Genomic DNA, 288,358 nt, shown 5'->3' with positions numbered 1-288,358 from the left:
TTTGTATTATTATATACGTAAATTCGGGCCACTAATAAGTTCATTATGGACTGTATTAATTTGTGAATGTCCTTCACCCATTGCGTATGACATGTTACGAATTACTATTCATATTATATGTTACACATTTGCAAAACGTACAATATGTTACGAATTCTAGCTAGGTGGCTAACGTTAGCTAGCTCGCTAACATTAGCTAGGCTAGGTGTTAGGTTTACGTTTGGGAGTTAGGTTAAAGGGTTAAGGTTAAGGTTAGGGGAAGGGTTAGCTAACATGCTAACATACTAAGTAGAAACAAACTAGATAAAAATGTGTACATTTTTTGAAAAGGTGCTAATTAGCTAATATGCTAAAGTTGTCCGTGAACTCGCAACCTTTGGTTTGATAGACGTTTGCGTTACACACCTACCCATTCACCCCAACCAATCACCCTTCTTTCCATTTTGCCTTCAGTAACCATCTGTCCAATGTAACCATAGCAAATGTAACATATCATACTAAATGGACTGTCTCTGACTTTTAACAGGGGCAGGGGAACAGGGGCAGGGGAAATGGAGGAGGCTTTTCCCACGGTTTATTTTCATGCCAGGAAGGTAGGCTACTCCGGTTGTATAGCGAAGCAACGTGCTTAATATTAGGAAATAAATATAGTAGGCCAAGCCTATAGAAAGCTGATGGGATCCTCCTTTTTTTAATAGAGGCCATCAAAACTCTGTTTTCTCATGCAATTGCATAGCCTATAGAAATGTTTTGGCCGACATTGACTCTCATGGAGTGTTTGATTTGATTTTAGATTGCGTCACAGTGACAATGTTTAGCAAGTAGTCCCATTGAGACCAATGTCTCTCTTTTCCTCTCTCTTCCCCCTTTCCTTCCAGTCTGTTACCCCTTCTATAACCCTCTGTACCTCTCTCTCTCTTCCCCCTTTCCTTCCAGTCTGTTACCCCTTCTATAACCCTCTGTACCTCTCTCTCTTCCCCCTTTCCTTCCAGTCTGTTACCCCTTCTATAACCCTCTGTACCTCTCTCTCTCTTCCCCCTTTCCTTCCAGTCTGTTATCCCTTCTATAACCCTCTGTACCTCTCTCTCTTCCCCCTTTCCTTCTTGTCTGTTAACCTTCTATAACCCTCTGTCCGCCTCTTCCCCCTTTCCTTGTTGTCTGTTAAACTTCTATAACCCTCTGTCCCATTGAGACCAATGTCTCTCTTTTCCTCTCTCTTCCTCCTTTCCTTCAGTCTGTTACCCTTCTATAAACCTCTGTCCCTCTCTTCCTCTTCCTCTTCCTTTCCTTCAGTCTGTTAACCTTCTATAACCCTCTGTCTCTCTCTTCCTCTTCCTCTTCCTCCTTTCCTTCCAGTCTGTTAACCTTCTATAACCCTCTGTCCCTCTCTTCCTCTTCCTCTTCCTCCTTTCCTTCCAGTCTGTTACCCTTCTATAACCCTCTGTCTCTCTCTTCCTCTTCCTCTTCCTCCTTTCCTTCCAGTCTGTTACCCTTCTATAACCCTCTGTCCCTCTCTTCCTCTCTGTCTTCCTCCTTTCCTTCCTGTCTGTTACCCTTCTATAAACCTCTGTCCCTCTCTTCCTCTTCCTCTTCCTTTCCTTCAGTCTGTTACCCTTCTATAACCCTCTGTCTCTCTCTTCCTCTTCCTCTTCCTCCTTCCTTCCAGTCTGTTACCCTTCTATAACCCTCTGTCCCTCTCTTCCTCTCTCTCTTCCCCCTTTCCTTCTTGTCTGTTAACCTTCTATAACCCTCTGTCCCTCTCTTCCCCCTTTCCACCCTGTCTGTTACCCTTCTATAACCCTCTCTCCTCTCTCCTCTCTCCTCTCCCCCTCCTCCCCACCATCTCTCAGGACGGACTGCAGTGAGCACACAGTGCCAAGACACCATCATATATGGATGTCCACCTGTGTAAGTCAGTGTTTCTCCAACCTCTCCTGAGGACCCCCAGCCGTTCCATGTATTTAATCTGTTCCAGAGCTAGGTGAGCTAGTTCAGGTATACAACAACCTTGTGAAGGTCCCCGAGGAGTGGTTACAGAACCACTGTTATACGTGGTAGTGTTGGAGCAAAAGGACCCAGTAACAGGACCCAGTAACATGATCCATTAACATGACCCAGTAACAGGACCCAGTAACATGACCCAGTAACAGGACCCAGTAACATGATCCAGTAACAGGACCCAGTAACATGATCCAGTAACAGGACCCAGTAACAGGACCCAGTAACATGACCCAGTAACAGGACCCAGTATCATGACCCAGTAACAGGACCCAGTAACATGACCCAGTAACAGGACCCAGTAACAGGACCCAGTAACAGGACCCAGTAACAGGACCCAGAAACAGGACCCAGTAACAGGACCCAGTAACAGGACCCAGGACCCATGAGTGGGAGGAACACAGGGAGGAACAAAGACAGAGAGGAGTCTTGTTACAGTCAGACTGCAGTCCACACCTGTGTACAGTACCTGCCCTGAGGGTAGTCAAAAATGTTGACTGAAGCCAAACACAGATTCAGGCATGCATGGCCTGCGGCACACACACAAACACAAACTGGGGCGACTCAAAACCCTTTGACCTGTGCAAGCCAACCAGTAAATGATGGTAATTTGACAGTTGACAGTCAGCCAGTCACACCCTCACAGTATTTTCACACTTCCCCTAACCTCTAACACCTATCCCCCCCAGCAAGCCCTCTCCCTCTCTTCACCAATCTCCCCAGCCCCCCACTCCCCCTCTCTCCTCGACTCTGGCTCCAGACCAGGCACTTCCTGTTCTCACCCTGCTTACCTCTCTCCTGAATCTCTCTCCCCCTCTCTCCTCAACTCTGGCTCCAGACCAGGCACTTCCTCTCCTCTCCCTACTTCTCTTCCCTCTCTCCTTCATCTCTCTTCTGTCTATATATTGTCCTCCCTCTCCCCCTCTCCTTCCTCTGCCCCTCTCCTCCCTCTCCCTCTCCTCCCTCTCTTCCCTCTCCCCCCTCTCCTCTCTCTCCTCCATCTCCTCTCTCTCTCTCCTCCCTCTCCTCTCTCTCTCCTCTATCTCCTCCCTCTCTCTCTCTCCTCCCTCTCCTGTCTCTCCTCTCTCTCCTCTCTCTCCTCCCTCTCCCCCCTCTCCTCTCTCTCTCTCCTGTCTCTAACCCTCTCCTCCCTCTGCTCTCTCTCCTCTCTCCCGCCTTTCCTCCCTCTCCTCCCTCTCCCCCCTCTCCTCCCTTTCCCCTCTCTCCCCCCTCTCTCCTCCCTCTCCCCCTCTCCTCTCTCTCCTCCCTCTCCCCCCTCTCCTCCCTCTCCCCCCTCTCCTCCCTCTCCTCCCTCTCTTCTCTCTCCTCTCTCTCCCGCCTTTCCTGCCTCTCCTCCCTCTCCCCCCTCTCTCTCCCTCCCCTCTCCTCTCTCTCCTCTCCTCTCTCTCCTCCCTCTCCTCTTTCTCCCTCCTCTCCTCCCTCTCCCCCTCTCTCCTCCCTCTCCCCCTCTCCTCCCCCTCCTCCCTCTCCTCCCTCTCCTCTCTCTCCTCCCTCTCCTCCCTCTCCTCTCTCTCCTCCCTCTCCTCCCTCTCCTCTCTCTCCTCCCTCTCCCTCTCTCCTCTCTCTCCTCCCTCTCCCCATCTCCTCCGTCTCCTCCCTCTCCTCCCTCTCCCTCTCTCCCCCCTCTCCTCCCTCTCCTCCATCTCATCTCCTCTCTCTCCTCCCTCTCCTCCCTCTCCTCCCTCTCCTCTCTCTCCTCCCTCTCCCCCTCTCCTCCTTCTCCTCCATCTCTTCTTTCTCCTCCCTCTCTCGGTCAGGCCAGAGCAAGATGGGGAAACTCCAGGCAAGGGAGAGGAAGTGCTCAATACAAATAATATAATAACACTTATCTATAATAACACTCTACACTTTTCTCTCCTGCTCTTATGTCAAGTTAATAATGTAGTAAAATGTGACAACATGTACAAGTTAAAATGTGATGACATTAAACTACACATGTGAAAACATTTGAGCACGTGTGAGATCATGATCTCATGTGAAATAAACGTGACATGGGAATACAACATTTCAACATGTGATATAAGGAAACTACACGTAACAACATTTGAAAGGTTTTCACATGTAAAACTGCAAATTCAATTTTCACACGTGAATGTTTTTCACATGTGTAAACAAAATTCCACGTCAGAGTTTCACATTTGAAAATTTTTCCACGTGTGAAAAAGCAAATTCCATTTTTGACGTGAACGTTTTTCACATGTGAAACTTCAACTCTCACCTGAATCTGCAATTCAGAATGTAAGGTGAAAACATGTTATTCTCCTCATGTGAACAACTCACCTCACATGACTCTTTTAAATTCACATTTGGTTTCACATGTGAACAACTCACCTCACATGACTCTTTTAAATTCACATTTGGTTTCACATGTGAACAACTCACCTCACATGACTCTTTTGAATTTTTTTTCCAGAAAATCACATTGTAGGATTTTTAATGAATTTATTTGCCAATTGTGGTGGAAAATAAGTATTTGGTCAATAACAAAAGTTTATCTCAATACTTTGTTTTATACCCTTTGTTGGCAATGACAGAGGTCAAACGTTTTCGGTAAGTCTTCACAAGGTTTTCACACACTGTTGCTGGTATTTTGGCCCATTCCTCCATGCAGATCTTCTCTAGAGCAGTGATGTTTTGGGGCTGTTGCTGGGCAACACAGACTTTCAACTCCCTCCAAAGATGTTCTATGGGGTTGAGATCTGGAGACTGGCTAGGCCACTCCAGGACCTTGAAATGCTTCTTACGAAGCCACTCCTTCGTGGCCCGGGCGGTGTGTTTGGGATCATTGTTATGCTGAAAGACCCAGCCACGTTTCATCTTCAATGCCCTTGCTGATGGTAGGCTTTGTTACTTTGGTCCCAGCTCTCTGCAGGTCATTCACTAGGTCCCACCCGTGTGGTTCTGGGATTTTTGCTCACCGTTCTTGTGATCATTTTGAACCCACGGGGTGAGATCTTGCGTGGAGCCCCAGATCGAGGGAGATTATCAGTGGTTTTGTATGTCTTCCATTTCCTAATAATTGCTCCCACAGTTGATTTCTTCAAACCACGCTGCTTATCTATTGCAGAATCAGTCTTCCCAGCCTGGTGCAGGTCTACAATTTTGTTTCTGGTGTCCTTTGACAGCTCTTTGGTCTTGGCCATAGTGGAGTTTGGAGTGTGACTGTTTGAGGTTGTGGACAGGTGTCTTTTATACTGATAACAAGTTCAAACAGGTGCCATTAATACAAGGTAACGAGTGGAGGACAGAGGAGCCTCTTAAAGAAGAAGTTACAGGTCTGTGAGAGCCAGAAATCATGCTTGTTTGTAGGTGACCAAATACTAATTTTCCACCATAATTTGCAAATAAATTCATTAAAAATCCTACAATGTGATTTTCTGGATTTTCTCATTTTGTCTGTCATAGTTGAAGTGTACCTATGATGAAAATTACAGACCTCTCCAAACCAACACTTTACATGTGCAAAACATGTGGTTTTTCAGTAAGGGTCAATTCATTTCAAGGGGCTTTATTGACATGGGAAACACATGTTAACATTACCAAAGCAAAGTGAAGTAGATAATAAATAATAATAATAATAATAATAAACTAAAGTGAAATAAACAATCATTCTTGTGGCAACAGGTCACACTGTGATATTTCACCCACAGATATCGGAGTTTATCAAAATTGGATTTGTTTTAAAATTCTTTGTGGGTCTGTGTAATCTAAGGAAAATATGTCTCTCTAATGTTTAATTTACTTAGGCAAGTCAGTTAAGAACAAATTATTATTTACACGGACGGCCTACCGGGGAACAGGGGGTTAACGGTGTTGTTCAGGTTGTTTTTTCTTGTCAACTCAGGGATTCAACCCAGCAACCTTTTGGTGACTGACCCAACACTCTAACCACTAGGCTACCTGCCATCCCAACGCTCTAACAACTAGGCTACCTGCCATCCCAACGCTCTAACCACTAGGCTACCTGCCGACCCCAATATAGTTAGGAAGTGCAGCTCAGTTTCCACCTCATTTTGTGGGCAGTGTGAACAGAGCCTGTCTTCCAACGGCGGCCTCTCTCAATAGCAAAGCAATGCTCACTGAGTCCCTACTTCGTCAAAGCTTTCCTTCACTCTGTGTCAATCACGGTGGTCAGGTATTCTGTTTGTGTTTATGAACAGATCCCCAGGAACAGCTTGCTTAGGGGACTCTTCTACAGGTTACTCTCTCTCTCTCTCTCTCTCTTTCTCTCTCTCTAACAAATGGAGCTCTAGTGAATGGGAGGATGACAGCAAAGGATAGAAAAAGAAAAGTAAGCAGTAACAATGAAGTGACAACAGTTGGTATAGGAGCATTCTCTTTAGTGATGGAGTCGGGTATTCCATTATGCTGAATGCTGTGAGGAGCCCTCCCTCTAGTGGTAAAGTGATGCCAGTACAATGAGTCAGGTCTTCCATTGTGCTGAATACTGTGAGGAGCACTCCCTCTAGTGGTAAAGTAATGCCAGTACAATGAGTCAGATCTTCCATTATGCTGAATACTGTGAGGAGAGTTCCCTGCTGTGGTTGAGTCATGCCAGTCTATTATCTTTTGCAATCAAAACCATTAATTTTGCTATACGTTTAAATGTTTAAATGCTATATGTTTAAACATTTAAATGTTCTCATTATGTAGAAAAAGGGAGGTTTATATTATGTCAACCATAGGTTGTCATTGTGTTGGAACAGTGTAAAAACAACACATATCACAGCCATAGTCAGTAAAACAACTCATATCACAGCCATAGTCAGTAAAAACAACTCATATCACAGTCATAGTCAGTAAAAACAACACATATCACAGTCATAGTCAGTAAAATGTTTCTGTAACCATTACTAGAAATGTTGTAGTTAAGGATACATTGGTCTTGTAACAACAAGATACAGTATCTTATATCTCTGAACCATGCATGAGAGCACCAGCTGTTCCGGACGACTGTGTGATCACGTTTCCCCGCTTACGTGTACTCAAAGCACGGACCAACTGTCAAGTATCTTCACTGACATTTTCAACCTCTCCCTGACCGAGTCTGTAATACCTACATGTTTCAAACAGATCACCATAGTTCCTGTGCCCAAGAAAGCAAAGGTAACCTGCTGAAATGATTACCGCCCCGTAGCAAAGTGCTTTGAAGGGCTGGTCATGGCTCACATCAACACCATCATGTCGGAAACCATAGACCCACTCAAATTCCCAATTCGCAATCTCAATTGCACTCCACACTGCCGTTTCCCACTTGGACGAAGGGAATACCTATTTAAGAATGTTGTTCATTGACTAGAGCTCAGCGTTCAACACCATAGTACACTCAAAGCTCATCACTAAGCTAAGGACCCTGGAACTAAACACCTCCCTCTGCAACTGGATCCTGGACATCCTGACGGGTCGCCCCCAGGTGGTGAAGGTAGGTAGCAACACATCTGCCACGCTGATCCTCAACACTTTGGCTTCTCAGGGGTGCGTGCTTAGTCCCCTCCTGTTTTCCCTGTTCACCCACGATTACATGGCCAAGCATGACTCCAACACCATCATTAAGTTTGCTGAGGACACAACAGTGGTAGGCCTGATCACCTACAACGATGAGACTGCCTATAGGGAGGAGGTCAGAGACATGGCCGGGTGGTGCCAGAATAACAACCTATCCCTCAAAGTGAGCAAGACAAAGGAGCTGATCGTGGACAATAGGAAAAGGAGGGCCGAACAGGCCCCCATTAACATTGATGAGGCTGAAGTGGAGCAGGTCGAGAGTTTAAAGTTCCTTGGTGTCCACATCACTACCAAACTATCATGGTCCAAACACACCAAGACATTTGTGAAGAGGGCACGACAACACCTATTCCCCCTCAGGACACTGAAATGTTTTGGTCCGTCCACAGACCCTCCAAATGTTCTACAGCTGCACCATCGAGAGCATCCTGACCGGTTGCGTCACCGCCTGTCATCGCAACTACTCGGTATCTGACTGTAAGGCAGGGTAGTGCGTACAGCCCAGTACATCACAGGGGCCATGCCTCCTGACATCCAGGATCTACTGTACATTACAGTGTTTTAGGGAACAACTACCACTTAATGTAGCCACTTTACAAGACAAACAAACAATGTTAATTAAAGTGGTTAGAATTCCAAAACGCGCCATTATAGATGTGGCCAATAAGCCAAAATACAAAATTCTGCCAAAACGGGCCCCCACCAGTACTTGTCCAGTGATCTCAGTGATCACTGTCCTACCGCATGTATTAGAGATACCGAACAGATTAACGAGGATCCTTCCTATAATTATGAAGAGACTATAATTATCAATCTGCCTTTGTTGAACTGAAATGAGTACTTAATGCAGGTAACAACTAAGCACATGTGATTTTCCAATTCACATGAGGATGTATCTGATGATTTATTCATAAGTACTTTGGATGGTGCCCTCGTTGATCGTGTCCCCGCTTATAAATATCTGGGCAGCTGAATTGACGAGAAGCGATCTTTCAAAAATCATGTTGATGAGTTAGTTAAGAAATTAATCATTTAATTAGCTTCTTGTATTGGAACAGGCCATGGATTTCATTACAAAGCAGAAAACAAATAACACTCATTCTGGTTAATTACAATGGTGATGCCGTCTATATGACTCTATGTTGATGTCGTCTATATGACTCTATGGTGATGTCGTCTATATGACTCTATGGTGATGTCGTCTATATGACTCTATGGTGATGTCGTCTATATGACTCTATGGTGATGTCATCTGTATGACTATGGAGATGTCATCTATATGACTATGGTGATGTCATCTATATGACTATGGAGATGTCATCTATATGACTATGGTGATGTCATCTATATGACTATGGTGATGTCATCTATATGACTATGGTGATGTCATCTATATGACTATGGTGATGTCATCTGTATGACTATGGTGATGTCATCTATATGACTATGGTGATGTCATCTATATGACTATGGTGATGTCATCTATATGACTATGGTGATGTCATCTGTATGACTATGGTGATGTCATCTATATGACTATGGTGATGTCATCTATATGACTATGGTGATGTCATCTATATGAATGCAGACTATGGTGATGTCATCTATATGAATGCAGACTATGGTGATGTCGTCTATATGACTATGGTGATGTCATCTGTATGACTATGGTGATGTCATCTGTATGACTATGGTGATGTCATCTGTATGACTATGGTGATGTCATCTATATGACTATGGTGATGTCATCTGTATGACTATGGTGATGTCATCTATATGACTATGGTGATGTCATCTATATGACTATGGTGATGTCATCTATATGAATGCAGACTATGGTGATGTCATCTATATGAATGCAGACTATGGTGATGTCGTCTATATGACTATGGTGATGTCATCTGTATGACTATGGTGATGTCATCTGTATGACTATGGTGATGTCATCTGTATGACTATGGTGATGTAATCTATATGACTATGGTGATGTCATCTGTATGACTATGGTGATGTCATCTATATGACTATGGTGATGTCATCTATATGACTATGTTGATGTCATCTATATGACTATGGTGATGTCATCTATATGAATGCAGACTATGGTGATGTCATCTATATGAATGCAGACTATGGTGACGTCGTCTATATGACTATGGTGATGTCATCTATATGACTATGGTGATGTCATCTATATGACTATGGTGATGTCATCTGTATGACTATGGTGATGTCATCTATATGACTATGGTGATGTCATCTATATGACTATGTTGATGTCATCTATATGAATGCAGACTATGGTGACGTCGTCTATATGACTATGGTGATGTCATCTGTATGACTATGGTGATGTCATCTGTATGACTATGGTGATGTCATCTATATGACTATGTTGATGTCATCTATATGAATGCAGACTATGGTGATGTCATCTATATGACTATGGTGATGTCATCTGTATGACTATGGTGATGTCATCTGTATGACTATGGTGATGTCATCTATATGACTATGGTGATGTCATCTGTATGACTATGGTGATGTCATCTGTATGACTATGGTGATGTCATCTATATGACTATGTTGATGTCATCTATATGAATGCAGACTATGGTGATGTCATCTATATGACTATGTTGATGTCATCTATATGAATGCAGACTATGGTGATGTCATCTATATGACTATGGTGATGTCATCTGTATGACTATGGTGATGTCATCTGTATGACTATGGTGATGTCATCTATATGACTATGGTGATGTCATCTGTATGACTATGGTGACGTCGTCTATATGACTATGGTGATGTCATCTATATGACTATGGTGATGTCATCTATATGACTATGGTGATGTCATCTGTATGACTATGGTGACGTCGTCTATATGACTATGGTGATGTCATCTATATGACTATGGTGATGTCATCTATATGACTATGGTGATGTCATCTGTATGACTATGGTGGCGTCGTCTATATGACTATGGTGATGTCATCTATATGACTATGGTGATGTCATCTGTATGACTATGGTGATGTCATCTGTATGACTATGGTGATGTCATCTATATGACTATGGTGATGTCATCTATATGACTATGGTGATGTCATCTATATGACTATGGTGATGTCATCTATATGACTATGTTGATGTCATCTATATGAATGCAGACTATGGTGACGTCGTCTATATGACTATGGTGATGTCATCTATATGACTATGGTGATGTCATACATATGACTATGGTGATGTCATCTATATGACTATGGTGATGTCATCTATATGACTATGGAGATATCATCTATATGACTATGTTGATGTCATCTATATGAATGCAGACTATGGTGATGTCATCTATATGACTATGGTGATGTCATCTGTATGACTATGGTGATGTCATCTATATGACTATGGTGATGTCATCTATATGACTATGGAGATGTCATCTGTATGACTATGTTGATGTCATCTATATGACTATGTTGATGTCATCTATATGACTATGGTGATGTAATCTATATGACTATGTTGATGTCATCTATATGACTATGGTGATGTCATCTATATGACTATGGTGATGTCGTCTATATGACTATGGTGATGTCATCTATATGACTATGTTGATGTCATCTATATGACTATGTTGATGTCATCTATATGACTATGGTGATGTCATCTATATGACTATGTTGATGTCATCTATATGACTATGTTGATGTCATCTATATGACTATGGTGATGTCATCTATATGACTATGGTGATGTCATCTATATGACTATGGTGATGTCATCTGTATGACTATGGTGATGTCATCTATATGACTATGGTGATGTCATCTGTATGACTATGGTGATGTCGTCTATATGACTATGGTGATGTCATCTATATGACTATGTTGATGTAATCTATATGACTATGGAGATATCATCTATATGACTATGGTGATGTCATCTATATGAATGCAGACTATGGTGATGTCGTCTATATGACTATGGTGATGTCATCTATATGACTATGGTGATGTCATCTGTATGACTATGGAGATATCATCTATATGACTATGGTGATGTCATCTATATGACTATGGTGATGTCATCTATATGACTATGGTGATGTCATCTATATGACTATGGAGATATCATCTATATGACTATGGTGATGTCATCTATATGAATGCAGACTATGGTGATGTCGTCTATATGACTATGGTGATGTCATCTGTATGACTATGGTGATGTCATCTGTATGACTATGGTGATGTCATCTGTATGACTATGGTGATGTCATCTATATGACTATGGTGATGTCATCTATATGACTATGGTGATGTCATCTATATGACTATGTTGATGTCATCTATATGAATGCAGACTATGGTGACGTCGTCTATATGACTATGGTGATGTCATCTATATGACTATGGTGATGTCATACATATGACTATGGTGATGTCATACATATGACTATGGTGATGTCATCTATATGACTATGGTGATGTCATCTATATGACTATGGTGATGTCGTCTATATGACTATGGTGATGTCATCTGTATGACTATGGTGATGTCATCTGTATGACTATGGTGATGTCATCTGTATGACTATGTTGATGTAATCTATATGACTATGGTGATGTCATCTATATGACTATGTTGATGTCATCTATATGAATGCAGACTATGGTGATGTCATCTATATGACTATGGTGATGTCATCTATATGACTATGGTGATGTCGTCTATATGACTATGGTGATGTCATCTATCTGACTATGGTGATGTCATCTATATGACTATGGTGATGTCATACATATGACTATGGTGATGTAATCTATATGACTATGGTGATGTCATCTATATGACTATGGTGATGTCATCTATATGACTATTGTGATGTCATCTGTATGACTATTGTGATGTCATCTGTATGACTATGGTGATGTCATCTGTATGACTATGGTGATGTCATCTATATGACTATGGTGATGTCATCTATTTGAATGCAGCTGCCACTATATTGAAGTCATTGTACGTAGTTTGTCATTCCACTTTATTACGGCTGATAGGTTCAGTACACATTTTGTATCAGTAGGATGGCCCTCGTTGAAGTTTCGTAGATCGATGCTGTCAGATATTTTGTCTATAAAGCCCTCTTGCAGAACCTTCTGCCATACCTTACCTGATTGTTCACCTATAGATGAGGCTACCGGATGGAGAACTCTAGAGATACCTTCCCATCTGATTAACGTGTCTGTTTTTTATGATTGTGTTTCGCCTTTCCTACATTGTTGTTGTGTATAATAACGTGTATTTTAATGTGTGTATGAATGTGTAGTTTGAGTTTATTGTATTGTGTAGCAGGCTCATCTGGAAAAGACACCCTGGTCTCAGCATTGACTCCCTGTCTAAATAAAGAAACCTTGGTCTCAGCATCGACTCCCTGTCTAAATAAAGACACCTTGGTCTCAGCATTGACTCCCTGTCTACATAAAGACACCTTGGTCTCAGCATTGACTCCCTGTCTAAATAAAGACACCTTGGTCTCAGCATCGACTCCCTGTCTAAATAAAGACCCCTTGGTCTCAGAATTGACTCCCTGTCTAAATAAAGACACCTTGGTCTCAGCATTGACTCCCTGTCTAAATAAAGACACCTTGGTCTCAGCATTGACTCCCTGTCTAAATAAAGACACCTTGGTCAAAGCATCGACTCCCTGTCTAAATAAAGACACCTTGGTCTCAGCATTGACTCCCTGTCTAAATAAAGACACCTTGGTCTCAGCATTGACTCCCTGTCTAAATAAAGAAACCTTGGTCTCAGCATTGCCTCCCTGTCTAAATAAAGACACCCTGGTCTCAGCATCGACTCCCTGTCTAAATAAAGACACCTTGGTCTCAGCATTGACTCCCTGTCTAAATAAAGACACCTTGGTCTCAGCATCGACTCCCTGTCTAAATAAAGACACCTTGGTCTCAGCATCGACTCCCTGTCTAAATAAAGACACCTTGGTCTCAGCATCGACTCCCTGTCTAAATAAAGACACCCTGTCTAAATAAAGACACCCTGGTCTCAGCATTGACTCCCTGTCAAAATAAAGACACCTTGGTCTCAGCATCGACTCCCTGTCTAAATAAAGACACCTTGGTCTCAGCATCGACTCCCTGTCTAAATAAAGACACATTGGTCTCAGCATCAACTTCCTGTCAAAATAAAGACACCTTGGCATCAGCATCGACTCCCTGTCTAAATAAAGACACTTTGGTCTCAGCATTGACTCCCTGTCTAAATAAAGACACCTTGGTCTCAGCATCGACTCCCTGTCTAAATAAAGACACCTTGGTCAAAGCATCGACTCCCTGTCTAAATAAAGACACCTTGGTCTCAGCATTGACTCCCTGTCTAAATAAAGACACCTTGGTCTCAGCATTGACTCCCTGTCTAAATAAAGAAACCTTGGTCTCAGCATTGCCTCCCTGTCTAAATAAAGACACCCTGGTCTCAGCATCGACTCCCTGTCTAAATAAAGACACCTTGGTCTCAGCATTGACTCCCTGTCTAAATAAAGACACCTTGGTCTCAGCATCGACTCCCTGTCTAAATAAAGACACCTTGGTCTCAGCATCGACTCCCTGTCTAAATAAAGACACCTTGGTCTCAGCATCGACTCCCTGTCTAAATAAAGACACCCTGTCTAAATAAAGACACCCTGGTCTCAGCATTGACTCCCTGTCAAAATAAAGACACCTTGGTCTCAGCATCGACTCCCTGTCTAAATAAAGACACCTTGGTCTCAGCATCGACTCCCTGTCTAAATAAAGACACATTGGTCTCAGCATCAACTTCCTGTCAAAATAAAGACACCTTGGCATCAGCATCGACTCCCTGTCTAAATAAAGACACTTTGGTCTCAGCATTGACTCCCTGTCTAAATAAAGACACCTTGGTCTCAGCATCGACTTCCTGTCTAAATAAAGACACCTTGGTCTCAGCATCGACTTCCTGTCTAATTAAATACACTTTGGTCTCGGCATTCACTTCCTGTCTAAATAAAGACACTTTGGTCTCAGTATCGACTCCCTGTCTAATTAAAGACACCTTGGTCTCAGCATTCACTTCCTGTCTAAATAAAGACACTTTGGTCTCAGCATTGACTCCCTGTCTAAATAAAGACACCTTGGTCTCAGCATCGACTTCCTGTCTAAATAAAGACACCTTGGTCTCAGCATTGACTACCTGTCTAAATAAAGACACCTTGGTCTCAGCATTGACTCCCTGTCTAAATAAAGACACCTTGGTCTCAGCATTGCCTCCCTGTCTAAATAAAGACACCTTGGTCTCAGCATCGACTCCCTGTCTAAATAAAGACACTTTGGTCTCAGCATTGACTACCTGTCTAAATAAAGACACCTTGGTCTCAGCATCGACTTCCTGTCTAAATAAAGACACCTTGGTCTCAGCATTGCCTCCCTGTCTAAATAAAGACACCTTGGTCTCAGCATCGACTCCCTGTCTAAATAAAGACACTTTGGTCTCAGCATTGACTCCCTGTCTAAATAAAGACACCTTGGTCTCAGCATCGACTTCCTGTCTAAATAAAGACACCTTGGTCTCAGCATTCACTTCCTGTCTAAATAAAGGTTAAATAAAAATAAATATTGCTGTATACTAACTGATATTCTGGTATTTCATTTCACTTTAGAAATCTGAAGGTCTTAACAAAGGCTTCTAAACTGACAGTGTGTCACACCCTGACCATAGTTTGCTTTGTATGTTTCTATGTTTTGGTTGGTCAGGGTGTGATCTGAGTGGGCATTCTATGTTGGATGTCTTGTTTGTCTATTTCTATGTCTGGCCTGATATGGTTCTCAATCAGAGGCAGGTGTTAGTCATTGTCTCTGATTGGGAACCATATTTAGGTAGCCTGGGTTTCATTGTGTGTTTGTGGGTGATTGTTCCTGTCTCTGTGTTTGCACCAGATAGGACTGTTTAGGTTTTCGCATTTCATTATTTTGTAGTTTATTCATGTATAGTTTTATCCTTTTATTAAACAAACATGAATCATCACCACGCTGCGTTTTGGTCCGCCTCTATTTCACCTAAGGAAAATCGTGACACAGTGACTAAACAGATCAAAAGGCTAGACACTCAACCATTAAAAGGTTTGAGACTTGCTACGACTCTGATCTGTCCACTATGACACGTGAATGTAACGTCTGCTTCCAGCTCACACTGTCAAACACGTAGATCCCCTGAACGCAGCTCACTGTCCAGATCCCACTCACCTGACTTCTGATCACCTGTTCTAAACATCTGTATGTCATTATCACACACTGTTTCGTTCAGATCTTTGCACCCCGTCATTGTGAGGTATTGTTAGTTTCATTACACGCTCTATTCAGGGCCCTGTTTAGTTCTATATTTGTCCTCCCGTGTATCGCAGTTCTGGGACGTCCTCACGAACGACACCTTTTTGCCTATTCCCTGCCTGTACTTTTGCCTCTTGGATTTCCTGTCGTCAACCTCTTGCCTGATCTCCTGTACTACATTATTAGCCTTTTCCCTGACTGTACTGTTACCTTTTTGGACCCCCTGTGTAGGACCTTCTGCCTGCCCCTGAACCCAGCTACCTGCCTCCTCCTGTGTATGACCTTCTGCCTGAACCCAGCTACCTGCCTCCTCCTGTGTATGACCTTCTGCCTGCCCCTGGACCCAGCTACCTGCCTCCTCCTGTGTATGACCTTCTGCCTGAACCCAGCTACCTGCCTCCTCCTGTGTATGACCTTCTGCCTGCCCCTGGACCCAGCTACCTGCCTCCTCCTGTGTATGACCTTCTGCCTGCCCCTGGACACAGCTACCTGCCTCCTCCTGTGTAGGACCTTCTGCCTGCCCCTGGACCCAGCTACCTGCCTCCTCCTGTGTATGACCTTCTGCCTGCCCCTGGACCCAGCTACCTGCCTCCTCCTGTGTATGACCTTCTGCCTGCCCTCATCCACCTGTTCTACTAACACACTGAAACCTCAGGACCAGAACATCCAATCAATCAGAATAAACCAAATTACAACACAGTCAAAACAAAACTACATTGCTTATTGGGAAACACAAACACAAAGCCAAATGCAGTGCAATCTGGCCCTAAATCAACAGTACACCGTGGCTAACTATTAGACCATGGTTACTGATCAAAACCTTAGAAAAACCTTGACAAAGTACAGGCTCAGTGAGCACAGCCTTGCCATCGAGAAGGGTAGACACAGGAAAACCTGAATCCCTGTAGAGGAAAGGCTGTGCAACCACTGTACAACAGCAGAACCTGGCTCCCTGTAGAGGAAAGGCTGTGCAACCACTGCACAACAGCATAACCTGAGACAGAGCTGCATTTCCTGACAAAATGTCAAAAATATAAAACAACTAGAGAGTGTAATTTCCCCAAATGTGAAACCCTTATTCAAGGTTTCAAAGACCTCTCTGATGAGGATAGGCTAGGGGGGGATACAGAGAGCTGTGGGTTGGCAGCGCACTACATTGCCGCCTGCCATAAGTTGAAGGACAGTGTCTGACAGACCAATCAACCTACACATGTCCTCTACTGTATGCTTGTTATTGTTGAATGTATGGTCATTTTGACACTTGGTTATTGTTGTTACTGTTGTCCCGTTGACATTTTTGATTCATATTCTTATTATTTTAATATTGTAAATGAGTAAGCTTTTGCCAATAAAGCAAAATGAATGTAATTGAATTGAAATTGAGAGAGATATAAAGTTAGAGAGAGAGATAGAGAGAGAGATAAAGAGATAAAGAGAGAGAGAGAGAGAGAGAGAGAGAAAGATAGAGAGAAAGAAAGAGAAAGACAGAGAGAAAGAAAGAGAAAGATAGAGAGAAAGGAAGAAAGAGAAAGATAGAGAGAAAGAAAGAAAGAGAAAGAGAGAGTTTAAATATCTGTCCTCACTCCAGTACTGGCCCTCAGCCCACAGGCCTTGGAGGCACATCTTATTTAGAACTTACACAACGTCTTTGTTCCAAACGGCACCCTATTCCCTATATAGTGTCCCCTATGGGCCCTTGGCAAAAGTAAATCACTAAATAGGGAATAGGGTGTAATTTGGGATGCAGCCCAAACCAGATCAATGACAGTTCAGTCCAACACTCACTGGGAGAGGACAGATGAACGAATGACACACACACACACACGCACACACACACACACACACACACACACACACACACACACACACACACACACACACACACACACACACACACACACACACACACAGAGAGAGAGAGAAGGAGGGATCAAAGAAATGCTGAAGGGATAGAGAGAGCTGCATGTGTGTGTGTGTGTGTGTGTGTGTGTGTGTGTGTGTGTGTGTGTGTGTGCGTGCCAATGACTGTATTGTGTAGTCGTACGATTCCACATGACACAAAGAGGAGCAAGCCTTTGTTGAATATTTTATCCCTCTCCTTCACTTGGCATATCTCTCTAGGCCAACAGGGAGTTGGTCTCAATGTCAGTTCTGAGGGGGTCTACAGATAATGCTTTCCATATACTGCAGAGAGAAGGGGATGGGGAGGGGGTGGGGCTCTATTTTACAGCATTCAGCAGCACATCATTTACCATGGAGAGAGAGAGAGGCTTTATTTTATAGCATTTAACAGCATATCGTCTACCATGGAGAGAGACAGAGGGTTTATTTTATAGCATTTAACAGCATATCGTCTACCATGGAGAGAGCGGGACTACCCAAGGATGAATCTGGTGTTTGTGGCTGCGTCTGTGCTCAGCTTTTTGGCATATCATAACTTCATACTGTAAAGAAGTAATTTCTTACAGTAATATACTGTTAAACCCGTTTATTTAGAGTTTTACAGTAACTTACACATTATGGTCTTTAAACTGTGCTGTAACTCTGAAGTCTTTAACACTGACAATGTAATCCACTGTACAATGTAAAGCGTCAGTTTTAGTCACAGCTGTGTACGTTCCCCCCTCAAGCAGACACTGGACTCTTATGTAATCTGGAAAACATATATCCCGAGGCTGCATTTATTGTAGCTGGGGATTTTAATAAAGCAAATTTGAAAAAAAAAAGCAAACCAAATTCTATCAGCATATTGATTACACTACGCAGTAACACACTCAATCACTGCTACTCTCACCTCCATGATGCATACAAAGCCCTCGACCTGCCTTCCCTCAAATCCGACCACGACACCATCTTGCTCCTACCATCTTACTTTTATGTAACTAGGCAAGTCAGTTAAGAACAAATTCTTACTACTCTCTTACACTCTAACCACTAGGCTACCTTATAGACAGAATCTCAAACAGGATGTACCAGTTACTAGAACCATTCAAAGCTGGTCTGACCAATCAGAAGCCACGCTTCAAGATTGTTTTGATCACGCGGACTAGGAATATGTTCCGGTCAGCCTCAGAGAATAACATCGTCCTATATCACTGACTCAGTGATTGAGTTTACAAAGAAGTGCATTGGAGATGTTGTACCCACTGTGACTTTAAAAAACCTGCCCTAACCAGAAACCGTGGATGGATGGCGGCATTCTCGCTAAACAGAAAGCACGAACCACCGCATTGAACCATGGAAAGAGGCTGAATAAGAGGCTGAATAAGAGTCTGAATAAGAGGCTGAATAAAGAGGCTGAATAAGAGGCTGAATAAGAGGCTGAATAAGAGGCTGAATAAGAGACTGAATAAAGAGGCTGAATAAGAGGCTGAATAAGAGGCTGAATAAGAGGCTAAATAAGAGGCTGAATAAGAGACTGAATAAAGAGGCTGAATAAGAGGCTGAATGAAGAGGCTGAATAAGAGGCTGAATAAGAGGCTGAATAAAGAGGCTGAATAAGAGGCTGAATAAGAGGCTGAATAAGAGGCTGAATAAGAGACTGAATAAGAGGCTGAATAAGAGGCTGAATAAAGAGGCTGAATAAGAGGCTGAATAAGAGGCTGAATAAGAGGCTGAATAAGAGGCTGAATAAGAGACTGAATAAGAGGCTGAATAAAGAGGCTGAAAAAGAGGCTGAATAAGAGGCTGAATAAGAGGCTGAATAAATAGGCTGAATAAGAGACTGAATAAGAGGCTGAATAAGAGGCTGAATAAGAGGCTGAATAAAGAGGCTGAATAAGAGGCTGAATAAGAGGCTGAATAAGAGGCTGAATAAGAGGCTGAATAAGAAGCTGAATAAGAGGCTGAATAAGAGGCTGAATAAGAGGCTAAATAAGAGGCTGAATAAACAGTGAGGTTATTCCCTCCGCAAGGCAATCAAACAAGCAAAATGCTCAGACACGAGACGTATTTATTTATTTTTTTACCTTTATTTAACTAGGGCAAGTCAGTTAAGAACAAATTCTTATTTTCAATGACGGCCTAGGAACAGTGGGTTAACTGCCTTGTTCAGGGGCAGAACGACAGATTTGATCTTGCAACCTTTTGGTTACAAGTCTCTTTTATTTTCAAGTTTCCACTCCGCTAGCCAGCACCTCGTCTTAATAGGTGTGCGTTTCTTTTTCTTCTAAACCGTGTGTATGTGACCATTAACATCTGCTAACCATGTATATGTGACCATTAACATCTGCTAACTATGTGTATGTGACCATTAACATCTGCTAACCATGTATATGTGACCATTAACATCTGCTAACTATGTGTATGTGACCATTAACATCTGCTAACCATGTGTATGTGACCAATAATATCTGCTAACCATGTGTATGTGACCATTAACATCTGCTAACCATGTATATGTGACCAATAACATCTGCTAACCATGTGTATGTGACCATTAACATCTGCTAACCATGTGTATGTGACCATTAACATCTGCTAACCATGTGTATGTGACCAATAACATCTGCTAACCATGTGTATGTGACCAATAACATCTGCTAACCATGTGTATGTGACCATTAATATCTGCTAACCATGTGTATGTGACCAATAACATCTGCTAACCATGTGTATGTGACCAATAACATCTGCTAACCATGTGTATGTGACCATTAACCTCTGCTAACCATGTGTATGTGACCATTAACATCTGCTAACCATGTGTATGTGACCATTAACATCTGCTAACCATGTGTATGTGACCAATAACATCTGCTAACCATGTGTATTTGACCAATAACATCTGCTAACCATGTGTATGTGACAATTAACATCTGCTAACCATGTGTATGTGACCATTAACATCTGCTAACCATGTGTATGTGACCAAAACATCTGCTAACCATGTGTATGTGACCAATAACATCTGCTAACCATGTGTATGTGACCAATAACATCTGCTAACCATGTGTATGTGACCAATAACATCTGCTAACCATGTGTATGTGACCATTAACATCTAATAACCATGTGTATGTGACCATTAACATCTGCTAACCATGTGTATGTGACCAATAACATCTGCTAACCATGTGTATGTAACCAATAACATCTGCTAACCATGTGTATGTGACCATTAACATCTGCTAACCATGTGTATGTGACCAATAACATCTGCTAACCATGTGTATGTGACCAATAACATCTGCTAACCATGTGTATGTGACCATTAACATCTACTAACCATGTGACCAATAACATCTGCTAACCCTGTGTATGTGACCAATAACATCTGCTATCCATGTGTATGTGACCAATAACATCTACTAACCATGTGACCAATAACATCTGCTAACCATGTGTATGTGACCAATAACATCTGCTAACCCTGTGTATGTGACCAATAACATCTGCTAACCATGTGACCAATAACATCTGCTAACCCTGTGTATGTGACCAATAACATCTGCTAACCGTGTGTATGTGACCAATAACATCTGCTAACCATGTGTATGTGACCAATAACATCTGCTAACCATGTGTATGTGACCAATAACATCTGCTAACCATGTGTATGTGACCAATACCATCTGCTAACCATGTGTATGTGACCAATAACATCTGCTAACCATGTGTATGTGACCATTAACATCTGCTAACCATGTGTATGTGACCAATAACATCTGCTAACCGTGTGTATGTGACCATTAACATCTGCTAACCATGTGTATGTGACCAATAACATCTGCTAACCGTGTGTATGTGACCAATAACATCTGCTAACCATGTGTATGTGACCAATAACATCTGCTAACCATGTGTATGTGACCAATAACATCTGCTAACCATGTGTATGTGACCAATAACATCTGCTAACCATGTGTATGTGACCAATAACATCTGCTAACCATGTGTATGTGACCAATAACATCTGCTAACCATGTGTATGTGACCAATAACATCTGCTAACCGTGTGTATGTGACCAATAACATCTGCTAACCGTGTGTATGTGACCAATACCATCTGCTAACCATGTGTATGTGACCAATAACATCTGCTAACCGTGTGTATGTGACCAATAACATCTGCTAACCATGTGTATGTGACCAATAACATCTGCTAACCGTGTGTATGTGACCAATAACATCTGCTAACCATGTGCATGTGACCAATAACATCTGCTAACCGTGTGTATGTGACCAATAACATCTGCTAACCGTGTGTATGTGACCAATACCATCTGCTAACCATGTGTATGTGACCAATAACATCTGCTAACCGTGTGTATGTGACCAATAACATCTGCTAACCATGTGTATGTGACCAATAACATCTGCTAACCGTGTGTATGTGACCAATAACATCTGCTAACCATGTGTATGTGACCAATAACATCTGCTAACCCTGTGTATGTGACCAATAACATCTGCTAACCATGTGTATGTGACCAATAATATCTGCTAACCATGTGTATGTGACCATTAACATCTGCTAACCATGTGTATGTGACCAATAACATCTGCTAACCATGTGTATGTGACCAATAACATCTGCTAACCATGTGTATGTGACCAATAACATCTGCTAACCGTGTGTATGTGACCAATAACATCTGCTAACCGTGTGTATGTGACCAATACCATCTGCTAACCATGTGTATGTGACCAATAACATCTGCTAACCGTGTGTATGTGACCAATAACATCTGCTAACCATGTGTATGTGACCAATAACATCTGCTAACCGTGTGTATGTGACCAATAACATCTGCTAACCATGTGTATGTGACCAATAACATCTGCTAACCGTGTGTATGTGACCAATAACATCTGCTAACCGTGTGTATGTGACCAATACCATCTGCTAACCATGTGTATGTGACCAATAACATCTGCTAACCGTGTGTATGTGACCAATAACATCTGCTAACCATGTGTATGTGACCAATAACATCTGCTAACCGTGTGTATGTGACCAATAACATCTGCTAACCATGTGTATGTGACCAATAACATCTGCTAACACTGTGTATGTGACCAATAACATCTGCTAACCATGTGTATGTGACCAATAATATCTGCTAACCATGTGTATGTGACCATTAACATCTGCTAACCATGTGTATGTGACCAATAACATCTGCTAACCATGTGTATGTGACCAATAACATCTGATAACCATGTGTATGTGACCAATAACATCTGCTAACCATGTGTATGTGACCAATAACATCTGCTAACCATGTGTATGTGACCAATAACATCTGCTAACCGTGTGTATGTGACCAATAACATCTGCTAACCGTGTGTATGTGACCATTAACATCTGCTAACCGTGTGTATGTGACCATTAACATCTGCTAACCGTGTGTATGTGACCAATAACATCTACTAACCGTGTGTATGTGACCATTAACATCTGCTAACCGTGTGTATGTGACCATTAACATCTGCTAACCGTGTGTATGTGACCAATAACATCTGCTAACCTTGTGTATGTGACCAATAACATCTGCTAACCGTGTGTATGTGACCAATAACATCTGCTAACCATGTGTATGTGACCAATATCATCTGCTAACCATGTGTATGTGACCAATAACATCTGCTAACCATGTGTATGTGACCAATAACATCTGCTAACCATGTGTATGTGACCAATAACATATGCTAACCATGTGACCAATAACATCTGCTAACCATGTGTATGTGACCAATAACATCTGATAACCGTGTGTATGTGACCAATAACATCTGCTAACCGTGTGTATGTGACCAATAACATCTGCTAACCATGTGTATGTGACCAATAACATCTGCTAACCATGTGTATGTGACAAATAACATCTGCTAACCCTGTGTATGTGACCAATAACACCTGCTAACCATGTGTATGTGACCAATAACATCTGCTAACCATGTGTATGTGAACATTAACATCTGCTAACCATGTGTATGTGACCAATAACATCTGATAACCGTGTGTATGTGACCAATAACATCTGCTAACCGTGTGTATGTGACCAATAACATCTGCTAACCATGTGTATGTGACCAATAACATCTGCTAACCGTGTGTATGTGACCAATAACATCTGCTAACCCTGTGTATGTGACCAATAACATCTGCTAACCATGTGTATGTGACCAATAACATCTGCTAACCCTGTGTATGTGACCAATAACATCTGCTATCCATGTGTATGTGACCAATAACATCTGCTAACCATGTGACCAATAACATCTGCTAACCATGTGTATGTGACCAATAACATCTGCTAACCATGTGTATGTGACCAATAACATCTGCTAACCCTGTGTATGTGACCAATAACATCTGCTAACCATGTGTATGTGACCAATAACATCTGCTAACCATGTGTATGTGACCAATAACATCTGCTAACCATGTGTATGTGACCAATACCATCTGCTAACCATGTGTATGTGACCAATAACATCTGTTTAACCATGTGTATGTGACCATTAACATCTGCTAACCATGTGTATGTGACCAATAACATCTGCTAACCGTGTGTATGTGACCATTAACATCTGCTAACCATGTGTATGTGACCAATAACATCTGCTAACCGTGTGTATGTGACCAATAACATCTGCTAACCATGTGTATGTGACCAATAACATCTGCTAACCATGTGTATGTGACCAATAACATCTGCTAACCATGTGTATGTGACCAATAACATCTGCTAACCATGTGTATGTGACCAATAACATCTGCTAACCATGTGTATGTGACCAATAACATCTGCTAACCATGTGTATGTGACCAATAACATCTGCTAACCGTGTGTATGTGACCAATAACATCTGCTAACCGTGTGTATGTGACCAATACCATCTGCTAACCATGTGTATGTGACCAATAACATCTGCTAACCGTGTGTATGTGACCAATAACATCTGCTAACCATGTGTATGTGACCAATAACATCTGCTAACCGTGTGTATGTGACCAATAACATCTGCTAACCATGTGTATGTGACCATTAACATCTGCTAACCATGTGTATGTGACCAATAACATCTGCTAACCCTGTGTATGTGACCAATAACATCTGCTAACCTTGTGTATGTGACCAATAATATCTGCTAACCATGTGTATGTGACCATTAACATCTGCTAACCATGTGTATGTGACCAATAACATCTGCTAACCATGTGTATGTGACCAATAACATCTGCTAACCATGTGTATGTGACCAATAACATCTGCTAACCATGTGTATGTGACCAATAACATCTGCTAACCGTGTGTATGTGACCAATAACATCTGCTAACCGTGTGTATGTGACCATTAACATCTGCTAACCGTGTGTATGTGACCATTAACATCTGCTAACCGTGTGTATGTGACCAATAACATCTACTAACCGTGTGTATGTGACCATTAACATCTGCTAACCGTGTGTATGTGACCATTAACATCTGCTAACCGTGTGTATGTGACCAATAACATCTGCTAACCTTGTGTATGTGACCAATAACATCTGCTAACCGTGTGTATGTGACCAATAACATCTGCTAACCATGTGTATGTGACCAATAACATCTGCTAACCATGTGTATGTGACCATTAACATCTGCTAACCATGTGTATGTGACCATTAACATCTGCTAACCATGTGTATGTGACCAATACCATCTGCTAACCATGTGTATGTGACCAATAACATCTGCTAACCATGTGTATGTAACCAATAACATCTGCTAACCATGTGTATGTAACCAATAACATCTGCTAACCATGTGTATGTGACCAATAACATCTGCTAACCATGTGTATGTGACCAATAACATCTGCTAACCATGTGTATGTGACCATTAACATCTAATAACCATGTGTATGTGACCATTAACATCTGCTAACCATGTGTATGTGACCATTAACATCAACTAACCTTGTGTATGTGACCAATAACATCTGCTAACCATGTGTATGTGACCAATAACATCTGCTAACCATGTGTATGTAACCAATAACATCTGCTAACCATGTGTATGTGACCATTAACATCTGCTAACCATGTGTATGTGACCAATAACATCTGCTAACCATGTGTATGTGACCAATAACATCTGCTAACCATGTGTATGTGACCATTAACATCTACTAACCATGTGACCAATAACATCTGCTAACCCTGTGTGTGTGACCAATAACATCTGCTATCCATGTGTATGTGACCAATAACATCTGCTAACCATGTGACCAATAACATCTGCTAACCCTGTGTATGTGACCAATAACATCTGCTAACCGTGTGTATGTGACCAATAACATCTGCTAACCATGTGTATGTGACCAATAACATCTGCTAACCATGTGTATGTGACCAATAACATCTGCTAACCATGTGTATGTGACCAATACCATCTGCTAACCATGTGTATGTGACCAATAACATCTGCTAACCATGTGTATGTGACCATTAACATCTGCTAACCATGTGTATGTGACCAATAACATCTGCTAACCGTGTGTATGTGACCATTAACATCTGCTAACCATGTGTATGTGACCAATAACATCTGCTAACCGTGTGTATGTGACCAATAACATCTGCTAACCATGTGTATGTGACCAATAACATCTGCTAACCATGTGTATGTGACAAATAACATCTGCTAACCCTGTGTATGTGACCAATAACACCTGCTAACCATGTGTATGTGACCAATAACATCTGCTAACCATGTGTATGTGAACATTAACATCTGCTAACCATGTGTATGTGACCAATAACATCTGATAACCGTGTGTATGTGACCAATAACATCTGCTAACCGTGTGTATGTGACCAATAACATCTGCTAACCATGTGTATGTGACCAATAACATCTGCTAACCGTGTGTATGTGACCAATAACATCTGCTAACCCTGTGTATGTGACCAATAACATCTGCTAACCATGTGTATGTGACCAATAACATCTGCTAACCCTGTGTATGTGACCAATAACATCTGCTATCCATGTGTATGTGACCAATAACATCTGCTAACCATGTGACCAATAACATCTGCTAACCATGTGTATGTGACCAATAACATCTGCTAACCATGTGTATGTGACCAATAACATCTGCTAACCCTGTGTATGTGACCAATAACATCTGCTAACCATGTGTATGTGACCAATAACATCTGCTAACCATGTGTATGTGACCAATAACATCTGCTAACCATGTGTATGTGACCAATACCATCTGCTAACCATGTGTATGTGACCAATAACATCTGTTTAACCATGTGTATGTGACCATTAACATCTGCTAACCATGTGTATGTGACCAATAACATCTGCTAACCGTGTGTATGTGACCATTAACATCTGCTAACCATGTGTATGTGACCAATAACATCTGCTAACCGTGTGTATGTGACCAATAACATCTGCTAACCATGTGTATGTGACCAATAACATCTGCTAACCATGTGTATGTGACCAATAACATCTGCTAACCATGTGTATGTGACCAATAACATCTGCTAACCATGTGTATGTGACCAATAACATCTGCTAACCATGTGTATGTGACCAATAACATCTGCTAACCATGTGTATGTGACCAATAACATCTGCTAACCGTGTGTATGTGACCAATAACATCTGCTAACCGTGTGTATGTGACCAATACCATCTGCTAACCATGTGTATGTGACCAATAACATCTGCTAACCGTGTGTATGTGACCAATAACATCTGCTAACCATGTGTATGTGACCAATAACATCTGCTAACCGTGTGTATGTGACCAATAACATCTGCTAACCATGTGTATGTGACCATTAACATCTGCTAACCATGTGTATGTGACCAATAACATCTGCTAACCCTGTGTATGTGACCAATAACATCTGCTAACCTTGTGTATGTGACCAATAATATCTGCTAACCATGTGTATGTGACCATTAACATCTGCTAACCATGTGTATGTGACCAATAACATCTGCTAACCATGTGTATATGACCAATAACATCTGCTAACCATGTGTATGTGACCAATAACATCTGCTAACCATGTGTATGTGACCAATAACATCTGCTAACCGTGTGTATGTGACCAATAACATCTGCTAACCGTGTGTATGTGACCATTAACATCTGCTAACCGTGTGTATGTGACCATTAACATCTGCTAACCGTGTGTATGTGACCAATAACATCTACTAACCGTGTGTATGTGACCATTAACATCTGCTAACCGTGTGTATGTGACCATTAACATCTGCTAACCGTGTGTATGTGACCAATAACATCTGCTAACCTTGTGTATGTGACCAATAACATCTGCTAACCGTGTGTATGTGACCAATAACATCTGCTAACCATGTGTATGTGACCAATAACATCTGCTAACCATGTGTATGTGACCATTAACATCTGCTAACCATGTGTATGTGACCATTAACATCTGCTAACCATGTGTATGTGACCAATACCATCTGCTAACCATGTGTATGTGACCAATAACATCTGCTAACCATGTGTATGTAACCAATAACATCTGCTAACCATGTGTATGTAACCAATAACATCTGCTAACCATGTGTATGTGACCAATAACATCTGCTAACCATGTGTATGTGACCAATAACATCTGCTAACCATGTGTATGTGACCATTAACATCTAATAACCATGTGTATGTGACCATTAACATCTGCTAACCATGTGTATGTGACCATTAACATCAACTAACCTTGTGTATGTGACCAATAACATCTGCTAACCATGTGTATGTGACCAATAACATCTGCTAACCATGTGTATGTAACCAATAACATCTGCTAACCATGTGTATGTGACCATTAACATCTGCTAACCATGTGTATGTGACCAATAACATCTGCTAACCATGTGTATGTGACCAATAACATCTGCTAACCATGTGTATGTGACCATTAACATCTACTAACCATGTGACCAATAACATCTGCTAACCCTGTGTGTGTGACCAATAACATCTGCTATCCATGTGTATGTGACCAATAACATCTGCTAACCATGTGACCAATAACATCTGCTAACCCTGTGTATGTGACCAATAACATCTGCTAACCGTGTGTATGTGACCAATAACATCTGCTAACCATGTGTATGTGACCAATAACATCTGCTAACCATGTGTATGTGACCAATAACATCTGCTAACCATGTGTATGTGACCAATACCATCTGCTAACCATGTGTATGTGACCAATAACATCTGCTAACCATGTGTATGTGACCATTAACATCTGCTAACCATGTGTATGTGACCAATAACATCTGCTAACCGTGTGTATGTGACCATTAACATCTGCTAACCATGTGTATGTGACCAATAACATCTGCTAACCGTGTGTATGTGACCAATAACATCTGCTAACCATGTGTATGTGACCAATAACATCTGCTAACCATGTGTATGTGACCAATAACATCTGCTAACCATGTGTATGTGACCAATAACATCTGCTAACCATGTGTATGTGACCAATAACATCTGCTAACCATGTGTATGTGACCAATAACATCTGCTAACCATGTGTATGTGACCAATAACATCTGCTAACCGTGTGTATGTGACCAATAACATCTGCTAACCGTGTGTATGTGACCAATACCATCTGCTAACCATGTGTATGTGACCAATAACATCTGCTAACCGTGTGTATGTGACCAATAACATCTGCTAACCATGTGTATGTGACCAATAACATCTGCTAACCGTGTGTATGTGACCAATAACATCTGCTAACCATGTGTATGTGACCAATAACATCTGCTAACCGTGTGTATGTGACCAATAACATCTGCTAACCGTGTGTATGTGACCAATACCATCTGCTAACCATGTGTATGTGACCAATAACATCTGCTAACCGTGTGTATGTGACCAATAACATCTGCTAACCATGTGTATGTGACCAATAACATCTGCTAACCGTGTGTATGTGACCAATAACATCTGCTAACCATGTGTATGTGACCAATAACATCTGCTAACCCTGTGTATGTGACCAATAACATCTGCTAACCATGTGTATGTGACCAATAATATCTGCTAACCATGTGTATGTGACCATTAACATCTGCTAACCATGTGTATGTGACCAATAACATCTGCTAACCATGTGTATGTGACCAATAACATCTGCTAACCATGTGTATGTGACCAATAACATCTGCTAACCGTGTGTATGTGACCAATAACATCTGCTAACCGTGTGTATGTGACCAATACCATCTGCTAACCATGTGTATGTGACCAATAACATCTGCTAACCGTGTGTATGTGACCAATAACATCTGCTAACCATGTGTATGTGACCAATAACATCTGCTAACCGTGTGTATGTGACCAATAACATCTGCTAACCATGTGTATGTGACCAATAACATCTGCTAACCGTGTGTATGTGACCAATAACATCTGCTAACCGTGTGTATGTGACCAATACCATCTGCTAACCATGTGTATGTGACCAATAACATCTGCTAACCGTGTGTATGTGACCAATAACATCTGCTAACCATGTGTATGTGACCAATAACATCTGCTAACCGTGTGTATGTGACCAATAACATCTGCTAACCATGTGTATGTGACCAATAACATCTGCTAACACTGTGTATGTGACCAATAACATCTGCTAACCATGTGTATGTGACCAATAATATCTGCTAACCATGTGTATGTGACCATTAACATCTGCTAACCATGTGTATGTGACCAATAACATCTGCTAACCATGTGTATGTGACCAATAACATCTGCTAACCATGTGTATGTGACCAATAACATCTGCTAACCATGTGTATGTGACCAATAACATCTGCTAACCGTGTGTATGTGACCAATAACATCTGCTAACCATGTGTATGTGACCAATAACATCTGCTAACCATGTGTATGTGACCATTAACATCTAATAACCATGTGTATGTGACCATTAACATCTGCTAACCATGTGTATGTGACCATTAACATCAACTAACCTTGTGTATGTGACCAATAACATCTGCTAACCATGTGTATGTGACCAATAACATCTGCTAACCATGTGTATGTAACCAATAACATCTGCTAACCATGTGTATGTGACCATTAACATCTGCTAACCATGTGTATGTGACCAATAACATCTGCTAACCATGTGTATGTGACCAATAACATCTGCTAACCATGTGTATGTGACCATTAACATCTACTAACCATGTGACCAATAACATCTGCTAACCCTGTGTGTGTGACCAATAACATCTGCTATCCATGTGTATGTGACCAATAACATCTGCTAACCATGTGACCAATAACATCTGCTAACCCTGTGTATGTGACCAATAACATCTGCTAACCGTGTGTATGTGACCAATAACATCTGCTAACCATGTGTATGTGACCAATAACATCTGCTAACCATGTGTATGTGACCAATAACATCTGCTAACCATGTGTATGTGACCAATACCATCTGCTAACCATGTGTATGTGACCAATAACATCTGCTAACCATGTGTATGTGACCATTAACATCTGCTAACCATGTGTATGTGACCAATAACATCTGCTAACCGTGTGTATGTGACCATTAACATCTGCTAACCATGTGTATGTGACCAATAACATCTGCTAACCGTGTGTATGTGACCAATAACATCTGCTAACCATGTGTATGTGACCAATAACATCTGCTAACCATGTGTATGTGACCAATAACATCTGCTAACCATGTGTATGTGACCAATAACATCTGCTAACCATGTGTATGTGACCAATAACATCTGCTAACCATGTGTATGTGACCAATAACATCTGCTAACCATGTGTATGTGACCAATAACATCTGCTAACCGTGTGTATGTGACCAATAACATCTGCTAACCGTGTGTATGTGACCAATACCATCTGCTAACCATGTGTATGTGACCAATAACATCTGCTAACCGTGTGTATGTGACCAATAACATCTGCTAACCATGTGTATGTGACCAATAACATCTGCTAACCGTGTGTATGTGACCAATAACATCTGCTAACCATGTGTATGTGACCAATAACATCTGCTAACCGTGTGTATGTGACCAATAACATCTGCTAACCGTGTGTATGTGACCAATACCATCTGCTAACCATGTGTATGTGACCAATAACATCTGCTAACCGTGTGTATGTGACCAATAACATCTGCTAACCATGTGTATGTGACCAATAACATCTGCTAACCGTGTGTATGTGACCAATAACATCTGCTAACCATGTGTATGTGACCAATAACATCTGCTAACCCTGTGTATGTGACCAATAACATCTGCTAACCATGTGTATGTGACCAATAATATCTGCTAACCATGTGTATGTGACCATTAACATCTGCTAACCATGTGTATGTGACCAATAACATCTGCTAACCATGTGTATGTGACCAATAACATCTGCTAACCATGTGTATGTGACCAATAACATCTGCTAACCGTGTGTATGTGACCAATAACATCTGCTAACCGTGTGTATGTGACCAATACCATCTGCTAACCATGTGTATGTGACCAATAACATCTGCTAACCGTGTGTATGTGACCAATAACATCTGCTAACCATGTGTATGTGACCAATAACATCTGCTAACCGTGTGTATGTGACCAATAACATCTGCTAACCATGTGTATGTGACCAATAACATCTGCTAACCGTGTGTATGTGACCAATAACATCTGCTAACCGTGTGTATGTGACCAATACCATCTGCTAACCATGTGTATGTGACCAATAACATCTGCTAACCGTGTGTATGTGACCAATAACATCTGCTAACCATGTGTATGTGACCAATAACATCTGCTAACCGTGTGTATGTGACCAATAACATCTGCTAACCATGTGTATGTGACCAATAACATCTGCTAACACTGTGTATGTGACCAATAACATCTGCTAACCATGTGTATGTGACCAATAATATCTGCTAACCATGTGTATGTGACCATTAACATCTGCTAACCATGTGTATGTGACCAATAACATCTGCTAACCATGTGTATGTGACCAATAACATCTGCTAACCATGTGTATGTGACCAATAACATCTGCTAACCATGTGTATGTGACCAATAACATCTGCTAACCGTGTGTATGTGACCAATAACATCTGCTAACCGTGTGTATGTGACCATTAACATCTGCTAACCATGTGTATGTGACCAATAACATCTGCTAACCATGTGTATGTGACCAATAACATCTGCTAACCATGTGTATGTGACCAATAACATATGCTAACCATGTGACCAATAACATCTGCTAACCATGTGTATGTGACCAATAACATCTGATAACCGTGTGTATGTGACCAATAACATCTGCTAACCGTGTGTATGTGACCAATAACATCTGCTAACCATGTGTATGTGACCAATAACATCTGCTAACCATGTGTATGTGACAAATAACATCTGCTAACCCTGTGTATGTGACCAATAACACCTGCTAACCATGTGTATGTGACCAATAACATCTGCTAACCATGTGTATGTGAACATTAACATCTGCTAACCATGTGTATGTGACCAATAACATCTGATAACCGTGTGTATGTGACCAATAACATCTGCTAACCGTGTGTATGTGACCAATAACATCTGCTAACCATGTGTATGTGACCAATAACATCTGCTAACCGTGTGTATGTGACCAATAACATCTGCTAACCCTGTGTATGTGACCAATAACATCTGCTAACCATGTGTATGTGACCAATAACATCTGCTAACCCTGTGTATGTGACCAATAACATCTGCTATCCATGTGTATGTGACCAATAACATCTGCTAACCATGTGACCAATAACATCTGCTAACCATGTGTATGTGACCAATAACATCTGCTAACCATGTGTATGTGACCAATAACATCTGCTAACCCTGTGTATGTGACCAATAACATCTGCTAACCATGTGTATGTGACCAATAACATCTGCTAACCATGTGTATGTGACCAATAACATCTGCTAACCATGTGTATGTGACCAATACCATCTGCTAACCATGTGTATGTGACCAATAACATCTGTTTAACCATGTGTATGTGACCATTAACATCTGCTAACCATGTGTATGTGACCAATAACATCTGCTAACCGTGTGTATGTGACCATTAACATCTGCTAACCATGTGTATGTGACCAATAACATCTGCTAACCGTGTGTATGTGACCAATAACATCTGCTAACCATGTGTATGTGACCAATAACATCTGCTAACCATGTGTATGTGACCAATAACATCTGCTAACCATGTGTATGTGACCAATAACATCTGCTAACCATGTGTATGTGACCAATAACATCTGCTAACCATGTGTATGTGACCAATAACATCTGCTAACCATGTGTATGTGACCAATAACATCTGCTAACCGTGTGTATGTGACCAATAACATCTGCTAACCGTGTGTATGTGACCAATACCATCTGCTAACCATGTGTATGTGACCAATAACATCTGCTAACCGTGTGTATGTGACCAATAACATCTGCTAACCATGTGTATGTGACCAATAACATCTGCTAACCGTGTGTATGTGACCAATAACATCTGCTAACCATGTGTATGTGACCATTAACATCTGCTAACCATGTGTATGTGACCAATAACATCTGCTAACCCTGTGTATGTGACCAATAACATCTGCTAACCTTGTGTATGTGACCAATAATATCTGCTAACCATGTGTATGTGACCATTAACATCTGCTAACCATGTGTATGTGACCAATAACATCTGCTAACCATGTGTATGTGACCAATAACATCTGCTAACCATGTGTATGTGACCAATAACATCTGCTAACCATGTGTATGTGACCAATAACATCTGCTAACCGTGTGTATGTGACCAATAACATCTGCTAACCGTGTGTATGTGACCATTAACATCTGCTAACCGTGTGTATGTGACCATTAACATCTGCTAACCGTGTGTATGTGACCAATAACATCTACTAACCGTGTGTATGTGACCATTAACATCTGCTAACCGTGTGTATGTGACCATTAACATCTGCTAACCGTGTGTATGTGACCAATAACATCTGCTAACCTTGTGTATGTGACCAATAACATCTGCTAACCGTGTGTATGTGACCAATAACATCTGCTAACCATGTGTATGTGACCAATAACATCTGCTAACCATGTGTATGTGACCAATAACATCTGCTAACCATGTGTATGTGACCAATAACATCTGCTAACCATGTGTATGTGACCAATAACATATGCTAACCATGTGACCAATAACATCTGCTAACCATGTGTATGTGACCAATAACATCTGATAACCGTGTGTATGTGACCAATAACATCTGCTAACCGTGTGTATGTGACCAATAACATCTGCTAACCATGTGTATGTGACCAATAACATCTGCTAACCATGTGTATGTGACAAATAACATCTGCTAACCCTGTGTATGTGACCAATAACACCTGCTAACCATGTGTATGTGACCAATAACATCTGCTAACCATGTGTATGTGAACATTAACATCTGCTAACCATGTGTATGTGACCAATAACATCTGATAACCGTGTGTATGTGACCAATAACATCTGCTAACCGTGTGTATGTGACCAATAACATCTGCTAACCATGTGTATGTGACCAATAACATCTGCTAACCGTGTGTATGTGACCAATAACATCTGCTAACCCTGTGTATGTGACCAATAACATCTGCTAACCATGTGTATGTGACCAATAACATCTGCTAACCATGTGTATGTGACCAATAACATCTGCTAACCATGTGTATGTGACCAATACCATCTGCTAACCATGTGTATGTGACCAATAACATCTGCTAACCATGTGTATGTGACCATTAACATCTGCTAACCATGTGTATGTGACCAATAACATCTGCTAACCGTGTGTATGTGACCATTAACATCTGCTAACCATGTGTATGTGACCAATAACATCTGCTAACCGTGTGTATGTGACCAATAACATCTGCTAACCATGTGTATGTGACCAATAACATCTGCTAACCATGTGTATGTGACCAATAACATCTGCTAACCATGTGTATGTGACCAATAACATCTGCTAACCATGTGTATGTGACCAATAACATCTGCTAACCATGTGTATGTGACCAATAACATCTGCTAACCGTGTGTATGTGACCAATAACATCTGCTAACCGTGTGTATGTGACCAATAACATCTGCTAACCGTGTGTATGTGACCAATACCATCTGCTAACCATGTGTATGTGACCAATAACATCTGCTAACCGTGTGTATGTGACCAATAACATCTGCTAACCATGTGTATGTGACCAATAACATCTGCTAACCGTGTGTATGTGACCAATAACATCTGCTAACCATGTGTATGTGACCATTAACATCTGCTAACCATGTGTATGTGACCAATAACATCTGCTAACCCTGTGTATGTGACCAATAACATCTGCTAACCATGTGTATGTGACCAATAATATCTGCTAACCATGTGTATGTGACCATTAACATCTGCTAACCATGTGTATGTGACCAATAACATCTGCTAACCATGTGTATGTGACCAATAACATCTGCTAACCATGTGTATGTGACCAATAACATCTGCTAACCGTGTGTATGTGACCAATAACATCTGCTAACCGTGTGTATGTGACCAATACCATCTGCTAACCATGTGTATGTGACCAATAACATCTGCTAACCGTGTGTATGTGACCAATAACATCTGCTAACCATGTGTATGTGACCAATAACATCTGCTAACCGTGTGTATGTGACCAATAACATCTGCTAACCATGTGTATGTGACCAATAACATCTGCTAACACTGTGTATGTGACCAATAACATCTGCTAACCATGTGTATGTGACCAATAATATCTGCTAACCATGTGTATGTGACCATTAACATCTGCTAACCATGTGTATGTGACCAATAACATCTGCTAACCATGTGTATGTGACCAATAACATCTGCTAACCATGTGTATGTGACCAATAACATCTGCTAACCATGTGTATGTGACCAATAACATCTGCTAACCGTGTGTATGTGACCAATAACATCTGCTAACCGTGTGTATGTGACCATTAACATCTGCTAACCGTGTGTATGTGACCATTAACATCTGCTAACCGTGTGTATGTGACCAATAACATCTACTAACCGTGTGTATGTGACCATTAACATCTGCTAACCGTGTGTATGTGACCATTAACATCTGCTAACCGTGTGTATGTGACCAATAACATCTGCTAACCTTGTGTATGTGACCAATAACATCTGCTAACCGTGTGTATGTGACCAATAACATCTGCTAACCATGTGTATGTGACCAATATCATCTGCTAACCATGTGTATGTGACCAATAACATCTGCTAACCATGTGTATGTGACCAATAACATCTGCTAACCATGTGTATGTGACCAATAACATATGCTAACCATGTGACCAATAACATCTGCTAACCATGTGTATGTGACCAATAACATCTGATAACCGTGTGTATGTGACCAATAACATCTGCTAACCGTGTGTATGTGACCAATAACATCTGCTAACCATGTGTATGTGACCAATAACATCTGCTAACCATGTGTATGTGACAAATAACATCTGCTAACCCTGTGTATGTGACCAATAACACCTGCTAACCATGTGTATGTGACCAATAACATCTGCTAACCATGTGTATGTGAACATTAACATCTGCTAACCATGTGTATGTGACCAATAACATCTGATAACCGTGTGTATGTGACCAATAACATCTGCTAACCGTGTGTATGTGACCAATAACATCTGCTAACCATGTGTATGTGACCAATAACATCTGCTAACCGTGTGTATGTGACCAATAACATCTGCTAACCCTGTGTATGTGACCAATAACATCTGCTAACCATGTGTATGTGACCAATAACATCTGCTAACCCTGTGTATGTGACCAATAACATCTGCTATCCATGTGTATGTGACCAATAACATCTGCTAACCATGTGACCAATAACATCTGCTAACCATGTGTATGTGACCAATAACATCTGCTAACCATGTGTATGTGACCAATAACATCTGCTAACCCTGTGTATGTGACCAATAACATCTGCTAACCATGTGTATGTGACCAATAACATCTGCTAACCATGTGTATGTGACCAATAACATCTGCTAACCATGTGTATGTGACCAATACCATCTGCTAACCATGTGTATGTGACCAATAACATCTGTTTAACCATGTGTATGTGACCATTAACATCTGCTAACCATGTGTATGTGACCAATAACATCTGCTAACCGTGTGTATGTGACCATTAACATCTGCTAACCATGTGTATGTGACCAATAACATCTGCTAACCGTGTGTATGTGACCAATAACATCTGCTAACCATGTGTATGTGACCAATAACATCTGCTAACCATGTGTATGTGACCAATAACATCTGCTAACCATGTGTATGTGACCAATAACATCTGCTAACCATGTGTATGTGACCAATAACATCTGCTAACCATGTGTATGTGACCAATAACATCTGCTAACCATGTGTATGTGACCAATAACATCTGCTAACCGTGTGTATGTGACCAATAACATCTGCTAACCGTGTGTATGTGACCAATACCATCTGCTAACCATGTGTATGTGACCAATAACATCTGCTAACCGTGTGTATGTGACCAATAACATCTGCTAACCATGTGTATGTGACCAATAACATCTGCTAACCGTGTGTATGTGACCAATAACATCTGCTAACCATGTGTATGTGACCATTAACATCTGCTAACCATGTGTATGTGACCAATAACATCTGCTAACCCTGTGTATGTGACCAATAACATCTGCTAACCTTGTGTATGTGACCAATAATATCTGCTAACCATGTGTATGTGACCATTAACATCTGCTAACCATGTGTATGTGACCAATAACATCTGCTAACCATGTGTATGTGACCAATAACATCTGCTAACCATGTGTATGTGACCAATAACATCTGCTAACCATGTGTATGTGACCAATAACATCTGCTAACCGTGTGTATGTGACCAATAACATCTGCTAACCGTGTGTATGTGACCATTAACATCTGCTAACCGTGTGTATGTGACCATTAACATCTGCTAACCATGTGTATGTGACCAATAACATCTGCTAACCATGTGTATGTGACCAATAACATCTGCTAACCATGTGTATGTGACCAATACCATCTGCTAACCATGTGTATGTGACCAATAACATCTGTTTAACCATGTGTATGTGACCATTAACATCTGCTAACCATGTGTATGTGACCAATAACATCTGCTAACCGTGTGTATGTGACCATTAACATCTGCTAACCATGTGTATGTGACCAATAACATCTGCTAACCGTGTGTATGTGACCAATAACATCTGCTAACCATGTGTATGTGACCAATAACATCTGCTAACCATGTGTATGTGACCAATAACATCTGCTAACCATGTGTATGTGACCAATAACATCTGCTAACCATGTGTATGTGACCAATAACATCTGCTAACCATGTGTATGTGACCAATAACATCTGCTAACCATGTGTATGTGACCAATAACATCTGCTAACCGTGTGTATGTGACCAATAACATCTGCTAACCGTGTGTATGTGACCAATACCATCTGCTAACCATGTGTATGTGACCAATAACATCTGCTAACCGTGTGTATGTGACCAATAACATCTGCTAACCATGTGTATGTGACCAATAACATCTGCTAACCGTGTGTATGTGACCAATAACATCTGCTAACCATGTGTATGTGACCATTAACATCTGCTAACCATGTGTATGTGACCAATAACATCTGCTAACCCTGTGTATGTGACCAATAACATCTGCTAACCTTGTGTATGTGACCAATAATATCTGCTAACCATGTGTATGTGACCATTAACATCTGCTAACCATGTGTATGTGACCAATAACATCTGCTAACCATGTGTATGTGACCAATAACATCTGCTAACCATGTGTATGTGACCAATAACATCTGCTAACCATGTGTATGTGACCAATAACATCTGCTAACCGTGTGTATGTGACCAATAACATCTGCTAACCGTGTGTATGTGACCATTAACATCTGCTAACCGTGTGTATGTGACCATTAACATCTGCTAACCGTGTGTATGTGACCAATAACATCTGCTAACCGTGTGTATGTGACCAATAACATCTGCTAACCATGTGTATGTGACCAATAACATCTGCTAACCGTGTGTATGTGACCAATAACATCTGCTAACCATGTGTATGTGACCATTAACATCTGCTAACCATGTGTATGTGACCAATAACATCTGCTAACCCTGTGTATGTGACCAATAACATCTGCTAACCTTGTGTATGTGACCAATAATATCTGCTAACCATGTGTATGTGACCATTAACATCTGCTAACCATGTGTATGTGACCAATAACATCTGCTAACCATGTGTATGTGACCAATAACATCTGCTAACCATGTGTATGTGACCAATAACATCTGCTAACCATGTGTATGTGACCAATAACATCTGCTAACCGTGTGTATGTGACCAATAACATCTGCTAACCGTGTGTATGTGACCATTAACATCTGCTAACCGTGTGTATGTGACCATTAACATCTGCTAACCGTGTGTATGTGACCAATAACATCTACTAACCGTGTGTATGTGACCATTAACATCTGCTAACCGTGTGTATGTGACCATTAACATCTGCTAACCGTGTGTATGTGACCAATAACATCTGCTAACCTTGTGTATGTGACCAATAACATCTGCTAACCGTGTGTATGTGACCAATAACATCTGCTAACCATGTGTATGTGACCAATAACATCTGCTAACCATGTGTATGTGACCAATAACATCTGCTAACCATGTGTATGTGACCAATAACATCTGCTAACCATGTGTATGTGACCAATAACATATGCTAACCATGTGACCAATAACATCTGCTAACCATGTGTATGTGACCAATAACATCTGATAACCGTGTGTATGCGACCAATAACATCTGCTAACCGTGTGTATGTGACCAATAACATCTGCTAACCATGTGTATGTGACCAATAACATCTGCTAACCATGTGTATGTGACAAATAACATCTGCTAACCCTGTGTATGTGACCAATAACACCTGCTAACCATGTGTATGTGACCAATAACATCTGCTAACCATGTGTATGTGAACATTAACATCTGCTAACCATGTGTATGTGACCAATAACATCTGATAACCGTGTGTATGTGACCAATAACATCTGCTAACCGTGTGTATGTGACCAATAACATCTGCTAACCATGTGTATGTGACCAATAACATCTGCTAACCGTGTGTATGTGACCAATAACATCTGCTAACCCTGTGTATGTGACCAATAACATCTGCTAACCATGTGTATGTGACCAATAACATCTGCTAACCATGTGTATGTGACCAATAACATCTGCTAACCATGTGTATGTGACCAATACCATCTGCTAACCATGTGTATGTGACCAATAACATCTGCTAACCATGTGTATGTGACCATTAACATCTGCTAACCATGTGTATGTGACCAATAACATCTGCTAACCGTGTGTATGTGACCATTAACATCTGCTAACCATGTGTATGTGACCAATAACATCTGCTAACCGTGTGTATGTGACCAATAACATCTGCTAACCATGTGTATGTGACCAATAACATCTGCTAACCGTGTGTATGTGACCAATAACATCTGCTAACCATGTGTATGTGACCAATAACATCTGCTAACCATGTGTATGTGACCAATAACATCTGCTAACCGTGTGTATGTGACCAATAACATCTGCTAACCATGTGTATGTGACCAATAACATCTGCTAACCATGTGTATGTGACCAATAACATCTGCTAACCATGTGTATGTGACCAATAACATCTGCTAACCGTGTGTATGTGACCAATAACATCTGCTAACCGTGTGTATGTGACCAATAACATCTGCTAACCGTGTGTATGTGACCAATACCATCTGCTAACCATGTGTATGTGACCAATAACATCTGCTAACCGTGTGTATGTGACCAATAACATCTGCTAACCATGTGTATGTGACCAATAACATCTGCTAACCGTGTGTATGTGACCAATAACATCTGCTAACCATGTGTATGTGACCATTAACATCTGCTAACCATGTGTATGTGACCAATAACATCTGCTAACCCTGTGTATGTGACCAATAACATCTGCTAACCATGTGTATGTGACCAATAATATCTGCTAACCATGTGTATGTGACCATTAACATCTGCTAACCATGTGTATGTGACCAATAACATCTGCTAACCATGTGTATGTGACCAATAACATCTGCTAACCATGTGTATGTGACCAATAACATCTGCTAACCATGTGTATGTGACCAATAACATCTGCTAACCGTGTGTATGTGACCAATAACATCTGCTAACCGTGTGTATGTGACCATTAACATCTGCTAACCGTGTGTATGTGACCATTAACATCTGCTAACCGTGTGTATGTGACCAATAACATCTACTAACCGTGTGTATGTGACCATTAACATCTGCTAACCATGTGTATGTGACCATTAACATCTGCTAACCGTGTGTATGTGACCAATAACATCTGCTAACCTTGTGTATGTGACCAATAACATCTGCTAACCGTGTGTATGTGACCAATAACATCTGCTAACCATGTGTATGTGACCAATAACATCTGCTAACCATGTGTATGTGACCAATAACATCTGCTAACCATGTGTATGTGACCAATAACATCTGCTAACCATGTGTATGTGACCAATAACATCTGCTAACCATGTGTATGTGACCAATAACATATGCTAACCATGTGACCAATAACATCTGCTAACCATGTGTATATGACCAATAACATCTGATAACAGTGTGTATGTGACCAATAACATCTGCTAACCGTGTGTATGTGACCAATAACATCTGCTAACCATGTGTATGTGACCAATAACATCTGCTAACCATGTGTATGTGACAAATAACATCTGCTAACCCTGTGTATGTGACCAATAACACCTGCTAACCATGTGTATGTGACCAATAACATCTGCTAACCATGTGTATGTGAACATTAACATCTGCTAACCATGTGTATGTGACCAATAACATCTGATAACCGTGTGTATGTGACCAATAACATCTGCTAACCGTGTGTATGTGACCAATAACATCTGCTAACCATGTGTATGTGACCATTAACATCTGCTAACCATATGTATGTGACAAATAACATCTGCTAACCCTGTGTATGTGACCAATAACACCTGCTAACCATGTGTATGTGACCAATAACATCTGCTAACCATGTGTATGTGAACAATAACATCTGCTAACCATGTGTATGTGACCAATAACATCTGCTAACCCTGTGTATGTGACCAATAACATCTGCTAACCATGTGTATGTGACCAATAACATCTGCTAACCATGTGTATGTGACAAATAACATCTGCTAACCATGTGTATGTGACAAATAACATCTGCTAACCATGTGTATGTGACCAATAACATCTGCTAACCATGTGTATGTGACCAATAACATCTACTAACCATGTGTATGTGACCAATAGCATCTACTAACCATGTGTATGTGACCAATAACATCTGCTAACCATGTGTATGTGACCAATAACATCTGCTAACCCTGTGTATGTGACCAATAACACCTGCTAACCATGTGTATGTGACCAATAACATCTGCTAACCATGTGTATGTGACCAATAACATCTGCTAACCATGTGTATGTGACCAATAACATCTGCTAACCATGTGTCTGTGACCAATAACACCTGCTAACCATGTGTATGTGACCAATAACATCTGCTAACCATGTGTATGTGACCAATAACATCTACTAACCATGTGTATGTGACCAATAACATCTGCTAACCATGTGTATGTGACCAATAACATCTGCTAACCATGTGTATGTGACCAATAGCATCTACTAACCATGTGTATGTGACCAATAGCATCTACTAACCATGTGTATGTGACCATTAACATCTACTAACCATGTGACCAATAACATCTACTAACCATGTGTATGTGACCAATAACATCTGCTAACCATGTGTATGTGACCATTAACATCTACTAACCATGTGACCAATAACATCTGCTAACCGTGTGTATGTGACCATTAACATATGCTAGCCATGTGTATGTGACCATTAACATCTGCTAACCATGTGTATGTGACCAATAACATCTGCTAACCATGTGTATGTGACCATTAACATCTACTAACCATGTGACCAATAACATCTGCTAACCGTGTGTATGTGACCATTAACATCTACTAACCATGTGACCAATAACATCTGCTAACCGTGTGTATGTGACCATTAACATCTGCTAACCGTGTGTATGTGACCAATAACATCTGCTAACCCTGTGTATGTGACCAATAACATCTGCTAACCATGTGTATGTGACCAATAACATCTGCTAACCGTGTGTATGTGACCAATAACATCTGCTAACCGTGTGTATGTGACCAATAACATCTGCTAACCATGTGTATGTGACCATTAACATCTGCTAACCATGTGTATGTGACCAATAACATCTGCTAACCCTGTGTATGTGACCAATAACATCTGCTAACCTTGTGTATGTGACCAATAATATCTGCTAACCATGTGTATGTGACCATTAACATCTGCTAACCATGTGTATGTGACCAATAACATCTGCTAACCATGTGTATGTGACCAATAACATCTGCTAACCATGTGTATGTGACCAATAACATCTGCTAACCATGTGTATGTGACCAATAACATCTGCTAACCGTGTGTATGTGACCAATAACATCTGCTAACCGTGTGTATGTGACCATTAACATCTGCTAACCGTGTGTATGTGACCATTAACATCTGCTAACCGTGTGTATGTGACCAATAACATCTACTAACCGTGTGTATGTGACCATTAACATCTGCTAACCGTGTGTATGTGACCATTAACATCTGCTAACCGTGTGTATGTGACCAATAACATCTGCTAACCTTGTGTATGTGACCAATAACATCTGCTAACCGTGTGTATGTGACCAATAACATCTGCTAACCATGTGTATGTGACCAATAACATCTGCTAACCATGTGTATGTGACCAATAACATCTGCTAACCATGTGTATGTGACCAATAACATCTGCTAACCATGTGTATGTGACCAATAACATATGCTAACCATGTGACCAATAACATCTGCTAACCATGTGTATGTGACCAATAACATCTGATAACCGTGTGTATGTGACCAATAACATCTGCTAACCGTGTGTATGTGACCAATAACATCTGCTAACCATGTGTATGTGACCAATAACATCTGCTAACCATGTGTATGTGACAAATAACATCTGCTAACCCTGTGTATGTGACCAATAACACCTGCTAACCATGTGTATGTGACCAATAACATCTGCTAACCATGTGTATGTGAACATTAACATCTGCTAACCATGTGTATGTGACCAATAACATCTGATAACCGTGTGTATGTGACCAATAACATCTGCTAACCGTGTGTATGTGACCAATAACATCTGCTAACCATGTGTATGTGACCAATAACATCTGCTAACCGTGTGTATGTGACCAATAACATCTGCTAACCATGTGTATGTGACCAATAACATCTGCTAACCATGTGTATGTGACCAATAACATCTGCTAACCTTGTGTATGTGACCAATAACATCTGCTAACCATGTGTATGTGACCAATAACATCTGCTAACCTTGTGTATGTGACCAATAACATCTGCTAACCATGTGTATGTGACCAATAACATATGCTAACCATGTGACCAATAACATCTGCTAACCATGTGTATGTGACCAATAACATCTGATAACCGTGTGTATGTGACCAATAACATCTGCTAACCGTGTGTATGTGACCAATAACATCTGCTAACCATGTGTATGTGACCAATAACATCTGCTAACCATGTGTATGTGACAAATAACATCTGCTAACCCTGTGTATGTGACCAATAACACCTGCTAACCATGTGTATGTGACCAATAACATCTGCTAACCATGTGTATGTGAACATTAACATCTGCTAACCATGTGTATGTGACCAATAACATCTGATAACCGTGTGTATGTGACCAATAACATCTGCTAACCGTGTGTATGTGACCAATAACATCTGCTAACCATGTGTATGTGACCAATAACATCTGCTAACCGTGTGTATGTGACCAATAACATCTGCTAACCATGTGTATGTGACCAATAACATCTGCTAACCATGTGTATGTGACCAATAACATCTGCTAACCATGTGTATGTGACCAATACCATCTGCTAACCATGTGTATGTGACCAATAACATCTGCTAACCATGTGTATGTGACCATTAACATCTGCTAACCATGTGTATGTGACCAATAACATCTGCTAACCGTGTGTATGTGACCATTAACATCTGCTAACCATGTGTATGTGACCAATAATATCTGCTAACCATGTGTATGTGACCATTAACATCTGCTAACCATGTGTATGTGACCAATAACATCTGCTAACCATGTGTATGTGACCAATAACATCTGCTAACCATGTGTATGTGACCAATAACATCTGCTAACCATGTGTATGTGACCAATAACATCTGCTAACCGTGTGTATGTGACCAATAACATCTGCTAACCGTGTGTATGTGACCATTAACATCTGCTAACCGTGTGTATGTGACCATTAACATCTGCTAACCGTGTGTATGTGACCAATAACATCTACTAACCGTGTGTATGTGACCATTAACATCTGCTAACCATGTGTATGTGACCATTAACATCTGCTAACCGTGTGTATGTGACCAATAACATCTGCTAACCTTGTGTATGTGACCAATAACATCTGCTAACCGTGTGTATGTGACCAATAACATCTGCTAACCATGTGTATGTGACCAATAACATCTGCTAACCATGTGTATGTGACCAATAACATCTGCTAACCATGTGTATGTGACAATTAACATCTGCTAACCATGTGTATGTGACCAATAACATCTGCTAACCATGTGTATGTGACCAATAACATCTGATAACCATGTGCATGTGACCAATAACATCTGCTAACCATGTGTATGTGACAAATAACATCTGCTAACCATGTGTATGTGACCAATAACATCTGCTAACCATGTGTATGTGACCAATAACATCTGCTAACCATGTGTATGTGACCAATAACATCTGCTAACCGTGTGTATGTGACCAATAACATCTGCTAACCATGTGTATGTGACCAATAACATCTGCTAACCCTGTGTATGTGACCAATAACATCTGCTAACCATGTGTATGTGACCAATAACATCTGCTAACCATGTGTATGTGACAAATAACATCTGCTAACCATGTGTATGTGACAAATAACATCTGCTAACCATGTGTATGTGACCATTAACATCTGCTAACCATGTGTATGTGACAAATAACATCTGCTAACCGTGTGTATGTGACCAATAACATCTGCTAACCATGTGTATGTGACCATTAACATCTGCTAACCATGTGTATGTGACCATTAACATCTACTAACCATGTGTATGTGACCAATAACATCTGCTAACCATGTGTATGTGACCAATAACATCTGCTAACCATGTGTATGTGACCAATAACATCTGCTAACCATGTGTATGTGACAATTAACATCTGCTAACCATGTGTATGTGACCAATAACATCTGCTAACCATGTGTATGTGACCAATAACATCTGATAACCATGTGCATGTGACCAATAACATCTGCTAACCATGTGTATGTGACAAATAACATCTGCTAACCATGTGTATGTGACCAATAACATCTGCTAACCATGTGTATGTGACCAATAACATCTGCTAACCATGTGTATGTGACCAATAACATCTGCTAACCGTGTGTATGTGACCAATAACATCTGCTAACCATGTGTATGTGACCAATAACATCTGCTAACCCTGTGTATGTGACCAATAACATCTGCTAACCATGTGTATGTGACCAATAACATCTGCTAACCATGTGTATGTGACAAATAACATCTGCTAACCATGTGTATGTGACAAATAACATCTGCTAACCATGTGTATGTGACCAATAACATCTGCTAACTTCTTGAATCTACTTGAGACGCACATGTCCCAAGTAGGCACCTGGAAATGCAAATGCGCTACGCTAAATGCTAAATGTACTCGTTAAAACTCAAACCTTGATCAAAATTCACAAGCAGGGTATTAAATTAAAGCTACACTCGTTGTGAACCTAGCCAGCAAGTCAGATTTTTAAAATGCTTTTCGGCGAAAGCATCAGAAGCTATTATCTGATAGCATGCACCCCCCAAAATGCCAGCTCGACACGTAAACAACAGATTTTGCGATAGACGGCGCTACCCAAAACGCAGAAATAAAATATAAAACATTCATTACCTTAGACGAGCTTCTTTCTTGGCACTCCTATATGCCCCATAAACATCACTATTGGGTCTTTTTTTCGTTTAAATCGGTCCATATATACCCAAAATAGCTTTGTATTGAAGTAGTGTCATTCAGAAAAATTCATCGTTTTTAAACGCTGCGTAATTTTTTAAAATTAAAAAAGTCGACGATAAACTTTCACAAAACACTTCGAAATCCTTTTGTAATCCAACTTTAGGTATTAGTAAACGTTTATAATCTATCAAAACGATTACAGGGCGATGTCTCTTCAATAGGTCCTCACTTCAAAAACAATGCAATCTGATCTCTCCTTGAACTGCATCCGGGTGAAGACTGGAAAACTTGGGGTCAGACAGATGGATTTTCCAACAATTAATTCGATTGAAAATTAGTACAATGGCGCCATCGTGCGGAATTTGTATGAAGTGCAGGCAAATTTCCATTAAATTCTGTTGTCCTTTAACAACTGGTGGAAGTGACTTATGGAAATTATTTTTTGCTTTCAGAGAGCAGTTTTTCTTGCGTTTTTCAATGAAACACACGCTCTGTTATAGTCACAGCCGTGATTTAACCAGTTTTATAAACTTCAGAGTGTTTTCTATCCACACATACTAATCATATGCATATACTATATTCCTGGCATGAGTAGCAGGACGCTGAAAAGTTGCGCGATTTTTAACAGAATTTTCAAAAAAGGGGGGGGTAGATCTAACAGGCTAACCATGTGTATGTGACCAATAACATCTGCTAACCATGTGTATGTGACCAATAACATCTGCTAACCGTGTGTATGTGACCAATAACATCTGCTAACCATGTGTATGTGACCAATAACATCTGCTAACCCTGTGTATGTGACCAATAACATCTGCTAACCATGTGTATGTGACCAATAACATCTGCTAACCATGTGTATGTGACAAATAACATCTGCTAACCATGTGTATGTGACAAATAACATCGGCTAACCATGTGTATGTGACCAATAACATCTGCTAACCATGTGTATGTGACCAATAACATCTACTAACCATGTGTATGTGACCAATAGCATCTACTAACCATGTGTATGTGACCAATAACATCTGCTAACCATGTGTATGTGACCAATAACATCTGCTAACCATGTGTATGTGACCAATAACATCTGCTAACCCTGTGTATGTGACCAATAACACCTGCTAACCATGTGTATGTGACCAATAACATCTGCTAACCATGTGTATGTGACCAATAACATCTGCTAACCATGTGTATGTGACCAATAACATCTGCTAACCATGTGTCTGTGACCAATAACACCTGCTAACCATGTGTATGTGACCAATAACATCTGCTAACCATGTGTATGTGACCAATAACATCTACTAACCATGTGTATGTGACCAATAACATCTGCTAACCATGTGTATGTGACCAATAACATCTGCTAACCATGTGTATGTGACCAATAGCATCTACTAACCATGTGTATGTGACCAATAGCGTCTACTAACCATGTGTATGTGACCATTAACATCTACTAACCATGTGACCAATAACATCTACTAACCATGTGTATGTGACCAATAACATCTGCTAACCATGTGTATGTGACCATTAACATCTACTAACCATGTGACCAATAACATCTGCTAACCGTGTGTATGTGACCATTAACATATGCTAGCCATGTGTATGTGACCATTAACATCTGCTAACCATGTGTATGTGACCAATAACATCTGCTAACCATGTGTATGTGACCATTAACATCTACTAACCATGTGACCAATAACATCTGCTAACCGTGTGTATGTGACCATTAACATCTACTAACCATGTGACCAATAACATCTGCTAACCGTGTGTATGTGACCATTAACATCTGCTAACCGTGTGTATGTGACCAATAACATCTGCTAACCCTGTGTATGTGACCAATAACATCTGCTAACCATGTGTATGTGACCAATAACATCTGCTAACCGTGTGTATGTGACCAATAACATCTGCTAACCTTGTGTATGTGACCAATAACATCTGATAACCATGTGTATGTGACCAATAACATCTGCTAACCGTGTGTATGTGACCAATAACATCTGCTAACCCTGTGTATGTGACCAATAACAGCTGCTAACCGTGTGTATGTGACCAATAACATCTGCTAACCGTTTGTATGTGACCAATAACATCTGCTAACCGTGTGTATGTGACCATTAACATCTGCTAACCATGTGTATGTGACCAATAACATCTGCTAACCCTGTGTATGTGACCAATAACATCTGCTAACCATGTGTATGTGACCAATAACATCTGCTAACCGTGTGTATGTGACCAATAACATCTGCTAACCTTGTGTATGTGACCAATAACATCTGCTAACCATGTGTATGTGACAATTAACACCTGCTAACCGTGTGTATGTGACCAATAACATCTGCTAACCTTGTGTATGTGACCAATAACATCTGCTAACCATGTGTATGTGACCAATAACATCTGCTAACCGTGTGTATGTGACCAATAACATCTGCTAACCTTGTGTATGTGACCAATTACATCTGCTAACCATGTGTATGTGACCAATAACATCTGCTAACCATGTGTATGTGACCATTAACATCTGCTAACCATGTGTATGTGACCAATAACATCTGCTAACCATGTGTATGTGACCAATAACATCTGCTAACCGTGTGTATGTGACCAATAACATCTGCTAACCATGTGTATGTGACCAATAACATCTGCAAACCGTGTGTATGTGACCAATAACATCTGCTAACCATGTGTATGTGACCAATAACATCTGCTAACCATGTGTATGTGACCAATAACATCTGCTAACCGTGTGTATGTGACCAATAACATCTGCTAACCGTGTGTATGTGACCAATAACATCTGCTAAACATGTGTATGTGACCAATAACATCTGCTAACCATGTGTATGTGACCATTAACATCTGCTAACCATGTGTATGTGACCAATAACATCTGCTAACCGTGTGTATGTGACCAATAACATCTGCTAACCATGTGTATGTGACCAATAACATCTACTAACCATGTGTATGTGACCATTAACATCTACTAACCATGTGACCAATAACATCTGCTAACCATGTGTATGTGACCAATAGCATCTACTAACCATGTGTATGTGACCAATAGCATCTACTAACCATGTGTATGTGACCATTAACATCTACTAACCATGTGACCAATAACATCTACTAACCATGTGTATGTGACCAATAACATCTGCTAACCATGTGTATGTGACCATTAACATCTGCTAACCATGTGTATGTGACCAATAACATCTGCTAACCGTGTGTATGTGACCAATAACATCTGCTAACCATGTGTATGTGACCAATAACATCTACTAACCATGTGTATGTGACCATTAACATCTACTAACCATGTGACCAATAACATCTGCTAACCATGTGTATGTGACCAATAGCATCTACTAACCATGTGTATGTGACCAATAGCATCTACTAACCATGTGTATGTGACCATTAACATCTACTAACCATGTGACCAATAACATCTACTAACCATGTGTATGTGACCAATAACATCTGCTAACCATGTGTATGTGACCATTAACATCTACTAACCATGTGACCAATAACATCTGCCAACCGTGTGTATGTGACCATTAACATATGCTAGCCATGTGTATGTGACCATTAACATCTGCTAACCATGTGTATGTGACCAATAACATCTGCTAACCATGTGTATGTGACCATTAACATCTACTAACCATGTGACCAATAACATCTGCTAACCGTGTGTATGTGACCATTAACATCTACTAACCATGTGACCAATAACATCTGCTAACCGTGTGTATGTGACCATTAACATCTGCTAACCGTGTGTATGTGACCAATAACATCTGCTAACCTTGTGTATGTGACCAATAACATCTGCTAACCATGTGTATGTGACCAATAACATCTGCTAACCGTGTGTATGTGACCAATAACATCTCCTAACCCTGTGTATGTGACCAATAACAGCTGCTAACCGTGTGTATGTGACCAATAACATCTGCTAACCGTGTGTATGTGACCAATAACATCTGCTAATCGTGTGTATGTGACCATTAACATCTGCTAACCATGTGTATGTGACCAATAACATCTGCTAACCCTGTGTATGTGACCAATAACATCTGCTAACCATGTGTATGTGACCAATAACATCTGCTAACCGTGTGTATGTGACCAATAACATCTGCTAACCTTGTGTATGTGACCAATAACATCTGCTAACCATGTGTATGTGACAATTAACACCTGCTAACCGTGTGTATGTGACCAATAACATCTGCTAACCTTGTGTATGTGACCAATAACATCTGCTAACCATGTGTATGTGACCAATAACATCTGCTAACCGTGTGTATGTGACCAATAACATCTGCTAACCTTGTGTATGTGACCAATTACATCTGCTAACCATGTGTATGTGACCAATAACATCTGCTAACCATGTGTATGTGACCATTAACATCTGCTAACCATGTGTATGTGACCAATAACATCTGCTAACCATGTGTATGTGACCAATAACATCTGCTAACCGTGTGTATGTGACCAATAACATCTGCTAACCATGTGTATGTGACCAATAACATCTGCTAACCGTGTGTATGTGACCAATAACATCTGCTAACCATGTGTATGTGACCAATAACATCTGCTAACCATGTGTATGTGACCAATAACATCTGCTAACCGTGTGTATGTGACCAATAACATCTGCTAACCGTGTGTATGTGACCAATAACATCTGCTAAACATGTGTATGTGACCAATAACATCTGCTAACCATGTGTATGTGACCATTAACATCTGCTAACCATGTGTATGTGACCAATAACATCTGCTAACCGTGTGTATGTGACCAATAACATCTGCTAACCATGTGTATGTGACCAATAACATCTACTAACCATGTGTATGTGACCATTAACATCTACTAACCATGTGACCAATAACATCTGCTAACCATGTGTATGTGACCAATAGCATCTACTAACCATGTGTATGTGACCAATAGCATCTACTAACCATGTGTATGTGACCATTAACATCTACTAACCATGTGACCAATAACATCTACTACCCATGTGTATGTGACCAATAACATCTGCTAACCATGTGTATGTGACCATTAACATCTACTAACCATGTGACCAATAACATCTGCCAACCGTGTGTATGTGACCATTAACATATGCTAGCCATGTGTATGTGACCATTAACATCTGCTAACCATGTGTATGTGACCAATAACATCTGCTAACCATGTGTATGTGACCATTAACATCTACTAACCATGTGACCAATAACATCTGCTAACCGTGTGTATGTGACCATTAACATCTACTAACCATGTGACCAATAACATCTGCTAACCGTGTGTATGTGACCATTAACATCTGCTAACCCTGTGTATGTGACCATTAACATCTGCTAACCATGTGTATGTGACCAATAACATCTGCTAACCCTGTGTATGTGACCAATAACATCTGCTAACCATGTGTATGTGACCAATAACATCTGCTAACCGTGTGTATGTGACCAATAACATCTGCTAACCGTGTGTATGTGACCAATAACATCTGCTAACCTTGTGTATGTGACCAATAACATCTGCTAACCATGTGTATGTGACCAATAACATCTGCTAACCATGTGTATGTGACCAATAACATCTGCTAACCCTGTGTATGTGACCATTAACATCTGCTAACCATGTGTATGTGACCAATAACATCTGCTAACCCTGTGTATGTGACCAATAACATCTGCTAACCATGTGTATGTGACCAATAACATCTGCTAACCGTGTGTATGTGACCAATAACATCTGCTAACCTTGTGTATGTGACCAATAACATCTGCTAACCATGTGTATGTGACCAATAACATCTCCTAACCGTGTGTATGTGACCAATAACATCTGCTAACCCTGTGTATGTGACCAATAACAGCTGCTAACCGTGTGTATGTGACCAATAACATCTGCTAACCGTGTGTATGTGACCAATAACATCTGCTAATCGTGTGTATGTGACCATTAACATCTGCTAACCATGTGTATGTGACCAATAACATCTGCTAACCCTGTGTATGTGACCAATAACATCTGCTAACCATGTGTATGTGACCAATAACATCTGCTAACCGTGTGTATGTGACCAATAACATCTGCTAACCCTGTGTATGTGACCAATAACAGCTGCTAACCGTGTGTATGTGACCAATAACATCTGCTAACCGTGTGTATGTGACCAATAACATCTGCTAATCGTGTGTATGTGACCATTAACATCTGCTAACCATGTGTATGTGACCAATAACATCTGCTAACCCTGTGTATGTGACCAATAACATCTGCTAACCATGTGTATGTGACCAATAACATCTGCTAACCTTGTGTATGTGACCAATAACATCTGCTAACCATGTGTATGTGACAATTAACATCTGCTAACCGTGTGTATGTGACCAATAACATCTGCTAACCTTGTGTATGTGACCAATAACATCTGCTAACCATGTGTATGTGACCAATAACATCTGCTAACCGTGTGTATGTGACCAATAACATCTGCTAACCTTGTGTATGTGACCAATTACATCTGCTAACCATGTGTATGTGACCAATAACATCTGCTAACCATGTGTATGTGACCAATAACATCTGCTAACCGTGTATGTGACCAATAACATCTGCTAACCGTGTGTATGTGACCAATAACATCTGCTAACCATGTGTATGTGACCAATAACATCTGCTAACCGTGTGTATGTGACCAATAACATCTGCTAACCGTGTGTATGTGACCAATAACATCTGCTAACCGTGTGTATGTGACCAATAACATCTGCTAAACATGTGTATGTGACCAATAACATCTGCTAACCATGTGTATGTGACCATTAACATCTGCTAACCATGTGTATGTGACCAATAACATCTGCTAACCGTGTGTATGTGACCAATAACATCTGCTAACCATGTGTATGTGACCAATAACATCTGCTAACCATGTGTATGTGACCAATAACATCTGCTAACCGTGTGTATGTGACCAATAACATCTGCTAACCGTGTGTATGTGACCAATAACATCTGCTAACCATGTGTATGTGACCAATAACATCTGCTAACCATGTGTATGTGACCAATAACATCTGCTAACCGTGTGTATGTGACCATTAACATCTGCTAACCGTGTGTATGTGACCATTAACATCTGCTAACCGTGTATATGTGACCATTAACATCTGTTAACCATCTGTATGTGACCAATAACATCTGCTAACCGTGTGTATGTGACCAATAACATCTGCTAACCATGTGTATGTGACCATTAACATCTGCTAACCCTGTGTATGTGACCAATAACATCTGCTAACCATGTGTATGTGACCAATAACATCTGCTAACCCTGTGTATGTGACCAATAACATCTGCTAACCATGTATATGTGACCAATAACATCTGCTAACCATGTATATGTGACCAATAACATCTGCTAACCGTGTGTATGTGACCAATAACATCTGCTAACCATGTGTATGTGACCAATAACATCTGCTAACCATGTGTATGTGACCAATAACATCTGCTAACCCTGTGTATGTGACCAATAACATCTGCTAACCATGTGTATGTGACCAATAACATCTGCTAACCCTGTGTATGTGACCAATAACATCTGCTCACCATGTGTATGTGACCAATAACATCTGCTAACCATGTGTATGTGACCAATAACATCTGCTAACCATGTGTATGTGACCAATAACATCTGCTAACCGTGTGTATGTGACCAATAGCATCTACTAACCATGTGACCAATAACATCTGCTAACCATGTTTATGTGACCAATAACATCTGCTAACCGTGTGTATGCGACCAATAACATCTGCTCACCATGTGTATGTGACCAATAACATCTGCTAACCATGTGTATGTGACCAATAACATCTGCTAACCATGTGTATGTGACCAATAACATCTGCTAACCGTGTGTATGTGACCAATAACATCTGCTAACCGTGTGTATGTGACCAATAACATCTGCTAACCGTGTGACCAATAACATCTGCTAACCGTGTGACCAATAACATCTGCTAACCATGTGTATGTGACCAATAACATCTGCTAACCATGTGACCAATAACATCTGCTAACCGTGTGTAGGTGACCAATAACATCTGCTAACCATGTGACCAATAACATCTGCTAACCGTGTGTATGTGACCAATAACATCTGCTAACCTTGTGTATGTGACCAATAACATCTGCTAACCGTGTGTATGTGACCAATAACATCTGCTAACCTTGTGTATGTGACCAATAACATCTGCTAACCTTGTGTATGCGACCAATAACATCTGCTAACCATGTGTATGTGACCATTAACATCTGCTAACCGTGTGTATGTGACCAATAACATCTGCTAACCATGTGTATGTGACCAATACCATCTGCTAACCATGTGTATGTGACCATTAACATCTGCTAACCATGTGACCAATAACATCTGCTAACCATGTGTATGTGACCAATAACATCTGCTAACCATGTGTATGTGACCAATAACATCTGCTAACCGTGTGTATGTGACCAATAACATCTGCTAACCATGTGTATGTGACCAATAACATCTGCTAACCGTGTGACCAATAACATCTGCTAACCGTGTGACCAATAACATCTGCTAACCATGTGTATGTGACCAATAACATCTGCTAACCATGTGTATGTGACCAATAACATCTGCTAACCCTGTGTATGTGACCAATAACACCTGCTAACCATGTGTATGTGACCAATAACATCTGCTAACCATGTGTATGTGACCAATAACATCTGCTAACCATGTGTATGTGACCAATAACATCTGCTAACCATGTGTATGTGACCAATAACACCTGCTAACCATGTGTATGTGACAAATAACATCTGCTAACCATGTGTATGTGACCAATAACATCTACTAACCATGTGTATGTGACCAATAACATCTGCTAACCATGTGTATGTGACCAATAACATCTGCTAACCATGTGTATGTGACCATTAACATCTGCTAACCATGTGACCAATAACATCTGCTAACCATGTGTATGTGACCAATAACATCTGCTAACCATGTGTATGTGACCAATAACATCTGCTAACCGTGTGTATGTGACCAATAACATCTGCTAACCATGTGTATGTGACCAATAACATCTGCTAACCGTGTGACCAATAACATCTGCTAACCGTGTGACCAATAACATCTGCTAACCATGTGTATGTGACCAATAACATCTGCTAACCATGTGTATGTGACCAATAACATCTGCTAACCCTGTGTATGTGACCAATAACACCTGCTAACCATGTGTATGTGACCAATAACATCTGCTAACCATGTGTATGTGACCAATAACATCTGCTAACCATGTGTATGTGACCAATAACATCTGCTAACCATGTGTATGTGACCAATAACACCTGCTAACCATGTGTATGTGACCAATAACATCTGCTAACCATGTGTATGTGACCAATAACATCTACTAACCATGTGTATGTGACCAATAACATCTGCTAACCATGTGTATGTGACCAATAACATCTGCTAACCATGTGACCAATAACATCTGCTAACCGTGTGTAGGTGACCAATAACATCTGCTAACCATGTGACCAATAACATCTGCTAACCGTGTGTATGTGACCAATAACATCTGCTAACCTTGTGTATGTGACCAATAACATCTGCTAACCGTGTGTATGTGACCAATAACATCTGCTAACCTTGTGTATGTGACCAATAACATCTGCTAACCTTGTGTATGTGACCAATAACATCTGCTAACCATGTGTATGTGACCATTAACATCTGCTAACCGTGTGTATGTGAGCAATAACATCTGCTAACCATGTGTATGTGACCAATACCATCTGCTAACCATGTGTATGTGACCATTAACATCTGCTAAGCATGTGACCTATAACATCTGCTAACCATGTGTATGTGACCAATAACATCTGCTAACCATGTGTATGTGACCAATAACATCTGCTAACCATGTGACCAATAACATCTGCTAACCGTGTGTAGGTGACCAATAACATCTGCTAACCATGTGACCAATAACATCTGCTAACCATGTGTATGTGACCAATAACATCTGCTAACCTTGTGCATGTGACCAATAACATCTGCTAACCGTGTGTATGTGACCAATAACATCTGCTAACCTTGTGTATGTGACCATTAACATCTGCTAACCGTGTGTATGTGACCAATAACATCTGCTAACCATGTGTATGTGACCAATACCATCTGCTAACCATGTGTATGTGACCATTAACATCTGCTAACCATGTGACCAATAACATCTGCTAACCATGTGTATGTGACCAATAACATCTGCTAACCATGTGTATGTGACCACTAACATCTGCTAACCATGTGTATGTGACCAATAACATCTGCTATCCATGTGTATGTGACCATTAACATCTGCTAACCATGTGTATGTGACCATTAACATCTGCTAACCATGTGTATGTGACCAATAACATCTACTAACCTTGTGTATGTGACCAATACCATCTACTAACCATGTGACCAATAACATCTACTAACCTTGTGTATGTGACCATTAACATCTGCTAACCATGTGTATGTGACCATTAACATCGGCTAACCATGTGTATGTGACCATTAACATCTGCTAACCATGTGTATGTGACCATTAACATCTGCTAACCGTGTGTATGTGACCAATAACATCTGCTAACCATGTGTATGTGACCAATAACATCTGCTAACCATGTGCATGTGACCAATAACATCTGCTAACCCTGTGTATGTGACCAATAACATCTGCTAACCATGTGTATGTGACCAATAACATCTGCTAACCATGTGTATGTGACCAATAACATCTGCTAACCATGTGTATGTGACCAATAACATCTGCTAACCATGTGTATGTGACCAATAACATCTGCTAACCATGTGTATGTGACCAATAACATCTGCTAACCATGTGCATGTGACCAATAGGATGTGATTTGATTTAGTGCAGCTGACTGTGCTAGATAATATAAAAGAGCCCCTCCAGGCAGCCTGGCTGATACATGATATGGTGTTTAGAGATGTCATGTTCAGTCACTGGTCTTCTCCTCTAAATGTTTCGTCCTTGACTACTGTCACTTTTAGTTCTATCACGCTTGGCTTGACTGTTAATGGAAAGAATGTCAATGGAGAGAGAGGGAGAGAGAGGGAGAGAGAGAGAGAGAGAGAGAGAGAGAGAGAGAGAGAGAGAGAGAGAGAGAGGCGGGTAGAGGGAGGGAATGAGAAAGAGAAAAGCTGTATGTGATAATGGACGAAGTTGCTGGAGCAGAGAGAGAGAGAGAGAGAGAGAGAGAGAGAGAGGGAGAGAGAGAGAGAGAGAGAGAGAGGCGGGTAGAGGGAGGAATGAGAGAGAGAGAGAGAGAGAGAGAGAGAGAGTGAGAAAAAATTGTAAGTGATAATTGACAAAGTTGCTGGAGCAGAGAGAGAGGTAGAGAGAGAGAGAGGGAAAGAGGGAAGGAACAAGAGAGAGAGAGAGGGAGAGAGAGAGAGAGAGAAAGAGAGAGAGAGATGCCTGTGATTGAGGAGTCCTTGAGATCCTCTAAAATCTGACCCTCAGGTCTCTAAAGACACGTGATGATGTCCACTAAGGAGCCAGCAGGATCCCTTCGACTCAGAGACCAAAAGAAAGGGTTAAGAATGAAGGGAAAGAGTTGATGAAGAGTTGATGAAGAGTTGATGAAGAGTTGATGAAGAAATATAAACGATTATTGAAGGGAAAGAGTTGATGAAGAGTTGATGAAGAGTTGATGAAGAGTTGATGAAGAAATATAAACGATTATTGAAGGGAAAGAGAACTGAACATAAGCCTCTGAAAATAGATGGAAACTTCACACTTATTGCTACCATGGTAACAGGAAGAAGAGAGTGTGTGTGTGTGTGTGTGTGTGTATGCTCACTCACTATGCTGTGTTTTGCAAACTCAATGGGAACAAGTGAATTGGTCAAAGTATATTCATAGTTTATTCATTTTATTTTAACGTCACAATCTCTATAACACTGGTCTCTCAAACTAACATGAAATCAAGAGGTTCTACTTCAACATGATCTGTTCACATTACCAACACAACTGGACCATGCCAATTGATAAAAACATGAATAGTATTGTATTGAAGACAGATCATTTGGTGTATATACAGTATCTTCTGTAGTAATTGTTTGATTGCATGTCAGCGATATTGTTTATGAGAGGCCTATATGATATTGTCTGTGAGAGAAAAGGCCTATATGATATTGTCTGTGAGAGGAGAGGCCTATATGATATTTTCTGTGAGAGGAGAGGCCTATATGATATTGTCTGTGAGAGGAGAGGCCTATATGATATTGTCTGTGAGAGGAGAGGCCTAAATGATATTGTCTGTGAGAGGAAAGGCCTATATGATATTGTCTGTGAGGTGAGAGGCCTATATGATATTGTCTGTGAGAGGAGAGGCCTATATGATTGACATGGTTAAACGTACGAGCAGTGGTAAGGGTTGTAAAAGCCAGTTCACCTTTCCATAATGTCCAGATTTTCCAGAAATCCTAGTTGGAAGAATCCCGGAATCAAATGAGAATAAGCAGGAAATCTGGGAATCTTCTAGCCGGATTTCTGAAAAACCTGGGAATTTTGGGAAAGTCACTGTAGTTGTGCAACCCTAACCAGTAATAATGTAGTTCAATACCGTAGTTAGTAAATACGAGGCTCTGAAACTTTGCATAGAAAAACTATTACAGATATGTTGCATGATTCTTGACAAACATTTTGAGATAATTATTTGAGTATAACGTGCTTGAAGAAATAGAGTAAAGTTCTATAACAGAGATGATCTATAACAGAGAGGATCTATAACAGGGATGATCTATAACAGAGAGGATCTATAACAGAGAGATTCTATAACAGAGAGGATCTATAACAGGAAGGATCTATAACAGAGAGGATCTATAAAAGATAGGATACATAACAGAGAGATTCTTTAACAGAGAAGATCTATAATAGAGAGGATCTATAACAGAGAGGATCTATAACAGAGAGGATTTATAACAGAGAGGATTTATAACAGAGAGGATCTATAACAGAGAGGATCTATAACAGAGGATCTATAACAGAGAGGATTTATAACAGAGAGGATCTATAACAGAGAGGATCTATAACAGAGAGGATCTATAACAGAGAAGATCTATAAGAGAGAGGATCTATAACAGAGAGGATCTATAACAGAGAGGATCTATAACAGAGAGGATCTATAACAGAGAGGATCTATAACAGAGAGGATTTATAACAGAGAGGATTTATAACAGAGAAGATCTATAACAGAGAGGATCTATAACAGAGAGGATCTATAACAGAGAGGATCTATAACAGAGAGGATCTATAACAGAGAAGATCTATGACAGAGAGTATATATAACAGAGAGGATCTATAACAGAGAGGATCTATAACAGAGAAGATCTATGACAGAGAGGATCTATAACAGAGAGGATCTATAACAGAGAGATTCTATAACAGAGAGGATCTATAACAGAGAGGATCTATAACAGAGAGGATCTATAACAGAGAGGATATATAACAGAGAGGATCTATAAGAGGATACATATGTTGTTCTGTTCATAGCTGAGCGTAGAGAGAGAAGGAAAGCAGGGGATGTGGTACGAGAGAGAGTGAGAGATAGAGAGATGAGGGGATAGAGGGAGGTGTTAGAGGGATGGGGACCGAGAGAGTGAGGTGGTAGAGGGAAGGGGACAGAGGGAGGGAGGTGGTCGAGGGAAGGGGACAGAGGGAGGTGGTAGAGGGGACAGAGGGAGGTGGTAGAGGGAAGGGGACAGAGGGAAGGGGACAGAGGGAAGGGGACAGGGGACAGAGGGAGGTGGTAGAGGGAAGGGGACAGAGGGAAGGGGACAGGGGACAGAGGGAGGTGGTAGAGGGAAGGGGACAGAGGGAAGGGGACAGGGGACAGAGGGAGGTGGTAGAGGGAAGGGGACAGAGGGAAGGGGACAGGGGACAGAGGGAGGTGGTAGAGGGAAGGGGACAGAGGGAAGGGGACAGGGGACAGAGGGAGGTGGTAGAGGGAAGGGGACAGAGGGAAGGGGACAGGGGACAGAGGGAGGTGGTAGAGGGAAGGGGACAGAGGGAAGGGGACAGGGGACAGACGGAGGTGGTAGAGGGAAGGGGACAGAGGGAAGGGGACAGGGACAGAGGGAGGTGGTAGAGGGAAGGGGACAGAGGGAAGGGGACAGGGGACAGAGGGAGGTGGTAGAGGGAACGGGACAGAGGGAAGGGGACAGGGTACAGAGGGAGGTGGTAGAGGGAAGGGAACAGAGGGAAGGGGACAGGGGACAGAGGGAGGTGGTAGAGGGAAGGGGACAGAGGGAAGGGGACAGGGGACAGAGTGAGGTGGTAGAGGTAAGGGGACAGAGGTAAGGGGACATAGGAGAGGGAGCCAACGAATAGGGAGAAATAGCTCCTGTGACAGAGATACAAAGTGAATGGAAAGGGAGATAGGGAAGAAAGATGGCAATAAGAGAGGGACAAGTCTCCCCATAGATGACTGGTCCAAGCACAGGGCAGACTAAACAGTGAAAGTATTTTTATTTTATTCCTTCAGAAAGCGGTAGACATAATCCATGACATCACCATTCCATATGACATCATCCATGACGTAGTAAGGGTCTATATCCCACTGGCCAGACAGTCCCAAAAGGACACAATGTTATTCCCCGTACGGGTCACTACTGTTGAGCAGAGAGCAGCTGTCTTTGGGGGTAAATAGAGTGTCCTAGATCTGTGAGTCTGAATGTGTCACAAGCTTCCCTGAGTCTCCAAACATCATTGATCCTTCTAGCCTTGTCACAAACTGTACATGTCCAAGCCTTGTCACAAACTGTATATGTCCAAGCCTTGTCATGTACAGTAGATATCCAAGCCTTGTCATGTACAGTAGATATCCAAGCCTTGTCATGTACAGTAGATATCCAAGCCTTTTCATGTACAGTAGATATCCAAGCCTTGTCATATACAGTAGATATCCAAGCCTTGTCATATACAGTAGATATCCAAGCCTTGTCATATACAGTAGATATCCAAGCCTTGTCACAAACTGTACATGTCCAAGCCTTGTCATGTACAGTAGATATCCAAGCCTTTTCATGTACAGTAGATATCCAAGCCTTGTCATATACAGTAGATATCCAAGCCTTGTCATATACAGTAGATATCCAAGCCTTGTCATATACAGTAGATATCCAAGCCTTGTCACAAACTGTACATGTCCAAGCCTTGTCATGTACAGTAGATATCCAAGCCTTGTCATGTACAGTAGATATCCAAGCCTTGTCACAAACTGTACATGTCCAAGCCTTGTCATGTACAGTAGATATCCAAGCCTTGTCATGTACAGTAGATATCCAAGCCTTGTCACAAACTGTACATGTCCAAGCCTTGTCACAAACAGTACATGTCCAAGCCTTGTCATGTACAGTAGATATCCAAGCCTTGTCACAAACTGTACATGTCCAAGCCTGGTCATGTACAGTAGATATCCAAGCCTTGTCATGTACAGTAGATATCCAAGCCTTGTCATGTACAGTAGATATCCAAGCCTTGTCATATACAGTAGATATCCAAGCCTTGTCATGTACAGTAAATATCCAAGACTTGTCATGTACAGTAGATATCCAAGCCTTGTTACAAACTGTACATGTCCAAGCCTTGTCACAAACAGTACATGTCCAAGCCTTGTCATGTACAGTAGATATCCAAGCCTTGTCACAAACTGTACATGTCCAAGCCTGGTCATGTACAGTAGATATCCAAGCCTTGTCATGTACAGTAGATATCCAAGCCTTGTCATGTACAGTAGATATCCAAGCCTTGTCACAAACTGTACATGTCCAAGCCTTGTCACAAACAGTACATGTCCAAGCCTTGTCATGTACAGTAGATATCTAAGCCTTGTCACAAACTGTACATGTCCAAGCCTTGTCATGTACAGTAGATATCCAAGCCTTGTCATGTACTGTACATGTCCAAGCCTTGTCACAAACTGTACATGTCCAAGCCTTGTCATGTACAGTAGATATCCAAGCCTTGTCATGTACAGTAGATATCCAAGCCTTGTCATATACAGTAGATATCCAAGCCTTGTCATGTACAGTAGATATCCAAGCCTTGTCACAAACTATACATGTCCAAGCCTTGTCACAAACAGTACATGTCCAAGCCTTGTCATGTACAGTAGATATCCAAGCCTTGTCACAAACTGTATATGTCCAAGCCTTGTCATGTACAGTAGATATCCAAGCCTTGTCATGTACAGTAGATATCCAAGCCTTGTCACAAACAGTACATGTCCAAGCCTTGTCATGTACAGTAGATATCCAAGCCTTGTCACAAACTGTACATGTCCAAGCCTTGTCACAAACTGTACATGTCCAAGCCTTGTCACAAACTGTACATGTCCAAGCCTTGTCATATACAGTAGATATCCAAGCCTTATATAGGTTTGCATCCCAATCCCAATGCAAGGAAAGGAAGGAATTCTGTTTAAATATCTTGATTCCAAAACTTTTTGGTCTTCACATTGAAATTGTCTGACACTGGACTTGCTTGGTGACAGATCCTTTTCCTGTAAATGTCCATTACAGTCCAACGAGGGATTATAACACCTCACAGAAATCTCACTCCGATTGTCGCTCTCGCTATCCAGCAGTGACGCATATCTCTGCTGTCTCTTCCACTATTCCATCTCTCTCCCATACCTAAGTCTCACCTCCTCGCCACGCCCTTTAGACGACCCTGATGCAACCCCCTCAGCACCTGACTCCTGATGGAGGAAACTCTCCCCCTCCTCCTCTTCCTCCTCCTCCTCCTCCACCTCTTCCCTCTCTTTCCCTCTCCCTTTATTGGCCTCTTCCTCCTTCACTCCATCCTCCTCCTCTTCCTCCTTCTCTCTATCCTCCAACAGTCCCTTGCCCTCCTCACCCCCTGCCTCCCCCTTCCGTCCCTCCCCATCCGATTCCCCTGCCTCCCCCTTCCGTCCCTCCCCGTCCGATTCCCCTGTCTCCCCCATCTCCTCGGACACAGAGTATATATTCCCAACCCCAGTAGCTCCACCCCTTTGGCGTTTCTGGAACAACCCAAAATCAGTGATGTCCCTGGGGAAGTCTTTCCTCTGACCCTGCTTGTCTCTGGAGCTTGCAGAGAAACCACCATCGGTGGGCAGGGGGGCCAGGCCGTTAGCCAGCCTCAGCCCGTTGAAGGCAAGTGCGTCTGGGAGCCGAGGAGAGGAGGCTGTGGCGCCGCCCTGCTGGATGATGGAGGCGGTTACGGTGAACAGTGTCTTCTTGTTGTTCTTCAGCTGGCCAATGGAGGTGGGGGGGGTGGTGGGGACCTTAAGGGACCGGTCGGCATAGGCTAGGCAGGACTGCCCTCCACCAACCCCAGACCCACCCGAACCCCCCCCAACAACACCCCCCGGACCTCCCAGACCAGGTTTACCTGTCTTCATCATCCCCATCACCTCGTAACGGAAACTAGAGATGTCCTGCTTCAGCTCCTAGAACAAAGGGACAGGGAGAAAAGAGAGGTATTATATCAGAGAAAGCCAGGAAAAACAACAGCGAAATGAACAGAATGGTTATTTGACTGTAAAGTGACTTGAGCCTAAGCTCAAGGTGTTCTGATTCAGTTCCCATACAAGCAGAGAGAAGAGACAGTCTCCAGGTCAAACCCAGTCCTCACCTTAAAGTTCTCCTCAGTCAACCCCTCCTCTGTTTTAGCATCTCTGATCATGGCTGCTACATATCGCTTCACCAGGTTCCTCAACACCTCCTGGAACACACAACAACAACAACAACAACATTAAACATGGAGGCGGCAGGTAGTCTAGTGGTTAGAGCGTTGGACTAGCAACCGAAAGGTTGCTGGATCAAATCCCAGAGCTGACTAGGTAAAAATCTGTCGTTCTTCCCCTGAACAAGGTAGTTCTAGGCCATCATTGAAAATAAAAATGTGCACTTAACTGACTTGCCTAGCAAAAATGATTTTAAATAACTATAGACAGGAAATCTAATTTGTATGATACTGTAACGTGGATGGAGAAGTATAATGAAACCTTTACAAACATTCATACTCTTTTGTAAAAAATCAAATCAAATGATATTTGCCATACAACAGGTCCTTACCGTGAAATGTTTACTTACTAGCCCTTAACCAATAATGCAGTTTTAAGAAAAATAAGAGTTAAGAACTAAATGAACTAAAGAACACAGGGGGACCGAGTCAGTGTGCATGGGTTAGTCTGGGTAATATGTAGATGTAGGTAGGGGTACAGTGACTATGGGGGTACAGGTTAGTCTGGGTAATATGTACATGTAGGTAGGGGTACAGTGACTATGGGGGTACAGGTTAGTCTGGGTAATATGTACATGTAGGTAGGCGTACAGTGACTATGGGGGTACAGGTTAGTCTGGGTAATATGTAGATGTAGGTAGGGGTACAGTGACTATGGGGGTACAGGTTAGTCTGGGTAATATGTAGATGTAGGTAGGGGTACAGTGACTATGGGGGTACAGGTTAGTCTGGGTAATATGTAGATGTAGGTAGGGGTACAGTGACTATGGGGGTACAGGTTAGTCTGGGTAATATGTAGATGTAGGTAGGGGTACAGTGACTATGGGGGTACAGGTTAGTCTGGGTAATATGTAGATGTAGGTAGGGGTACAGTGACTATGGGGGTACAGGTTAGTCTGGGTAATATGTAGATGTAGGTAGGGGTACAGTGACTATGGGGGTACAGGTTAGTCTGGGTAATATGTAGGTAGGGGTACAGTGACTATGGGGTACAGGTTAGTCTGGGTAATATGTACATGTAGGTAGGGGTACAGTGACTATGGGGGTACAGGTTAGTCTGGGTAATATGTAGATGTAGGTAGGGGTACAGTGACTATGGGGTACAGGTTAGTCTGGGTAATATGTACATTAAGGTAGGGGTACAGTGACTCTGCATAGATAAGAAACAGCAAGTAGCAGCAGCGTAAAAACAGTTTGTGGTGGGGGTCAATGTAAATAGTCTGAAAAGCCATTTCATTAGTTGTTCAGCCGTCTTATGGCATGGGGATAGAAGCTGTTAAGAAGCCTTTTCGACCTCGATTCGGCACAGAAAACCCAGCCAACTGTATATTATCCGTGTCGTCGTTCAGCCACGACTGAAATTACAGTTTTTAATGTCCCGTTGGTAGGGGATAGTCTTGAACGGAGCTCATCCAGTTTATTCTCCAATGATTGCACGTTGGCCAATAGGACAGATGGTAGAGGTGGGTTACCCACTCGCCGACTAATTCTCACAAGGCACCCCGACCTGGGTCCCCTGTATCGGCGTCTTCTCTTCATGTGAATTTGGGCCTGGTCCGGTATCTGCAGTCTATCCTTCGCGTCAGACTCATTAAAGAAAATATCTTTGTCGAGTTCGAGGTGAGTAATCGCTGTTCTGATATCCAGATACTCTTTTCTGTCAAAAGAGACGGTGGCAGAAACATTATGTACAAAATAAGCTACAAACAATGAGAAAAAATGAACAAAATAGCACAATTGGTTAGTAGCCTTCCCATCAGGCGCCATTTTATAATAACATCAACAGATAGACAACAATGTCTATAGACAACACTGTTCAAAGACAACACTGTTCACATACAACACTGTCCATAGACAACTGATTGACAACACTGTCCATAGACAACTGATTGACAACACTGTCCATAGACAACTGATTGACAACACTGTCCATAGACAACCGATAGACAACACTGTCCATAGACAACCGATAGACAACACTGTCCATAGACAACCGATAGACAACACTGTCCATAGACAACCGATAGACAACACTGTCCATAGACAACCGATAGACAACACTGTCCATAGACAACCGATAGACAACACTGTCCATAGACAACCGATAGACAACACTGTCCATAGACAACCGATAGACAACACTGTCCATAGACAACCGATAGACAACACTGTCCATAGACAACCGATAGACAACACTGTCCATAGACAACCGATAGACAACACTGTCCATAGACAACCGATAGACAACACTGTCCATAGACAACTGATAGACAACACTGTCCATAGACAACTGATAGACAACACTGTCCATAGACAACCGATAGACAACACTGTTCACAGTGTGGAGTGCAATAGAGATTGCGTCATCTGTGGATCTGTTTGGGGCGGTATGTGAATTGGAGTGGGTCCAGGGTGTCTGGGATGATGGTGTTGATGTGAGCCATGACCAGCCTCTCAAAACATTTCATGGCTACAGATGTGAGTGCTACAGGGCGATTTAGACAAGGTTACCTTGGCGTTCTTGAGTACAGGGACTATGGTGGTCTGCTTGAAACATGTAGGTATTACAGACTGCCAGCTGGTCAGGCTCTGATTCCAGATCCTGGTAATCCTTCTGGCCCGTGAATGTTACCTGTTTAAACCTTGACCTACAATGTCCGTGCTCCCGTGGAAATCTAATTAGCAAAATGAAAATATCCCTATCAAAATCCCTATGTTTAAGCTAGAGATATGATTTTTTTTGCATGGGCTGCATCTCAAACGATCGATCAGCCGATATCGTTTATTTTGAATAAAAAATAAAACTATCGGTTGTCCCATCTAGTGAATCTTTAATTGAATGCATTTCAATTGGCTAATAGCAGTAATGCCAACAATTCAATGGTATTGGATGGATTCGGAACATATTCCAGTCTGTGAAACAGTCCTGTAGCTTAGCATCCTCCCTGCCTGTCTCCCTGCCTGTCTTCCTGCCTCCCTGCCTGTCTCCCTGCCTGTCTCCCTGTCTCCCTGCCTCCCTCCCTGTCTTCCTGCCTCCCTCCCTGTCTCCCTGCCTCCCCATATTCCAGTCTGTGAAACAGTCCTGTAGCTTAGCATCCTCCCTGCCTGTCTCCCTGCCTGTCTTCCTGCCTCCCTGCCTGTCTCCCTGCCTGTCTCCCTGCCTCCCTGCCTGCCTCCCTCCCTGTCTCCCTGCCTCCCCGCCTGTCTCCCTGCCTCCTCGCCTGTCTCCCTGCCTCCTCGCCTGTCTCCCTGCCTCCTCGCCTGTCTCCCTGCCTCCCCGCCTGTCTCCCTGCCTCCTCGCCTGTCTCCCTGCCTCCCCGCCTTTCTCCCTGCCTCCCTGCCTGTCTCCCTGCCTCCCTCCCTGTCTCCCTGCCTCCCTGCCTGTCTCCCTGCCTCCCCGCCTGTCTCCCTGCCTCCCTCCCTGTCTCCCTGCCTCCCCGCCTGTCTCCCTGCCTCCCTCCCTGTCTCCCTGCCTCCCTGCCTGTCTCCCTGCCTCCCCGCCTGTCTCCCTGCCTCCTCGCCTGTCTCCCTGCCTCCCTGCCTGCCTCCCTCCCTGTCTCCCTGACTCCCCGCCTGCCTCCCTGTCTCCCTGTCTCCCTGCCTCTCCGCATGTCTCCCTGCCTCCCTCCCTGTCTCCCTGCCTCCCCGCCTATCTCCCTGCCTCCCCAATATTCCAGTCTGTGAAACAGTCCTGTAGCTTAGCAACCTCTTCATCGGACCACTTCCTGGTACTTCCTTTTTTGGAGTTTTTTGCTTGTAAGCAGGAAACAGGAAGATAGTGTTATGGTCAGATTTGCCAAATGGAGGGTGAGAGAGAGTATTGTATGAGTCTCTGTGTGTGGACTAAAGGTGATACATCGTTTTTTTTTGCCTCTAGTTGCACAGGTTGTGTGCTGGTAACAATGGGTTTAAACATCATTCCGATTCCTTGCATTAAAATCACTGACCAATAGGAGCGTCACATCTGGATGTGCATTTTCTTAGTTTGCTTATAGCCCGATGCATTTCGTTGAGTGCGAACTCATAAATAGACACCTACAAAATAATATAGATGAAAACTCTCTTGGTAAATAGTGTGGCCTTCAGCTTATCGTTAGGCATTCTAACTCAGTCGAGCAAAAACCTTTGAGACTTTCCTTATTAACATTAGAAATCGCACACCAGCTGTTTTTAACAAATAGAGACACCCCAACCCCCCCCCCCCTAACTTCACCCAACGCTACCGTACGGTCTTGACGATGCAGAGAAAAAAAACAGTTACATGTATATTGTCCATGTCCCTGTTCAGCCACAACTCTGGGAAGCTGAGGATATTACAGTTCTTAAACGTCCCGTTGATAGGAAATTCTCCGGTGGAGCTCATCCAGTTTATTCTCCAGTGACTGCACAGAGGGTAGGGACGGTTTATTTCCACTCTGACGTTATTTTTCATTAGCGAGCGGAGCTCATCCAGTTTATTCTCCAGTGACTGCACAGAGGGTAGGGACGGTTTATTTCGCACTCTGACGTTATTTTTCATTAGCGAGCGGAGCTCATCCAGTTTATTCTCCAGTGACTTGTCTGCCCCTTTTGCAGCATCGTTTCCTTTTCCGTGTCCCGGGTTTTAGGGCCTCGTCCAGAGTAAGCAGAACATCGGAGGTTAATGATTGCCGTTCTGATGTCCAGAAAGCAGTTTTTTTGTTCGCAGGAAATGATGACGGAGACATTATGTAAAGAAGAAAGTAATGATCAGCGTAAAAAAAATAATAATAATTGGCAGAATCGGTCGGGAGCCTGTAAAAACGCCCGCTATCCACTGTAGCTCCATCTTACACACAGACAACCAGCTATTCAGTCAGACATAGGTGCTGTTCACACACTCATACAAACACACACACACACTCATACAAGCACACACACACACAGACACACACACTCACGCACGCACAACTACGCACACGCGCACACACACAGACATAGCTAACGTATCACTTGATCATTGAGCCAGCTCAGCGGTAGGTCTATTGACAGGCTGAGAATGCTTCCTTGTGTGTGTGTGTGTGTGTGTGTGTGTGTGTGTGTGTGTGTGTGTGTGTGTGTGTGTGTGTGTGTGTGTGAACAACTATGTCCCTTTCATGAGGGATAGCAGGACGTCATATCAGCACAAAGAGCCAAGAGGAACAACGTATGAAAGCAAAGGGATGTGTGTGTATGAGTGTGTGTGTGTGTGTGTGTGTGTGTGTGTGTGTGTGTGTGTGTGTGTGTGTGTGTGTGTGTGTGTGTGTGTGTGTGTGTGTGTGTGAGTTTGTGTGTGTGTTTGAATGTGTATGTGTGTGTGTGTGTGTGTGCAAAGGGGTGTGTGTGTGTGTGTGTGTGTGTGAGTGTGTGTGTGTGTGTGCTTGTATGAGTGTGTGTGTGTGTGTTTGTATGAGTGTGTGTCTGAGTGTGCATGTGTGTGTGTGTAAGAGACATCACCTGGTACTGGCGGTTTCTCCTCAGGTTCTCTGCTGCTCTCGTCTATAAAGAGGAGAGAGAGGGAGGGAGAGAGAGAGAGAGAGAGATAGACAGAGAGAGAGATAAACAGAGAAATAAACAGAGATAGATAAACAGAGAGAGAGAGAGATAAACAGAGAGAGAGAGATAAACAGAGAGTGGGATAGAGATATACAGAGAGAGGGAGAGAGAGAGAGAGAGAGATAAACAGAGAGAGAGAGAGAGAGAGAGAGAGAGAGAGAGAGAGAGAGAGAGAGAGAGAGAGAGAGAGAGAGAGAGATAAACAGAGAGAAAGAGAGAGAGAAAGAGAGAGAGAGAGAGACGTAGATAGATATGATTCATTATCTGGCTCTCAGCATGTAGAGAAGAAATGTTGTGAAGAGTAACATAATGGTCACCAGCTGTGTGTTTGTAGAAGTGTCTGAATTATGACAGCAAGTCAATGAGGACCGAACAGTCTTGTGCTGTTCGCACTGTCATTACATTCGATCGTGTGTGTCTATGCATGTGTGTGTCCCTCCCTCCCTCATGTATGTACGGTGGATGGATGGACAATCATAAGACAATTATAGTTTTGTGTTTTTATATTCGTTTGTATTTCTATTAGTTTTAAGAAGAAAAACATATATAATAAAATGTATGTTTATAAATAAGTAACGTTTTCAGATCCACTTGACTGGTTTTATTTCGCTCCATAAAACCATTTTTATTGCTTTTCAATATGATTTATTTTCAGTGTTAGGGATACAATGAAGACTACCTCTGTGAGGCAGTAATGCATAAGGTGATGGGTTGAAGCGCGAGGCTAAAACTTCTCCCCTGTTTTGGTTCCGTAGCTACCACGACGTAGTACATGCTCTGCGTGACTGTGTGAGAGAGAGCATAGAATTGCGGATCCTTTTTGTGAAGTCTATCGTTGGTCACCACCTTTCAAAGTGCGTTGCATTCTGGGGATAAAAATTGTCAGATGTCGACTGCATAAACAAAAATCATGTGATCAAAGGTAATGAAGTTTTTAAGGTTGCTATTCACTATTCACGCTATTCACTATTCACGCTATTCACTATTCACGCTATTCACTATTCACGCTATTCACTATTCACGCTATTCACTATTCACGCTATTCACTATTCACGCTATTCACTATTCACGCTATTCACTATTCACGCTATTCACTATTCACGCTATTCACGCTACAAACTTGACACACCTGTATTTGGGGGAGTTTTTCCCATTCTTCTCTGCTCAAGCTCTGTCAGGATGGATGAGGAGCGTCGCTGCACAATCCTGTCTCGGAGCTCTACAAAAAATTCCTTCAACCTAATGGCTTGGTTTATCCTCTGACATGCAAGGTCAACTGTTGGACCTCATATAGACAGGTGTGTGCCTTTCCAAATCATGTCCAATCAATTGAATTTACCACAGGTGGACTCCAATCAAGATGTAGAAACATCTTAAAGGATGATTCATGGAAACAGTATACCCCTGAGCTCAATTTCGAGTTTCATAGCAAAGGGTCTGAATACTTACGTACATAAAGTATCTTTACGAAAGACTATTAAGAGTATTATTATATATACTATTAGTTCATCATATGAGATCTGTAGCTCCGCCCACCGGTGATGTGGAGCAGAGCATGCTAGGCGATCTCTAACTGAGGAGAAGAAAAATAACTAGAGAAAGTATACAAGCCGTGATAAGATCCAATCATCTCCTGTGATTACTTTTAGTTAGCATTCTTTCTTTTTTAGCCAAGGCCAGTGTGCGTCCTTCAGTAATGTTGCGTTCATATTTCTTACAATTCATGTGTTGTGGACGCACTCTTTGAGTATACTAATTAGCGTACGCGAGCTAGCAACTGTAAGCTTGTACTATGAGAGGCTTTAGTATGCTAATTAGCGGTTTTACCGCGAGCTAGCAACTGTAAGCTTGTACTAGGAGAGGCTTTAGTATGCTAATTAGCGGTTTTACCGCGAGCTAGCAACTGTAAGCTTGCTAACCCTGTTGTTTCTGTCATCTCATTATTTTTGGGACACAAAGATAATAGTTTCAGTTATAGTTTTAGTTTTTCAAACAGTTTTATTCATGATTTTATTTCAGTTTATTAAATAAGTATTTCATTTTCTCACAATTTTTTTTTGTTCATGATTAGTTTGGGTTTCAGTTTAATATAATAACTTTGTTCACTACTCTCCCTAGGGTGTCTGTCTCCTGTTAAGGAAACTATGCAGTATTTTGTACAAGCATTTCGCTACACTCAACATTAACATCTGCTACTCATGTGTACGTGACCAATACAATTTGATTTGATTTGAGGTACAGTAACTGGCAAAATAAAGGAAACACCAACATAAAGAGTCTTTTAATAAAGCCTCCGGAACAGCTTCATTGCACCGTGGAATAGATTCTACAAGTGTCTGGAACTCTATTGGAGAGATGTGACACCATTCTAAGACCAGAAATTCGATCACTTGGTGTGATGGTGGTGGAAAACGCTGTCTCAGATACGGCTCCAGAATCTCCAATAAGTACGCAAATGGGTTGAGATCTGGTGAGTGAGACGGCAATGGCATATGGTTTACATTCCATTTCAAACTCATCAAACCATTCAGTGACAACTCGTGCCCTGTGGGATGGGGGAATTGTCATCCTGTGGTGCCATAGCCATGGTAGTTAGCAGGTCAGGTAACCTCGTGGTTAAGCGCGTTGGGCCAGTAACTGACAAGTCGCTAGTTTGAATCCCACCAACGGTCACGGCATAAGCTCAAAAATGGAATGGAAGAACCGCTGTAGCTCACTATTTCAAATATTTATTTTATACAGTCATTATTGCTCTCCTTTATCAAGGGTGTGTGTGTGTACGTGTATGTGTGTGTGTGTCACCTATTCACCACCAGGGTGCCTGCCTTCTGACTGTGTGGGTATATCTGTTATCACTCACCCCTGGGGGGCCTGCCTCCTGACTGTGTGGGTATATCTGCTATCACTCACCCCCAAGGGGGCTGCCTCTTGACTGTGTGGGTATATCTGCTATCACTTACCCCCAGGGTGCCTGCCTCCTGGCTGTGTGGGTATATTTGTTATCACTCACCCCCAGGGGGGCTGCCTCTTGACTGTGTGGGTATATCTGCTATCACTTACCCCCAGGGTGCCTGCCTCCTGGCTGTGTGGGTATATCTGCTATCACTCACCCCCAGGGGGGCTGCCTCTTGACTGTGTGGGTATATCTGTTATCACTCACCCCCAGGGGGCCTGCCTCTTGACTGTGTGGGTATATCTGCTATCACTTACCCCCAGGGTGCCTGCCTTCTGACTGTGTGGGTATATCTGTTATCACTCACCCCCAGGGGGCCTGCCTCCTGACTGTGTGAGTATATCTGTTATCGCTAACCCCCAGGGGGGCTGACCTCCTGACTGTGTGGGTATATCTGTTATCACTCACCCCCAGGGTGCCTGCCTCCTGACTGTGTGGGTATATCTGTTATCACTCACCCCCAGGGGGGCTGCCTCCTGACTGTGTGGGTATCTCTGGTATCACTCACCCCCAGGGTGCCGAAAGTGTCCGTTGGTTTGGAGTGGGGCATCTTACAGACATGTCTCTTGGTCCAACACACCAGGTACCACACTGACTTGGGGCTGGGTACGATATTGAAGGGAGACGGTAGAGTACCCCCCTCCTCAAAGTAACTCATCCACAGCTTGGTCCTTGCAAACTTCCACTCAATGTCTGCGTGGTCCTGCATAGGTTGAAATGAAGAGGAAATTCTTGGATGGTGATAAATATACTTGTATTATTGTTAAAAGTACAACCAACATGTTTTTTGGTCTTAAGTCTAGCCTTCATCTGGGTTTTCACTCAGGAGAGAGAACACTGTAAAAAATATATGTGTTAATTCAACTTTAAAAAGTTTGTAACAATGCTGCTTTTCAAATGTTAAGGCAGAAGGTCAACACACTGTTTTGAAAAATGTATTTTTTTTGTTGTTGAGTTGACTTTGGAAAATGAGCTGAAACAACTAAAATGACAAATGATGTTTTACAACGAATATTGAACACACAGAATAAACTACAGACTGCATGAGCAAGAGAGAAGGCTGAACACATATTGGAGGGTGATAAGTCAGAGAGGTGTGTGGAGAGAGGAGGTTGAACACACATTGGAGGGTGATAAGTCAGAGAGGTGTGTGGAGAGAGGAGGTTGAACACACATTGGAGGGTGATAAGTCAGAGAGGTGTGTGGATAGAGGAAGTTGAACAACGGATGAAGAAAATGTTTAAAAGAAGAAGACTCCCTGAGACTGAGACAAGAGAGACAGGGGATTCGAAAAATAATAGCACCTACTTGTCACCTTTATTCAAATAGATAACTCAGAGCATGTAATCAGAGCATGTACTCAGAGCATGTAATCAGAGCATGTAATCAGAGCATGCAATCAGAGCATGCAATCAGAGCATGTAATCAGAGCATGTAGTCAGAGCATGTAGTCAGTGCATGTAATCAGAGCATGTAATCAGAGCATGTAGTCAGAGCATGTTGTCAGAGCATGTAGTCAGAGCATGCAATCAGAGCATGCAATCAGAGCATGTAATCAGAGCATGTAATCAGAGCATGTAATCAGAGCATGTAGTCAGAGAATGTAGTCAGAGCATGTAATCAGAGCATGTAATCAGAGCATGTAGTCAGAGCATGTAATCAGAGCATGTAGTCAGAGCATGTAATCAGAGCATGTAATCAGAGCATGTAATCTGAGCATGTTGTCAGAGCATGTAATCAGAGCATGTAGTCAGAGCATGTAATCAGAGCATGTAATCGGAGCATGTAGTCAGAGCATGTAGTCAGAGAATGCACTCACAGCTATGTGATGGTAGGAGTTGTTTATTATCGTATACTAGTAGTATAGCAGTAGTATCGTAGTACTAGTGGTATTCGTAGTATTAGTGGTATCAGTATTAGTATTGTGGTAGTATAGTATGGCTGGGGGCAGTATTGAGTAGCTTGAATAAGGTGCCCAGAGTAAACAGCCTGCTACTCAGGCCCAGAAGCTAAGATGTGTATATTATTAGTACATTTGGATAGAAAACACTCTGAAGTTTCTAAAACTGTTTAAATGACGTCTGTGAGTAGAACAGAACTCATATGGCAGGCAGAAACCTGAGGAAAATCCAACCAGGAAGAGGGAAATCTGAGGTTTGTAGTTTTTCAAGTCATTGCCTGTCGAATATAAAGTATCAATGGGATCATAATGCACTTCTTAATGCTTCCACTAGATGTCAACAGTCTTTAGAACCTTGTTTGATGCTTCTACTGTGAAGGAGGGGGGAATGAGAGCTGATTGAGTCAGGGGTCTGGCAGAGTGCCACGAGCTGATCACGCGTGCTCACGTGAGAGTTAGCTCTGTTCCATTGCATTTCTACAGACAAAGGAATTCGGACGACGCTGGGCCAATTGTGCGCTGCCCTATGGGACTCCCAATCACGGACGGTTGTAATACAGCCTGGAATCGAACCAGGGTCTGTAGTGACGCAGTATAGTAGCAGTATCGTGGTAGTATAGTGGTAGTATAGTGGTAGTATAGGGGCGGTATAGCATAGTAGCATAGTGGCAGTACAGTGGTAGTATAGTGGTAGTATAGTGGTAGTATAGTGGTAGTATAGTGGTGGTATAGCAGTAGCACGGTTGTAGAATAATGGTAGCATAGTTGTAGCATAGTAGTGGTATAGCAGTAGTATAGTTGTAGTATGGTTGTAGTATAGTGGTGGTATAGCTGTAGTATAGCGGTGGTATATCAGTAGTATAGTTGCAGTATAGTTGTAGTATAGTTGTAGTATAGTAGAGTATAGTAGAGTATAGTAGTTGTATAGTAGTATATCTGTAGTATAGTAGTAGTATAGCTGTAGTATAGCTGTAGTATAGCTGTAGTATAGTAGTAGTATAGAAGTAGTAGTACTCACAGCGATGTGTTGGTAGGAATTGTTCATCATGGCGATCAGCATGTTCAGTAGAACCACCAGGGAGATGATATTATAGGTTCCAAACATGGTGGCCCCTACAAACTCTGTAAACTGATGGTCCGCATCTACGTTAGTCACATACAGACTGATCAGGCCGAAGATAGACCAGAACAGAGATTGGAGCGTCTCAAACAACCTACAGGAAGGAGGGAGGGAGGGGAGGGGAGGGAGGGAGGAGAGAGATTATAAATTATATTTTGACAATTCTACCACACACACACACACACACACACACACGTACACACACACACATACACATACACACACACACACACACACACACACACACAAGTGCACACACACAAGTGCACACACACACACATACACACACACACACACACACACACACAAGTGCACACACACAAGTGCACACACACACACACACACACACACACACACACACACATCATCCAACTCACGTGGAGAAAGCGTTGTTCTGCTCGACACAGCGGATGCCTTTACACTTGCCGTTCTCGTCTGCGGCCTTTGTCTCATAGTAGAAGTAGAGCTGGTTCAGACCGTTGGCGAACGCCAGCAACACCTAGGACCACATACAGGAGGGGAACAGGTAACAGCCTTAACCGACGTCATTTGGTGCCCAGGGAGCTGTTGCCCTCTGCTCAGGGAGCTGTTGCCCTCTGCTCAGGGAGCTGTTGCCCTCCGCTCAGGGAGCTGTTGCCCTCCGCTCAGGGAGCTGTTGCCCTCTGCTCAGGGAGCTGTTGCCCTCTGCTCAGGGAACTGTTGCCCTCCGCTCAGGGAGCTGTTGCCCTCTGTTCAGGGAGCTGTTGCCCTCTGCGCAGGGAGCTGTTGCCCTCTGCTCAGGGAGCTGTTGCCCTCTGCTCAGGGAGCTGTTGCCCTCCGCTCAGGGAGCTGTTGCCCTCCGCTCAGGGAGCTGTTGCCCTCCGCTCAGGGAGCTGTTGCCCTCCGCTCAGGGAGCTGTTGCCCTCCGCTCAGGGAGTTGTTGCCCTCTGCTCAGGGAGCTGTTGCCCTCTGCTCAGGGAACTGTTGCCCTCCGCTCAGGGAGCTGTTGCCCTCCGCTCAGGGAGCTGTTGCCCTCCGCTCAGGGAGTTGTTGCCCTCCGCTCAGGGAGCTGTTGCCCTCTGCTCAGGGAGCTGTTGCCCTCTGCTCAGGGAGCTGTTGCCCTCTGCTCAGGGAGCTGTTGCCCTCTGCTCAAGGAGCTGTTGCCCTCCGCTCAGGGAGCTGTTGCCCTCCGCTCAGGGAGCTGTTGCCCTCTGCTCAGGGAGCTGTTGCCCTCTGCTCAGGGAACTGTTGCCCTCTGCTCAGGGAACTGTTGCCCTCTGCTCAGGGAACTGTTGCCCTCCGCTCAGGGAGCTGTTGCCCTCTGCTCAGGGAACTGTTGCCCTCCGCTCAGGGAGCTGTTGCCCTCCGCTCAGGGAGCTGTTGCCCTCTGCCCAGGGAGCTGTTGCCCTCCGCTCAGGGAGCTGTTGCCCTCCGCTCAGGGAGCTGTTGCCCTCTGCTCAGGGAGCTGTTGCCCTCTGCTCAGGGAACTGTTGCCCTCTGCTCAGGGAACTGTTGCCCTCTGCTCAGGGAACTGTTGCCCTCCGCTCAGGGAGCTGTTGCCCTCTGCTCAGGGAGCTGTTGCCCTCAAGGGCAGAACTGCAGATTTTTCCACTTTGCCGGCTTGATCCGGCAAACTTTTCGGTTACTTGCCCTTGAACCGCAAGACTACCTGCCGCCCCGGTTTCAGGATCCCTTCATGCAACGGACAAATACTAAACTAAGTACAAAACTCAACATGAAACAATTTCAAAGATTTTACTTTGAGTTACAGTTCGTATGAGGATAATGAGTCAATTGAAATAACTTAAATTATGCCCTAATCTATGGATCAATCTAGAAAACGAATTAATCTAGAAAACGCTTCTGGTTTGAACTTTATTATTGTCTGTGTTGTGTGTGTCTGCATGTGTTGTGTGGTGTTGGAGTGTGTGTGTGTGTGTGTGTGTGTGTGTTTATGGTGTTGGAGTGTGTGTCTGCATGTGTTGTGTGGTGTTGGAGTGTGTGTGTGTGTGTGTGTGTGTGTGTGGTGTTGAAGTGTGTGTGTGTGTGTGTGTGTGTGTGTGTGTGTGTGTGTGTGTGTGTGTGTGTGTGGTGTTGAAGTGTGTGTGTGTGTGTGTGTGTGTGTGTGTGTGTGTGTGTGTGTGTGTGTGTGTGTGTGTGTGTGTGTGTGTGTGTGTGTGTGTGTGTGTGTGGTGTTGAAGTGTGTGTGTGTGTGTGTGGTTTTGGAGTGTGTTTGTGGTGTTGGAGTGTGTGTGTGTGTGTGTGTGTGTGTGTGTGTGTGTGTGTGTGTGTGTGTGTGTGTGTGTGTGTGTGTGTGTGTGTGTGTGTGTGTGTGTGGTGTTGGAGTGTGTGTGTGGTGTGTGTGTGTGTGTGTGTGTGTGTGTGTGTGTGTGTGTGTGTGTGTGTGTGTGTGTGTGTGTGTGTGTGTGTGGTGTTGGAGTGTGTGTGTGTGTGTGTGGTGTTGGTGTGTGTTTCACTCACCAGACAGTAGATGAAGAGGAACTTGAGGATGTCCAGCAGCATGCGTCCCAAGGAGATCTGTAAAGGTCCCAGGTGGGAGTTAGCTGTGAACAGGGAGATGAGACGAAGGGAACTGAAGATGTTGGCAATGGCAAACACAGCCTCAGCTACCAGGGTGGGATGCCACATCTCCCACTGGTTCCTGGGCTTACAGCCACTGTACTGGAGAGAGAGAGAGACAGAGCGAGAGAGAGAGACAGAGAGAGAGAGAGAGAGAGAGAGAGAGAGTGTGAGAGAGAGAGAGACAGAGACAGAGACAGAGACAGAGAGACAGAGCGAGAGAGGGGGGAGGAAGGTAGAGAGAGAGAGAGAGAGAGAGAGAGAGAGAGAGAGAGAGAGAGGGGGGGAGGAAGGGAGAGAGAGAGAGAGAGAGAGAGAGGGGGGGGAGGAAAGGAGAGAGAGGAGAGAGAGAGAGAGAGAGAGAGAGAGAGAGAGAGAGAGGGGGGAGGAAGGGAGAGAGAGAGAGAGAGGGGAGGAAGGGAGACGGAAAAAAAGTAAGGGGGAGAGATGATAGAGAGAGAGGGAGAGAAAGAGTTAATTTTTCATGAAAATATTTCTTAATCGAATGGAATTTGCATAGAGCGTAAGAGAGCAATGCCACCCTTCTCGCTCTCTCTCTCTCTCTCTCTCTCTCTCTCTCTCTCTCTCTCTTTCTCTACCTCTTTCTGGCACCGAGAGAGATGTTCGCCTCTCTTCGCGTTCCTAGGAAACTATGCAGTTTTTTGTATTTGTACGTGTTATTTCCACTTTAAACTATGCCACTTTGTTTATATACCCTACATTACTCATCTCATATGTATATACTGTACTCGATACCATCTACTGCATCTTGCCTATGCCGCACTGTACCATCACTCATTCATATATCTTTATGTACATGTTCTTTATCCCCTTACACTTGTGTGTATAAGGTAGTAGTTTTGGAATTGTTAGCTAGATTACTCGTTGGTTAGTACTGCATTGTCGGAACTAGAAGCACAAGCATTTCGATACACTCGCATTAACATCTGCTAACCATGTGTATGTGACAAATAAATTTGATTTGATCTCTCTCTCACTCTCTCTCTCTCTCTCTCTCTCTCTCTCTCTCTATTCAAGGGGCTTCATTGGCATGGGAAACATGTGTTAACATTGCCAAAGCAAGTGAGGTAGATAATATACAAAAGTGAAATAAACAATAAAAACGAACAGTAAACATTACACATACAGAAATGTCAAAATACATCTCTCTCTCTCTCTCTCTCTCTCTCTCTCTCTCTCTGTCTCTCTCTCTCTCTCTCTCTCTCTCTGTCTCTCTCTCGCTCTCTCTCTCTCTCTATCTCTACATATCTCTCTCTCTCTCTCTCTCTCTCTCTCTCTGCATGCTGGGAGTGATTGGTGCATGCTGGTAATTGTTTGAGTGAAGGAGTGCGTGTGTTGTGGAGAGTTAGATATTCACAACTTTCTTTCGGTTTGCTATTTCTTGGTGGTTTTCTTCTGTGCATGATTAAGGTTATTATTTTTTTTGTTGTGGTAGAATTAAGTATTTTGTCTTTCGTATCGAAATTACCCTGATTTTGGCGCGGATGGCAGCCCGAATGGGGATGCCGTCCCTGTCACTTCGGCACGGCTTTAGCTGTGTTACTGAAGCTACTGTCACGGTGGAGGAGTTTCTGGTCGCCGTAGGAGAGAAGGTAGGCTATGAGAATATTGCTTATGCATCCCGGATGAATAAAGCTGTGGTGGTATTTCTTAAAGAAGAGTGTCTTGTTGATCGGATGGTTGAGCATGGTGTAATTCTTAAAGAAGAGTGTCTGGTTGATCGGATGGTTGAGCATGGTGTAATTCTTAAAGAAGAGTGTCTGGTTGATCGGATGGTTGAGCATGGTGTAATTCTTAAAGAAGAGTGTCTTGTTGATCGTATGGTTGAGCATGGTGTAATTCTTAAAGAAGAGTGTCTGGTTGATCGGATGGTTGAGCATGGTGTACTTCTTAAAGAAGAGTGTCTGGTTGATCGGATGGTTGAGCATGGCGTACTTCTTAAAGAAGAGTGTCTGGTTGATCGGATGGTTGAGCATGGTGTAATTCTTAAAGAAGAGTGTCTGGTTGATCGGATGGTTGAGCATGGTGTTCTTCTTAAAGAAGAGTGTCTGGTTGATCGGATGGTTGAGCATGGTGTAATTCTTAAAGAAGAGTGTCTGGTTGATCGGATGGTTGAGCATGGCGTACTTCTTAAAGAAGAGTGTCTGGTTGATCGGATGGTTGAGCATGGTGTAATTCTTAAAGAAGAGTGTCTGGTTGATCGGATGGTTGAGCATGGTGTACTTCTTAAAGAAGAGTGTCTGGTTGATCGGATGGTTGAGCATGGCGTACTTCTTAAAGAAGAGTGTCTGGTTGATCGGATGGTTGAGCATGGTGTAATTCTTAAAGAAGAGTGTCTGGTTGATCGGATGGTTGAGCATGGTGTTCTTCTTAAAGGAATGTTTATTCAAGTTACGCCGCTTTTTTCTCCGTCAACAAGGATAACGATTTCGAATGTACCACCGTTTATTCCAAATGAGCTGTTGGAGCGCGAGTTATTGCGCTTTGGGAAGTTCGCCAGTTCAATTAAGGTTGTTCCGTTGGGTTGCAAACACCCGGCGTTGAAACAGGTAATGTCATTTCGGCGACAGGTGTTTATGTTTTTGGACTCACCGGAGCAGACTTTAGAATTATCGTTTAAAGTCAAGTATGATAATAGACTGTATATGGCTTATGCTAGTACAGGTAGTCAACGGTGTATTGAGTGTGGGGATGTTGGTCATAAGCGACATGCTTGCCCGAAAAGGGAGGAGGCCGAGAGAGGGGCGCAGGTGGTCATGGTAACGCCTGGTTCCACTGATGTAGGGAGAGATGGTCGTCATAACGCCTGGGCCCACTGATGTAGGGAGAGGTGGTCATCGTAACGCCTGGGCCCACTGATGTAGGGAGAGGTGGTCCTCATAACGCCTGGGCCCACTGATGTAGGGAGAGGTGGTCCTCATAACGCCTGGGCCCACTGATGTAGGGAGAGGTGGTCCTCGTAACGCCTGGGCCCACTGATGTAGGGAGAGGTGGTCCTCGTAACGCCTGGACCCACTGATGTAGGGAGAGGTGGTCCTCGTAACGCCTGGGCCCACTGATGTAGGGAGAGGTGGTCATCGTAACGCCTGGGCCCACTGATGTAGGGAGAGGTGGTCCTCATAACGCCTGGGCCCACTGATGTAGGGAGAGGTGGTCCTCATAACGCCTGGGCCCACTGATGTAGGGAGAGGTGGTCCTCATAACGCCTGGGCCCACTGATGTAGGGAGAGGTGGTCATCGTAACGCCTGGGCCCACTGATGTAGGGAGAGGTGGTCCTCATAATGCCTGGGCCCACTGATGTAGGGAGAGGTGGTCATCGTAACGCCTGGGCCCTCTGATGTAGGGAGAGGTGGTCATCGTAACGCCTGGGCCCACTGATGTAGGGAGAGGTGGTCATCGTAACGCCTGGGCCCACTGATGTAGGGAGAGGTGGTCCTCGTAACGCCTGGGCCCTCTGATGTAGGGAGAGGTGGTCCTCGTAACGCCTGGGCCCACTGATGTAGGGAGAGGTGGTCCTCATAACGCCTGGGCCCACTGATGTAGGGAGAGGTGGTCCTCATAACGCCTGGGCCCACTGATGTAGGGAGAGGTGGTCCTCATAACGCCTGGGCCCACTGATGTAGGGAGAGGTGATCCTCGTAACGTCTGGGCCCACTGATGTAGGGAGAGGTGGTCCTGGTAACGTCTGGGCCCACTGATGTAGGGAGAGGTGGTCCTCATAACGCCTGGGCCCACTGATGTAGGGAGAGGTGGTCCTCATAACGCCTGGGCCCACTGATGTAGGGAGAGGTGGTCCTCATAAAGCCTGGGCCCACTGATGTAGGGAGAGGTGGTCATCGTAACGCCTGGGCCCACTGATGTAGGGAGAGGTGGTCATCGTAATGCCTGGGCCCACTGATGTAGGGAGAGGTGGTCCTCGTAACGCCTGGGCCCACTGATGTAGGGAGAGGTGGTCCTCGTAACGCCTGGGCCCACTGATGTAGGGAGAGGTGGTCCTCATAACGCCTGGGCCCACTGATGTAGGGAGAGGTGGTCCTCATAACGCCTGGGCCCACTGATGTAGGGAGAGGTGGTCCTCATAACGCCTGGGCCCTCTGATGTAGGGAGAGGTGGTCCTCATAACGCCTGGGCCCACTGATGTAGGGAGAGGTGGTCATCGTAACGCCTGGGCCCACTGATGTAGGGAGAGGTGGTCATCGTAACGCCTGGGCCCACTGATGTAGGGAGAGGTGGTCCTCGTAACGCCTGGGCCCTCTGATGTAGGGAGAGGTGGTCCTTGAAACGCCTGGGCCCACTGATGTAGGGAGAGGTGGTCCTCGTAACGCCTGGGCCCACTGATGTAGGGAGAGGTGGTCATCGTAACGCCTGGACCCACTGATGTAGGGAGAGGTGGGCCTCGTAACGCCTGGGCCCACTGATGTAGGGAGAGGTGGTCATCGTAACGCCTGGGCCCACTGATGTAGGGAGAGGTGGTCCTCGTAACGCCTGGGCCCACTGATGTAGGGAGAGGTGGTCATCGTAACGCCTGGGCCCACTGATGTAGGGAGAGGTGGTCCTCGTAACGCCTGGACCCACTGATGTAGGGAGAGGTGGTCCTCGTAACGCCTGGGCCCACTGATGTAGGGAGAGGTGGTCATCGTAACGCCTGGGCCCTCTGATGTAGGGAGAGGTGGTCCTCGTAACGCCTGGGCCCACTGATGTAGGGAGAGGTGTTCCTCGTAACGCCTGGGCCCTCTGATGTAGGGTGAGGTGGTCATCGTAACACCTGGGCCCACTGATGTAGGGAGAGGTGGTCCTCGTAACACCTGGGCCCACTGATGTAGGGAGAGGTGGTCCTCGTAACACCTGGGCCCACTGATGTAGGGAGAGGTGGTCATCATAACGCCTGGACCCACTGATGTAGGGAGAGGTGGTCCTCGTAACGCCTGGACCCACTGATGTAGGGAGAGGTGGTCCTCGTAACGCCTGGACCCACTGATGTAGGGAGAGGTGGTCATCGTAACGCCTGGGCCCACTGATGTAGGGAGAGGTGGTCATCATAACGCCTGGACCCACTGATGTAGGGAGAGGTGGTCATCATAACGCCTGGACCCACTGATGTAGGGAGAGGTGGTCATCATAACGCCTGGACCCACTGATGTAGGGAGAGGTGGTCCTCGTAACGCCTGGACCCACTGATGTAGGGAGAGGTGGTCATCGTAACGCCTGGGCCCACTGATGTAGGGAGAGGTTGTCATCGTAACGCCTGGACCCACTGATGTAGGGAGAGGTGGTCATCGTAATGCCTGGACCCACTGATGTAGGGAGAGGTGGTCCTCGTAACGCCTGGACCCACTGATGTAGGGAGAGGTGGTCCTCGTAACGCCTGGGCCCACTGATGTAGGGAGAGGTGGTCCTCGTAACGCCTGGGCCCACTGATGTAGGGAGAGGTGGTCATCATAACGCCTGGGCCCACTGATGTAGGGAGAGGTGGTCCTCGTAACGCCTGGACCCACTGATGTAGGGAGAGGTGGTCATCGTAACGCCTGGGCCCACTGATGTAGGGAGAGGTGGTCCTCATAACGCCTGGGCCCACTGATGTAGGGAGAGGTGGTCATCGTAACGCCTGGGCCCACTGATGTAGGGAGAGGTGGTCCTCATAACGCCTGGGCCCACTGATGTAGGGAGAGGTGGTCCTCATAACGCCTGGGCCCACTGATGTAGGGAGAGGTGGTCCTCGTAACGCCTGGGCTCACTGATGTAGGGAGAGGTGGTCCTCGTAACGCCTGGGCTCACTGATGTAGGGAGAGGTGGTCCTCGTAACGCCTGGGCCCACTGATGTAGGGAGAGGTGGTCATCGTAACGCCTGGGCCCACTGATGTCGGGAGAGGTGGTCATCGTAACGCCTGGGCCCACTGATGTAGGGAGAGGTGGTCCTCATAATGCCTGGGCCCACTGATGTAGGGAGAGGTGGTCATCGTAACGCCTGGGCTCACTGATGTAGGGAGAGGTGGTCCTCGTAACGCCTGGGCCCACTGATGTAGGGAGAGGTGATCCTCGTAACGCCTGGGCCCACTGATGTAGGGAGAGGTGATCCTCGTAACGCCTGGGCCCACTGATGTAGGGAGAGGTGATCCTCATAACGCCTGGGCTCACTGATGTAGGGAGAGGTGGTCCTCGTAACGCCTGGGCCCACTGATGTAGGGAGAGGTGGTCCTCATAATGCCTGGGCCCACTGATGTAGGGAGAGGTGGTCATCGTAACGCCTGGGCTCACTGATGTAGGGAGAGGTGGTCCTCGTAACGCCTGGGCCCACTGATGTAGGGAGAGGTGATCCTCGTAACGCCTGGGCCCACTGATGTAGGGAGAGGTGATCCTCGTAACGCCTGGGCCCACTGATGTAGGGAGAGGTGATCCTCGTAACGCCTGGGCCCACTGATGTAGGGAGAGGTGATCCTCGTAACGCCTGGGCCCACTGATGTAGGGAGAGGTGGTCCTCATAACGGCTGGGCCCACTGATGTAGGGAGAGGTGGTCCTCATAACGGCTGGGCCCACTGATGTAGGGAGAGGTGACCCTCGTAACGCCTGGGCCCACTGATGTAGGGAGAGGTGATCCTCGTAACGCCTGGGCCCACTGATGTAGGGAGAGGTGGTCCTCATAACGGCTGGGCCCACTGATGTAGGGAGAGGTGGTCTTCGTAACGCCTGGGCCCACTGATGTAGGGAGAGGTGGTCCTCATAACGCCTGGGACCACTGATGTAGGGAGAGGTGGTCTTCGTAACGCCTGGGCCCACTGATGTAGGGAGAGGTGGTCCTCATAACGCCTGGGCCCACTGATGTAGGGAGAGGTGGTCCTCATAACGCCTGGGCCCACTGATGTAGGGAGAGGTGGTCCTCATAACGCCTGGGCCCACTGATGTAGGGAGAGGTGATCATCGTAACGCCTGGGCCCACTGATGTAGGGAGAGGTGATCATCGTAACGCCTGGGCCCACTGATGTAGGGAGAGGTGGTCATCGTAACGCCTGGGCCCACTGATGTAGGGAGAGGTGGTCCTCGTAACACCTGGGCCCACTGATGTAGGGAGAGGTGGTCATCGTAACGCCTGGGCCCACTGATGTAGGGAGAGGTGGTCCTCGTAACGCCTGGGCCCACTGATGTAGGGAGAGGTGGTCCTCATAACGCCTGGGCCCACTGATGTAGGGAGAGGTGGACCTCATAACGCCTGGGCCCACTGATGTAGGGTGTGGTGGACCTCATAACGCCTGGGCCCACTGATGTAGGGAGTGGTGGTCCTCGTAACGCCTGGGCCCACTTATGTAGGGAGAGGTGGTCATCGTAACGCCTGGGCCCTCTTATGTAGGGAGAGGTGGTCATCGTAACGCCTGGGCCCACTGATGTAGGGAGAGGTGGTCATCGTAACGCCTGGGCCCACTGATGTAGGGAGAGGTGGACCGACAGCGGCAGAGCAGCCACAAGCACCTGTTGCTGAGGAACAAGTTATCCGTGTTGAGGGCACGGGGTTGCAACTTGTATTAGAGGGAAATGTTATGCTACAGAAAAGTATTGTTGTAGAAGGTAAGGATGTATCTGAAGAGCCAGTTCATCAGACTGGTGAGGAGGTGCCCAGTACGAGTGCTGGGGTAAAGGAGGTTCATGTGGAGCTAGGCTCCCAGGTAGTGGAGGAGATGCCCACTGCGAGTAACGGGGTACAGGAGGGGATTCATGTGGAGCTAGGCTCCCAGGGAGTGGAGGAGATGCCCACTGTGAGTAACGGGGTACAGGAGGGGGTTCATGTGGAGCTAGGCTCCCAGGGAGTGGAGGTGATGCCCACTAAGAGTGCTGGGGTTCATATAGAGCTAGGCTTCCAGGTAGTGGAGGAGATGCCCACTACGAGTAATGAGGTACAGGATGGTTTTCATGTGGAGCTAGGCTCCCAGGTAGTGGAGGAGATGCCCACTACGAGTAATGAGGTACAGGAGGGTTTTCATGTGGAGCTAAGCTCCCAGGTAGTGGAGGAGATGCCCACTATGAGTAGTGATGTTCAGGTGGGGCTAGTCTCCCAGGTAGTGGAGGAGATGCCTGGTACGAGTGATGAGGTGCAAGTGGGGAGTGCTGAAAGGGAGGTGGTAGAGGGGAGTCAGTTGTCTGTGGCCTCAGCTGAGGATCAGGAGAATGATATGGATATCTCTTTAGATATGACAGCTGCTGGTGAGGACTCAGTTTATGATCTAGAGGAGATAAATGAGTTTCTGGATCAGACTTTTGGGAAATCTGTCAAATTGGCAGATTATTTTGATGTTAATAAGTTTGTGAGGTCAGCTGTGATGTTACAGAAGACGGTGGGGTTAGACCAATTGAGTGAGAAGAAGCGGTTTCGCTTGAGGAAACGTATTACTGCTGTTGCAGCAGCACAAGGTGCTGGGAAACGTGTTCAGGTTAAGAGAAGAAAGAAAAATAATGATGATGATCATGCTTCATAGGGTGTCTTTTTTCTCTTTGGTTTCTCTGTGGTTTCTTCTGCTTTTCTTTTCTCTTTTCTATATGGAGGTACTAAGGATAGGTTCTCTCAATATTAATGGGGGAAGGGACAGGAATAAGAGGGCTTGGGTATTAGAAGTAATAAAACAGAAAAGGCTTAATGTAGTTTTCCTACAGGAGACACACAGTGATGAGGAAAATGAGGTTGACTGGGGTATGTGGTGGGAGGGGCAGCATGTACTCAGTCATGGTACTAATTTCAGTGCTGGGGTGGCCATCTTGTTTTCCTCAGGCTTAGGGGTGACTGTGGTATCTACAACAGAGATTGTCAAGGGTCGGGTTTTATTGGTCAAGGTGGATGTTTGTTTTTGTTTGAATGTTTATGCTCCTAATGAGGGTACAGAGCGTATTGCTATATTTGATCAAATAAAGGAAACCTTAAGACAGTGTGACCAAGAGGGGTGTATGGTTTTAGGGGGTGACTGGAACTGTACAGTGGATTTTACTGTTGATCGCACCGCTGAAGAACCTCATCTGCGGTCAGCTACTTGTCTGTCTGGCCTATTAACTGAGTTTGAGCTTTCTGATGTGTGGAGAGTAAGGAATGCAAAAGTTAGACAGTACACATGGCTAAAAATTAATGAAGGTCGTGTCAGTGCAGCAAGGTTAGACGGGTTGTATGTATCTGAGCAATACTGTAGTAGGTTTTGGAAAGTGTGCCATTACCCCTGTGGGTTTCTCTGATCATCATATTGTTACTGTTGATATTCATTTGTCCTGTCCACGACGGTCATCGCCTTACTGGTAATTTAATGTTAAATTGTTACATGATGTCATGTTTTGTGACAGGTTTTTGTTGTTTTGGGAAAAATGGAGGGGTATAAAAGGGAATTTTGAGTCCTTGAGACAATGGTGGGAGGTTGGGAAGGCCCAAATACGAGTTTTTTGTCAACAGTATACTGCTCTGTCTCAAATTGAGGTTAAAGAGACTATCAAGGCCCTTGAACAGGACATAACATCTACTGAATTGAAGCTGCTCACTCAGAACGACCCTGGACTAGTCATGAACTTACAGGACAAGAGACATGAACTGAGGTCGTTTCTGCATGAAAGAGTGAAGGGTGCCTTGATTAGGTCTCGTTTCGCTTCCCTCAAGGATATGGATGCTCCTAGTGCTTTTTTTTCAACCTAGGACAGTCGAAATTTCAACGCAAACAGATGGTCTGCCTTCGTCTCCCTGATGGGAAGGTGACCACGAATGATATTGAAATGCGTCAACATGCCGTGGATTTTTACTCATCCCTTTATAAGGCGGAGGATTGTGACTCTTTATGTACTGAACAGTTGTTACACGGTCTTCCTCAATTGGGACCTGAGCAGAGAGTCGCATTGGACGCTGATATTACACTGCAAGAGCTGTCCACAGCAGTTATGCAGCTCTCAACAGGCCGAGCCCCTGGCATCGATGGTTTACCATCTGAGTTTTATAAGCACTTTTGGGGGTCTATTGGGGAGGATTTTTCTGAAGTTGTTGTGGTGCGTGAATGAGGACCCAAAAGCGAACTAACGTAAACAGGGCTTCTTTAATAACAAAACATACGTAGGCTCAGATGGACCGGCAGATTCCGACAGGACAGGACAAGGTTGCAGCAAACATGACGATAGTCTGGTTCAGGCATGAATAACACAAACAAGAATCCGACAAAGACAGAAACAAAAACAGAGAGAGATATAGAGGACTAATCAGAGGGAAAAAGGGAACAGGTGGGAAAAGGGGTGACGAGGTAGTTAGGAGGAGACAAGGAACAGCTGGGGGAAAGAGGGGGAGAAAAGGTAACCTAATAACGACCAGCAGAGGGAGACAGGGTGAAGGGAAAGGACAGAAACAAGACACAACATGACAATACATGACAGTACCCCCCCACTCACCGAGCGCCTCCTGGCGCACTCGAGGAGGAAACCTGGCGGCAACGGAGGAAATCATCGATCAGCGCACGGTCCAGCACGTCCCGAGAGGGAACCCAACTCCTCTCCTCAGGACCGTACCCCTCCCAATCTACTAGGTACTGATGACCACGGCCCCGAGGACGCATGTCCAAAATCCTACGGACCCTGTAGATGGGTGCGCCCTCGACAAGGATGGGGGGGGGGGGGGGGAAGACGAGCGGGGGCGCGAAGAACAGGCTTGACACAGGAGACATGGAAGACCGGGTGGACGCGACGAAGATATCGCGGAAGAAGAAGTCGAACTGCGACAGGATTAATGATCTGAGCAATACGGAACGGACCAATGAACCGCGGGGTCAACTTGCGAGAAGCGGTCTTAAGGGGAAGGTTCTGAGTGGAGAGCCAAACTCTCTGACCGCGACAATATCTAGGACTCTTAGTTCTGCGCTTATTAGCAGCCCTCACAGTCTGCGCCCTATAACGGCAAAGTGCAGACCTGACCCTCTTCCAGGTGCGCTCGCAACGTTGGACAAAAGCCTGAGCGGAGGGGACGCTGGACTCGGCGAACTGAGATGAGAACAGCAGAGGCTGGTACCCGAGGCTACTCTGAAAAGGAGATAGCCCGGTCGCAGACGAAGGAAGCGAGTTGTGGGCGTATTCTGCCCAGGGGAGCTGTTCTGACCAAGACGCAGGGTTGCGAAAAGAAAGACTGCGTACGATGCGACCAATAGTCTGATTGGCCCGTTCTGCTTGACCGTTAGACTGGGGGTGAAAGCCGGAAGAGAGACTGACGGAAGCCCCAATCAAACGGCAAAACTCCCTCCAAAATTGAGACGTGAATTGCGGACCTCTGTCCGAAACGACGTCTGACGGAAGGCCATGAATTCTGAAAACATTCTCGATGATGATTTGTGCCGTCTCTTTAGCAGAAGGAAGCTTAGCAAGGGGAATAAAATGAGCCGCCTTAGAGAACCTGTCGACAACCGTAAGAATAACAGTCTTCCCCGCTGACGAAGGCAGTCCGGTGACAAAATCTAAGGCGATGTGAGACCACGGTCGAGAGGGAATAGGAAGCGGCCTGAGACGGCCGGCAGGAGGAGAGTTACCGGACTTAGTCTGCGCGCAGACCGAACAAGCAGCCACGAAGCGACGCGTGTCATGCTCCCGGGTGGGCCACCAAAAACGCTGGCGAATGGAAGCAAGCGTACCCCGAACGCCAGGATGGCCGGCTAACTTGGCAGAGTGAGCCCACTGAAGAACGGCCAGACGAGTAGGAACGGGAACGAAAAGAAGGTTCCTAGGACAAGCGCGCGGCGACGGAGTTTGAGTGAGTGCTTGCTTTACCTGCCTCTCAATTCCCCAGACAGTCAACCCGACAACACGCCCCTCAGGGAGAATCCCCTCGGGGTCAGTGGAGGCTACTGAAGAACTGAAGAGACGAGATAAAGCATCAGGCTTGGTGTTCTTAGAGCCCGGACGATAAGAAATCACGAACTCGAAACGAGCGAAAAACAGCGCCCAGCGCGCCTGACGCGCATTAAGTCGTTTGGCAGAACGGATGTACTCAAGGTTCCTATGGTCAGTCCAAACGACAAAAGGAACGGTCGCCCCCTCCAACCACTGTCGCCATTCGCCTAGGGCTAAGCGGATGGCGAGCAGTTCGCGGTTTCCCACATCATAGTTACGTTCCGACGGCGACAGGCAATGAGAAAAATACGCGCAAGGGTGGACCTTGTCGTCAGAGAGGGAGCGCTGAGAAAGAATGGCTCCCACGCCCACCTCTGACGCGTCAACCTCGACAACGAACTGTCTAGTGACGTCAGGTGTAACAAGGATAGGTGCGGATGTAAAACGATTCTTGAGGAGATCAAAAGCTCCCTGGGCGGAAACGGACCACTTAAAGCACGTCTTGACAGAAGTAAGGGCTGTGAGAGGAGCTGCCACCTGACCGAAATTACGGATGAAACGACGATAGAAGTTCGCGAAGCCGAGAAAGCGCTGCAGCTCGACGCGTGACTTAGGGACGGGCCAATCAATGACAGCTTGGACCTTAGCGGGATCCATCTTAATGCCTTCAGCGGAAATAACAGAACCGAGAAATGTGACGGAGGAGGCATGAAAAGAGCACTTCTCAGCCTTCACAAAAAGACAATTCTCTAAAAGGCGCTGGAGGACACGTCGAACGTGCTGAACATGAATCTGGAGTGACGGTGAAAAAATCAGGATATCGTCAAGGTAAACGAAAACAAAGATGTTCAGCATGTCTCTCAGGACATCATTGACTAATGCCTGAAAGACAGCTGGAGCGTTAGCGAGGCCGAAAGGAAGAACCCGGTATTCAAAGTGCCCTAACGGAGTGTTAAACGCCGTCTTCCACTCGTCCCCCTCCCTGATGCGCACGAGATGGTAAGCGTTACGAAGGTCCAACTTAGTGAAAAACCTGGCTCCCTGCAGGATCTCGAAGGCTGAAGACATAAGAGGAAGCGGATAACGATTCTTCACTGTTATGTCATTCAGCCCTCGATAATCTATGCAGGGGCGCAGGGACCCGTCCTTCTTCTTAACAAAAAAAAACCCCGCTCCGGCGGGAGAGGAGGAGGGGACTATGGTACCGGCGGCAAGAGCTACAGACAAATAATCTTCGAGAGCCTTACGTTCGGGAGCCGACAGAGAGTATAGTCTACCCCGGGGGGGAGTGGTTCCCGGAAGGAGATCAATACTACAATCATACGACCGGTGTGGAGGAAGAGAGGTGGCCCTGGACCGACTGAACACCGTGCGCAGATCGTGATATTCCTCCGGCACCCCTGTCAAATCACCAGGCTCCTCCTGTGAAGAAGAGACAGAGGAAACAGGAGGGATAGCAGACATTAAACATTTCACATGACAAGAGACGTTCCAGGAGAGGATAGAATTACTAGACCAATTAATGGAAGGATTATGACAAACTAGCCAGGGATGGCCCAAAACAACAGGTGTAAAAGGTGAACGAAAAATTAAAAAAGAAATGGTTTCGCTATGATTACCAGAAACAGTGAGGGTTAAAGGTAGCGTCTCACGCTGAATCCTGGGGAGAGGACTACCATCCAGGGCGAACAAGGCCGTGGACTCCCTTAACTGTCTGAGAGGAATGTCATGTTCCCGAGCCCAGGTCTCGTCCATAAAACAGCCCTCCGCCCCAGAGTCTATTAAGGCACTGCAGGAAGCTGACGAACCGGTCCAGCGTAGATGGACCGACAAGGTAGTGCAGGATCTTGAAGGAGAGACAGGAGTAGTAGCGCTCACCAGTAGCCCTCCGCTTACTGATGAGCTCTGGCTTTTACTGGACATGAAGTGACAAAATGACCAGCAGAACCGCAATAGAGACAGAGGCGGTTGGTGATTCTCCGTTCCCTCTCCTTAGTCGAGATGCGGATACCTCCCAGCTGCATAGGCTCAGCACCCGAGCCGGCAGAGGAAGATGGTAGTGATGCGGAGAGGGGGGTAACGGAGAACGCGAGCTCCTTTCCACGAGCTCGGTGACGAAGATCAACCCGTCGCTCAATGCGAATAGCGAGTTCAATCAAGGAATCCACGCTGGAAGGAACCTCCCGGGAGAGAATCTCATCCTTTACCTCTGCGCGGAGACCCTCCAGAAAACGAGCGAGCAAAGCCGGCTCGTTCCAGCCACTGGAGGCAGCAAGAGTGCGAAACTCAATAGAGTAGTCTGTTATGGATCGATTACCTTGACATAGGGAAGACAGGACCCTGGAAGCCTCCTCCCCAAAAACAGATCGATCAAAAACCCGTATCATCTCCTCCTTAAAGTCCTGATACTGGTTAGTACACTCAGCCCTTGCCTCCCAGATTGCCGTGCCCCACTCACGAGCCCGTCCAGTAAGGAGAGATATGACGTAGGCGACACGAGCAGTGCTCCTGGAGTAAGTGTTGGGCTGGAGAGAAAACACAATATCACACTGGGTGAGGAACGAGCGGCATTCAGTGGGCTCCCCAGAGTAACACGGCGGGTTATTGATTCTGGGCTCCGGAGATTCGAAAGCCCTGGAAGTGGCCGGTGGATCGAGGCGGAGATGGTGAACCTGTTCTGTGAGGTTGGAGACTTGGGTGGCCAGGGTCTCAACGGCATGTCGAGCAGCAGACAATTCCTGCTCGTGGCTGCCTAGCATCGCTCCCTGGATCTCGACGGCTGAGTGGAGAGGATCCGAAGTCGCTGGGTCCATTCTTGGTCGGATTCTTCTGTTGTGGTGCGTGAATGAGGACCCAAAAGCGAACTAACGTAAACAGGGCTTCTTTAATAACAAAACATACGTAGGCTCAGATGGACCGGCAGATTCCGACAGGACAGGACAAGGTTGCAGCAAACATGACGATAGTCTGGTTCAGGCATGAATAACACAAACAAGAATCCGACAAAGACAGAAACAAAAACAGAGAGAGATATAGAGGACTAATCAGAGGGAAAAAGGGAACAGGTGGGAAAAGGGGTGACGAGGTAGTTAGGAGGAGACAAGGAACAGCTGGGGGAAAGAGGGGGAGAAAAGGTAACCTAATAACGACCAGCAGAGGGAGACAGGGTGAAGGGAAAGGACAGAAACAAGACACAACATGACAATACATGACAGAAGTGCTGTGTGAATCTTTTCATGAGGGTTTTCTTCCTGTATCCTGTCAACGTGCGGTGCTTTCACTGTTGCCAAAAAAGGGGGATTTGGCTCTCATAAAAAATTGGAGACCTGTTGCCTTGCTTTGCGCAGAATACAAAATTGTTTCTAAATGTCTCTCAAACAGGTTGAAAGAGTATCTGGGATTGTTGATCCACAAGGACCAGTCCTACTGTGTACCTGATCGCTCTATTGTTGACAACTTGTTTCTGATAAGAGATGTTTTAGACATTTGTAAACTGTCTGATGTAAATGTGGGTTTACTTTCGTTGGATCAGGAAGAAGGCTTTTGATCGTGTGGACCACCAATACTTGTTTAAAACAATGAAAGCCTTTGGGTTTGGGGATGTTTTTCTGTCTTGGGTGAATTTACTGTATGCTGGAGCCTCGTGTATGGTGAAGGTTGGTGGTGGTTTGAGTTGCCCCATCCCTGTCGAAAGGGGCATCAGGCAGGGATGCCCAATTTCAGGGCAGTTATATAGTCTGGCGATTGAACCAATGCTTTGTTTTTTAAGAGCGAAGCTTACTGGTTTCTCTGTGCCAGGTGTAATGAAGGGTCCCACGATAGCACTGTCTGCGTATGCAGATGACGTGATCGTTTTTATTACAGGAGGTGAGGATGTTAAGGTTCTCTCAAACACTTTAAAGGTGTATGAGGGGGCCTCCTCAGCTAGAGTCAATTGGTGAAAGAGTGAAGCGCTGTGGGCAGGTCAGCTTCAGATGGGGTCCGCTCCACGGTTACCAGGGGGGCTTCAGTGGGGCAGAGATGGAATGAAGACTTTGGGAGTTTTTCTAGGCTCCGATGTCTTTCAGAAAAAGAACTGGGAGGGTGTAGTGGAGAAAGTGTGTGCCAGACTGTCAAGGTGGAAATGGGTGTTGCCCCAGCTGTCCTATAGGGGACGGGTCCTGGTAGCTAATAATCTTGCTGCTTCTACCCTGTGATTGTTGTACAGCGACTGTTCTAGCTGGGTCGAAACAGCCTACATATTGATGAGGAGAGCGGGCTGTTTGGGCTTAGACAAACATATTTTCCTCTTAAAGCTGGAGGGAGGTGATTTGACTGGCCTGACTCCATTTTATGAGTCTGTTATGCAGGCTTGGAGAGTCTTTGTCAAGTCCCGTAAGACCGACACGCCACCAGGGATGTGGCTTTTTGAAGAGCCCCTTTTTCATAACACTGCCATCCAGTCCCGTGTTCTGGGTTCAGCTAGCCTACGTTCATGCCTATTAGGCGTGGGGTGTACCAAGCTGGGTCATCTGATGCGGAGCAGGAGCAGATTGGAGGAGCTGAGAGAAAGAGCGGGGATCCGATCATCTCGCCTACTGAGGAAGGTCGTCGATGAGGTCTGTGATTCCTTGCCAGTACTTCATCTGCAGTATGTGACTGACATTTCCAATTCTGATCGGTAGAAGGAGGGTCTGGATTATGTGTTCCCCGCACTGATTGTTAGTGCTGCGATGGGGGCATTTGAGGAGGACGCGGGGATGCTGCTTTCCTTCGATACCCCGGAGCTGGGGGAGTTCAAGGAGGTGGGAAAGAAGGCTATGTACAGAACATGTGTAAAGGTGTCCCATGCCTCTTCCCTGGAAGGGGTCAAATCGACGAGGTGGGCGGATGTGCTTGGTCCAGGTGCTTCTCCAAAAGGCTGTTGGCGATCATTATATAAACTGCCTATTGATAAGAGGACAGCTGACCTCCAATGGAGGATAATACATGGAGCTATAGCCACCAACATGCATCTGGTACACCTGGACCCTACTGTTGGGGAGGGGTGTCCATTCTGTGCTGAGGATGAATCTCTGGCACATCTGTTTTTACTGTGTCCCAGGTTGGTTGGGATGATTGAACTGATCACTGATTGGTTCTCAACGTTGGGAGAGGTTTCCTCTTCCCAACTGTATATATTTGGGCCAAAGTACAGGTTCAGTCAAAAGGGTGTAGTTGTGTTGCTTAATTTTGTGTTAGGGGCAGCAAAATTAGCGATATGGAAGACCCGAAAGAACAGCATTCGGGGACAGGGGTCTGTGGATGTGGTGGGAATGCTGGAGGGAATGTTGGCAGCGAGACTACGGGTTGAGTTCGCCTATTATAAACTTGTCAACAATATTGATCTGTTTTTGAGTATATGGGGTATTCAGAGGCTGTTGTGTTTTGTTACTGTGGAGGAGGAATTGGAGTTGTGTTTTTAATTGATGTGTAACTGTGGTTTTGTATGAGTATTTATTGTGTGGTGGGCCCCCAGACCCAATAAAGAGTATTTAAAACTCAAACACCCTCTCTCTCTCTCTCTCTCTCTCTCTCTCTCTCTCTCTCTCTCTCTCTCTCTCACTCTCTCTCTACATATCTCTTTCTCTCTCACTCTCTCTCTCTCTCTTTCTCCATATCTCTCTCTCTCTGTTACGGTGCGTGAATGAGGACCCAAAAGCGAATTAACTTAAACAGAGCTTCTTTAATTACCAAACATAGGTAGGCTCAGACGGACCGGCAGATTCCGACAGGACAAGACAAGGTTACAGCAAACATGACGACAGTCTGGTTCAGGCATGAAACACAACAAACAAGAATCCGACAAGGACAGGAGCAGAAACAGAGAGAGATATAGGGACCTAATCAGAGGGAAAAAGGGAACAGGTGGGAAAAGGGGTGACGAGGTGGTTAGGAGGAGACAAGGCACAGCTGGGGGAAAGAGGGGGAGAAAAGGTAACCTAACAACGACCAGCAGAGGGAGACAGGGTGAAGGGAAAGGACAGAGACAAGACACAACATGACAGTACATGACAGTACCCCCCCACTCACCGAGCGCCTCCTGGCGCCCTCGAGGAGGAAACCTGGCGGCAACGGAGGAAATCCTCGATCAGCGCACGGTCCAGCACGTCCCGAGAGGGAACCCAACTCCTCTCCTCAGGACCGTACCCCTCCCAATCTACGAGGTACTGGTGACCACGGCCCCGAGGACGCATGTCCAAAATTCTACGGACCCTGTAGATGGGTGCGCCCTCGACAAGGATGGGGGGGGGGGGGGGAAGACGAGCGGGGGCGCGAAGGACGGGCTTGATGCAGGAGACATGGAAGACCGGGTGGACGCGACGAAGGTATCGCGGAAGAAGAAGTCGAACTGCGACAGGATTAATGACCCGAGAAATACGGAACGGACCAATGAACCGCGGGGTCAACTTGCGAGAAGCCGTCTTAAGGGGAAGGTTCTGAGTGGAGAGACAAACTCTCTGACCGCGACAATATCTAGGACTCTTAGTTCTACGCTTATTAGCAGCCCTCACAGTCTGCGTCCTATAACGGCAAAGTGCAGACCTGACCCTCTTCCAGGTGCGCTCGCAACGTTGGACAAAAGCCTGAGCGGAGGGGACGCTGGACTCGGCGAACTGAGATGAGAACAGCGGAGGCTGGTACCCGAGGCTACTCTGAAAAGGAGATAGCCCGGTCGCAGACGAAGGAAGCGAGTTGTGGGCGTATTCTGCCCAGGGGAGCTGTTCTGACCAAGACGCAGGGTTGCGAAAAGAAAGACTGCGTAAGATGCGACCAATAGTCTGATTGGCCCGTTCTGCTTGACCGTTAGACTGGGGGTGAAAGCCGGAAGAGAGACTGACGGAAGCCCCAATCAAACGGCAAAACTCCCTCCAAAATTGAGACGTGAATTGCGGACCTCTGTCCGAAACGACGTCTGACGGAAGGCCATGAATTCTGAAAACATTCTCGATGATGATCTGTGCCGTCTCTTTAGCAGAAGGAAGCTTAGCAAGGGGAATGAAATGAGCCGCCTTAGAGAACCTATCGACAACCGTAAGAATAACAGTCTTCCCCGCTGACGAAGGCAGTCCGGTGACAAAATCTAAGGCGATGTGAGACCACGGTCGAGAGGGAATAGGAAGCGGCCTGAGACGGCCGGCAGGAGGAGAGTTACCGGACTTAGTCTGCGCGCAGACCGAACAAGCAGCCACGAAACGACGCGTGTCATGCTCCCGGGTGGGCCACCAAAAACGCTGGCGAATGGAAGCAAGCGTACCCCGAACGCCAGGGTGGCCGGCTAACTTGGCAGAGTGAGCCCACTGAAGAACGGCCAGACGAGTAGGAACGGGAACGAAAAGAAGGTTCCTAGGACAAGCGCGCGGCGACGGAGTGTGAGTGAGCGCTTGCTTTACCTGCCTCTCAATTCCCCAGACAGTCAACCCGACAACACGCCCCTCAGGGAGAATCCCCTCGGGGTCAGTGGAGGCTACTGAAGAACTGAAGAGACGAGACAAAGCATCAGGCTTGGTGTTCTTAGAGCCCGGACGATAAGAAATCACGAACTCGAAACGAGCGAAAAACAGCGCCCAACGCGCCTGACGCGCATTAAGTCGTTTGGCAGAACGGATGTACTCAAGGTTCCTATGGTCAGTCCAAACGACAAAAGGAACGGTCGCCCCCTCCAACCACTGTCGCCATTCGCCTAGGGCTAACCGGATGGCGAGCAGTTCGCGGTTACCCACATCATAGTTACGTTCCGACGGCGACAGGCGATGAGAAAAATACGCGCATGGGTGGACCTTGTCGTCAGAGAGGGAGCGCTGAGAAAGAATGGCTCCCACGCCCACCTCTGACGCGTCAACCTCGACAACGAACTGTCTAGAGACGTCAGGTGTAACAAGGATAGGAGCGGATGTAAAACGATTCTTGAGGAGATCAAAAGCTCCCTGGGCGGAAACGGACCACTTAAAGCACGTCTTGACAGAAGTAAGGGCTGTGAGAGGAGCTGCCACCTGACCGAAATTACGGATGAAACGACGATAGAAGTTTGCGAAGCCGAGAAAGCGCTGCAGCTCGACGCGTGACTTAGGGACGGGCCAATCAATGACAGCTTGGACCTTAGCGGGATACATCTTAATGCCTTCAGCGGAAATAACAGAACCGAGAAATGTGACGGAGGAGGCATGAAAAGTGCACTTCTCAGCCTTCACAAAAAGACAATTCTCTAAAAGGCGCTGGAGGACACGTCGAACGTGCTGAACATGAATCTGGAGTGACGGTGAAAAAAATCAGGATATCGTCAAGGTAAACGAAAACAAAGATGTTCAGCATGTCTCTCAGGACATCATTGACTAATGCCTGAAAGACAGCTGGAGCGTTAGCGAGGCCGAAAGGAAGAACCCGGTATTCAAAGTGCCCTAACGGAGTGTTAAACGCCGTCTTCCACTCGTCCCCCTCCCTGATGCGCACGAGATGGTAAGCGTTACGAAGGTCCAACTTAGTGAAAAACCTGGCTCCCTGCAGGATCTCGAAGGCTGAAGAGATAAGAGGAAGCGGATAACGATTCTTCACTGTTATGTCATTCAGCCCTCGATAATCTATGCAGGGGCGAGGAGACCCGTCCTTCTTCTTGACAAAAAAAAAACCCCGCTCCGGCGGGAGAGGAGGAGGGGACTATGGTACCGGCGTCAAGAGCTACAGACAAATAATCTTCGAGAGCCTTACGTTCGGGAGCCGACAGAGAGTATAGTCTACCCCGGGGGGGGGTGGTTCCCGGAAGGAGATCAATACTACAATCATACGACCGGTGTGGAGGAAGAGAGGTGGCCCTGGACCGACTGAACACCGTGCGCAGATCGTGATATTCCTCCGGCACCCCTGTCAAATCACCAGGCTCCTCCTGTGAAGAAGAGACAGAGGAAACAGGAGGGATAGCAGACATTAAACATTTCACATGACAAGAGACGTTCCAGGAGAGGATAGAATTACTAGACCAATTAATGGAAGGATTATGACAAACTAGCCAGGGATGGCCCAAAACAACAGGTGTAAAAGGTGAACGAAAAATTAAAAAAGAAATGGTTTCACTATGATTACCAGAAACAGTGATGGTTAAAGGTAGCGTCTCACGCTGAATCCTGGGGAGAGGACTACCATCCAGGGCGAACAAGGCCGTGGGCTCCTTTAACTGTCTGAGAGGAATGTCATGTTCCCGAGCCCAGGTCTCGTCCATAAAACAGCCCTCCGCCCCAGAGTCTATTAAGGCACTGCAGGAAGCTGACGAACCGGTCCAGCGTAGATGGACCGACAAGGTAGTGCAGGATCTTGAAGGAGAGACAGGAGTAGTAGCGCTCACCAGTAGCCCTCCGCTTACTGATGAGCTCTGGCCTTTTACTGGACATGAAGTGACAAAATGACCAGCGGAACCGCAATAGAGACAGAGGCGGTTGGTGATTCTCCGTTCCCTCTCCTTAGTCGAGATGCGGATACCTCCCAGCTGCATGGGCTCAGCACCCGAGCCGGCAGAGGAAGATGGTAGTGATGCGGAGAGGGGGGCAACGGAGAACGCGAGCTCCTTTCCACGAGCTCGGTGACGAAGATCAACCCGTCGCTCAATGCGAATAGCGAGTTCAATCAAGGAATCCACGCTGGAAGGAACCTCCCGGGAGAGAATCTCATCCTTTACCTCTGCGCGGAGACCCTCCAGAAAACGAGCGAGCAAAGCCGGCTCGTTCCAGCCACTGGAGGCAGCAAGAGTGCGAAACTCAATAGAGTAGTCTGTTATGGATCGATTACCTTGACATAGGGAAGACAGGGCCCTGGAAGCCTCCTCCCCAAAAACAGATCGATCAAAAACCTGTATCATCTCCTCCTTAAAGTCCTGATACTGGTTAGTACACTCAGCCCTTGCCTCCCAGATTGCCGTGCCCCACTCACGAGCCCGTCCAATAAGGAGAGATATGACGTAGGCGACACGAGCAGTGCTCCTGGAGAAAGTGTAGGGCTGGAGAGAAAACACAATATCACACTGGGTGAGGAACGAGCGGCATTCAGTGGGCTCCCCAGAGTAACACGGCGGGTTATTGATCCTGGGCTCCGGAGATTCGAAAGCCCTGGAAGTGGCCGGTGGATCGAGGCGGAGATGGTGAACCTGTTCTGTGAGGTTGGAGACTTGGGTGGCCAGGGTCTCAACGGCATGCCGAGCAGCAGACAATTCCTGCTTGTGTCTGCCTAGCATCGCTCCCTGGATCTCGACGGCTGAGTGGAGAGGATCCGAAGTCGCTGGGTCCATTCTTGGTCGGATTCTTCTGTTACGGTAAGTGAATGAGGACCCAAAAGCGAATTAACTTAAACAGAGCTTCTTTAATTACCAAACATAGGTAGGCTCAGACGGACCGGCAGATTCCGACAGGACAAGACAAGGTTACAGCAAACATGACGACAGTCTGGTTCAGGCATGAAACACAACAAACAAGAATCCGACAAGGACAGGAGCAGAAACAGAGAGAGATATAGGGACCTAATCAGAGGGAAAAAGGGAACAGGTGGGAAAAGGGGTGACGAGGTGGTTAGGAGGAGACAAGGCACAGCTGGGGGAAAGAGGGGGAGAAAAGGTAACCTAACAACGACCAGCAGAGGGAGACAGGGTGAAGGGAAAGGACAGAGACAAGACACAACATGACAGTACATGACACTCTCTCTCTCTCTCTCTCTCTCTCTACATATCTCTCTCTCTCTCTCTCTCTACATTTCTCTCTCTCTCTCTCTCTCTCTCTCTCTCTCTCAGCTTGAATTGGAGTTCAAATGGCTTAGGAAAGAAAATAGGTCTTTCATGAAATCAATTAAATGTGATACTGCTCTTCCTCTCTGAAGTCAAACCTTGTAAAAAGGCTTTTCATAAGACTGAATAAACCCTGGGATTGGTAGTTAAGTCTGAAGAAGTGTGAAATGATTTACTGTGAAAGGAAATGGAAACAGCATTTGATGAAACAGGTGCTACATATTCCACTAGTTAAATGGTCTGTGTGTGTGTGTGTGTGTGTGTGTGTGTGTGTGTGTGTGTGTGTGTGTGTGTGTTTACCCTGGTATAGGCCACTATCTTCAGTGATATGGTAGCCAGGTACAGAGAGTTCATTACGAAGTCCATGAGGTTCCACCAGTCATGTATATAGTCCTGCAACCCTCCATCCCACATCTGCTTGATCTCTGTCCAGATAAAACCTACAGCCAGAAACAGAGAGCGATGGAGAGGGGGAGAGGGAGGGAGAGAGAGAGAGAGAGAGAGGGGGGGGGGTTAATAAGAGAGGGGGAGCGAAAGAGAGAGAGAAAGTAGTGTGAGATAGAGAGAGAGAAAGAGAGCGAGAGATATGTCGAGAGAGAGAGAGAGTGTGAGAGAGAGCGAGAGAGAGAGAGAGTGAGAGAGAGCGAGAGAGAGAGAGAGGGGGTTAATAAGAGAGGGGGAGCGAAAGAGAGAGAGAAAGTAGTGTGAGATAGAGAGAGAGAAAGAGAGCGACAGATATGTAGAGAGAGAGGGAGGGAGAGAGAGAGAGAGAGAGAGAGAGAGAGAGGGGGGGTTAATAAGAGAGGGGGAGCGAAAGAGAGAGAGAAAGTAGTGTGAGATAGAGAGAGAGAGAGAGAGAGAGAGAGAGAGAGAGAGAGAAAGAGAAAGAGAAAGAGAGATATGTAAAGGGAGAGAGAAAGAAAGAAAGAGGTACGGAGAGAGATAAAAGGGGGAGATGAGGGGGAGAGAGGTAAAGACTAAGCTAGAAAGTGAAAGATAGAAAGTGCAAGCATATAGAACACTAAGAGTTCATACTGGACGACTCACCCAGTACACTGGCAATATCACCCAATCCTTCCACTCACCCAGTACACTGGGCAATATCACCCAATCCTTCCACTCACCCAGTACACTGGGCAATATCACCCATTCCTTCCACTCACCCAGTACACTGGGCAATATCACCCATTCCTTCCACCCCCTCCACTCATCAGTACACTGGGCAATATCACCCAATCCCTCCACTCACCCAGTACACTGGGCAATATCACCCAATCCTTCCAACCCCTCCACTCATCAGTACACTGGGAAATATCACCCATTCCTTCCACCACCTCCACTCATCAGTACACTGGGCAATATCACCCAATCCCTCCACTCACCCAGTACACTGGGCAATATCACCCAATCCTTCCACCCCCTCCACTCATCAGTACACTGGGCAATATCACCCAATCCTTCCACCCCCTCAACTCATCAGTACACTGGGCAATATCACCCATTCCTTCCAACCCCTCCCCTCACCCAGTACACTGGGCAATATCACCCATTCCTTCCAACCCCTCCCCTTACCCAGTACACTGGGCAATATCACCCATTCCTTCCAACCCCTCCCCTCACCCAGTACACTGGGCAATATCACCCATTCCTTCCACCCCCTCCACTCACCCAGTACCCAGGGCAGTATCATCCATTCGACAGTAGTAGGTGCTGGCCCCTGTCTGTCCGGTTCTGTAGTCACTATATGCTGTGATGCCAGCAGGAGCAGGAACAGAAAGGTGAGGTAGGAGGCTGTGTGGCAGATAAACTTGATGAAGGGCTTCCTGATGTGGAAGGAGGAAGACGAGAGGGGAAGAGGAGGAGAGGGGCGAGGGGGATGAGAGGGGAAGAGGAAGAGAAGGGAAGAGGAGGAGAGGGGAGGAGGAGGAGAGGGGAGGAGGAGGAGAGAGGAAGAGGAGGAGGAGAGAGGAAGAGAAGGAGGAGAGAGGAAGAGAAGGAGGAGAGAGGAAGAGAAGGAGGAGAGTGGAAGAAGAAGAGAGGGGAGGAGGAGGAGAGAGGAAGAGGAGGAGGAGAGACGAAGAGAAGGAGGAGAGAGGAAGAGGAGGAGGAGAGTGGAAGAAGAAGAGAGGGGAGGAGGAGGAGAGAGGAAGAGGAGGAGGAGAGAGGAAGAGGAGGAGGAGAGTGGAAGAAGAAGAGAGGGGAGGAGGAGGAGAGAGGAAGAGGAGGAGGAGAGAGGAAGAGGAGGAGGAGAGTGGAAGAAGAAGAGAGGGGAGGAGGAGGAGAGAGGAAGAGGAGGAGGAGAGTGGAAGAAGAAGAGAGGGGAGGAGGAGGAGAGAGGAAGAGGAGGAGGAGAGAGGAAGAGAAGGAGGAGAGAGGAAGAGGAGGAGGAGAGTGGAAGAAGAAGAGAGGGGAGGAGGAGGAGAGAAGAAGAGGATGAGGAGAGAGGAAGAGGAGGAGGAGAGAGGAAGAGGAGGAGGAGAGTGGAAGAAGAAGAGAGGGGAGGAGGAGGAGAGAGGAAGAGGAGGAGGAGAGAGGAAGAGAAGGAGGAGAGTGGAAGAAGAAGAGAGGGGAGGAGGAGGAGAGAGGAAGAGGAGGAGGAGAGAGGAAGAGAAGGAGGAGAGAGGAAGAGGAGGAGGAGAGTGGAAGAAGAAGAGAGGGGAGGAGGAGGAGAGAGGAAGAGGAGGAGGAGAGAGGAAGAGAAGGAGGAGAGAGGAAGAGGAGGAGGAGAGTGGAAGAAGAAGAGAGGGGAGGAGGAGGAGAGAAGAAGAGGATGAGGAGAGAGGAAGAGGAGGAGGAGAGAGGAAGAGGAGGAGGAGAGTGGAAGAAGAAGAGAGGGGAGGAGGAGGAGAGAGGAAGAGGAGGAGGAGAGAGGAAGAGAAGGAGGAGAGTGGAAGAAGAAGAGAGGGGAGGAGGAGGAGAGAGGAAGAGGAGGAGGAGAGAGGAAGACAAGGAGGAGAGGGGAAGAGGAGGAGATGGGAAGAGGAGGAGGAGGAGAGGGGAAAAGGAGGAGGAGGAGGAGAGAGGAAAAGGGTGAGGAGGAGTGGAGGAGGATGAGGAGAATAATCATTATTACTTTAGTGTCCAATAGTAATTAAACTTCCGTTTCCTGACAGATTTATCCTCAAGTCAGACCTCAGGATTCAAACTGGCAGCACTTCGCTTCCCGGTCTGCCTATCTAACCAGCAACCTTCAGGTCACTAACCGGTAGTCTACTTGCCTGATGAAAAGTCCATAGCGGCTCTTCGGGGCTATGAGGTAGCAGAGGGAGAAGACAGGGAAGAGGAGGCTGAGGAAGACACAGGTGAGGAACTTCCCTCCCCAGTGACGACGTCTCCAGCCTGGGAACTCATCGTACCAGCGAGACGCCAGCAGCTGCTGACAATTGGGCTGTGCTACAAACTGGAGGGAGAGGGGGAGGAGGGGGAGAGCGGAAGGAGAGAGAGAGAGAGAGAGAGAGAGAGAGGGAGGGAGAGAGGGAGGGAGAGAGAGAGAGGGAAGGTGGGGGAGAGGGGAGGGGAGGGAGGGATAGAGGGGGGAGAGGGGGAGGTGGGAGTAGGGGGAAGGGAGAGAAAGGGAGGGAGAGTGGGGGGAGGAGAGAAGAAGAGAGGTAGAAAGGAAGAGAGAGAGAGAGAGAGAGAGAGAGAGAGAGAGAGAGAGAGAGAGAGAGAGAGAGAGAGAGAGAGAACGGGTTTACATCAACATTAGATATACAGAACTACAGTCAGTCAGTTTACAGTAAGGTATTGTTTGACTCTATACCCATGACAGAGAAGTTCTGCTGTGTGTTCCGTCTGGTTTCATTTCCATCTGACAGAACTCCCACCAGAGTTCTGGAGGTTCGACAAGTGGAACTCTCAACTGAAGCACCTGTCAAGCTAAAGCTCATGCTATATCTGTCTAACAGATGGAGAAACCATGGCAACAGGTACACTCAGGTCAACTCAACTCTACCACATTATGAATTAACTGACAAGACTGGCGCCTCTTGAGACAGAAGCTGGGATAGTGAGGATATGATGAAGTGAGGGAAGGTCAGAGTCTGAAAAGTCACCCTGTTCCCTATATAGTGCACTAGTTTTGACAGGAGCCCTATGGCACCCTATTCCCTATATAGTGCACTAGTTTTGACCGGAGCCCTATGGCACCCTATTCCCTATATAGTGCACTAGGACCGGAGGCCCTACTAGGACCGGAGGCCCTATGCCTTGTGCCATTTTGGACCTACCTTAGGACAAGGTGCCATTAATATCGACAGCAAAATGGCCAGTGTAACCTAGTATTGATTGTTCAGGGTAACATTTCTAGTCTTGATGCAGGTGTTAAACGAACTCTAAGTATTAAATGAACTCTGTCATTCTGAATGCAGGTGGCAGGTGAATGTAAATACCAACTGTTGGATATTCTAACTCTTGGCAGGTTTCCACGAGGAATTACACATCACTTTTTGCAAACCAGCATAACTGTGACTAGCAGGCCTGATGTGGCCTGTAAAACAAAGTGTTTCAAGTCACTGTATTAGAGTAAAACTACGCCTCAAAATAAGATTGAATATGTTACATGTTACCATAAAGAGATCAATTTTACTGATAACTGTCACTTACTAACTGACTTAGTGAAGGCCGCAGGACTGAAAACAAACGAATTCAACAACCATGTCTCTGTCACTAACAAATACAGTCATGGGTGGTAACTCTGGAATTCACTCGAAAGGCAAGGCACACTGGGAAATTATATTGGAGGCGTGGCTCAGAAGCTTTCAGTTAGTTCATTTTGGCCACCCGTGAGTGGAAGGGTTGTACCAGTTTAAGTGGCCTATGGTTCTGTTACTTAAAGTAAACGCTTACACAAAAGCCTATGACCACAGAGGGGTTAGCTGACAACGTCACGGAAACGATGCGTGTGCTTCAAAGGGATAGAAGGACGTGTCATTACGATTCTGGATGGTCAGACAGCGAGCAACAATTAAAATAATAAGCAGATCTGGTGAATCGCAGGTGGCTCGTTTCAGCGTTATCTCGTTCTTGATACCATGTTGTGTTTTGAGGAGTCACACGTCTATACGCTAATATGGCAAACAATTCTCTAGCTAGCTCAACCAACAACTAACGCTGTAAATACATGAACTTGATGGAGAGGAGATCATACGGGGATACAGTAGAATGTGTACGTCTCAGTAAGCGGTAGCATCACATGTACAGTTAGGTGCAGGGTGTCAAGTGGAAACAGGAATATTATAGTAATATTATAGTTTAGGGTATTTTAGGGTATCTGAGGAGTAAATAGAAATGTATTTTGACTTGTTGAAACAAAGTTGAGGGGTAGATTTTCGGATTCCTTCCTTTGCAGGTTGAACGAGTCGATGGCGCCAACTAAACTGACCTTTTTGGGATATAAAGAAGGATGCTATCTAACAAAATGACACTACATGTTATAGCTGGGACCCTTTAGATGACAAATCAGAGGAAGATTTTTTAAAAAAGTATATTTTGATGTGGGGCGCCGTCCTCAAACAATCGCATGGCATGCTTTCGCTGTAATGGCGAAAATCGGACAGTGCAGATAGATTAACAAGACATCAATCTCTGTATCTGCCTGTCTGTTCCATCTCTGTATCTGTCTCTTCAATCTCTGTACCTGTCTGTCTGTTCCATCTCTGTATCTCTCTGTTACATCTCTGTACCTGTCTGTTCCATCTCTGTATCTGTCTGTCTGTTACATCTCTGTATCTGTCTGTTACATCTCTATATCTGTCTGTCTGTTACATCTCTGTGTCTGTCTGTTCCATCTCTGTACCTGTCTGTTTGTTCCATTTCTGTATCTGTCTGTTTCATCTCTGTATCTGTCTGTCTGTTCCATCTCTGTATCTGTCTGTCTGTTCCATCTCTGTACCTGTCTGCCTGTTCCATCTCTGTACCTGTCTGTCTGTTCCATCTATTTCTCTGTCTGTCTGTTCCATCTATTTCTCTGTACTCTGACAACCTCTCCTTAATGTGCATACTCCCCGCTCCTCTCCTTTTCTGACCTCGTCCTCCTCTATTTCTCTTCCCCTAGTGCATCTGTCTTTGAAAAACCTCTTTGCGACCTCCTCTCTCTTCTATCGCTTCTCTCTTCACACTCTCTCTCTCCGCACTCTCTCTTTGCTCTCTCTCTTTTTGCTCTCTCTCTCTCTCTTTCTCTCTCTCTGTCTCTCTCTCTCTCTCTCTCTGTCTCTCTCTCTCTCTCTCTCTGTCTCTCTCTCTTTCTGTGTCTCTCTCTCTCTCTCTCTCTCTGTCTCTCTCTCTCTCTCTCTCTGTCTCTCTCTCTTTCTGTGTCTCTCTCTCTCTGTCTCTCTCTCTCTCTCTCTCTGTCTCTCTCTCTTTCTGTGTCTCTCTCTCTCTCTCTCTCTGTCTCTCTCTCTCTCTCTCTCTGTCTCTCTCTCTTTCTGTGTCTCTCTCTCTCTGTCTCTCTCTCTCTCTCTCTCTGTCTCTCTCTCTTTCTGTGTCTCTCTCTCTCTCTCTCTCTCTGTCTCTCTCTCTCTCTCTGTCTCTCTCTCTTTCTGTGTCTCTCTCTCTCTGTCTCTCTCTTTCTCTCCCTCTCTCTCCCTCTCTCTCTCTCCTCTCTGACACATACACATATGCACAAACTCAAAATAAATCCTACACATTCATCTCAGAGAACATTTAGTCTTCCATCCTCAGAACACCATTACGGTGTGTACACTACAATCTAATTCTCCATTTTAACCCTGTGGTTTCCTCTTTTCTCGAAGGCTCCAAATCACCACAGTCATATATTATGGTTGTATTAGGTTATGGAACGTTGTGTGTGTGTGTGTGTGTGTGTGTGTGTGTGTGTGTGTGTGTATGTGTGTGTGTGTGTGTGTGTGTGTGTGTGTGTGTGTGTGTGTGTGTGTGTGTGTGTGTGTGTGTGTGTGTGTGTGTATTGGGTTATAGAATATCATATGGGAAGCAGAACGTGTTTTGTCTTGTTCAGTGAGCTCTGTTAGGTACTCTGGGCATCTGATGTGGAGACAGAAATCACTACAGATCAGATCTTCTTTAGTGATGTAAGTTATAGAAGCTCTTCATGATGCCTCAACTGAGCAGATATAAAATATACCATGGTTTACAAGAGGATATGAATTTCCTCTTCATCATCATCATCATCATCACCATCATCATCTGTGTCATCCTCACCATTATTATCACTATCATTATAATCCTCCTCAACAATTAACCACCCTCATTATCGCCATCAGCATCATTATCATCATCATCATCATCATCACCTTCGTTATCATCATACTCATCACCCTCATTATCACCATCATCAACACCACCCTCATTATCACCACCCTCATTATCATCATCATCATCATCACCTTCGTTATCATCATACTCATCACCCTCATTATCACCATCATCAACACCACCCTCATTATCACCACCCTCATTATCATCATCATCATCATCACCTTCGTTATCATCATACGCATCACCCTCATTATCACCATAATCAACACCACCCTCATTATCACCACCCTCATTATCATCATCATCATCATCATCATCATCATCATCATCATCACCTTCGTTATCATCATCCTCATCACCCTCATTATCACCATCATCGTAATCACCCTCATTATCACCATCTTCATTATCATCATCACCTTCATCCTCATCATCCTTATCACCCTCATTATCACCATCATCGTAATCACCATCAGCAACTACATTATCATCCTCAACCTCATTATCATCACCCTCATCATCATCACCACCATCATTATCTTCTATCGTGTTGGCCCCAGAGTCACATACCACGGAACTGAACCCAGCAACACAGTTACCATGGGAACCCAGAGGAGAGGAGAGGCCTAATCGAAGTCAAGACCGGGGAAAGGTTGGCCTGTGTACCAAATGGAACCCTATTCCACATATATATATAGGCCCTATGGGCACTGAAGTGCACTACATAGGGAATAGGATGCCATTTGGGACGTAACCCTGGTCATATCAACACCCTCTAATCCTAGAAGTGGGAGAGAGGGGGGGGAGTAGAAGAGGAGGGAGGAGGGAGGAGGGAGGGAGGAGAGAGGGAGGGGGAGGAGAGAGGGGGAGTAGAAGGGGAGGGAGAGGGAGGAGGGAGGAGAGAGAGAGGGGGAGGGAGAGAGAGGGGGAGGAGAGAGAGAGGAGAGAGAGAGGGGGAGGGAGCGAGGAGAGAGATGGAGGGGGAGGGAGAGGGAGGAGAGAGGGGGAGTAGAAGGGGAGGGAGAGGGAGGAGGGAGATGGAGGAGAGAGAGGGGGGGAGGGAGAGGGAGGAGAGAGATGGAGGGGGAGGAGAGAGGGGGAGTCGAAGGGGAGGGAGAGGGAGGAGGGAGGAGGGAGATGGAGGAGAGAGAGAGGGGGTGGGAGAGGGAGGAGAGAGATGGATGGGGAGGGAGAGGGAGGAGAGAGGGGGAGTAGAAGTGGAGGGAGAGGGAGGAGGGAGGAGGGAGATGGAGGAGAGAGAGAGGGGGAGGAATAGGGAGGAGAGAGATGGAGGGGGAGGGAGAGGGAGGAGAGAGGGGGAGTAGAAGGGGAGGGAGAGGGGTATGAGGGAGATGGAGGAGAGAGAGAGGGGGAGGGAGAGGGAGGAGGGAGATGGAGGGGAGGGAGAGGGGGAGTAGAAGGGGAGGGAGAGGGAAGAAGGAGGAGAGAGAGGGAGTACAAGGGGAGGGAGAGAGAGGAGGGAGATGGAGGAGAGAGAGGGGGGGAGTAGAAGGCGAGGGAGAGGGAAGAAGGAGGAGAGAGAGGGAGTAGAAGGGGAGGGAGAGAGAGGAGGGAGATGGAGGAGAGAGAGAGGGGGAGTAGAAGGCGAGGGAGAGGGAAGAAGGAGGAGAGAGATGGAGAAGAGAGAGAGGGGGAGGGAGAGGGAGGAGGGAGGAGAGAGAGGGGGAGGGAGATGGAAGAGAGAGAGAGGGGGAGTAGAAGGGGAGGGAGAGGGAAGAAGGAAGAGAGAGAGGGAGTAGAAGGGGAGGGAGAGAGAGGAGGGAGATGGAGGAGAGAGAGAGGGGGAGTAGAAGGGGAGGGAGAGGGAAGAAGGAGGAGAGAGAGGGAGTAGAAGGGGAGGGAGAGAGAGGAGGGAGATGGAGGAGAGAGAGAGGGGGAGTAGAAGGCGAGGGAGAGGGAAGAAGGAGGAGAGAGATGGAGAAGAGAGAGAGGGGGAGGGAGAGGGAGGAGGGAGGAGAGAGAGGGGGAGGGAGATGGAAGAGAGAGGGAGGATAAGGGACAAGGAAGGAAAGGATGGAGAGTGAGGGGAAGTAGGAGAGACGAGGCAGAGAGGGAGGGAGGGATATCAAAGATATGATGGCACTGGGTAATAGCTTATTTCAGAGCGCATTGACCAACTACATTAATGTTTCAAAGTGCATTCAGAGAAAACACACAATCCCAATTCAACTTTCGTCGGAAGGACGTTTAAAAGAACTCCCAAACTGCTGAGCAGACAGACTGAATCTCTTACATTTTCTGTCGTTTCTCAACAAAATACATTTCCATTGAGTTTATCACAAATTTATAATTGACTTTCATCAGAGTTTACACTACAAGTAGGGTGTCAGGTAGCCTAGTGGTTAGAGTGTAGACGCGGCAGGTAGCCTAGTGGTTAGAGTGTAGAGGCGGCAGGTAGCCTAGTGGTTAGAGCGTAGACGCGGCAGGTAACCTAGTGGTTAGAGTGTAGAGGCGGCAGGTAGCCTAGTGGTTAGAGTGTAGGGGAGGCAGGTAGCCTAGTGGTTAGAGCGTAGAGGCGGCAGGTAGCCTAGTGGTTAGAGCGTAGAGGCGGCAGGTAGCCTAGTGGTTAGAGCGTAGAGGCGGCAGGTAGCCTAGTGGTTAGAGTGTAGAGGTGGCAGGTAGCCTAGTGGTTAGAGTGTAGGGGTGGCAGGTAACCTAGTGGTTAGAGTGTAGGGGGGGCAGGTAGCCTAGTGGTTTGAGAATAGAGACGGCAGGTAGCCTAGTGGTTAGCGTGTAGAGGCGGCAGGTAACCTAGTGGTTAGAGCGTAGAGGCGGCAGGTAACCAAGTGGTTAGAGTGTAGAGGCGGCAGATAGCCTAGTGGTTCGAGCATAGAGGCGGCAAGTAGCCTAGTGGTTAGCGTGTAGAGGCGGCAGGTAGCCTAGTGGTTTGAGCATAGAGGCGGCAGGTAGTCTAGTGGTTCGAGCATAGAGGCGGCAGGTAGCCTAGTGGTTAGCGTGTAGAGGCGGCAGGTAGCCTAGTGGTTAGTGTGTAGAGGCGGCAGGTAGCCTAGTGGTTCGAGCATAGAGGCGGCAGGTAGCCTAGTGGTTAGCGTGTAGAGGCGGCAGGTAGCCTAGTGGTTCAAGCATAGAGGCGGCAGGTAGCCTATTGGTTAGCGTGTAGAGGCGGCAGGTAGCCTAGTGGTTAGCGTGTAGAGGCGGCAGGTAGCCTAGTGGTTCAAGCATAGAGGCGGCAGGTAGTCTAGTGGTTCGAGCATAGAGGCGGCAGGTAGCCTAGTGGTTAGCGTGTAGAGGCGGCAGGTAGCCTAGTGGTTAGAGCATAGAGGTGGCAGGTAGCCTAGTGGTTAGCGTGTAGAGGCGGCAGGTAGTCTAGTGGTTTGAGCATAGAGGCGGCAGGTAGTCTAGTGGTTCGAGCATAGAGTTGGCAGGTAGCCTAGTGGTTCGAGCATTGAGGCGGCAGGTAGCCTAGTGGTTCGAGCATAGAGGCGGCAGGTAGCCTAGTGGTTAGCGTGTAGAGGCGGCAGGTAGCCTAGTGGTTAGAGCATAGAGGTGGCAGGTAGCCTAGTGGTTCGAGCATTGAGGCGGCAGGTAGCCTAGTGGTTCGAGCATAGAGGTGGCAGGTAGCCTAGTGGTTAGCGTGTAGAGGCGGCAGGTAGCCTAGTGGTTAGTGTGTAGAGGCGGCAGGTAGCCTAGTGGTTCGAGCATAGAGGCGGCAGGTAGCCTAGTGGTTAGCGTGTAGAGGCGGCAGGTAGCCTAGTGGTTCAAGCATAGAGGCGGCAGGTAGCCTATTGGTTAGCGTGTAGAGGCGGCAGGTAGCCTAGTGGTTAGCGTGTAGAGGCGGCAGGTAGCCTAGTGGTTCAAGCATAGAGGCGGCAGGTAGTCTAGTGGTTCGAGCATAGAGGCGGCAGGTAGCCTAGTGGTTAGCGTGTAGAGGCGGCAGGTAGCCTAGTGGTTAGAGCATAGAGGTGGCAGGTAGCCTAGTGGTTAGCGTGTAGAGGCGGCAGGTAGTCTAGTGGTTTGAGCATAGAGGCGGCAGGTAGTCTAGTGGTTCGAGCATAGAGTTGGCAGGTAGCCTAGTGGTTCGAGCATTGAGGCGGCAGGTAGCCTAGTGGTTCGAGCATAGAGGCGGCAGGTAGCCTAGTGGTTAGCGTGTAGAGGCGGCAGGTAGCCTAGTGGTTAGAGCATAGAGGTGGCAGGTAGCCTAGTGGTTAGCGTGTAGAGGCGGCAGGTAGTCTAGTGGTTTGAGCATAGAGGCGGCAGGTAGTCTAGTGGTTCGAGCATAGAGGTGGCAGGTAGCCTAGTGGTTCGAGCATAGAGGCGGCAGGTAGTCTAGTGGTTCGAGCATAGAGGCGGCAGGTAGTCTAGTGTTTCGAGCATTGGGCCAGTAACTGAAAGGTTGCTAGACTAAATCCGCGAGCTGACAAGGTAAAAATCTGTTGTGCTGCCCCTGAAAAAGGCAGTTAACCCACCGTTCCCCGGTAGGCCGTCAATGTAATTAAGAATTTATTCTTAACTGACTTAAGGAGTATTAGTCAGAGTGTGAACCTGCTTTTCCCATCCTACAGGGGGCAATGTTGAGCCATGTTAAATTAATATTGATGGGATGTTCTCTCTGTGGCATGGTACCAAACACCCTTTATAGTGCACTACTTTTGATCAGGACCAATAGGGTTTTGTTAACAAAAATAGGGCACTATTTAGGGAATAGGGTGCCATTTGAGATGTACAGTTCTTCAAATATTGAACAAAGGCAGAAGTCTGCAGGAGCAACTACAAAGTGAATCCTCACAAATCTCTTACAGGCACACCACCACCCACACACACACACAGATAGAGTTCCAGCCACAGTGTCTCTGTTATAGAGAGAGAGATTTGCAAGATGTGTGACCTGTTGCCACAAGAACCAGTGATGCACAAACACCCATATACAGCTGAAGTGGGAAAGTTACCAATCACTTAGGTTGCAGTGGGTCAGACGTTAACATACACTAAGTTGACTGTGCCTTTAAACAGCATGGAAAATTCCAGAAAATAATGTCATAGCTTTAGAAGCTTCTGATAGGCTAATTGACATCATTTGAATCAATTGGAGGTGTACCTGTGGATGTATTTCTAGGCCTACCTTCAAACTCAGTGCCTCATTGCTTTGCATCATGGGAAAATCAAAATAAATCAGCCAAGACCTCAGGAAAAAAATTGTAGACCTCCACAAGTCTGGTTCTTGCTTGGGAGCAATTTCCAAACACCTGAAGGTAACACGTTCATCTGTACAAGCAATAGTATGCAAGTATAAACACCATGGGACCACGCAGCCGTCATACCGCTCAGAAAGGAGACGCGTTCTGTCTCCTAGAGATGAACATACTTTGGTGCGAAAAGTACAAATCAATCCCAGAACAACAGCAAAGGACTGAGTCCTATATCAACATATCCTGAAAGGCCGCTCAGCAAGGAAGAAGCCACTGCTCCAAAACCACCATAAAACAGCCAGACTACAGTTTGCAACTGCACATGGGGACAAAGATCGTGCTTTTTGGCGAAATGTCCTCTGGTCTGATGAAACAAAAATAAAACTGTTTGGCCATAAAGACCATCATTATGTTTGGAGGGAAAAGGGGGAGGCTTGCAAGCCGAATAACACCATCCCAACCGTGAAGCACGGGGTTGGCAGCATCATGTTGTGAGGGTGCTTTACTGCAGGAGGGACTGGTGCACTTCACAAAATAGATGGCTTCATGAGTGAGGAAAATTATGTGGATATATTTAAGTAACATCAGTCAGGAAGTTAAAGCTTGGTCGCAAATGGGTCTTCCAAATGGACAATGGCCCCAATCATACTTCCACAGTTGTGGCAAAATGGCTTAAGGACAACAAAGTCAAGGTATTGGAGTGGCCATCACAAAGCCCTGACCTCAATTCTATACAAAATTAGTAGGCAGAACTGAAAAAGCGTGTGCGAGCAAGGAGGCCTACAAACCTGACTCAGTTACACCAGCTCTGTCAGGAGGAATGGAGCCAAAATTCACCCAACATATTGTGGTAAGGCTACCCGAAATGTTTGACCCAAGTTAAACAATTTAAAGGCAATGCTACCAAATACTAATTGAGTGTATGTAAACTTCTGACCCCCTGGGAATGTGATGAATAAATAAAAGCTGAAATCTTCACTTCTGTCTACAATTATTCTTTCATTTCACATTCTTATTAAAATAAAGTGGTGATCCTAACTGACCTATTATTTTTACTAGGATGAAATGTCAGTAATTTTTTTAAACTGAGTTTAAATGTATTTGGCTAAGGTGTATGTAATCTTCTGACTTCAAATGTATATATTTTTCTTAAACTGTTAGCACATTGTTACAACATAGCCATAATATTACATTTGAAATGTCTTCATGCAAAAAAATTTGTGAGTCTAATTTTAACTGTTCAGATAGAGAGAGGAGAGAAAGGGAGCGAGAGTACACTCAGTGAGCATAGCCTTGCTATTGAGAAAAGCCACCGTAGGCAGACATGGATCTCAAGAGAAGACAGGCTATGTGCACACTGCCCACAAAATGAGGTGGAAACTGAGATGCACTTCCTAATCTGGCAAAGACATGACCATATTAGAGACACAGAATTCTCTCAGATTACACAGATCCACAAAGAATTCTAAAACAAATCCAATTTGGATTAACTCTCATATCTACTGGGTGAAATTCCACAGTGTGCCATCACAGCAGCAAGATGTGTGAGCTGTTGCCACAAGAAAATGGCAACCAGTGAAGAACACACACTATTGTAAATACAACCCAGAAGTATGTTCATTTATTTTCCATTTTGTAGTTTAAGTATTTGCACATATTTACAACATTTGAAATGTCTTTATTATTTTGTAATTTTTGTGAGTGTTCATTTTATATTGTCTATTTCACTTGCTTTGGCAATGTAAACATATGTTTCCCTGAAACTGAATTTAGAGAGAGTGGGAGAGAAAGACAGCAAGAAAGAGAGGGAGGGAGAGAGAAGAAGTAAAGAGAGAGAGAGAGAGAAAGAGAGGGGGGAGAGAAAGACAGCAAGAAAGAGAGGGAGGGAGAGAGAAGAAGTAAAGAGAGAGAGAGAGAGAGAGAGAGAGAAAGAGAGGGGGGAGAGAAAGACAGCAAGAAAGAGAGGGAGGGAGAGAGAAGAAGTAAAGAGAGAGAGAGAGAGAGAGAGAGAGAAAGAGAGGGGGGAGAGAAAGACAGCAAGAAAGAGAGGGAGGGAGAGAGAAGAAGTAAAGAGAGAGAGAAAGAGAGGGGGGGAGAGACAGAGAGAGAGAGAGGGAGAGAGAGAGAGGGGAGGGGCAGAGGGGGAGGGGGGAGAGAGAGAGAGAAACACTAATAAATAATGTTGTATAATTAAAGGGATATAAATGCTTGTCATTGTAGTTGTATAATTAAAGGGATATAAATGCTTGTCATTGTAGTTGTATAATTAAAGGGATATAAATGCTTGTCACTGTAGTTGTATAATTAAAGGGATATAAATGCTTGTCACTGTAGTTGTATAATTAAAGGGATATAAATGCTTGTCATTGTAGTTGTATAATTAAAGGGATATAAATGCTTGTCATTGTAGTTGTATAATTAAAGGGATATAAATGCTTGTCATTGTAGTTGTATAATTAAAGGGATATAAATGCTTGTCACTGTAGTTGTATAATTAAAGGGATATAAATGCTTGTCACTGTAGTTGTATAATTAAAGGGATATAAATGCTTGTCATTGTAGTTGTATAATTAAAGAGATATAAATGCTTGTCACTGTAGTTGTATAATTAAAGGGATATAAATGCTTGTCACTGTAGTTGTATAATTAAAGAGATATAAATGCTTGTCACTGTAGTTGTATAATTAAAGGGATATAAACGCTTGTCATTGTAGTTGTACCGTATAAAGTACATCGTTTGACAATTAGTTACAGGTACATTCATTTACCCAAGTTCATGCCTCAAATAGTCATTTTCTTACAAAGAGTCAACATGTACAAACGTGTGTTTTAAAAAGGACCCAAACAGTCATTCAGATTCTAACTAAAAATGACTAATTAAGTATTGTTCCATTTAGAAATGCTCACACTTTGAGAAAATGCACTTTTTCTCTCATGTCAAACTACCAGGAAGTCTGAAAAGACAGACTGAGTGCGCTGGGAGTTAATAGGCTGAGTGGGCGGGGAGCTAGTAGGCTGAGTGTGAGGGGAGCTAGTCGGCTGAGTGGGCGGGGAGTTGGTAGGCTGAGTGTGCGGGGAGCTAGTAGGCTGGGAGTTAGTAGGCTGAGTGGGTGGGGAGCTAGTAGGCTGGGAGTTAGTCGGCTGAGTGGGCGGGGAGCTAGTAGGCTGGGAGTTAGTAGGCTGAGTGGGTGGGGAGCTAGTAGGCTGAGTGTGCGGGGAGCTAGTCGGATGAGTGGGCCGGGAGACAGCAGGCTGGGAGTTAGTAGGCTGAGTGGGCGGGGAGCTAGTAGGCTGGGAGTTAGTAGGCTGAGTGGGTAGGGAGCTAGTAGACTGGGAGCTAGTATGCTAAGTGGGTGGGGAGCTAGTAGGCTGGGAGTTAGTAGGCTGAGTGGGTGGGGAGCTAGTAGGCTGGGAGCTAGTAGGCTGAGTGGGCGGGGAGCTAGTAGGCTGAGTGGGCAGGGAGCTGGTAGGCTGGGAGCTAGTAGGCTGAGTGGGCGGGGAGCTAGTAGGCTGAGTGGGCGGGGAGCTAGTAGGCTGAGTGGGCAGGGAGCTAGTAGGCTGGGAGTTAGTAGGCTGAGTGGGCGGGGAGCTAGTAGGCTGGGAGTTAGTAGGCTGAGTGGGTAGGGAGCTAGTAGACTGGGAGCTAGTAGGCTGAGTGGGTGGGGAGCTAGTAGGCTGAGTGGGCGGGGAGCTAGTAGGCTGGGAGTTAGTAGGCTGAGTGGGTGGGGAGCTAATAGGCTGGGAGCTAGTAGGCTGAGTGGGCGGGGAGCTAGTAGGCTGAGTGGGCAGGGAGCTAGTAGGCTGGGAGCTAGTAGGCTGAGTGGGCGGGGAGTTAATAGGCTGAGTGGGTGGGGAGCTAGTAGGCTGAGTGGGTGGTGAGCTAGTAGACTGAGTGGGCGGGGAGCTAGTAGGCTGAGTGGGTGGGGAGCTAGTAGGCTTAGTGTGTGGGGAGCTTGTAGGCTGAGTGGGCGGGGAGGTACTAGGCTGAGTGGGCGGGGAGCTAGTAGGCTGGGAGTTAGTAGGCTGAGTGGGCGGGGAGCTAGTAGGCTGAGTGGGTGGGGAGCTAGTAGGCTGAGTGGGTGGGGAGCTAGTAGGCTGAGTGGGTGGGGAGCTAGTAGTCTGAGTGGGCGGGGAGCTAGTATGCTGAGTGGGAGAGCAGCTAGTAGGCTGAGTGGGCGGGGAGTTAGTAGGCTGAAGCCACAGACCGTCCAAACTGATGTTTCTAAATATGTAAAGCTGTCATCAATGGAAAGGGTGGCTATTTGACGAATCTCAAATATAACATATATTTTGATTTGTTTAACACTTTATTGGTTACTATATGATTCCATATGTGTTATTTCTTAGTTTTGATGTCTTCACTATTATTATACATTGTAGAAAATAGTAAAAATAAAGAAAAACCCTTGAATGAGTAGGTGTTCTAAAACTTTTGACCGTTAGTGTAAGCACAATTTATAGACTATAATGACTTAATACAACGACATGTTGTTTAAATGTTCAGCGCTTAATGTCCCTGAATCCCTATCAACCTGTGTGTCGCAATGTATTCCTTTCTTCGTAGGCTATAGCTGAAATGGCTTGTCGTCTGATTGTATTCCAGGGCGTGGTCTCAGAGCAGAAAAGCAGAAAACTTGGCAGGTATATTCACAGTGATTTTCAACCTCTACTTGTCCCATTCTGTAATCCCCCGCGTTTTAAGATGAACACCAATCTATCATTCCTGTTCCTAAGAACTTTAATTAAGGCTTCATGCCACAATGACTACCACCCTGTGGAACTCACTTCTGTAATCATTAAGTGCTTTGAAAGGCTGGTTATGGCACACATTAACTCTAGCATCCCAGACACCCTAGACCCACTCCAATTTGCATACCGCCCCAACAGATCCATAGATGGCTCAATCTCAATTGCTCTCCACACTGCACTCACCCACCTAGATAAGAGGAATACCTATGTGAGCATGATGTTCATTGACTACAGCTCAGCGTTCAACACCATTGTCCCCTCCAAGCTCATCACCAAGATTAGTACTCTGGGACTGAACACCTCCCTCTGCAGCTGGATCTTGGACTTCCTGACGGGCCGACCACAGGTGGTAAGGGTAGGCAACATCACCTCCGCCACGCTGACCCTCAACAAAGGGGCCCCACAGGGGTGTGTGCTTTGTTCACCCAAGACTGTGTGGCCGTGCACGACTCCAAGACCATCATCATGACGGTGGTAGGCCTGATCGCTGGCGACATCAGACTGATAAAAAGATGGCTATACGAACTTTCTGAGTTGACCTTGTATCTTTATTGACCTTTTGTTTTTGTATTGTCTCTATTGCCACTCATAGGGCCCTACACACTGACAGGACTATACACACTGACAGGACTCTAAACACTGACAGGACTCTACACACAGACAGGACTATACACACTGACAGGACTCTACACACTGACACACTGACAATACTCTACACAATGACAGGACTCTACACACTGACACACTGACAGGACCCTACAGACTGACAGACTCACAGGGCCATACACACACACTCAGACACTCATACACTCATACACAAACACACTCACTCCATCTCACACAGAATATACTGACTCTACTGTACACACACACCAACTCACATACAAGCTGCTGACCCTGTATATAGCTACTGACCCAGTATATAACTACTGACCCTGTATATAACTACTGACCCTGTATATAATTACTGACCCTGTATACAGCTGCTGACCCTGTATATAACTACTGACCCTGTATATAGCTGCTGACCCTGTATATAGCTACTGACCCTGGAACTGACCCTGTATATAGCTGCTGACCCTGTATATCGCTACTGACCCTGTATATAGCTACTGACCCTGTATATAACTACTGTATATAACTACTGACCTTGTATATATCTACTGACCCTGTATATAGCTACTGACCCTGTATATAGCTACTGACCCTGTATATCGCTACTGACCCTGTATATAGCTACTGACCCTGTATATAACTACTGACCCTGTATATCGCTACTGACCCTGTATATAGCTACTGAACCTGGAACAGACCCTGTATATAGCTGAGGAACCTGGAACAGACCCTGTATACAGCTGCTGACCCTGTATATAGCTACTGACCCTGTATATAACTACTGACCCTGTATATAACTACTGACCCTGTATATAACTACTGACCCTGTATATAACTACTGACCCTGTATACAGCTACTGACCCTGTATATAACTACTGACCCTGTATATAACTACTGACCCTGTATACAGCTACTGACCCTGTATATAACTACTGACCCTGTATATAGCTGCTGACCCTGTATATAGCTACTGAACCTGGAACAGACCCTGTATATAGCTACTGAACCTGGAACAGACCCTGTATATAGCTGAGGAACCTGGAACTGACCCTGTATATAGCTGCTGACCCTGTATATCGCTACTGACCCTGTATATAGCTACTGACCCTGTATATAGCTACTGACCCTGTATATAACTACTGACCCTGTATACAGCTGCTGACCCTGTATATAACTACTGACCCTGTATATAGCTGCTGACCCTGTATATAGCTACTGACCCTGGAACTGACCCTGTATATAGCTGCTGACCCTGTATATCGCTACTGACCCTGTATATAGCTACTGACCCTGTATATAACTACTGTATATAACTACTGACCTTGTATATATCTACTGACCCTGTATATAGCTACTGACCCTGTATATAGCTACTGACCCTGTATATCGCTACTGACCCTGTATATAGCTACTGACCCTGTATATCGCTACTGACCCTGTATATAGCTACTGACCCTGTATATAACTACTGACCCTGTATATAACTACTGACCCTGTATATAACTACTGACCCTGTATATAACTACTGACCCTGTATACAGCTACTGACCCTGTATATAACTACTGACCCTGTATATAACTACTGACCCAGTATATAACTACTGACCCTGTATATAACTACTGACCCTGTATATAACTACTGACCCTGTATATAGCTACTGACCCTGTATATAACTACTGACCCTGTATATACAGTTAAAGTCGGAAGTTTAAATACACATAGGTTGAAATCATTAAAACTCATTTTTCAACCATTCCACCAATATCTTGTTAACAAACTATAGTTTTGTTTACAAACAGATTATTTCACCTATAATTCACTGTATCACAATTCCAGTGGATTAGACGTTTACATGCACTAAGTTGACAGTGCTTTTAAACAGCTTGGAAAATTCCAGAAAAATATGTCTTGGCTTTAGAAGCTTCTGATAGGCTAAATTACATAATTTGAGTCAATTGGAGGTGTACCTGTGGATGTATTTCAAGGCCTACCTTCAAACTCAGTGCCTCTTTGCTTGACATCATGGGAAAATCAAAAGATATCAGCCAAGACCTCAGAAAAAAATTGTAGACCTCTACAAGTCGGGTTCTTGCTTGGGAGCAATTTCCAAACGCCTAAAGGTACTATGTTCATCTGTACAAACAATAGTACCCAAGTATAAACACCATGGGACCACGCAGCCGTCATACCGCTCAGGAAGGAGGCGCGTTCTGTCTCCTAGAGATGAACGTACTTTAGTGTGAAAAGTGCAAATCAATCCCAAAACAACAGCAAAGGACCTTGTGAAGATGCTGGAGGAAACAGGTACAAAAGTCTCTATATCCACAGTAACAACATAACCTGAAAGGCTGCTCAGCAAGGAAGAAGCTACTGCTCCAAAACCACCATAAAAAATCCAGACAACGGTTTGCAACTGCACATGGGGACAAAGATCGTACGTTTTGGAGAAATGTCCTCTGGTTTGATTTTTTTTTAAACTGTTTGGCCATAAAGCCATTGTTATGTTAGTAGGAAAAAGGGGGAGGCTTGCATGCCGAAGAACACCATCCCAAATGTGAAGCACGTGAGTGGCAGCATCAAGTTGTGGGGGTGCTTTGCTGCAGGAGAGACTGGTGCACTTCACAAAGTAGATGGCATCATGAGAAGGAAACTATATAGATATATTGAAGAAACATCTCAAGACATCAGTCAGGAAGGTAAAGCTTGGTCGCAAATGGGTCTTCCAAATGAACAATGACCCCAAGCATACTTCTAAAGTTGTGGCAAAATGGCTTAAGGACAACAAAGTCAAGGTATTGGAGTGGCCATCACAAAGCCCTGACCTCAATCCTATAGGAAAATTGTTGGCAGAACTGAAAAAGTGTGTGAGCAAGGAGGCCTACAAACCTGACTCAGTTACACCAGCTCTGTAAGGAGGAATGGGCCAAAATTCACCCAACTTATTGTGGGGAGCTTGTGGAAGGCTACTCAAAATGTTTGACCCAAGTTAAACAATTTAAAGGCAATGCTACCAAATACTAATTGAGTGTATGTAAAGTTCTGAACCACTGGGAATGTGGTGTCCACGGTAAGACAAATTGTCTATAAATGGAGAAAGTTCAGCACTCTCCCTAGAGGTGGCCTTCCTGCAAAGGTGACTGCAAGAGCACAGTGCAGAATGCTCAATGAGGTGAAGAAGAATCTTAGAATGTCAGCTAAAGACTTACAGAAATCTCTGGAACATAGATTTATAACATCTTTGTTGCCAAGTCTACGATACGTAAAATACTAAACCAGAATGGTGTTCATGGGAGGACACCACGGAAGAAGCCACTTCTGTCCAAAAAAAACTTTGCTGCACATCTGACCTTTGCAAAAGTGCACCTTGATGTTCCACAGGGCTACTGGCAAAATATTATGTGGACAGAAGAAACTACAGTTGAGTTGTTTGGAAAGAACACACAACACTATGTGTGGAGAAAAAAAGATACACCACACCAACATCAAAACCTCATCTCAACGGTACAGTATGGTGGAGGAAGCATCATGGTTTGGGTCTGCTTTGCTGCCTCAGTGCCTGGACAGCTTGCTACCATAGATGTAAAAATGAATTCCCAACTTTATCAAGAGATTTTGCAGGAGAATGTTATGCTATCTGTCTGCCAATTGAAGCTTAACAGAAGTTGATTGAAGCAACAGGGCAACGACCCAAAACACAGAAGTAAATCAACAACAGAATGGCTTCAAAAGAAGAAAATACGCCTACTGGAGTGGCCCAGTCAGAGTCCTGACCTCAACCCGATTGAGATGCTGTGGCATGACCTCAAGAGAGCAGTTCACACCAGACATCCCAAGAATATTGCTGAACTGGGGCCGGCAGGTAGCCTAGTGGTTAGCGCATTGGACTAGTAACCGAAAGATCGAGGTGACGAGGTAAAAATCTGTCGTTCAGCCCCTGAACAGTTAACCCACTGTTCCTAGGCCGTCCTTGAAAATAATAATTTGTTCTTAAATAACTTGCCTAGTTAAATAAAGGTAAAATAAATTTTAAAAAGCATTTTTTGTAAAGAGGAATTGCCCAAAATTCCTTCTGATCCGCAACTACAGAAAACATTTGGTTGAGGTAAAGCTGCCAAAGGAGGGTCAACCAGTTATTAAATCCAAGGGTTCACATACTTTTCTCACCCTGCACTGTTATTGTTTACACGGTGTGTTCAATAAAGACATGAAAACGCATGATTGTTGTGACCTAGATGAAGGTCAGATCTAATTTTATGACTAATTTATGCAGAAATCCAGGTAATTCCAAAGGGTTCACATACTTTGTCTTGACACTGTATCTACCTCCATCACTCCAGTATCCCTGCAAATTGTAAATATGGTACTGGAACTGACCCTGTGTTTATCGTATGCTTAATTACTTTCTTCACATTTCTTCTGATTTCTCGTGTTTTTTAATCTAGCATTTCATTGTTTATTATTGCGATGTTGTATTTTTGAATTTGCAAGAAAGGCATTTCCCTGCACTTGTGCATGAGAAATATGTATATTTTTAAATATACATCTCTGTTGATGTCACGTACATTCTGGAGCGTCTGTCTGTCTGTCTGTCTGTCTGTCTGTCTGTCTGTCTGTCTGCTTGCCTGCCTGCCTGCCTGTCTGTCTGTCTGTCTGTCTATCTGTCTGTCTGTCTGTCTGCCTGCCTGCCTGCCTGCCTGCCTGCCTGCCTGCCTGCCTGCCTGCCCGCCTGCCCGTCTTTCTCTCTGTCTGCCTGCCTGCCTGTGTCATATATATATATATGTAAACATTCATACATATAGCTCATATATTATACAGCGCCAAGCCAAACCGCCTGACTCAAGTCATCTTACGTACCCTTGTTAAAACAGGAACTAGCTCACACAGCCAGCAATAAAACTACCCCCCTAACACTATCCCCTCAGCTTTGGTGTCTCCCGACCCCAGGAAACAAAGACATTCCATCGCATGAACACATACACCCAGCCATAAAAACTGCCCCTCTGCCTCACGAACCCCTGACACAAACATCTCCTAGTATAAACCCATCTCACCCCCCCTACTGGTCGGGTGCCAAGAGCAAAGGACTTTTGCTGTGCACCAATGGGGCCCGCTCTGGCTAGAGCAAGGCCGCCTCCAACCCTTTGTGACCAGTCAGAAGACCAAAACGACAAGACTCCACCTACTTTATTCTATGTATAAAAATGAATGTAACCTTTGTATAAGGCCTCTTTTTCACCTGACTCCTTGCCGAGTTATATGAACTAGATTCGTGCACGTAAAACTGTGGGACAAGATATCTTTGACTCATTAAAACTGTCTTTTGTTACAACTGAAATCCACTCTGTCCAGCGTCCGTGATTTGGTCTCAACTCTCCAGTATTTAAACACTAACACCTGTCTGTCTGTCTGCCTGCCTGCCTGCCTGCCTGCCTGCCTGTCTGTCTGTCTGTGTATAAATTGTCAAATTTAAGGCCATAGTGGCTTGTCGGCGTGCTGGCAGCATATAGCAGCAATTTGGTTGTCCATCAACAATTCGGCATAGCAAGTTTCTATGAAGGTCTGGTTATTAAATGGGTCAATACTTTCATCCACTCTCTGATTCATGACTTTATTCAGAGTTAAATGGTAATACGCTCCAAACCGCTCGGGTGACAAACAAGCGTTGTTGCCCTCCAATCAAACGTATATTCAAGTGGAGTAAATACACATTGAAAATGTAAAAAAAATAAAAAACTGATGTATTATTAGCTAGCTACAGTGCAGGCTAACTCAAATGAGCTGCTAACATAGCTAGCTAGTTACAGTATCTAGACGACTTTACATATTGTATAGCTAGCTAGCTAAGTGAATTTAGATAGCACGCTAATATGAATTAAGGTAGCTGGTGATATCTAGATGTAAATATCAAAAGGCTCCTTAACAGCTTCTACCCCCAAGCCATAAGACAGAAAGACAGACAGACAGACAGACAGACAGACAGACAGACAGACAGACAGACAGACAGACAGACAGAGTCAGACAGATAGACAGAGAGAGAGAGAGACAGCGAGAGATAGGGGGTGGGGGAAAGCGAAAGAGAGAGAGAGAGAGAGAGAGAGAGAGAGATCGCGAGAGATAGGGGGTGGGGGAAAGCGAAAGAGAGAGAGAGAGAGAGTGGGGGGAGAGAACAGAGAAAGAGAGAGACAGAGAGAGAGAGAGAGAGAGACTGACACAGAACCGCAGATAGACAGATAGTGAAAAGGGAGTGAGATTATTTCATGAGGCTATATCGTCCATCTTGTCTGCCTCCCCACCATGTCAACACTGTTCTCTCTGTGTGTGTCCTTACATGGCTGGAAAACTCCATTTCTGTTAGTCTGTCAGACCTCGCTGTCTGCACTGTCTTAGACTGAGATGAAGGATGACAAAATACTACAGTAACCTCCGACTTCCTCAGGATGTATATCTGTGTGGAATAGCAGTACACTATAGTCTCCTACCTCTTTCTGGTGGTATGTGATGGCCAGTCTGAATCTAGTCAGGTCGTAGGCTATCCAGAAGGCCAAAGTTAGTTACTTTAAAGAGCAGTTCTCTCTCTGTAGGTCTAAACACAAGAAGTTCCGGAAAACGGTTAAAGACCTGGAGAATAAACCCTCCTCCTAATAGCTGCTCATGTCCCTTAATGGTGATGATGTGGTATTTACTGACAAGAAGCACATGGCTGAGCTCTTTAAAACTTCTTAGTGCTAGTTCCCTTTTTTCTCCACTTCCTGTCTGAATGACATGCCCAAATAAACTGCCTATAGCTCAGGTCCTGAAGCCAGGATATGCATATAGTTGGTACCATTGGAAATAAAACACTTTGAAGTTTGAAGAAATGTTAAAGTAATGTTGGAGACTATAACACAATAGATGTGGTAGGAGAAAATCCAAATAAATTATTTTAGAAATGCAAGAGATAGGTCATATTGAAAATTAGCTCCCAGGATGCAATTCCTATGGCTTCCACAGGGTTTCAGCAGTCTATGGTCAAGGTTTTCAGGCTTGTAACTTCCAAAACGAATTAGAAATAACAGTTTTATTAAAAGGACACAGTCTTAGAAATGTGTGTTTGCATGCGCCATGAAGACATTACGCACCTGCTAAAATTGGTTTCCTATTGAACACACTTCTTTCTGAAACAAATATTATAGTTTGATTACATTTTAGGATATCTGAAGAGTAAATATAAACGTATTTTGACTTGCTGAAACAAAGTTTAGGGGTAGATTTTCGCATTCCTTTCTCTGCAAGTTGAATGAGTTGATTAGTCAAATTGATGGCGCCAACTAAAATGACTTTTTTGGGATATAAAGAAGGATTTTGTCTAACAAAACTAAACTACATGTTATAGCTGGGACCCTTTGGATGAGAAATCAGAGGAAGATTTTCAAAAAGTAAGTCAAAATGTAATCTTTATATGTGAATGTATGAAACCTGTGCCGGTGGAAAAATATTTTGACCTGGGGCGCCGTCCTCAAACAATGGCATGGCATGTTTTCTCTGTAATTGCTACTGTAAATCAAACAGTGCAGTTAGACTAACAAGAATTTAAGCTTTCAGCAAATATAAGACACTTATGACACTTATGACACCTAAATGTTTAAAATCCATAATATTTATGATTATTTATTTGAATTGCACGCCCTCCAGTTTCACCGGAAAGTGTCCCGCTGGTGGGACACCGATCCTTAATTAATCACCACTTCTATAAGTCAAGATTCCTATTTGACTCAGCCACACCTCATTCCTGTCCAGCACTTCCTCTTCTCCCAGCACTTGCTCTTCTCCCAGCCCTTCTAATCCGACTAGCCCGGCTGCTCCTCCCACTTTTTCCACCTGCCCCGCTACAAAGTTTCTCACTGAGTCTGAGGTGCTAAAGAAGCTCCTTGAACTTGCACTCAAAAAAACATATTGTTGAGATGGTTTAGATACTTTAAGGTTACAGCCCCTATCATCTTAACCTTTTTAACCTGTTTCTCCTGGGAGGTTCCCAGTGCTTGGAAGGCAGCCACGTCGCCTCCTTCATTTAAAGGGGAGATCAAGCTGATCCTAACTGTTATAGGCCAATGTATATCTTGTCCTGTTTAGCAAAAGTGTTGGAAAAAAACTTGTCAATAATCAACTGACTGGCTTTCTTGATGTCTATAGTATACTCTCTGGTATGTACTCAGGTTAGGGATGTGTCACTGTAACCTTAAAGGTTCTAAATGATGTCACCACTCTGCTCTAAGCAATGCTGCTTATTTTTATTGACTTGGTCAAAGCTTTTGATACGGTAGACCATTCCATTCTTGTGAGCCGGCTAAGGAGTATTGGTGTCTCTGAGGGGCCTTTGGTCTGGTTTGTTAACTACCTCTCTCAAAGAGTGCAGTGTATGAAGTCAGAACATCTGCTGTCTCAGCCACTGCCAGTCACCAAGGGAGTACCCCAAGGCTTGATCCTAGGCCACAAACTCTTCTCAATTTACATCAACAACATACAGTGCATTCAGAAAGCATTCAGAGCCCTTGACGTTTTCCACATTTTGTTACGTTACTGTATTCTAAAATTGATTAAATAGTTCCCCCCCCCCCCCTCATCAATCTACACACAATACCCCACAATGACAAAGCAAAAACAAGTTTAAATATTTTTTTCTCATTTATAAAATAACCCCCCCCCCCCCCCCGGAAATGTGACATTTACATAAGTATTCAGACCCTTTATTCAGTACCAGAGTCTTCTTGGGTATTATGCTACAAGCTTGTGACACCTGTATTTGGGGAGTTTCTCCCATTCTTGTCTGCAGATCCTCTCAAGCTCTGTCAGGTTGGATGGGGAGTGTCGCTGCACAGCTATTTTCAGTTCTCTCCAGAGATGTTCGATCGAGTTCAAGTCCGGGCTCTCAGAGTCCTTTAGGTGCCTTTTGGCAAACTCCAAGTGGGCTGTCATGTGCCACTTACTGAGGAGTGGCTTCTGTCTGACCACTCTTCATAAAGGCCATATTAGTGGAGTGCTACAGAGATGGATGTCCTTCTGGACAGTTCTCCTATCTCCACAGAGGAACTCTGGAGCTCTGTCAGAGTGCCCTTCTCCCCCGATTGCTCAGTTTGGCTCGGGAACTCTACGGACAATTTCTTCCACCTGTCAACTGTGGGACCTTATGGGGTATTGTGTGTAGATGAACTAAATAACTGTTAGCTTCATCCATTTTAGAATAAGGCTGTAACACAACAACATTTGGAAAAAGTCCAGAATGATGAATACTTTCCGAATGCACTGTAGCTCAGGCAGTAGGAAGCTTTCTCTACCCTTAACGTTCTGAAAACCTCCAAAACGAAGGTAATGTGGTTCGGTAAGAATGCCCTGGCCGCCTTTTTGGTGTGATTACTACTGCTGAGAGTTTAGCGCTTGACATAGTCACCTTACATCTTTTACATCACTTCCTGTTGAATGCGGAACGAGGAAGAGCTTGGTTTTGTTTGTTTGAAAAGTTTGTTGCTTGAAAGTGTATTGGAAAGCTCTACCGAACAAGGACGGGTGTGAGGAGCTATTTGGTGTCACAGCTAGCCTAGCTGCATATCAACCTAGCAGGGTTTTCTTGAACGCAGCTCGGGACGCGGTTAGCCATTGTGGCTGGGACTGTGGATTGTCCTGGGTTTGTAGCTGTCTAGACCCCTGCTGTTTGATGTTTTCAATCTTTGCAGTAACCTGCCCTGTCTGGATCTGCGAGGAGTAACAGCGTAACCTACAATTTTAGCTACCATGACAAAGACCAAAGCCGGCGGGAGTACCGTTGAGACACAGTGGTGTCACACGTGAAGGATGTTTTAAACAAACAAAAAGAGACCTAAAAGCAGTTGTTAGTACAACAAGACAATAGCTTCAGGTGTTTTCTCCAAATACTGAATGGACGACCAGACCAGAGAGGTCGAGGACCTGAAGAACAGTTTGCAGTTCTCCTAGGGTTAGCTCGATGAGTTGAAACAGGAGAACAGCAAGATGACAGCAATCTGTAAGTCATTGAGAGAGGACATCAGTTCTGTGTGTGCATCCATGATCACAATGACAGATAAATCAGACTATCTCAAGGGACCATCAAGAAGGAACAACATGGTTGCGGACAGAACTGCAGAATCTCCACATGAGACGTGAATAGAGTCTGAGGACAAAGTGAGGGAAAAGATCTCTGAGAAATTGAAGACAGACCACAGGAAGATTGAGGTGGAGCGTGCCCACAGGACTGGAAAACCCACCACCGGCCCAGGTGATAGGCCCAGGCCAATAGTGGTCAAGTTCCTGACATTCAAGGACAAGGTAGCTGTTCTGGAAAGAGCCAAGAACTTGAGAGGAACGTATATCTTCCTCAACAAGAACTATCCTGAAGCTGTACACCAGAAGAGGATATAACTGATCCCAGCCATGAAATCTGCCAGAGCGCATCTGGTCTGATGCGATTAATGAGAAGCATCCAGACGCTGAGTTTATGAAATTGCTTCTTCCAATTATTGATGAACATGCACCTGTTATTAAGAAACTGACTTTTAGAACTGTTAAGGCTCCATGGATCGATGAGGAATTGAAAAACTGTATGGTTGAAAGAGATGGGACGAAATGAGTGGCTAATAAGTCTGGCAGCACATCTGACTGGCTGACTTACTGCAAATTGAGAAATGATGTAACTAGACTCAACAAAAAGAAGAAGAAACTGTATTTAGAGAAACAAAGAATGATGGAAAACACGTTGGAGTACTTTTCCTGCTGTGTTCCGATTTACAAGTTTTCTCTCTGAAAAATGTAGTTAATTTAATCTGATTGTCATCAGGTTCCATGAGTTTGTCCATACAGGGCATCTGAACACACAAAATAAATGTTGATGATTTCCATAAAATTGTGTGTGTTTTATTTAACTTTTGTACACATGTGGGTGTACATGTGGGTCAAAAATGACCGGGTCTGTCACGCCCTGACCTTAGAGAACCTTTTTATTTCTCTAGTTTGGTTTGGTCAGGGTGTGAGTTGGGGTAGGCATTCTATGTTTTGTGTTTCTATGATTTTCTATTTCTACGTTTTGGCCTGGTATGGTTCTCAATCAGGGACAGCTGTCTATCGTTGTCTCTGATTGGGAACCATACTTAGGTACCCTTTTTTCCCACCTGTGTTTGTGGGAAGTTAACTTTGTTTGATGGCACAGAGCCTTATAAGCTTCACGGTTTGTTTTGTATTGTTTATTGTTTCGTCGGCGTCATTTCTTAAATAATGTCAAATGTGCGCTCACCACACTGCACCTTGGTCCTCATCCTTCAACAGCCGTGACAGGGTCATTAGAAATGAATGGGTGAGACTACAATTAGTGTATAACATTGAGTTCAGGCACATGCCCATTCATCAGATGGTCACCACACTCCCCTTCTTGGCTTCCACGGGAACCTTTCCCCAATAGAATCTTTCCCCCATGGGAACCACACCTGTTGGCATTCTCACAAACAATCGCAACATTATTTCAATAATATATAGAACTCTTCTCACAGCTCTGGTATATAAAGCTTTTTTGAGGCCTTGATCACAATTCATTCTGTGGCAGCACAATGACCAAATGATATACTGTATGTGAGGCTCTTGATCATATCTTTGATCATGACACTGGTGAGGAGGAGAGAGTCCTTGTTAAACTTTGACTCAAAGTAGTCTGTGATAAATATCACAATACATTTCATGTGAGTATTTGTTTTAGTCAAAATAATCCATACATTGTGCTTTTTTTTACTCAAAAACGAGTTGTATGAGCTCAGGTCAATGAGGTCTACAGGACATAAATAGCAAATAGAAGTTCTAAACTTGTAATGTTCACAAGAACTTAAGTTGATAAAAAGATCTAACACAACATTAGGCGATAATATATGTATTATTATGGATTTATAACCAGCTATAATAGGGCGGTCATTTTGGACCGGGAACACAGAATGAATTCACATCAAACGAACACAACAGGAGGGTTAAATTAAATTATGGGCAGAAAGACAAGTTCAACTCCATCTTTCATCAAATCAGATGGCTTATTCATCACAAAACCATTTGATGTTTCCAATTATTTTATTTCATTGGCAAAGTGGACAGACGTAGGCAGGAAATGCCAATAACGAAGAGTGAGCAATTGTTTACATGCATAAAAAAAAAATGTAAGAAAAGCAAAAAGTGGAAGTTTGAATTTTGTAATGTTAGTGTGGGAGAGGTGGAAAAAAATATTGTTATCGATCAAAAATGACAAACCTCCTGGCATTGGCAACCTAGATGGAAAGCTACTGAGGATGAGAGCTGACTGTATTGCCACTTCCATCATATTTTAATTATAATCTGAGCCTAGAGGAAAGTATTTGTCCTCAGGTCTGGAAGGAGCCAAAGTAATTCCGCTACCCAAGAGTGGTAAAGCGGCCTTTACTGGTTCTAACAGCAGACCTATAAGCTTGCTGCCAGCTCTTAGCAACCTGTTGGAAAACATTGTGTTATACCAAATACAATGCTATTTCTCTGTAAATAAATTAACAACAGACTTTCAGCATGCTAATAGAGAATGGCACTCATCATGTACTGCACTGACACAAATGACTGATGATTGGTTGAAGAAATTGATAATAAGAATATTGTGGGAGCTGTACTGTTATAATTCAGTGAACCCTTTAATATTATTGACCATAACCTGCTGTTTAAAAAACATGTGTTGTGGCTTTTCAACATCTGCCATATTGTGGATTCAGAGCTATCTTTCTAATAAAACTCAAAGGGGTTTCTTTAATGGAAGCTTCTCTAATGTTAAACATGTAAAGTGTGGTGTACCACAGGGCAGCTCTTTGGGCCCTCTACTCTTTTCTATTGTTTACCAATGACCTGCCGCTGGCATTAAACAAAGCATGTGTGTCCATGTATACTGATGATTCAACCACATACGCATCAGCAACCACAGCTAATGAAGTCACTGAAACCCTTATGTAGTGTTGTGGTCTCTCTCGTCATGTAGTGCTGTGGTCTCTCTCTTTATGTAGTGTTGTGGTCTCTCTCTTTATGTAGTGTTGTGGTCTCTTTATGTAGTTGTGTGGTCTCTATTTATGTAATTTTGTGGTGTATCTCTTGTCGTGATGTATTAGCGTAGTACTGTAGTGTATTTGTTTAGTACTGTAGTGTGTTAGTGTAGTGCAGTACTGTAGTGTGGTAGTGTAGTACTATAGTAGTGTAGTACTGTAGTAGTGTAGTACTGTACTAGTGTAGTGCTGTTGTGGTGTTATGTAGTACTGTAGTAGTGTAGTATTGTAGTGTAGTAATTTAGCAGTGCAGTGTAGTAGTGTAGTAGTGTAGTATTGTAGTGTAGTACTGTAGCAGTGCAGTGTAGTACTGTAGTAGTGTAGTATTGTAGTGTAGTACTGTAGCAGTGCAGTGTAGTAGTGTAGTAGTGTAGTATAGTGGTGTAGCAGGGTAGTGTAGTACTGTCGTAGTGTAGTAGAGTGTAGTACTGTAGTAGTGTAGTAGTAGTGTGTATATATACACTGAACAAAAATATAAATGCAACACGCAAAAATGTCAACGATGTTACTGAGTTACAGTTGGTATATGGAAATGAGTCAATTGAAATAAATTCAGTAGGCCCTAATCTATGGATTTCACATGACTGGGCAGGGGCTCAGCCATGGGTGGGCCTTGAAGGGCATAGGCCCACCAACGGGGGAGCCAGGCCCAGCCAATCAGAATGAGTTTTTCACCACAAAAGGGCTTCATTACAGACAGAAATAATCCTCAATTCCATCAACTGTCCGGGTGGATGGTCTCAGACGATCTCGCAGGTAAAGAAGCTGGATGTGGAGGTCCTGTACTGGCGTGGTTATACGTGGTGTGTGGTTGTGAGGCCAGTTGGACATACTGCCAAATTCTCTAAAATGACGGCTTATGGTAGAGAAATTAACCTTCAGTTCTCTGGCAACAGCTGTGGTATACATTCCTGCAGTCAGCATTGCCGATTGCACGCTCCCTCAAAACTTGAGACATCTGTGGAATTGTGTTGCGTGACAAAACTGCCTTTTAATTGTCCCAAGCACAAGATGCACCTGTGTCATGATCATGCTGTTTAATCAGCTTTTGGATATACCACACCTGTCAGGTGGATGGATTATCTTGGCAAATCACAAATTCTCACCAACAGCGATGTAAAGAAATGTGTGCACAACATTTTAGAGAAATAAGGTTTTTGTGAGTAATGACAATCTCTGGAATCTTTGATTTCAGCTCATGAAACCAACACTTTATATGTTGCTTTATATTTGTGTTCAGTGTAGTGTAGTAGTGTGTAGTGTGTAGTGTGTATAGTATAAACTCCTACCTCTTTCTGGTGGTATTTAACAGACAGTTTGAGTCTCGCCAGGTCATTGTGTGTAGTGTAGTAGTGTAGTAGTGTAGCAGTGTAGTAGTGTAGTAGTGTAGTAGTGTAGCAGTGTAGTAGTGTAGTAGTGTAGTAGTGTAGTAGTGTAGTAGTGTGTATAGTATAAACTCCTACCTCTTTCTGGTGGTATTTAATAGCCAGTTTGAGTCTAGCCAGGTCATTGTGTGTAGGGTAGTAGTGTAGTAGTGTAGTAGTGTGTATAGTATAAACTCCTACCTCCTTCCAGTGGTATTTAACAGACAGTTTGAGTCTAGCCAGGTAGTTGTGTGTAGTGTAGTAGTGTAGTAGTGTAGTAGTGTGTATAGTATAAACTCCTACCTCCTTCCAGTGGTATTTAACAGACAGTTTGAGTCTAGCCAGGTAGTTGTGTGTAGTGTAGTAGTGTAGTAGTGTGTAGTGTAGTAGTGTGTAGTGTAGTAGTGTGTAGTGTAGTAGTGTAGTAGTGTGTATAGTATAAACTCCTACCTCCTTCCAGTGGTATTTAATAGCCAGTTTGAGTCTAGCCAGGTAGTTGTGTGTAGTGTAGTAGTGTAGTAGTGTGTAGTGTAGTAGTGTAGTAGTGTAGTAGTGTAGTAGTGTGTATAGTGTAAACTCCTACCTCCTTCCAGTGGTATTTAACAGCCAGTTTGAGTCTAGCCAGGTCATTGTGTGTAGTGTAGTAGAGTGTAGTGTAGTAGTGTAGTAGTGTAGTAGTGTATAGTGTAGTAGTGTAGTAATGTGTAGTGTAGTAGTGTAGTAGTGTAGTAGTGTGTAGTAGTGTGTAGTGTAGTAGTGTGTAGTAGTGTGTAGTGTAGTAGTGTGTATAGTATAAACTCCTACCTCTTTCTGGTGGTATTTAATAGCCAGTTTGAGTCTAGCCAGGTCATTGTGTGTAGGGTAGTAGTGTGTAGTGTAGTAGTGTAGTGATGTGTGTAGTATAAACTCCTACCTCTTTCTGGTGGTATTTAATAGCCAGTTTGAGTCTAGCCAGGTCATTGTTTCCCTCCTCCTCCAGCAGGTTGATGTCGTCTCTGTAGTTCAGGATCATCTCCAGCTCTCTGGAGCTCCTGGTCTGATCCAGAAGGTCTTTAGCAAACTGCTTACACTGTTGGGATAACTCCTCATACTCCGACTTAAACTCATTCTCCACCTGGGGTAAAGGGAGCGCAGAGTATATTAATTCATTCATTCAATGAAAAAACCCAGGTCCCATCAAAGATCATCATAAGATTAGCTTGGAGTGGAAGGGATCTTAATTTACTCAACCAACGAACCACCCGGCGAGCCAGCCTATCAGCCAGCCTTCTTCTTCTTCTTCAATGAGGATTAACGGGGGTTGGCATCCAATTTGTTGTATTACCGCCACCTACTAGACCGGAGTACAACTCCCTTACACTTTATAGATAAAATGTAATAAATAAATACCTTACCATCTAACACTACACTTTCAAAATGATATAACATGAACACCCCCGTTACTCCACTAACTAAATGTATTTATTCCTCATGTCATTATCCCATTTAACACATCCTGTCACTCTTCTGATGTCAAGTCAAAATACCTCTCTGCAGCTGCCACCACAACCTCAATTTTCTGCAACGTCAGTTCCATCCCTGCAGTACTCGTGATAACCATTGCTATAAATGATAAATATCCAATCTTAGTAAATCTTACATATCACTTTTTGGCCTATCCCTCTGTACAGGTACATATCTACTACTCATCTACCACTCACATCAGGATCCCGCCCCCTTGACCCATCTTTCTCTACTTTCTTCACTGCCTCAGCATATGTCAACTTCTGGTCTTCTCTAACCCTGGAAACTTCAACCTGCTTCTCTCTCGCACGGGACGTTTCTGATCCCCAGCTCCATGGGCACCCCTACAATTAACACATTCCATTACTTTCCCCAATGCTACACATTCCTTTGTCTAAATGCCCTTCTGCACATTTCTCACTCCTTGGACCCTCCCTCCTACACACTGCTGCCACATGCCCATAAGCTGTAACATCGTAATGTATTAGGCACATACGCTCATACAGGATAACTTTTATACAGTTGAAGTCGGAAGTTTACATACACTTAGGTTGAAATCATTAAACCCGTTTTTCAACCACTCCACCAATTTCTTGTTAACAAACTAGTTTTGGCAAGTCGGTTAGGACATCTACTTTCTGCATAACACAATTCATTTTTCCAACAATTGTTTACAGACAGATTATTTCACTTATTTCACACTGTATCACAATTCCAGTGGATCAGAAGTTTACATACACTGTGCCTTTAAACAGCTTGGAAAATTCCAGAAAACGATGTCATGGCTTTAGAAGCTTCTGATAGGCTAATTGACATCATTTGAGTCAATGTGAGGTGTACCTGTGGATATATTTCAAGGCCTACCTTCAAACTCAGTGCCTCTTTGCTTGACATCATGGGAAAATCAAAATATATCAGCCAAGACCTCAGAAAAAACATTGTAGGCCTCTACAAGTCTGGTTCTTGCTTGGGAGCAATTTTCAAATGCCTAAAGGTACCACGTTCATCTGTACAAACAACAGTACCCAAGTATAAACACCATGGACCACGCAGCCGTCATACCGCTCAGGAAGGAGACGCATTCTGTCTCCTAGAAAAGGAACGTACATTGGTGCAAAAAGTGCAAATCAATCCCAGAACAACAGCAAAGGACCTTGTGAAGATGCTGGAGGAAAAAGGTACAAAAGTATCTATATCCACAGTAAAACAAGTCCGATATTGACAAAACCTGAAAGGCTCCTCAGCAAGGAAGAAGCCACTGCAAAAAATCCAGACAACGGTTTGCAACTGCATATGGGGACAAAGGTCATACTTTCTGGAAAAATGTCTTCTGGTTTGCAAAAAAAAGAACTGTTTGGCCATAAAGCCATTGTTATGTTTGGAGGAAAAAGGGAGAGGCTTGCAAGCCGAAGAACACCATCCCAACCGTGAAGCACGTGGGTGGCATCATCATGTTGTGGAGGTGCTTTTCTGCAGGAGAGACTGGTGCACTTCACAAAATAGATGGCATCATGAGAATGAATATTACGTGGCTATACGTTGTCAGATTTAAAAATTGCTTTACGGCGAAAGCATACCTTACGAATATTTGAGAACATAGCCCAATAGGCAAATCATTACAAACAGTAACCAGCCATGTAGAAGAGTTACACAAGTCAGAAATAGAGATAAAATCAATCACTTACCTTTGATGATCTTCATATGGTTGCACTCAGAATACATTCATTTACTGAATAAATGTTCCTTTTGTTCGATAAAGTCTCTTTATATCCAAAAAACTCTGTTTTGTTTGTGCTTTTTTTCAGTAATCGACAGGCTCAAACGCAGACAAAACAGGCAGACAAAAAAATCCAAATTGTATCCGTAAAGTTCATAGAAACATGTCAAACGATGTTTATATTCAACCCTCAGGTTGTTTTTAGCCTAAATGATCTATAATATTTCAACCGGACAATAACTCTGTGTAACTCAAAAAGCTCTGTGTAACGTCAGGGTCCACTCATTCAGACTGGTCTTACTTATCAGAATACTGACTGTTGACATCTAGTGGAAGGCATAGGAACTGCAATTTGAGTCCTAAGTCAATGGATACTGTACAACTGGCATTGAAATGAAAACTATAAAACCAAAAAAAAACTACTTCCTGAATGGATATTTCTCAGGTTTTCGCCAAATCAGTTCTGTTATACTCAGACACTATTTTAACAGGTTTTGAAACTTTAGATTGTTTTCTATCCAAATCTACCAGTTATATGCATATCATATATTCTGGGCCCGAGTAGCAGGCCGTTTAATTTGGGCATGCTTTTATCCAAAATTCCAAATGCTGCCCCCTACCCTTCTTCCCTTCTTCTTTAACAAACCATCTCCCTTTTTTCCACCATTCTTTTTTGATTCAAGTGCACCCTCTTCTTCCTTCTTTCTCTCTTAAACCGTCTCTCCCTCTCCATTTCCCTTAATCCCTCTTCCGTTTTCCAAGTATACGTCTCCTCATGATAATACTGCACTACTCCTAACCACCATCTCGTTCCCGCCTTCTCCAGGGACTCCATCCCTGATTTGTTTCACATGTCCTTGTGATTGTCTTCACCCCCTCCAGGTGTCACTTATTTTTCCCCGGTGTATTTATCCCTGTGTTTCCTGTCTCTTTGTGCCAGTTCGTCTTGTCTGTTTCAAGGCAATCTGTGTGTTTTTCCCTGTGCTCCTGCTTTTGCTATTCTCTCTTTTGCTAGTCCTCCCGGTTTTGACCCTTGCCTGTTTTCTGGACTCTGTATCCGCCTGTCTGACCATTCGGCCTGCCCTGACCTCAAGCCTGCCTGACCATTCTGCCTGCCCTGACCTCAAGCCTGCCTGCCACCCTGTACCTCCTGGACTCTGTACCCTCCTGCCTGACCATTCTGCCTGCCCTGACCTCAAGCCTTCCTGCCACTCTGTACCTCCTGGACTCTGATCTGGTTTTGACCTTTTTCCTGTCCACGACCATTCTCTTGCCTACCCTTTTTTGGAACTAATGAATATAAAATACTCAAACAATCGACCTCTCGTGTCTGCATGTGGGTCTGGCCCTGAGCCCTTATACAAACAGCCAGCGAATCAGCCAACCAACTAATCAATCAGCCAATCAATCAACCATTTGCCTCTTGATCAATCAGTTGCCCCTTGATCAATCAGTTGCCCCTTGATTGTTGTAAATGAGAATGTGTTCTTAGTCAACTTACCTGGTAAAAAAAAAAGGTAAACTAATCAATCAATAGATCAACCCCCTCCTCTCCCCTGTAACTATCCCCCAGGTTGATGTTGTAAATGAGAATGTGTTCTCAGTCAACTAATCAATCAATAGATCAACCCCTTCCTCTCCCCTGTAACTATCTCCCAGGTTGATGTTGTAAATGAGAATGTGTTCTCAGTCAACTAATCAATCAATAGATCAACCCCTCCTCTCCCCTGTAACTATCCCCCAGGTTGATGTTGTAAATGAGAATGTGTTCTCAGTCAACTAATCAATCAATAGATCACCCCCCCCCTCTTGATCAAACTTCACCTTGCTAAGTTCCTGTAGTTCCCAGCTCAGTCTGAATGCTGTGAGAAAGGGGTCTTCACTGGAGAGGGCGATGAGGGAAGGGCTGGACAGGGCTCGGTAGATGTTGAGACGGGATCGGGAGTGGCGAAGGCTGTCCACATCCGAGCTGGACACACACTCCACACAGTTACAACGCACCTGGAGACACAAGACACACCCTCCACACAGTTACAACACACCTGGAAACACACGACACACCCTCCACACAGTTACAACACACCTGGAGACACAAGACACACCCTCCACACAGTTACAACACACCTGGAGACACAAGACACACCCTCCACACAGTTACAACACACCTGGAAACACAAGACACACCCTCCACACAGTTACAACACACCTGGAGACACAAGACACACCCTCCACACAGTTACAACACACCTGGAAACACAAGACACACCCTCCACACAGTTACAATGCACCTGGAGACACAAGACACACCCTCCACACAGTTACAACACACCTGGAAACACACAACATACCCTCCACACAGTTACAACACACCTGGAAACACACAACATACCCTCCACACAGTTACAACACACCTGGAGACACACAACATACCCTCCACACAAACCCCTTTATCTGCATCCATGATGTTCTTTACATCAAACCCACCTCAAATGGACACCCCTTTATCTGCAACACACTAATAAATGCTGAATTAAAAACATCTCAATTTGGGTGAATATTGGACAGAACACATTGGGTCACTTAATTAATAACCCATTGCCAGTACAAGGTTGGGTCGTTGATGCTAGGTTCTAGATGGGCAGTATTTGTGTCACGTGCATTTGAAATACCCATTTTAATTACTTCTGAGTATTTTGTATGTTGTATTAAACTGGGCTGAACTACACTCCAATGTATTTGGTGAAAAAATTATTTCAAAAGCTGCAATTTGTATATTCAAAATACAAAATACTTTCCTATACCATTTTTTTTCCCCCCAGCGGTTCACAATTGTGTGGCTCCACTTCACCTTGCATTGATATCAGAAGTCTGATGGTACTATGGTGTGATACGAGTGTCTCTTAAATGTAAAAAATGAACAATTCCAAGGTATGCTGGGTAGTATTTTAATGAGCTCAGTTGTTCATTTTCACATATACATATACATATTGGTCATCTGTCAGAGGCTCTAATCCAGAATGACAGTGCATTCAACTATTGTAAACAACATTTCACAGTAATATAATGACTGTGTAATATTCCATTATACTACCTCAGAATACACTACACCACTATATAATATACCACTATACTACTGCATAATATACTATACCACTATATAATTTACTATACCACTAAACTACTGCATAAAATACTATACCACTATATAATATACTATACCACTATACTACTGCATAATATACTATACCACTATATAATTTACTATACCACTAAACTACTGCATAATATACTATACCACTATATAATATACTATACCACTATACTACTGCATAATATACTATACCACTATATAATATACTATACCACTAAACTACTGCATAATATACTATACCACTATATAATATACTATACCACTATATAATATACTATACCACTATATAATATACTATACCACTATATAATTTACTATACCACTATACTAGTGCATAATATACCATACCACTATATAATATACTATACCACTAAACTACTGCATAATATACTATACCACTATATAATATACTATGCCACTATATAATATACTATACCACTATATAATATACTATACCACTATATAATATACCACTATACTACTGCATAATATACCATACCACTATATAATTTACTATACCACTAAACTACTGCATAATATACTATACCACTATATAATATACTATACCACTAAACTACTGCATAATATACTATACCACTATATAATATACTATACCACTAAACTACTGCATAATATACTATACCACTATATAATATACTATACCACTAAACTACTGCATAATATACTATACCACTATATAATATATTATACCACTAAACTACTGCATAATATACTATACCACTATATAATATACCACATGGCTATTGCATAATGTATTATACCACTATAATACTGTATCATATACTATAAAACTATATAATATACTATACCACTAAACTACTGCAATATATACTATACCACTATATAATATACTATACCACTAAACTACTGCATAATATACTATACCACTATATAATATACCACATGGCTATTGCATAATGTATTATACCACTATAATACTGTATCATATACTATACCACTATATAATATACTATACCACTATATAATATACCACTATACTACTGCATAATATACCATACCACTATATAATATACCACATGGCTATTGCATAATGTATTATACCACTATAATACTATATAATATACTATACCACTATATAATATACTATACCACTATATAATATACCACTATACTACTGCATAATATACTATACCACTATATAATTTACTATACCACTAAACTACTGCTTAATATACTATACCACTATATAATATACTATACCACTAAACTACTGCATAATATACTATACCACTATATAATATACTATACCACTATATAATATACCACTATACTACTGCATAATATACTATACCACTATATAATTTACTATACCACTAAACTACTGCATAATATACTATACCACTATATAATATACTATACCACTAAACTACTGCATAATATACTATACCACTATATAATATACTATACCACTAAACTACTGCATAATATACTATACCACTATATAATTTACTATACCACTAAACTACTGCATAATATACTATACCACTATATAATATACTATACCACTAAACTACTGCATAATATACTATACCACTATATAATATACTATACCACTAAACTACTGCATAATATACTATACCAATATATAATTTACTATACCACTAAACTACTGCATAATATACTATACCACTATATAATATACTATACCACTATATAATATACTATACCACTATATAATATCCTATACCACTATATAATATACCACTATACTACTGCATAATATACCATACCACTATATAATATACCACATGGCTATTACATAATGTACTATACCACTATAATACTGTATCATATACTATACCACTATATAATATACTATACCACTAAACTACTGCATAATATACTATACCACTATATAATATACTATACCACTATATAATATACCACTATACTACTGCATAATATACTATACCACTATATAATTTACTATACCACTAAACTACTGCATAATATACTATACCACTATATAATATACTATACCACTAAACTACTGCATAATATACTATACCACTATATAATATACTATACCACTAAACTACTGCATAATATACTATACCACTATATAATTTACTATACCACTAAACTACTGCATAATATACTATACCACTATATAATATACTATACCACTAAACTACTGCATAATATACTATACCACTATATAATATACTATACCACTAAACTACTGCATAATATACTATACCAATATATAATTTACTATACCACTAAACTACTGCATAATATACTATACCACTATATAATATACTATACCACTATATAATATACTATACCACTATATAATATCCTATACCACTATATAATATACCACTATACTACTGCATAATATACCATACCACTATATAATATACCACATGGCTATTGCATAATGTACTATAGCACTATAATACTGTATCATATACTATACCACTATATAATATACTATACCACTATATAATATACCACTATACTACTGCATAATATACCATACCACTATATAATTTACTATACCACTAAACTACTGCTTAATATACTATACCACTATATAATATACTATACCACTAAACTACTGCATAATATACTATACCACTATATAATATACTATAACACTAAACTACTGCATAATATACTATACCACTATATAATATACTATACCACTAAACTACTGCATAATATACTATACCACTATATAATATACTATACCACTAAACTACTGCATAATATACTATACCACTACATAATATACTATGCCAATATATGATGGCGCCAGAGGAGATGGCCGCTGTTTTATGGTCTCCTAATCAATTGTGTTATTTTTTGTTTGTTTTTTTGTGATATTTGTAAATTATTTTGTACATAATGTTTCTGAAACCGTATGTTATGGCTGAAAAGAGCTTCTGGACATCAGGACAGCGATCACTCACCTCGGATTAGACAAAGATTTTTTTCAACAACAACAACAAGCAGGACTCACACGATATTCTCCAAACACCCCGCAGGGCAGACATCACAATTATTCGCAAAAGGAAGTGACCCAGAGGACAAAGAGCCGGAAGCCTCGTCCGGACCCGCAGATGACAACTAGGAAAGCTGCCGTTACCGTCAATATTACTCGCCAACGTGCAATCATTGGACAATAAACTAGACGAGGTACGATCACGAATATCCTACCAACGGGACATCAAAAACTGTAATATCCTATGTTTCGCGGAATCGTGGCTGAATGGGGACATGGATATTCAGCTAGAGGGATATATACTCAGAATAGAACATCACACTCCGGTAAGACGAGGGGGGGGGGGGGGGGTCTGTGCATATTTGTAAACAACAGCTGGTGCAATAAATCTAAGGAAGTCTCTAGGTTTTGCCCGCCTGAAGTAGAGTATATTGTGATAAATTGCAGGCCACACTACTTGCCTAGAGAGTTGTCAACTATTATTTTCGTGGCTGTTTATTTACCATCACAGACAGATGCTGGCACTAAGACCGCACTCAGTCAGATGTATAAGGGAAAAAGCAAACAGGAACCCACTCACCCAGAGGCGGCGCTGTTGGTGCCCGGAAACTTTAATGCAGGGAAACTTAAATCAGTTCTACCAAATCTCTATCAACGTGTTAAATGTGCAACCCGAGGGAGGGAAAAACCTTCTAGATCACCTGTACTCCACACACAGAGACACAGCTCTCCCTCGCCCTCCATTTGGGAAATCCGATTACAGCTCTATCCTCCTGATTCCTGCTTACAAGCAAAAATTAAAGCAGGAAGCACCAGTGACTCGGTCTATAAAAAAAATGGTCAGATGAAGCAGATGCTAAACCACAGGACTGTTTTACTATCACAGACTGGAACATGTTCCGGGATTCTTCCGATGACATTGAGGAATACACCACATCAGTCACTGGCTTTATCAATAAGTGCATCGAGGACGTCCTCCCAACAGTGACTGTACGTACATACCCCAACCAGAAGCCATGGATTACAGGCAACATTCGCACTGAGCTAAAGGGTAGAGCTGCCGTTTTCAAGGTGCTAATAACAAATGCTTATAAGAAATCCCGCTATGCCCTACCATCAAACAGGCAAAGCGTCAATACAGGGCTAAGATTGAATCATACTACACTGGCTCCGACGCTCGTCGGATGTGGCAGGGCTTGCAAACTATTACAGACTACAAAGGGAAGTTTTTAGTACTATATCTCTTGACACAATGATGAAAATAATCATGGCCTCTAAACCTTCAAGTTGCATACTGTACCCTATTCCAACTAAACTACTGAAAGAGCTGCTTCCTGTGCTTGGCCCTCCTATGTTGAACATAATAAACGGCTCTCTATCCACCGGATGTGTACCAAACTCACTAAAAGTGGCAGTAATAAAGCCTCTCTTGAAAAAGCCAAACCTTGACCCAGAAAATATAAAAAACTATCGGCCTATATCGAATCTTCCATTCCTCTCAAAAATTTTAGAAAAGGCTGTTGCGCAACAACTCACTGCCTTCCTGAAGACAAACAATGTATACGAAATGCTTCAGTCTGGTTTTAGACCCCATCATAGCACTGAGACGGCACTTGTGAAGGTGGTAAATGACATTTTAATGGCATCGGACCGAGGCTCTGCATCTGTCCTCGTGCTCCTAGACCTTAGTGCTGCTTTTGATACCATCGATCACCACATTCTTTTGGAGAGATTGGAAACCCAAATTGGTCTACACGGACAAGTTCTGGCCTGGTTTAGATCTTATCTGTCGGAAAGATATCAGTTTGTCTCTGTGAATGGTTTGTCCTCTGACAAATCAACTGTAAATTTCGGTGTTCTTCAAGGTTCCGTTTCAGGATCACTATTGTTTTCACTATATATTTTACCTCTTGGGGATGTCATTCGAAAACATAATGTTAACTTTCACTGCTATGCGGATGACACACAGCTGTACATTTCAATGAAACATGGTGAAGCCCCAAAATTGCCCTTGCTAGAAGCATGTGTTTCAGACATAAGGAAGTGGATGGCTGCAAACTTTCTACTTTTAAACTCGGACAAAACAGAGATGCTTGTTCTAGGTCCCAAGAAACAAAGAGATCTTCTGTTGAATCTGACAATTAATCTTAATGGTTGTACAGTCGTCTCAAATAAAACTGTGAAGGACCTCGGCGTTACTCTGGACCCTGATCTCTCTTTTGAAGAACATATCAAGACCATTTCAAGGACAGCTTTTTTCCATCTACGTAACATTGCAAAAATCAGAAACTTTCTGTCCAAAAATGATGCAGAAAAATTTATCCATGCTTTTGTCACTTCTAGGTTAGACTACTGCAATGCTCTACTTTCCGGCTTCCCGGATAAAGCACTAAATAAACTTCAGTTAGTGCTAAATACGGCTGCTAGAATCATGACTAGAACCAAAAAATGTGATCATATTACTACAGTGCTAGCCTCTCTACACTGGCTTCCTGTCAAAGCAAGGGCTGATTTCAAGGTTTTACTGCTAAACTACAAAGCATTACATGGGCTTGCTCCTACCTATCTCTCTGATTTGGTCCTGCCGTACACACCTACACGTACGCTACGGTCACAAGACGCAGGCCTCCTAATTGTCCCTAGAATTTCTAAGCAAACAGCTGGAGGCAGGGCTTTCTCCTATAGAGCTCCATTTTTATGGAACGGTCTGCCTACCCATGTCAGAGACGCAAACTCGGTCTCTTCAGTGGGTCATATGATTGAGTGTAGTCTGGCCCAGGAGTGGGAAGGTGAACGGAAAGGCTCTGGAGCAACGAACCGCCCTTGCTGTCTCTGCCTGGCCGGTTCCCCTCTTTCCACTGGGATTCTCTGCCTCTAACCCTATTACAGGGGCTGAGTCACTGGCTTACTGGGGCTCTCTCATGCCGTCCCTGGAGGGGGTGCGTCACCTGAGTGGGTTGATTCACTGATGTGGTCATCCTGTCTGGGTTGGCGGCGCCCCCCCCCCCTTGGGTTGTACCGTGGCGGAGGTCTTTGTGGGCTATACTCAGCCTTGTCTCAGGATGGTGGTTGAAGATATCCCTCTAGTGGTGTGGGGGCTGTGCTTTGGCAAATTGGGTGGGGTTATATCCTTCCTGTTTGGCCCTGTCCGGGGGAGTCCTCGGATAGGGCCACAGTGTCTCCTGACCCTCCTGTCTCAGCCTCCAGTATTTATGCTGCAGTAGTTTATGTGTCGGGGGGCTAGGGTCAGTTTGTTATACCTGGAGTACTTCTCCTGTCCTATTCGGTGTCCTGTGTGAATCTAAGTGTGCGTTCTCTAATTCTCTCCTTCTCTCTTTCTTTCTCTCTCTCGGAGGACCTGAGCCCTAGGACCATGCCCCAGGACTACCTGACATGATGACTCCTTGCTGTCCCCAGTCCACCTGACCGTGCTGCTGCTCCAGTTTCAACTGTTCTGCCTTATTATTATTCGACCATGCTGGTCATTTATGAACATTTGAACATCTTGGCCATGTTCTGTTATAATCTCCACCCGGCACAGCCAGAAGAGGACTGGCCACCCCACATAGCCTGGTTCCTCTCTAGGTTTCTTCCTAGGTTTTGGCCTTTCTAGGGAGTTTTTCCTAGCCACCGTGCTTCTACACCTGCATTGCTTGCTTTTGGGGGTTTTAGGCTGGATTTCTGTACAGCACTTTGAGATATCAGCTGATGTACGAAGGGCTATATAAATACATTTGATTTGATTTGATTTGATTTGGATTTGGAAGCACAGCCACGAGCTGCCCAGTGACACGAGCCTACCAGACAAGCTAAATCACTTCTATGCTCGCTTCGAGGCAAGCAAAACTGAGGCATGCATGAGAGCATCAGCTGTTCCGGATGACTGTGTGATCACGCTCTCCGTAGCCGACGTGAGTAAGACCTTTAAACAGGTCAACATTCACAAGGCTGCGGGGCCAGACGGATTACTAGGACGTGTGCTCCGGGCATGTGCTGACCAACTGGCAGGTGACATTTTCAACATGTCCCTGATTGAGTCTGTAGTACCAACATGCTTCAAGCAGACCACCATAGTCCTTGTGCCCAAGAACACAAAGGCAACCTGCCTAAATTACTACAGATCCGTAGCACTCACGTCCGTAGCCATGAAGTGCTTTGAAAGGCTGGTAATAGCTCACATCAACACCATTATCCCAGAAACCCTAGACCCACTCCAATTTGCATACCGCCCAAACAGATCCACAGATGATGCAATCTCTATTGCACTCCACACTGCCCCCACTCCCACCTGGACAAAAGGAACACTTATGTGAGAATGCTATTCATTGATTACAGCTCAGCGTTCAAGACCATAGTGTCCTCAAAGCTCATCACTAAGCTAAGGAACCTGGGACTATAAACACCTCCCTCTGCAACTGGATACTGGACTTCCTGACGGGCGCCCAGGTGGTGAGGGTAGGTAGCAACACATCTGCCACGCTGATCCTCAACACTGGAGCTCCCCAGGGGTGTGTGCTCAGTCCCCTCCTGTACTCCCTGTTCACCCACGACTGCATGTCCAGGCACGACTCCAACAACATCATTAAGTTTGCAGACGACACAACAGTGACATCACCAACATCTCTGACATGACGAGACAGCCTATAGGGAGGAGGTCAGCGACCTGGCCGGGTGGTGCCCGAATAACAACCTTTCCCTCAACGTAATCAAACCTAAGGAGATGATTGTGGACTACAGGAAAAGGAGCACTGAGCACGTCCCCATTTTCATCGACGGGGCTGTAGTGGAGCAGGTTGAGAGCTCCAAGTTCCTTGGTGTCCACATCAAAAACAAACTAGAATGGTCCAAACACACCAAGACAGTCGTGAAGACGGCACGACAAAGCCTATTCCCCTTCAGGAAACTAAAAAGATTTGGTATGGGTCCTGAGATCCTCAAAAGGTTCTACAGCTGCAACATCGAGAGCATCCTGACCGGTTGCATCACTGCCTGGTACGGCAACTGCTAGGCCTCCGACCGCAAGGCACTACAGAGGGTGGTGTTTACGGCCCATTACATCACTGGGGCAAAGCTGCCTACCATCCAGGACCTCTACACCAGGCGGTGTCAAAGGAAGGCCCTAAAAATTGTCAAAGACCCCAGCCGCCTCAGCCATAGACTGTTCTCTCTACTACCGCATGGCAAGAGGTACCGGAGGGCCAAAAAGGCTTCTCAACAGTTTTAACCCCCAAGCCATAAGACTCCTGAACAGGTAACCAATGGTTACCCGGACAATTTGTATTGTGTCCCCCCCCATCCCAAGCCTTCTTTCACACTGCTGCTACTCTCTGCTTATCTTATTTGCATTGTCACTTTAACTATACATTCATGTACATACTACCTCAATTGGCCCGACCAAACAGTGCTCCTTCACATTGGCTAACCGGGCTATCTGCATTGTGTCCCACCACCCACCAACCCCTCTTTTAAGCTACTGCTACTCTCTGTTCATCATATATGCAAAGTCACGTTAACCATATCTACATGTTCATACTACCTCAATCAGCCTGACTAACCGGTGTCTGTATATAGCCTTGCTACTCTTATTTTCAAATGTCTTTTTACTCTTGTTTTATTTCTTTACTTACCTACACACACACACCTTTTTTCACACTATTGGTTAGAGCCTGTAAGTAAGCATTTCACTGTAAAGTCTACTACACCTGTTGTATTCGGCGCACGTGACAAATAAACTTTGATTTCATTTGGTTTGGAATATACTATACATATATATACTACATATATATATATACTATATATGTATATACTATACAACTGTATCATATACTACGCCGTTATATCATATACTACTGTCTAATATACCATTATACAAATGCATCATAAGCTATACCACCATATAATATACTACACTACTGCATGTACTATACCACTGTACTCCTGTATATACCATACCGCTATGTAATAGACTATACTAGTGCATAATATACTATACCATTATACTACTGTATCATATACTATACTACTGCATAACATACTATACCACCATATAATATACTACACTACTGCATATACTATACCACTGTACTCCTGTATATACTATACCGCTATGTAATAGACTATACTAGTGCATAATATACTATACCATTACACTACTGTATCATATACTATAACACTATATAATATATATTATATATATATATATATTATACCACAATACTACTTCATAATATACTATGCCACTATAAAATATACTACACCACTGTATAATATTCTATACTACTAAATAATATACTATACTACCATACAACTATATCATATACTATAGTACTGTATAATATTCTATACCACTGCATAATATACTATACTACTAAATAACATACTATGCTACTAAATAATATACTATACTACTAAATAGTATACTATACCACTAAACAACTATATCATATACTATAGTACTGTATAATATACTATACCACTATTTAAAATACTATACCACTATACTACTGGTAGGGTTACAGTACCTCGTGTGGTTGTGGAACAGCCACTCCTTTCTGCACCAGTAGTTTGATGATCTCATAGTTGTTGGTGTGAGCTGCCAGAATGATGGGGGTGATGTCAGGAGTGAAGTCAGAGAACTGCTTGTCCAATAGGATCGGAGGAACCTGGAGAGAGGGCGGGGCAGAGGGAAAGCCAGGTAAGGATCAGTCAAGCAATCCATTCATCCACCAATCAACCAATCAATCAATCAATCAATCAATCAACCAACCAACCAATAAATCAACTCATCAACCAATCATTCAAATAATCAATCAATCAATAAATCAATCATTCAACCCATCCATGTTAATACAGCTCTTGTGACATCAACAGTAGTCACAAAGTGCTTTACAGTAAACTGGCGAAGAGCAAGCAGAATCAGAGTGGATGAGGGGTATTCAGTGAGGAAGGGTGGAAGGGAGGGAGTTAGCATATGGAATTGTTTTAAGAAAGTCGCACCATATATCATTTAGCGATTTGAATTCTAGTTTTAGGACTGCTGCATGTTTCGCAGAAAAAAATGTAACAATAATTTGATAAAATATTTAATTTAGCCTTCATAACTATAGCCCATAGAAATACTTTGAATAACATATTCAAATGGCAAAACAAAAATATACAATAAAAAAAGATTTTGAAGTGTCTGTTCTATATCTAGGAGATAAGAAAGCTCAAGAAATAAACATGTATATACATGTATATATTGGACACATATTTAACCACTTTGTTGGCACAAAACTAAACTCAGCAAAAAAAGAAACGTCCTCTCACTGTCAACTGCGTTTATTTTCAACGAATTTAACATTGTGTAAATATTTGTATGAACAAAACAAGATTCAACAACTGAGACATAAACTGAACAAGTTCCACAGACATGTGACTAACAGAAATGGAATAATGTGTATTCATATATTTTGTTTATGTACATATTCTTATTCATTCCTTTACACTTGTGTGTATAAGGTAGTTGTTGTGAAATTGTTAGGTTAGATTACTGGTTGGATATTAATGCATTTCACTACACTCGCATTAACATCTGCTAACCAGGTGTATGTGACAAATCAGATTTGATTTGAGGTGGATTGAGACGCAGCCCATAAAAAAACTCTCTCTTGCTAACTACACAGACAGACCTGAATGGGGACTATCTCACTACACAGACATACCTGGATGGGGACTATCTTACTACACAGACAGACCTTCATGATGACTAATTTATGGTGTTAATTCGATTGATGTACGGGTGCGTCAATAGACTCTTTTTTTTAACCATATACATCAAATGGTTCTGGGATTGATTGTTCTGGCCTGCACAGCCTATTTATTTATTTATTTAATTTTGTACTGGTTGCAAGATTGAACAATACTCAGCTCTGTGTTATGGAGATGAACATAGAGCACCCAGCCCTGTGTTATAGGGATGAATATAGAGCACTCAGCCCTGTGTTATAGAGAGGAATATAGAGCACTCAGCACTGTGTTATAGGGATGAATATAGAGCACTCAGCTCTGTGTTATAGAGAGAAATATAGAGCACTCAGCACTGTGTTATAGAGATGAATATAGAGCACTCAGCCCTGTGTTATAGAGATACACAGAGAGCACTCAGCCCTGTGTTATAGAGATACACAGAGAGCACTCAGCCCTGTGTTATAGAGAGAAATATAGAGCACTCAGCCCTGTGTTATAGAGATGAATATAGAGCACTCAGCCCTGTGTTATACAGAGGAATATAGAGCACTCAGCCCTGTGTTATAGAGATGAATATAGAGCACTCAGCCCTGTGTTATACAGAGGAATATAGAGCACTCAGCCCTGTGTTATAGAGATGAATATAGAGCACTCAGCCCTGTGTTATACAGAGGAATATAGAGCACTCAGCCCTGTGTTATAGAGATGAATATAGAGCACTCAGCACTGTGTTATAGAGATGAAAAGAGAACACTCAGCACTGTGTTATAGAGATGATATAGAGCACTCAGCCCTGTGTTATAGGGATGAATAGAGAGCACTCAGCACTGTGTTATAGAGATGATATAGAGCACTCAGCCCTGTGTTATAGGGATGAATAGAGAGCACTCAGCCCTGTGTTATAGAGATTAAAAGAGAACACTCAGCCCTGTGTTATAGGGATGAATAGAGAGCACTCAGCACTTTGTTATAGAGATGAATAGAGAACACTCAGCACTCAGCCATGTGTTATAAAGATGACTAGAGAACACTCAACACTCACCCTGTGTTATAGAGATGAACAGAGAGCACTCAGCCCTGTGTTATAGGGATGGACAGAGAGCACTCAGCCCTGTGTTATAGAGATGAATATAGAGCACTCAGCCCTGTGTTATAGGGATGGACAGAGAGCACTCAGCCGTGTGTTATAGAGATACAAAGAGAGCACTCAGCCCTGTGTTATAGAGATGAACAGAGAACATTTAGCCCTGAGATATAAGAATGAATGATCACCTGACATGTCATAATCCTTATAGAGGCAGTCAGCTGTAATTCCTGACCATGGCAGGAAGGTAATGGGAGTGAAAGGCAGTTGCTGACCAGCGATCCAGTCCATTATCCTTCCCTTATCTCTCTCTCTCTCTCTCTCTCTCTCTCTCTCTCTCTCTCTGATTTGAGCCTCCAACATGTAAGGTGTTGTTCCAAGACAGTGTAGGTAAAAGCCCTTGAGGGAGTAAGATAACCTCTGGGATATAGTGAATAGGCGAACGCAGCCCCAGATCAGGACAAATCAGTGAGGCATATTGCGCACGCCTTGAACATTCCTTTCATTTCATATATTTTCTGACGGAATAATTTAGTTTAGGTACAAACTCAGTCTCTGATCGGCTTATCTCCTTCTTTCTAAAGCCCCTCAGATAACTGCTGTCACTCACACCGACTGGAAGACAGGAGTGTGTGTGGATGTGTGTAAAATAGCCTTTATTTTAATTAAAACATATTTTATCTGATCTCCCTTAATAATGGAGAGAGAGGGAAATAAAAATGAAGGAAAAAAGGAGGGAGAGAGGAAAATCAGGTGGTTGTCTTTTCCCATGGCTCTTTGGGCCCTGGGCAAGAGTAGTGCACTAAGGAGAAGAGTTCAGGTTGTCATTTGGGACACAGATGGGGTTATTAGTGACAGATGGGATTATTAGTTACAGACAGGGTTATTAGTTACAGACGGGGTTATTAGTTACAGATGGGGTTAATAGTTACAACCAGGGTTATTAGTTACAGATGGGGATATTAGTTACAGACTGGGTTATTATTCACAGACATGGGTATTAGTCACAGACAGGGTTATTCGTCACAGATTAGTTATTAGTCACAGACAGGGTTATTAGTCACAGATGAGTTATTAGTCACAGACAGGGTTATTAGTCACAGGTGAGTTATTAGTCACAGACAGGGTTATTAGTCACAGACAGGGTTATTAGTCACAGATAGGGTTTGTCACAGACAGGGTTATTAGTCACAGGTGAGTTATTAGTCGCAGACAGGGTTATTAGTCGCAGACGGGGTTATTAGTCACTGACAGGGTTTTAGTCACAGACAGGGTTATTAGTCGCTGACAGGGTTATTAGTCGCAGACAGGGTTATTAGTTGCAGACAGGGTTATTATTCACGGATGGGGTTATTAGTCACAGACAGGGTTAGTCGCAGACAGGGTTATTAGTCACAGACAGGGTTAGTCGCAGACAGGGTTATTAGTCACAGACAGGGTCAGTCACAGACAGGGTAAGTAACAGACAGGGTTATTAGTCACGGGTGGGGTTATTAGTCACAGACAGGGTTAGTCACAGACAGGGTTAGTCACAGACAGGGTAAGTCACAGACAGGGTTATTAGTCACGGGTGGGTTTATTAGTCACAGACAGGGTTATTAGTCACGGACAGGGTTATTAGTCACACACAGGGTTAGTCACAGACAGGGTTAGTCACATACAGGGTAAGTAACAGACAGGGTTATTAGTCACAGACAGGGTAAGTCACAGACAGGGATATTAGTCATGGGTGGGGTTATTAGTCACAGACAGGGTAAGTCACAGACAGGGTTAGTCACAGACAGGGTTATTAGTCACAGACAGGGTTATTAGTCACAGACAGGGTAAGTCACAGACAGGGATATTAGTCACGGGTGGGGTTATTAGTCACAGACAGGGCTGTTATAACTTGTTGTGATATCCCTTTCCTCAGCATGTCTATGTCAACCAGGGAAAATAAATCCACAGTGCCTTCACGTGGCCGGCTGGGGCACATATCAAACGGCTCATCAGGTCTTGCTTGACTGATCTTTGAAAATATGCCACAAACACATCACAAACACATCCTCCACAACACATGTGGAGGAAAGTTCACATAGGTTTGATAGGATTTATCATCAAATAATCGACACCTAATGGCTGTACACCGACACAGACTGGGGGGGGGGGGGGGGGGGGGGTGTTTATGTGTGTGTGCGCGTGTGCGCGTGTTGGTTTGGTCGGAGAGATGGTGCGTTATGCTAATAGCAGCGCAGGAATGAAACGAAATCATAGCCCACTCGTCCCTTTAATGTTTATTCATTGCGTTACTCGTATTGAGGACAGAAGAAGAGAGGCCTGCACAACATTGGTGATGAATATGAATGTAACCACACAGTGTGTGTGTGTGTGTGTGTGTGTGTGTGTGTGTGTGTGTGTGTGTGTGTGTGTGTGTGTGTGTGTGTGTGTGTGTGTGTGTGAAGAGGTGAGAGTATCTGTTAAGATCAAACAGTGTAGTGTTTCCCAAACCCAGGACCCCCAAAGGGGGGCACGTTAAGCTGTGTAGTGTAAGGGGGGCACGTTAAGCTGTGTAGTGTAAGGGGGGCACGTTAAGCTGTGTCGTGTAAGGGGGGCACGTTAAGCTGTGTCGTGTAAGGGGGGCACGTTAAGCTGTGTCGTGTAAGGGGGGCACGTTAAGCTGTGTCGTGTAAGGGGGGCGCGTTATGCTGTGTCGTGTAAGGGGGGCACGTTAAGCTGTGTAGTGTAAGGGGGGCACGTTAAACTGTGTCGTGTAAGGGGGGCACGTTAAGCTGTGTCGTGTAAGGGGGGCACTTTAAGCTGTGTAGTGTAAGGGGGGCACGTTAAGCTGTGTCATGTAAGGGGTGGAAGGAATGCTGTGTCATGTAAGGGGGGCACGTTATGCTGTGTCGTGTAAGGGGGGCACGTTAAGCTGTGTCGTGTAAGGGGGGCACGTTAAGCTGTGTAGTGTAAGGGGGGCACGTTAAGCTGTGTAGTGTAAGGGGGGCACGTTAAGCTGTGTAGTGTAAGGGAGGCACGTTAAGATGTGTCGTGTAAGGGGGGCACGTTAAGCTGTGTCGTGTAAGGGGGGCACGTTAAGCTGTGTAGTGTAAGGGGGGCACGTTAATCTGTGTAGTGTAAGGGGGGCACGTTAAGCTGTGTCATGTAAGGGGGGCACGTTATGCTGTGTCGTGTAAGGGGGGCACGTTAAGCTGTGTCATGTAAGGGGGGCACGTTATGCTGTGTCGTGTAAGGGGGGCACGTTAAGCTGTGTATTGTAAGGGGGCACGTTAAGCTGTGTCGTGTAAGGGGGGCACGTTAAGCTGTGTCGTGTAAGGGGGGCACGTTAAGCTGTGTAGTGTAAGGGGGGCACGTTAAGCTGTGTAGTGTAAGGGGGGCACGTTAAGCTGTGTAGTGTAAGGGGGGCACGTTAAGATGTGTCGTGTAAGGGGGGCACGTTAAGCTGTGTCGTGTAAGGGGGGCACGTTAAGCTGTGTAGTGTAAGGGGGGCACGTTAATCTGTATAGTGTAAGGGGGGCACGTTAAGCTGTGTCATGTAAGGGGGGCACGTTATGCTGTGTCGTGTAAGGGGGGCACGTTAAGCTGTGTCATGTAAGGGGGGCACGTTATGCTGTGTCGTGTAAGGGGGGCACGTTAAGCTGTGTATTGTAAGGGGGGCACGTTAAGCTGTGTCGTGTAAGGGGGGCACGTTAATTAAGCTGTGTCGTGTAAGGGGGGCACGTTAAGCTGTGTAGTGTAAGGGGGGCACGTTAAGCTGTGTCGTGTAAGGGGGGCACGTTAAGCTGTGTCGTGTAAGGGGGGCACGTTAAGCTGTGTCGTGTAAGGGGGGCACGTTAAACTGTGTCGTGTAAGGGGGGCACGTTAAGCTGTGTAGTGTTAATGGGGCAAAAACCTAAACGTGCCCCCCTTAGGAAACCCTGGATTCGGGTGGTGTCCACCAACTCTGCACCAGAGGGTGATGAAATACCACTTCCTTATGTCATAAAATACATTTCACCTCGACAAATATGATTATTCATGTCATAAAGCATCTTCAAAAGGGGTCGCAAAGAAAAGGTAAATTAGCATGACACGAGCCGAATTAAATGTAAAAGGCTATATGGCCAGTGCTCCTTTGACATTTCACAGAGATGTGCTTGTTTTTCTGAGAAAATCTTTTTTTTTAAAAATGTAAAAAAGAGAACAGGAATTTTGAATGAATATGAAACGTGTACACCTAAATATGAAAATACTTCAATGCTACATGTATCCAAATCAACATCTGTCTTGTCTCTACTTTCTTTTAAGTCCTGTGGATTTGAGAAGAAACATGATGAGCTTAACGGTCGAGCCTGTCAGGTAACCTGTAGTCAGAATCAAGCTTGCCTGAAGAGATTCGATTTTCATTTTTTCTCTCCGGCCTCCAATGATTTAGTTACCCTAATTCTGGCTATACAACAAGGGTAAACACTCCAATAACTTTGTAAAAAGTAACAGGTTATAATACACTTGAGGTTTGGAGGAATAGGTTTCTCAGAAGATTACCTACACCAGTGGTATTATTATATATTGTGTCAAATATGTGTCAAATATATATTGTGTCAAATATATATATGTTGTCAAATGTACTCTAGACAGTGTTTCCCTAACGTGTTATAGTCCCGTACCCCTTCAAAAATTCAACCTCCAGCTGTACCCCCTCTAGCACCAGGGTCAGCACACTCTCAAATGTTTGTTTTTTTGCCATCATTGTAAGCCTACCACACACACAAACACACACTATATGACACATTTATTAAACATGAGTGAGTTTTTGTCACACCCTGGATCATGGGAAGTGACAAAGAGCTCTTATAGGACCAGGGCACAAATAATAATATAATAACTATCAATCATTTTGCTCTTTATTTAACCATCTTACATATAAAACCTTATTTGTTCATTGAACATTGTGAATAAGGGTGTTTGAAAGCACATAACTCTGCAATGTTGGGTTGTATTGGAGAGAGTCTCAGTCTTAAATCCTTTTCCACACACAGTCTGTACCTGTATTTAGTTTTCATGCTAGTGAGGGCCGAGAATCCACTGTCACATAGGTACGTGGTTGCAAAGGGCATCAGTGTCTTAATAGCGCGATTTGCCAAGGCAGGTTACTCTGAGCACAGCTCTATCCAGAAATCTGGCAGTGGCTTCTGATTAAATTCAATTTTCACAGAGCCACTTATTGCAATTTCGATGAGGCTCTCTTGTTCAGATATCAGTAAGTGGACTGGAGGCAGGGCATGAAAGGGATAACAAATCCAGTTGTTTGTGTCATCTGTTTTGGGAAAGTACCTGTGTAATTGCGCACCCAAATCACTCAGGTGCTTCACTATATCACATTTGACATTGTCTGTAAGCTTGAGTTAATTTGCACACAAAAAAAGTCATACAATGATGGAAGGACCTGTGTGTTGTCCTTGTTAATGCAGACAGAGAAGAGCTCCAACTTCTTAATCATAGCCCCAATTTTGTCCCGCACATTGAATATAGTTGCGGAGAGTCCCTGTAATTCCAGATTCAGTTCACTCAGGCGAGAAAAAACATCACCCAGATAGGCCAGTCGTGTGAGAAACAACATCACCCAGATAGGCCAGTCGTGTGAGAAAAAACATCACCCAGATAGGCCAGTCGTGTGAGAAACAACATCACCCAGACAGGCCAGTCGTGTGAGAAACAACATCACCCAGACAGGCCAGTCGTGTGAGAAACAACATCACCCAGATAGGCCAGTCGTGTGAGAAACAACATCACCCAGACAGGCCAGTCGTGTGAGAAACAACATCACCCAGACAGGCCAGTCGTGTGAGAAACAACATCACCCAGATAGGCCAGTCGTGTGAGAAACAACATCACCCAGATAGTCCAGTCGTGTGAGAAACAACATCACCCAGATAGGCCAGTCGTGTGAGAAACAACATCACCCAGACAGGCAAGTCGTGTGAGAAACAACATCACCCAGACAGGCCAGTCGTGTGAGAAACAACATCACCCAGACAGGCCAGTCGTGTGAGAAACTCATGATCTTGCAAGCGGTCAGACAAGTGGAAAAACTATGGTCAATAAAATAAACTTAAAGTTCTTCTCTCAAATAAAAACATTTTTTGAATACTTTGCCCCCTGATAACCAGCTGACTTCTGTATGTTGTAAAAGCGTTACATGGTCGCTGCCCCTATCATTACATAGTGCAGAAAATACATAAGAGTTCAGGGGCCTTGCTTTAACAAAGTGAACCATTTTCACTGTAGTGTCCAAATCGTCTTCCAAGCTGTCAGGCATTCCCTTGGCAGCAAGAGCCTCTTGGTGGATGCTGCAGTCTACCCAAGAGCCTCTCGGTGGATGCTGCAGTGGACCCAAGAGCCTCTCGGTGGTTGCTGCAGTCTACCCAAGAGCCTCTCGATGGTTGCTGCAGTCTACCCAAGAGCCTCTCGGTGGATGCTGCAGTGGACCCAAGAGCCTCTCGGTGGTTGCTGCAGTGTACCCAAGAGCCTCTCGGTAGTTGCTGCAGTGTACCCAAGAGCCTCTAGGTGGATGCTGCAGTGGACCCATGAGCCTCTCGGTGGATGCTGCAGTGGACCCAAGAGCCTCTCGGTGGATGCTGCAGTGGACCCAAGAGCCTCTCGGTGGATGCTGCAGTGGACCCAAGAGCCTCTCGGTGGATGCTGCAGTGTACCCAAGAGCCTCTCGGTGGTTGCTGCAGTGTACCCAAGAGCCTCTCGGTAGTTGCTGCAGTGTACCCAAGAGACTCTAGGTGGATGCTGCAGTGGACCCAAGAGCCTCTCGTGGATGCTGCAGTGGACCCAAGAGCCTCTCGGTGGATGCTGCAGTGTACCCAAGAGCCTCTCGGTGGATGCTGCAGTGGACCCAAGAGCCTCTCGGTGGATGCTGCAGTGTACCCAAGAGCCTCTCGGTGGATGCTGCAGTGGACCCAATTGGCGTTGGGAGCAACTGCTTGCACGTCACCACTCCACTATGTCTCCCTGTCCTGGCTTTTGCAACACATCTTGACCACCAAAATCCATCTGATGTCAAAAAAGCAGTTCAATACTTTAAAACATATAATCTCCTGTTGTCCTGGTTTCCAGTGGTTTGCAGAAGAGGATGTCTTCCTTAATTGACCCCACATAAATGCAACAGACATATAGCAGGAGCTGTGCCAGGCCCGCCACGTCTGTTGACTCATCAAGCTGTAACAGACATATACCAGGAGCTGTGCCAGGCCCTCCACATCTGTTGACTCATCCAGCTGCAACGCATATAATTCAATGGCTTGTATGCGAAGCAGTACTTGTTTCAAAACATCTCCTGCCATGTCACTGATTCGTCACGAAACAGTGTTGTTTGATGAAGGCATTGTCTGTATAGTTTTTAGGGGCCTTTTCCCCCAGCATTGTCCCAGTCATATCCACAGCAGCAGGAAGAATGAAGTCCTCAACAATAGTATGGTGCTTGCCTGTCCTAGCCACTCGGTAGCTCACCATATAAGACACTTCTAGCCCCTTCTTATTAAATGGTATCTGTTATACATGTCTTACTACTTGAAAGTCTTCTTAGTTCTCGTAAAAAAAAAAACTCCCGTGGCTTATTTTTCAAATTGGCGTGTTTTGTTTCTAAATGTCTGCGCAAGAGTGAACGTTTCACCGAGTTGTGAGATAGCACTTTTGCACATATAACACACTGTGGCTGAGGAAAGGCACTACTCCCAATATTCACTACCGTTCAAAAGTCTGGGTCACTTATAAATGTCCTTGTTTTTTAAAGAAAAGCACATTTTTGGTCCATTAAAATAACATCAAATTGATCAAAATACAGTGTAGACATTGTTCATGTTGTAAATGACTATTGTAGCTGGAAACGGCTGATTTTTAATGGAATATCTACATAGGCATCAAGAGGCCCATTATCCACAACCTGGTGTCCCAGGTCTAAATCAGTCCCTGATTAGAGGAGAATCAACAACCTGGTGTCCCAGGTCTAAATCAGTCCCTGATTAGAGGAGAAACACCCACCTGGTGTCCCAGGTCTAAATCAGTCGCTGATTAGAGGAGAATCACCCACCTGGTGTCCCAGGTCTAAATCAGTCCCCGATTAGAGGAGAATCAACAACCTGGTGTCCGAGGTCTAAATCAGTCCCCGATTAGAGGAGAATCAACAACCTGGTGTCCCAGGTCTAAATCAGTCCCTGATTAGAGGAGAATAAACAACCTGGTGTCCCAGGTCTAAATCAGTCCCTGATTAGAGGAGAATCACCCACCTGGTGTCCCGGGTCTAAATCAGTCCCTGATTAGAGGAGAATCACCCACCTGGTGTCCCAGGTCTAAATCAGTCCCTGGTTAGAGGAGAATCTACAACCTGGTGTCCGAGGTCTAAATCAGTCCCCGATTAGAGGAGAATCAACAAACTGGTGTCCCAGGTCTAAATCAGTCCCTGATTAGAGGAGAATAAACAACCTGGTGTCCCAGGTCTAAATCAGTCCCTGATTAGAGGAGAATAACCCACCTGGTGTTCCGGGTCTAAATCAGTCCCTGATTAGAGGAGAATCACCCACCTGGTGTCCGAGGTCTAAATCAGTCTCTTATTAGAGGAAAATCAACAACCTGGTGTCCCAGGTCTAAATCAGTCTCTGATTAGAGGCGAATAATCAACAACCTGGTGTCCCAGGTCTAAATCAGTCCCTGATTAGAGGATAATAATCAACAACCTGGTGTCCCAGGTCTAAATCAGTCCCCGATTAGAGGAGAATCACCCACCTGGTGTCCCTGGTCTAAATCAGTCCCTGATTAGAGGAGAATCACCCACCTGGTGTCCCGGGTCTAAATCAGTCCCTGATTAGAGGAGAATCACCCACCTGGTGTCCCGGGTCTAAATCAGTCCCTGATTAGAGGAGAATCACCCAGCTGGTGTCCCAGGTCTAAATCAGTCCCTGATTAGAGGAGAACCAACAACCTGGTGTCCTAGGTCTAAATCAGTCTCTGATTAGAGGCGAATAATCAACAACCTGGTGTCCCAGGTCTAAATCAGTCCCTGATTAGAGGAGAATAATCAACAACCTGGTGTCCCAGGTCTAAATCAGTCCCCGGTTAGAGGAGAATCACCCACCTGGTGTCCCTGGTCTAAATCAGTCCCTGATTAGAGCAGAATCACCCACCTGGTGTCTCAGGTCTAAATCAGTCCCTGACTAGAGGAGAATCACCCACCTGTTGTCCCAGGTCTAAATCAGTCCCTGGTTAGAGGAGAATCAACAACCTGGTGTCTCAGGTCTAAATCAGTCCCTGGTTAGCGGGGAATCACCCACCTGGTGTCCCTGGTCTAAATCAGTCCCTGACTAGAGGGGAACAATGAAAACATGCACTGGAACTGGCTTCCAGGTCCAGCGTTGCGTTTAACAGTGTTGTAATTACTGCATTGAAAAATGCGCTCTCCCCCTCTGTTCTCTAGCCCTCTGTTCTCTAGCCTTCTGTTCTCTCCCCCTCTGTTCTCTAGCCCTCTGTTCTCTCCCCCTCTGTTCTCTAACCCCTCTGTTCTCTAGCCCTCTGTTCTCTCCACCTCTGTTCTCTAGTCCTCTGTTATCTAACCCCTCTGTTCTCTAGTCCTCTGTTCTCTAACCTCTCTGTTCTCTAGCCCTCTGTTCTCTAGCCCTCTGTTCTCTCCCCCTCTGTTCTCTAGTCCTCTGTTCTCTAGTCCTCTGTTCTCAGCCCTCTGTTCTCTCCCCCTCTGTTCTCTCCCCCTGTGTCCTCTAGACCTCTGTTCTCTAGTCCTCTCTTCTCTAGTCCTCTCTTCTCTAGTCCTCTCTTCTCTAGTCCTCTCTTCTCTCCCCCTCTGTTCTCTCCCCCTCTGTTCTCTCCCCCTCTGTTCTCTAGACCTCTGTTCTCTAGTCCTCTGTTCTCTAACCTCTCTGTTCTCTAGCCCTCTGTTCTCTAGCCCTCTGTTCTCTCCCCCTCTGTTCTCTAGTCCTCTGTTCTCTCCCCCTCTGTTCTCTCCCCCTGTGTCCTCTAGACCTCTGTTCTCTAGTCCTCTCTTCTCTAGTCCTCTCTTCTCTAGTCCTCTGTTCTCTCCCCCTCTGTTCTCTCCCCCTCTGTTCTCTCCCCCTCTCTTCTCTCTCCCTCTGTTCTCTAGTCCTCTGTTCTCTTGCCCTCTGTTATCTAGCCCTCTGTTCTCTCCCCATCTGTTCTCTCCCCCTCTGTTCTCTAGTCCTCTGTTCTCTAGTCCTCTGTTCTCTAGCCCTCTGTTCTCTAGTCCTCTGTTCTCTCCCCCTCTGTTCTCTCCCCCTCTGTTCTCTAGTCCTCTGTTCACTCCCCCTTTGTTCTCTCCCACTCTGTTCTCTCCCCCCCTGATCTCTCCCCCTCTGTTCTCTCCCCCTCTGTTCTCTCCCCCCTGTTCTCTAGTCCTCTGTTCTCTAGTCCTCTGTTCTCTCCCCCTCTGTTCTCTCCCCCTCTGTCCTCTAGTCCTCTGTCCTCTAGTCCTCTGTTCTCTAGCCCTCTGTCCTCTAGTCCTCTGTTCTCTAGCCCTCTTTCCTCTAGTCCTCTGTTCTCTACTGTCTTCCTGTGCAACTACAGTAGTGATTCTGATTCGAACAGAGATTCTGATGCTTTTGAGGGGAGAGAAACCAGTTTGACTAATCACTGTTTTGAAACTTAACATTTCAAATAAAATGAAGAAAACAACTTAATGAAAGATCCCTTTTCAGTCTGTCCTTTTATACATCTACACAGCACATACTCCACTGTTCTCCAGATATGGGTCCACACTTTTCAGTGTTAGATTAACACACTGCTTAGTGTAAAGTCTGATTTGCATATTTTCCAGAGTGCCTTGCCTTTCAGGTGACTTGTAGAGTGACCAACAATGACGTATTTGTTTTGTTAGTGACAGACACATGGTTGTTGCATTCACCCATGTTCAGTCCTGTAGCCTTCACCAAATGAGATCCTAAGCTAATAGGTTATCATTCAAATGAAATGCTTTAACACAACGGCTCTGGAAGCTCCTGGCTGGCTGATGGCTCTGGCAGCTCCTTTCTGGCTGACGGCTCTGGCAGGTTCTGGCTGACTGACGGCTCTGGCAGCTCCTGGCTGGCTGACGGCTCTGGAAAGTCCTGGCTGACTGACGGCTCTGGCAGGTCCTGGCTGACTGACGGCTCTGGCAGCTCCTGGCTGACTGACGGCTCAGGACAGACTGGCGGCTCTGACGGCTCAGGACAGACTGGCGGCTTTGATAGCTCAGGACACACTGGCGGCTCTAGTAGCTCAGGACAGATGGGAGACTAGCAGCTCAGGACAGACGGGAGACTCTAGCAGCTCAGGACAGACGGGAGACTCTAGCAGCTCTGGACAGACGGGAGACTCTAGCAGCTCAGGACAGACGGTAGACTCTAGCAGCTCAGGACAGACGAGGCGCACTGTAGGCCTGGTGCGTGGTGCCGGCACTGGTGGTACTGGGCCGAGGACAGGCACCTCGGGGCGAGTGCGGGGAGGAGGAACAGGGAGAACTGGGCTCTGGCGACGCACAGGAAGCCCGGTGCGGGGGGCAGCCACCGGAGGGCTGGTGCGTGGAGATGGCACCGGATAAACTGGACCGAGAAGGCGCACTGGAGATCTGGAGCACCGAGCCTGCCCAACCTTACCTGGTTGAATGCTCCCGGTCGCCCTGCCAGTGCGGCGAGGTGGAATAGCCTGCACTGGGCTGTGCTGGCGAACCGGGGACTCCATGCGTAAGGCTGGTGCCATGTACACCGGCCCGAGGAGACGCACTGGAGACCAGATGCGTAGAGCCGGCTTCATGGCACCTGGCTCGATGCCCACTCTAGCCCGGCTGATACAAGGAGCTGGAATGTACCGCACCGGGCTATGCACACGCACCGGGGACACCGTGCACTCCACCGCATAACACGGTGCCTGCCCGGTACAACGCCCTCTCTCTCCACGGTAAGCACGGGGAGCTGGCGCAGGTCTCCTACCTGGCTTTGCCACACTCCCCGTGTGCCCACCCCAATACATTTTTGGGGCTGCCACTCGGGCTTTCAGCCGCTCTGCCGTGCTGCCTCCTCATACCGGCGCCTCTCTGCTTTCGCTGCCTCCAACTCTGCTTTGGGACGCCGATATTCCCCTGGGACCTTTCCCCAGGGTCCTTTCCCCAGGGTCCTTTCCCCAGGGTCCCCAGGTTAACTACACGTTAACGTGTAACGGCTCAGTTCCTGGGAAGGAGAGGAGGACCAAAATGCAGCGTAGTTGAAGCGCGTTGAACATGTTTAATAAAAGACTATAACGTGAACACTACACAAATACAAAATAACAAACGTGGAAAAACCCGAAACAGTCCTATCTGGTGCAGAGAACACAAAGACAGGAAACAACCACCCACAAACCCCAACACAAAACAAAACAAGCTACCTAAATATGGTTCCCAATCAGAGACAAATGACTAACACCCGCCTCTGATTGAGAACCATATCAGGCCATACATAGAAACGGACAAACTAGACACACAACATAGAATGCCCACCCAGCTCACGTCCTGACCAACACTAAAACAAGGAAAACACAACAGAACTATGGTCAGAACGTGACACATAGACAATAACCCACGAAATACCCAAAGAAGATGGCTGCCTAAATATGATTCCCAATCAGAGACAACGATAAACACCTGCTTCTAATTGAGAACCAATCTAGGCAACCATAGACATATAAATAGACCAACATAAACACCTAGTTGAAAACAACCTCAAAAATCTACAAAAACCCCTAGAATGAGACAAAAACACACATATCACCCATGTCACACCCTGACCTAACCAAAATAATAAATAAAACAAAGAATACTAAGGTCAGGGCGTGACAATAGGAGAGACACTTCAAAACCTTCTGATTTATTTTTTTTATTTTCTTTGTCATTTATGAATGTGTTACTCAATGCATTTCTAAGGGCTACTGTAGTAAAACCCAAATGTAATATTTTATCCAATATTTTTCTAATTATATATTTTTTTAAATACCTAAAGGTGTCCTTTGATAACATCAATATCATGTACATACTAAAAAACAGACATTCTAACAAACAATTTCAAAAAAAAATCTACCTGCAATAGAGCATGCTGGGAAATATGATAATAATGGGTGTGGTTTTTGTTTAACACCAGTTCTTAACACCAACACTGGAGCAGTTTTACACCAACGAGTGTTAATGTAATACTTACAGAGTTAATTTAACTCCCGAATTAACACTGGCCAATTTCATGAGTACTGTCATATAGATAGAGTCGCTCTCTATCATGAATTTGTATACATTCATCTAAAATTCAAGCTGCCACAAGCACAGTCCTCCTATCTCCACCTGCAGAACGAGACACAACACACAAGCAGCTCAGTAGGAATGTGAGGTCAACTCTGTAGAACTCCAAACCTGTCTCTGCAACCCGAAACATTCCCCATTACGCTACCGATGGAACTGGTGAAAATGAAGACACAGTAGAAGGCAACACTGCAGAAGTAATATAGAGGAAACACAGGTCAGACAGCATGCGGCGTGGTAAGACTAATACAGACCATTTTAGCAGTCACCCCAACAATCAATCTGTGGATTAATAAATCTCTCAGCAGAAGAGGACAATAGAAATAAATGGGATTCACATTTTTCTCTCTCTCTCTCTTGATCTCAATGTCAAGAAGCAAACATACTATCAGGAATCACACACATCCTCTCATCACATCCCAACAAAGCAATGATGAGATATTAGCCATGATAAACTGAAACACACTGAAACAGACAAAGTCAAGCACACATGCAATTGCGCTCTCTCTCTCTCTCTCTCTCTCTCTCTCTCTCTCTCTCTCTCTCTCTCTCTCACTCTCTCTTTCTCTTGCTCTAGCTCTCGCTCTCTCTCTCGCTCTCTCTCTCTCCAATTCAAAGGGGCTTTACTGACATGGGAAATGTGTTTACATTGCCAAAGCAAGTGAAGTAAACGATATCCAAAAGTGAGAAGAATTTAACAGTAAACAGTACAATTAAAAAGTTTGAAAAAGATAAAGACGTTTCAAGTGTTATATTATCAGCTACAGTATTGTACAGTGTTTTAGCAATGTGCAAATTGTTGTAGTACAAATAGTAGGGAAAGATAAATAAACAGATATATATTGGTGGTATTTACAATGTTGTTTAAGCTTCACTGGTTGCCCTTTTCTCATGACAACAGGCTACAAATCTTGCTGCTGTGATTGCACACTGCGGTATTTTGCCTACCAGATATGGAAGTTTATCAATGTTTGATTTGTTTTCAAATGATTTGTGGGTCTGTTTGATCTGTTGGGAAATACAGTGCATTCAAAGTATTCAGTCCTCTTGACGTTTTCCACATTTTGTTAAGTTACAGCCTTATTCTAATATGGATTAAATAAATACATCATAAATCCTCATCAATCTACACACAATACCCCATAATGACATCACAATACCCCATAATGACATCACAATACCCCATAATGACATCACAATACCCCATAATGACATCACAATACCCATTAATGATGAAGCATTTTTTTTTTGTATATATATTTAGCAAATTTAAAAAATATAAAAACAGAAAAACCTTATTTACATAAGTCTTCAGACCCTTTGCTATGAGTCTCGACATTGAGCACAGGTGCATCCTGTTTTCATTGATCATCCTTGAGATGTTTCTACAACTTTATTGGAGTCCACCTGTGGCAAATTTAATTGATTGGACATGACTTGGAAAGGCACACACCTGTTTATATAAGGTCCGATAGTTGACAGTGCATGTCAGAGCAAAAACCAAGCCATGAGGTCAAAGGAATTGTCCATAGAACTCTGAGACAGGATTGTGTCGAGGCACAGATCTGGGGAAGGGTACCAAAACAATTCTGCAGCATTGAAGGTCCCCAAGAACAAAGTGGCCTCCATTATTCTTAAATGGAAGAAGTGTATAACCAACAAGACTCTTCCTAGATCTGGATGCCTGGCCAAACTGAGCTATCGGGGGAGAAGGACCTTGGTCAAGGAGGTGACCAAGAACCCGATGGTCACTCTGACAGAGCTCCAGAGTTCCTCTGTGGAGATGTGAGAACCTTCCAAAAGGACAACTATCTCTGTAGCACTCCACCAATCAGGCCTTTATGGTAGAGTGGCCAGGCGGAAGCCAGTCCTCACTAAAATGCACACGACAGCCCACTTGGAGTTTGCCAAAAGGCTACTAAATAAATATGACCATGAGAAACAAGATTCTCTGGTCTGATGAAACTCTTTGAATGCCAAGCATCATGTCAAGCATCATGTCAAGCATCATGTCTGGAGGAAACCTGGCACCATCCCTAACGTGAAGCATGGTGGTGGCAGCATCATGCTGTGGGGATGTTTTTCAATGGTAGGGACTGGGAGAGTAGGCAGGATCAAGGGACAGATGAACGGAGCAAAGTACAGAGAGATCCTTGATTAAAACCTGCTCCAGATCCCTCAGGACCTTAGACTGGGGTGAAGATTAAACTTCCAAAAGGACAATGACCCTAAGCACACAGCCAAGATAACGTAGGAGTGGCTTCGGATCAAGTCTCTGAATGTCCTTGAGTGGACCAGCCAGAGCCCAGACTTGAACTTGATCGAACATCTTTGGAAAGACCTGAGAATCGCTGTAAAGCAACTCTCCCCATCCAACCTGACAGAACCTGAGAGAATCTGTAGAAAAGAATGGGAGAAACTCCCTAAATACAGGTGTGCCAAGCTTGTAGCGTCATTACCCAAGAAGACTGGAGGCTGTAATCGCTGCAAAACGCGCTTCATCATAGTACTGAGTAAAGGGTCTGAATACTTATGTAAATGTAATATTTCAGTTTTTTTATATTGACATAATATTTCTAAAAACCTGTTTTTGCTTTGTCATTATGGGCTGTGTGTGTAGATTGATGAGGGGGAAAAAAAACATTTCATACATTTTAGAATGAGGCTGTAATGTTGAAAGAGTCAAGGGCTATGAAGAATCCAGAATGCACTGTATGAATGCACTGTATGTGTCTCTAATATGGTCATACATTTGTCAGGAGGTTAGGAAGTGCAGCCCAGTTTCCACCTCATTTTGTGGGCAGTGTGCACATAGCCTGTCTTCTCTTGAGAGCCATGTCTGCCCCTATAGGGCTGTACCTCTTACCTGACAGGGCTGTCCCTCTTACCTGACAGAGCTGTGCCTCTTACCTGACAGGGCTGTCCCTCTTACCTGACAGGGCTGTTCCTCCTACCTGACAGGGCTGTTCCTCCTACCTGACAGGGCTGTTCCTCCTACCTGACAGGGCTGTTCCTCTTACCTGACAGGGCTGTTCCTCTTACCTGACAGGGCTGTTCCTCTTACCTGACAGGGCTGTTCCTCTTACCTGACAGGGCTGTTCCTCCTACCTGACAGGGCTGTTCCTCCTACCTGACAGGGCTGTTCCTCTTACCTGACAGGGCTGTTCCTCCTACCTGACAGGGCTGTCCCTCTTACCTGACAGAGCTGTTCCTCCTACCTGACAGGGCTGTTCCTCCTACCTGACAGGGCTGTTCCTCCTACCTGACAGGGCTGTTCCTCCTACCTGACAGGGCTGTCCCTCTTACCTGACAGGGCTGTTCCTCCTACCTGACAGGGCTGTCCCTCTTACCTGACAGAGCTGTTCCTCCTACCTGACAGGGCTGTCCCTCTTACCTGACAGGGCTGTTCCTCCTACCTGACAGGGCTGTTCCTCCTACTTGACAGGGCTGTTCCTCCTACCTGACAGGGCTGTCCATTCTACCTGACAGGGCTGTTCCACAACCGAGTGTCTTTAATAGGGAATGCTCCGACACCCGGCCTGGTTCTGTGTCTAGGAACCGTCTTGTGGGAGCAGAGCACCCTCACTGGTTTGTATGGAACAATCTGTCAGATAAGAGGTGCCAGGGCCATGCAGGATTTTAAAATCAGACCGATACTTTCCAGGCATCCAGTGTGGTGCAGAGAAACGTGAAGTGATGTGCTCATTCCTTCTAGTGCTGCAGTGTTCTGGACCAGATGTAAATATCTAATAGTAGAGACTGAGCAGCTGGACAGGAGGGCATTAAAGTAGTCTAGCCTAGATGATAGTAGAGACTGAGCAGCTGGACAGGAGGGCATTATAGTAGTCTAGCCTAGATTAAACAAATGCATGGACCAGATTCTCGGGCATCTGGCTGTGAGATGAAGTTTCTAATTCTGAAAACATTCCTGAGATTGAAGTATGTTGTTCTTGATATGCTTTTATATGGTTGTCAAAAGTTAGGCCGGGGTCAAAGGTAACACCAAGGATTTTAACAACAATGTTAGGTGTAATGAGGCAACCATCAACGTTGAGAGTGAAGTCTGACACAGCCTTGTGGAAGTTACCTTTGGTGCTGAGTTTTAGGCTGAGGTAGGTGCAATTATTTGTGTGCTCTAGGGCAATGGTGTCTAGATGGAATTTGTATTTGTTTTCCTGACCACTTAACCTTTTTTGGAGCACCAATAGACCCAAATCTGGCAGAATCTGTGCAGAAGATCTAGGTGCTGCTGTAGGCCCTCCTTGGTTGGTGACAGAAGCACCAGATCATCAGCAAACAGTAGACATTTGACTTCAGATTCTAATAGGGTGAGGCCGGGTGCTGCAGACTGTTCTATTGCCCTCGCCAATTCATTGATATACAGTATGTATGTTGAAGAGGGTGGGGCTCAGGCTGATTGATTCATTGATTTTATAAATGTCATATGTTTTTCTTCCAACACTGCTTTCCATCAATTTCTATAGCAGACCCTCATGCCAAATTGAGTCAAATTTGAAATCAACAAAGCATGAGAAGACGTTTCTTTTGTTTGTTTGTTGGGTGTGCTGGGTGGATACAGTGGCTTGCGAAAGTATTCACCCCCCTTGGCATTTTTCCTATTTTGTTGCCTTATAACCTGGAATTAAAATTGATTTTTTGGGGGGGCTTTTATTATTTTATATACACAACATGCCTACCACTTTGAAAATGCAAAATATATATATTTTTTTAAACAAACAAGAATAAGAAAAGCATAAAGAAAACTTGAGTGATTCTCTTGGGGTATGTCTCTATAAGCTTGGCACATCTGGGATTTTGCCCATTCTTCAAGGCAAAACTGCTCCAGCTCCTTCAAGTTGGATGGGTTCCGCTGGTGTAGAGCAGTCTGTAAGTCATACCACAGATTCTCAATTAGATTTAGTTCTGGGCATTGACTAGGCCATTCCAAGACATTTAAATGTTTCCCCTTAACAATTTGCTTTTGTCACATGGGATGACGCTGGAGAGACGAAGCAGGTACGGGGAGTCAAACATTTAATAACGAAAGGACATGGAACGAGACAGGAACAGCGTCAGGAAACGAGTAACGGCAGCGGAGAACAGAGCAGGGAACTGACACATACAGGTAATAAACAGGTGATGAGTGAGTCCAGGTGAGTCCGATATTGCTGATGCGCATGACGAGGGAAGGCAGGTGTGCGTAATAGATGGCAGGAGTGCATGATGCAGGGCTGTTGGCGCCCTAAAGCGCCAGGTAGGGAAGAGTGGGAGCAGACCTGACAGCTTTAGCAGTATGTTTAGGGTCATTGTCCTGCTGGAAGGTGAACCTCCGCCCCAGTCTCAAATCTCTGTAAGACTGACACAGGTTTCCCTCAAGAAAATATATGTATCTATGTAGCCCCATGTAGCCCCATGTACCATTCCTTCAATTCTAACCAGTTTCCCAGTCCCTGCATATGAAAAACACCCCCACAGCATGATGCTGCCACCACCATGCTTCACTGTGGGGATGGTGTTCTTGGGGTGATGCTAGGTGTTGGGTATGCGCCAGCATAGCGTTTTCCTTGATGGCCAAAAAGCTCAATTTTAGTCTAATCTGACCAGAGTACCTTCTTCCATATTTTTGCGGAGTCTCCCACATGCCTTTTGGCGAATACCAAATGTGTTTTCTTATTTTTTTTCTGCCCACTCTTCCGTAAAGCCCAGCTCTGTGGAGTGTACGGCTTAAAGTGGTCCTATGGACAGATACTCCAATCTCCGCTGTGGAGCTTTGCAGCTCCATCAGGGTTATCTTTGTTCTCATTGTTGCCTCTCTGATTAATGCTCTCCTTGCCTGGTCCGTGAGTTTTGGTGGGCGGCCCTCTCTTGGCAGGTTTGTTGTGGTGCCATATTCTTTACATTTGTTAATAATGGATTAATGGTGCTCCATGGGATGATCAAAGTTTCTGATATTTTTTTACAACACTACCCTGATCTGCACTTCTCCGCAACTTTGTCGCTGACCTGTATGGAGAGCATCTTGGTCTTCACGATGCCGCTTGCTTGGTAGTGCCCCTTGCTTAGTGGTGTTGCAGATTCTGGGGCCTTTCAGAACAGTTATATATATACTGAGATCATGTGACAGATCATGTGACACTTAAATAAAGTCCACATGTGTGCAATGTAACAAATTATGTGACTTCTGAAGGTAATTGGTTGCACCAGATCTTATTTAGTGGCTTCATAGGGGATGAAAACGCGCACCACTTTTCTGTTGTCATTTTTTTTTTTTTTTTCATTTCACCAATTTGGACTATTTTCTGTAAATCCAAATAAAAATCTATTTCAATTACAGGTTGTAATGCAACAAAATAGTAAAAACACAAAGGGGGATGAATGCCTTTGCAAGGCACATAGTCTGTCATATGGTTGGTGAGAAGCCAATTTGGCATTTGGAAATTTGGACCAGACAGGGTAGGAACCATAGTGTTGATCACTGAGGAAATGTTGTAGTCTGCTGTTGATGATACTGCAGAGGATTTTTCAAAGATTGCTGGTGATGCAGATTCCCCACTGTAATTATTGGGGTCAAATGTGTGTCCACTTCTTTGGATTGGTTCCAAATATTGGGGAAGATGCCAGAGCTAAGGACGATGTTAAAGACATTAAGTATAGTCAAATTGAATTTGTGGTCTGTATAATTTATCATTTCATTGAGGATACCATCAACACCGCAGGCCTTTTTGCGTTTGAGGGCTTGTATTTTGTTCTGTAGTTCATTAAAATGATTGGATAATCCCGTGGGTTCTTTAATAGTTGATTTTAAGATTTCTATTTGATAATGTACAGTCGCAAGAAAAAGTACGTGAACCCTTTGGAATTATCTGGATTTCTGCATAACTTGGTCATAAGATTTGATCTGATCTTCATCTAAGTCACAGCAATAGACAAACACAGTGTGCTTAAACTAATAACACACAACTTATTGTATTTTTCTTGTCTATATTGAATATATAATTTAAACATTCACAGTGTAGTTTGGAAAAACTAGGTGAACCCCTAGGCTAATGACTTCTCCAAAAGCTAAATGGAGTCAGGAGTCTGCAAACCTGGAGTTCAGTCAATGAGACGAGATTGGAGATATTGGTTAGAGCTGACCTGCCCTATAAAAATACTATTCTTGCTAATCACAGCATTGCCTGATTGCCTGAACAAAAGAGATCTCAGAAGACCTAGATTAAGAATTGTTGACTTGCGTAAAGCTGGAAAGGGTTACAATATATCTCTAAAAGCCTTGTTGTTTGCCAGTCCACGGTAAGACAAATTGTCTATAAATGGAGAAAGTTCAGCGCTGTTGCTACTCTCCCTAGGAGTGGCCGTCCTGCAAAGATGACTACAAGTGCACAGTGCAGAATGCTCAATGAGGTTAAGAAGAATCCTAGAGTGTCAGCTAAAGTCTTACATAAATCTCTGGAACATGCTAACATCTCTGTTGATGAGTCTACGATACGTAAAACACTAAACAAGAATGTTATTCATAAGAGGACACCACGGAAGGTAAAAAAAAAACATTGCTACACGTCTGAAATCCGCAAAAGAGCACCTGAATGCTCCACAGCTCTTCTGCCAAGATATTCTGTGGACAGATGAAACTACAGTTGAGTTGTTTTGAAGGAACACACAACACTATGTGTGGAGAAAAGAAGTCACAGCACACCAACATCAACATCAAAACCTCATCCCAACTGTAAAGTATGGTGGAGGGAGAACCATGGTTTGTGGCAGCTTCGCTGCCTCAGGGCCTGAAACAGCTTGCTATCATCAACGGAAAAATTAATTTCCAAGTTTATCAAGACATTTTGATGGAGAATGTAAGGCTGTCTTTCCACCAATTGAAGGTCAACAGAAGTTGGGTGATGCAACAGGACAACAACCCAAAACACAGAAGTAAATCAACAAAGGAATGGCTTCAAGAGAAGAAAATATGTCTGTTGGAGTGGCCCAGTCAGTGTCCTGACCTCAACCCAATTGAAATTCTGTGGCATGACCTCAAGAGAGCGGTTCACACCAGACATCCCAAGAACAGAAGCTGAACTGAACCAGTTTTGTAAGGAATGGTCCAAAAATTCTCCTGACCGTTGTGCAGGTCTAATTTGCAACTACAGAAAACATTTGTTTGAGGTTATTTGCTGCCAAAGGAGGGTCAACTATTTAATAAATCCAAGGCTTCACATACTTTTTTCCACCCTGTACTGTGAATATTTACACTGTGTGTTCAATAAAGACTTGAACATGTATCATTATTTGTTTTATTAGTTTAAGCAGACTGTGCTTGTCTGTTGTTGTGACTTAGATGAAGATCAGATCAAATTTTATGACCAATTTATTTCAAAATCCAGGTAATTCCATTGGCTTCACATACTTTTTCCTGCTACTGTATATGTTTTTGCTGTTTGTCCTTTGTTCTTTGTTGTGGAGCCGAAAACATTTGAGAAGTGGTTATCCATATATCTCCATTTTGATAGATAACTCTTTGTGTTGTTGTTTGTTCAGTGTTTTCCAATTTTCCCAGAAGTGGCTAGATTCTATGTATTCTTCAATTACTTTCAGCTGATTTCTGACGTGCTGTTCCTTATTTTTGCATAGTGTATTTCTGTATTGTTTTAGTGATTCACCATAGTGAAGGCGTAGTCTCATGTTTTCTGGGTCTCTATGTGTTTGGTTGGACAGGTTTCTCATTTTCTTTTTGATGGTTTTGCATTCTTCATCAAACAATTTGTCATTGCTGTTAATGTTCTTAGGTTGTCTGCTTGACATTTTTTAGATTTGATAGTGAAGCTGAAAAGGTCAAATATACTGTTTAGGCATTCTACTGCCAAGTTTACACCATCACTTATACAGTGGAACGTTTTGTTCAGGAAGTTGTCTAAAAGGGATTGAATTTGTTGTTGCCTAAATTTGTATTAATAGTATGCAGTTCCTTGGGATTTGATGCCTCACGATTTAATGTTGCTCTGTTCCAGTAGACTGTGTTTTTGCTGTGATCTGATAGGGGTATCAGTGGAAGGACTGGACGCTCTGAGAGACTCAGGATTGAGGTCTGTGATATAATAATTTAAAAGAACTACTGCCATGTGATGAGCTGTAGGTGTACCTACTGTAGAAGTCCCCTCGAAGCCTTCCATTGACTATCTTCATACCCAGCGTGCGAAGGAGCCGCAGGAGTTGTGACCCCTTTTTGTTGGTTGTTTTGTCGTAGTTTTGTCCAATGGGGGCATATTTGGGAGGGAATGCTGTCATCTCCAGGTAGATGTTTGTCAACCTGTGTGTTCTGGCATGTAGGCCAGCACAGACTAGTACATGTCCCTGGGCCTGGAAAGGGTTGATGTCCCCCTCTAGGATGGAGAAGCTGTTATCATTAAAGTATGGGGATTCTAATGAGGGGATAAAGGTAGCACACAGGAGGACATTTTTCTCAGTTGAGATAATTTCCTCTTGAATTTTTGCCAAATGTAAAATGTTCCTGTTTTGACTAATTTAATAGAGTGGGTTAGGTCTGATCTATACCAAATTAAAATACCCCCCGAGTTTCTACCCTATGTCACACCTGGTAGTTTGGTGGATGGGACTACCAGCTCTCTGTAACACTCGCTCTCTCTCAATAGATAAGATGTACTTTCCTCTCTCTCCTGGTCTTTCTATCTAATCCCTCTCTCTCTCTCTCTCTCTCTCTCTCTCTCTCTCTCTCTCAATAGATGAGATGTATTTTCCTCTCCGACAACCTTTTAAAGTAATAGATGAACCACTCTATACAGATCAGGGAAATTCAGAGGCACGGCAGCCTATTCTCTCTCTCTCGTTATGTAGCAAGGAGGTAAAGGAACAATCACTGTCTCACAAGTCAGCCGCTGGTGTATACTGTGGCCTATTAAAACCTCTTCAGGATTGGTGGGTCCCCTGCTGGACGGTTGAGCTAATGTAGGCTAATGCGATTAGAATGAGGTTGTCAGTAACAAGAAAATTTCCCAGGATATCGACATATCTGATATGGGCAGAAAGCTTACATTCTTGTTAATCTAACTGCACTGTCCAATTTACAGTATCTATTACAGTGAAAGAATACCATGCCTTTGTGTGAGGAGAGTGCATGGTTTTGAACGTGAACAGTTACTAATAAACAAATTAGGCACATTTGGACAGTCTTGTACAAGAAATTTTAACAGATATGCAATGGTTCATTAGATCAGTCTGAAACTTTGCACATACACTGCTGCCATCTAGTGGCCAAAGTCTAAATTGCAGCTGGGCTGGAATAATACATTATGGCCTTTGTCTTGCAAAAATATGTTTTTTCTTTGTTTTATCTTCCACCAGATCTAATGTGTTATATTATTCTAGATTCCTTTCACATTTGCATGTCCTTGCTTCAGAGCCTGAGCTTCAGGCAGTTAGATTTGGGTATGTCATTTTAGGCGAAAATTGAAAAAAAGATACTGTGACGAGACGAAACCCTGAGGACAGTTTGGGGCAAATCACCTGGTCGGTTTTATCTCTCTGTCCATCTGAGTAAATCCAATAAGCAGTGTCCATCTCTCTCTTCTCTCTCGCCACTCACTCATTCACTCTCTCACACACACTCATTCAGTCTCTCACACACACTCATTCACTCTCTCACACACGCTTTTTAACCCTCTCTTTATTTCCCTTTTTCTCTGAATTTCACCCTGTCTTTCACTCTGGCTCTCTCATGTTCACTTAATCTCGGTCTCTACCCCTCCAAACTGAGATAACAACATGGGAACAAACAACCCCCGTGGCCCTGGCTGACAGCTGGCATAACAACATGGGAACCAACAACCCCCCAAGGCCCTGGCTGACAGCTGGCATAACAACATGGGAACCAACAACCCCCCAAGGCCCTGGCTGACAGCTGGCATAACAACATGGGAACCAACAACCCCTCAAGGCCCTGGTTGACAGCTGAAGTAACAACATGGGAACCAACAACCCCTCAAGGCCCTGGCTGACAGCTGGCATAACAACAAGGGAACCAACAACCCAACAAGGCCCTGGCTGACAAGCTGGCATAACAACATGGGAACCAACAACCCCCCAAGGCCCTGGCTGACAGCTGGCATAACAACATGGGAACCAACAACCCCCCAAGGCCCTGGCTGACAAGCTGGCATAACGACATGGGAACCAACAACCCCCCAAGGCCCTGGCTGACAAGCTGGCATAACAACATGGGAACCAACAACCCCAGTGGCCCTGGCTGACAGCTGGCATAACAACATGGGAACCAACAACCCCAGTGGCCTTGGCCGACAGCTGAAGTAACAACATCAGTGTGGATGAGGAGCAGTGATCTCAGCATTAACATATTGTATTATTGTGTGTGTGTGTGTGTGTGTGTGTGTGTGTGTCACAGTATTAGCATATTGTAGCAATTGTGATTGTGTTTGATTAATTAAAACCCACGCAAACACTAGTGGTCCCTGAGCAGGTGCTGAGAGAGAGAGAAAGAGAGAGAGAGATGGGGACAGAGTAGGAGAAAGAGAAAGATGGAGACAGAGAGAGACAGATAGATGGAAACTGAGAGAGCAGGTTACAGAGAGAGCCAGGGGGAGAGAGTGGGAGAAAGAGCGAGCAAGAGAGCGAGCGAGGGTTACTGAGAGAGACAGAGAGAGAGAGCAACATAGTCTTCTTCAAACAGTAATCAGTACCTTCATCTCCTGTTTCTATTGCAGGGCACTACCCCCAGTCTATCCCCTTAATGTTCAGTGCCAAGCAGAGACACATCGGGTCCCACTTTGACCGTCTCTGGTATGACTCTGCCAGGGATCAAAACTCCCAACCATCCAATCTCAGGACGCACACTAACCACAAGGCCATTGAGTTGGTTTCCCAAAGCTCTAAGTACGGACTCCTAAACATTTCCCCTGTAAGTGATAGTGGCAGGTAGCCTTGAGGTTACTGGTTAGAATCCGCGAGCCGACAAGGTGAAAATCTGTTGCTGTGCCCTTGAGCATGGCTGATAACACCAATTGCTCAAGGAGCGCTGGACAATGGTGACCTTGGCTGTGACCCCACTCTCCAAGGGTGTCTCAGGGGGACCCACTGGGCACACACTGGTTGAATCAATGTTGTTTCCAAGTCATTTCAAAGACAGTTCGCTGAACCAACGTGCAATTGGTGTTTGTTGCCAGTGGCGAGTTGGGATGTGCAAGAAAGACATGTCCATTTCACACTTGTACACGTGTGTAACAGGACTAGGGGCTGTTGCGGTGACCCCAGTAAAATTCCACATGACTGTTGAGTCACGGTAATCTCCTCTTATGCACTCTGGACATGTGTTCGTAGTACCCAACTCGCTAACAACATTTTTTTTGTTTTAATTGGTTGTTAATTCCCTGGTATTCAGGGCTCTATTGTCCCTCCATCAGGTCCCAATGGCCTGGTAATCAGGGCTCTATTGTCCCTCCATCATGTCCTAATGGTCTGGTACTCAGGGCTCTATTGTCCCTCCATCAGGTCCCAATGACCTGGTAATCAGGGCTCTATTGTCTCTCCATCATGTCCTAATGGCCTGGTACTCAGGGCTCTATTGTCCCTCCATCAGGTCCTAATGGCCTGGTACTCAGGGCTCTATTGTCCCTCCATCAGGTCCTAATGGTCTGGTACTCAGGGCTCTATTGTTCCTCCATCAGGTCCTAATGGTCTGGTACTCAGGACTCTATTGTCCCTCCATCAGGTCCTAATGGTCTGGTACTCAGGGCTCTATTGTTCCTCCATCAGGTCCTAATGGCCTGGTACTCAGGGCTTTATTGTCCCTCCATCAGGTCCTAATGGTCTGGTACTCAGGGCTCTATTGTCTCTCCATCCGGTCCTAATGGCCTGGTACTCAGGTCTCTATTGTCCCTCCATCAGGTCCTAATGGCCTGGTACTCAGGGCTCTATTGTCCCTCCATCAGGTCCTAATGGCCTGGTACTTAGGGCTCTATTGTCCCTCCATCAGGTCCTAATGGCCTGGTACTCAGGGCTCTGTTGTCCCTCCATCAGGTCCTAATGGCCTGGTACTCAGGGCTCTGTTGTCCCTCCATCAGGTCCTAATGGCCTGGTACTCAGGGCTCTATTGTCCCTCCATCAGGTCCTAATGATTGCAAATGCAATCTAAAATCTCATCAAACACTGATCATCAAAACAGTAACGCGCTTCTAAAACTCACCTCACTGTGATCGCAGGTTGAAACTGAGTGTAAAACATGGTCGTAGTGGATGTTGTTTCAAAGCTTGAAACAATGAAATGGGACAGTGCTTTCTTTCTTTCTTTTTTCTTTATTTTTTATTTTAATTAACCTTTATTTAACTAGGCAAGTCAGTCAAGAACAAATTCTTATTCACAGTGACGGCCTAGGGTGATTAATTCAAAAATCCTCATATGCATACAGGAGCTCATGCATATGCATCGACCTACAGTATTTATGAGCCCAAGTCCTCCCCCCAGAACACAAAAAAAAAACACAGAATTAAAATAATGATTGAGCCGTTACAAAATAAATAGCTTACCGCTTACACATGGCAAAAAAACAAAAAAAAAAACTTGATTTTAAAGATTTGGTACATAATTCATTTTGCCTAAAGGCTACTCCAAAATTAAACAAATTATATTTAATATCACCTTTGCGTGTGGACTGTATTATTAGGCATACTGGATGGACTGGTTACCTTATGCTGCGCTCCAAACGTTCTATCCATGAATCTGGGAGCGCTTGAGGACGTATAGGCCTAGCCGATGCTCTTGTTTCATTGATTGTGCAGGGCGACTTACAGAGTTAGCCTACAATTATAGTGACTTTGTATTTGATATTTGAATAGCCTAGTTATAGGGATTTTTAAAAATATTTTCAGAATTAATAAAGGACACGTTACTTCACTTTAGCTAAAGAATATTTCACCACCATGCGTTTCCATCTCCTCCTCGCTCGCCTTAATTTCTTTCTTGAGCGCGCAGAGAGACGGGGCTGACTATAGTTTAATGAAATATGTTTGGATGTGAAAACATGTTACCATCGACGTTCCCGAACTGATTTGAATTGGTTTCCCAAATGAAGCACTGGGAAGTTGCGGAAACAGGGTTGGAGATCCCATGGCATACAGAGTTTGGGTGGGAATATCACCTGTTGTGCAGGCTGCATGCTCGTGAAACAGTTGTTGATGGTGGAGTGAAATAACCGGAGTAATCTACCTGGCATTATTGACAAATGAACCCGGCGGGAAAGCGGCCTCGATTTGCCATTCCAGTGCAAAGACCTACAGATTAAAAAAAAATAATAATAATTCTTGACGGTTTCATTTTATAAACGGGCCATTCATAATCGATTTGACATTATAGACTACATTATATTGAGAATAGTCTGATAGGTGAACATGTGATCACTTGATGAGAGAACAGCTGTGTAAAGCCTGAGATAAGGAACAGAGCGCAATATTTTTGGCCGACTTTCTTAGATCATCAATCGCCTATAGTCCCGTCATGCAGCCCATTTATGTTTTGATTTCTAATACATTCTAACGTTTGTATCATTCACAAGTAAAGATGCCTAAAAACTCAAAATCTAGCACATATTTTTTATTTATTTATTTATTATTTATTTATTTATTTATTTAACTTAACAGTTAAGAACAAATTCTTATTTTCAATGACGACCTAGGAACAGTGTTCAGGGGCAGAACGACAGATTTGTACCTTGTCAGCTCAGGAATTTGAACTTGCAACCTTTCAGGTTACTAGTCCAACGCTCTAACCACTAGGCTACCCTGCCGCCCCAAAGAAGGACCTATTTCAAATGATCATTTTTATGCTCAACATAGTCACTTCATATGCCACATAGTCACTTCATATGCCACATAGTCACTTCATATGCCACATAGTCACTTCATATGCCACATAGTCACTTCATATGCCACATAGTCACTTCATATGCAACATAGTCACTTCATATGCAACTCAGTCACTTCATATGCCACATAGTCACTTCATATGCCACATAGTCACTTCATATGCCACATAGTCACTTCATATGCCACATAGTCACTTCATATGCCACATAGTCACTTCATATGCCACATAGTCACTTCATATGCCACATAGTCACTTCATATGCCACATAGTCACTTCATATGCCACATAGTCACTTCATATGCCACATAGTCACTTCATATGCCACATAGTCACTTCATATGCAACATAGTCACTTCATATGCCACATAGTCACTTCATATGGCCGCCCCCAGGTGGTGAGGGTAGGCAACAACATCTCCTCCCCGCTGATCCTCAACACTGGGGCCCCACAAGGGTGCGTTCTGAGCCCTCTCCTGTACTCCCTGTTCACCCACGACTGCGTGGCCACGCACGCCTCCAACTCAATCATCAAGTTTGCGGACGACACAACAGTGGTAGGCTTGATTACCAACAACGACGAGACGGCCTACAGGGAGGAGGTGAGGGCCCTCGGAGTGTGGTGTCAGGAAAATAACCTCACACTCAACGTCAACAAAACTAAGGAGATGATTGTGGACTTCAGGAAACAGCAGAGGGAACACCCCCCTATCCACATCGATGGAACAGTAGTGGAGAGGGTAGCAAGTTTTAAGTTCCTCGGCATACACATCACAGACAAACTGAATTGGTCCACTCACACAGACAGCATTGTGAAGAAGGCGCAGCAGCGCCTCTTCAACCTCAGGAGGCTGAAGAAATTCGGCTTGTCACCAAAAGCACTCACAAACTTCTACAGATGCACAATCGAGAGCATCCTGGCGGGCTGTATCACCGCCTGGTACGGCAACTGCTCCGCCCTCAACCGTAAGGCTCTCCAGAGGGTAGTGAGGTCTGCACAACGCATCACCGGGGGCAAACTACCTGCCCTCCAGGACACATACACCACCCGATGTCACAGGAAGGCCATAAAGATCATCAAGGACATCAACCACCCGAGCCACTGCCTGTTCACCCCGCTATCATCCAGAAGGCGAGGTCAGTACAGGTGCATCAAAGCTGGGACCGAGAGACTGAAAAACAGCTTCTATCTCAAGGCTATCAGACTGTTAAACAGCCACCACTAACATTGAGTGGCTGCTGCCAACACACTGACACTGACTCAACTCCAGCCACTTTAATAATGGGAATTGATGGGAAATGATGTAAATATATCACTAGCCACTTTAACCAATGCTACCTTATATAATGTTACTCACCCTACATTATTCATCTCATAGGCATACGTATATACTGTACTCTATATCATCGACTGTATCCTTATGTAATACATGTATCACTAGCCACTTTAACTATGCCACTTTGTTTACATACTCATCTCATATGTATATACTGTACTCGATACAATCTACTGTATCTGCCTATGCTGCTCTGTACCATCACTCATTCATATATCCTTATGTACATATTCTTTATCCCCTCACACTGTGTACAAGACAGTAGTTTTGGAATTGCTAGTTAGATTACTTGTTGGTTATTACTGCATTGTCGGAACTAGAAGCACAAGCATTTCGCTACACTCGCATTAACATCTGCTAACCATGTGTATGTGACAAATAAAATTTGATTTGATTTGATTTGATAAAATTTGATTTGATTTGATTTGATATGCCACATAGTCACTTCATATGCAACATAGTCACTTCATATGCCACATAGTCACTTCAAATGCCACATAGTCACTTCATATGCCACATAGTCACTTCATATGCCACATAGTCACTTCATATGCCACATAGTCACTTCATATGCCACATAGTCACTTCATATGCCACATAGTCACTTCATATGCCACATAGTCACTTCATTGCTCCGGGAAACATTTCCCTTTTTATTTTATTCAGCTAAGATCAATTATATTCTTCTTACTATAAAATCATATACTACAAAATAAGAGTATGGGACTCAGACACATATATTGTCTGCTGAATGAACTAGAGTCTATGGTATGGAGCCTAGCCAGATAACATACAGTAGGACAACTGATGTTCTGTTCTTCTGAAATACATTTTCTTCATATCACAATGTTTATTTAGACCCGACTAAAATAAATAATATACTTTTTTTATTTTTATGTAGATGTTCCGAATGCGCGTATTAGCATCTCCCATGACTCCATGCTTGTATCCACGGAGGAATGGAGTTGCTAAACGTGTTTATATGTCAATTAACGTTAAATTACCATGAGTCTTTTGCGTGACAATAACCAGCTGACAAAAACAGCCACAGCCCTAAACAGGACAAGTTTAAAAGGCCCAACAATGTATTGCTACTATCACCCCGACCGCCCCCCCCCGCCCCCCCTGCCCCCCTGGCCCCCCGCCAGCCCCACCCCCTGCCCGCCCCCCCTGACCCCCTGGCACCCCCGCCCCCCCTGCCCCCCTGGCCCCCCGCCAGCCCCACCCCCTGCCCGCCCCCCCTGCCCCCCTGGCACCCCCGCCCCCCCTGCACCCCTGGCCCCCCGCCAGCCCCACCCCCTGCCCGCCCCCCCTGACCCCCGCCCCCCCTGCCCCCCTGGCCCCCCGCCAGCCCCACCCCCTGCCCGCCCCCCCCCTGACCCCCGCACGCCTCCTCTTACCTGCATGCCTCCGCTGGATTTCTTGTGGTTGAGAAGCAGTTCCACGGCCCCCACCACCTCTTTGCGGATGGCGTGCAGCAGTGCATCTCCAACATACACGTTAAAGCTCAGCAGTAGTTCTATGATCTCCAGGTTCTCGTTCTCGATGGCGATCAGCAGAGCTGTGCGGCCTAACGGGTCTATACAGTTAATGTTGATCTTGAAGTAGATCTCGGCCTCCTGTGGGGAAGGGACAACGATAGGATAACTCAGGGATGGTGCAACAATAATTGGGAAGGGATGATAATCGACAGTGAAGGTAAACTTATTTGAACTCTCTTTTGAAGAAGTTATTTATTTTCATCAACCTTTAATTGAAGGTGCTGACCATCAATCCACCGAAAACTTCCACACAGACACACACGCACGCACGCACGCACAAGCGCACACGCACACACGCGCACACACACACACACAGACACACACGCACACGCGCTCGCACACACACACACACACACACACACACACACACACACACACACACACCTGTCCATCCGTCCCTACCTCCAGAGCCTGTTTGACGCTGCCGTAGTCTCCCTTCTCCACGGTTCCCAGATAGGCCTTCTCCAGGGAAGACAGCTCCGACTCAGACCGGACGATCCGCAGAGGGATACGGTCCCGGTACGAAGAGCTGTCTGTCCGCCGGTAGTACAGCTGAGACATCTCACCTCACCTCAACTCAGCTTTTAAGGCAGGTGCTGTTGTGGGTCCTGCTGTGGCTAGGGCATCACAGACTGTAGCGGGACAGAGAAGGTGTGAGAGCGGCAATGAGAGAAGCCTAAAAGATGCTGGGTGAGAAATACATTGAGAGAAGGATTAGGGTTGATATAATCATGTATGACTTTATTCGTTGTGTATATTGTGTTATATATTGATGGTTGACACAACCAAAACAAAAGGAGCAATAAAGAGAGAGAACGAGAGAAATAGAGAGAGAGAGAGAGAGAGATAGGGATAGAGAGGGAGGGAAAGAGTGAGAGAGAGGGAGTGAGAGAGACATTGTCCTGCGCAAATTTCAAATTGTCTTCTTACCAAAATACCATTTGACAGACCACGTATATATACTGAACACCCTTATTGAGAGACAGACAAACAAACAAAGCAAAACAAAAGCAAAGGCTTCTCATGATTGTTGATATCAAAAAAGCATTTCACTCAATTTGGCATCAGGGTCTGCTAAACAAATTGATGGAAAGCGGTAATGGAAGAAAAACACATGATAATATAAAATGAATGTACACAAACAACAAGTGTGCAGTTAAAATTGGCATTAAACACACGTTTCTTTCCTCTGGGCCGTGGGGTGAGACAGGGATGCATCTTGAGCCCCACCCTCTTCAACATGTATATCACCATACTAGAATCTGAAGTCAAACGTCTACTTTTTGCTGATGATCTGGCGCTGAAGCACCAGACCTACTGATACCATAGACCTACTGATACCTACTGATACCATAGACCTACTGATACCATAGACCTACAGGACCTACTGATACCATAGACCTACTGATACCATTGACCTACTGGACCTACTGATAGCACAGACCTACTGATACCATAGACCTATTGATACCATAGACCTACCGGACCTACTGATCCCATAGACCTACTGTAACGATTTTCCTCCCCTTCTGACGAGGAGCATGAAGGAGGAGCATGAAGGATCGGACCAATGTGCAGCATTTATTAGGAACAGAAACATAAACAAAATAACAAAGAGAGTGAAACGAAAATGAAACAGTCCTGTAAGGTGCAACAACACAAAACAGAAAACATAGAATGAAACAGTCCTGTAAGGTGCAACAACACAAAACAGAAAACATAGAACACAAAACATAGAATGCCCACCCCAACTCACGCCCTGACCAAACTAAAATAGAGACATAAAAAAGGAACTAAGATCAGGACGTGACATTCAGTCCCCAACCAAGGAGGGCCTACAGCAGCACCTAGATCTTCTGCACAGATTCTGTCAACTTAGGCCCTGACAGTGAGTCTCAGTAAGACAATAATAATGGTGTTCCAAAAAAGGTCCAGTTGCCAGGACAACAAATAAAAATTGCCTTTGAGCACAGAAGTAATTATACCTACCTCGGCCTAAACATAAACATCACAGGTCACTTCCACAAGGCTGTGAATGATCTAAGAGGCAAGGCAAGAAGGGCCTTGTATACAATCAAAAGGAACATTAAAATTGACATCCCAATAAGGATCTTACTAAAAATACTTCAATCAGTTCTATAATCCATTGCCATCTGTGATTGTGAGGTCTGGGGTCCACTCACCAATGAAGAATCCACAAAAAATGGGACAAACACCCAATTGAGACTCACAAACACAAACAGACCCCACATAGCCACAGGCCAGCAACACAATTAGACACAACCAAATTCTGAGAAAGCAAAAAAGATAACTTTTGACACACTAGAAAGAATCAACCAAAAACAGAGCAAATTGGAATTCTATCTTTCCCTTAACACAGCGGCAAAATACCTGACCACCGTGACTGACCCAAAACTAAGAAAATCCTTGACTATGTACAGACTCAATGAGCATTGCCTTGCTATTGAGAGAGGTCGCCATAGGCAGACATGACTCTCAAGAGAAGACAGGCTATGTGCCCACTTTCCAACAAAATTAGGTGCACTTCCTAACCTCCTGCCAACTGTATGACCACATTAGAGAGATATATATATATTTCCCACTCATCATACGGACCCACAAAGCATTTGAAAATAAATTAAACATTGATAAACTCTCATAGCTGTTAGGTGAAATACCGCAATGTGCAATCATAGAATTAATATTTGTGGCCCGTGGTCATGAGGAAAGAGTAACCAGTGGAGGACAAACATTGAAAACACCCCCAATACTTATCTTTATTTCTCTTCCCCAACTATTCGTACCTCAACAATTTGCACATTGCTAAAACACTATACATTTCTGATAATATAACACTTAAAATGTCCATCTTTTTAAAACCTTTTGAGTGGAATGTTTACTGTTACTTTCTAATCATTTTTTGTTGATGTTGTTAAATGTGTTTTTTCTCAATTATGTTTATTTATTTAGTTCACTTGTGTTTCATATCTAAACATGTGTTCCATGCCAATAAAGCCCCTTTGAATCGAATAGAGAGATAGGAGGAGAGAGAGGTGTTGACATATTTGCATAACAAAGGAGATGCTGGAATTCATGATGAATGGTCACATCTCTTATTGTACAGTTCTGAAATGATTGGACAGGTATACTATGCAATTGGTCAAGCCTACTCTCAGAAAGACTATGGGAGGCCTTTTCACCACACTGCCTGTTACATAGCTCTACCATGGCATCGAGGTAGCAGAATTGTTAGAGTTCTTTGGAATTGGTTTTCCCAGTAGCCTATAAAACCACAGATCAGAACTAAGAAGAGCTTAAAATTAACTTTTATGTTTGGTAAAAAGTTAAGAGCACCACAAAAAGAGATTGATTCAGATATATTCTATAATAGGCCGAATGTGAATCTTACTTTTGAAACACATTCTCCTGGAGAACCTATCCAGGACTAGGAGCCATTTTAATTTCTCCCAGTGCCATCTGATGAAATAGACCTACCGATACAATAGACCTAATGGACCTACTGAAACCAAAGACCTACTGATAGCATAGACCTACTGATAGCATAGACCTACTGATACCATAGACCTACTGATAGCATAGACCTACTGGACCTACTGATACCATAGACCTACTGGACCTACTGATACCATGGACCTACTGATACCATATACCTACTGATACCATAGACCTATTGATACCATAGATCTACTGATAGCATAGACCTACTGATACCATAGACCTACTGGACCTACTGATCCCATAGACCTACTGGAACTACTGATACCATAGACCTACTGTACATATTGATACCATAGACCTACTGATGCCATAGACCTACTGGGCCTACTGATACTATAGACCTACTGGACCTACCAATACCATAGACCTACTGGACCTATTGATACCATAGACCTATTGATACCATATAACTACTGATCCCATAGACCTACTGGACCTACTGATCCCATATACCTACTGATACCATGGACCTACTGATACCATAGACTTACTGATCCCATAGACCTACTGGACCTACTGATTCCATAGACCTACTGATACCATGGACCTACTGGGCCTACAGATATCATAGACCTACTGATATTATAGACCTACTGGACCTACTGATACCATGGACATACTGGACCTTCTCATACCATAGATTAACCGATACCATAGACCTACTGGACCTACTGATACCATAGTCCTATTGGATGTACTGATACCATAGACCTACTGATACCATAGACCTACTGGACCTACTGATTCCATAGTCCTACTGATACCACAGAACTACGGATACCATAGACCTACTGGACCTACTGATCCCAAAGACCTACTGATACCATGGACCTACTGATACCATAGATCTACTGATGCCATAGACCTACTGATACCCCAGACCTACTGGACCTACTGATCCCATAGACCTACTGATACCTACTGACACCATAGACCTAGTGATACCATAGACCTACTGGATCTACTGATACCATAGACCTACTGATCCCAAAGACCTACTGATACCATGGATCTACTGATACCATAGACCTACTGATACCATGGACCTACTGATATCATAGACCTACTGGACCTACTGATACCATAGACCTACTGGAACTACTGGTACCATAGACCCACTGATATCATAGACCTACTGGACCTACTGATACTATAGACCTACTGGACCTACCAATACCATAGACCTACTGGACCTATTGATACCATAGACCTACTGATACCATATAACTACTGATACCATAGACATACGGTACCTACTGATACCATAGACTTACTGATCCCATAGACCTACTGGACCTACTGATCCCATATACCTACTGATACCATGGACCTACTGATACCATATATCTACTGATACCATAGACCTACTGGACCTACTGATACCATAGACCTAATGGACCTACTGATACCATAGACCTACTGATACCTACTGATACCACATACCTACTGATACAATAGACCTACTGGACTTATTGATACCATTGACCTGCTGGACCTACTGATACCATATATCTACTGATACCATATACCTACTGGACCTGCTGATACCATAGACCTACTGGACCTACTGATACCATAGACCTACTGATACCATATAACTACTGATACCATAGACATACGGTACCTATTGATACCATAGACCTACTGGACCTATTGATACCATAGACCTACTGATACCATATAACTACTGATACCATAGACATACGGTACCTACTGATTCCATAGACTTACTGATCCCATAGACCTACTGGACCTACTGATCCCATAGACCTACTGATACCATGGACCTACTGATACCATAGATCTACTGATACCATAGACCTACTGGACCTACTGATTCCATAGACCTACTGATACCATGGACCTACTGGGCCTACAGATATCATAGACCTACTGATATTATAGACCTACTGGACCTACTGATACCATGGACATACTGGACCTTCTGATACCATAGATTAACCGATACCATAGACCTACTGGACCTACTGATACCATAGTCCTATTGGATGTACTGATACCATAGACCTACTGATACCATAGACCTACTGGACCTACTGATTCCATAGTCCTACTGATACCACAGAACTACGGATACCATAGACCTACTGGACCTACTGATCCCAAAGACCTACTGATACCATGGACCTACTGATACCATAGATCTACTGATGCCATAGACCTACTGATACCCCAGACCTACTGGACCTACTGATCCCATAGACCTACTGATACCTACTGATACCATAGACCTAGTGATACCATAGACCTACTGGATCTACTGATCCCATAGACCTACTGATCCCAAAGACCTACTGATACCATGGACCTACTGATACCATAGACCTACTGATACCATGGACCTACTGATATCATAGACCTACTGGACCTACTGATACCATAGACCTACTGGAACTACTGGTACCATAGACCCACTGATATCATAGACCTACTGGACCTACTGATACTATAGACCTACTGGACCTACCAATACTATAGACCTACTGGACCTATTGATACCATAGACCTACTGATACCATATAACTACTGATCCCATAGACCTACTGGACCTACTGATCCCATAGACCTACTGATACCATGGACCTACTGATACCATATATCTACTGATACCATAGACCTACTGGACCTACTGATACCATAGACCTAATGGACCTACTGATACCATAGACCTACTGATACCTACTGATACCACATACCTACTGATACCATATACCTACTCGACCTACTGATACCATATACCTACTGAACCTACTGATACCATGGACCTACTGATACCATTGACCTACTGGACCTACTGATACCATAGACCTACTGGACCTGCTGATACCATAGACCTACTGGACCTACTGATACCATAGACCTACTGATACCTACTGATACCACATACCTACTGATACCATATACCTACTCGACCTACTGATACCATATACCTACTGAACCTACTGATACCATGGACCTACTGATACCATAGACCTACTGTACCTACTGATACCATAGACCTACTGATACCATAGACTTGTGGATACCATAGACCTACTGTACATACTGATACCATAGACCTACTGTACCTACTGATACCATATACTTACTGACACCATAGACCTACTGATACCATAGATTTATTGATAAAATAGACCTACTGATACTATAGACCTACGGTACCTACTGATACCATAGACCTACTGTTCCCATAGACTTACTGATACCATAGACCTACTGGACCTACTGATACCATGGACCTACTGATACCATACATATACTGATACCATAGACCAACTGATACCATAGACCTACTGGACCTACTGATACCATAGACCTACTGGACCTACTGATCCCAAAGACCTTCTGATACCATGGACCTACTGATACCATAGACCTACTGGACCTAATGATCCCAAAGACCTACTGATACCATGGACCTACTGATACCATAGACCTACTTTACATCCTGATACCATAGACCTACTGGACCTACTGATACCATGGACCTTCTGATACCATAGACCTACTGGAAATACTGATACCATAGATCTACTGTACATACTGATAGAGTTGACCTACTGGACCTACTTATACTATAGACTTAGCGATACCATAGACCTACTGGACCTACTGACCCCATAGTGCAACTGGATCTACTGATACCATGGTCATACTGATACCATAGACCTACTGATACCTACTGATACCATAGACCTACTGATACAATAGACCTACTGCACCTACTGATACAGTAGACCTACTGGACCTGCTGATACCATAGACCTACTGATACCATAGACCTACTGTACATACGGATACCATAGACCTACTGGACCTACTGATACAATGGACCTACTGATACAGTAGACCTACTGGACCTACTGACACCATATACCTACTGATACCATAAACCTAATGTACATACTGATGAAAAAGACCTACTGATACCATAGACCTACTGATACAATAGACCTACTGTTACCATAGACCTACTGGACCTACTGATACCATAAACCTCCCGGACCTACTGATACCATAAACCAACTGATACCATAGATCTATTGATACCATAGACCTACTGATAACATAGACCTACTGTTGCAATAGACCTACTGATATCATAGACCTACTGATACCATGGACCTACTGGGCCTACAGATATCATAGACCTAATGATATTATAGACCTACTGGACCTACTGATACCATGGACATACTGGACCTTCTGATACCATAGACTAACCGATACCATAGACCTACTGGACCTACTGATACCATAGTCCTATTGGATGTACTGATACTATAGACCTACTGATACCGTAGACCTACTGGACCTACTGATTCCATAGTCCTACTGATACCACAGATACCATAGACCTCCTGGACCTACTGATACCATAAACCAACTGATACCATAGATCTATTGATACCATAGACGTACTGATAACATAGACCTACTAATGCAATAGACCTACTGATATCATAGACCTACTGGACCTACTGATTCCATAGACCTACTGATACCATGGACCTACTGGGCCTACAGATATCATAGACCTACTGATATTATAGACCTACTGGACCTACTGATACCATGGACATACTGGACCTTCTGATACCATAGACTAACCGATACCATAGACCTACTGGACCTACTGATACCATAGTCCTATTGGATGTACTGATACCATAGACCTACTGATACCATAGACCTACTGGACCTACTGATTCCATAGTCCTACTGATACCACAGAACTACGGATACCATAGACCTACTGGACCTACTGATCCCAAAGACCTACTGATACCATGGACCTATTGATACCATAGATCTACTGATACCATAGACCTACTGATACCCCAGACCTACTGGACCTACTGATCCCATAGACCTACTGATACCTACTGATACCATAGACCTAGTGATACCATGGACCTACTGGATCTACTGATACCATAGACTACTGATCCCAAAGACCTACTGATACCATGGACCTACTGATACCATAGACCTACTGATACCATGAACCTACTGATATCATAGACCTACTGGACCTACTGATACCATAGACCTACTGGAACTACTGGTACCATAGACCCACTGATATCATAGACCTACTGGACCTACTGATACCATAGACCTACTGATATCATAGACCTACTGATACCATAGACCTACTGTTACCATAGACCTACTGGACCTACTGATACCATAGACCTACTGCTACCATGGACATACTGATACTATATACCTATTGATACCATAGACCTACTGGTACCATGGACCTACTGATATCATAGACCTACTGATACCATGGACCTACTGATACCATGGACCTACTGATACCATAGACCTACTGATACCATGGACCTGCTGATATCATAGACCTACTGACACTACAGACCTGCGGTACCTACTGACACCATGGAACTACTGATATCATATACGTACTGGACCTACTGATATCATAGACCTACTGATACCATAGACCTACTGATACCATAGACCTACTGATGTCATATACCTACTGGACCTACTGATACCATGGACCTGCTGATATCATAGACCTACTGACACTACAGACCTGCGGTACCTACTGACACCATGGAACTACTGATATCATATACGTACTGGACCTACTGATATCATAGACCTACTGATACCATAGACCTACTGATACCATAGACCTACTGATTCCATAGACCTACTGATACCATGGACCTACTGGACCTACTTATATCATAGACCTACTGATATTAGAGACCTACTGGACCTACTGATACCATGGACCTACTGATATCATAGACCTACTGATACCATAGACCTACTGGACCTTCTGATACCATAGACTAACCGATACCATAGACCTACTGGACCTCATATACCATAGACCTACTGATATCATAGACCTACTGATACCATAGACCTACTGATATCATAGACCTACTGGACCTACTGATACCATAGACCTACTGGACCTACTGACACCATGGAACTACTGATATCATAGACCTACTGATACCGTAGACCTACTGATTCCAAAGACCTAGTGATACCATGGACCTACTGGACCTACTTATATCATAGACCTACTGATATTAGAGACCTACTGGACCTACTGATACCATGGACCTACTGATATCATAGACCTACTGATACCATAGACCTACTGGACCTTCTGATACCATAGACTAACCGATACCATAGACCTACTGGACCTCATATACCATAGACCTACTGATATCATAGACCTACTGATACCATAGACCTACTGATATCATAGACCTACTGGACCTACTGATACCATAGACCAACTGGAACTACTGATACCATAGACCTACTGATACCATAGACCTACTGATATCATAGACCTACTAGACCTACTGATACCATAGATCTACTGATATCATAGACCTACTGGACCTACTGATACCATAGACCTACTGATACCATGGACCTACTGGACCTACTGATATCATAGATATCATAAAAAATGATTTAACTTCTAAAAGTGTGAGGGAAAATCCAAGATGTAGAACAGAGCAGTGGTCCACGAAGGCTGTCAACAAATGAATGACCGCAGTATTGACGAGATCCAATGTCTTGAACTGTCTTTTTCAACCTTTTATAAGAAAACACTAAACTTTCTACTGGACCTTCAAATACCATAGACTTACCGATACCATAGACCTACTGGACATAATGATACCATAGACCTACTGATATCATAGACCTACTGATTCCATAGACCTACATATACCATGGACCTACTGATACCATAGACCTACTGATTCCTTAGACCTACTGATTTCATAGACCTACTGATTCCATAAACATACTGATATCATAGACCTACTGATTCCATAGACCTACTGATACCATGGACCTGCTGATATCATAGACCTACTGACACTACAGACCTACGGTACCTACTGACACCATGGAACTACTGATATCATATACATACTGGACCTACTGATACCAGAGGTTTGATCTAGAGACAAGACGTTTAGTCTAGAGACAAGAGGTTTGGTCTAGAGACAAGACGTTTGATCTAGAGACAAGAGGTTTGATCTAGAGGCAAGACGTTTAGTCTAGAGACAAGACGTTTAATCTAGAGACAAGGGCTTTGGTCTATTTTATAAGGGCTTTTATATATTTAAAAAGTGGCCTCCTAAAGTACATGTAATTCGATAGTATAGGAATATGACCATAAGCTATAGACTCATCTACCCCCTTAAAACATACAACCCTAAGCAATAACACATCAATCACTTTGTAGATTACGACCACCAGCTATAGACTCATCTACCTAAAGAGCTAAAGATGTAAACCTTTCCTACAAGTATTATTATATTTATTGATTGATTGACTATGGCTTTTCCAAATTGCCCAATGTTTAATTGTCAATTAGGATTCCAAGAAAAGTTCACAACAGCTGTGGTGATTATTTCTGTAATCTCAAATGAGGAGAGACAAATGTATCACACAAGTCTGAGTTATACTTAATAAAAAAATATTTAATGCACACCGAGTGAATGGAGCGAGAGCTCTGCAATAATGAGGCTGGTCAGCCCAACACTCTTGACTCTTGATATTTTATAGCGAAGATACACCCCTTAGTCTACATGACAAACAACAGATGTGTGGAATGGGTCACAAGGTGAGACTTGACCTATGTTCTTATTGTACAGAAACAAGAGTTTGGCCCCTTAGACAAGGCTCATTCTATGCCATAAATCAATTGTCCGCTCCAGATACCCCTATCTCAAGTAAAACCCATGTAATTGACCACACACCTAGACTAGCTGCAGGGAACTGGAGTAGAAACCATCCCTTTGCAAAAACACGGCCTTAGTAGAACAGAGAGGTTTTACTATTTGTTAAGTATATACAGTATAATTGTTAACTATTAACATTAAACAAATCAGGTAAATAGGTGATTTTTCTCTCACACAACAGCAGGCCTGTTATTTGTTGTAATTTTACCTTCATTTTTACCAGGCAGGTCAATTAAGAGGAAATTCCATTTGATAATGACAACCTTCACGTGTTGCCTACGCTACTGATTTCCTTCAGAACATCGCTGAGGGGAATTTAGGACCTTTTTTAACTTGGTGAAATAGTTAGATGCATTAGCCTAATGCTCTACATAGGTTACTGGGGAGAATTCAGCAGTGATGTAGCGACTGCGGAGACTAACAGCCAGAACAGGATTTGAACCAGCAACTCAGCCTTTAAATGGTACAATTACTTGTTCCAATGAGGTTCAGACCTCCCCACACAGTACCACGATTACACCTGTTAATTAGAGTTAGGTTAGGTTCGCGAGCCAATGCTAACTAGCATAGATACCCATAGACTTCCATTCATTTGTACAAAGCTAGTTAACATCCCAGCTAGCGCAGTGGATCTGGGCCGATCCCGGCTGAGAGTCGGGTCACTCGGCTGAGAGTTAGACTTGGCCGACGTCATATGGCCCAAGTCTGGGCCGCTTTCGGCGGTATTACTTATGGATAGGATGTGGGGATTGAGCTCGGGACGATTCTCATGTGAGTTATCTGGCCCAAATGTATCACTTGGGGCTTGGGCCGATTCCGGTGAGAGTTATCTGGCCCAAATGTATTACTTGGGGCTTGGGCCGATTCCGGTGAGAGTTATCTGGCCCAAATGTATCACTTGGGGCTTGGGCCGATTCCGGTGAGAGTTATCTGGCCCAAATGTATTACTTGGGGCTTGGGCCGATTCCGGTGAGAGTTATCTGGTCCAAATGTATCACTTGGGGCTTGGGCCGATTCCGGTGAGAGTTATCTGGCCCAAATGTATTACTTGGGGCTCGGGCCGATTGGGGCTACTCTCCAGCAGATGATTACACAGGCTGTTTTATATAATTAACATTTAATTATTTATTTTTCCATATTTTCTAATTATTTGTGATAAAAAACATACATTTAAGATTTAAATGAAATTCTTTAAGAATCCTGCGTAGTATTTTCGTATTTTCATACTTTGTCCAAGGCAAAAGATGAACATTAAAAACTTCACAAATGGAACCTCCCCAGTGGCACAGCAGTCTAAGGCGCAGCAGTCTCAGACACTGAGTTGCAGTGCAAACTAAGCTGCTCCAGATGCTGGTTCGAGACCTGTGCCGGCCGCGACAGGAAGATCCATGAGGCAACACACAATTGTCCGAGTTAGGGGAGGGTTTGGCCTGCCAGGATGCCCTTGTCCCATTGGCTGTAGCGACTTCTGTGGCGGGCCAGGCGCTGACACTGTCATCATGTGTATGGTGTTTCATCTGACACAAAATGGTTTTCTTGTGGATGGTATAATTTGTATGCATTCAATAATAATATTTAAAACGACTAAATCAGGTAATTTTGTATACATGTATTTACATTTTGAATCAGGCCCCTTCTGGGGGGATTCTGGTAAGATGCCGGTCAATGTCGGTAGATGGAAACCGCCCGATGTACTTGGGCCGTTTCTGGGCAGTCATTCATTTTGATTCCTGGCCGAGTCCGACACCCGATTCCGGGCCGATTGAATACGTTCCGGCACACTGGAAGACGGCTGCATCACGGCCGATTCCTCATTGCTAGCTGGGATTGGCTGGAGGAAATACCTATAACTTCCATCACACTGGACAGAGACATACAAATGGTATCCACAAGTTTACCTAACTCTGGGGAAGTGGATAACGGGCCTCATTGCCAAAATCATGAAGTATCCCTTTAACTAGATGCTCTGTTTAGAGGGGAATTGGCTCTAAACAGACAAATACTCCATTTGAACGTGAATCGATGCTCAGTTGTGGTATGGTTCAAAAAACATGAAGTCCTTTACTTTCATATCAAATCAAAATCATTTCACAAACACACAATATACACTTACGATTCACTGTTTTATTAACACAGTTGCAGCCGATAGTATTATTCAGTGACAACACGTCTCGTAGGGTCCGTCTTCCGTGCACATACAGGTGTTCAGAGACTCAGATACTCAGATCAGCACAGGTAGTCGACTTTCCGTAAACAAGCGCTGTTACATGGAGATATGGCTGTGGGGGAACCTTAACTCTAAAAATGAGTTCATACGGAGCCAGAAGTGGGTGAAGCTAACTGCTGAAAACTCTAGGGATGCCGCCTAGGGTTTTTCCAGAGCTACCCTAGTCCGAGACAAATCGGCACGCACCAGTGCGCAGTGCACTCAATTTTATTAACTCAATCACCAGTTCCATCTTTACCGATCTGAACCCACAAATAGCCTAGAAAACATTAGTTTTAGACTGTGTATGATGACTCAAAGTAAATACAACATATAACTCACATTTCGCCGTGGATGTTAGGGATATATCAATTGAACCCACATAGAAAGATGCCTTTTCTTTCCAGGCTATTCCGCGTTTAGGGGATGCAACAACTGGTTTTCAAAACAAAACAAAAAAATAACTATGGTTGTATTCCGTATTTAGGTACTAAACGAATAACCTATAACAATCCGTGTTCTATAAGAGGACTTCACATCGTCGAATCCTTGATGATAAATGCATATGTTTTTATCTTCAGAGTAGCCTATATCCTACTTTATTCCATTATTCCGTGTGAGTGAGAGGACATCCATTAACATAGCACAGTTGTTTTTCTTCATAATCTCTTCTCTTTTTCCGTTAGAAAGAGATTCAAATGGTGCAGCCTATAGCGCAGAAAACTGGGGCAGACAGGATGGAAAGCGTGCGCAGCGCGCATAGAAAGACGATGAAGTGAACTCCGTCAATTTTGCAGGACATGTAACCTACTTCTTTACAATTATCACTATTTGCAAATATCCTCTGGTTATATTCTCTTATCCTCGATTTCTGTCTGTTCATCCAGCCGCTCCTTTACACCTGTTGTTGGGAGGAAGCGAACCGAACCGAAGCGCTGCGGGTATAAGCTAATAACGCGAGGTCTCAGAGACCCTGGATTCCACTCTGCCTGTGGATGCGCGCTGGTGAGCTCTATGCAAACTACGAAGACGTTGTGCGCATACACACACACGCACGCACGCCGTTACACACGGACGTTTAGCTTTAATTCAATAACACGTATTGTAACGCCAACGAAGATTTTATGAAAACAACAGGAAAGTGCATTACAGAACAGGCTTAATTAGGATTTGAAGAACATACCATTCAAGTATTTTAAGTCAAATAATAGTTTCAGAATATTTTATTTAATGATTGTGTGACATGTTGGTCTGAACATTTTGTTATTCACTATCAAAACATGTAAAGTACTAACTTGAGCCAACAGTGAATCGAATATTATGATTGTGTGCTTGTCATGGATAATTGTGTCTTCTATTGTGTGGAATAAATCCCCTGTTGTTGATAGAGAACTAATGAGGCTTTTCTCAATTTTAATTTCTAACATGTGCACTTCACCTCTTTAGTCTAATTAGAATTCTAGTACAGGTCATTAGAACTATATTACAGGTCATTAGAACTCCATTACAGGTCATTAGAATTATATTACAGGTCAATAGACCGCTATTACAGGTCATTAGACAACTATTATAGGTCATTAGAATTATATTACAGGTCATTAGAACTATATTACAGGTCATTAGAATTATATTACAGGTCATTATAACTATATTACAGGTCATTAGAACTCTATTACAGGTCACTAAAACTATATTACAGATCATTAGAAATATATTACAGGTCATTAGAACTATATTACAGGTCATTAGAACTATATTACAGGTCATTAGAATTATATTACAGGTCATTAGAACTATATTACAGGTCATTAGAATTATATTACAGGTCAATAGAACTATATTACAGGTCAATAGAACTATATTACAGGTCATTAGAACTCTATTACAGGTCATTAGAACTATATTACAGGTCATTAGAACTATATTACAGGTCATTAGAACTATATTGTAGGTCATTAGAATTACATTACAGGTCATTAGAACTACATTACAGGCCATTAGAATTATATTACAGGTCATTAGAACTACATTACAGGTCACTAGAACTATATTGTAGGTCATTAGAATTATATTACAGGTCATTAGAACTATATTACAGGTCAATAGAATTATATTACAGGTCAATAGAACTATATTACAGGTCAATATAATTATATTACAGGTCAATAGACCGCTATTACAGGTCATTAGAACTATATTACAGGTCAATAGAATTATATTACAGGTCATTAGAACTACATTACAGGTCACTAGAACTATATTGTAGGTCATTAGAATTATATTACAGGTCATTAGAACTATATTACAGGTCAATAGAATTATATTACAGGTCAATAGAACTATATTACAGGTCATTAGAACTATATTACAGGTCAATATAATTATATTACAGGTCAATAGACCGCTATTACAGGTCATTAGAACTATATTACAGGTCAATAGAATTATATTACAGGTCATTAGAACTACATTACAGGCCATTAGAATTATATTACAGGTCATTAGAACTATATTACAGGCCATTAGAATTATATTACAGGCCATTAGAATCATATTACAGGTCATTAGAACTATATTACAGGTCATTAGAACTATATTACAGGTCATTAGAATTATATTACAGGTCATTAGAACTATATTACAGGTCATTAGAACTCTATTACAGGTCATTAGAACTATATTACAGGTCATTAGAACTATATTACAGGTCATTAGAACTATATTACAGGTCATTAGAATTATATTACAGGTAATTAGAATTATATTACAGGTCAATATAATTATATTACAGGTCATTAGAACTACATTACAGGTCATTAAAACTCTATTACAGGTCATTAGAATTATATTACAGGTCATTAGAATTATATTACAGGTAATTAGAACTATATTACAGGTCAATATAATTATATTACAGGTAATTAGAACTATATTACAGGTCAATATAATTATATTACAGGTCATTAAAACTCTATTACAGGTCATTAGAACTATATTACAGGTCATTAGAACTATATTACAGGTCATTAGAACTATATTACAGGTCATTAGAATTATATTACAGGTCAATAGAATTATATTACAGGTCAATAGAATTATATTACAGGTCAATAGAACTATATTACAGGTCAATATAATTATATTACAGGTCAATAGAACTATATTACAGGTCATTAGAACTATATTACAGGTCAATATAATTATATTACAGGTTATTAAATCTACCAGTCTATAACAGGGATTAAAAGATATACACAAAGGACACATCAATACTCTCTTTCGTTTTCATTCTCTCTCGATATGTGAGTTACATATATAGATGATAGAAGCAGTGTGCCAGGAGAGAGAAGGAGGGGGCGTGCAGACAGGAGAGAGTGCTGCAGGAGAGAGAGCGATAGAGAGAGGAAGGTTTCTGTCTCTCCCGCCGCTCCTCTCTGCTGAATAGCACTTCATCAAATGCTTGGAAAACTAATAGGGCTCTTCGGCGCACGCGTGCACACAAACACACACACACACACACACACACACACACACACACACACACACACACACACACACACACACACACGACTGTCTGTCTGTCTTCAGTGTCAAAAATCTAAAATCCTGCTTCAATGTGTAACCAAAGAGCAACGATTCATCTGTTGCTGCCTTCTCTCTCACCCAGGAAAAGGACTAAGTCAGTAACGATTCAACTTGAATGAGATTTTGTGGACATGGCTACAGTACATGACCCAAAACAGATCCCTATTACAATCAACACTGAAACATATCTTATTCTCTTTCTGGATTTACGTGAAGGAGCAGTCTAAAGTAATGACAGAAGCTATAAATAGCGTTGTGGAGTAAATTCTTCACCCGTAGAAGGTCCTTGTGGCTTGATCTGACTGGACAGTAATATCTCTCTCTCTCTCTCTCTCTCTCTCTCTCTCTCTCTCTCTCTCTCTCTCTCTCTCTCTCAAAGGGAAATACAAAACAGTGCATTCATTCCTCTGAGGCTAGAATAATAACACAACAGATGACGCCCTCCCAACACTTCAGTTTCTCCTTGACCCTTTATGATTAATTCATGTCATCAAATTGAAAGATTTATGTTAATTAAAATAAAATACCAGACTAGACCTGCCAGAGTTTATCTGTAGAATTACTCTGAGGGTTCATTAATAACCTAACACACCAGATGATGTCCCTCCCAGACTGGGTCCAGCTTTATTATCTATAGACACCAGATGATGTCCCTCCCAGACTGGGTCCAGCTTTATTATCTATAGACACCAGATGATGTCCCTCCCAGACTGGGTCCAGCTTTACTGTCAATAGACACATGTCAATATCGACATCAAACGATCAGGCGTTAACTTGCTATTTTAGCTAGTTATACGTCATACTGTACATTACACCATACGTCACACTTCCTCTGCCCCCTGTTCATATCCAATTGGAACATAAGGAACATCCAATTGGAACATGTTACTACTAATGAACCATTGAATGGACATGAACCACAATGGCTGCCATGAGAGGACGCCACTAAAGGGACATGAAACACAATGGCTGCCATGAGAGGACGCCACTAAAGGGACATGAACCACAATGGCTGCCATGAGAGGACGCCACTGAAGGGACATGAACCACAATGGCTGCCATGAGAGGACGCCACTGAATGGACATGAAACACAATGGCTGCCATGAGAGGACGCCACTGAATGGACATGAACCACAATGACTGCCATTATCATCCTCTGAATATTTGAGGGTTTAATGGGATCTCTATGCTCTGTCGCCCCTACAGGTCTGTTACTACTAATGTGACTACAGAATCAACAGGCTAACTGATCTCTGTCGTCCCAACCAGTCTGTTACTACTAATGTGACCACAGAATCAACAGGCTAACTGATCTCTGTCGTCCCTACAGGTCTGTTACTACTAATGTGACAACAGAATCAACAGGCTAACTGATCTCTGTCGTCCCTACAGGTCTGTTACTACTAATGTGACTACAGAATCAACAGGCTAACTGATCTATGTCCTCCCTACAGGTCTGTTACTACTAATGTGACTACAGAATCAACAGGCTAACTGATCTCTGTCGTCTCTACCGGTCTGTTACTACTAATGTGACTACAGAATCAACAGGCTAACTGATCTCTGTCGTCCCTACAGGTCTGTTACTGCTAATGTGACTACAGAATCAACAGGCTAACTGATCTCTGTCGTCCCTACCGGTCTGTTACTACTAATGTGACTACAGAATCAACAGGCTAACTGATCTCTGTCGTCCCTACAGGTCTGTTACTACTAATGTGACTACAGAATCAACAGGCTAACTGATCTCTGTCGTCCCTACAGGTCTGTTACTACTAATGTGACTACAGAATCAACAGGCTAACTGATCTCTGTCGTCCCTACAGGTCTGTTACTGCTAATGTGACTACAGAATCAACAGGCTAACTGATCTCTGTCGTCCCTACAGGTCTGTTACTGCTAATGTGACTACAGAATCAACAGGCTAACTGATCTCTGTCGTCCCTACCGGTCTGTTACTACTAATGTGACTACAGAATCAACAGGCTAACTGATCTCTGTCGTCCCTACCGGTCTGTTACTACTAATGTGACTACAGAATCAACAGGCTAACTGATCTCTGTCGTCCCTACCGGTCTGTTACTACTAATGTGACTACAGAATCAACAGGCTAACTGATCTCTGTCGTCCCTACCGGTCTGTTACTACTAATGTGACTACAGAATCAACAGGCTAACTGATCTATGTCGTCCCTACAGGTCTGTTACTGCTAATGTGACAACAGAATCAAAGACATGACTATTAGGCAAGGCCTGGTGTATACTTTGGCTCTGTCTGAATACCCATACTTGCATTCTAAATAGTAAGCCGTTTGATTATGGGAAAATAAATCATGTTGAAAACTTCTTATGGCTGGAGGCAGTATTGAGTAGCTTGGATGAATAAGTTACAAAGAGGTGCCCAGAGTAAACTGCCTGCTGCTCAGTCCGGGAAGCTAAGATATGCATATTATCGGTATGTTTGGATAGAAATCACTCTGAAGTTTCTAAAACTGTTTGAATGATGTCTGTGAGTATAACATAACTCATATGGCAGGTAAAAACCTGAGAAAAAAATCCACACAGGAAGTGGGAAATCTGAGGTTTGTAGTTTTTCAACTCATCCCCTATTGACGATAGAGTGGGATGTTGGTCATGTTGCACTTCCTAAGGCTTCCACTAGATGTCAACAGTCTTTAGAACCTTGTTTGATGCTTCTACTGTGAAGGGGGGCCGAACGAGAGGGGAATGAGTCAGGGGTCTGGCAGAGGGCCATGAGCTGACCATGCGCTGTCACGTGAGAGTTAGCTTGAGTTCCATCGCATTTCTACAGACAAAGGAATTCTCCGGTTGGAACATTATTGAAGATTTATGTTTAAAACATCCTCAAGATTGATACTATACTTCGTTTGACATGTTTCTACGGACTGTAACGGAACTTTTTTGCTTTTCATCTGCTCGTCTGCTCGCGTGTCACGAATGTGGATTACAGGGCTGAACGCGCAAAGGAGGTATTTGGACATGAATGATGAACTTTATCGAACAAATCAAACATTTGTTGTGGAACTGGGATTCTGATGAAGTTTATCAAAGGTAAGTGAATATTTATAATGCTATTTCTGACTAATGTTAATCTCTAGCGACGAGCAATCCCGCATCCGGGAGCGTAATCATCGCCTCAAATGAATTAGCATAACGCAGCGGACATAAATACCCCTAGAAACTTTTCCTATTCATGAAAATCGCAAATGAAATGAATTAAATATATTCAAACACAAGCTTAGCCTTTTGTTAACAACACTGTCATCTCAGTTTCTCAAAATATGTGTTACAGCCAACGCTAGACAAGCATTTGTGTAAGTTTATCATGGCATAATGCTATGCTAGGCTCTGCTGGCAGCAGGCAACATTTTCACGGAAATCAGAAAAGCAACCAAATGAAATAATTTACCTTTGAAGAACTTCAGATGCTTTCATTCAGGAGACTCCCAGTTAGATAGCAAATGTTAGCAAATAGCTCCCGTTTGTTCATCATGCTTGGCTGAGAAATCGTCCGGAAAATGCTACAACTATAACGCCAAACTTTTTTCAAAATTTGCTCCATAATATCGACAGAAACACGGCAAACGTTGTTTAGGATCCATCTTCAAGGTGTTTTTAACATATATATTCGATAATATATCCGTCGAGGCAATTGGTTTCTCATAAGAAGCGATTGGAAAAATGGCTACCTCAGTACTTTACGCAAGATTTTCTGCAGGAGACACCATGTGACCACTTGCTATATATGGTCCCTTACGGCTGGTCTTCAATGGAAATGCGTAAAAAGACTTCACAATGCTGTAGACACCTTGGGGAATAAGTGGAAAACGTAAGCTCATTCGTGGCTCATTCACAGCCATATAAGGAATCTTTGGCATGAGGCGGTTTCAAAAAATGCGGCACTTCCTGGTTGGATTTTTATCTGGGTATCGCCTGTAACATCAGTTCTGTGGCACTCACAGACAATATCTTTGCAGTTTTGGAAACTGCAGAGTGTTTTCTATCCAAAGCTGTCAATTATATGCATAGTTGAACATCTTTTCGTGACAAAATATCTTGTTTAAAACAGGAATGTTTTTCATCCAAAAATGTTAATAGCGCCCCCTAATGCTTAACTGGTTTTAACTCCACAACATGGCGGATATTTCTTTGGCTCTTTTGGTCTCTGAACGCTGTACTCAGATTATTGCATGGTATGCTTTTTCCGTAAAGTTTTTTTGAAATCTGACACAGCGGTTGCATTAAGGAGAAGTTTATCTAAAGTTCCATGTATAATAGTTGTATCTTTTATCAATGTTTATTATGAGTATTTCTGTAAATTGATGTGGCTCTCTGCAAAATCACTGTATGTTTTGGAATTACTGAACATAACACGCCAATGTAAAATGAGATTTTTGGATATAAATATGAACTTTATCGAACAAAACATACATGTATTGTGTAACATTTAAGTCCTATGAGTGTCATCAGATGAAGATCATCAAAGGTTAGTGGTTCATTTTATCTCTATTTCTGCTTTTTGTGACTCCTCTCTTTGGCTGGAAAAATGGCTGTGTTTTTCTGTGAAATAACATAATCGGTGACATACCATAATCGTTTGGTGTGCTTTCGCTGTAAAGCCTTTTTGAAATCGGACACTGTGGTGGGATTACCAAACAAGATTACCTTTAAAATGGTATAAGATACTTGTATGTTTGAGGAAGTTTAATTATTATATTTCTGTTGTTTGAATTTGGCGTCCTGCACTTTCCCTGGCTGTTGTCATATATATCCCGTTAGCGGGATCTCAGCCATAAGAGTTAGCCACATAAGACTCCAGGAAGCAGAGAGACGCTTGGATGACCTTTCCAACAGAAAGACGGATGATTCCAACAGAGATCACGACGACTCACTGAGCGTAAATATATATTGATTGCAATTATTCCTGAATGAGTGAGCGTTAATGTGCAAAGGATTATCTTTCCATTAATATAATTATTAATTGTAGTGATTCATTTTTTGTCTTTCACGCCCTTCTCAGTCCACACCCAATTCCCTTTGTCCACCAAGCCGTCATATCGGCTTAGCCCACTAGGGAACCTCCCTAATCATTTCCTTGTAACCATATCTACTGTTTGTTGGTTCGTGCATTTCTGTGATTATATAGTTAGTAAATAAATGATTAAGACAATTGGTGTATGGATGATTTATAGAAAAGGCTAGGTTCGTGCAGATAACCAACAATTTATGACATTTGGATTGAGACTAACGTGAGGTAAAGAATAATTCATTAATCAGAAGAATTAAGAGTTATAAGAGTTATATTAGGACATTTTTACTTTGTAATCTGAAGATTTTGCCCCGACTTCCTAGTTATTACATTTCCTAGATGATTAAATGTACATGATTAGTTTAATCGCGTAATAATAATTACAGAGAATTGAATTGAAAAAATAACAGTCTTCACTTTAATGATGCCAAAGTCACGACACAGGGGACTGGTGTATAGACAGGGGACTGTGTGTGTGTGTGTGTGTGTGTGTGTGTGTGTGTGTGTGTGTGTGTGGAGAGACTCCCACTGTGGGGTTCTATGCTGTTCACCTCTAAATGTATAGTGCCTTCGGGAAAGTATTCAGACCCCTTGACTTTGTTACACATTTTGTTACGTTACAGCCTTATTCTAAAATGGATTAAATAAAACTATTTCCTCAGAAATCTACGCACAATACCCCATTATAACAAACCAAAAACATATTTTAAGAATTTTTGGAAATGTAAAAAAATCATAAAACATAAATATGTGATTTACATAAGTATTCAGACCCTTTGCTATGAGACTCGAAATTGAGCTCAGGTGCATCCTGTTTCCATTGATCATCCTTGAGATGTTTCTACTACTTGATTGGAGTCCACCTGTGGTCAATTAAATTGATTGGACATGATTTGGAAAGGCACACACCTGTCAAAAACCAAGCTATGAGGTTGAAGGAATTGTCCGTAGTGCTCCGAAACAGGATTATTTCAAGGCACATATCTGGGTAAAGGTACAAAAAAATGTCTGCCGCATTGAAAGTCCCCAAGAACACAGTGGCCTCCATCATTCTTAAATGGAAGATGTTTGGAATCACTATTAATGGGATGTATATATTCATATGAATGATTAGAATATTCCACCCTGAAACCATATAATTGTATGAAATTGATTAGAATCATGATGAAATTGATTAGAATCATGAGATTATTCTAATGATGCGTGTGGTTTTAGTCAGTAGAATTATATATCCATAAGTGTAATTTTTAGTATCTTACAGTATCTTACAAATTCTAGGTTTAAGTTGCAGACTGAGTAGTATAATTGAATTGGGTTATGAACCTTGAGAACATAATTCTCGTAACAATTTGGTCCTTCGAGAGACAGATCTCAATACCTGCCTCTGTCGTCCCAAGGAACTGCTAAAAACCGTGCACGGGCGGATCCAGGATCTGTAAGACAAAGACCTGACCTCTGAATTGAGGGTTTATTTCAGGCCAGTGGTGAACTGGTACACGACAGAGGTGGTGACGAGATCCAACCTACATTGCTTTTCCCAGTCTACGAGAAGGTCAGTAAATCTCTATTCACGAATTATGGGGAAATGACGCTCGCTCTACATTCAGAAATACATTTGATTGTTTTTGTGTAGTTTAGGTGTTGATTTTAAAATTCCCATAGGGCATTCGTACCTGGTAACCTATTTTTAGTATTTTGTGTAGAGAACCCTGATATAGGTATTATTCTAGACAATTGGAAAATATTAATTGGGTGTAGAGCCACCTAGGCAACAGAAGGTCCGAAATGACACGATACCAATGTAAACTAGATCCGAAATGACAAGATACCAATGTAAACTAGATCCGAAATGACACGTACCAATGTAAACTAGATCCGAAATGACACGTACCAATGTAAACTAGATCCGAAATGACACAATACCAATGTAAACTAGATCCGAAATGACACGATACCAATGTAAACTAGATCCGAAATGACACAATACCAATGTAAACTAGATCCGAAATGACACGATACCAATGTAAACTAGATCCGAAATGACACGATACCAATGTAAACTAGATCCGAAATGACACGATACCAATGTAAACTAGATCCGAAATGACACAATACCAATGTAAACTAGATCCGAAATGACACCATACCAATGTAAACTAGATCCGAAATGACACGATACCAATGTAAACTAGATCCGAAATGACACAATACCAATGTAAACTAGATCCGAAATGACACGATACCAATGTAAACTAGATCCGAAATGACAAGATACCAATGTAAACTAGATCCGAAATGACAAGATACCAATGTAAACTAGATCCGAAATGACACGATACCAATGTAAACTAGATCCGAAATGACACGATACCAATGTAAACTAGATCCGAAATGACACGTACCAATATAAACTAGATCCGTAATGACACGTACCAATATAAACTAGATCCGTAATGACACGTACCAATATAAACTAGATCCGAAATGACACGTACCAATATAAACTAGATCCGTAATGACACGTACCAATATAAACTAGATCCGAAATGACACGTACCAATATAAACTAGATCCGTAATGACACGTACCAATATAAACTAGATCCGTAATGACACGTACCAATATAAACTAGATCCGTAATGACACGTACCAATATAAACTAGATCCGTAATGACACGTACCAATGTAAACTAGATCCGAAATGACACGTACCAATATAAACTAGATCCGTAATGACACGTACCAATATAAACTAGATCCGTAATGACACGTACCAATATAAACTAGATCCGTAATGAAACGTACCAATATAAACTAGATCCGAAATGACAAGATACCAATGTAAACTAGATCCGAAATGACACGATACCAATGTAAACTAGATCCGAAATGACACGAGGTATCTGCAGTACCAACGTAAACTAGATCCGTAATGACACGTACCAATATAAACTAGATCCGTAATGACACGTACCAATATAAACTAGATCCGTAATGACACGTACCAATATAAACTAGATCCGTAATGACACGTACCAATATAAACTAGATCCGTAATGACACGTACCAATATAAACTAGATCCGAAATGACACGTACCAATATAAACTAGATCCGAAATGACACGTACCAATATAAACTAGATCCGTAATGACACGTACCAATATAAACTAGATCCGTAATGACACGTACCAATATAAACTAGATCCGAAATGACACGTACCAATATAAACTAGATCCGTAATGACACGTACCAATATAAACTAGATCCGTAATGACACGTACCAATATAAACTAGATCCGAAATGACACGTACCAATATAAACTAGATCCGTAATGACACGTACCAATATAAACTAGATCCGAAATGACACGATACCAATGTAAACTAGATCCGAAATGACACAATACCAATGTAAACTAGATCCGAAATGACACGATACCAATGTAAACTAGATCCGAAATGACAAGATACCAATGTAAACTAGATCCGAAATGACAAGATACCAATGTAAACTAGATCCGAAATGACACAATACTAATGTAAACTAGATCCGAAATGACACGATACCAATGTAAACTAGATCCGTAATGACACGATACCAATGTAAACTAGATCCGAAATGACAAGATACCAATGTAAACTAGATCCGAAATGACATGATACCAATGTAAACTAGATCCGAAATGACACGTACCAATGTAAACTAGATCCGAAATGACACGATACCAATGTAAACTAGATCCGAAATGACACGAGGTATCTGCAGTACCAACGTAAACTAGATCCGTAATGACACGTACCAATATAAACTAGATCCGTAATGACACGTACCAATATAAACTAGATCCGTAATGACACGTACCAATATAAACTAGATCCGTAATGACACGTACCAATATAAACTAGATCCGTAATGACACGTACCAATATAAACTAGATCCGAAATGACACGTACCAATATAAACTAGATCCGAAATGACACGTACCAATATAAACTAGATCCGTAATGACACGTACCAATGTAAACTAGATCCGAAATGACAAGATACCAATGTAAACTAGATCCGAAATGACAAGATACCAATGTAAACTAGATCCGAAATGACAAGATACCAATGTAAACTAGATCCGAAATGACACAATACCAATGTAAACTAGATCCGAAATGACACGATACCAATGTAAACTAGATCCGAAATGACACGATACCAATGTAAACTAGATCCGAAATGACACGATACCAATGTAAACTAGATCCGAAATGACACGATACCAATGTAAACTAGATCCGAAATGACACGATACCAATGTAAACTAGATCCGAAATGACACGATACCAATGTAAACTAGATCCGAAATGACACGATACCAATGTAAACTAGATCCGAAATGACACGATACCAATGTAAACTAGATCCGAAATGACACGAGGTATCTGCAGTACCAACGTAAACTAGATCCGTAATGACACGTACCAATATAAACTAGATCCGTAATGACACGTACCAATATAAACTAGATCCGTAATGACACGTACCAATATAAACTAGATCCGTAATGACACGTACCAATATAAACTAGATCCGTAATGACACGTACCAATATAAACTAGATCCGTAATGACACGTACCAATATAAACTAGATCCGTAATGACACGTACCAATATAAACTAGATCCGTAATGACACGTACCAATGTAAACTAGATCCGAAATGACACGTACCAATATAAACTAGATCCGAAATGACACGTACCAATATAAACTAGATCCGTAATGACACGTACCAATATAAACTAGATCCGTAATGACACGTACCAATATAAACTAGATCCGAAATGACACGTACCAATATAAACTAGATCCGTAATGACACGTACCAATATAAACTAGATGCGTAATGACACGAGGTATCAGTGGCTACCACCAAGACTATCAGTGGACACTACCTATGTAAACTAACAGAAAGGAGATATAAGAAAGGAAGCCTAATATAGCGGAGTGAGATACGAGATATTAACGTCAAAATCAGGCAGGAGAGCAACTATAGTAATTGGATAAAATTAAAAAGCAAATACATAGATCATAGAAATAGATACACATAGATTGTGAGCATAAGCATAGTAACTCAAACAAGGTTTGCTAACAATGGAAAGTAAATCCTCAAAGGAGGTTCCGGAAATAACTGGAGATGAGCGGTATATGCATTTAAAAGATAAAATAAATGTCTACTTCTGTTTAAAGTGGAGGATGGAGTATGAATTTGATGGAAATTTGGACGTAGAAAAGTTGGAACTAATGATAAGTCAGATACGTAAGGCATGTGGAGACAAGGCAGATAAACAACGGTCAGAGGGGCTAGACACAGCGAGGGTATGGTTAGCTGAGGCGAGGAAGAGAGCTGAGGGAGAAAAGAAGAAGGAAGATGTAAGTTGCAAGCAACAGAGAGCAATAACTCCCACGGCTCCTCTGGAGGTCCCACCCCCACCACCCCCATATAGGGAACCTCCTGGAGCAGAGGGAGGGGTAGAGTCGGATGAGGATATGATAGGGTTAGCTACCATAGGGAAAGTCATGACAGATTTAACCGAACTAGGACGTAGGATGAACAAGCGACAGGATGCAGGGGAAAGAGGTAGAGACAGGGCTTTACCACTCAGAAGGCTGAAGTTGCATAACCACAGCCCAGGGTTGAAAGAAGTAGCAGAGTGGCTTGATTGAAGAAGATAAAAGGGAGGCTAGTCAGTATCCTCTAATTGCCTTGACCAACCCACGGGCTGGGGACGCAGGACAGGAACCTATTTTAGAAGTGTATAGGGCATGGACCCATAGGGATGTAGAAAGAGAGGTGGAAGGAATGCTACACCCTAAAACAGGCATGGAATGATCTTGGAGGGATCTAGAAGGTTTGACAGCCAGTTTCAAGTTAAACACAAGACAAGTGGAGACAGCGGCACGGCAGTTGGCGGAGAAGGACTGGGTAGCTGTACGATGGCAATGGGTGCCGGGAATTAACCATTTAATTACACAGTGCCATGGGCAGCTGTACGAGGGCAATGGGTGCCGGGAATTAACCATTTAATTACATTGCCATGGGCAACTGTACGAGGGCAATGGGTGCCGGGAATTAACCATTTAATTACACAGTGCCATGGGCAGCTGTACGAGGGCAATGGGTGCCGGGAATTAACCATTTAATTACACAGTGCCATGGGCAGCTGTACGAGGGCAATGGGTGCCGGGAATTAACCATTTAATTACACAGTGCCATGGGCAGCTGTACGAGGGCAATGGGTGCCGGGAATTAACCATTTAATTACACAGTGCCATGGGCAGCTGTACGAGGGCAATGGGTGCCGGGAATTAACCATTTAATTACATTGCCATGGGCAGCTGTACGAGGGCAATGGGTGCCAGGAATTAACCATTTAATTACACAGTGCCATGGGCAGCTGTACGAGGTCAATGGGTGCCGGGAATTAACCATTTTATTACATTGCCATGGGCAGCTGTACGAGGGAAATGGGTGCCGGGAATTAACAATTTAATTACACAGTGCCATGGGCAGCTGTACGAGGGCAATGGGTGCCGGGAATTAACCATTTAATGACATTGCCATGGGCAGCTGTACGAGGGCAATGGGTGCCGGGAATTAACCATTTAATTACACAGTGCCATGGGCAGCTGTACGAGGGCAATGGGTGCCGGGATTTAACCATTTAATTACATTGCCATGGGCAGCTGTACGAGGGCAATGGGTGCCGGGAATTAACCATTTAATTACACAGTGCCATGGGCAGCTGTACGAGGGCAATGGGTGCCGGGAATTAACCATTTAATTACATTGCCATGGGCAGCTGTACGAGGGCAATGGGTGCCGGGAATTAACCATTTAATTACACAATGCCATGGGCAGCAGATGCCTCCCCCCCCTAGTAGATGGTTTTAACACTGCATATCACCAGCAGCTGAAGATAGCTTTCCTCAGCGGAAAGCGCCCCGAGATTAGCAGTACCATAAAGAAAACCTTGGTGGGGTGGGGACTAGCAGAACTGGGAGAAGGAAAAATATATGCAATTCATTATGAACAGCCCGGTAAAAGCAAGGAGACTAAGAAGAAGCTGAAGGGGGCAGAATACTTAATAGCCACTCTGGGGGAGATAGCCAGCCCTGACAGAAAGGGGTGGATGGCTAACCGAAGAGGAGATAAGGACAGAGATAGAAATGGTGAGAAATGTTATAATTGTAACGAGTCAGGTCACTTTGCTCGGGATTGTGAGGCACCATGCAGTGCACTGCAAGAAAGTAGGGCACAATCACGGTGATTGTCGGAACAAGAAAGTAGGGCCCAATCACGGTGATTGTCGGAACAAGAAAGTAGGGCACAATCACGATGATTGTCGGAACAAGAAAGTAGGGCACAATCACGGTGATTGTCGGAACAAGAAAGTAGGGCACAATCACGGTGATTGTCAGAACAAGAAAGTAGGGCACAATCACGGTGATTGTCGGAACAAGAAAGTAGGGCCCAATCACGGTGATTGTCGGAACAAGAAAGTAGGGCACAATCACGATGATTGTCGGAACAAGAAAGTAGGGCACAATCACGGTGATTGTCGGAACAAGAAAGTAGGGCACAATCACGGTGATTGTCAGAACAAGAAAGTAGGGCACAATCACGGTGATTGTCAGAACAAGAAAGTAGGGCACAATCACGGTGATTGTCAGAACAAGAAAGTAGGGCACAATCACGGTGATTGTCAGAATAAGAAAGTAGGGCATAATCACGGTGATTGTCAGAACAAGAAAGTAGGGCACAATCACGGTGATTGTCAGAACAAGAAAGTAGGGCACAATCACGGTGATTGTCAGAACAAGAAAGTAGGGCACAATCACGGTGATTGTCAGAACAAGAAAGTAGGGCACAATCACTGTGATTGTCAGAACAAGAAAGTAGGGCACAATCATGGTGATTGTCGGAACAAGAAAGTAGGACACAATCACGGTGATTGTCGGAACAAGAAAGTAGGGCACAATCACAGTGATTGTCAGAACAAGAAAGTAGGACACAATCACGGTGATTGTCGGAACAAGAAAGTAGGGCACAATCACAGTGATTGTCAGAACAAGAAAGTAGGACACAATCACAGTGATTGTCAGAACAAGAAAGTAGGGCACAATCACGGTGATTGTCAGAACAAGAAAGTAGGGCACAATCACAGTGATTGTCAGAACAAGAAAGTAGGGCACAATCACAGTGATTGTCGAAACAAGAAAGTAGGGCACAATCACGGTGATTGTCAGAACAAGAAAGTAGGGCACAATCAAGGTGATTGTCAGAACAAGAAAGTAGGGCACAATCACGGTGATTGTCAGAACAAGAAAGTAGGGCACAATCACAGCGATTGTCAGAACAAGAAAGTAGGGCACAATCACAGTGATTGTCAGAACAAGAAAGTAGGGCACAATCACGGTGATTGTCAGAACAAGAAAGTAGGGCATAATCACAGTGATTGTCGGAACAAGAAAGTAGAGCACAATCACTGTGATTGTCAGAACAAGAAAGTAGGGCACAATCACGGTGATTGTCAGAACAAGAAAGTAGGGCACAATCACGGTGATTGTCGGAACAAGAAAGTAGGGCACAATCACGGTGATTGTCGGAACAAGAAAGACAGGAGAAGGGACAAAAGAAGCAGGCGCCTCCAGCCTGAGGAAGAGGAGGAAGAGGAGGAGTTTCAGGGGAGAGCGGTAGCGAGACGGGAGAGGGGATGTCGGAACAGAATTGTGACGTTTTTTTGAATGAGCAACTATTGATTTGACATTGCAACAAGAACAGAAACCCTATTTGACTTTAACCGTAACGGGAAAGAAAATTAAATTCCTCTGTGATACTGGGGCGTGTCGTATAGCAATCTGTGCAGACGACACTCCCCCCCGGGGCACAGAGTAATGGGGAAAAGATCATAGTATGGACAGCAATTCATGGAACGACTATCCGCTCCTATAACACTGAAACATGTTTTGCCGGGAGAGATACGGTTGTTAGTTCGTTTTAATAGCCTTGTTTAGGTTCAATTAATAAAAGACCAATTCATTCAAAATAATAGCGAGGCGATTTCCATGTAATACGTTGTGTTGCCTAAACGATCTGCTGGAATAACGTATTGAGAATGGAGTCGTATTTAAATCATAGAAGAGACAGACCTAAATTAAAGAAATTCGAAATAGTAGCGGGGAGATAATGGCGATAGAGTGGTGCCCACCGAAATGTTTTTCATTCTTATCGATTGACTGACATATTTAAAAAATTTAGCTTATATTTGGCTGAGAGGAATACAGGTCTGAATAGTTAAGACCTTTACGATTCATGATAGTTTTTGATTATTGTTTTTTTATTTGATTGTTTAGGTAACACCAGTGAATTGGAACAGAAAGTTTAAGTATACTAACATTATAATCTGTTTCCATTAAGTGGAACAATGTCAGGTCAGTAAAGTGGATTGCAGGTTGAGTTAATTTTATTTTTGTCACGCCCTGACCGTAGAGAGCTTTTTATGTCTCTTTGGTTTGGTCAGGGTTTGATTTGAGTGGTCACTCTATGTCCTTTTTCTATGTGTTTGTATTTCTTTGTTTTGGCCGGGTGTGGTTCTCAATCAGGAACAGCTGTCTATCGTTGTCTCTGATTGGGAACCATAATTAGGTTGTTTCTTCCCACATAGATTTTGTGGGTAGTTATTTTCTGTTTAGTGCTTGCACCTGTTTCGGTTGAATTTATTCTCTTGTTATTTTGTATTAGTGTTCAGTTCAATAAACGAACATGAACACTTACCACGCTGCGCTTTGGTCCGACTACTCTTCCTCATCCGATGACGAATATTGTTACAATTTTACAGGAACGGTGCACATTAATCACAGTTGTGTGTGTAAAACTAATGATTAGAGGGAGTACAATGGAATTATCGTTATCATTAGGTTTTGTTTACAGTCAACGTTTGTGTTTGAGGAGATTTCCATTTTTCCTAGAGGGACGAAATCTTAAAGGGGTACACACACATATGGAATATTAGAAGTTTTAATTAAACACGTGGGTTATTTTGATAGGGGAATGTTCTGGGAACCTGGGAAACAACATGTAGAAAATGTTTTATGTTTTTCCTTTAATTTGTTTAATATAGTAAGAAACTACTGTGGAAGGGTGGTATGACTTTTGACCTCTATCATGGCTTTCCGTTGTGGTCTGATCAGCCTCATGGGAGGGCCATTTGGATAATGAATTTAACCTTTTTGGGAAAGGGGACAGCATTTTCACTTTTGGATGAATAGCATGCCCAGAGTGAACTGTCTCCTACTCTGTCCCAGATGCTAATATATGCATATTACTATTAGTATTGGATAGAAAACACTCTGAAGTTTCTAAAACTGTTTGAATGATGTCTGTGAGTATAACAGAACTCATATGGCGGGCGAAAACCTGAGAAAAATCCAACCAAGAAGTGGGACATCTGAGGTTTGTAGTTTTTCAAAGCTTGGCCTACTGAATACACATTGAGAAATGGATGAGGTTGCACTTCCCAGGGCTTCCACTAGATGTCAACCGTCTTTTGAAACTGGTTTGAGGATTCTACTATAAATGAGACCTCTTTGAGTCAGTGGTCTGGCAGAGAGCCTTGGTCTCATGACGCGCCCTCCCGACAGAGTTACTTCTCGTTCCAGTGCTTCTCTGAAGACAAAAGAATTCTCCGGTTGGAACATTATTGATGTTTTATGTTAAAACCTCTTACAGCTACCCCCCTACTTTTTTCAATTTCCACCTGAAGACATACCCAAATCTAACTGCCTGTAGCTCAGGCCCAGAACCAAGGATATGCATATTCTTGGTTTCATTTGAAAGAAAACACTCTGAAGATTGTGTAAATGTGAATTCAATGTAGGAGAATTTAACACAATAGATCTGGTTTAGATAATACAATGAAAAAAACAGACACACGCATCTCGGCCATGCTCCCTCTAATCCACAATATGTATATATACACACACACAAACATAGGTTATGTGTCATACAAATACATACAAACATAGGCTATGGGTCATACACATACAGTGCCTTGCGAAAGTATTCGGCCCCCTTGAACTTTGCGACCTTTTGCCACATTTCAGGCTTCAAACATAAAGATATAAAACTGTATTTTTTTGTGAAGAATCAACAACAAGTGGGACACAATCATGAAGTGGAGCGACATTTATTGGATATTTCAAACTTTTTTAACAAATCAAAAACTGAAAATTTGGACGTGCAAAATTATTCAGCCCCTTTACTTTCAGTGCAGCAAACTCTCTCCAGAAGTTCAGTGAGGATCTCTGAATGATCCAATGTTGACCTAAATGACTAATGATGATAAATACAATCCACCTGTGTGTAATCAAGTCTCCGTATAAATGCACCTCCACTGTGATAGTCTCAGAGATCCGTTAAAAGTGCAGAGAGCATCATGAAGAACAAGGAACACACCAGGCAGGTCCGAGATACTGTTGTGAAGAAGTTTAAAGCTGGATTTGGATACAAAAATATTTCCCAAGCTTTAAACATCCCAAGGAGCACTGTGCAAGCGATAATATTGAAATGGAAGGAGTATCAGACCACTGCAAATCTACCAAGACCTGGCCGTCCCTCTAAACTTTCAGGAGAAGACTGATCAGAGATGCAGCCAAGAGGCCCATGATCACTCTGGATGAATTGCAGAGATCTACAGCTGAGGTGGGAGACTCTGTCCATAGGACAACAATCATTCGTATATTGCACAAATCTGGCCCTTATGGAAGAGTGGCAAGAAGAAAGCCATTTCTTAAAGATATCCATAAAAAGTGTATTTTAAAGTTTGCCACAAGCCCCCTGGGAGACACACCAAACATGTGGAAGAAGGTGCTCTGGTCAGATGAAACCAAAATTGAACTTTTTGGCAACAATGCAAAACGTTATGTTTGGCGTAAAAGCAACACAGCTCATCACCCTGAACACACCATCCCCACTGTCAAACATGGTGGTGGCAGCATCATGGTTTGGGCCTGCTTTTCTTCAGCAGGGACAGGGAAGATGGTTAAAATTGATGGGAAGATGGATGGAGCCAAATACAGGACCATTCTGATAGAAAACCTGATGGAGTCTCCAAAAGACCTGAGACTGGGACGGAGATTTGTCTTCCAACAAGACAATGATCCAAAACATAAAGCAAAATCTACAATGGAATGGTTCAAAAATAAACATATCCAGGTGTTAGAATGGCCAAGTTAAAGTCCAGACCTGAATCCAATCGAGAATCTGTGGAAAGAACTGAAACCTACCTTACACAAAAGCTCTCCATCCAACCTCACTGAGCTCGAGCTGTTTTGCAAGGAGGAATGGGAAAAAATTTCAGTCTCTCGATGTGCAAAACTGATAGAGACATACCCCAAGCGACTTATAGCTGTAATCGCAGCAAAAGGTGGCGCTACAAAGTATTAACTTAAGGGGACTGAATAATTTTGCACGCCCAATTTTTCAGTTTTTGATTTGTTAAAAAAGTTTGAAATATCAAATAAATGTCGTTCCACTTCATGATTGTGTCCCACTTGTTGTTGATTCTTCACAAAAAAATGCAGTTTTATATCTTTATGTTTGAAGCCTGAAATGTGGCAAAAGGTCGCAAAGTTCAAGGTTCAAACTTTCAAACTTCAAAGTTCAAAGTTCAAACTTTCGCAAGGCACTGTACATACAAACATACCCCCACACCCAATGTATAGCCAACGTGTACTTTACACATTTCATTACATTTTTATATGTTGCTACTAAAATTACAAAAAATCACAAATAATATTTTATATTATTAATTTCAAGATCTGAATATATATACACATATATACACTGCTCAAAAAAATAAAGGGAACACTTAAACAACACAATGTAACTCCAAGTCAATCGTCGTAGGAGAGCAACAACCCAGCAGCAGGACCGCTACCTCCGCCTTTGTGCAAGGAGGAGCAGGAGGAGCACTGCCAGAGCCCTGCAAAATGACCTCCAGCAGGCCACAAATGTGCATGTGTCTGCTCAAACGGTCAGAAACAGACTCCATGAGGGTGGTATGAGGGCCCAACGTCCACAGGTGGGGGTTGTTCCTAAAGCCCAACACCTTGCAGGACGTTTGGCATTTGCCAGAGAACACCAAGATTGGCAAATTCGCCACTGGCGCCCTGTGCTCTTCACAGATGAATGCAGGTTCACACTGAGCACATGTGACAGACGTGACAGTCTGGAGACGCCGTGGAGAACGTTCTGCTGCCTGCAACATCCTCCTGCAACATCCGCATGACCGGTTTGGCGGTGGGTCAGTCATGGTGTGGGGTGGCATTTCTTTGGGGGGCCGCACAGCCCTCCATGTGCTCGCCAGAGGTAGCCTGACTGCCACTAGAAACCGAGATGAGATCCTCAGACCCCTTGTGAGACCATATGCTGGTGCGGTTGGCCCTGGGTTCCTCCTAATGCAAGACAATGCTAGACCTCATGTGGCTGCAGTGTGTCAGCAGTTCCTGCAAGAGAAAGGCATTGATGCTATGGACTGGCCCGCCCGTTCCCCAGACCTGAATCCAATTGAGCACATCTGGAACATCATGGCTCGCTCCATCCACCAATGCCACGATGCACCACAGACTGTCCAGGAGTTGGCGGATGCTTTAGTCCAGGTCTGGGAGGAGATCCCTCAGGAGACCATCCGCCACCTCATCAGGAGCATGCCCAGGCGTTGTAGGGAGGTCATACAGGCACGTGGAGGCCACACACACTACTGAGCCTCATTTTGACTTGTTTTAAGGACATCACATCAAAGTTGGATCAGCCTGTAGTGTGGTTTTCCACCTTAATTTTGAGTGACTCCAAATCCAGACCTCCATGGGTTGATAAATTTGATTTCCATTGATAATTTTTGTGTGATTTTGTTGTCAGCACATTCAACTATGTAAAGAAAAAAGTATTTAATAAGAATATTTCATTCATTCAGATCTAGGATGTGTTATTTTAGTGTTCCCTTTATTTTTTTGAGCAGTGTATATATATTAAGGTTTGGGATAGGTTTAACACATTAATTTTAGATATGAATTCTGACTGGTTAAGGGTTCATTTAGATATTAAAACTTCTTATGGCTGCAATCCCGTTAACGGGATCGATATGACAACAGCCAGTGAAAGTAATGGCCTCCAAATTCAAAACAACAGACATCTCATAATTAGAAGTCCTCAAACATACATGTATATTATACCGTTTTAAAGGTAATCGTGTTATTAATCCCACCAAAGTGTCCGATTTCAAATAGGCTTTACAGCAAAAGCACCACAAACGATTATGTTAGGTCACCACCAAGCCACAGATAAACACAGCCATTTTTCCAGCCAAAGAGAGGAGTCACAAAAAGCACAAATAGAGATAAAATGAATCACTAACCTTTGATGATCTTCATCAGATGACACTCATAAGACTTCATGTTACACAATACATGTATGTTTTGTTTGATAAAGTTCATATTTATATTTAAAAAATCAGAGTTTACATTGGCGCGTTACATTCACTAGTTCCATAAACATCCAGTGATTTTACATAGCCACATCGATTCAACAGAAATACTAATCATAAATGTAGATGAAAATACAAGTTATACACATGGAATTATAGATATACCTCTCCTTAATTAGATAGTGGAACGGTTGCGTCCCACTTGGGCAAAAAACAGGGAAAATGCAGCGCGGCAAATTCAAAAATTTATATAAAAATCCAGAAAAAAACAGCTTCCAAAAAACGCAACGTCACTACAAAATATTTCAACAGTTGCCTATGAACTTTGCCAACATATTTCAAACTACTTTTGTAATACAACGTTAGGTATTTTTAAACATTAATAATCGATCAAATTGTAGACGGGTCTATCTGTGTTCAATACAGGAAGACAACAATCCATGCTACTTTTCACATCTTGCGCACTCTCAACAGTGTTACCCAGTTCCTAGATGGCCTACTTCTTCATTCCACAAATGAATAACCTCAACCAAATTCCAAAGACTGGTGACATCCAGTGGAAGCGGTAGGAACTGAAAACAGGTTTTCTAAGAAATATAATTTGCCAATTCCTGGGAGTGCATTCTGATGACGATCATCAAAGGTAAGGGAATATTTATAATGTTATTTCTGATTTCTGTTGACTCCAACTTGGCAGATATTTTTTTGGGCACTGGGGGCTCCCATTCGGAGTCAGACAGAGACCAACAAAAAAAAAGAAAATATGAACGGTTAGTCCTCGGGGTTTTGTCTGCTACATAAATTCTGTCATACTCACAGACAAGATTCAAACAGTTTTAGAAACTTTAGAGTGTTTTCTATCCAGATCTACTAATAATATGCAAGAGTAGCAGGAAGTTGAAATTGGGCACGCTATTTATCCAAAAGTGAAAATGCTGCCCCCTATACCTTAAGAAGTTAATGCAACCACTGTGTCAGATTTCAAAATAACTCAGAAATAACAGACGGCTCTCAGAAAAAGAAAAAGTTGGAGTCAACAGAAATCAGAAATAACATTATAAATATTCCCTTACCTTTGATGATCGTCATCAGAATGCACTCCCAGGAATCCTAGTTCCACAATAAATGCTTGATTTGTTCGATAATGTCCAGGGCTTCCATCATCTAGTGGAAGCCCTAAGAAGTGCAAAATCATCCACAGCCCACTGTGAATTCAATAGGGGCTGGGTTGAAAATCGACCAACCTCAGATTTCTCACTTCCTGTTTGGATTTCTTCTCAGGTTTTTGCCTGCCATATGAGTTCTGTTATACTCACAGACATCATTCAAACCGTTTCAGAAATGTCAGAGTGTTTTCTATCCAATACTAATAATATGCATATATTAGCAACTGGGACTAAGGAGCAGGCAGTTTACTCTGGGCACCTCTGGGCACCTTTCATCCAAGCTACTCAATACTGCCCCTGCAGCTAAAATAAGTTAATTCTGCCTGTTTAAGGTAAGGGTTCATTTAGATATTAATTCTGACTGGTTCAGGTAAGAGTTAAGGTTTGGGATTAGGTTAACACAGAAAATATTCTCCTCCTGAGTGACGCAGCGATCTAAGGCCCTGCATCACGATGCTAGAGGCATGACTACAGTGGGGCGGCAGGTAGCCTAGTGGTTAGAGCGTTGGGCCTGTAACCAAGCTGACAAGGTATAAATCTGTCATTCTGCCCCTGATCGAGGCAGTTAACCCACTGTTCGTAGACCGTCATTGTAAATAGGAATTTGTTCTTAACTGACTTGCCTAGTTAAATAAATCCTCTGAGCTGAAACGCACGACTTAAGACTACTAGATGGTAATACGTGCTCACGTTGCCCCTAGTGGCCGGTATTAAAGGCATCTCCCTACTAGATGGTAATACATGCTCATGTTGCCCCTAGTGGCTGGTATTAAAGGCATCTCCCTACTAGATCGTAATACGTGCTCACGTTGCCCATAGCGGCCGGTATTAAAGGCACCGCCATACTAGATGGTAGTAGGTGTTCTACGTTGGCACTAGTGGCCGGTATTGAAGGCATTTCCCTACTGGACGGTAATAGGTGCTCACGTTGCCCCTAGTGGACGGTATTGAAGGCATCTCCCTACTAGACGGTAATAGGTGCTCACGTTGCCCCTGGTGGACGGTATTGAAGGCATCTCCTGGATTGATGGCAGCATTCGCGTGAAACTGAAAGCGCGAAGCACTGCTTTTAATCAGGGGAAGGTGTCTGGTAACATGATCGAATACAAACAGTGCAGCTATTCCCTCCGCAAGGCTATCAAACAAGCTAAGCGTCAGTACAGAGACAAAGTAGAATCTCAATTCAACGGCTCAGACACAAGAGGCATGTGGCAGGGTCTACAGTCAATCACGGACTACAGGAAGAAATCCAGCCCAGTCACGGACCAGGATGTCCTGCTCCCAGGCAGACTAAATAACTTTTTTGCTCGCTTTGAGGACAATACAGTGCCACTGACACGGCCTGCAACGAAAACATGCGGTCTCTCCTTCACTGCAGCCGAGGTGAGTAAGACATTTAAACGTGTTAACCCTCGCAAGGCTGCAGGCCCAGACGGCATCCCCAGCCGCGCCCTCAGAGCATGCGCAGACCAGCTGGCCGGTGTGTTTACGGACATATTCAATCAATCCCTATACCAGTCTGCTGTTCCCACATGCTTCAAGAGGGCCACCATTGTTCCTGTTCCCAAGAAAGCTAAGGTAACTGAGCTAAACGACTACCGCCCCGTAGCACTCACTTCCGTCATCATGAAGTGCTTTGAGAGACTAGTCAAGGACCATATCACCTCCACCCTACCTGACACCCTAGACCCACTCCAATTTGCTTACCGCCCAAATAGGTCCACAGACGATGCAATCTCAACCACACTGCACACTGCCCTAACCCATCTGGACAAGAGGAATACCTATGTGAGAATGCTGTTCATTGACTACAGCTCGGCATTCAACACCATAGTACCCTCCAAGCTCGTCATCAAGCTCGAGACCCTGGGTCTCGACCCCGCCCTGTGCAACTGGGTACTGGACTTCCTGACGGGCCGCCCCCAGGTGGTGAGGGTAGGCAACAACATCTCCTCCCCGCTGATCCTCAACACTGGGGCCCCACAAGGGTGCGTTCTGAGCCCTCTCCTGTACTCCCTGTTCACCCACGACTGCGTGGCCACGCACGCCTCCAACTCAATCATCAAGTTTGCGGACGACACAACAGTGGTAGGCTTGATTACCAACAACGATGAGACGGCCTACAGGGAGGAGGTGAGGGCCCTCGGAGTGTGGTGTCAGGAAAATAACCTCACACTCAACGTCAACAAAACTAAGGAGATGATTGTGGACTTCAGGAAACAGCAGAGGGAACACCCCCCTATCCACATCGATGGAACAGTAGTGGAGAGGGTAGCAAGTTTTAAGTTCCTCAGCATACACATCACAGACAAACTGAATTGGTCCACTCACACAGACAGCATTGTGAAGAAGGCGCAGCAGCGCCTCTTCAACCTCAGGAGGCTGAAGAAATTCGGCTTGTCACCAAAAGCACTCACAAACTTCTACAGATGCACAATCGAGAGCATCCTGGCGGGCTGCATCACCGCCTGGTACGGCAACTGCTCCGCCCTCAACCGTAAGGCTCTCCAGAGGGTGGTGAGGTCTGCACAACGCATCACCGGGGGCAAACTACCTGCCCTCCAGGACACCTACACCACCCGATGTCACAGGAAGGCCATAAAGATCATCAAGGACATCAACCACCCGAGCCACTGCCTGTTCACCCCGCTATCATCCAGAAGGCGAGGTCAGTACAGGTGCATCAAAGCTGGGACCGAGAGACTGAAAAACAGCTTCTATCTCAAGGCCATCAGACTGTTAAACAGCCACCACTAACATTGAGTGGCTGCTGCCAACACACTGACACTGACTCAACTCCAGCCACTTTAATAATGGGAATTGATGGGAAATGATGTAAATATATCACTAGCCACTTTAAACAATGCTACCTTATATAATGTTACTTACCCTACATTATTCATCTCATATGCATACGTATATACTGTACTCTATATCATCGACTGTATCCTTATGTAATACATGTATCACTAGCCACTTTAAACTATGCCACTTTGTTTACATACTCATCTCATTTGTACATACTGTACTCGATACCATCTACTGTATCTTGCCTATGCTGCTCTGTACCATCACTCATTCATATATCCTTATGTACATATTCTTTATCCCCTTACACTGTGTACAAGACAGTAGTTTTGGAATTGTTAGTTAGATTACTTGTTGGTTATTACTGCATTGTCGGAACTAGAAGCACAAGCATTTCGCTACACTCGCATTAACATCTGCTAACCATGTGTATGTGACAAATAAAATTTGATTTGATTTGATTTGATTTGAAGTCTTATGGACCTGGACAAATGTCAAATACTGAACTATATCTGGTGTGATCTGGCTGTGTATTGGAGTCCCCAAAGACCAGTATGTATTTCTCTCTCAGCTGTTTAAATCCCCATTACTCCCCTCCCTCAGTGGGAGTCTTGGTGATTATCGTTCATCGCTCTCCCTCAGTACGGGGAATCAGCCAGGGGATCAGGGGAGAATCCCAAATGGCAGTCCGTTCCTTATTAGGGTGTATTATGCAGAAAATTGGGTAGCATTTGGGAGGCACGCCAGGAGTGTTAGACCGCCACGCTGTCTGCAGCCTGAGAACAAATATTTTGCTTTTTTTAAATTTGGATTAGCAGGAAATGAAAGTAGAAAAAATAGAAGGAGGAACAGTAGTCATACCCAGTAATAATCAGAGGAGGCTTTTAAAACTTTGTTTGATTACCGAACTGTATATTTCCTTCGTATTATTTCCTTTTGTGTTTTTTCCCCTCCAACATTTGATTAGGAAAAAAAATGCTTCCTTTTATTAGAGTGATGTCTGTATCTGCAAACATTGCTGAACAATCTATGACTGAGTGACAGAAGTCAAAACGATCAAGCTTCTACACGACTTCAACGGTGTAGATACTTCTCTTCCCCAAAGGCTGCACATCTTTAAAGGTTGAACTGTCGAACATCATTTATAAAAGGTCAGATCGAACACTCCCCTGCTAAGATGTGTTTGACCTTTTAGCTTTGAAGAGAACACTGTGTGTGTCCATGTAGCATCCTACCGTTACAATGACTCTACAGAGAGAGTCCATGTAGCATCCTACCGTTACAATGACTCTACAGAGAGAGTCCATGTAGCATCCTACCGTTACAATGACTCTACAGAGAGAGTACATGTAGCATCCTACGTTACAGAGACCCTACAGAGAGAGTCCATGTAGTATCCCATGTTACAGAGACTCTACAGAGAGAGTCCATGTAGTATCCCACGTTACAGAGACTCTACAGAGAGAGTCTATGTAGTATCCCATGTTACAGAGACTCTACAGAGAGAGTCCATGGAGTATCCCATGTTACAAAGACTCTACAGAGAGAGTCTATGTAGTATCCCACGTTACAGAGAGTAAGTGGGATGACGTTTCCCATAGATCTTATGTCAGCTTTGCTTTATTTCCCCTGTATAGTGAGGTTCTATATTTCCCCTGTATAGTGAGGTTTTATATTTCCCCTGTATAGTGAGGTTTTATATTTCCCCTGTATAGTGAGAATTTATATGTCCCCTGTATAGTGAGGTTTTATATGTCCCTTGTATAGTGAGGTTTTATATTTCCCCTGTATAGTGAGGTTCTATATCTCCCCTGTATAGTGAGATTCTATATTTCCCCTGTATAGTGAGGTTCTATATTAAAGGAATACTTCAGGATTTTGACCATGGAAGTCCTTTATCTACTTCCCCAGATTCTGTTGAACTCACAGATCAAATGTTTATGTCTCTTCATCCAGTATGAAGGATGTTAGAGGTAGTTTCGCAAGCCAATGCTAGCTAGCGTTAGTAGAAGCTAAAGAGAAGTTGGCAATTGCGCCAACGCATAGTCGGCAACTTACCTTCGAACTGAACGCAGAGACGTAAAAAATGGTATTCACAAATTCACCCAACTCTAGGGAAGTACATAAAAGGCTTCATTGACCAAAAATCCTGAACTATTCCTTTAACACCCCTACCTGGTTAAAAGCTCCTCCTAGAGGTTTTGTTAAAAAAGAGTCACTTGTGCAGACAGGTAAGGTATTACGGCTTACACTATAGGTAGACAACCAAGTAGGATGACATCGCCTGCAGACACGGATCTAAAGTTTGGCCAGCATTTCCGGCCATAATGACTAAAAGTAAGGATGTTGGTGATTTGATCCTAGATTTGCCCCTAAGGGCCACTTGTACCTGGGGTGGCAGGCTGAATGTGTTGATGTTACAACAACACAAAGATCAAGGCTGCGGTTTTACAGTCCTGATCTTATCCAGGTCATCTGTAAGTACATCCTGGTCCTCCAATGGATCTATTTATCGCAGTCCTGAAGCTCGACTGATGTTCTATACACAGGATGTTGATGTTGACTCACTCTGGCCATTCACTTCTGTACAGTACCATTACAGTACATACTAACAGGGACCATAGCCAAGGACACAGCTGTTATGATTCTCTCTCTCTCTTTCTCTCTCTCTCTCTCTCTCTCTCTCTCTCTCTTTCTTTCTCTCTTGCTCCCCCTCTACCCTTCATTCTATCTCTCTCTCTCTCTCTCTCTCTCTCTCTGTGTCTCTCTCTGTCTCTCTCTCTCTCTCTCTCTCTCTGTCTCTGTCTCTGTCTCTCTCTGTCTCTGTCTCTCTCTCTCTCTCAAATTCAAATTCAAATTCAAGCTGCTTTATTGGCATGAAAAACATTGTGTCAATATTGCCAAAGCAACAATGTATACAATATACATTGTAACAAAATTATAAATTATAATAATAATATAAAATGGTAGTAAATAATAATACAAAATTAAATACAAAAATAATAACAATAACATGGTAACAGTCAATAGTAGAAATGTAATAAATATAAAATCAAATTATGGAAAATGAAACTATAACTAACTTATAACTAAATAACGGTCATCTTCTTTTTTATATCAGTACTACAACTACAATCATCGTTACGACGACTACTACTACCATCACTAAACTGTTATCACTACCATTACCACCCATATTTGGAATGATAAACATTAATAATTATAGAAATAACAATAATAGTAATAATAAGTAAGTTACTCTTTACTATGCAGATGTTATTATTCAGTGTCCCTCAGGCTATGGCAGGAAAATACATATTTGGCTGCAAGAGGAGCCATTGCTCCTTCGCCCATGAGTATTCTTAGTTTTTCCTCTGGGTTCAATTTGTAAAAATCTCTAACCACTAGGCTACCTACCTCTAACCACTAGGCTACCTACCTCTAACCACTAGGCTACCTACCTCTAACCACTAGGCTACCTACCTCTAACCACTAGGCTACCTGCCTCTAACCACTAGGCTACCTACCTCTAACCACTAGGCTACCTACCTTTAACCACTAGGCTACCTACCTCTAACCACTAGGCTACCTACCTCTAACCACTAGGCTACCTGCCTCTAACCACTAGGCTACCTGCCTCTAACCACTAGGCTACCTGCCTCTAACCACTAGGCTACCTGTCTCCAACCACTAGGCTACCTGCCTCTAACCACTAGGCTACCTGTCTCTAACCACTAGGCTACCCTGCCGCCCCAATTCCAGAACAGTGGATGAGGAGTTGAAGGACCGTGGCCTGGATATACTGAAAAATAACTGCGTTATGTGTACCCAGTATTTTTTCAGGTTTGATCTCATTGAGAAACCAGCCAAAGAACCGTGGAGAAGGAGATGAGGGGCTGTGGTCTGTCGTGGAAAACCGTCCCCCATTAGCAGCGGTGTTAAATGTGTTATTCCTGTCTCAGGAATATCTGTCATTTTTGCTAGCTTCACTGTTCTTATAATGTTACAACTTACCCACACGGAGTAAAACAAGCCAACTGGCTCTAAGGGTCTGTAGTCAGACATTGGGCTGCACTTCAACGAGTGGTGGGAGGCAGAAACTGGTGCACAATACTAACGTGATACAATATCCAGCGAGAGACATAGAGAGACTCAGAGAGAGAGAGAGATAGAAAGACTCAGAGAGAGAGAGAGAGACATAGAGAGACTCAGAGAGAGAGAGAGAGAGAGCGAGAGAGAGAGAGAGAGACATAGAGAGACTCAGAGAGAGAGAGCGAGAGAGAGAGAGAGACTCAGAGAGAGAGAGAGAGAGTCATAGAGAGACTCAGAGAGAGCGAGAGAGAGAGAGACATAGAGAGACTCAGAGAGAGAGAGAGAGAGAGCGAGAGAGAGAGAGAGAGAGACATAGAGAGACTCGGAGAGAAAGAGAGACTCAGAGAGAGAGAGAGACACAGAGAGACTCAGAGAGAGAGAGAGAGAGAGAGAGAGAGAGAGAGAGAAAGATAAAGTGTTAAACAGGTCACATCTACAGCTGGCTGAGGGGGTCAACATGACTCACCAAAACAAAGAGAGAGGGAGGGAGGAAGATGGAAGAAGAGCGAGGGAGGGAGAGAAAGCGTGGGAAGGAGGGAGGGAGCATGGAGGGAGAGAGGGAGAGAAGGGGAAGAGAGAGAGCGAGAGAGTGGGAGGGAGGGATGGTGGAAGGGATAGGGGAGGAGTAGAGGGAGGAATAGAGGGAGGTCAGAGGGATGGAAGGAAGAGGGAGAGAGGGAGGGAGGGAGGGGAGGGAGGGAGGGTAGTTAGAGGTAAAGTAGAAAATAACCAAATGTAAGAGACAAGCTAGGTGGGAGAGTAAATGAAAAAGAAAGAGAGAATGAGAACGAAGCAAAGTGTGTTGCCATTCACAACCTGTCAATCCCAGGAGAAACACAACAAGAGAAAAACCCTCCTGCCTATCCAGCAATGACAGGATGAGAAAGAGAGAAAGGGAGTGAGTGTTGGAGGGATGGAGCAGGGGAGGGAGGGCGGAGGGATGGAGCGTGGGAGGCAGGGAGGTAGGGTGGAGGCATGGAGTAGGGGAGGTAGGGAGGGTGGGTGGAGGGATGGAGTAGGGGAGGGAGGGAGGGTGGGTGGAGGGATGGAGCGTGGGAGGCAGGGAGGTAGGGTGGAGGGATGGAGCGTGGGAGGCAGGGAGGGAGGGTGGAGGGATGGAGTGTGGGAAGGAGGGAGGGTGGATGGAGGGATGGAGTGTGGGAGGGAGGGAGAGTGGGTGGAGGGATGGAGTGTGGGAGGGAGGGAGGTTGGGTGGAGGGATGGAGTGTGGGAGGGAGGGAGGGAGGGTGGAGGGATGGAGTTTGGGAGGGAGGGAGTTTGGGTGGAGGGATGGAGTGTGGGAGGGAGGGAGGGAGGGTGGAGGGATGGAGTGTGGGAGGTAGGGTGGAGGGATGGAGTGTGGGAGGGAGGGAGGGTGGAGGGATGGAGTGTGGGATGGAGTGTGGGAGGGAGGGAGGGTGGAGGGATGGAGTGTGGGAGGGAGGGTGGAGGGATGGAGTGTGGGAGGTTGGGTGGAGGGATGGAGTGTGGGAGGGAGGGAGGGAGGGTGGAGGGATGGAGTGTGGGAGGGAGGGAGGTTGGGTGGAGGGATGGAGTGTGGGAGGGAGGGAGGGAGGGTGGAGGGATGGAGGGAGGGAGGGAGTTTGGGTGGAGGGATGGAGTGTGGGAGGGAGGGAGGGAGGGTGGAGGGATGGAGTGTGGGAGGGAGGGAGGGTGGGTGGAGGGATGGAGTGTGGGAGGGAGGGAGGGTGGGTGGAGGGATAGAGTGTGGGAGGGAGGGTGGAGGGATGGAATGTGGGAGGGAGGGAGGGTGGGTGGAGGGATGGAGTGTGGGAGGGAGGGTGGAGGGATGGAGTGTGGGAGGGAGGGAGGGTGGAGGGATGGAGTGTGGGATGGAGTGTGGGAGGGAGGGAGGGTGGAGGGATGGAGTGTGGGAGGGAGGGAGAATGGGTGGAGGGATGGAGTGTGGGAGGGAGGGTGGAGGGATGGAATGTGGGAGGGAGGGAGGGTGGGTGGAGGGACGGAGTGTGGGAGGTAGGGTGGAGGGATGGAGTGTGGGAGGGAGGGAGGGTGGAGGGATGGAGTGTGGGATGGAGTGTGGGAGGGAGGGAGGGTGGAGGGATGGAGTGTGGGAGGGAGGGTGGAGGGATGGAGTGTGGGAGGTTGGGTGGAGGGATGGAGTGTGGGAGGGAGGGAGGGAGGGTGGAGGGATGGAGTGTGGGAGGGAGGGTGGAGGGATGGAGTGTGGGAGGTTGGGTGGAGGGATGGAGTGTGGGAGGGAGGGTGGAGGGATGGAGTGTGGAGGGATGGAGTGTGGAGGGATGGAGTGTGGGAGGGAGGGAGGGAGGGTGGAGGGATGGAGTGTGGGAGGGAGGGTGGAGGGATGGAGTGTGGGAGGGAGGGTGGAGGGATGGAGTGTGGGAGGGAGGGTGGAGGGATGGAGTGTGGGAGGGAGGGAGGGAGGGTGGAGGGATGGAGTGTGGAGGGATGGAGTGTGGGAGGGAGGGAGGGAGGGTGGAGGGATGGAGTGTGGGAGGGAGGGAGGGAGGGTGGAGGGATGGAGTGTGGGAGGGAGGGTGGAGGGATGGAGTGTGGGAGGGAGGGTGGAGGGATGGAGTGTGGGAGGTTGGGTGGAGGGATGGAGTGTGGGAGGGAGGGTGGAGGGATGGAGTGTGGAGGGATGGAGTGTGGAGGGATGGAGTGTGGGAGGGAGGGAGGGAGGGTGGAGGGATGGAGTGTGGGAGGGAGGGTGGAGGGATGGAGTGTGGGAGGGAGGGTGGAGGGATGGAGTGTGGGAGGGAGGGTGGAGGGATGGAGTGTGGGAGGGAGGGAGGGAGGGTGGAGGGATGGAGTGTGGAGGGATGGAGTGTGGGAGGGAGGGAGGGAGGGTGGAGGGATGGAGTGTGGGAGGGAGGGAGGGAGGGTGGAGGGATGGAGTGTGGGAGGGAGGGTGGAGGGATGGAGTGTGGGAGGGAGGGTGGAGGGATGGAGTGTGGGAGGGAGGGAGGGAGAATGGGTGGAGGGATGGAGTGTGGGAGGGAGGGAGGGAGAATGGGTGGAGGGATGGAGTGTGGGAGGGAGGGTGGAGGGATGGAGTGTGGGAGGTTGGGTGGAGGGATGGAGTGTGGGAGGGAGGGAGGGAGGATGGAGGGATGGAGTGTGGGAGGGAGGGTGGAGGGATGGAGTGTGGAGGGATGGAGTGTGGGAGGGAGGGAGGGAGGGTGGAGGGATGGAGTGTGGGAGGGAGGGAGGGAGGGTGGAGGGATGGAGTGTGGGAGGGAGGGTGGAGGGATGTAGTGTGGGAGGGAGGGTGGAGGGATGGAGTGTGGGAGGGAGGGAGGGAGGGTGGAGGGATGGAGTGTGGAGGGATGGAGTGTGGGAGGGAGGGATGGAGTGTGGGAGGGAGGGTGGAGGGAGGGAGGGAGAATGGGTGGAGGGATGGAGTGTGGGAGGGAGGGATGGAGTGTGGGAGGGAGGGTGGAGGGATGGAGCGTGGGAGGGAGGGTGGAGGGATGGAGTGTGGGAGGGAGGGTGGAGAGATGGAGTGTGGGAGGGAGGGAGGGAGGGTGGAGGGATGGAGTGTGGGAGGGAGGGTGGAGGGATGGAGTGTGGGAGGGAGGTTGGAGAGATGGAGTGTGGGAGGGAGGGAGGGAGGGAGGGAGGGTGGAGGGATGGAGTGTGGGAGGGAGGGTGGAGGGATGGAGTAGGGGAGGGAGGGAGGGAGAATGGGTGGAGGGATGGAGTGTGGGATTGAGGGAGGGAGGGTGGAGGGATGGAGTGTGGGATTGAGGGAGGGAGGGTGGAGGGATGGAGTAGGGGAGGGAGGGAGGGAGAATGGGTGGAGGGAGCATCCAAAAAAAGAAAAAGGGGAAAAAATGTATGTTATGTCTGGCAACACCTCCTGTTGCCACGGCTACTGTTCCCTAGAGATGCAGCGAGCGTAGTATGCGTGTGTAGGTGTGTGTGTACGTGTGCATTGTGCGTGTCTTCAGCGCTGAGCTGCCACCAGTCCTTCTTGTTCCTAGTTAGGGCTGCAAAATTACCAGATTCTTCCAGAAATCCCAGATTCTCCAGAAATCCCGGTTGGAAGATTCCCCGAATTAGAAGAGAATAAGCAGGAAATCTGGAGACGCCCAACCAGGGATTTCTGGAAAAACTGGGATTCTGGAAAACCAGGGATTTTGGGGAAAGTTACCAGAATTTTGCAACCCATAGGACAACCTATTTTGGTTCCAGGTAGAACTATTTTGGTTTCTATGTATAACCCTCTGGGGAAAAGGTCCTAGAACCAAAAGGGGTGAAGGTGTATCATATAGCAGACAATCTCATCCAGACCACTTATGGTTAAGTGCCTTGCTCAAGGGCACATCAACAGATTTTCCCTCTAGTCGACTCAGGATTCAAACCAGTGACTTTTTGGTTATTGGCCCAGCACGCTTAACAGCTAAGATACCCCCTGCCCAAGGTTCTACCTGCCGCAAAGGGCTCTACCTGGAACCAAAAAGGGTTGTTTATTTAAAACATTATCATCAGGGGACAGCTGAAGAACCCTTTTAGGTCCTAGATAGAATATTGTATTCTAAGAGTGTACTCTCAGTGATTTGATGTGTGAGTCTCTGGCCTCCAGGGAGTTGCTGGAGCCAGGTGTTGCCCCAGACTGACCCAGCAATCAGGGGGCATGGCTGGTGTGCTGCAGCCCAGGAACAGAGTTCTCTCTGGGCATACAGTCACCGAGCCATCCCCTGGAGCCTCTCATAGACCCAAATAGAGATAGGAGAGCAGGTGTTGACAGGGCTGGGGGATGAGGTGTGTGAGTTGGGAGGCGGGTTGTGAACGGTAGGGGGAGTGTGTGTGTGTGTGTGTGTGTAAATAAAAGTCACTCTAAGAGGAGTGGAGTTGACTTGTATGTGTGTGTGTGTGTGTGTGTGTGTGTGTGTGTGTGTGTGTGTGTGTGTGTGTGTGTGTGTGTGCGTGTGTGTGCTGTGTGTATGTATGTGCTGTGTGTGTGTGCGTGTGTGTGTGCTGTGTGTGTGTGTGTGTGTATGTGTGTGCTGTGTGTATGTGTGTGCTGTGTGTATGTGTGTATGTGTGTATGTGTGTATGTGTGTGCTGTGTGTGTGTGTGTGTGTGTGTGTGTGTGTGTGTGCTGTGTCCTTGCCTCTAAGCATCCGCGTCACTCTCTCTGTTTTCCTTGCTATAAGGATGACACTGACAATAATGTGCTTCTCGTTAATACGTCTCCGACTTCTTGGTCTCCATTGACACTAAAAAGGTTCACTGACAAATGTAAAACAACTGTGCGTGTCAGAGCCGTAAATGGGCGATCCTGCAACTACGGGAACTTCTATGTCCTCTGGGTTAAATTTTGGGGTGATTTTTTTTATTTCAAAACAAATAGTTTTATTATTTATATGTTAAGTTCAAACTACAATCACAGCAGAATTTTTTTTAACACCTCTCTGAAGTATTTTAGCTACTTTTCAAGATGCATTTTTATATATTTAATTTCATAGCTCAATTTCACTGTTTCTCCCTTGTCCCTGTCCAAGGCTTTTCAGCTTCTGCTATGTTTTTCTATGAATTAAAAACCATTCATAACGACACAGTATGTAATGTTATCTACAAGAGAAAGAGGCAATTAAATTAAATCTATATCAATATGTCATTTACTAATGAGGAATTTGTGGATATGACACCACTACCAAAGGACAGCTATATTTTGTATACAAAACAGTATTATTTTTTTTTCTCAAGAGAATGTTCATTTAGTTACCATGGAAACCTAATGTGACACTTAAAGCAGATGGCTGTGGCGAACAGTCGTTCCAGGTGTGATGTCCAAAATCTAGCTAAATATTGCTTGTGTAGAGAATATTTTTACTGTCAGTCAGGCTATAACTTGTGGTAAAATTTGGAAAAAGACTTGTATAAACAATACTCTACCTGTAATACTAGCCGTTATTGTCATATTCATCAAAAACTTAACTAAGGTGGAAATGACAGAACATGGTTGGAAATGACAGAACGTGGTTGAAATGACAGAACGTGGTTGGAAATTAGTGGTGGAAATGACAGAACATGGTGGAAATGACAGAACATGGTGGAAATGACAGAACGTGGTGGAAATGACAGAACGTGGTTGGAAATTAGTGGTGGAAATGACAGAACATGGTGGAAATGACAGAACGTGGTTGGAAATTAGTGGTGGAAATGACAGAACGTGGTGGAAATGACAGAACGTGGTTGAAATGACAGAACGTGGTTGGAAATTAGTGGTGGAAATGACAGAACATGGTGGAAATGACAGAACATGGTGGAAATGACAGAACGTGGTGGAAATGACAGAACGTGGTGGAAATGACACAACATGGTGGAAATGACAGAACGTGGTGGAAATGACAGAACGTGTTGGAAATGACAGAACGTGTTGGAAATGACAGAACGTGGTGGAAATGACAGAATGTGGTTGGAAATTAGTGGTGGAAATGACAGAACGTGGTTGAAATGACAGAACGTGGTTGGAAATTAGTGGTGGAAATGACAGAACATGGTTGAAATGACAGAACGTGGTTGAAATGACAGAACGTGGTGGAAATGACAGAACGTGGTGGAAATGACAGAACATGTTGGAAATGACAGAATGTGGTGAAAATGACAGAACGTGTTGGAAATGACAGAATGTGGTGAAAATGACAGAACATGGTTGAAATGACAGAATGTGGTGAAAATGACAGAACATGGTTGAAATGACAGAACGTGGTTGAAATGACAGAACGTGTTGGAAATGACAGAAGGTGTTGGAAATGACAGAACGTGTTGTAAATGACAGAGCATGGTGGAAATGAGTGGTGGAAATGACAGAACGTGGTGGAAATGACAGAACGTGTTGGAAATGACAGAACATGGTGGAAATGAGTGGTGAAAATTATAGAATGTGGTGAAAATGACAGAACAATGGTGGAAATTATAGAATGTGGTGAAAATTATAGAAAGTGGTGGAAATGACAAAAATCCATGATCTTATTACTCTTTATGCTTATTTAATCATGTTGTAAATTAACTTAATATAGAAAATGCTCCAAGTTGTGCACCAATTGAAAACTAAGCAGTATTTTTCTTTGTTTTTAGAGGTCATAGAGATATAGAAACAAAATAAACAATTATCCTATGTGACACCAGGGACATCTGCAAAAAGACAGGAAGAGACACTGGAAGAAAACAGACAAGGAAGAAGTGAAATCTATCTCTGAGATTAGAAAGCGAGAACAAAGAAACAAGAGAAGACAATGGAAATGGAACCAACAGAATAGAAGACATTTAAAGAGAACAGTTGACTTTAAAGAGAACAGTTGCAACGGAGACCAACCTATCAGGCAACACACCACCTCAGTCACCAGATGACTTGCAGCCAGAACATGAGGCTAACATACCTGCCCCTAACTCACCTGCCCCTGATGCACACCCTGACACCCCTTCCTCATTCTCTGCAACAGGAATGAGAAGTCAAATACTTGCTGGAAGGAAAACGTTTGTCTAGAGGTTTCTTTAAAAACATAGAGAGATCTTTGTGTGACAAATGTCAAACACTTGATAATGCTTTACGGAAAGTGAGAAATACGAAACAAGGTAAGATTGTAACAACATGGGATACACCAGGTAAAAGTTGAGTTATTTTATGTCAAATCTCACATTTGTTATATAAACATGTTACCACTAGACTATATGTCACTATACTATATATCACCAGACTATATATCACTAGACTATATACCACTAGACTATATATCACTAGACTATATATCACTAGACTATATATCACTAGACTATATATCACTGGACTACGTATCACTAGACTATGTATCGCTAGACTGCTATCATTACATATTATCACTAGACTACGTATCACTAGACTACGTATCACTAGACTATGTATCACTAGACTACGTATCACTAGACTACGTATCACTAGACTACGTATCACTAGACTACGTATCACTAGACTACGTATCACTAGACTACGTATCACTACACTATGTATCACTAGACTACGTATCACTAGACTATGTATCACTAGACTACGTATCACTAGACTACGTATCACTAGACTACGTATCACTAGACTATGTATCACTAGACTATGTATCACTAGACTATGTATCACATGACTATGTATCACTAGACTACGTATCACTAGACTACGTATCACTAGACTACGTATCACTAGACTATGTATCACTAGACTGCTATCATTACATATTATCACTAGACTACGTATCACTAGACTACGTATCACTAGACTACGTATCACTAGACTATGTATCACTAGACTGCTATCATTACATATTATCACTAGACTACGTATCACTAGACTACGTATCACTAGACTATGTATCACTAGACTATGTATCACTAGACTATGTATCACATGACTATGTATCACTAGACTACGTATCACTAGACTACGTATCACTAGACTACGTATCACTAGACTACGTATCACTAGACTACGTATCACTAGACTACGTATCACTACACTATGTATCACTAGACTGCTATCATTACATATTATCACTAGACTACGTATCACTAGACTACGTATCACTAGACTATTCTATCATTACATATTATCACTACACTATGTATCACTAGACTGATATCATTACATATTATCACTAGACTACGTATCACTAGACTACGTATCACTAGACTACGTATCACTAGACTACGTATCACTACACTATGTATCACTAGACTGCTATCATTACATATTATCACTAGACTACGTATCACTAGACTACGTATCACTAGACTATTCTATCATTACATATTATCACTACACTATGTATCACTAGACTGATATCATTACATATTATCACTAGACTACGTATCACTAGACTACGTATCACTAGACTATGTATCACTAGACTACGTATCACTACACTATGTATCACTAGACTGCTATCATTACATATTATCACTAGACTACGTATCACTAGACTACGTATCACTAGACTATTCTATCATTACATATTATCACTACACTATGTATCACTAGACTGATATCATTACATATTATCACTAGACTACGTATCACTAGACTACGTATCACTAGACTACGTATCACTAGACTACGTATCACTAGACTACGTATCACTAGACTACGTATCACTAGACTACGTATCACTAGACTACGTATCACTAGACTACGTATCACTAGACTACGTATCACTAGACTATGTATCACTAGACTACGTATCACTAGACTACGTATCACTAGACTACGTATCACTACACTATGTATCACTAGACTATGTATCACTAGACTACGTATCACTAGACTACGTATCACTAGACTATGTATCACTAGACTACGTATCACTACACTATGTATCACTAGACTACGTATCACTACACTATGTATCACTAGACTACGTATCACTAGACTACGTATCACTAGACTATGTATCACTAGACTACGTATCACTACACTATGTATCACTAGACTACGTATCACTAGACTACGTATCACTAGACTACGTATCACTAGACTATGTATCACTAGACTACGTATCACTACACTATGTATCACTAGACTACGTATCACTACACTATGTATCACTAGACTACGTATCACTAGACTACGTATCACTAGACTACGTATCACTACACTATGTATCACTAGACTACGTATCACTAGACTACGTATCACTAGACTACGTATCACTAGACTACGTATCACTAGACTACGTATCACTAGACTACGTATCACTAGACTATGTATCACTAGACTATGTCTCACTAGACTATGTATCACTAGACTACGTATCACTAGACTATGTATCACATGACTATGTATCACATGACTACGTATCACATGACTACATATCACTAGACTACGTATCACATGACTATGTATCACTAGACTACGTATCACTAGACTACGTATCACTAGACTATGTATCACTAGAAGACATATCACTAGACTATGCTACCATTGCATATTATCAATACACTATGTGTCACTAGACTATTCTATCATTACACATTATCACTAGACTGCTATCATTACATATTATCACTAGACTGCTATCATTACATATTATCACTAGACTGCTATCATTACATATTATCACTAGACTGCTATCATTACATATTATCACTAGACTATTCTATCATTACATATTACCACTAGACTGCTATCATTACATATTATCACTAGACTGCTATCATTACATATTATCACTAGACTATTCTATCATTACATATTATCACTAGACTGCTACCATTGCATATTATCACTAGACTATTCTATCATTACATATTATCACTATACTATTCTATCATTACATATTATCACTAGACTGCTATCATTACAAATTATCACTAGACTATTCTATCATTACATATTATCACTAGACTATACTATCATTACATATTATCACTAGACTATTCTATCATTGCATAATTTCACTAGACTGCTATCATTACATATTATCACTAGACTATGTATCACTAGACTATTATATCATTACACATTATCGCTAGACTGCTATCATTACATATTATCACTAGACTATTCTATCATTACATATTATCACTAGACTGCTATTATTACATAGTATCACTAGACTATGTATCACTAGACTGCTATCATTACATAGTATCACTAGACTATGTATCACTAGACTGCTATCATTACATATTATCACTACACTATGTATCAGTAGACTGCTATCATCACATATTATCACTACACTATGTATCACTAGACTGCTATCATTACATATTATCACTAGACTGCTATCATCACATATTATCACTAGACTATGTATCACTAGACTGATATCATTACATTTTATCACTAGACTACGTATCACTAGACTACGTATCACTAGATTACGTATCACTAGACTACGTATCACTAGACTGATATCATTACATTTTATCACTAGACTATGTATCACTAGACTACGTATCACTAGATTACGTATCACTAGACTACGTATCACTAGACTATGTATCACTAGACTATTCTATCATTACATATTATCACTACACTGTGTATCACTAGACTGCTATCATTACATTTTATCACTAGACTATGTATCGCTAGACTATGTAAGACAATGCTATTATGACATATTTCGAATGTGCATAACTTTGAGAATTTCCTGTGTTTCCAGATGTTCACCGACAGTCCAGGAGAGATAACTTGGAGGATAATCAGTAGTAGCTGTTCCTTTCCACATCACTGCAGCTGTTTCAGCCCACAGACCTTGACTCTGCTGAGAAAAAAACAGAGGCAGACCAAGATGGAAAAATCCTACACATCTCACAGTACCATCTAGCCCACTGAAGATCTAAGTGAAGATCATTGATCGGAAAGGGATGTGTGGTGGAGTACGATCAGGAAGTTTATCCTGGCATCGTGCAAGATGTTCTCACAGAGAGTGGTGCTGGTGTTAAAAGCCATGAGAGAGAGAGGAACCAGGCAATGTGCCGGGTGGAGATTAGACAGAACATGGCCAAGATGTTCAAATGTTCATAGATGACCAGCAGGGTTTCGTTTTTTTTGGGGGGGGGGGGGGGGAGAATGCGGGAATGCGTAATATTTTTTTTTTTTATACACAAATTACAGCGTGCCGTGTAAAGACACAGGAGCGAAGACCAAACAAACACCTACACAAAACACAGGGTTGAAACCCAAACAAAAGAGCGAGAGGTACCTTGACTAAACAACTTGAAACCCGTAACATACACTCACACAATGAGTGATACCACACGGGATGAGACCCGTAACATACACTCACACAATGATACCACACGGGATGAGACCCGTAACATACTCTCACACAATGATACCACACGGGATGAGACCCGTAACATACACTCACACAATGATACCACACGGGATGAGACCCGTAATCATCTGCACCCTACAAGTTTTTTTTTTTTTTTTTTTTTTTTATTTCACCTTTATTTAACCAGGTTGGTAACAAGTTATCATTGTGGCACGGAAGCCAAAACAACACAGCACAGGCACTCACACGACCAACGGACATTGGATCAACGGAAACGAAAGGGCACATTTAAACAATTACGTGAAATGAGTACCAGGTGCGTGTAATGACAGTTACGGAGGGATCCGTGACAAAAATATTTGTAATAAAATATGCATAGATTTAATTTCCACCACACCTTGTCATTTCCACCACACCTTGTCATTTCCACCACACCTTGTCATTTCCATCACAACCTATATTTTTGAGGTAAATGAGTACAGTACTAGTCAAAAGTTTGGGATTTTCTTTATTTTGAATATTTTCTACATTGTAGAATAATAGTGAAGACATCAAAACTATGAAATAACACATATGGAATCATGTAGTAACCAAAAAAGTATTAAACAAATTACATTTTATTTTAGATTCTTCAGAGTAGCCACCCTTTGCCTTGATGACAGCTTTGCACACTCTTGGCATTCTCCCAAGGGTGGCTACTTTGAAGAAAGTCTAACATAACATTCTAACATTTATTTGGATTTCATGTAATGGTCTTACAGAAAATAGTCCAAACTGGTGAAGTAAAATGAACAAAAAAACACTTGTTTCAAAAAAAATTACAAATAAATAAACAATGGAAAAGTGGTGTGTGCATATGTATTCACTCCCTTTGCTATGAAGCCCCTAAATAAGATCTGGTGCAACCAATTACCTTCAGAAGTCACAAAATTAGTTAAAGTCCACCTGTGTGCAATCTAAGTGTCACATGATCTGTCACATGATCTCAGTATATTTACACCTGTTCTGAAAGGCAACACCACTAAGTAAGGGGCACCACCAAGCAAGCGTCACTATGAAGACCGAGGAGCTCGCCAAACAGGTCAGGGACAAAGTTGTGGAGAAGTACAGATCAGCTTTGGGGTATAAAAAAGTATCAGAAACTTTGAACAGTTCACGGAGCACCGTTAAATCCATTATAAAAAAAATTGAAAGAACATGGCACCACAACAAACCTGCCAAGAGAGGGCCGCCCAACAAAACTCATGGACCAGGCTAGGAGGGCATTAATCAGAGAGGCAACAAAGAGACCTAAGATAACCCTGAAGGAGCTGCAAAGCTCCACAGCGGAGATTGGAGTATCTGGCCATGGGACCACTTTAAGCCGAGCTGTGCTTTAAGGCAGACTTGCCAGAAAAAGCCATTGCTCGAAGAAATAAAAATCCAAACCTGTTTGGTGTTTTCCAAAAGGCATGTGGGGAGACTCCCCAAACATATAGTTGAAGTCGGAAGTTTACATACACTTAGGTTGGAGTGATTAAAACTCATTTTTCAACCACTCCACAAATGTCCTGTTAAAAAAATATAGTTTTGGCAAGTTGGTTAGGACATCTACTTTGTGCATGACACAAGTAATTTTTCCAACAATTGTTTACAGACAAGACTATTTCACTTATAATTCACTGTATCACAATTCCAGTGTGTCAGAAGTTGACATAGACTAGGTTGACCGTGCCTTTAAACAGCTTGGAAAATGCCAGATAATGATGTCATGGCTTTAGAAGCTTCTCATAGGCTAATTGACAACATTTGAGTCAATTGGAGGTGTACCTGTGGATGTATTTCAAGGCTTACCTTCAAACTCAGTGCCTCTTTGCTTGAGATCATGGGAAAATCTAAATAAATCAGCCAAGACCTCAGGAAAAGTCTGGTTCATCCTTGGGAGCCATTTCCAGACGCCTGAAGGTATCAAGTTCATCTGTACAAACAATAGTACGCAAGTATAAACACCATGGGACCACGCAGCCGTCATACCGCTCAGGAAGGAGACGCCTTCTGTCTCCTAGAGATGAACATACTTTGGTGCGAAAAGGACCTTGTGAAGATGCTGGAGGAAAGAGGTACAAAAGTATCTATATCGACAATAAAACTAGTCCTATATCAACATAACCTGAAAGGCCTCTCAGCAAGGAAGAAGCGACTGCTCAAAAACCGCCATAAAAATCCAGACTACGGTTTGCAATTGCACATGGGGACAAAGATCACACTTTTTGGAGAAATGTCCTCTGGTCTGATGAAACAAAAATAGAACTGTTTGGCCATAATGACCATCATTATCTTTGGAGGAAAAAGGGGAATGCTTGCAAGCCGAAGAACACCATCCCAACGCGGGTGGCAGCATCATGTTGTGGGGGTGCTTTGCATCAGGAGTGACTGGTGCACTTCATAAAATAGATGTCATCATGAGCTAGGAAAAGTATGTGGATATGTTGAAGCAACATCTCAAGACATCAATCAGGAAGTTAATGCTTGGTCCCAAATGGGTCTTCCAAATGGACAATGACCCAAAGCATACTTCCAAAGTGTTGGCAAAATGGCTTAAGGACAATAAAGTCAAGGTATTGGAGTAGCCATCACAAAGTCCTGACCTCAATCCCATAGAAATTTTGTTGGCAGAACTGAAAAAGCGTGTGCGAGCAAGGAGGCCTACAAAACTGACTCAGTTAAACAAGCTCTGTCAGGGGGAATGCGCCAAAATTCTATTTATTGTGGGAAGCTTGTGGAAGGCTACCCAAAATGTTTGACCCAAGTTAAAGTATTTAAAGGAAATACCACCAAAAACGAATTGAGTGTATGTAAACTCCTGACCCACTGGGAATGTGATGAAAGAAATAAAACCTGAAAGAAATCAATCTCTCTACTATTATATTTCACATTCTAAAAATAAAGTGGTGATCCTAACTGACCTAATATTTTTTTTTATTTGGAATGAATGTCAGGAATAGTGAAAAACTGAGTTTAACCTGTTATGGCTGCATACCCGATATCGGGATCGATATGACAAATACCAGTGAAAATAGAGGGCGCCAAATTCAAACCACAGAAATCTCATAATTACAATTCCTAAAACATATATCATTTTAAAGCTATTCTCGTTGTTAATCCCACCAACGTGTCCGATTTCAAATAGGCTTTTCCGCAAATGCACTACAAACGATTATGTTAGGTCTCCACCAAACCACAATGGGGCGGCAGGGTAGCCTAGTGGTTAGAGCGTTGGACTAGTAACCGGAAGGTTGCGAGTTCAAACCCCCGAGCTGACAAGGTACAAATCTGTCGTTCTGCCCCTGAACAGGCAGTTAACCCACTGTTCCCAGGCCGTCATTGAAAATAAGAATTTGTTCTTAACTGACTTGCCTGGTTAAATAAAGGTAAAAAAAAAAATTAAAAAAATAAAAAAATAAATAAGCACAGCCATTTTCTAGCAAAATATAGCATTCACAAAAAGCATAAATAAAGATAAAATTAATCACTAACCTTGAATTATCTTCATCAGTTGACACTCATAGGACTTCATGTTACACAATACATGCATGTTTTGTTTGATAAAGTTCATAATTATATAAAAAATCTGAGTTTACATTGGCTATTTAGATTCACTAGTTCCAAAAACATCAAGTGATTTTGCATAGCCACATCGTTTCAACAGAAATACTCATCGTAAATGTAGATGATAATACAAGTTATACACATGGAATTATAGACATACCTCTCCTTAATGCAACCGCTGTGTCAGATTTTAAAAAAAAGTTTACGGAAAAAGCAACCCATGCATTAATCTGAGACGGCGCTCAGAACAGAAGCCAAATTAGCCGCCATGTTGGAGTCAACAGAAACCAGAAAATACATGATAAATGTTTCCTTACCTCTTTTGAACTTCATCAGAATGCAGTCCTAGGAATCCCAGGTCCACAATAAATGCTTGATGTGTTCGAAAATGTCTGTTATTTATGTCCAATTAGCTACTTTGGTTAGCGCGTTTGGTAAACAATTCCAAAGTCACAAAGCGCGTCCACTACAACGTGACGAAATATCCAAAAGTTCCGTAACAGTCAGTAGAAACATGTCAAACGATGTACTGAATCAATCCTTAGAATGTTGTTTACATATATCTTGAATAACGTTCCAACCGGAGAATTAGAATGACTTCAGATGAGCGGTGGAACGCAGGTCCTTCCCCTGTGAACGCGCATGGTGAAAGCATGGTCAACTCATGGCTGTGGTCACTATTTCCTGTGTCAATCGACCCCCCTTCACATTAGTCATCAGACAAAGTTCTATTGACTGCTGACATCTAGTGGAAGGCATAGGAAGTGAAAACTCATCCATATCTCGATGTAATGTCAATGAGACCTTGGTTGAAAATCTGCCACCTCCAGAAAAAAAAACAGGAAGTGGAATTTCTCAGGTTTTTGCCTGCTATATGAGTTCTGTTATACTCACAGACATAATTCAGAAAGTTGTAGAAACGTCAACGTGTTTTCTATCCAATACTAATAATAATATGCAAATATTAGCAACTATGACTGAGGAGCAGGCCGTTTGATATGGGCACCTTCCATCCAAGCTACTCAATACTGCCCCTGCAGCCATAAAAAAGTGACATGTATTTGTCTAAGGTGTATGTAAACCTCTGACTTCAACTGTATGTTTTGAATTGGCTATATAGTTAGTCTATCATTATATAGGCTACCTGCTGTACACATGCAGATGCTGCACACAGAGAGACTCGCTGAAGGATACGCCTAATTCTGATCATGGCTGAAATGTAGATTTTATTAAGTCATTGATACTATATTTAAAAAGGAAATACACAATATTACAGTTCCATGACTTTTCAAAAAATGGAGTTTCCTGCACAATCCTGCCAGAGAAGCTTAGACACAGACCCTGACCCTTCACCAAGATCTGAAACTCCACCGGAAAGACGTGATTGGTCAGTCAACTCGGCTTATTTTCTGTCTGTCCAAGGAATTAGTTGTTAATTAAACCTATCGACCACATCCTAAAGGTTACATGGTTTGTGTGTGTGTGTGTGTGTGTGTGTGTGTGTGTGTGTGTGTGTGTGTGTGTGTGTGTGTGTGTGTGCATGATGCGTGGGTCAGCTATTTGTTCACCCGCAAAATAGAAAATACGCTACAGGCTAAAGTCAAAGGTGGCAGCACGATCTTTTAACATGGGCTTCAGGATTCTTGTTGCCTGATTTAGATTTTGGTTCTGCTTATGATTTCCGAAATGTTTTATTTGTCAACTTGCAGCTTCTCTTCTGCCATTATATGTTGCCCTAGAATACTAAATAAATCCTTGCTCACCAGAATAATGTAAAACAAAATCAATAGAATGAATGCGTCGATGTAGTTAGCGTTGATAAAGTTCTCTCTGTTATCTCTCTATTGTAAGTGAAGGCAGAGTGGTTTAAAATGAAGACTCTTTCTATTCAGACCATTACAATGTAACAGACTCACCTGTTTCTAATAAGACTGACACAATGTAATACAAGACACCTGTTTCTAATAACACTGACACAATGTAACACAAGGCACCTGTTTCTAATAACACTGACACAATGTAACACAAGACACCTGTTTCTAATAACACTGACACAATGTAACACCAGGCACCTGTTTCTAATAAGACTGACACAATGTAACAGAATCACCTGTTTCTAATAAGACTGACACAATGTAACACAAGGAACCTGTTTCTAATAAGACTGACACAATGTAACACAAGGCACCTGTTTCTAATAAGACTGACACAATGTATCACAAGGCACCTGTTTCTAATAAGACTGACACAATGTAACACAAGACACCTGTTTCTAATAAGACTGACACAATGTAACAAGACACCTGTTTCTAATAAGACAGACACAATGTAACACAAGACACCTGTTTCTAATAAGACTGATACAATGTAACAGAATCACCTGTTTCTAATAAGACAGACACAATGTAACACAAGACATCTGTTTCTAATAAGACTGACACAATGTAACACAAGACACCTGTTTCTAATAACACTGACACAATGTAATACAAGACACCTGTTTCTAATAAGACTGACACAATGTAACACAAGACACCTGTTTCTAATAAGACTGACACAATGTCATACAAGACACCTGTTTCTAATAAGACTGACACAATGTAATACAAGACATCTGTTTCTAATAAGACTGACACAATGTAATACAAGACACCTGTTTCTAATAACACTGACACAATGTAACACAAGGCACCTGTTTCTAATAACACTGACACAATGTAATACAAGACACCTGTTTCTAATAACACTGACACAATGTAATACAAGACACCTGTTTCTAATAAGACTGACACAATGTAATACAAGACACCTGTTTCTAATAAGACTGACACAATGTAACACAAGACACCTGTTTCTAATAAGACTGACACAATGTAACACAAGGGGGTGTTCAAACCTCTCCTCTGTGACTCCCAACCGTTCCATGCATTTGATCTATTCCAGACCGAGCCCACCTGATTCAACTTGTCAACTCATCCTCAACCTCATGACTAAGGTGAATCAGGTGAACTATTTCAGGGCTACAACAAATGTGTGAAATGTATATGGGTCCCTGTGAAGAGGTTTGAAAACCCCGGAAGGACAGCCAGGTGAGAGGGGACTTGGGTTTACAGGCTCACGGGGAGAGAGGGGAGTTGGGCCCACAGGGAGAGAGGGGAGTTGGGCTCACAGGACAGGAAGAGAGGGGAGTTGGGCTCACAGGGAGAGAGGGGAGTTGGGCTCACAGGGAGAGAGGGGAGTTGGGCCCACAGGGAGAGAGGGGAGTTGGGCCCTCAGGGAGAGAGGGGAGTTGGGCCCACAGGGAGAGAAAGGAGTTGGGCTCACAGGGAGAGAGGGGAGTTGGGCTCACAGGGGGAGAGGGGAGTTGGGCCCACAGGGAGAGAGGGGAGTTGGGCCCACAGGGAGAGAAAGGAGTTGGGCTCACAGGGAGAGAGGGGAGTTGGGCTCACAGGGAGAGAAGGGAGTTGGGCTCACAGGGAGGGAGAGACATGCACTGCCACAACTCTGTATGTGTATGTTTATGTGTTTATGTGTGTGTGTGTGTGTGTGTCAGTAGTGATGTGAGAGTCAGCTATTTGTTCACCGACACCCAATTGCTAACAACCCATCCGCCCGACTATATGTGATAAAGTGAAAATCTGAGGCCCACACCCGCAAATATAGAAAATGAGCTGTACAGTCAGAGATGGTGTAAAGATTTCCTGACTGAACTTTTTAGATTGTCTGATGTTTCTGCTTATAATGTCCCACATTTTGGTAGGCTATTTGTTAGTCAACTTGTCCATAATTAGATACATGCAGCTTCTCTTCTGTCATTATATGTTGCCCCAGAGGACTAAACAAATCCTTGCTCACCAGAATAATGTCATAAATCTATAGATTTAATGCTTCAATCTAGTTATTTTTTCGTGGAAAAAAAATATATATGTTTAGGGACCGGGGAGAAAGTACATATTGTTTTTTTTCACTGTGAAAATGTCCAAATGACATCAGCTTGACCGGTTGTAAGGAAAGAGAAAGCTGTGGAAACAACGCAATGTGTTTGGCTTCAGTGCATGTTATGGGGTGTAACTTTGGTTTTAGAAGATTATGGACGATGACATTATTATTATGATGTATTTATTTTATCTCGTCGGAAGAACACTCCGACCCAACCACTAGGAGGCGTCCGCATGGTCCTAAAGCACATCATTGCCTTGTTTTGTATCACATTCCAATGATAAAACTTGGGGGGAGGACAAAAATAAAATTTCAGAATGTGTGGGGGACATGTCCCCCCCCCCCCATCCCCAGTGAAAGTTGCACCCCTGGTTGAACTACTATCAGCTTTTATGATGGTTTTATGACAGCACCTCGTGAGATGGTACGGTATCTAAATGAGCATTACCTTCTCTCAAGATGCAGAAATAAACAGATCATATTTCTCCACTCCTGTTCTCAAATCCAAGTTTGGTATTATCCTTTTGAACTGCAAGAAATGCTTAATTCTGCAGGAGTTATTATTATGGCTACTGTACGTGAGAGATTTATAGACCTGCAGTCAGTGTTGCCAGGTTTCAGTGGCCGTGTAACCCATCTGAACAACAGGCTACAGTTCCCTTGACATCTTCCATAGGCCTATTTGAAGTCCTGTCTTGTGTGACTGTCAAATTTGTTCAGCGCCTCACTGCTAACATCGTCATCTTTCACCACTTCACCAAATCTTTTCCAAACATTTATTTTTCCGGCCCGTCCGATCTCTTTCATTTCAACTCTCTATTTCGCAGCTTTTTTGTCTTATTGAATTCATCTTTGTCAGTGTACGTTTCTGTCTCGGTAGGATTGACGTTAACGTTTTCCGCCCGTCCCCAAAAGCATTATTTGTCGAGGGTACAGTCAAGTCCTAAAGTGTAGACTTATGCCTTAATAATACCAGCCTAAAATCACGAAATAAAAACCGCAATCTAGCCTATAGATATAAATTGCACAGTAATGAGACAGTTATGGATTTTCTAAAGGTATTGTTGCTCTTCATTCAACAGGCCCACCACCCACCCGCCCGTCAGCAACACAATATTTAATGACCTTAAACCCATTCGCCACAGGGATATAACCACAGGGACTGTGTGGTGAGTCAACCCGCGCATCACTAGTGTGGATGTGTGTGCGTCGGTGTGTGTGTGTGTGTGTGTGTGTGTGTGTGTGTGTGTGTGTGTGTGTGTGTGTGTGTGTGTGTGTGTGTGTGTGTGTGTGTGTGTGTGTGTGTGTGTGTGTGTGTGTGTGTGTGTGTGTGTGTGTGTGTGTAATTAGGCCTATCGACCCACTCTGGGTTGGAGGGAGTAGATTTAAAGTAACATCTCTGGGTTAGAGGGAGGAGATCTCCTAAAGTAACATCTCTGGGTTAGAGGGAGTATATCTCCTAAAGTAACATCTCTGGGTTAGAGGGAGGAGATCTCCTAAAGTAACATCTTTGGGTAAGAGGGAGGAGATCTCCTGAAGTAACTACTCTGGGTTAGAGGGAGGAGATATCCTAAAGCAACTACTCTGGGTTAGAGGGAGGAGATCTCCTAAAGTAACTACTCTGGGTTAGAGGGAGGAGATCTCCTAAAGTAACTACTCTGGGTTAGAGGGAGGAGATCACCAGAAGTAACTACTCTGGTTTAGAGGAAGGAGATCTCCTAAAGCAACTACTCTGGGTTAGAGGGAGAAGATCTCCTAAAGTAACTACTCTGGGTTAGAGGGAGGAGATCTCCTAAAGTAACTACTCTGGGTTAGAGGGAGGAGATCTCCTAAAGTAACTACTCTGGGTTAGAGGGAGGAGGTCTCCTGAAGTAACTACTCTGGGTTAGAGGTGAGGAGATCTCCTAGCGGTACCCTCCCTCCAGACATGCAGGTCACATTGCATTGTCTTCCTTCTCTTCCTCTAGTCCTCCTTTAATCCTCCTCTTCTTGTCCTCTTCCTTTCCATGTCTCCTGTTCTCTTTGTCTTTACTGAGACTGAAAACAGAGAATGTCCAATTATTAGCTTTGAATGTGTCCACGTGTGATGAGGTGTTAGTGGAGGATTGTCAGATGGGAGGACTTTGGAGTGTTAAACACAAATAATTAGATTTTAAGTGAGAATATTGGACCATTGACATTCTGTGGACGGAACTCTGGTGAGGCGTTGATTCTAATTCTGAGGGTTTTCTTTTCCAATCAGATATGGAGTTCTGTGTTCCAGAATGCTGGAATCATTAGTCACGTGTGATAGGAGATGAAGTGTAAGCTGTGTTATTTGAAGTGTGGTCGTGCTCTGTTTGAGACGCTGAGCTGTGCAAGCACATACCTACCACATGTGACTTGAAACATATTTTATTTTGAGTCCCAAATTGCACCCTATTCCCATTTTAGTGCACTACTTTTGTCCAGAGCCCTATGGAGAATCAGCCTATCTGTTCTGTGTTGTGTCACGCAAAACAAATCAGTTTTCTCTGTCTGGAGAAACAGAGTTGTACCCAAGCAGTACACCTATAAGACTGGATAGAGTGTTGAGAGGATAGGTAGGAAGGAGGGAGGGAAGGATGGAGGAAAGGAGGGAGGGAAGGAGGGATACTGACCTTGTTAGTCTAAATGTGATGATGCAAAACATTCTCTAATAGGATTAGAGAACATATCCTCCAGCAGAGGGGAGAGGGAGAGAGAATTGGAGGGAGAAGGGTTGAGGGAGAGAGAATGGGAGGGAGAAGGGTTGAGGGAGAGAGAATGGGAGGAGAAGGGGAGAGGAAGAGATGGAGAGAGAATGGGAGGAAGGAGAGGAGAAGGAGAGAGGGAGAGAGAAGGGGAGGAGGAGAGATGGAGAGAGAATGGGAGGAAGGAGAGGAGAAGAAGAGAGGGAGAGAAGGGGAGGAGGAGAGGAGAAGGGAAGAGGGAGAGAGAAGGGGAGGAAGGAAAGGGAGAGAGAATGGGAGGGAGAAGGGGAGAGGAAGAGAGGGAGAGAGAAGGGGAGGAAGGAGAGGAGAAGGGGAGAAAGGAGAGGAGAAGGGGAGAGGGGGAGAGAAGGGGAGGAAGGAGAGGGAGAGCGAATGGGAGGGAGAAGGGTTGAGGGAGAGAGAATGGGAGGAGAAGGGGAGAGGAAGAGAGGGAGAGAGAATAGGAGGACGGAGAGGAGAAGGAGAGGGAGAGACAAGGGGAGGAAGGAGAGGAGAAGGGGAGAGGGAGAGAGAAGGGGAGAAAGGAGAGGAGAAGGGGAGAGGGGGAGAGAAGGGGAGGAAGGAGAGGGAGAGAGGGAGAGAGAATGGGAGGGAGAAGTGTTGAGGGAGAGAGAATGGGAGGAAAAAGGGAGAGGAAGAGAGGGAGAGAGAATGGGAGGAAGGAGAGGAGAAGGAGAGAGGGAGAGAGAAGGGGAGGAAGGATAGGAGAAGGGGAGAGGGAGAGAGAAGGGGATCGGGGAGAGAGATGGGGAGGAGAAAGGGGAGAGGGAGAGAGAAGGGGGAGAGGGAGAGAGAAGGGGGAGAGGGATAGTGAAGGGGACTGGGGAGAGAGAAGGGGAGAAGAAGGGGGAGAGGGAGAGGGAAGGAGATTGGGGAGAGAGAAGGGGAGGAAGGGGAGGAAAAGGGGAAGAGGGAGAGGGAGAGAGAAGGGGGGAGGGAGAGAAAATGAGATTGGGTTAGAGAGAATGGGAGGAAGGGGATTGGGGGCAAAGAAGGGGATCGGGAGAGAGAAGGGGAGGAAAGGGGGGTGAAGGGGTAGAGGGAGAGATAAATGGGAGAGGGAAGAGGGAGAGAGAGAAAAGGGGAATGGGGAATGAGATGGGGAATCGGGAGGAGAAGGGGAGGAAGGGGAGGAGAAGGGGGAGAGGGAGAGAGAGAGAAGGGGGAGAGGGAGAGGGAAGGAGGAGAGAGAGAAGGGGATTGGGGAAAGAGAAAGGGAGTAAGGGGAGAGAGAAGAGGGAGAGGGGAGGCGGAGAGGGAGACAGAAGGGGAGAGGGAGAGAGAAATTGGAGAGGGAGAGAGAAGGGGGAGAAAGAGAAGGGAATTGGGGAGAGAGAAGGGGAGGTAGTGGAGGAGAAGGGGGAGAGGGAGAGAGAGAGAAAGGGTAGAGGGAGAGGGAAGGGGGGAGAGAAGGGGGAGAGAGAAATGGGAGCGAGAAGGGGAAAGAGAAGGGGGAGAGAGAAGGGGGAGAGGGAAGAGGATTGGGGAGAAAGAAGGTGATGGGGGATTGGGAAGGGGGAGAGAGAAGGGGAGATGGAAAGGGAGAAAGGGAAGGGGGAGAGCAAGAAAGAAACAGAAATAGCCAAAAGGAGAGTGGAAATTGGCTTGTATCCAGCTGTGAGACACACACACATGAGTACACATGCACACACACACGCACACACACAGCTGCAATTATGATCAACAGACCTGACAGATGCAACAGTACAGAACTGAAGGGCAACGGGATTATATTGGCCATGTTGTCCCTGGAACTCAACATGTGACCCACCACCTGTATTCGGTCTTATGTAGCAAAATTTGAAATTGTGTTTTTTAGTAGATACTCTAGAGCTAGAAATGTGTATATCATACACTACAGTTTAGGAACAATGGGAAAGTAATTGTGCAATGAAAATGTATAAACTTGTAGTCCCACTCTTGAGAAAATGGCCTTTGAATGTTTTAGTACACCTACTGGAGAGTTCTTCTTATCTCAGGATAAGACCCAGATGCAGACACAGGGGAGGTGGGTAGTACGATTATCAGAATGTGTATTATAACAAAGGGGGCAGGAAAAAGGCAAGTCGAGGTCAGGCAGTTGTTCGTAAACCAGGACAGAGTCAGGCAGGTTCAGGACAGTAGGCAGGTTCAGGACAGTAGGCAGGTTCAGGACAGTAGGCAGGGTCAGGACAGTAGGCAGGGTCAGGACAGTAGGTAGGTTCAGGACAGTAGGCAGGTTCAGGACAGTAGGCAGGTTCAAGACAGTAGGCAGGGTCAGGACAGTAGGCAGGTTCAGGACAGTAGGCAGGTTCAGGACAGTAGGCAGGGTCAGGACAGTAGGCAGGGTCAGGACAGTAGGCAGGTTCAGGACAGTAGGCAGGTTCAGGACAGTAGGCAGGTTCAGGAGAGTAGGCAGGGTCAGGACAGTAGGCAGGTTCAGGACAGTACGCAGGGTCAGGACAGTAGGCAGATCCAGCGATAGTTTTTAATTTATTTGAGACTTTATGTAACTCTATACACTGGACCCTACGCACACGTTACCTTGTTAGTCTGCAGACTGGTTGTATATGATTCTTAACAATTTCGCACAAACCAGAAAGAAATGCAACAATATGTCTGTGAAACTCTACTTCCCCTGTATTATGAATTAATTGTGGTTTATTTGGTAGCATTTCGTAGTGTGATTGATTTGTACTAATTGTGTTAGTACTGTACAAAGTTAGAGGTGCGCTATTTGAAAGATTCCTCAGCTCCCCCTACCTCGGGCTTCCATTGGGGAGACCTGAGGTCAACCTACCGCCGAATTAGGATACAGCCCACTCCGACTATCAGGAATCAAGGTACGACCCAGATGCCGACAAGTCGATTTGACAATGGTTGAATATTCCAACAGGGCAGGCAATAGACAGGTCAAGGCAGGCATGGGTCAGTAAATCAGAGGTAAGGCAACGGTACCGGACGGTAGGCAGGCTCAGGGTAGGCAGAGTCAGGACAGGCAAGGGTCAAAACCAGGAGGGCGAGAAAAAAGAGAGACTGGGGAAAAGCAGGAGCTGAGAACAAAAACGCTGGTTGACTTGAACAAACAAGACGATCTGGCAACGGACAAACAGAGAACACTGGTATAAATACCCACGGGATAATGGGGAAGACAGGCGGCACCTGGAGGGGGGTGGAGACAATCACAAGGACAGGTGAAACAGATCAGGGTGTGACTCCGACAAGGTTAATTGACCCCACAGTCCCACACGGTGACATGATATCACTGACGTGACGTGCTAATTAGCGATAGAAAGCCGATCGCGCAAATGTCAACATTCCGATTTTTTTTTGTGCGGGCGCCTCGTGCCACCCCCGGCAAGATGCTGCGCTGGGCGGCTGCCCATGTCGCCTATACCTAAATCCGCCACTACACACACACACACACTGGGCAAATGTGCCCATCTGCCCAGAGCCCCATATTAGATTGTGGTGAACAGTAATAGTATCAACACAATCTGTAGCACCATATTAAACGGTGGCTAATAGTAGCAACACAATCTGTAGCTGTGAGGACAGACGCTGGGAGATGAGAAGCAAGTACAGGGAGTGAATATTTAATTAATAACAAACAAGAACAAAACAAGGACAGCGTCTGGACAGGGGGAAGAAAACAACGTTAATGCAGACACGGGGAAGAAATTGAGGAAATTTGAAGATATAGGGAAGGCAATCAATAAGCGATGGAGTCCAGGTGAGTCCCATGAAGAACTGATGCGTGCAACCTTGGTGACAGGTGTGCGTAATGATGGGCCGCCTGGCGCCCTCGAGCGCCAGAGAGGGGGAGCGAGAGCAGCCGTGACAGTAGCACCATATTGAAATGTCAAGAACACAGGCGGAATTAAACTGCAGAGAGTTTGCAAAGCTGTCATCAAGGCAAAGAAGAATTTGAATCTAAAATCCAAAATATATTTAGATTTGTTCAACACTTTTTTTCATATGATTCCATACGTGCTATTTCATAGTTTTGATGTCTTCACTATTATTCTACAATGTAGAAAATGTGTCTCTGTCTCTCGCTCTTCTCTCTCTCTGTCTCTCTCTCTCAGAAGTGCATGTCACTCATCATAAGCTCTGTAATTACAGAGACCGCAAAAGCTCATTTTCTCAAAACCCAAAGTCTCGGCTGAAAACGAGTCAGCGAGGCAATGTGAGGCATTGCAGTTCTGATGGGTCGGCTGGAGTTACACTGTAATTAAATTGGAAAAACATTGAACATTTTTTAATTGCAATAATGTAGCAGAGAACAGGCTCATTATGGCTTCTTACAGAATATCTCAACGGAAATGGCCTGGCCTGGAAAATACTTAACTAACTGTAGATGTATAAACTATTGTGAACAAAACATACTACAGACACACCCGGTGTGGTACTAAACTATGGAAACTGTTAGGTGTAGTTGAATAGACAAACTCACAGCACTTTTTATCCACAAGGAAGCATACGTTGCTCATACGTTGCTCATACTGCAAATAAAACTGCAAGTCATTATCGCCAGTGGCTTACTCAGTAAGGAATCTGTTGACACATCTCATTGATGACTTGCTATGTCATTGAACAAACTGTGATCTCTCTTTATATATTATGTGAGTCAATCAAAATAACTTGATTATCCCACTGTCTACATTGCATCACTGAAAGAATCCTGCGGTCACCACACACACACACACACACACCCTCGTCAGAGACCCATGTCATTCTCCGCTCATTACCAGTGCGGTTTATGAAGGTATTTACCATCTCAACATCGCTGTTACTGTGGTAACCAGGAAGGAAGGAACCTTCGTCCCTTGGGTCGTTGCCGGGGAAATCATAGGGCTCACCTGATGATGACAAGCCATTGACCCAGTATATGGATTATTCTTTTTTTTTACACTGAATTTGCCTCAAATGACACCCAATTCCCTATGCTCAACCAAATCCATTTTTATAATACATAGGGGGCCATTTTGGACACAACCCACTGTTAACACAGACAAACTGTCACGGTGCGTGAATGAGGACCCAAAAGCGAATTAACGTAAACAGAACTTCTTTAACCTTTCTGATCTCCCCATCCCGGATCCGGGTTCGTGAATACAGACTCAAGCTCATTACCATAACGCAACGTTAAATATTCATGAAAATCGCAAATGAAATGAAATAAATATGCTAGCTCTCAAGCTTAGCCTTTTGTTAACAACACTGTCATCTCAGATTTTCAAAATATGCTTCTCAACCATTGCAAAACAATCATTTGTGTAACAGTATTGATGGCTAACGTAGCATTTAGCATTAGCATTCAGCTGGCAACATTTACACAAAAAAACAGAAAAGCATTCAAAAAAATCATTTACCTTTGAAGAACTTCAGATGTTTTCATTGAGGAGACTCTCAGATAGCAAATGTTCAGTTTTTCCTGAAAGATTATTTGTTTAGGACAAATCGCTCCGTTTTCTGCGTCACGTTTAGCTATGAAAAAACCCCTGTATCCAGGATTGTGTAAATCTATCAGCAAGCTCATTAGCATAACACAACGTTAACTATTTATGAAAATCGCAAATGAAATGAAATAAATATGCCATCTCTCAAGCTTAGCCTTTTGTAAACAACACTGTCATCTCAGATTTTCAAAATATGCTTCTCAACCATAGGAAAACAATCATTTGTGTAAAAGTAGCTAGCTAGAGTTAGCATTTCGCGTTAGCATTTAGCGTTAGCATTAGCGTTAGCATCCAGCACGCAACATTAACAAAAACATAAAAGCCTTCAAATAAAATAATTTACCTTTGAAGAACTTCTGATGTTTTCAATGAGGATACTCTCAGTTAGATAGCAGATGCTCAGTTTTTCCAAAAAGATTCCTTGTGTATTAGAATTAGCTCCGTTTTATACATCACATTTGGCTACCAAAAAAAATCCATAAATTCAGTCCTCAAAACGCAAACTTTTTTCCAAATTAACTCCATAATATCGACTGAAAACATGGCAAACGTTGTTTAGAATCAATCCTCAAGGTGTTTTTCACATATCTCTTCATTGATACATCGTTCTTGGAAACATGCTTTCTCTCCTGAATCCCAGGAGAAAATGCCTGCACCTGAAGATTACGCACAAATTTAGACAAAGGACACCGGGCGGACCTCTGGAAAATGTAGTCTCTTATGGCCAATCTTCCAATGATATGCCTACAAATACGTCACAATGCTGCTAAGACCTTGGGCGAACGACAGAAAGTGTAGGCTCATTCCTTGCGCAATCACAGCCATATAAGGAGAGAATGGAAAACAGAGCTTCAGAAATTCTGCTAATTCCTGGGTGATGCATCATCTTGGTTTCGCCTGTAGAATGAGTTCTGGGGCACTTACAGACAAAATCTTTGCAGATTCTGAAACTTCAGAGTGTTTTCTTTCCAAAACTGTCAAGAATATGCATAGTCGAGCATCTTTTCGTGACAAAATATCGCGCTTAAAACGGGAACGTTTTTTATCCAAAAATGAAATAGCGCCCCTAGAGCTCTAAGAGGTTATTAATAACAAAACATAGGTAGGCTCAGATGGACCGGCAGATTCCGACAGGACAGGACAAGGTTGCAGCAAACATGACGATAGTCTGGTTCAGGCATGAAAAACACAAACAAGAATCCGACAAAGACAGGAACAAAAACAGAGAGAGATATAGAGGACTAATCAGAGGAAAAAAGGGAACAGGTGGGAAAAGGGGTGACGAGGTAGTTAGGAGGAGACAAGGAACAGCTGGGGGAAAGAGGGGGAGAAAAGGTAACCTAATAACGACCAGCAGAGGGAGACAGGGTGAAGGGAAAGGACAGAAACAAGACACAACATGACAATACATGACAGTACCCCCCCACTCACCGAGCGCCTCCTGGCGCACTCGAGGAGGAAACCTGGCGGCAACGGAGGAAATCATCGATCAGCGCACGGTCCAGCACGTCCCGAGAGGGAACCCAACTCCTCTCCTCAGGACCGTACCCCTCCCAATCTACTAGGTACTGATGACCACGGCCCCGAGGACGCATGTCCAAAATCCTACGGACCCTGTAGATGGGTGCGCCCTCGACAAGGATGGGGGAGGGGGGAAGACGAGCGGGGGCGCGAAGAACGGGCTTGACACAGGAGACATGGAAGACCGGGTGGACGCGACGAAGATATCGCGGAAGAAGAAGTCGCACTGCGACAGGATTAATGATCCGAGAAATACGGAACGGACCAATGAACCGCGGGGTCAACTTGCGAGAAGCGGTCTTAAGGGGAAGGTTCTGAGTGGAGAGCCAAACTCTCTGACCGCGACAATATCTAGGACTCTTAGTTCTACGCTTATTAGCAGCTCTCACAGTCTGCGCCCTATAACGGCAAAGTGCAGACCTGACCCTCTTCCAGGTGCGCTCGCAACGTTGGACAAAAGCCTGAGCGGAGGGGACGCTGGACTCGGCGAACTGAGATGAGAACAGCGGAGGCTGGTACCCGAGGCTACTCTGAAAAGGAGATAGCCCGGTCGCAGACGAAGGAAGCGAGTTGTGGGCGTATTCTGCCCAGGGGAGCTGTTCTGACCAAGACGCAGGGTTGCGAAAAGAAAGACTGCGTAAGATGCGACCAATAGTCTGATTGGCCCGTTCTGCTTGACCGTTAGACTGGGGGTGAAAGCCGGAAGAGAGACTGACGGAAGCCCCAATCAAACGGCAAAACTCCCTCCAAAATTGAGACGTGAATTGCGGACCTCTGTCCGAAACGACGTCTGACGGAAGGCCATGAATTCTGAAAACATTCTCAATGATGATTTGTGCCGTCTCTTTAGCAGAAGGAAGCTTAGCAAGGGGAATAAAATGAGCTGCCTTAGAGAACCTGTCGACAACCGTAAGAATAACAGTCTTCCCCGCTGACGAAGGCAGTCCGGTGACAAAATCTAAGGCGATGTGAGACCACGGTCGAGAAGGAATGGGAAGCGGCCTGAGACGGCCGGCAGGAGGGGAGTTACCGGACTTAGTCTGCGCGCAGACCGAACAAGCAGCCACGAAACGACGCGTGTCATGCTCCCGGGTGGGCCACCAAAAACGCTGGCGAATGGAAGCAAGCGTACCCCGAACGCCAGGGTGGCCGGCTAACTTGGCAGAGTGAGCCCACTGAAGATCGGCCAGACGAGTAGGAACGGGAACGAACAGAAGGTTCCTAGGACAAGCGCGCGGCGACGGAGTGTGAGTGAGTGCTTGCTTTACCTGCCTCTCAATTCCCCAGACAGTCAACCCGACAACACGCCCCTCAGGGAGAATCCCCTCGGGGTCAGTGGAGGCTACTGAAGAACTGAAGAGACGAGATAAAGCATCAGGCTTGGTGTTCTTAGAGCCCGGACGATAAGAAATCACGAACTCGAAACGAGCGAAAAACAGCACCCAACGCGCCTGACGCGCATTAAGTCGTTTGGCAGAACGGATGTACTCAAGGTTCCTATGGTCAGTCCAAACGACAAAAGGAACGGTCGCCCCCTCCAACCACTGTCGCCATTCGCCTAGGGCTAAGCGGATGGCGAGCAGTTTGCGGGTTTCCCACATCATAGTTACGTTCCGACGGCGACAGGCGATGAGAAAAATACGCGCATGGGTGGACCTTGTCGTCAGAGAGGGAGCGCTGAGAAAGAATGGCTCCCACGCCCACCTCTGACGCGTCAACCTCGACAACGAACTGTCTAGAGACGTCAGGTGTAACAAGGATAGGAGCGGATGTAAAACGATTCTTGAGGAGATCAAAAGCTCCCTGGGCGGAAACGGACCACTTAAAGCACGTCTTGACAGAAGTAAGGGCTGTGAGAGGAGCTGCCACCTGACCGAAATTACGGATGAAACGACGATAGAAGTTCGCGAAGCCGAGAAAGCGCTGCAGCTCGACGCGTGACTTAGGGACGGGCCAATCAATGACAGCTTGGACCTTAGCGGGATCCATCTTAATGCCTTCAGCGGAAATAACAGAACCGAGAAATGTGACGGAGGAGGCATGAAAAGAGCACTTCTCAGCCTTCACAAAAAGACAATTCTCTAAAAGGCGCTGGAGGACACGTCGAACGTGCTGAACATGAATCTGGAGTGACGGTGAAAAAATCAGGATATCGTCAAGGTAAACGAAAACAAAGATGTTCAGCATGTCTCTCAGGACATCATTGACTAATGCCTGAAAGACAGCTGGAGCGTTAGCGAGGCCGAAAGGAAGAACCCGGTATTCAAAGTGCCCTAACGGAGTGTTAAACGCCGTCTTCCACTCGTCCCCCTCCCTGATGCGCACGAGATGGTAAGCGTTACGAAGGTCCAACTTAGTGAAAAACCTGGCTCCCTGCAGGATCTCGAAGGCTGAAGACATAAGAGGAAGCGGATAACGATTCTTCACTGTTATGTCATTCAGCCCTCGATAATCTATGCAGGGGCGCAGAGACCCGTCCTTCTTCTTGACAAAAAAAAACCCCGCTCCGGCGGGAGAGGAGGAGGGGACTATGGTACCGGCGTCAAGAGCTACAGACAAATAATCTTCGAGAGCCTTACGTTCGGGAGCCGACAGAGAGTATAGTCTACCCCGGGGGGGAGTGGTTCCCGGAAGGAGATCAATACTACAATCATACGACCGGTGTGGAGGAAGAGAGGTGGCCCTGGACCGACTGAACACCGTGCGCAGATCGTGATATTCCTCCGGCACCCCTGTCAAATCACCAGGCTCCTCCTGTGAAGAAGAGACAGAGGAAACAGGAGGGATAGCAGACATTAAACATTTCACATGACAAGAGACGTTCCAGGAGAGGATAGAATTACTAGACCAATTAATAGAAGGATTATGACAAACTAGCCAGGGATGGCCCAAAACAACAGGTGTAAAAGGTGAACGAAAAATTAAAAAAGAAATGGTTTCGCTATGATTACCAGAGACAGTGAGGGTTAAAGGTAGCGTCTCATGCTGAATCCTGGGGAGAGGACTACCATCCAAAGCGAACAAGGCCGTGGGCTCCCTTAACTGTCTGAGAGGAATGTTATGTTCCCGAGCCCAGGTCTCGTCCATAAAACAGCCCTCCGCCCCAGAGTCTATTAAGGCACTGCAGGAAGCTGACGAACCGGTCCAGCGTAGATGGACCGACAAGGTAGTGCAGGATCTTGAAGGAGAGACAGGAGTAGTAGCGCTCACCAGTAGCCCTCCGCTTACTGATGAGCTCTTGGCTTTTACTGGACATGAAGTGACAAAATGACCAGCGGAACCGCAATAGAGACAGAGGCGGTTGGTGATTCTCCGTTCCCTCTCCTTAGTCGAGATGCGGATACCTCCCAGCTGCATAGGCTCAGCACCCGAGCCGGCAGAGGAAGATGGTAGTGATGCGGAGAGGGGGGCAACGGAGAACGTGAGCTCCTTTCCACGAGCTCGGTGACGAAGATCAACCCGTCGCTCTATGCGAATAGCGAGTTCAATCAAGGAATCCACGCTGGAAGGAACCTCCCGGGAGAGAATCTCATCCTTTACCTCCGCGCGGAGACCCTCCAGAAAACGAGCGAGCAAAGCCGGCTCGTTCCAGTCACTGGAGGCAGCAAGAGTGCGAAACTCAATAGAGTAGTCTGTTATGGAACGATTACCTTGACATAGGGAAGACAGGACCCTGGAAGCTTCCTCCCCAAAAACAGAACGATCAAAAACCCGTATCATCTCCTCCTTAAAGTCCTGATACTGGTTAGTACACTCAGCCCTTGCCTCCCAGATTGCCGTGCCCCACTCACGAGCCCGTCCAGTAAGGAGAGATATGACGTAGGCGATACGAGCTGTGCTCCTGGAGTAAGTGTTGGGCTGGAGAGAAAACACAATATCACACTGGGTGAGGAACGAGCGGCATTCAGTGGGCTTCCCAGAGTAACACGGCGGGTTATTGATTCTGGGCTCCGGAGATTCGAAAGCCCTGGAAGTGGCCGGTGGATCGAGGCGGAGATGGTGAACCTGTTCTGTGAGGTTGGAGACTTGGGCGGCCAGGGTCTCAACGGCATGTCGAGCAGCAGACACTTCCTGCTCGTGTCTGCCTAGCATCGCTCCCTGGATCTCGACGGCAGAGTGGAGAGGATCCGAAGTCGCTGGGTCCATTCTTGGTCGGATTCTTCTGTCACGGTGCGTGAATGAGGACCCAAAAGCGAATTAACGTAAACAGAACTTCTTTAATAACAAAACATAGGTAGGCTCAGATGGACCGGCAGATTCCGACAGGACAGGACAAGGTTGCAGCAAACATGACGATAGTCTGGTTCAGGCATGAAAAACACAAACAAGAATCCGACAAAGACAGGAACAAAAACAGAGAGAGATATAGAGGACTAATCAGAGGAAAAAAGGGAACAGGTGGGAAAAGGGGTGACGAGGTAGTTAGGAGGAGACAAGGAACAGCTGGGGGAAAGAGGGGGAGAAAAGGTAACCTAATAACGACCAGCAGAGGGAGACAGGGTGAAGGGAAAGGACAGAAACAAGACACAACATGACAATACATGACACAAACCTGTATTAAAGCAGAGTTTGTTTGTTCGAAGCCCTAAACGTTATCCTGCAGATGTAGTTGAAGGTCATGGGTGTAACGCTCGTCTTCCTCCTCTTCTGAGGAAGAGTAGCAAGGATCGGACCAAAGCGCAACGTGGTACTTGTTCATGTTATTTATTTAAACTGAACAACATCAAACAAAGAAAAATGCACAACCGAAACAGCTCCGTCAGGTGCAAACCACACTAAACAGAACGTATAATCACCCACAACTCAAGGGTGAAAACAGGCTGCCTAAGTATGGTTCTCAATCAGGGACAACGATAGACAGCTGCCTCTGATTGAGAACCATACCAGGCCAAAACACAGAAATACCAAATCATAGAAAAAAGAACATAGACTTCCCACCCAACTCACGCCCTGACCAATACTAAAACAAAGACATAACAAAACAACTAAGGTCAGAACGTGACAATGGGTCCTGTTTTAAAACACAATACAACCACATATGTGGATATAGTACAATGCTATTAAAATCAGCAACACACCTAAAAAAAAAAAAAAAAGGATTTCAATTGTGGTCCTCGTGAAAATACATGAATAAAAAAATCTACACAAGATTATTTCATGAAAACCAAAATCTACACAAGATTAAAAACAGGAAAACAAAAGACATCTCAAATACAGTTCATCAATAGGGAGGAAACTGTAAATAGGAAGAACAACTTCCTGTGTAACTTTCATGGAAAACAATTATACGTTCTTTAACATTTTGCCCAAAACCATGGATTAAGGTTTGTCTTAACTCCCTAGTGTAGTGATGGATTATGGTTTGTCTTAACTCCCTAGTGTAGTGATGGATTATGGTTTGTCTTAACTCCCTAGTGTAGTGATGGATTATGGTTTGTCTTAACTCCCTAGTGTAGTGATGGATTAAGGTTTACCTTAACTCCCTAGCGTAGTGATGGATTAAGGTTTACCTTAACTCCCTAGTGTAGGGATGGATTAAGGTTTACCTTAACTCCCTAGTGTAGTGATGGATTAAGGCTTTACCTTAACTCCCTAGTGTAGTGATGGATTAAGGTTTACCTTAACTCCCTAGCGTAGTGATGGATTAAGGTTTACCTTAACTCCCTAGTGTAGGGATGGATTAAGGTTTACCTTAACTCCCTAGTGTAGTGATGGATTAAGGTTTACCTTAACTCCCTAGTGTAGTGATGAATTAAGGTTTACCTTAACTCCCTAGTGTAGTGATGGATTATGGTTTGTCTTAACTCCCTAGCGTAGTGATGGATTAAGGTTTGTCTTAACTCCCTAGCGTAGTGATGGATTATGGTTTGTCTTAACTCCCTAGTGTAGTGATGGATTAAGGTTTGTCTTAACTCCCCAGCGTAGTGATGGATTAAGGTTTACCTTAACTCCCTAGCGTGGTGATGGATTATGGTTTGTCTTAACTCCCTAGTTTAGTGATGGATTATGGTTTGTCTTAACTCCCTAGTGTAGTGATGGATTATGGTTTGTCTTAACTCCATAGTGTAGTGATTGATTATGGTTTGTCTTAACTCCCTAGTGTAGTGATGGATTATGGTTTGTCTTAACTCCCTAGCGTGGTGATGGATTAAGGTTTACCTTAACTCCCTAGTGTAGTGATGGATCAAGGTTTACCTTACCTCCCTAGTGTAGTGATGGATTAAGGTTTACCTTAACTCCCTAGTGTAGTGATGGATTAAGGTTTACCTTAACTCCCTAGTGTAGTGATGGATTAAGGTTTACCTTAACTCCCTAGTGTAGTGATGGATTATGGTTTGTCTTAACTCCCTAGCGTAGTGATGGATTATGGTTTGACTTAACTCCGTAGTGTAGTGATGGATTATGGTTTGTTTTAACTCCCTAGTGTAGTGATGGATTATGGTTTGTCTTAACTCCCTAGTGTAGTGATCGATTATGGTTTGTCTTAACTCCCTAGCGTAGTGATGGATTAAGGTTTGTCTTAACTCCCTAGCGTAGTGATGGATTATGGTTTGTCTTAACTCCCTAGTGTAGTGATGGATTATGGTTTGTCTTAACTCCCCAGCGTAGTGATGGATTAAGGTTTACCTTAACTCCCTAGCGTGGTGATGGATTATGGTTTGTCTTAACTCCCTAGTTTAGTGATGGATTATGGTTTGTCTTAACTCCCTAGTGTAGTGATGGATTATGGTTTGTCTTAACTCCCTAGCGTGGTGATGAATTAAGGTTTACCTTAACTCCCTAGTGTGGTGATGGATTAAGGTTTACCTTACCTCCCTAGTGTAGTGGTGGATTAAGGTTTACCTTAACTCCCTAGTGTAGTGATGGATTAAGGTTTACCTTAACTCCCTAGTGTAGTGATGGATTAAGGTTTACCTTAACTCCCTAGTGTAGTGATGGATTATGGTTTGTCTTAACTCCCTAGCGTAGTGATGGATTATGGTTTGTCTTAACTCCCTAGTGTAGTGATGGATTATGGTTTGTCTTAACTCCCTAGTGTAGTGATGGATTATGGTTTGTCTTAACTCCCTAGCGTAGTGATGGATTAAGGTTTACCTTAACTCCCTAGCGTAGTGATGGATTATGGTTTGTCTTAACTCCCTAGTGTTGTGATGGATTATGGTTTGTCTTAACTCCCTAGTGTAGTGATGGATTATGGTTTGTCTTAACTCCCTAGCGTAGTGATGGATTAAGGTTTACTTTAACTCCCTAGCGTAGTGATGGATTATGGTTTACCTTAACTCCCTAGTGTAGTGATGGATTATGGTTTGTCTTAACTCCCTTGTGTAGTGATGGATTATGGTTTGTCTTAACTCCCTAGTGTAGTGATGGATTATGGTTTGTCTTAACTCCCTAGTGTAGTGATGGATTATGGTTTGTCTTAACTCCATAGTGTAGTGATGGATTATGGTTTGTCTTAACTCCCTAGCGTAGTGATGGATTAAGGTTTATCCTCCCTAGTGTAGTGATGGATTAAGGTTTACCTTAACTCCCTAGCGTAGTGATGGATTATGGTTTGTCTTAACTCCCTAGTGTAGTGATGGATTATGGTTTGTCTTAACTCCCTAGCGTAGTGATGGATTAAGGTTTATCCTCCCTAGTGTAGTGATGGATTAAGGTTTACCTTAACTCCCTAGCGTAGTGATGGATTATGGTTTGTCTTAACTCCCTAGTGTAGTGATGGATTATGGTTTGTCTTAACTCCCTAGTGTAGTGATGGATTATGGTTTGTCTTAACTCCCTAGCGTAGTGATGGATTATGGTTTGTCTTAACTCCCTAGTGTAGTGATGGATTATGGTTTGTCTTAACTCCATAGTGTAGTGATGGATTATGGTTTGTCTTAACTCCCTAGTGTAGTGATGGATTATGGTTTGTCTTAACTCCCTAGCGTAGTGATGGATTAAGGTTTACCTTAACTCCCTAGTGTAGTGATGGATTATGGTTTGTCTTAACTCCCTAGTGTAGTGATGGATTAAGGTTTATCCTCCCTAGTGTAGTGATGGATTATGGTTTATCCTCCCTAGTGTAGTGATGGATTAAGGTTTATCTTAACTCCCTGGTGTAATGATGGATTAAGGTTTATCCTCCCTAGTGTAGTGATGGATCAAGGTTTATCCTCCCTAGTGTAGTGATGGATTAACGTTTGTCTTAACTCCCTAGTGTAGTGAAGGCTTAAGATTTGCAGGGAGGCTCTATTTGTGAACCAATCATTAGAGTGTTTTTTTGTTAGACCCACGCGAACAGGACCACGAACTGTGACTAAACAGGAAGCAACTTTACCGCGACTCATATGTATACAGTGGATATTTATATGAATTAATAAATTACATTTTATATTTGTGTCAAATCGCCAGTTGGCAAATTCATCCTTTATCAAGGCACAAGGCGAGACCCAAATACAGACACAGGAGGCAGATGGTTGGAATCGTACAATGTTTATTAATCCAAAGGGGTAGGCAAGAGAATGATTGTGGACAGGCAAAAAGGGTCAAAACCAGATCAGAATCCTGGGGGTACAGAGTGGCAGACAGGCTCGTGGTCAAGGCAGGCAGAATGGTCAGGCAGGCGGGTACAAAGTCCAGAAACAGGCAAGGATCAAAACCGGGAGGACTAGTAAAAATGAGAATGCAAAAAGCAGGCGAACAGGAAAAACTCTGGTTGACTTGGAAACATACAAGACAAACTGGCACAGAGAGACAGGAAACACAGGGATAAATACAATGGCACAGAGAGACAGGAAACACAGGGATAAATACACTGGCACAGAGAGACAGGAAACACAGGGATAAATACACTGGCCCGGAGAGGCAGGAAACACAGGGTTAAATACACTGGCCCGGAGAGACAGGAAACACAGGGATAAATACACTGGTAAAAAGAGACAGGAAACACAGGGATAAATACACTGGCACAGAGAGACAGGAAACACAGGGATAAATACACTGGTACAAAGAGACAGGAAACACAGGGATTAATACACTGGGGAAAACAAGTGACACTTGGAGGGGGTGGAGACATTAACAAGGACAGGTGAAAGTGATTAATTGACATGTAAATAAACGTCACGATAATTCACTGTGACAATTCAGTGAAAATTCCTCTGGTGTTCTGTGCAGTGCGCACCACATAAAGAATTACAAATGTATTCAATACATAATAGTAAATAATAACAACCATAGAGAAATTAAATAAAATAAAAAAATAATAGAGATATGTAATCACAGACACATGAAACAGAAGGTGTTTGAACCTGGTCTGGCAACCCCTCACTTACGGGAATAATTGACACATAATTCAGTAATATTTATTCTGGTGTTCTATGCAGTGAGAACCACATAAAGAATGGAACAGAAATCAGTACATGATAGTACATAATGCTATTAAAGCAATAATAATAACCATAGAGAAGTCAAACAAATACAAAATTTAATAAAAACAATAAAATATATATAATAAAAAAATAACAATAATGGATAGATAACAACCAGGGTATATCTGGTGGTCTATCTCCTCATGACTACATAATACCAGGGTATATCAGGTGGTCTGTCTCCTCATGACTACATAATACCAGGGTATATCTGGTGGTCTGTCTCCTCATGACTACATAATACCAGGGTATATCTGGTGGTCTGTCTCCTCATGACTACATAATACCAGGGTATATCTGGTGGTCTATCTCCTCATGACTACATAATACCAGGGTATATCTGGTGGTCTGTCTCCTCATGACTACATAATAGCAGGGTATATCTGGTGGTCTGTCTCCTCATGACTACATAATACCAGGGTATATCTGGTGGTCTGTCTCCTCATGACTACATAATACCAGGGTATATCTGGTGGTCTGTCTCCATAATACCAGGGTATATCTGGTGGTCTGTCTCCATAATACCAGGGTATATCTGGTGGTCTGTATCCTCATGACTACATAATACCAGGGTATATCAGGTGGTCTGTCTCCTCATGACTACATAATACCAGGGTATATCAGGTGGTCTGTCTCCTCATGACTACATAATACCAGGGTATTTCTGGTGGTCTATCTCCTCATGACTACATAATACCAGGGTATATCTGGTGGTCTGTCTCCTCATGACTACATAATACCAGGGTATATCTGGTGGTCTGTCTCCTCATGACTACATAATATCAGGGTATATCTGGTGGTATATCTCCTCATGACTACATTATACCAGGGTATATCTGGTGGTCTGTCTCCATAATACCAGGGTATATCTGGTGGTCTGTCTCCTCAGGACTACATAATACCAGGGTATATATGGTGGTCTGTCTCCTCATGTCTACATTATACCAGGGTATATCTGGTGGTATGTCTCCATAATACCAGGGTATATCTGGTGGTCTGTCTCCTCATGACTACATAATACCAGGGTATATCTGGTGGTCTGTCTCCTAATGACCACATAATACCAGGGTTTATCTGGTGGTCTGTCTCCTCATGACTACATAATACCAGGTTATATCTGGTGGTCTGTCTCCTCATGACTACACAATACCAGGGTATATCTGGTGGTCTGTCTCCTCATGACTACATAATACCAGGGTATGTCTGGTGATCTGTCTCCATAAAGCAGGGTATATCTGGTGGTCTGTCTCCATAATACCACGGTATATCTGGTGGTCTGTCTCCTCATGACTACATAATACCAGGGTATATCTGGTGGTCTGTCTCCTCATGATTACATCATACCAAAGTATATCTGGTGGTCTGTCTCCTCATGACTACATAATACCAGGGTATATCTGGTGGTCTGTCTCCTCATGGCTACATAATACCAGGGTATATCTGGTGGTCTGTCTCCTCATGACTACATAAATCCAGGGTATATCTGGTGGTCTGTCTCCTCATGACTACATAATACCAGGGTATATCTGGTGGTCTGTCTCCTCATGTCTCCATAATACCAGGGTATATCTGGTGGTCTGTCTCCTCATGTCTCCATAATACCAGGGTATATCTGGTGGTCTGTCTCCTAATGACTACATAATACCAGGGTATATTTGGTGGTCTGTCTCCATAATATCAGGGTATTTCTGGTGGTCTGTCTCCTCATGACTACATAATACCAGGGTATATCTGGTGGTCTGTCTCCTCATGACTACATAATACCAGGGTATATCTGGTGGTCTGTCTCCTCATGACTACATAATACCAGGGTATATCTGGTGGTCTGTCTCCTCATGACTACATAATACCAGGGTATATCTGGTGGTCTGTCTCCTCATGACCACATAATACCAGGGTATATCTGGTGGTCTGTCTCCTCATGACTTCATAATACCAGGTTATATCTGGTGGTCTGTCTCCTCATGACTACACAATACCAGGGTATATCTGATGGTCTGTCTCCTCATGACTAAATAATACCAGGGTATGTCTGGTGATCTGTCTCCATAAAGCAGGGTATATCTGTTGGTCTGTCTCCATAATACCACGGTATATATGGTGGTCTGTCTCCTCATGACTACATAATACCAGGGTATATCTGGTGGTCTGTCTCCTCATGATTACATCATACCAAAGTATATCTGGTGGTCTGTCTCCTCATGACTACATAATACCAGGGTATATCTGGTGGTCTATCTCCTCATGACTACATTATACCAAAGTATATCTGGTGGTCTGTCTCCTCATGACTACATAATACCAGGGTATATCTGGTGGTCTGTCTCCTCATGATTACATCATACCAAAGTATATCTGGTGGTTTGTCTCCTCATGACTACATACTACCAGGGTATATCTGGTGGTCTGTCTCCTCATGACTACATAATACCAGGGTATATCTGGTGGTCTGTCTCCATAATACCATGGTATATCTGGTGATCTGTCTCCATAAAGCAGGGTATATCTGGTGGTCTGTCTCCATAATACCAGGGTATATCTCGTGGTCTGTCTCCTCAGCTACATAATACCAGGGTATATCTGGTGGTCTGTCTCCATAATACCAGAGTATATCTGGTGGTCTGTCTCCTCATGACTACATAATACCAGGGTGTATCTGGTGATCTGTCTCCATAAAGCAGGGTATATCTGGTGGTCTGTCTCCATAATACCAGGGTATATCTGGTGGTCTGTCTCCTCATGACTACATAATACCAGGGTATGTCTGGTGGTCTGTCTCCTCATGACTACATAATACCAGGGTATATCTGGTGGTCTGTCTCCTCATGACTACATAATACCAGGGTATATCTGGTGGTCTGTCTCCTCATGACTACATAATACCAGGGTATATCTGGTGGTCTGTCTCCTCATGACTACATAATACCAGGGTATATCTGGTGGTCTGTCTCCATAATACCAGGGTATATCTGGTGGTCTGTCTCCATAATACCAGGGTATATCTGGTGGTCTGTATCCTCATGACTACATAATACCAGGGTATATCAGGTGGTCTGTCTCCTCATGACTACATAATACCAGGGTATATCAGGTGGTCTGTCTCCTCATGACTACATAATACCAGGGTATATCTGGTGGTCTATCTCCTCATGACTACATAATACCAGGGTATATCTGGTGGTCTGTCTCCTCATGACTACATAATACCATGGTATATCTGGTGGTCTGTCTCCTCATGACTACATAATACCAGGGTATATCTGGTGGTCTGTCTCCATAATACCAGGGTATATCTGGTGGTCTGTCTCCTCAGGACTACATAATACCAGGGTATATATGGTGGTCTGTCTCCTCATGTCTACATTATACCAGGGTATATCTGGTGGTATGTCTCCATAATACCAGGGTATATCTGGTGGTCTGTCTCCTCATGACTACATAATACCAGGGTATATCTGGTGGTCTGTCTCCTAATGACCACATAATACCAGGGTTTATCTGGTGGTCTGTCTCCTCATGACTACATAATACCAGGTTATATCTGGTGGTCTGTCTCCTCATGACTACACAATACCAGGGTATATCTGGTGGTCTGTCTCCTCATGACTACATAATACCAGGGTATGTCTGGTGATCTGTCTCCATAAAGCAGGGTATATCTGGTGGTCTGTCTCCATAATACCACGGTATATCTGGTGGTCTGTCTCCTCATGACTACATAATACCAGGGTATATCTGGTGGTCTGTCTCCTCATGATTACATCATATCAAAGTATATCTGGTGGTCTGTCTCCTCATGACTACATAATACCAGGGTATATCTGGTGGTCTGTCTCCTCATGGCTACATAATACCAGGGTATATCTGGTGGTCTGTCTCCTCATGACTACATAAATCCAGGGTATATCTGGTGGTCTGTCTCCTCATGACTACATAATACCAGGGTATATCTGGTGGTCTGTCTCCTCATGACTACATAATACCAGGGTATATCTGGTGGTCTGTCTTCTCATGACTACATAATACCAGGGTATATCTGGTAGTCTGTCTCCTCATGTCTCCATAATACCAGGGTATATCTGGTGGTCTGTCTCCTCATGTCTCCATAATACCAGGGTATATCTGGTGGTCTGTCTCCTCATGACTACATAATACCAGGGTATATTTGGTGGTCTGTCTCCATAATACCAGGGTATATCTGGTGGTCTGTCTCCTCATGACTACATAATACCAGGGTATATCTGGTGGTCTGTCTCCTCATGACTACATAATACCAGGGTATATCTGGTGGTCTGTCTCCTCATGACTACATAATACCAGGGTATATCTGGTGGTCTGTCTCCTCATTACTACATAATACCAGGGTATATCTGGTGGTCTGTCTCCTCATGACTACATAATACCAGGGTATATCTGGTAGTCTGTCTCCTCATGACTACATAATACCAGGGTAAATCTGGTGGTCTGTCTCCTCATGACTACATAATACCAGGGTATATCTGGTGGTCTGTCTCCTCAAGACTACATAATACCAGGGTATATCTGGTGGTCTGTCTCCTCATGACTACATACTACCAGGGTATATCTGGTGGTCTGTCTCCTCATGACTACATAATACCTGGGTATATCTGGTGGCATGTCTCCTCAGCTACATAATACCAGGGTATATCTGGTGGTCTGTCTCCATAATACCAGGGTATATCTGGTGGTCTGTCTCCTCATGACTACATAATACCAGGGTATATCTGGTGGTCTGTCTCCTCATGACCACATAATACCAGGGTATATCTGGTGGTCTGTCTCCTCATGACTTCATAATACCAGGTTATATCTGGTGGTCTGTCTCCTCATGACTACACAATACCAGGGTATATCTGATGGTCTGTCTCCTCATGACTAAATAATACCAGGGTATGTCTGGTGATCTGTCTCCATAAAGCAGGGTATATCTGTTGGTCTGTCTCCATAATACACGGTATATATGGTGGTCTGTCTCCTCATGACTACATAATACCAGGGTATATCTGGTGGTCTGTCTCCTCATGATTACATCATACCAAAGTATATCTGGTGGTCTGTCTCCTCATGACTACATAATACCAGGGTATATCTGGTGGTCTATCTCCTCATGACTACATTATACCAAAGTATATCTGGTGGTCTGTCTCCTCATGACTACATAATACCAGGGTATATCTGGTGGTCTGTCTCCTCATGATTACATCATACCAAAGTATATCTGGTGGTTTGTCTCCTCATGACTACATACTACCAGGGTATATCTGGTGGTCTGTCTCCTCATGACTACATAATACCAGGGTATATCTGGTGGTCTGTCTCCATAATACCATGGTATATCTGGTGATCTGTCTCCATAAAGCAGGGTATATCTGGTGGTCTGTCTCCATAATACCAGGGTATATCTGGTGGTCTGTCTCCTCAGCTACATAATACCAGGGTATATCTGGTGGTCTGTCTCCATAATACCAGGGTATATCTGGTGGTCTGTCTCCTCATGACTACATAATACCAGGGTGTATCTGGTGATCTGTCTCCATAAAGCAGGGTATATCTGGTGGTCTGTCTCCATAATACCAGGGTATATCTGGTGGTCTGTCTCCTCATGACTACATAATACCAGGGTATGTCTGGTGGTCTGTCTCCTCATGACTACATAATACCAGGGTATATCTGGTGGTCTGTCTCCTCATGACTACATAATACGAGGGTATATCTGGTGGTCTGTCTCCTCATGACTACATAATACCAGGGTATATCTGGTGGTCTGTCTCCTCATGACTACATAATACCAGGGTATATCTGGTGGTCTGTCTCCATAATACCAGGGTATATCTGGTGGTCTGTCTCCATAATACCAGGGTATATCTGGTGGTCTGTATCCTCATGACTACATAATACCAGGGTATATCAGGTGGTCTGTCTCCTCATGACTACATAATACCAGGGTATATCAGGTGGTCTGTCTCCTCATGACTACATAATACCAGGGTATATCTGGTGGTCTATCTCCTCATGACTACATAATACCAGGGTATATCTGGTGGTCTGTCTCCTCATGACTACATAATACCATGGTATATCTGGTGGTCTGTCTCCTCATGACTACATAATACCAGGGTATATCTGGTGGTCTGTCTCCTCATGACTACATAATACCAGGGTATATCTGGTGGTCTGTCTCCTCAAGACTACATAATACCAGGGTATATCTGGTGGTCTGTCTCCATAATACCAGGGTATATCTGGTGGTCTGTCTCCATACTACCAGGGTATATCTGGTGGTCTGTCTCCTCGTGACTACATAATACCAGGGTATATCTGGTGGTCTGTCTCCTCATGACTACATAATACCAGGGTATATCTGGTGGTCTGTCTCCTCATGTCTCCATAATACCAGGGTATATCTGGTGGTCTGTCTCCTCATGTCTCCATAATACCAGGGTATATCTGGTGGTCTGTCTCCTCATGACTACATAATACCAGGGTATATCTGGTGGTCTGTCTCCATAATACCAGGGTATATCTGGTGGTCTGTCTCCTCATGACTACATAATACCAGGGTATATCTGGTGGTCTGTCTCCTCATGACTACATAATACCAGGGTATATCTGGTGGTCTGTCTTCTCATGACTACATAATACCAGGGTATATCTGGTGGTCTGTCTCCTCATGACTACATAATAACAGGGTATATCTGGTGGTCTGTCTCCTCATGACTACATAATACCAGGGTATATCTGGTGGTCTGTCTCCTCATGACTACATAATACCAGGGTATATCTGGTGGTCTGTCTCCTCATGACTACATAATATCAGGGTATATCTGGTGGTATATCTCCTCATGACTACATTATACCAGGGTATATCTGGTGGTCTGTCTCCATAATACCAGGGTATATCTGGTGGTCTGTCTCCTCAGGACTACATAATACCAGGGTATATCTGGTGGTCTGTCTCCTCATGTCTACATTATACCAGGGTATATCTGGTGGTATGTCTCCATAAAGCAGGGTATATCTGGTGGTCTGTCTCCATAGTACCAGGGTATATCTGGTGGTCTGTCTCCTCATGACTACATAATACCAGGGTATATCTGGTGGTATGTCTCCTCAGCTACATAATACCAGGGTATATCTGGTGGTCTGTCTCCATAATACCATGGTATATCTGGTGATCTGTCTCCATAAAGCAGGGTATATCTGGTGGTCTGTCTCCATAATACCAGGGTATATCTGGTGGTCTGTCTCCTCAGCTACATAATACCAGGGTATATCTGGTGGTCTGTCTCCATAATACCAGGGTATATCTGGTGGTCTGTCTCCTCATGACTACATAATACCAGGGTGTATCTGGTGGTCTGTCTCCTCATGACTAAATAATACCAGGGTATATCCTGTGATCTGTCTCCATAAAGCAGGGTATATCTGTTGGTCTGTCTCCATAATACCAGGGTATATCTGGTGGTCTGTCTCCTCATGGCTACATAATACCAGGGTATATCTGGTGGTCTGTCTCCTCATGACTACATAATACCAGGGTATATCTGGTGGTCTGTCTCCTCATGACTACATAATACCAGGCTACATCTGGTTGTCTGTCTCCTCATGACTACATAATACCAGGGTATATCTGGTGGTCTGTCTCCTCATGGTTACATAATACCAGGGTATATCTGGTCTGTCTCCTCAGCTACATAATACCAGGGTATATCTGGTGGTCTGTCTCCTCAAGACTACATAATACCAGGGTATATCTGGTGGTCTGTCTCCTCATTACTACATACTACCAGGGTATATCTGGTGGTCTGTCTCCTCATGAGTACATAATACCTGGGTATATCTGGTGGCATGTCTCCTCAGCTACATAATACCAGGGTATATCTGGTGGTCTGTCTCCATAATACCAGGGTATATCTGGTGGTCTGTCTCCTCATGACTACATAATACCAGGGTATATCTGGTGGTCTGTCTCCTCATGACCACATAATACCAGGGTATATCTGGTGGTCTGTCTCCTCATGACTTCATAATACCAGGTTATATCTGGTGGTCTGTCTCCTCATGACTACACAATACCAGGGTATATCTGATGGTCTGTCTCCTCATGACTAAATAATACCAGGGTATGTCTGGTGATCTGTCTCCATAAAGCAGGGTATATCTGTTGGTCTGTCTCCATAATACCACGGTATATATGGTGGTCTGTCTCCTCATGACTACATAATACCAGGGTATATCTGGTGGTCTGTCTCCTCATGATTACATCATACCAAAGTATATCTGGTGGTCTGTCTCCTCATGACTACATAATACCAGGGTATATCTGGTGGTCTATCTCCTCATGACTACATTATACCAAAGTATATCTGGTGGTCTGTCTCCTCATGACTACATAATACCAGGGTATATCTGGTGGTCTGTCTCCTCATGATTACATCATACCAAAGTATATCTGGTGGTTTGTCTCCTCATGACTACATACTACCAGGGTATATCTGGTGGTCTGTCTCCTCATGACTACATAATACCAGGGTATATCTGGTGGTCTGTCTCCATAATACCATGGTATATCTGGTGATCTGTCTCCATAAAGCAGGGTATATCTGGTGGTCTGTCTCCATAATACCAGGGTATATCTGGTGGTCTGTCTCCTCAGCTACATAATACCAGGGTATATCTGGTGGTCTGTCTCCATAATACCAGGGTATATCTGGTCGTCTGTCTCCTCATGACTACATAATACCAGGGTGTATCTGGTGATCTGTCTCCATAAAGCAGGGTATATCTGGTGGTCCGTCTCCATAATACCACGGTATATCTGGTGGTCTGTCTCCTCATGACTACATAATACCAGGGTATATCTGGTGGTCTGTCTCCTCATGACTACATAATATCAGGGTATATCTGGTGGTCTGTCTCCTCATGACTACATAATACCAGGGTATATCTGGTGGTCTGTCTCCTCATGACTACATAATACCAGGGTATATCTGGTGGTCTGTCTCCTCAAGACTACATAATACCAGGGCATATCTGGTGGTCTGTCTCCATAATACCAGGGTATATCTGGTGGTCTGTCTCCATAATACCAGGGTATATCTGGTGGTCTGTCTCCTCATGACTACATAATACCAGGGTATATCTGGTGGTCTGTCTCCTCATGACTACATAATACCAGGGTATATCTGGAAGTCTATCTCCATAATACCAGGGTATATCTGGTGGTCTGTCTCCATAATACCAGGGTATATCTGGTGGTCTGTATCCTCATGACTACATAATACCAGGGTATATCAGGTGGTCTGTCTCCTCATGACTACATAATACCAGGGTATATCAGGTGGTCTGTCTCCTCATGACTACATAATACCAGGGTATATCTGGTGGTCTGTCTCCTCATGACTACATAATACCAGGGTATATCTGGTGGTCTGTCTCCTCATGACTACATAATACCAGGGTATATCTGGTGGTCTGTCTCCTCATGACTACATAATACCAGGGTATATCTGGTGGTCTGTCTCCTCATGACTACATAATACCAGGGTATATCTGGTGGTCTGTCTCCTCATGACTACATAATACCAGGGTATATCTGGTGGTCTGTCTCCATAATACCAGGGTATATCTGGTGGTCTGTCTCCATACTACCAGGGTATATCTGGTGGTCTGTCTCCTCGTGACTACATAATACCAGGGTTTGTCTGGTGGTCTGTCTCGTCATGACTACATAATACCAGGGTATATCTGGTGGTCTGTCTCCTCATGACTACATAATACCAGGGTATATCTGGTGGTCTGTCTCCTCATGACTACATAATACCAGGGTATATCTGGTGGTCTGTCTCCTCATGACTACATAATACCAGGGTATATCTGGTGATCTGTCTCCATAATACCAGGGTATATCTGGTGGTCTGTATCCTCATGACTACATAATACCAGGGTATATCAGGTGGTCTGTCTCCTCATGACTACATAATACCAGGGTATATCAGGTGGTCTGTCTCCTCATGACTACATAATACCAGGGTATATCTGGTGGTCTGTCTCCTCATGACTACATAATACCAGGGTATATCTGGTGGTCTGTCTCCTCATGTCTCCATAATACCAGGGTATATCAGGTGGTCTGTCTCCTCATGACTACATAATACCAGGGTATATCAGGTGGTCTGTCTCCTCATGACTACATAATACCAGGGTATATCTGGTGGTCTGTCTCCTCATGACTGCATAATACCAGGGTATATCTGGTGGTCTGTCTCCTCATGTCTCCATAATACCAGGGTATATCTGGTGGTCTGTCTCCTCATGTCTCCATAATACCAGGGTATATCTGGTGGTCTGTCTCCTCATGACTACATAATACCAGGGTATATCTGGTGGTCTGTCTCCATAATACCAGGGTATATCTGGTGGTCTGTCTCCTCATGACTACATAATACCAGGGTATATCTGGTGGTCTGTCTCCTCATGACTACATAATACCAGGGTATATCTGGTGGTCTGTCTTCTCATGACTACATAATACCAGGGTATATCTGGTAGTCTGTCTCCTCATGACTACATAATACCAGGGTATATCTGGTGGTCTGTCTCCTCATGACTACATAATACCAGGGTATATCTGGTAGTCTGTCTCCTCATGACTACATAATACCAGGGTATATCTGGTGGTCTGTCTCCTCATGACTACATAATACCAGGGTATATCTGGTGGTCTGTCTCCTCAAGACTACATAATACCAGGGTATATCTGGTGGTCTGTCTCCTCATGACTACATAATACCAGGGTATATCTGGTGGTCTGTCTCCTCATGACTACATAATACCAGGGTATATCTGGTGATCTGTCTCCATAATACCAGGGTATATCTGGTGGTCTGTATCCTCATGACTACATAATACCAGGGTATATCAGGTGGTCTGTCTCCTCATGACTACATAATACCAGGGTATATCAGGTGGTCTGTCTCCTCATGACTACATAATACCAGGGTATATCTGGTGGTCTGTCTCCTCATGTCTCCATAATACCAGGGTATATCAGGTGGTCTCTCTCCTCATGACTACATAATACCAGGGTATATCAGGTGGTCTGTCTCCTCATGACTACATAATACCAGGGTATATCTGGTGGTCTGTCTCCTCATGTCTCCATAATACCAGGGTATATCAGGTGGTCTCTCTCCTCATGACTACATAATACCAGGGTATATCTGGTGGTCTGTCTCCTCATGACTGCATAATACCAGGGTATATCTGGTGGTCTGTCTCCTCATGTCTCCATAATACCAGGGTATATCTGGTGGTCTGTCTCCTCATGTCTCCATAATACCAGGGTATATCTGGTGGTCTGTCTCCTCATGACTACATAATACCAGGGTATATCTGGTGGTCTGTCTCCTCATGTCTACATTATACCAGGGTATATCTGGTGGTATGTCTCCATAAAGCAGGGTATATCTGGTGGTCTGTCTCCATAATACCAGGGTATATCTGGTGGTCTGTCTCCTCATGACTACATAATACCAGGGTATATCTGGTGGTCTGTCTCCTCATGACTACATAATACCAGGGTATATCTGGTGGTATGTCTCCTCAGCTACATAATACCAGGGTATATCTGGTGGTCTGTCTCCATAATACCAGGGTATATCTGGTGGTCTGTCTCCTCATGACTACATAATACCAGGGTATATCTGGTGGTCTGTCTCCTAATGACCACATAATACCAGGGTTTATCTGGTGGTCTGTCTCCTCATGACTACATAATACCAGGTTATATCTGGTGGTCTGTCTCCTCATGACTACACAATACCAGGGTATATCTGATGGTCTGTCTCCTCATGACTAAATAATACCCGGGTATGTCTGGTGATCTGTCTCCATAAAGCAGGGTATATCTGGTGGTCTGTCTCCATAATACCACGGTATATCTGGTGGTCTGTCTCCTCATGACTACATAATACCAGGGTATATCTGGTGGTCTGTCTCCTCATGATTACATCATACCAAAGTATATCTGGTGGTCTGTCTCCTCATGACTACATAATACCAGGGTATATCTGGTGGTCTGTCGCCTCATGGCTACATAATACCAGGGTATATCTGGTGGTCTGTCTCCTCATGACTACATAAATCCAGGGTATATCTGGTGGTCTGTCTCCTCATGACTACATAATACCAGGGTATATCTGGTGGTCTGTCTCCTCATGACTACATAATACCAGGGTATATCTGGTGGTCTGTCTCCTCATGACTACATAATACCAGGGTATATCTGGTGGTCTGTCTCCTCATGACTACATAATACCAGGGTATATCTGGTAGTCTGTCTCCTCATGACTACATAATACCAGGGTAAATCTGGTGGTCTGTCTCCATACTACCAGGGTATATCTGGTGGTCTGTCTCCTCATGACTACATGATACCAGGGTATATATGGTGGTCTGTCTCCTCATGACTACATAATACCAGGGTATATCTGGTGGTCTGTCTCCTCATGACTACATAATACCAGGGTATATCTGGTGGTCTGTCTCCTCATGACTACATAATACCAGGGTATATCTGGTGGTCTGTCTCCTCATGACTACATAATACCAGGGTATATCTGGTAGTCTGTCTCCTCATGACTACATAATACCAGGGTAAATCTGGTGGTCTGTCTCCTCATGACTACATAATACCAGGGTATATCTGGTGGTCTGTCTCCTCAAGACTACATAATACCAGGGTATATCTGGTGGTCTGTCTCCTCATGACTACATACTACCAGGGTATATCTGGTGGTCTGTCTCCTCATGACTACATAATACCAGGGTATATCTGGTGGCATGTCTCCTCAGCTACATAATACCAGGGTATATCTGGTGGTCTGTCTCCATAATACCAGGGTATATCTGGTGGTCTGTCTCCTCATGACTACATAATACCAGGGTATATCTGGTGGTCTGTCTCCTCATGACTACATAATACCAGGGTATATCTGGTGGTCTGTCTCCTCATGACTTCATAATACCAGGTTATATCTGGTGGTCTGTCTCCTCATGACTACACAATACCAGGGTATATCTGATGGTCTGTCTCCTCATGACTAAATAATACCAGGGTATGTCTGGTGATCTGTCTCCATAAATCAGGGTATATCTGTTGGTCTGTCTCCATAATACCACGGTATATATGGTGGTCTGTCTCCTCATGACTACATAATACCAGGGTATATCTGGTGGTCTGTCTCCTCATGATTACATCATACCAAAGTATATCTGGTGGTCTGTCTCCTCATGACTACATAATACCAGGGTATATCTGGTGGTCTATCTCCTCATGACTACATTATACCAAAGTATATCTGGTGGTCTGTCTCCTCATGACTACATAATACCAGGGTATATCTGGTGGTCTGTCTCCTCATGATTACATCATACCAAAGTATATCTGGTGGTTTGTCTCCTCTGGACTACATACTACCAGGGTATATCTGGTGGTCTGTCTCCTCATGACTACATAATACCAGGGTATATCTGGTGGTCTGTCTCCATAAAGCAGGGTATATCTGGTGGTCTATCTCCATAATACCAGGGTATATCTGGTGGTCTGTCTCCTCAGCTACATAATACCAGGGTATATCTGGTGGTCTGTCTCCATAATACCAGGGTATATCTGGTGGTCTGTCTCCTCATGACTACATAATACCAGGGTGTATCTGGTGGTCTGTCTCCTCATGACTAAATAATACCAGGGTATATCTGGTGATCTGTCTCCATAAAGCAGGGTATATCTGTTGGTCTGTCTCCATAATACCAGGGTATATCTGGTGGTCTGTCTCCTCATGGCTACATAATACCAGGGTATATCTGGTGGTCTGTCTCCTCATGGCTACATAATACCAGGGTATATCTGGTGGTCTGTCTCCTCATGACTACATAATACCAGGGTATATCTGGTGGTCTTTCTCCTCATGGTTACATAATACCAGTGTATATCTGGTCTGTCTCCTCAGCTACATAATACCAGGGTATATCTGGTGGTCTGTCTCCTCATGACTATATAATACCAGGGTATATCTGGTGGTCTGTCTCCTCATGTCTCCATAATACCAGGGTATATCAGGTGGTCTCTCTCCTCATGACTACATTATACCAAAGTATATCTGGTGGTCTGTCTCCTCATGACTACATAATACCAGGGTATATCTGGTGGTCTGTCTCCTCATGATTACATCATACCAAAGTATATCTGGTGGTTTGTCTCCTCATGACTACATACTACCAGGGTATATCTGGTGGTCTGTCTCCTCATGACTACATAATACCAGGGTATATCTGGTGGTCTGTCTCCATAATACCATGGTATATCTGGTGATCTGTCTCCATAAAGCAGGGTATATCTGGTGGTCTGTCTCCATAATACCAGGGTATATCTGGTGGTCTGTCTCCTCAGCTACATAATACCAGGGTATATCTGGTGGTCTGTCTCCATAATACCAGGGTATATCTGGTCGTCTGTCTCCTCATGACTACATAATACCAGGGTGTATCTGGTGATCTGTCTCCATAAAGCAGGGTATATCTGGTGGTCCGTCTCCATAATACCACGGTATATCTGGTGGTCTGTCTCCTCATGACTACATAATACCAGGGTATATCTGGTGGTCTGTCTCCTCATGACTACATAATATCAGGGTATATCTGGTGGTCTGTCTCCTCATGACTACATAATACCAGGGTATATCTGGTGGTCTGTCTCCTCATGACTACATAATACCAGGGTATATCTGGTGGTCTGTCTCCTCAAGACTACATAATACCAGGGCATATCTGGTGGTCTGTCTCCATAATACCAGGGTATATCTGGTGGTCTGTCTCCATAATACCAGGGTATATCTGGTGGTCTGTCTCCTCATGACTACATAATACCAGGGTATATCTGGTGGTCTGTCTCCTCATGACTACATAATACCAGGGTATATCTGGAAGTCTGTCTCCATAATACCAGGGTATATCTGGTGGTCTGTCTCCATAATACCAGGGTATATCTGGTGGTCTGTATCCTCATGACTACATAATACCAGGGTATATCAGGTGGTCTGTCTCCTCATGACTACATAATACCAGGGTATATCAGGTGGTCTGTCTCCTCATGACTACATAATACCAGGGTATATCTGGTGGTCTGTCTCCTCATGACTACATAATACCAGGGTATATCTGGTGGTCTGTCTCCTCATGACTACATAATACCAGGGTATATCTGGTGGTCTGTCTCCTCATGACTACATAATACCAGGGTATATCTGGTGGTCTGTCTCCTCATGACTACATAATACCAGGGTATATCTGGTGGTCTGTCTCCATAATACCAGGGTATATCTGGTGGTCTGTCTCCATACTACCAGGGTATATCTGGTGGTCTGTCTCCTCGTGACTACATAATACCAGGGTTTGTCTGGTGGTCTGTCTCCTCATGACTACATAATACCAGGGTATATCTGGTGGTCTGTCTCCATAAAGCAGGGTATATCTGGTGGTCTATCTCCATAATACCAGGGTATATCTGGTGGTCTGTCTCCTCAGCTACATAATACCAGGGTATATCTGGTGGTCTGTCTCCATAATACCAGGGTATATCTGGTGGTCTGTCTCCTCATGACTACATAATACCAGGGTGTATCTGGTGGTCTGTCTCCTCATGACTAAATAATACCAGGGTATATCTGGTGATCTGTCTCCATAAAGCAGGGTATATCTGTTGGTCTGTCTCCATAATACCAGGGTATATCTGGTGGTCTGTCTCCTCATGGCTACATAATACCAGGGTATATCTGGTGGTCTGTCTCCTCATGGCTACATAATACCAGGGTATATCTGGTGGTCTGTCTCCTCATGACTACATAATACCAGGGTATATCTGGTGGTCTTTCTCCTCATGGTTACATAATACCAGTGTATATCTGGTCTGTCTCCTCAGCTACATAATACCAGGGTATATCTGGTGGTCTGTCTCCTCATGACTATATAATACCAGGGTATATCTGGTGGTCTGTCTCCTCATGTCTCCATAATACCAGGGTATATCAGGTGGTCTCTCTCCTCATGACTACATTATACCAAAGTATATCTGGTGGTCTGTCTCCTCATGACTACATAATACCAGGGTATATCTGGTGGTCTGTCTCCTCATGATTACATCATACCAAAGTATATCTGGTGGTTTGTCTCCTCATGACTACATACTACCAGGGTATATCTGGTGGTCTGTCTCCTCATGACTACATAATACCAGGGTATATCTGGTGGTCTGTCTCCATAATACCATGGTATATCTGGTGATCTGTCTCCATAAAGCAGGGTATATCTGGTGGTCTGTCTCCATAATACCAGGGTATATCTGGTGGTCTGTCTCCTCAGCTACATAATACCAGGGTATATCTGGTGGTCTGTCTCCATAATACCAGGGTATATCTGGTCGTCTGTCTCCTCATGACTACATAATACCAGGGTGTATCTGGTGATCTGTCTCCATAAAGCAGGGTATATCTGGTGGTCCGTCTCCATAATACCACGGTATATCTGGTGGTCTGTCTCCTCATGACTACATAATACCAGGGTATATCTGGTGGTCTGTCTCCTCATGACTACATAATATCAGGGTATATCTGGTGGTCTGTCTCCTCATGACTACATAATACCAGGGTATATCTGGTGGTCTGTCTCCTCAAGACTACATAATACCAGGGCATATCTGGTGGTCTGTCTCCATAATACCAGGGTATATCTGGTGGTCTGTCTCCATAATACCAGGGTATATCTGGTGGTCTGTCTCCTCATGACTACATAATACCAGGGTATATCTGGTGGTCTGTCTCCTCATGACTACATAATACCAGGGTATATCTGGAAGTCTGTCTCCATAATACCAGGGTATATCTGGTGGTCTGTCTCCATAATACCAGGGTATATCTGGTGGTCTGTATCCTCATGACTACATAATACCAGGGTATATCAGGTGGTCTGTCTCCTCATGACTACATAATACCAGGGTATATCAGGTGGTCTGTCTCCTCATGACTACATAATACCAGGGTATATCTGGTGGTCTGTCTCCTCATGACTACATAATACCAGGGTATATCTGGTGGTCTGTCTCCTCATGACTACATAATACCAGGGTATATCTGGTGGTCTGTCTCCTCATGACTACATAATACCAGGGTATATCTGGTGGTCTGTCTCCTCATGACTACATAATACCAGGGTATATCTGGTGGTCTGTCTCCATAATACCAGGGTATATCTGGTGGTCTGTCTCCATACTACCAGGGTATATCTGGTGGTCTGTCTCCTCGTGACTACATAATACCAGGGTTTGTCTGGTGGTCTGTCTCCTCATGACTACATAATACCAGGGTATATCTGGTGGTCTGTCTCCTCATGACTACATAATACCAGGGTATATCTGGTGGTCTGTCTCCTCATGACTACATAATACCAGGGTATATCTGGTGGTCTGTCTCCTCATGACTACATAATACCAGGGTATATCTGGTGATCTGTCTCCATAATACCAGGGTATATCTGGTGGTCTGTATCCTCATGACTACATAATACCAGGGTATATCAGGTGGTCTGTCTCCTCATGACTACATAATACCAGGGTATATCAGGTGGTCTGTCTCCTCATGACTACATAATACCAGGGTATATCTGGTGGTCTGTCTCCTCATGACTACATAATACCAGGGTATATCTGGTGGTCTGTCTCCTCATGTCTCCATAATACCAGGGTATATCAGGTGGTCTGTCTCCTCATGACTACATAATACCAGGGTATATCAGGTGGTCTGTCTCCTCATGACTACATAATACCAGGGTATATCTGGTGGTCTGTCTCCTCATGACTGCATAATACCAGGGTATATCTGGTGGTCTGTCTCCTCATGTCTCCATAATACCAGGGTATATCTGGTGGTCTGTCTCCTCATGTCTCCATAATACCAGGGTATATCTGGTGGTCTGTCTCCTCATGACTACATAATACCAGGGTATATCTGGTGGTCTGTCTCCATAATACCAGGGTATATCTGGTGGTCTGTCTCCTCATGACTACATAATACCAGGGTATATCTGGTGGTCTGTCTCCTCATGACTACATAATACCAGGGTATATCTGGTGGTCTGTCTTCTCATGACTACATAATACCAGGGTATATCTGGTAGTCTGTCTCCTCATGACTACATAATACCAGGGTATATCTGGTGGTCTGTCTCCTCATGACTACATAATACCAGGGTATATCTGGTAGTCTGTCTCCTCATGACTACATAATACCAGGGTATATCTGGTGGTCTGTCTCCTCATGACTACATAATACCAGGGTATATCTGGTGGTCTGTCTCCTCAAGACTACATACTACCAGGGTATATCTGGTGGTCTGTCTCCTCATGACTACATAATACCAGGGTATATCTGGTGGTCTGTCTCCTCATGACTACATAATACCAGGGTATATCTGGTGATCTGTCTCCATAATACCAGGGTATATCTGGTGGTCTGTATCCTCATGACTACATAATACCAGGGTATATCAGGTGGTCTGTCTCCTCATGACTACATAATACCAGGGTATATCAGGTGGTCTGTCTCCTCATGACTACATAATACCAGGGTATATCTGGTGGTCTGTCTCCTCATGTCTCCATAATACCAGGGTATATCAGGTGGTCTCTCTCCTCATGACTACATAATACCAGGGTATATCAGGTGGTCTGTCTCCTCATGACTACATAATACCAGGGTATATCTGGTGGTCTGTCTCCTCATGACTGCATAATACCAGGGTATATCTGGTGGTCTGTCTCCTCATGTCTCCATAATACCAGGGTATATCTGGTGGTCTGTCTCCTCATGTCTCCATAATACCAGGGTATATCTGGTGGTCTGTCTCCTCATGACTACATAATACCAGGGTATATCTGGTGGTCTGTCTCCTCATGTCTACATTATACCAGGGTATATCTGGTGGTATGTCTCCATAAAGCAGGGTATATCTGGTGGTCTGTCTCCATAATACCAGGGTATATCTGGTGGTCTGTCTCCTCATGACTACATAATACCAGGGTATATCTGGTGGTCTGTCTCCTCATGACTACATAATACCAGGGTATATCTGGTGGTATGTCTCCTCAGCTACATAATACCAGGGTATATCTGGTGGTCTGTCTCCATAATACCAGGGTATATCTGGTGGTCTGTCTCCTCATGACTACATAATACCAGGGTATATCTGGTGGTCTGTCTCCTAATGACCACATAATACCAGGGTTTATCTGGTGGTCTGTCTCCTCATGACTACATAATACCAGGTTATATCTGGTGGTCTGTCTCCTCATGACTACACAATACCAGGGTATATCTGATGGTCTGTCTCCTCATGACTAAATAATACCGGGGTATGTCTGGTGATCTGTCTCCATAAAGCAGGGTATATCTGGTGGTCTGTCTCCATAATACCACGGTATATCTGGTGGTCTGTCTCCTCATGACTACATAATACCAGGGTATATCTGGTGGTCTGTCTCCTCATGATTACATCATACCAAAGTATATCTGGTGATCTGTCTCCTCATGACTACATAATACCAGGGTATATCTGGTGGTCTGTCGCCTCATGGCTACATAATACCAGGGTATATCTGGTGGTCTGTCTCCTCATGACTACATAAATCCAGGGTATATCTGGTGGTCTGTCTCCTCATGACTACATAATACCAGGGTATATCTGGTGGTCTGTCTCCTCATGACTACATAATACCAGGGTATATCTGGTGGTCTGTCTCCTCATGACTACATAATACCAGGGTATATCTGGTGGTCTGTCTCCTCATGACTACATAATACCAGGGTATATCTGGTAGTCTGTCTCCTCATGACTACATAATACCAGGGTGAATCTGGTGGTCTGTCTCCATAATACCAGGGTATATCTGGTGGTCTGTCTCCTCATGACTACATAATACCAGGGTATATATGGTGGTCTGTCTCCTCATGACTACATAATACCAGGGTATATCTGGTGGTCTGTCTCCTCATGACTACATAATACCAGGGTATATCTGGTGGTCTGTCTCCTCATGACTACATAATACCAGGGTATATCTGGTGGTCTGTCTCCTCATGACTACATAATACCAGGGTATATCTGGTAGTCTGTCTCCTCATGACTACATAATACCAGGGTAAATCTGGTGGTCTGTCTCCTCATGACTACATAATACCAGGGTATATCTGGTGGTCTGTCTCCTCAAGACTACATAATACCAGGGTATATCTGGTGGTCTGTCTCCTCATGACTACATACTACCAGGGTATATCTGGTGGTCTGTCTCCTCATGACTACATAATACCAGGGTATATCTGGTGGCATGTCTCCTCAGCTACATAATACCAGGGTATATCTGGTGGTCTGTCTCCATAATACCAGGGTATATCTGGTGGTCTGTCTCCTCATGACTACATAATACCAGGGTATATCTGGTGGTCTGTCTCCTCATGACCACATAATACCAGGGTAT

The 288,358-nt window shown here is 43.8% G+C and overlaps 1 protein-coding gene across 3 annotated transcripts; it reads right to left on the bottom strand.

The window, feature by feature from the left end:
• Positions 1 to 64,554: 64,554 nt before the first annotated feature.
• On the bottom strand, positions 64,555 to 257,304 carry LOC110509467 (short transient receptor potential channel 4). 3 transcript variants are annotated; one of them, XM_090226401.1, is made up of 17 exons: positions 257,166 to 257,304; positions 256,736 to 256,797; positions 185,012 to 185,241; positions 184,469 to 184,687; positions 151,255 to 151,395; positions 140,415 to 140,591; positions 136,284 to 136,484; positions 106,378 to 106,563; positions 104,832 to 104,982; positions 103,464 to 103,603; positions 80,448 to 80,648; positions 78,365 to 78,486; positions 77,886 to 78,081; positions 75,476 to 75,670; positions 71,916 to 71,957; positions 66,351 to 66,440; positions 64,555 to 66,165 (listed from the first exon to the last, which is right to left on the bottom strand). In XM_090226401.1, exons 3-17 carry the CDS (start codon positions 185,168 to 185,170, stop codon positions 65,347 to 65,349), a joined length of 3,039 nt encoding a protein of 1,012 aa, XP_090082527.1. In that variant the 5' UTR covers positions 185,171 to 185,241; positions 256,736 to 256,797; positions 257,166 to 257,304; the 3' UTR covers positions 64,555 to 65,346. The 3 variants fall into 3 exon arrangements, with proteins under 3 accessions (XP_090082527.1, XP_090082526.1, XP_090082528.1); XM_090226400.1 differs by lacking the exons at positions 256,736 to 256,797; positions 257,166 to 257,304 and adding an exon at positions 198,461 to 199,156; XM_090226402.1 differs by lacking the exons at positions 136,284 to 136,484; positions 140,415 to 140,591; positions 151,255 to 151,395; ... (2 more) ...; positions 256,736 to 256,797; positions 257,166 to 257,304 and adding an exon at positions 135,470 to 135,733.
• Between the last annotated feature and the right edge of the window lie 31,054 nt (positions 257,305 to 288,358).

This window comes from Oncorhynchus mykiss, chromosome 29, assembly GCF_057628025.1.
Source record: "Oncorhynchus mykiss isolate SJ-2025 chromosome 29, ASM5762802v1, whole genome shotgun sequence".
Taxonomy (NCBI): Eukaryota; Metazoa; Chordata; class Actinopteri; order Salmoniformes; family Salmonidae; genus Oncorhynchus; species Oncorhynchus mykiss.
Note: the sequence above shows the minus strand (reverse complement) of the source record. Positions and strands in the feature narration are given on the sequence as shown.

Coding starts and splice junctions, on each gene's coding strand:
- LOC110509467 (XM_090226401.1), bottom strand. CDS start 185,170: ATGTCTCAGCTGTACTACCGGCGGACAGACAGCTCTTCGTACCGGGAC. Junction 151,396..184,468: donor AATCCAGCGGAGGCATGCAG/GTAAGAGGAGGC, acceptor CCCTCTCTCCAG/GTTCCTCCGATCCTATTGGA. Junction 80,649..103,463: donor AGATAGTGGCCTATACCAGG/GTAAACACACAC, acceptor CTCTCTCTCCAG/TACAGTGGCTGTAAGCCCAG.